At 40.8% G+C, this 235,000-nt stretch overlaps 8 protein-coding genes and 3 long non-coding RNA genes across 35 annotated transcripts in view; 5 read left to right on the top strand and 6 right to left on the bottom strand.

Moving 5' to 3' along the window:
* The window catches only part of LOC120794318 (transcription factor COE3-like), a 66,458-nt gene extending 52,456 nt beyond the window's left edge, over nucleotides 1–14,002 (bottom strand). For 9 of the 10 annotated variants that reach the window (XM_040135275.1, XM_040135279.1, XM_040135281.1 and 6 more), the window contains exons 1-6: nucleotides 13,881–14,002; nucleotides 10,246–10,402; nucleotides 9,647–9,710; nucleotides 9,352–9,407; nucleotides 6,065–6,138; nucleotides 4,057–4,125 (exon numbers count right to left, since the gene is read on the bottom strand). In XM_040135275.1, the coding sequence (XP_039991209.1) occupies nucleotides 4,057–4,125; nucleotides 6,065–6,138; nucleotides 9,352–9,407; nucleotides 9,647–9,710; nucleotides 10,246–10,402; nucleotides 13,881–14,002 (542 nt within the window). The remainder of the gene's footprint in view (nucleotides 1–4,056; nucleotides 4,126–6,064; nucleotides 6,139–9,351; nucleotides 9,408–9,646; nucleotides 9,711–10,245; nucleotides 10,403–13,880) is intronic. The other variant, XM_040135283.1, reaches the window with a different exon arrangement.
* Nucleotides 14,003–26,990: 12,988 nt separating this feature from the next.
* Nucleotides 26,991–29,909, bottom strand: LOC120793989. Its single transcript, XR_005708072.1, has 3 exons — nucleotides 29,152–29,909; nucleotides 27,810–27,865; nucleotides 26,991–27,186 (listed from the first exon to the last, which is right to left on the bottom strand). It is a non-coding gene; the product is annotated as an uncharacterized LOC120793989 (long non-coding RNA).
* On the top strand, nucleotides 29,453–31,591 carry LOC120793988. Its single transcript, XR_005708071.1, has 2 exons — nucleotides 29,453–29,798; nucleotides 30,999–31,591. It is a non-coding gene; the product is annotated as an uncharacterized LOC120793988 (long non-coding RNA).
* Nucleotides 31,592–32,834: 1,243 nt separating this feature from the next.
* LOC120794335 (rho GTPase-activating protein SYDE1) lies at nucleotides 32,835–61,610 on the top strand. 3 transcript variants are annotated; one of them, XM_040135315.1, is made up of 14 exons: nucleotides 32,835–32,932; nucleotides 46,012–46,280; nucleotides 46,607–47,129; nucleotides 47,308–47,649; nucleotides 49,463–49,658; nucleotides 49,957–50,120; nucleotides 52,428–52,547; nucleotides 52,669–52,757; nucleotides 53,015–53,152; nucleotides 55,361–55,487; nucleotides 57,303–57,478; nucleotides 58,155–58,410; nucleotides 58,570–58,872; nucleotides 59,041–61,610. In XM_040135315.1, exons 1-14 carry the CDS (start codon nucleotides 32,848–32,850, stop codon nucleotides 59,226–59,228), a joined length of 2,976 nt encoding a protein of 991 aa, XP_039991249.1. In that variant the 5' UTR covers nucleotides 32,835–32,847; the 3' UTR covers nucleotides 59,229–61,610. The 3 variants fall into 3 exon arrangements, with proteins under 3 accessions (XP_039991249.1, XP_039991248.1, XP_039991250.1); XM_040135314.1 differs by having other exon boundaries at nucleotides 52,425–52,547; XM_040135316.1 differs by lacking the exon at nucleotides 52,428–52,547.
* A 2,900-nt stretch (nucleotides 61,611–64,510) lies between these two features.
* Nucleotides 64,511–78,243, top strand: LOC120794290 (protein phosphatase 1 regulatory subunit 3C-B-like). Of its 5 annotated transcripts, none has more exons than XM_040135216.1 (6): nucleotides 64,511–64,698; nucleotides 66,093–66,202; nucleotides 66,296–66,520; nucleotides 67,446–68,028; nucleotides 76,016–76,131; nucleotides 76,990–77,099. In XM_040135216.1, exons 2-5 carry the CDS (start codon nucleotides 66,151–66,153, stop codon nucleotides 76,065–76,067), a joined length of 912 nt encoding a protein of 303 aa, XP_039991150.1. In that variant the 5' UTR covers nucleotides 64,511–64,698; nucleotides 66,093–66,150; the 3' UTR covers nucleotides 76,068–76,131; nucleotides 76,990–77,099. The 5 variants fall into 5 exon arrangements, with proteins under 5 accessions (XP_039991150.1, XP_039991151.1, XP_039991149.1 ...); XM_040135217.1 differs by lacking the exon at nucleotides 76,990–77,099 and adding an exon at nucleotides 72,456–72,623 and having other exon boundaries at nucleotides 76,016–76,081; XM_040135215.1 differs by lacking the exon at nucleotides 76,990–77,099 and adding an exon at nucleotides 72,436–72,623 and having other exon boundaries at nucleotides 76,016–76,081.
* An 833-nt stretch (nucleotides 78,244–79,076) lies between these two features.
* Nucleotides 79,077–87,345, top strand: LOC120794518. The gene is made up of 4 exons (XR_005708130.1): nucleotides 79,077–79,198; nucleotides 82,114–82,303; nucleotides 84,216–84,285; nucleotides 87,208–87,345. It is a non-coding gene; the product is annotated as an uncharacterized LOC120794518 (long non-coding RNA).
* A 10-nt stretch (nucleotides 87,346–87,355) lies between these two features.
* Nucleotides 87,356–92,893, top strand: LOC120794517 (ankyrin repeat domain-containing protein 1-like). Its single transcript, XM_040135648.1, has 7 exons — nucleotides 87,356–88,254; nucleotides 89,382–89,489; nucleotides 89,575–89,673; nucleotides 90,527–90,625; nucleotides 91,482–91,580; nucleotides 91,674–91,772; nucleotides 92,511–92,893. Exons 1-7 carry the CDS (start codon nucleotides 88,120–88,122, stop codon nucleotides 92,592–92,594), a joined length of 723 nt encoding a protein of 240 aa, XP_039991582.1. The 5' UTR covers nucleotides 87,356–88,119; the 3' UTR covers nucleotides 92,595–92,893.
* A 443-nt stretch (nucleotides 92,894–93,336) lies between these two features.
* si:ch1073-416j23.1 (rac GTPase-activating protein 1) lies at nucleotides 93,337–115,627 on the bottom strand. 6 transcript variants are annotated; one of them, XM_040134301.1, is made up of 18 exons: nucleotides 115,438–115,627; nucleotides 114,860–114,961; nucleotides 113,730–113,932; nucleotides 113,284–113,423; nucleotides 111,800–111,872; nucleotides 111,220–111,273; nucleotides 109,297–109,395; nucleotides 108,477–108,627; nucleotides 105,528–105,670; nucleotides 105,268–105,426; nucleotides 103,876–103,971; nucleotides 102,365–102,563; nucleotides 98,973–99,078; nucleotides 96,019–96,151; nucleotides 95,627–95,747; nucleotides 94,974–95,085; nucleotides 94,002–94,094; nucleotides 93,337–93,883 (listed from the first exon to the last, which is right to left on the bottom strand). In XM_040134301.1, the coding sequence occupies exons 2-17, from the start codon at nucleotides 114,948–114,950 to the stop codon at nucleotides 94,049–94,051; spliced, it is 1,926 nt and encodes a 641-aa protein (XP_039990235.1). In that variant the 5' UTR covers nucleotides 114,951–114,961; nucleotides 115,438–115,627; the 3' UTR covers nucleotides 93,337–93,883; nucleotides 94,002–94,048. The 6 variants fall into 6 exon arrangements, 5 of the variants coding, with proteins under 5 accessions (XP_039990235.1, XP_039990236.1, XP_039990232.1 ...); XM_040134302.1 differs by having other exon boundaries at nucleotides 105,528–105,672; nucleotides 108,476–108,627; nucleotides 113,284–113,420; XM_040134298.1 differs by having other exon boundaries at nucleotides 105,528–105,672; nucleotides 108,476–108,627; nucleotides 115,473–115,627.
* Nucleotides 115,628–120,730: 5,103 nt separating this feature from the next.
* dpysl4 (dihydropyrimidinase like 4) lies at nucleotides 120,731–140,444 on the bottom strand. The gene is made up of 16 exons (XM_040135799.1): nucleotides 140,350–140,444; nucleotides 134,672–134,760; nucleotides 134,301–134,485; nucleotides 134,052–134,216; nucleotides 131,456–131,517; nucleotides 131,282–131,362; nucleotides 131,074–131,142; nucleotides 130,709–130,829; nucleotides 128,803–128,959; nucleotides 128,565–128,706; nucleotides 127,582–127,666; nucleotides 125,042–125,127; nucleotides 124,758–124,937; nucleotides 124,377–124,542; nucleotides 124,046–124,163; nucleotides 120,731–121,877 (listed from the first exon to the last, which is right to left on the bottom strand). The coding sequence occupies exons 1-15, from the start codon at nucleotides 140,386–140,388 to the stop codon at nucleotides 124,072–124,074; spliced, it is 1,719 nt and encodes a 572-aa protein (XP_039991733.1). The 5' UTR covers nucleotides 140,389–140,444; the 3' UTR covers nucleotides 120,731–121,877; nucleotides 124,046–124,071.
* A 9,482-nt stretch (nucleotides 140,445–149,926) lies between these two features.
* On the bottom strand, nucleotides 149,927–176,277 carry jakmip3 (Janus kinase and microtubule interacting protein 3). Its single transcript, XM_040135247.1, has 22 exons — nucleotides 176,143–176,277; nucleotides 175,806–176,048; nucleotides 173,589–173,828; nucleotides 169,410–169,610; nucleotides 168,132–168,239; nucleotides 167,402–167,548; nucleotides 166,607–166,768; nucleotides 164,027–164,098; nucleotides 163,330–163,434; nucleotides 162,467–162,595; nucleotides 162,282–162,365; nucleotides 159,548–159,610; nucleotides 158,653–158,751; nucleotides 158,332–158,430; nucleotides 156,308–156,361; nucleotides 155,540–155,605; nucleotides 154,590–154,658; nucleotides 153,517–153,594; nucleotides 152,100–152,333; nucleotides 151,905–151,970; nucleotides 151,657–151,716; nucleotides 149,927–151,392 (listed from the first exon to the last, which is right to left on the bottom strand). The coding sequence occupies exons 1-21, from the start codon at nucleotides 176,275–176,277 to the stop codon at nucleotides 151,666–151,668; spliced, it is 2,505 nt and encodes an 834-aa protein (XP_039991181.1). The 3' UTR covers nucleotides 149,927–151,392; nucleotides 151,657–151,665.
* Nucleotides 176,278–187,081: 10,804 nt separating this feature from the next.
* LOC120793907 (transcription elongation regulator 1-like protein) lies at nucleotides 187,082–224,273 on the bottom strand. 5 transcript variants are annotated; one of them, XM_040134345.1, is made up of 17 exons: nucleotides 224,234–224,273; nucleotides 223,457–223,627; nucleotides 220,702–220,916; nucleotides 218,107–218,193; nucleotides 217,516–217,660; nucleotides 208,645–208,776; nucleotides 196,938–197,080; nucleotides 195,771–195,839; nucleotides 195,607–195,685; nucleotides 193,370–193,455; nucleotides 192,401–192,507; nucleotides 190,963–191,111; nucleotides 190,707–190,800; nucleotides 190,472–190,574; nucleotides 190,265–190,354; nucleotides 189,987–190,105; nucleotides 187,082–187,763 (listed from the first exon to the last, which is right to left on the bottom strand). In XM_040134345.1, exons 3-17 carry the CDS (start codon nucleotides 220,900–220,902, stop codon nucleotides 187,607–187,609), a joined length of 1,761 nt encoding a protein of 586 aa, XP_039990279.1. In that variant the 5' UTR covers nucleotides 220,903–220,916; nucleotides 223,457–223,627; nucleotides 224,234–224,273; the 3' UTR covers nucleotides 187,082–187,606. The 5 variants fall into 5 exon arrangements, with proteins under 5 accessions (XP_039990279.1, XP_039990278.1, XP_039990281.1 ...); XM_040134344.1 differs by having other exon boundaries at nucleotides 223,835–224,267; XM_040134347.1 differs by having other exon boundaries at nucleotides 223,461–223,627; nucleotides 223,835–224,267.
* Nucleotides 224,274–235,000: the final 10,727 nt, after the last annotated feature.

The raw sequence follows: 235,000 nt of genomic DNA, 5'->3' as shown, positions 1-235,000 counted from the left end.
TCAAAAATGATTTCCCTTTTCTGAAACCTGGCAGAAAGACAAAGAAAGCATGTGTTCAGGGGAGAAAATCAAATGGATTTTTGGATATTAAGGAGATAAATGTCTTTAAGCAGATGCCCCCAAACAGTGTCTTCAAAAGTAAAGCTGAGGCATCAGAGATTTCTGACATAGAATATCAGAGTACAGAAACTCTGGCCACGCCTAAAACATTTGTATTTGAAAGACAATTCCAACAATGGGGACACTTATTGTGTTTCGAACTGGCAGCAACAGCTGAATCCTCTCTCACAGTAATCACATTTGCAGATGAAACAGCTCTGTTCACCTCAATTTAACTCTGCCTCGTAACAACAGCAAACATGTTTGGTAGGATAGCGAATGCAGCAAAGGTTATATTTCTATCCATATAACATGGGAACATATCTACAATAGCAAAATCTTCTTAATGAACAAATGTGCAAAACTTTCCCTGACAGCATCTTTCAGAAGTTTCATCTGCTGACATTAAGATTTATGGTTCTGTTTAAAACAGCTGTTGATTGAAAGGAGTCTTCCAAACTAAATGATAAAAAAAATGTATTTGTCATGACCTGACCAATAACCCATAAGAGTTTTGATTTCTATGACTCTATGGCTAGGGTTCAGTTGGGTTTAGGCACTAAAACTAATTGCTGGACGTTAGAAAAAGATGGTGGTCAGGGTTCAAAGAAAACAACACTGACTGTTGTTAGGAGACAGAACTCCAGTCTCAATTGTCAAAGTCCAGAACTTTAATATCCGACCATCCACCCTGACCTTTGACCTAGGACCAGTGTACGATACAAGAAAGTGACACATAATTCAGTCGAATAAATGCTGATATTTAACTTCGTCCAAACAGAAATCATGTTCCTCTAAAACATTTCTGACAAAGCAAATTAGTTGAATGCAAACATATGTTGCATCTAAGACAGTGTTAGTTATCTGAGGGCTGTGGTTTGATTAGTTTTGTCAGGTATTACTAGCAGCTTCAAGACAACGGACAGAACTTAGCAAACTCCATCTACTGAGGAAGACCATGTGACATGATGGAAAGCTCCAGAACAGGTATAAAGAGAGCCATTTTTTTGGTCAACTGTTGTTTTCCAAGGTCAAGAATGAAATGTTTACATTTTTATGTGGATTCAAAAAGACGAATGGGATATAATGTAAATGTAACAGTGTTGTATTTCAGCCTTTCACTCATGTTGGTCCCACTAATATTTCTCTTAGTTTAAATCATGAATCTGAGATAAATGTAAACTGTGGAGCAGCTGTTGTAAATGTGAAACACTGGTTCTGCAGTAGCTTTAAATAAAAGTGGTCTGAGTGTTTTTGCTCTCAGCAGCAGAGTCTGACCCTGACATGTTTCCTGTTCACTGGACGCCGCCGAAAACACAGGAGACCTTCCCATCATGCATTTCAGCAGGCAGAGGGAGAAAAAAAAGCTGCTGTAATATCACCACTTCTCTGTTCAAAAGGCTGCCACAGTCACATCCATCCACTTATACCTCCACACCTCCATCACTCCATCCATCCATATTCCCTCCTTTTACTCCCCCCTCCTCTCAGAGCCTCAGAGAAGAGAGAGAGAGGGAAAGGGGGGAGGGAGGAATGAGATTAATACTCAGGGGGAGGACGAACGGAGAGAAGGAGGAGGGGTGAAGAGAGGAGGAGGGGGAGGTGAAAAGAGGAGAGGAGAGCATATGATTCCTCATGGGAGAAAAGAGAAGGGGAGGAGGGGAGGGGAGGAGCAGTAGGGAGGAGGAAGAGAAAAATAAAAGACAAGAGGAGGAGGAGGAGGAGGAGGAAGAGGAGGAGGGGAAGGTGCAGCCTCGCCCGGGCCAGATCAACCCAGTATCTCCAGGAATGATGTTGTTGGACGATTGTTTTCCATTCGGTGCCATGGTTCAGATTTAACACAGAAAGCAGAGTTCTTTCTGTTCATTCAGGGGACCAGATCTGCACTTACTGTTTGCCTCTGGATCAGCCAGGATCTTTCTCTAACATTAAATATGCCGAAGATACAATGTGGCCGACCAGTTCACACTCGCACACCTTAAAGCTGAGTTGACCCGTTACTCACAGACGTAATATTGTTTGGGCTGCCACTTATCGCACCAACCTTGTCAAAATCCTTTCTTTATGAAACAGATTTTGAAGCACTCAGCCTTGCACTTCCGTGATCAGAGTGTTCTTCCTATTTTTAACAAGACTATACATTTAATGTGTAATTTTATGTAAAGTCTGTGTATCAACTTTACTTTTCTCTAGACAAATTCAGAAATCCACATGTAAAGCACCAGACCTGTAAATCATTTAATCTTCCAAGATATTGAGAAACTCTGTCAGTTCTCCATCAGAGACACAGTCAGACTGTGCAGCATCATGTTGCAACACAGTCCTCCTCCTTCACAGATTTTACGATAGACTCCACATTGACTTGATGAAACAAACAACTTGAATTATTTATATTGTGGTCAACATTCTCCTACTATTCCTTTCCAACAGTTGTAAAGTATCACATTTGTTATATAATGTAGCTTGTGTTTATTTTAATCTTGGCCATTAAAATTATTGGTCATTCTTCATAAGGACATTTTGGTCTTTCGTTTTCCTTTTAAGAATTAATATCTGCGCCTCCTGCAGTGTTTACCAAGACTTTAAAAAAGACAGTTGAGCCTTGACCTTGTTATGTCACCGTATCATAAAAACATCAGGGTTTACAGTAATGGTGCCGAATCAAACCTAGTAACCGTAACAAGTACCCGTCTCAGCCCTACTGAGAGCCGAATTGAAAACACAACTTCAGGTTCTGTTCCAGACGTGCGAAAGCCTCAGTCAGAATCCACTGACGTTGGTAACAACACTAATAACTAAACATCACGTGTGTTCAGATAAGACAGTGATCTAATGTTGTTTATTCAATATTTATGTTTTTAGCGTCCTCTAAAGAACACAATTTCCCATAAGCCCTAGACCTTTGTGGGTTAAAAGATACGGCCCTACAGAGGAGATGAGTTCATGAACAAGTGGAGTGTCTGTGATCAGTTCACGTGTCTGTAACAACGTCAGAATGAAGAGGACTCAAACCTGGAAACGTTTTTCCAACAGCAGAGTTTACAACTGAAAACTGGTAAATGACTTTTGCCAAAACAAAGTTATGATGACGTGAGCCTCTGTACTTCTAAATGGAAGATTTGTAGTTTTTTCCGTGCTCATATACTAAACGTTGTTTAACTTGTTGCCGTGGTTTTCTTTACTGTACCTTCACATGTGTATGACATGCATAACGGTAGCTACGGTTGTCAGCCGACGGGCATCGAATGACGCAGCATATTAATGTTAGCTGACATCCCTGATGTGCAGATTTAAACAGTCTTTGGATGCAGGATACTGTCTGCTACGGGTGAGGACAGCCTACGAAAGCTTCTAGAGTGGCGTTGCCTTTAAGGTGTGTTGGTCAAATGACAGCAACTTAAATTCCTTCTTCTTTGCATCTGCAGTGAAGAGCATCAGTGATTTTTTTGTATTTTGGGACTGGTCACACAACGGATTCTAATGCAAAGCAAGCCTGGATTCAGAAGCAACAATCTTTTCTCACTGTTTAAATATATGTGAAGAGACGTTTATCAGCTGTAACACAGTCTGTCTCTGTCATGTGTCTACAGTGACAAGAGTATCGCCACAGAAACACTCCTACATGTTGATTTGAATTATAAACACACAGATTTATACATCAGGTTTGGAATATAATAACGCACTGACTGCATGTCTGTCATACACACACACACACACACACACACACACACACACACACACACACACACACACACACACACACACACACACTCAGGCCAAGAAGGAGAAATATGTTGCTATTAAAATAATGTGTGTGAGAGAGCGTGAAATACATTCAGAAGAGATCAACACACACTGCATGATAATACAGAGTGTGTGTGTGTGTGTGTGTGTGTGTGTGTGTGTGTGTGTGTGTGTGTGTGTGTGTGTGTGTGTGTGTGTGTGTGTGTGTGTTACCTGTCGATGATGACTGGGTCTGACGGCGTCTCGTTTCTGTTTCCACAGCTCTTCTTATCACAGCAGCGACTGTGACGGAGACAAAGACAGAATAATAAAAAGTAACTGTCACTCGTTCTTCATTTATTTCTCTTTAGTCAGAAAAACACTATATTTAATTTCAGTGCATTCTTATTTTTACAGTACATAGTGTGGGAACTACGGTACATGTAGTAGTAAAGGTGACAGATTTTCACAGACCCATTCAGCTTGTACTGCTGAGGAAATCATCTCCAGTATAGGCAGGTCTGGTAGGGTCCTGTTTTGTTGTTGCAGGTCTCAAGTATCTGTGTCAGTACGTCTAATACCTGAAGGTGACTCTATCAGCTCTGAACACGTGGTGCATCATCATTGTCACAAGAGGGTCTGGTGTAATCGTCCATGGGTGTATTTAGTTTGGTCATGTAGGATAACGCCAGGTTCCTGCAGTCTATGTGATGCCACTGTCCCCAGGTCTGTTAGGACCAGGTGTGACTGTCCTTGAGTTTATTAGGACCAGGTGTGACTGTCCTTGAGTTTATTAGGACCAGGTGTGACTCTCCTTGGGTCTGTTAGGGCCAGGTGTGACTGTCCTTGGGTTTATTAGGACCAGGTGTGACTGTCCTTGGGTTTATTAGGACCAGGTGTGACTGTCCTTGGGTCTGTTAGGGCCAGGTGTGACTGTCCTTGGGTCTGTTAGGACCAGGTGTGACTGTCCTTGGGTTTATTAGGACCAGGTGTGACTGTCCTTGAGTTTATTAGGACCAGGTGTGACTCTCCTTGGGTCTGTTAGGACCAGGTGTGACTGTCCTTGGGTTTATTAGGACCAGGTGTGACTGTCCTTGGGTCTGTTAGGACCAGGTGTGACTGTCCTTGAGTTTATTAGGACCAGGTGTGACTGTCCTTGGGTTTATTAGGACCAGGTGTGACTGTCCTTGGGTCTGTTAGGACCAGGTGTGACTGTCCTTGGGTCTGTTAGGACCAGGTGTGACTGCCATCAAGTCTAGTAGGACCAGGTGTGACTGTCCTTGGACCAGGTGTGACTGTCCTTGGGTCTGTTAGGACCAGGTGTGACTGTCCTTGGGTCTGTTAGGACCAGGTGTGACTGCCATCAAGTCTAGTAGGACCAGGTGTGACTGTCCTTGGGTCTGTTAGGACCAGGTGTGAGTGTCCTTGGGTCTGTTAGGACCAGGTGTGACTGTCCTTGAGTTTATTAGGACCAGATGTGACTGTCCTTGGGTCGGTTAGTACCAGGTGTGACTGTCCTTGGGTTTATTAGGACCAGGTGTGACTGTCCTTGGGTCTGTTAGGACCAGGTGTGACTGTCCTTGGGTCTGTTAGGACCAGGTGTGACTGCCATCAAGTCTAGTAGGACCAGGTGTGACTCTCCTTGGGTCTGTTAGGACCAGGTGTGACTGTCCTTGGGTCTGTCAGGACCAGGTGTGACTGCCATCAAGTCTAGTAGGACCAGGTGTGACTCTCCTTGGGTCTGTTAGGACCAGGTTTGACTGTCCTTGGGTTTATTAGGACCAGGTGTGACTGTCCTTGGGTCTGTTAGGACCAGGTGTGACTCTCCTTGAGTTTATTAGGACCAGGTGTGACTCTCCTTGGGTCTGTTAGGACCAGGTGTGAGTGTCCTTGGGTTTATTAGGACCAGGTGTGACTGTCCTTGGGTTTATTAGGACCAGGTGTGACTCTCCTTGGGTCTGTTAGGACCAGGTGTGACTCTCCTTGGGTCTGTTAGGACCAGGTGTGACTGTCCTTGGGTTTATTAGGACCAGGTGTGACTGTCCTTGGGTCTGTTAGGACCAGGTGTGACTGTCCTTGGGTTTATTAGGACCAGGTGTGACTGTCCTTGGGTCTGTTAGGACCAGGTGTGACTGTTAGTTTTGGCATTTCCAGTTCAGTGAGGTTTTCCTTCGGTCCATTTCTGGTCTGGTCTAAAATGCTGGATCTGTGACGACCCTTTAACTCGGGTAAACTTTCTTACCTGCACATGATCTCGTGTGTCAGCAGAACTCGGCACATCTCTGGATTCTTGTCCTGACCTTCATAGATGATCGCCTGAAACACACACAGGTGTAGTGAGCCTTGTCCAGGCGTACAAACACACCTGTTAAACACGTCTGCTGCGATGATACATTTGAGACCGGCTGTGTAAGGACGTGTCTCCTCCTTCCTTCTCGCAGCAGAAACAACTCAATTAAAGCTCCGTTTCATTTGCCTCAATTATGAGTGATTATTAGCCATTAGCCTGAGAGAGTGAGTGTGTGAAGTGAGCAGGGCAAACATTTGATCCTCTGAATGTTTCATTACAGCTGCAGCCTGCAGATATTCATATGAAACAGCTGGAACCAAATGCAGGAAAAGCCTTTTTTACAAAGAATGGATCACACGACGCAAACGACGCCTGACGGGCACGCTCGTTAAAACCTCACTAATTGAATGACTCGTTAGATTTAAATGCTGGTTTCCATTAGTGTCACTGTGAACAACAGAGGGAACAGACTGAGAGAGAGAGAGAGAGAGAGAGAGAGAGACTGCTGACTGGACTGTTCTCATCAGAGTGGAAATACAAAAATACCAGTCTACAGTCCTGTAACCGCCCCCTACAGGCCATAGTGTTCATTACAAACAACATCCTGGCCATTTACCTGTTCTGATTCTGAACAGCAGTGGAACTAAATATGTACAATTTGTCCTTAGGGAGGCGCTAGAGGAAAGATCATGGGGTCCTTAAATGAAAATGAAATAGTTCATCCTCTGGCGAGCAGGACAGAGATCAGGACGTGTGTTCAGGAAGCGTCTCAGGGAAGGAAATTAGTCAGAAGTTCACATATTTTTGGTCCAACCTTTAGGGCTAAAGAAATAAAATCATTTTATCAACTTTGTCAACTCGTGAAGCGACTCCTGTCTGTGCTAATATCTCAACACGTCATCATAATTTCTACTTTGTGTCTGAGAGAGTGTTAATCGAGCTGTCAACTGCTGTTTGTTAAACAGTCTGCAGTGAAACTGAACAGCACAGGGTCGGTGTTTGCCTGTTGTTTCGGGTTCAGGAGAGAAGATGAAACCTGATCCAGTTTGTCCAGTCTAAGTAACAGATCCAAGAGTTTCTGAAGGCTTGTCACACCAACACACTGCAGAGTTTTATAACAGTCTGGATTTTTCTGCTTTTACAAACAGCACTGTTTAAACTGTAGCATCTTTTTAAACCTTGTTAACTGTGTCTGTGAAGGAACACGAACACATTCGCGGGCAGTTAACATGTTCACATCCACGAAGCTGATTCCACAGCCGAGACTCCGCGGAGGAGTTTGTTTTGTTTGTCGCAGAGGTGAAGCTGTAACAACCTGATCTCTGTTGTTTCAGACGATGAGGAGACGACGAGAGTTTAACAGATGGTTCAAGCTTCACTCTGCCTGTGATCAGAGACACTCAACAGCATGTGATTTATTAACTGTGGTGTCACACGCCCAGGAGAGAGAGAGAGTAAGCCTTGTGTTAAGTTTTGACTGTTGGAACAGCAGCAGGAGTCACTCAGATGTGTTTGTGTGTCTGCAGTCGACTCTGTGACAGCAGATTTACCCACAGTGATACATTCTGACTGCTCACATCTCCCATCTCATCATACAAGATAAAACAAGCCCAGACACAAACAAATCCACAGTCGACGGGACACAATACACTCCTTCGTATCTGTTCTTTATTATAGAATACAGGAACTGATACCGCTTTCTTTTACCGGGCCATTCTCTCCACTGATCTGTGACTGTAAATTCACAGAGGATGTAATTTGGTGCTGATTAAACCTGGACTCTGTGCTGAGTACATAGCTGAAGCACTGAACATTTACAAATGACAGATTTACAAATTAGTTTTTCTGAGGAGTTATAAATTACAGGCAAGAATAGACAATAAGATGTTGTTCAACCAGATGTTTACTTGCATGTAAATGGATCTGTGCCAGGGTTTATTTTCATCAAGTTTTTAGCAGTTAAAGACATTTTTCTAGAAATCAACAACTGCAAATAAACTCAGCACAACGGCTGTAAGTGAACCTGATATTGATTCTTCGATTTTTCTTAAAAGCTCAAATAAATGAGTGAGCACTTGACATGTGTACCGTCACGGAACTTTGATTTTCTTTCTGCACAGTCAATACCAACTGTAGGTTGTTCGTAAAACTTTGTATGAATTAACTGAGAGACAATGGAACCTATATTTACCCTTTGGTATTGACTCTGAATGGTAAATATCAGTTTGATAAACAGGTTGAATTTAATTATGCCACCGTTGGGCTGTGGGTGGAAGAATTAGAACAAACGTGGACTGTTTCGATCGAGTGTGGAGCCTGAGGATAGTGACATTCATTACCACGCTGTCCGCAAAGAAATGTCCAGATTTTTTTGAAAAGTCCTGAACTGATGCCTGCGTTCAAAGGCCTGATACAGGGATGAGAGGGAAAAGACTGTTCTTTGGGCAGCTGTAGTTGATATCATGTGTTTCAGAGGAGTCTCTGTCTTTAATAAATCCAGGTTGGTCTGTGTGTCATTGGGGGGTGATGGAGACATTACTAACACAGACGTAGCTGTTGAGTTACTACCTTGTCCCTGTGGACATTCACAACAAGTAGAACATGGACGACGGATCCTCCTGACTATTTTGTAAGAAACTTAAAAAACAGAAGAAACATCAGGATGTTGTTTGTTCCGATTGTGGCCGGTCTGTAGGGGGCGCTAGCAGCAGTTTAACCTGTTAGTCTGGTTAAGTCATTAAATAACTTGTCTCCTATATGTGTATGGGCCACTTTCTAATTATTATTTTGCTTTGCAGGACTGACAGAGTTTGTTTATGAACTGGTGTTGATGTAGAGCAAATGAATGTTGAGACTCGCTCAGTCTGGGTTCGTGTTTCCATGAGACGACAGAGAAATATCCAGCAGAATATCAGAAGTGTTTCAGCGTAGGGAGGAGGAGAAGTCTGACAGATCCGAAAAACAAAAAGCTCTCAGAAAATGTTTCAGGTGTCAGCCTGAAATTTCATCTGACAGCTCAGACTGCAGGGGGAAATCTCTCTCTCTCGCTCTGGTCTGTTCACGGGATTGTCATTGATGTCATTGAATTACTGATCGATTGATAATCTCCCTCGATCTGCTGTTGATCATTGAATTTGAATTAGTGTTTCTCTCATCAGCTCATCATCTCTTCAATTTTCTGGATATGTTTCCACCTCGGGTATTTTCATTTTCCTGATGATCATTAATCGGTATCTTACCTGTTTGGTCATGGAGTCGATCAGTCGGACGTACAGGTCCTGCTCCGTTCTCACTCCTGAACACAGACAGACTCCATTAATAAAACTGTTATTAGTGAAAGATCTCTTAATTAATGAATTAATTGTGACCGTTTCTTTTTATTCAAATGTGATTAAAAGTCTGATTTTTCTCTTAAATGTTGACCTTTTATTTGCAGTTCCAGTTAGCGGTATTTTTTTCAGTTAAAGAACAGCTAAAGAGATCTTTAATAAAACCTATCCGGGCTGCACTGTGTAGTAAAACAAGCGTACCAACCGTTACTGTAGAGCAGTTGCAGTTTGTAATGGATCCCATTGTTGGTTTTCTCTCCTGTTGGCTCCTGGACGCAAAAAGACAAGTCAATCAAACGGAAAGTGAAGAAGAAACAAAATAAACTTGTCTTTGGACGGGTACGTTTGGTTTCTAACACCTGCACGGGTCTTCATCTGTGAGCTCTGGGTGTGAGCTCTTGCTTTCTATCTCCTGTTAGGCAGTAATGAGATGTAGCAGCTAATCTGCTTATGTGGAGAACGAATGTCTTAACCTACTCAGGCCTGTGACTTTTAGTTTGGGAGTGGGTTTGTTTTCTATTCCTGCATCTCCCTGATTTATGCTCTAAGAATGCAGCCACCCCTCTATCCTAGGGAGTAATCTGCAGGGATGCGGTTAAGCAGTCTCTAACATGGGTGTGTTTGGTTTTCCATTGTCCAACTTTCTTTGTTTTTATTTTTTTCTGTCCCAAATAAGTTTTTTAGAGTGTAGAAAAACTGCAGGTGCGTTTAGTTTCTATCCCAGTTTGGAGGATATGTTGGTGGTGGCTGAGGGGTGTGTTTTGTTTGTGTCCCAGCTCCTCCCTCCCTCTCTGTTCTTTTTACCTTCTCTTTCTCCACGAAGTCAACGTAGGCGGTGCGTTCGATCTCGACCGGCTGACCCTGCCGGTCGTACAGCGCCAACACAAAGTGGAAGAAGTTGGACTTCCTCAGATTGGACGGAGGCTGCTTCTCAAAGTGAGCACGAGCTAACCCCACCCCGCTGAGAGACAGACAAACAGACAGTGGGTCAGGTGTATGAGGGGACAAACCACAGTAAAACCCAACAGCGGGGTTGTAGTGATCATGTTTGTGGGTTTAATGACCTGATGACTGCAGGTCTTAAAATCCAACTGATTTTAGTCAAAAAGTGAAATAAAATAAAGGTATTTTATTAAACTCGATCTAAATGACAGAAGTGACAGTGTTGAGACAACTTACAGAAAACATACCTGAAAATTTAAACAAATAAGCTGTTGTAAAATATGTGTGGTTTTTTTTTTCTACATCCTCTGCATTTGTGTGAGTTCAGACTAAAGACGGGTGAATTTCAGAGGCAGAGCAAAGAATCTTCAGTGAGATGTGACATGAAGCTTCAGGCTTCAACCTCCACATGAATGAATCATGTTAACAACAACATGTTAATACTGCAGGGGATATTTTATAAAAAGGATAAAAAACACAAATCACTTTAAATTCACAGCAAACACTGGATCTCATGGTCATGTCAGGATTTATAAATATTCATATTGAAGTAGTTTTGACCCCGACTGAAAACATATTCCCTCATTAAAACACCAGAAATACAATTTGTCATATTTGGATTTTTAGATTTGGTTGAATTTTAACAAAAGAAAAGGCAGAGTGAAGCTCCCAGCCGGCACAGAAACACATCCTGAGGTTCAGAATATTAAATGTATGAAATCATAAAAATGATCTGACGCCCAGTGAAGAAAACTAAAGTAACGAACATTTTAATGAACAGTTTTAATGTTAATAACAGTTCATTTATGTAAATAAAGATGCAGATGAGTCTCTCTGCACGGCGTCAGCTGACGCTTCAACCCGACAGACTTCACGATGATCTGAGAATCATCAGGAATTTATTCTGCTGCTTCACCGACATATGAAAACTGTTTCTAATGATTTTACATATGTTAAAATGTCTCCGCAGGTAGACAGAGATTCACAGCAGATTCAGCCATTTCTAACCATTATGTCATAAACTCTCAACTGTATTTTACACCATTGCTTCATTGGAAGTTTTGTATTATCATTTTTATTAATGACAATTTTACATGTGTTGAAATATCAAGCGTCAGGTTTCATCTGCAGCTGGGATATAAAGGGACGAGACACAAAGACCTGGCGTCTCAGCAGAGAGAATTTCTAATGGTCATGTCATTACTGTATTTGACAGTTACAATTAAAATAAATGTTCACAATCCTTTTCTAATTTTTACTTAAGTGAAAAAATGTGCAAAATCAACATTCATCTGCGTCCTCACATGAGCGAGTAAGTTCAGATTCACAAAGCCCTAATGTCCAAGCGGATTCAGCCTTTTCTCTGAACTGCATTTTACACCACTGCTTCATGACCATGTTCATTTTACTCTTAATAAGGACAATTGTACGCATGTTAAAATATCAAATGTCCGGTTTCATCTGCAGCACAAAGACCCGACGTCTCAGCAGAGAATTTCTAATGATCCCGTCACAAACTCTGGGCTGTACTTTTTTTCCCCTTATTTTCATTTAAAACGTGATTATAACATCCTCACATGTGTTTAAAAAAAATCCTTTCCAACCTAATGCGAGCTGTTTCTTTTAGGAATAAGGTTTGAACTACACTTTATAATGCTGCTTTGTGGCTCTGTTAAAAATGTAAAAACCCCGTTTCATCTGCAGCTTTGATTTAAAGATTCACAGAGACCGGACATCTCAGCAGAGAGAATTTCTAATGATCCTGTTATAGATTTATTCTTTATTTTACACACCTGCTTTACATAGTATTTATCTTACTAATAACGATTTTGGATATGTTTAAAATGTGAAAAATAAAGTTTACAGAGATTAACAGAGGCCTTATGTTCCAATACATCCAGCTGTTTGTAATTATCATGTCATAAACTGTGAACTTTATTTTCACTGCCTTTTTAACGTTATTCGTTTTTGCTGATGTTAAAAATCAGCTTCACTTTGCAGCTCTCACACACTGACTGTTTCTCAGTGGAGGGACCTTCTAAAATTCATTTCTCCATTAAATGTAAATGAAACTTAATTTACTGTAAATAATTTTAATAAATTTTTGAAATGATGTTATAGATTTTAAAAACATTTTACACTTCATTTGCAGCTCCCGACATCGGTGCACTCAGACTCTCTGATGATCACGGTGCTTCGTTAGTATTATAATGTTGAAATATTGTTGATGGTAATGATCATCTTTCATCGGCAGCTCTGAGTGTTTTGCAAAGTGAGCGTCTGCTCTGACCGATGTGAAGCTACAGCAACTAGAAGTGAACATCTCTGTGTTTTGGTTAAAAAGGCAGGCGGCAGTTTCCTTAGAAGAATAAAAACCAGTGTTTAAGAAAAATATTTTCCTCTGTGCTGCATTTTAACCTGAGGTCTTGACCTTCACTACACATTAAGTACTTTTTTAACATATAATGTCAGTATCACTGAATGTGGACAGTTCGGTCACGGTTCTGTTTGTGCAGCAGGAGTTTAAATCCTCAGAAAACTAAAACCTGAAAACTTGTCCTCTGAGCTGCAGTTTCAACTTTCAGCCTTCACACCTGAAACTGCTTCAATAAAAACAGTTTTAAATTAAATGAGTTTCTTCTGTTTGGCTGAGCGAAGACCTTTTAATTCACGATTCAGGTTTTTCTTCAGCATTTTCATTTTGACCTTCAGCCCCAGAGAGATCAGGTATATGAGAAATGTGAGACTTATGATTCAGATAAATATTTCTGCTGATCTGATTTTCCTCACTTAATGTCTCAGATTGAAGAATTAAACTCAGAAAACCTTAATAATCGAGGAAATATCAGAGATCTGTCTGTTTGAATCCTTTTTAATAACTGATATTGTCTGACTCTAACTGCTCTTTTCCTTTTAATAACTGTGCTGTTAACCTCACTTTGTTCTGAGCAGCTTCAGCCAGAAACAGCAGAAACTACAAATATTATAAATATTATAAGGATGTTTTTTCCAATTAAATTAGTAAAATAAAAAAAAAATAATAATAAGGATTTTTATTTGAGCTTTGACCACAGAAATTTCTAAAAATATTCAACATCTAAATTCATAATTTCTTCAGTTTGCCTTAATATTACAAATATCACTTTTCTTTTCATCTAATTTGAGCTATTTCGTCTTTCAGCTGCAGAACATTCAACCCAGGAAATCTTCGACACATATTACAAATTACCAGAGATATCTGATATTTTTTAATTAATTAGAGAAATTAACGCTGAGCTGCAAGATTTTTTTTTCATGATCGTTTAAATGTTCGATTAAAAAAAAAAAGCGGAAGTATCCTGAAAAATTAACTCACAAATGGATTTTGCTCTGAGAACAGATCAGAAATATTGTAAATTTAAAGCCCTCTCCATCTGATCTAAATGTTCCTGTTGAGTGGCTGTTTGTCCGTTGGGACCACAGCTCCCAGAATCCCTCTGGGGCGGCGGTGAGTTTACCTCTGAGCGGCCGTATTGGCATCCACTACGCCTGCTGAGTGCATCCAGGAGCGAACAGCCAGCGGCTCCTCCTTCATGCTGGCCGTGGCCCCGCGGGGCAGGTTGTCCTGGATCCCGAACATCTCCAGGGCCCCAACGCTCCGACCGCCGTCGCCGCCGCTGCTGCACAACCGCGAAAATAAAACTACACGAGGAAAAACAAGAAGAAAAACCTACAGCAAAAAAGAAAAGTCCAGCAGAAAAAATCAGCTCAAATCTGCAGGACGAACGGAGGCTCGGTCTTCTGGTTGGTGGACGATTTCTTCGCAAACATTGAAACCTCGAAGTCCGAAACCAGCCGCGCGAGGTGGAAATAAGAAGAGGACGAAGGAAAGAGGGAAGAAGGAGACACAAGAAGAAAAGGAAAAGATTTTTTGCAGAAAGAAGAAGAACGGGAGTTTTATTCTTCTGCAGAACTTTTTGTCTGTTTTTCAGATTTAATTCAACTTTTTACTCTGTACAAAAAAAAATCCTCTCTGAGAGTTTTTTTTAGGGATATTTTAAAAATTCTCAGTCTTGGCTGTCATGTTGAAACCGGCGTGAAAGAAAGGAAGGAGGAGGAGGAGGAAAAAAAAGGGAAAAGAGAAATAAAATCCTCAGAGGATGAGAAAACGAGGGGAAAACAGAGCCGGGTCCGGACGGCGAATCGAGCGCAAGCAAAGTGTCTTTTTTCTTTTCCCCAAAGAGAGGAGGAGAGAGGAGGAGAGAGGAGGAGAGGAGGAGAGGCAGGCCGATGATGGAGGGATGAGGAGCGGAGGAGAAACTCTCAGCCCCGCGGCCCCACAGGACTGGACGCCAAAACCCAAAAACCCCACGGGTCTTCCTCCAAGCCGCTGACGACATCACAGCAGGGGGCGGGGCCCTACCATAAAAGGAGAGGAGAGGTGAGAGAGAGAGAGAGAGACAGAGAGAGAGAGTGTGTGGTAGGGAGAGAGAGAGGAAGAAAGAGAGAGAGAAGAGAGAGAGAGAGAGAGAGAGAGAGAGAGAGAGGAGGGGGAGGAGGAAGCAGGAGCTCGAACCGACCAACCAGAGAGAGAGAGAAAGAGAGAGAGAGAGCCCTCGATTGCCCGGTGCAGTCGTTTCCTCTCTCTCTCCAGTGAAATGAAGAATCTGAACCGGTTTGGTTCCTGGTTGCGTCTGTGTTGACTCTCAGGAGGCGCTTTAAGGAATTAAAAACGTAAAGAAGCGACGATGTATGGTGCAGCGGAGGTCGCACCGGTGGGAAGTCGGTGAGGGATCCCGTCCCCGTTTGAACATCCAGACTCGGAGACTGCAGAGGAGACAGGATTTGAGTCAGTGTGAACCCAACCTCAGTCCATGCAGGTGCACTTGTAATAAGGAAAATATAATCGTAACTAGGAAATGAGCTCCGTAGAGCACCGACCTCCACCAAGGCCAGTGTCAAAGAACATACACCAGACTTCAGAGAAAAAAAAATCAAATGTACGGTGAATGACCCGGATCTGCCCCGAAATGTAACGGGTTCTCCCCTGGCCCGCGCCCCATCCTCCCACCAAGTTCAGTGCAAATTGGTGAAGTACCTTGGGTGTAAACCCGCTGACAAACTAACTGACTGACAACACAGGTGAAAACAGAGCCTCCTTGGTGGAGGTAATAATGTAACAATATCCATCCATGGGCGGGGTGCTCACTGGTGCTGCCCTCCCAGCAGCACCAGTGGACACCAGGACTGCTTCTGCTATCGTCCTTTTTCCGTGTGACACTGCTCTGTGAAGCAGCGGCAACTAATCGCACCGAAACACATTAGGTGTGAAAAGTGTTAAAAGCATCTGCGATCCAGCTGCAGCTCCTGAACCTGCCGGTACGTTCTCTCGATCTTTCCAATCCAGTCTGCGGACACAGCAGACCCACGTCTGTCTTCCCACTGGTGCCGGTCACCGTTGTATCCTACAGTTCCAAAGACACGTAGCGGAATGTCGGTACACTGCTACCGGGGTCAGTCAGCGGCGGGAAAACTGGCAGCAACATCGGAAAACGACAGAATCATAAGAATGTAAAAGCTCAGTGAGTGGATGAGGCGTTCAGGTTCAGCTGTGTTCGAAACGGACAACGCACAAACATGATTTTAGGAAGAATTCACTGTGGGAAGAGCGAACTGGGGTAGAGTTCAAAATGAGCTGAAACTGTGACACAATTTTATGAACATACAAAGATGACAAGGCCCAGAGAGGGTGGACGTACAGAGCAGAGTCCTGCAGAGTCTAGAGTCCTGCAGAGTCTGTACTCAACACAGACACACCAACAGTGAAATCTGAAATTTGAAGTTTGAGATTGTTTGAGCCTGGATCCGTCGACTCCTCCCCTTAGAGTCAGAGCGTGCTCTGATTGGACAGAACAGACCCACGAGGTCCTATCACAGTATTTTAGATGATGCTGCAGGACATGGTTTATGTCCAGTGTTAAGAGCCGAGGCAGGAATTCATGTCGCAGCACCAAAGATCAGGGTTCAGACCTCATCTCAGACCAGTGAGGAATCTTTTTCAAACCGAAGTTCACCAAGCGTTTTAGCTGCCTAACCTTTACCAGACCTTAACCAGACATGTGCCAGACCTCTGCCAGATCTGAGCTAGACCTGAACCAGACTTGAGCCAGACCTGCACCAGACCTGAGCCAGACCTGAACTAGGCCTTTACCAGACCTTTACCAGACCTGTGACAGACCTGCACCAGACCTTAACCAGACCTGTGCCAGACCTCTGCCAGATCTGAGCTAGACCTGAACCAGACTTGAGCCAGACCTGCACCAGACCTGAGCCAGACCTGAACCAGGCCTTTACCAGACCTTTACCAGACCTGTGCCAGACCTGAACCAGACCTGAGCCAGACCTGCACCAAACCTGCACCAGACCTGAACCAGACCTGTGCCAGACCTCTGCCAGATCTGAGCCAGACCTGAACCAGACCTGAGCCAGACCTGAACCAGACCTGAGCCAGACCTGAACCAAACCTGGACCAGACCTGAACCAGATCTGCACCAGACCTGAAGGAGACCTGCACCAGACCTCTGCCAGATCTGAGCCAGACCTGAACCAGACCTGAGCCAGACCTGCACCAGACCTGCACCAGACCTGAACCAGACCTTTACCAGACCTGAACCAGACCTGAACCAGACCTGAGCCAGACCTGCACCAAACCTGCACCAGACCTGAACCAGACCTGAAGGAGACCTGCACCAGACCTCTGCCAGATCTGAGCCAGACCTGAACCAGACCTGAGCCAGACCTTTACCAGACCTTTACCAGACCTGAACCAGACCTTTACCAGACCTGAGCCAGACCTGTGACAGACCTGCACCAGACCTGAGACAGACCTGAGCCAGACCTTTACCAGACCTTTACCAGACCTGCACCAGACCTGAGCCAGACCTGAACCAGACCTGCACCAGACCTGCACCAGACCTGAGCCAGACCTGCACCAGACCTGAACCAGACCTGAGCCAGACCTGAACCAGACCTGAGCCAGACCTGCACCAGACCTGAGCCAGACCTGCACCAGACCTGAGCCAGACCTGCACCAGACCTGCACCAGACCTGAGCCAGACCCCCGCCAGACCTGAGCCAGACCTGCACCAGAGCTGAGCCAGACCTGCACCAATCCTGCACCAGACCTTTACCAGACCTGAACCAGACCTGCACCAAACCTGCACCAGACCTGAGCCAGACCTGTGCCAGACCTCCGCCAGACCTGCAGACCTGCACCAGACCTGAGCCAGACCTGCACCAGACCTGAACCAGACCTGCACCAAACCTGCACCAGACCTGAGCCAGACCTGAACCGGGTATGCACCAGACCTGCACCATACCTGAGCCAGACCCCCGCCAGACCTGAGCCAGACCTGAACCAGACCTTTACCAGACCTGTGACAGACCTGCACCAGACCTGCACCAGACCTTTACCAGACCTGAACCCGAACTGAACCAGACCTGCACCAGACCTGCACCAGACCTGCACCATACCTGAGCCAGACCCCCGCCAGACCTGAGCCAGACCTAAACCAGAGCTGAGCCAGACCTGCACCAATCCTGCACCAGACCTTTACCAGACATGAACCAGACCAGTCTGCCACATGCAGTGCTGGTTTCCTTTAACCGTAACGGGGATCTTTGTCGGTGCGTGTGCAGGTAGAAATGCAACTGTGCGAACGTGTGTTTTCTATCAGGGACGAGCAGAACTGTTTCTGCTGCTGATCAGCATCAGTCTTTCTATGTCTTCCTCACATACATCAGGCTTTGAGACAGGAAGTGAGACAGGCTTTTCAGAGTAACAGCGCTCCAGTCTTCTGGGGACAATGGCCTCCGAGGCTCCGAGGGGTGGATCGAGTCCTGACTGGAAAACAACAAGAGGAGAAAGGAAAAGAGAGACGAGAGGAGGAGATGAATGAGTTTAAACTGAGGAGGAAAAGAAAATGAAGAAATGAAATGACAAAAAAAGAGAGACTGGCGGAAGATTTTCTGTTTTACCACAATAAAATGCAAGAGGAGACAGCAATTAAAAGAAGAGAAAAGGGAAGATCAATTTAGACTGAGAACAGGATGAAGAAAAGGAAAGAGAGAAGAAACAAGGGAAGAAAAGAAGAGAGGAGCAGATGGATACCAAGGTAAAGAAAAGAAAGAAAAATTAAAAGTGTGGCAGAAGAAGAGGATAAGAGCAAAGAAAAGGAGAAAAAAGGATTTTTTTCCAATGAAATTCAAACTGAGAAGAAAACAAGGAGAAAAAGAGAAAGAAAAGGAAAATAGCGAAAAGAGAGGAGGAGAAGAAAAGCCAGAAAAAATAAAAAGTGATTAAGAAGAAGGAGGAGGAGCAGGAGGAGGAGGAGGTTCGTCTGGTGAGTGAACGTCTTCAAGATTTTTATTGTCATTTTTCATTTTTAAAACATCCAAAAAAAAATCATCTTCACGGCTGCAGAAACTGATCTCACTGACGGAGAAGATCAATCGATACCTGATCAATACACCGACCTGCTCCAATGACAATAACAAAAACAATAATAACAATGATAATAATAACAATAGAGAAAGTAATCCTGCTGTTTCTCTTCTGCTGGTTTTGGTCTGTAATAAAAAGCTGATAATTCAATTTAAATGGACGATTAAATGAGCTGTCTGAAGGAGGGTCTGATGTGAAACGCTGGAGGGGGGTGGGGGGCGTTGAGGAGGGGGAGATGGCAATCTGGTTTCCAAATGAGGCTTCGTTCTTTCGGGACAAATCCCCGACCTGCAGAGAGGTGGGGGGGGGGGCACAGCGATCCTCTCCTCCCCCGGTCAGGTTTTTCTCTTTCCCTGTTAAAGCTGCTGCTTTTATTTTATTCAAATGTTGTTGTTTTTTTTTTTATGTGATTCCACATAAAGTCTTTTTTTTTACCTAAAACATATTTTTATTTTACTTTAGATATTTTTATTTTACGTATTTATGATTATATTTTACGTCTACTTCAGTTTTTATCCCGTGCTACAAATCTCGTATTTCATGACATTTGGAGCAGTTTTGTTTATTATATTTATATTTAATTTTATGTTTATCCTCTTCCATTTCTTCCGTGGCATGTGCCATCACTGTGCCGTGAAATGCTGTTAATACACGAGTATCCACTATCCACAATAGCCGGCTAATCACTGCTGGTATATTTGATATCTACATATGGAAAATATATGTTTGTGCTGAAGAAGGTTTTTGAAGAACACAAAGAAAGCGAATGACGAGCAGAGAGAGCAAAAAAGGAAATAAATAGATAAGTTTTACAAAATGAGTAGTGAATGGCTGATCTGTCCACACGCTCCACTGTTGGAGTTTCTGTCATTTCTTGTAATCTTCCGTAATAAATCACCAGTCAAATATGGGGAAAGGAATCAGGTTTGAGAAACAAAAATCAGAAGGAAAACCGGATCAGAGTTTTAATCACAAATTTGTCTCAGAGGTTTAAAACCTTTAATGTGAGGAATGTCTGTACAGAGCAGACGGCTGGACGAGGAGGATTCTTAGTCTGTGGACAAACTGAAGGATTCTAGTAATGGAACATTCAATGTTACAAACTGCAAAGCTGCAGGAGAAGAAGAAAGAAAAGCGGAGGAGAACGTCCAGCGGATCGTTTTCCTCTGGAACCTTAAAGTCCAGTAAATCTTCATCACACAAACTGAATTCAAACCAGTTTCCAATTCAAAAACTGCTCAGGTCCTGTTTTTATTTCATTCTGCCTTTTTATTTAAATCTCTGCGGCCTCGCGTGGAGCTGCAGCTGCACTTCAGCTCTGATGTGTTTTATGATTTGATCTCATTTACATGAAGAGAAACTCAGTTACGTTCAGCTGGTTCTTTAAAACTCCATCCATCAGCTGCAGGTGATCAATCCTCCCACGCTCAGAGTGACGTTGCGAGATGGACGTGATGAATTATCCTCCGACTTATTTTTCACACTTTTACATGTGAATGTAGGTTTATTATTTTATTATTCTGTCTTTTACCTGGTTTATTTTGTCCTCTGTGGTTACAGTCTTAAAATGTCCTGTTTTCTCTATGAGATTCTGTATGGGCCAACTTGAAGAAAAAGAGAAAAGATTAAATTTACATCTGATTCCAACATGATGAGAGTCTCACCTGAGGCTCAACATTAAACCATTTAGACTGAATTACAGTTCAGAGGGTTTTTAGTTTGATACAGTTTTTATGAGAAGGAAAAAAGGCACTGTATGAACATCAGGGCTGCCGTTAAGTAAAAAAACCAAAAACCCAACAGACATTTTTTCTCACCTTAAAGATAGATCATTTGTATTTATTCAGTTTTAAATAATTAAAATAAATGCAATAATCGTATATTAAAATTAGATGTTTAGTTTTTCTTATGCAGTTCATCACTTGTTTTTGGAGCTCTTTAAACTCTGAACTATTGAAGGTTTAAATTCACTGTCATCTTTTCTGTTGGCTTCATCGTTTTCTGCATTTCTACATTTTAAAACAGGTAAGTTTGATTACAAAAATCAGTTTTTCTCAAGTGAGTGCAACTAAAGAATGAATGAATGAAATTAATGATTCTTTTCTGTTTTATTTGACTTTGTTTGTGGAAGTATGAGGTTATAGGTTTAAACCTGTAAATTAACAGCAGATGGAAGATGAACAAAACAAGTCAAATTCTAATGACGTAAAACCATCTATATAAAGTCAATGATTATTAAAAACAAGAGTGAAAAACTATAAAGAAACAGATTCAGATTTCATCATTTTTAATTGAATTATTGTTGTTTTTTTCTGCAGTTTATCATCTGACTTCCAGACGATTCGACAGCCGAGCGACCGAGCCACAGCGCTGCAGAGTGTGTGTGTGTGTGTGTGTTACACCCACCTCCTCTCTATTGTGTGTGAAGTGTTTCCTTTTGTGAGTGTGTGTGTCGAGCGCTCGCACGATCACACACACACACACATTTGCATTTAAATAGCGACATCAACCGGCGTTCGCGGCGGCACACCAGCGGGTTTCCCAGATGTCACGGCAAAGTCAGATGGGCCACACACACACACACACACACACACACACACACACACGGCTGACTCGGTAAAAAACATTCATTCAGTCAGTTTAAACTACAGGAGCATTTAAACAAAACACACAGTCTGTTATACTGTGTGTTTGTGTGTGTGTGTGTGTGTGTGTCTTAAAGATCCTGCATGTGAATAAAAAAACACAGAAACTGGTGTCCTGTCAAGCTTTCATCATCTCACATGAAAAGATAACACTCACATCCACTGATTGATTGATCGATTGGCAGATAAATGACATGATATTTCTAATCAAACCCGAGGTCTGTTGTCTGTTACCTGCCTTGTCTTAAACCTACAGCTTGAAAATCGGAACTTGTTCCAAGAGTTCATCTCAGAGTCGTGTCCATCTTTTATCTCGTGGCATGTACACGTTGTCCTCATTCCTCCGCTCTCAGTCATTATATTTACCCCGCATCCTGAAAACGGTTCGGTCCTACATCACCTCCCAGCTACACCCTCACCTTTAACCCCATCTGTTCACTCCGCATCATTAAATGATGGCAAATATATATGATCTTAAATTAACAATCAAAACGACACATCTCCATCTACTTCATCTTAAACCAGATTTTAAACCCGCACCTAGTGTTAAATTTGTCAGCTATTTCTGGACTAAGTTTTAGTCCTGAGACAAAAAGTCCATGTTAGTTTTAGTCATATTTAGTCGACCTCTCCCTTTTCATTTTTTTTTCATTTTTTAATTGACTAAAAATCTGGACATTTTAGTCTTGTCTTGGTCAAAGAAAAACAAACGTTTTGGTCTGGTTTAGTCAAGACCAAGAATGAGCATTTTAGTCAGACTTCAGCAAAGTGCTTCACATAAGATTTCATCCGACCGATTTTAACAATTAAGTCTGGAAATTGCAGCAACATCAGCAAATCCGATGCAATCTAAATCCTGTAATATGAGTCAGTCAGAAAGTAACAGAAAGTGGACCTTGTTCAGCAGCCCTGCAGTAAATCCTGTCCTCATTATGTGCAGGACTGTTCCAGAAAGGGAGTGATTTGATTCTGTGATTGTGTAGACCTTAGTGGTGGTGTTGTACTAGACTGTGTTTTACAGTCAGTGTTTGTTCTAGGGTTGTTCACTAGCATTTAAATAAATAAAAACCACATTTAGCTGTCCCAGAGCCATTCAAAGGTAACAAGACCTGAAATGTGTATGGTAGTTAAGTTTTATGTGTTTTAGCATGGACGGCATGTTTAATACACCACAACAACCAAACCTGTGTTAAGCGAAATGTTGGCCAACTTAGCTGACTGGGCCACTGAACTTTAACTGAGACTAAAGGCAGCTGTTGTTGTGAGATGCTAACAGATAATGTTATTTTGTGAGATGCTAACAGATAATGTTACACCACTGCCTTTAGTGTTTGGTTCAATACGGCTTCAACAGTAAAGCAACGTTATTTAACATCTTAACGTTAGGTCACCTCAGTTTCTGTGTGTCGAACCTGAAGGTGTCTCTTCAGGTTTGTGGTTTTCTTCCCACTGGTTTTGTCGCCGCTTCTCTCCCGACAGTAAGTGACTACACACGGCAGCGTTACGTTTGAAGTGGGTCCAGCTGTGACCCGTTTTGCTGCCGTCATGTTCTCTTCCCTTCACCGTGCGTTATCCGATCATATCGTAAATCGACGTCATCTTTGAATCCTAACGGTCTCTAAGCCACAGCCTTTATTCTTTCACGTCTGCATCACAGAGTCCTGAAAATGAAATCATTTGAAACCAACAGCAACTGCATCTCTACATTATTTCAAACCTACATCATCACCTCTAACATCAGGCATCTGTGCTGCAACTGTCAGCCGTGTAGAAATACACTTTTTCCTCAACTTACGATGTGTCAAAGTCTCATCACCTCAGAAATCAGTCTATCCTGTATCATCTCTATCAAAAGTCCTCCCTGTTTCTAATCTCCATCACCTCTGTGCTACATCACTCTCAACCTACATCAGCCCAATCATAATTAGCTACAGAACTAAATCCCATTAAAGCTAAGATCTCTACAACACCAGACATCTCAGGTATCCATGTTGTCTGACACCTATTCTGCCTATATCCGACTTCTGTTATTTCTGAAACATCCATCTCTGCTCTTCATCATCTCTACCAGGCATTTAGTCTGGTTCTAGATTTCACCTACATCACCTCTGTACCACGGCTGTCTCCGCCCTAATCCTCTGTAAACCACATTATCCTTCGTCCTACATCTTCTCTGATTAATATTGTCTCCAGAGGTATTTCAGACATACATTATGTCAAACTGCATTTACAACATAGCCTTCATCCTGTCAGTTTACATCATGTCCATCCCGTATCATCTTCTTAAACCTTTGCAATTTGAAATGTACAAAGGTTTCCGAAACTTACATCCTGTAAAGTCACCTGATCTCTGTTACTGTTGATCTAAACATTATTATCTCGATCCCACGTCGTCTTTGATCTAATTATCCAACATCCTATCTAGTCCCTTCATCTACAGGTAAAAACATCCGATTTTAACCCCGATCTGATCAGCTGAAGGGCAGGAAAGTTGTCCGATGTTCGTTCTGTAATGTTTGTGTGAGGTGCTGAGATAAAAACCTCGGTCAGGGCTCGATGATCTTTACAGAGAGACGAAGCCCAGTCACCTTCGGTCTGAACAACAGGTATTAAACCAGTCAGCTGGACCGTGAGCTGAAATCAGTCAGGACCGAAATAAATCAGGTTTATAATCAGTCACATCGCAACAATAACTCTGAGAATGAGTCATCAGGATTTATTGGGTTTTAATCGTCAGTGTGAGTAAAGGCTTATTGTGTATTTATTGGTTTGAAATCAGTTTAAATTCAGCCACATCATAACAATACCTCAGTACTGAAGTCAGTCAGATCTTAATTTAAATTCAAGTCTGAAACAAACCAGGTTTTAGAGGAACCACATCTAAAATCAATAATCTGTTCTGAAGCAAACCAGAGTTAATTTAGGTTTAAAACCAATCACATAATAAATAATGTCAGCATTAACTCTGGTTTGAAATCAATTAAATCAGAATAAATTCAGGTCTGGAACAAATTTGATTTGAAAGGGACCTTGTAAAATGCAATCAGTTTAATATCCATTTAATATCCAACCAGTGTGAAATCAATTCTTTTAAATTGTCTATGAAATTGAAAACAATTTGAAATCAATGTTTTTTCTGTGTTCAAATGTTTTATAACTGGTTGAAACGTGACATCAAGTCTTAAATAAGCTGTTTTAAAAGTGAAGTCTGGTTGAAATCAGTTAGGTTTGAAAAGGTTTCTTTTCTGTTCCTCCGGACCGACTGAAATCAGCTGATTGATTATGACAGCACACCTGACCTCAGATCAGCTGTTGGCGGTGTCTCATTGGACGATGACTGACAGGTTGATGCTCATCAGACCTCTTTCAGGTCCTCAGTTTGACCACAGACTCAGCTCCTGTCACATTCTGCTGACTTCTACTTTTCTCTACTGTCTTTTATTTTATCTTATGATTTCTATTCTTCTGATTTTGCTTTTTCTTCACTCTTTTCTACTGTTTTAGTATTTTTGCTTCCTTTTTCTTTTTTCATTTTACTCTGCTGTACTCTGCTATCATTTTATTTTATTTCACTCGATTCTATTCATTATACATATTTTTTTATTTGACTGAATTTGATTCATTTGCTGTGTTTAACTCCTGTTTTCCTCTGGTTTTCTTCATGTTCTCATTTTCTCCACTGTTTTATTTTAATGTGACTCTATTGTTTGACTCTACTGCAGGTGCTGTGGGACACAGAAACAAAAAGAAGAAAAAACAGACGAGGAACCAAAAAAATGAAAATAAAACTAGAGGAAACAAAGCAGTCGACCTTCAGCTCCAAACAGAAAAAACACTTTCAGATTCATCGTATGTGTGTGTGTGTGTGTGTGTGTGTGTGTGTGTGTGTGTGTGTGTGTGTGTGTGCTGCTGAGGGATTTCCACTCGTCCCAGTTCGGGGAATTCCTTCCATCCCAGCAGAGAGTTGGGCGAGCGAGGAAAGAGCGACACCAAGAGGAAACAGAGAGAGAGAGTCAGCAGCTCTGCGGTGATCGCTGGTTCATTTTTACCGGATATATTTTTAGTTTTTGACCTTTTTCTTCTTAAATCAATCAGGAATAAAAGTTAAAGGAGGAGTCGGTGTGAAAATGCTTTTTTTAAGAATATGATTTATCATAAAATCATTCCTGATCTCAGTTAAGTTAAAAATAATAGCAGGGTGAAGTGAAAGATTCAAACATAAGTATAAAAACAGAGGAAAACTGGATCAGAATCAGTCAGTTTTATTTCCTCAGCACAGAATCACAGATCAGTCTCAGAGGTCATTATTACCATCAGAGCCTTGATGCAGGTGGACGATCCCCGTGACTGAGTAGACAGGCAATGTGAGTATGTTCAAGAAAATTATATATAATTTACATTCGGTAAATATTTAAAAAACAATGAAGGAATGTGTAGTGATTTTTATGACTTTGTCAATAATAAAAGTCAAATCACAATTCAGTCATTTTCTTTGTGTCTTCATACAGAGCGCACGTGCAAAATTTAAATTCTCAGTGTTTTCTGTTTTGTTTTCTCTATTTATCTGACAAATACACATGAATTATTATTTCTGTAAATGAACCAGTGTTTTCCAGCCTTTGGCAAGAAGTTGGTCAAAGTTGGTAACGTGATAAAATCACACATGAAAACATGTAAACCAGCAGCACAAATTCAGAAGACACAACTGTAAAAATATTAACACCACATTGTTCATATAAATGTCCATACATACCTGGACCAGACAGAGCAGCAGATCAACACACTCATCATCATCATCATCATCATCAGCATCATCCTCATCACTAATAGCAGATTCATTTTGTGCATTAGGAGTGCTCACATGTTAGTGGGGGTTCGTGGAAAACAACCAGTCCAGTAAAGATAAATGCAGGTCATTCACACTCAGCTGACTCTCCGTAATCCAGAGTCAGCTGCCAACTGACAGAGAAAAGCGAGAAAGACTAAACAAAGGTGGGAACCGGAAAATAATTAGTCACACTGCACCTTTCACTTATTTACAATTAGGAAAATGTAGGTGAGGACGAAAACAATGACTCAAAGCAAATATATAATTAGTGTTACTTATCATGTAGTGGTGAGTTTTTACCATTATGATTATGATTACACATTTAAAAAACAACAAAATACAAGTAAATGTTTTGTATCAAAAAGAAGCTTAAAAAAGAGAGAAACTAAAGTTTTTAGGACATAAATCATTTTGAATTAACAAGTGGTTGAAATTAAAAAAGCAGCTTTTATTTGGAGAAAAATAAATAATGTGAAGTATGATGCCTTTCATTTACACTGGCACAACGTGGGGCTGGTCCGCCCTCAGTCTGGTCTGACAGGCAGCAGGCAGCGGGACCGCCATCCCCGCTTGTTCCCTGTGATGTGTCAGACTCCAGCAGAGCGGCCGATCAGGGTCAATTACAATGATTCCGGCTCTTTAATTGCTCCTAATTGAACCTGACGTGTCTTCAATTAATTAACAGAGGAGGTTAATTAATTCAGGTTTGACTGGCAGCTCCAGATGTCCAAACCTGGTGTGTCCTCTGTTTTTAATCTGCTGACTTGTCCTCATCCTCTTCATCAGGACAGAACAAAGTGAGCTACTGGACTTTTATTGTAAATTTGACAAAGATTTTGGACCCACAGCTGTAAAAAGAACACAGAAGATTACGAGGAAAACAATACAGATGAAAACATGCAAAGAAAAAACGGTTAATGTTTGGTCTTCAGGGCAGCGAGGAAACAGCTGTTTCTGTGTGGACAAACACTGAAACCGTATTAAGGAAATAAAGCACTAACACGAACATGAGGTAAATATCGTAAAAAATAAATGAAATAAATCATTTTTAAATCCAAAAACAAGAGAGATAACAATTCAATTTGGTTTTTCCTTCCATCCTCTGTCTCATTATACTGAGGACATCTGACCTAATCATTCATATAGCTACTTTTACTTTTTCATCAAAGTTTGGTTTCATTGATCTTTCTGTTCCTCTGATATTGATATTCCTTTCCTATTATTATCATTTTAATTGTTATTAAATGTTTGTCTTTATACAAATGTGCGTAAATGTGCCAAATGTGACAATAAAAAGGATCATGGTGAGAAGAAAAGAAATTTTCCTTTTAACAATGATCATCTTTTAATATATTTTCATTTTCAAACAAGAAGATGAATAAAAAGAACAAATGAAAGAGAAGTGGAGAGTGGTAACTATACTACTAATGAATAAAAGAATGAATGAACAGAAGTAGTGTTCATGTTTCACCTCCTGCTGGATGACAACAGGTTCTTTCTTCATTTAATTCTTCCTCCTTTCCAGGACTGATGGGCATGAAAAAGAAATAAAAATCGAATATTTCTAGTGTTTGGACGATCGTGTAGCACAACAGCTTTCAGACTTTACTCTCCACAAACAGGATCAAAAACTTTTCTTTTCCTCCTTGAATCAGTTCCTCTGTCTCTTATTCTTATAAAGCTCCCCGACCACCGGTTTACCACATCTCAGTGTCTGCACAAACATCTCTAACATATTATATCTTTCACTATGGTTTGGGGTAACTCGCATCCACTGTTAGCGAACATGGTTCTTGTTCTTTTGAGTTCTGCGGTGACAGGAAGTGGAACAATCTCCCGCTGAATATCAAATTAAAAATATTCAGTCAAGCCACTCTACCTCCTGGGCAGCTGTGGCTCAGGAGGTAGAGCGGGTTCGGTCGATGGTTCGATCCCTCCAGTCCGTATGTCAAAGTGTCTTCGGGCAAGATACTGAACCCAAATTGCCCCCGAGGTATCATCGGTGTGTGAGCGTGCGTGTGTGTAGAAAGCGCTGTACGAACGTGTGTTTGAACGGGTGAATGAGGCAGTAGTGTCGATAAGACTAGAAAAGCGCTATAGAAGTGCAGTGCATTTACCATTTACCATTTAAATTATGACTGATGGGAAAGTGTAGCATTACCGAGCATCTCCCGTCGCTTTCTGCAGGTATTTCTGCCCCTGGTTCTGCAGAGTCTGGATCTGTGACTGCAAACCACCTACCCCCCCATGACCCTGCTCAACGCCCACTGCTTCAAAAATTATGATTATCATCTATTAGTACTAATTATAATAATATCTATAATTATTATTTAGTTTTATTAGTACTATTTTTCACCCTATTATTATAATTATTCGTTTTATTATTAGTCTCGTTATTGTTACACGTCTTTATGTTGTTTGTCTACTCTGCTATGTGGTTCCTCTCAAACCTGGTTTGGTTCATGGTGTGTCTGGTTACTGAGGATAATTTCAGTGTTCATTGCACTGGTTTGTTGCCTGGACCACAGTGGACACAAGTCCTGGACTTTTATCGGGGTCATTTTTGACATTTCTTAGGTGTGTGCTGTTTAACCGTGTACATTATACCTGTCAGTGCAGGTCACAGGGTTTTACACCTGAACATTTCAGAACACGAACGATGAAATAAATACAATTAAAATGAAATGATGTCCATAAAACATTTGCATCAAACCAAGTTTTATGTTGAATTAATGTCATTATGTTAAATAAACTGAAGTAAAAACACTAAATCTATAGCATTTAATCAAATGTTCAAAAATCAACTCGCTCACACAACACGTGCACCATCAGATTCAAAGTGTAACTCTCGATCGTCTCGGACAATGAAACTTGACAGATTTGCGGCATTTTCGACGTTGTTGTTGTCCGGGCTCTCGCTGCAGCTGTGGGATCATCTTCCGAAATGTATTTTAACGTTTTGCAGCGGTGAAAAAGTCTGTGTGCATTTTGTTGTAGTGTCCAGCAGGTTTTCAGTCTGAGCTCTGACTGTTGTCGGTGAAGTGAATCAGATATTTGAAGTGGACAGGGTTCAGACTGGGGCTTCGTCAGAACCAGAGTCGAAGTGTTTCCTGGAGTTTGTCTCCATCCGGTGGACAAACCGGACACGACAAACAGAAACACCTGCGGGACAAACCCCAATCACGTGACACAGAGAGGAAGACGCGATGAACCCGTCTCACCTGACTCCTCCGCCGCCGCTTCAGACCACCGCCGAGCTGACTCTGTCCCCTTTGACACTGGGGCTCGACTCCGTGTGAACTCCCCACACCCTCCTCCTGTCCGCGCCTTCTCCCGGCCAGTCAGCATCAGCGGGAGCGGGTTCTAAAGCCGTCCCACATCGAGTCCGCTTCGAGGCTGGTGTACTAACTACACTGCTGGTTTGTGTCCAAGATGGAGGGAAGTCCACAAACCCACTAATGTGAGTTCTCTGCAGTTATTTCAAAAGGATAAGTCTCACACTGCCCCGCCTGAGGCAGACGTGTGGTGTCGTTGAACATGAGAAGGAAGACAGAACAGTTGATCAAAATAAAACCACCAACCTGAAGATGCGGTAGCTGATAGTAAACCAATGGAGCCCAGCAAAGGCAAACAAGGACGAGAGAGAGGATGAGAATAAAGACGAGTCAGCGTTGTTTTTATTAACTGTGACTTCCTCGGCTCACGAATGTGTTTGTTTTTCACTGACTAACCACCTGTGATGCTCCGTCTGATTGAATTATGTGGAAATTAAACAAATCGACTGAGCTTCACAGACACATGTATCTGTATTAGTGGGATGTCCACATAAACCAGCTGGGTCCCACTGAGCAGCGATAAACCTGCACAAAGCAACACTTCTGCACTGAGACTTGGAATACTCTAGTGTGTTTAATCACCCCGTGGTGTCCATTAAATCCCCAGGCTAGCGCTCGTACTCCCAGCCTCAGTCAGATCAGGACAAAGAAACGAGGGATCGGATCTCTGCTGAGACAAAGTCAGTTTGTGGAAAACAAAACACGACACAAAATCACATCCGAGTCCCAGATGACGAAAATCGTCTTCACTGGATTTTATTTGATGAAGACAATTTTTTCTTATTTGAAGGGAAATGGTGGTTAAAAAAAAAAAAAACGGATGTGAATCAACAACCTCTGTGTCATAAGCCTGATGATAAACCAAATGAGATACCAGGATCTGCTGGTCTCCCCTATCTGTGACCTCATCAGTCCTCATCAGTCCTCACCCGTCCTCGCTAAGTTAGCAAGCCACTAGCTCATGCAGATTTTTAAACCTGTAAAACTCAGCGGTGCCCAGTTTGACTCTTTTGAGATTTTTACCAAGAGCTTTCTCTTTTTTTTTTAATCGCAGACACTCCAAAATAAATGGTCAGTTTAATTATCTAGTTAGTGCCACTTATTTTCTCAGTTAATCAATTAACAATTTGGTCAATAAAACGAAAACAGTGAAAGGTTATTGACCTTTGTGTCTGAGATCTGAAGTCTTTCATTTTTGCATCTTTTCATTTATTAGTAGAAATGACCATTTTCAGCGTCGTTGGATGTTCTTGACACTGTCCTGTTTAAAAAAACGTCGTCTGTGCAGCAGCTTATTATGACCCATAGTTACATTTTGTTTTCAGGCGACCTACAGCGGTGAGCATTAAAGTCCACGATGGGAAAAACCTGACAAACCAGACACTGCAGGAGTTAATGAAGTCCAGGAGGTGGCAGTAATAAAACACTGAGGATGTCATCTGCTGACAACTTTTCACAGTTTGGAGATTCAGGTTAGAAACTTGTCATTCGTTGCGTTGACTGGTCACCTCTCTAAGTCTGGACCGAATCTGAAGGGAAACTCAGCTGCATCACGGTGGCGTCATTTTGACTAAATAAATGTGACTGAATGATGACTGGGATGGATTTCATATCCTATATATAACTTATACATATATCTATAAATTTGTATTTTCGTTCAATCGGCAGTTGTTTGTTTTTTTTTAAGTTAAAGTATGAAGCTGGTGATATTCTCTGATCCCACCTATGTCACAGTAAGTATCACTGGAGCATCACATCAGTGACTCTGCAGAAACACGCATAAAAGCAGATCGATGTCCATAAACCTACTCTGTTTTACTTTCTGCCATCAAACATATTTAAATTTCTTTATAAATCAGTTTTATTGTTGAACTGCAGTTCTATGATCCTGAAATAAATAAATGTCAGATGGACAATATTTAGCCAAAAATCATGATCCGGACATGTACACTTCTGACTGAGCTCCTTGATTTTCCAGAGAGAAATATTAACAATGGTTACCGTGCACAGCGGCTCTGGACGGGGGCCCCGAAGGGCCCCGGGTTTGTCAGTCTGTTGTCATAATATACGGTATCTTGTTCTACATGCTCTACATCTGTGTGTTTTAAATGTGCCAGAACACAACCTCAGATCCTGCAGCTAAACTCTGCTGCAGTCCTCAGATCTGGATTCATTCATTCATTCAAATTCATCCTCAGTGATGTTGTTCTAAAGACTTTTTATAAACTTTATTTCTGTATTCTCTCAATTTTAATGGGTTTTCATCTGTTTCTTTGAAGCACTTTGTAAGTGTTATACAAATAAAGGTTGTTATTATTATTATTATTATTAGTAGTAGTAGTAGTAGTAGTAGTAGTAGTATTAGTACAATACAATACAAAGTGATTCATGAAAAATTTCTGACAGTGTTGCAAGCAATAAAATACAGACAATACAGTGCTGTCAAGTGTTGTACCTTAAACTAGTAGTGCATGATGTGAATCATATATTAGACACCATCAGCTACAAAGTGCTTCACAAGGCTGGACCAGGATTAGAACATTTCAGGACTGCAATGAGGCAAAAACAATCATACAATAAAATGGAATAAAAATACCAACAATAACATGATAAAAGCAATAATAAAACAGATAAGACCTGTACATACAGTATGTACCGTAGTATAACATAAATTCACATGTGAGATTTTATATAAAACAGCAGAAACACCATATGAAGAAAAAAAAACATGTTCAGAGAAATTTTAGAAATATTGTAAATCAGGGTCTGACGAGATTAAAGAGAGAAAATAACAAGAATGTGCTTCTGTGTTTTAGAACATTTTGTTTTTGGAAAATGAGGAACAAACTACATTTCCCATGAGTCCTCAGCCTCCTCCTCTCCCTCTTTCCCTGTGTCCCCGTGGAGGGAGGAGAGTGGGAGGAGGGAAAGGGGGAGTGGGAGGAGGAGGAGGAGGAGGAGGGAGAGTTTGGGAAAGAATGTGTGGAATTCATTTCCTGTTCTGCAGCTCTCAGAGTCAGAGCGAAGGAGGAGACGGACGAGTCATGGCCGAGTCTGAACTCACTCTGATCTGAGACATGAGGGAGAAGGAGCCCTGACTCCTCTCTTCAGCTGGATTATTCTCTCTGTTCTCCTCTCCAGGAGGAGGAGGGGGTGGGGGGGTGGGGGTCCACCATGGCCGAGCCCCTGCTGAAGAGGACCTTCTCCAGGCTGAGAGGCAAAGACAGATCGCGCAGGAAGACCGACCCCAAACTGAGCGGTGAGGAAACTCCGAAACTCTTCGCTGCTGCAGATGTTATTACTCATCACAGCAGCTTTGTATTCAGTCTGAGTTTGTAACATCTGTGTTTGTGAAAAAGGCTGCCGAGATGTGGTGATGTTCAGTTTGAACATCCTGTTTATCGGACTCACTCCACAGTTTCTCCTCTCATGACTTTTGCACAGAGCTGGGATTGTTGGTTTGATCCGATACATGCTGCTGCTCTCACGCCTCTCGCACGTTTTCCTCTGCTCTGCTGAAAGCTAAAGTCTCGTTGCATCAAAGAAGTGAAGAATTGTTGGGTCTTGCTAAAATTAATTATTAAAAAAAAAAATCCAAAACCCATTTGTTCTTGAACAGAAGAAGCCAAAGTTCTTAAATGTTAAACACAAGCAGCCCACAACTCTTTTATATTATATTATATTTATTGTGACGAGAAATATAAAAGAAATGTAGTGCTGCCTGAACGATGTTTTTGCCTTGAACATAATGAGGAAATGATTTTAATGATTATATCTGCAAAGTCATAAAATGTTCCAACCCTATTACCAGACAGTTAATGTTTGGGCTCATCATGTTTTTAATCTGTGTAAACTAGTGTCATCAACCTTTACCTGACGGTGATTTTGGTCTGAGCTGCTGAGTCACAACAACATTTCACTAAATAATAGAGTCGGTCAGAAACAAACACTTCGGACATTTTAGCAGAAACGACTCTTTGATTTGCTATTAGCAGAATGAAACCTGGGCGTTTCTGGAGATTGTTTAAAGCGAAGAGTCTGGAAACACTTTCAGTCCTGCTCATTGCAGAAAGATCAAGTCCTGTCATTGTCATCGTAAGCATTAATTCAATTCAATTCAGTTTTATTTATATAGCTCCAAATCATAACAGACATTATCTCGAGGCACTTTACAGGGTGAGGCCAAGACCAGACAACGGTACAGAGAGAAACCAAACAGTTCCACCATTAGCAAGTACTTGCCCACAGTGGAGAGGAAAAACTCCCTTTAACAGGAAGAAACCTCCAACAGAACCGGACTCAGGGTGGGAGGCCGTCTGCCTCGACTGGTTGGGTTGAGGGGAGAGAAATAGGGGAGAGAGGAGAAAGAGGGGGGAGAGAGGGGGACAGAAGAGAGAGAGAGAGAGAGAGACCAGTAACAGCTGTAGATACTGTTGTAGATACAGTGATACTTATAGGTGAAATAGTGTTATTAATAATAACAGCAGCAACAGTTAACAATAACGATAATAATAAAACGAATAATGATAATGATGAGTGTTGAGTAGCAGCACCAGATCCGGATCCTGCAGCTCCGGATTCAGCGAGACCTGCAGAATGAGGACGGGGAGAGACAAGACACAAAGTCAATGACATGCGGTAGTGTGATATAAATGCCTGGGGAGAAAGAAGAGGAAGTGCTCAGTGCATCATGGGAAGTCCCCCATAAGCCTCGGCCTGTAGCAGCAGAACTAAGGGATGGTTCAGGGCTCACCTGAGCCAGCCCCGACTGTAGGCTTTGTCAAAGAGGAAGGTTTTAGGCCTACTCTTTGCCTCCCGTTCTACTGGAGACTCCGGGAACCACAAGTAAGCCTGCGTTCTGAGTCTCAGTGTTCTAGTGGGGTCACAGGGTTCTATGAGCTCTTTAAGATATGCTGGTTCCTGACCATTAAGGGCACTTGTAGGTGGGGAGGAGGATTTTACGGGGAGCCAATGCAGTGATGCTAACACTGGAGAAATATGATCTCTTTTCCTAGTTCCTGTCACTATTCGCGCCGCAGCACTCTGGATCAGCAGGAGGGTTTTCACAGCATCATTGGGACATTCTTATAATAAGGAATTACAGTAGTCCAGTCTAGAAGTAACAGCCTCCTTTTGAGACTGGATGTTTCTAACTTCAGTATTGTGCGGGTGGACGAAGGCTGTCCTAGAGACTAGTTTTATGTGTGAGGTAAAGGATGTTTCCTGGTCAGTAACTGTATGATCAGACCAGTTGTTAAGGGCCAAAATATAATTTTCTGTCTGGATTTAGAAGTCAAAAATTTCAAGTCATCCAGGTCTTTGTCTTTAAGTTAGTCAGAGTTAGTTGTGACATCCTCAGAGGGAAAGTCGTCTTGCTGTAGGACACTTCAGCAGCAGCAGATCAAAGGACTGTAGTCCAGTTGCAGAGTCCTGAGGTCAGATCTGTGTTTGCACTCCCAGCTGAGACAGAGTTACCTGAGTAGTTAGTAAATTGTGTGTGGAGGACAGAAACCTTCCCTCTGATCCCTCTGTAACGAGACTGAGAGTCCGCAGCCATGTTAGCAGCTCCGTGGTTAGGCACTGCTTCCAGCTGAATGCTAATGTGCTCTCAATGAAAATGCTATCTAAAATCACACATGGGGGCGGCTTTCTGCCGGCGCAATGAGGGATCTTCTTAACGGCAATATAGCGGGATCTCTATTTAAAAGAAGCCAAAGAAGATGAGGCATCTGTACTGCTGAGTACCGTGAACATTATTGTCAGAGTTTGTGGTCCACACTTTACTACTGTGAGTTTACATCAGTCTGTTGAAACTGTTTTTATTTCCTGATGTATGAGAGAAGATCCCTGCTCTCAGAACTGCGGTCTGTGGTTAAGAATCCTGGATGTGTACTGGAGGTCATTTAAACGAGAGTTACCTTGATGACACAAGTCCTCCAACTTCAACGACCATAAAGGTTGTTTGTCCCTACCCTCTGAAGCGACCCATAGGAGCGATCATGAAATTGTGCCTTTATGGCGGCAGGCATACCGGACCTTTGTGGTCATGGTTATAATAATAAACACACGGTTGAGTTTATGGAACGTCACGGTTTGGTTTCAATTTAGGCCCAAACACACTTTGTTAGGTTTAGGGAAAGATCAGGGTTTGGGTTAAAATAAGTACTTCCCGATCTTTGTCGTCATGGTTACAATAATAAACACACAGTTAAGGCTGTGTCATGGTCAAAAGAAACAATGATGATTATTGGTTTCAAACGGGAAATGAGCAGCGGTCTTCTTGTGTCAACGGGACAAAATCCTGTTTTGTTGACCCAACCATCTACTGTGACTTTCTCCCAATGTGGACTTTGCACTTTTTATAAAATATCACCTGACTTCCTCCTTTGCTCCCGTAATAATTACTACCACCACAAGAGGTCTCCTAACAATAAAACGTAACTATGGGTCGTAATAAAGTGCTTGCACAGAAGACCTACGGGGTCGTTTTTTTAAAGGGGAGGACCGACTCGGATTACATCAGTTTCTTTGGATTTTAAACTTACAGCGTTGTCACATGTCCAGTGGGTGGTGAATGTTAACAAAGTTCACCACGGTTCATCTGGACCCAGATTGAGACTGGTTCAGTTCTGTCAGCGTTCTGGTCTGTAGCACAGTTCATGGGGTCTTTTCATTTCTGAACCTGGAAATATGAACATTATTCTAACCTGAGGACTCGGAGAGAAACTGTAGCTGCACGTCATCACGTCATTTCCAGGAGCTTTTCCACAAGTCTGTTTATTTTTAGACCTGATCTGTTCTGGATCAGAACTCCAGGGTCAGGGTCACATTAGCTGTAGTGTTTCTGTCTGAGTTTTGTTGGTGAAACAGAGAGAGTGAAGTAAAAAGCAGAAACGCAGCCAATAAACAGGCTGCAGAGTCATGATGTTACCCGGGATGTCACTGATCTGTGTGGCAAGGTTCACCTGGTCTGAAGATTCAACGCTGAAAGCAGGTACAGATCTGTCCTCAGCGTTTCGTCTAAAATAGGAAAAGCAGCTGTGACATCAGTCTGTGCAGCTGCACTGATACTGAGACACATTTAGAAACTCTCCTTCAGAGGGAGGGGTGGGGGTGGGGGTGAGGGGGAGGTTGGTAATGGAGCGGTGCTAACAGTTTCCCCTGGCTTCCAGTCTTTGTGCGAAGATGGGCTAAGTCTGTCCTGGACCTATTCTTTACTGGATTCATTAGGTCTTTCTCAGTCTACATTCTTGTCTGTTCTTGTGGAACGTCCTCTGTTCAAATTCAGAGGCTACATCTAGACAAGAGGTCTCACTCTGTCTTTTTTAATCAAGGACTTTAGAAAAGCATCCTAGTATACCTATCACATAAACCAGCAGTGATGGTGGAGAGTCTGAGCCAGACTCAAAGCTGTGATAATCTGGGACTGTCATGGTGTCACTGAATGAAGTCTGGATATTTCTGATTTTAAATAACATTTACATTGTAAATAATGTCTGAGACGTGAGGAGCTGCTAGCCTGGGAAGAGCTTTCAGTCAGCATCCTCTGTCATCCTCCTGTGGAGAACAGCGTGACATCTATGTAGAGGTTTAAACAGAAGAAAGAAAAACTTCTGGAAGATAAAGTCTGGTGTCAGAGTGTAAATCTAACAATGAAGAGGATTTCCCTCAATGTTTGGCTGTTCTTCTAAATTCATTATAGGAAAACAACACCAGAATCCTTCAAGCTACGTTTAAAAATCAAATGAAGTCTACTTGATCATCCTCTTCATCTGTGACTCTTTGTTCAGAATCTTACTAGGAGGGTTTATGTTTTTATGTTTAGACAGTTAGCTAATTAGCTTGGAGGGTGACTCTCCATGGACTGAAATGATGAACAATCCTGAGAATAAGATGACGGGAGTAAATGGTCCAGTACAGAGAAAATAGAAAGAAGCTCAGAGAGATGTAGTAACTGGTAGTTGTTCACCAACTAAGGCTGTGAGTTCTCACTACGGCACCAAGACTGTAGAAATATATTTTGCAACGTTCTGCGGATGAATTTCCAGTTTGTGGTGTAAGCACTTTTACAATGGGAGCAGTGACCATCACATATGTTTCTTAGAGAAGAGGGGGCATTTACACGGTTTCAACATCTGACTAGAATATATCTGAAAATAAACCTCCTCTGTCAGATTTCAGTCCATTTCTGATGCTTGCTGGATGCATTTCCACTTTTTTATTAGACTGTTTGGAATGTTTGTCAAATAGATGAGGCCGAGGATGGAGAGATGAACCCGGTTTCTGGTTAGAAAAGCTGATCAGTTCTCTTGTTCTGCCTCAGAAGATCTCTCAGGACAAGTTTGTTCGAGTTGTGCAGGATCACAAACACCAACTCCCATTGCTCAGGTGGGTGGGTACCTGTGAAGGACAGAGCTACAACTACACCTCGGTGTAGGTCATAATATCTGTAACATCAGAGACCCTGAGGATCTCAAAGACCAGTTTCACAGCCTGTCAGACTGGAGCCAGGGTTGCTGACTTGTGTTTGTTTAGGGTTTAACACCGACATGAAGATTTGTTCCTTTTTGGAGTAAGGTCCCACCGCATATTAAAACATAAATGACCTCAGTTTGAGAGAGAAAGTTAGATTGTGGCTGACATTTGGAAGTGTACGTTCATCATCCTTGTTCATTTGTACTGTTTGTCTTTTTTTCTTGAAGTTGTGATCGCAGTTTATTGTTGATTGTATCGCGGATGATACACATTGTATTTGTTGCATGGGTTTGATGGCAGTATGTTGTGAACTGGACTCGGAGACCACAGTGGAGGCAAGTCATGGACTTATTGTTATTTTGTGTAACAATATGTGTGACCTCTCTCTCTTATTGTGTCAAATACACAAAATTAAGAGTTAACCCAGTGAAACTGTAATCAGCTCATCTACACACAATTGGTTTAATGTTCAGCTTCCTGCAGACAAACTGCTGACCACTTCCTGTCATTAGACGTGTGTGTGTGTGTGTGTGTGTGTGTGTGTGTGTGTGTGTGTGTGTGTGTGTGTGTGTGTGTGTGTGTGTGTGTGTGTGTGTGTGAGTGTGTGTATAGTGACTTCCTGTTTATCTCTCCCTGTGATGTTACAGTTAGTTGGACTGAGTAAAGTTTTTTGATATAAAACTATTAAGTCTGCACACACACACAGTCCTGTTTCCATCACTTAAGAGGACAGTACTTTGAATTTCATTACTTTCCTGGAGACTCACCATAATCCACTAACCATAACCACTTCTTGCCTAAACCTAAACCTTAAACTAAGTCTTCATCCAAAATTTAATGAGTTATGTTATAGGGACCTACTTTTTGTCCCCACATTGTGAGTCCCCACAATATTAGTAATACAAATACACCCATAGTATGGACGGTTTGACAATGTGAAGCAGCATATGTGACCAGGAAGTCTTTCTGTCTCTGTCCGTCTGTGTGTCTCAGTACACGTCTGTCTGTGTCTCTCTGTCTGCCTGTTTCTGTCTGTCTCTGTCTGTTGTTGCTGTTTTTGTTGCTGCTGTTGTTGTTGTGGCTGTGTGACCTGTTTTCTGCTACTTTAATGAATTTGTTTATTCCCATTGTGAAACTCTGAGATATACTTTACATATATATGTCTGCAGATTAACTGCCAGTAATTACTGTTGACTTTCCTCACAGTTTCTCTGCAGCAGAGCTAAAATACACGACTTCTCCGTCCTGATCTGACCTCCCTGATGCTCTAAACCTCCACAAGAAGAATTGTACTTAATGATTAACAGAAAGCAGTGAGTGTTTGTAACATATTGATCATCAGCAGAGGAGAATGATGCTGAATGATGCTGTAACTCCAATCTGCTGTCGTCCTCCATCGAGGAGCAATATACGGTATATTCAGTGCAAGATTCACTGATGTTTTGAACAAATTATGAACCAATAGGCAAGATTTGATATTTTAGCTTTCAGAAGTTCATCATTTGAATCCACAGTGATGTCATGTGGAACAGAAACACACTCTTCACAGTAGACTATGTGAAAATGTGTTTTTAAGACCTTAGTGATACATTTAATTTTTTCTGAATCAGCTCTCAAAGCTTGCCTTGTTTGTAGCTCAAACTGTGTGTGTGTGTGTGTGTGTGTGTATAGTGACTTCCTGTTTATCTCTCCTGTGATGTTACAGTTAGTTGGACTGAGTAAAGTTTTTTGATATAAAACTATTAAGTCTGCACACACACACAGTCCTGTTTCCATCACTTAAGAGGACAGTACTTTGAATTTCATTACTTTCCTGGAGACTCACCATAATCCACTAACCATAACCACTTCTTGCCTAAACCTAAACCTTAAACTAAGTCTTCATCCAAAATTTAATGAGTTATGTTATAGGGACCTACTTTTTGTCCCCACATTGTGAGTCCCCACAATATTAGTAATACAAATACACCCATAGTATGGACGGTTTGACAATGTGAAGCAGCATATGTGACCAGGAAGTCTTTCTGTCTCTGTCCGTCTGTGTGTCTCAGTACACGTCTGTCTGTGTCTCTCTGTCTGCCTGTTTCTGTCTGTCTCTGTCTGTTGTTGCTGTTTTTGTTGCTGCTGTTGTTGTTGTGGCTGTGTGACCTGTTTTCTGCTACTTTAATGAATTTGTTTATTCCCATTGTGAAACTCTGAGATATAGTTTACATATATATGTCTGCAGATTAACTGCCAGTAATTACTGTTGACTTTCCTCACAGTTTCTCTGCAGCAGAGCTAAAATACACGACTTCTCCGTCCTGATCTGACCTCCCTGATGCTCTAAACCTCCACAAGAAGAATTGTACTTAATGATTAACAGAAAGCAGTGAGTGTTTGTAACATATTGATCATCAGCAGAGGAGAATGATGCTGAATGATGCTGTAACTCCAATCTGCTGTCGTCCTCCATCGAGGAGCAATATACGGTATATTCAGTGCAAGATTCACTGATGTTTTGAACAAATTATGAACCAATAGGCAAGATTTGATATTTTAGCTTTCAGAAGTTCATCATTTGAATCCACAGTGATGTCATGTGGAACAGAAACACATTCTTCACAGTAGACTATGTGAAAATGTGTTTTTAAGACCTTAGTGATACATTTAATTTTTTCTGAATCAGCTCTCAAAGCTTGCCTTGTTTGTAGCTCAAACTGTGTGTGTGTGTGTGTGTGTGTGTGTGTGTGTATAGTGACTTCCTGTTTATCTCTCCTGTGATGTTACAGTTAGTTGGACTGAGTAAAGTTTTTTGATATAAAACTATTAAGTCTGCACACACACACAGTCCTGTTTCCATCACTTAAGAGGACAGTACTTTGAATTTCATTACTTTCCTGGAGACTCACCATAATCCACTAACCATAACCACTTCTTGCCTAAACCTAAACCTTAAACTAAGTCTTCATCCAAAATTTAATGAGTTATGTTATAGGGACCTACTTTTTGTCCCCACATTGTGAGTCCCCACAATATTAGTAATACAAATACACCCATAGTATGGACGGTTTGACAATGTGAAGCAGCATATGTGACCAGGAAGTCTTTCTGTCTCTGTCCGTCTGTGTGTCTCAGTACACGTCTGTCTGTGTCTCTCTGTCTGCCTGTTTCTGTCTGTCTCTGTCTGTTGTTGCTGTTTTTGTTGCTGCTGTTGTTGTTGTGGCTGTGTGACCTGTTTTCTGCTACTTTAATGAATTTGTTTATTCCCATTGTGAAACTCTGAGATATACTTTACATATATATGTCTGCAGATTAACTGCCAGTAATTACTGTTGACTTTCCTCACAGTTTCTCTGCAGCAGAGCTAAAATACACGACTTCTCCGTCCTGATCTGACCTCCCTGATGCTCTAAACCTCCACAAGAAGAATTGTACTTAATGATTAACAGAGAAAGCAGTGAGTGTTTGTAACATATTGATCATCAGCAGAGGAGAATGATGCTGAATGATGCTGTAACTCCAATCTGCTGTCGTCCTCCATCGAGGAGCAATATACGGTATATTCAGTGCAAGATTCACTGATGTTTTGAACAAATTATGAACCAATAGGCAAGATTTGATATTTTAGCTTTCAGAAGTTCATCATTTGAATCCACAGTGATGTCATGTGGAACAGAAACACACTCTTCACAGTAGACTATGTGAAAATGTGTTTTTAAGACCTTAGTGATACATTTAATTTTTTCTGAATCAGCTCTCAAAGCTTGCCTTGTTTGTAGCTCAAACTGTGTGTGTGTGTGTGTGTGTGTGTGTGTGTGTGTGTGTGTGTGTGTGTGTGTGTGTGTGTGTGTGTGTGTGTGTGTGTGTGTGTGTGTGTGTGTGTGTGTGTGTGTGTGTTGCTGACTACAGTCTTTGTGTGTTTGTGTATTTTTAAGACTAATGAATAGTGAATAGACAGCAGTGTGTTTAGTCTTAAATACAGGGATGTCATTGACATCTGCGCACACTCACAGCTGTTTATACACCCCTCCCACCTCCAACCCCACCCCCATTTCCCCCTACATCCCCCCCATCCACATCCCCCACACACTCAACATGCACCCCCAGACCCTCCTCTTTTCTCAGCGATCAGCATTTCTCAGGCAGCTTAAAATTAAAACCAGATGGACTATTATTAGCACACACACACTCTCACAGTCCTTTATCAGGTCCTCTTTGGCTTCAGTCAGATGACAGGAACTGGAGGCTGACCTCTGGAGAGTATCACTTCCTGTCTGGTCCTGTTTGAGTTTCAGAGAGTATCTGAGACTAAGCTATTGTCCACTACCTGCTCAACAGCAAACAGCCGACCGACACAGTCATAGAGTAGCTGGTGAACATAGTGGAGCCTTTAACAGCTAGAGGGCCAGATGTTTCCCTCAGGAGCTGGTGGAGACCAAAACCAGAGCTAAAAGAGAGGGATTACTGGACCTAGATTCATCAGGTGACACAGAATCCACTCCAGATGAAGGATCATGTTGCTCTGTAACTGCTTTATGTGGACATAGGCCGCTGGTTGCTCACATGTTAGACTACTTAATAAACTGATCATTTTGTCTGATTCTGTCTGGTTGTGACTTAAACTCGATATCAGATTCAACAGATCATTAAAGGGGTTATCTTTGTCACTATATGTTCCAGCTTCCTTTGGTCCTCGAATGGGTTGCATAGCATCTTGAAGACCTTCTGTGTGACCTTCCTTCCACCCCTAATTGGGTTCTAGAAGGCCTTCCAAGTTCTTTGTTTGCTTCAGAAGGTGCAAATGTTCCTTAAAAGGGTTCCAGGGATCCTTGAATGGGTTAAAGGGTCCTTTATAAGGGTTGCATATGGCCTTGAAGAGCGTCCACTTGTCCTTTAGGAGGTTTCATTTGTCATTTCCAGAGGTCATGGTAAGTTTTATAGGTTCTGGAAGAGCTTTCAGTGGTTTTTGAGGAGGTCCAAGGTTCCTGGAAGAGGTTACAGTGGTCCTGGAGGAGGATAAAAAGGATCGTGAGGAATTTCCAGTTGTCATTGATTAGGCTGCAGAGGTTCTCAAAGAGTTTTCAGGAGTCCTTAAGGAGTTTCCATGTATCCTTGATGGGTTTCAGTGGCCCTTCTGAATTTTCAATTGGTCCTTGAGGGGATCGAAATGGTTTTTGAAGATTTTCAAGGTTCCTTGAGTGAGTTAACTGCTAAAAGAGCAGTTGCTATGGTTACCTTCAGTTCAATAGTCTTCAATTCAACTTTGGCTGTTAGGCGTCTGTTAAAATCAATCAATCAGAGAGCAGGCTTTTAAAGTCTACCCTATCAGGTTTCACATAGAAAATCCTTCAGGGATGATCTGAGACCAAATTACACGTAGTTACAAAAGCAGAGAACAAATGTGATGTTAGTGAGGTCAGATCAACAACACACACACACACACACATATATACAGAGGCTTTATTCATGCAGCTCAGTCAGACACTCTGCGTACTGTCTGTCACGAGGATCACAGACACACAGAGACACAGACACACAGAAACATACACACACACACACACACACACACACACACACACACACACACACACACACACACACAGGGCTGGAAGAGAAATCCAGATGTGCAGAATGTGAGAGAAAAAAGCTGTGGTTATAACTGATGAAACGCTGCTTTAATTTTCCACTTTGTATCAACAGTAAAACAGCTGATGGGACAGAGTGATTAGAGAGGATCAATACTGACCAAACTGTGCAGCATGACAGTCTGACGTCCTCAGACTAGGACACTAAGAGTCCAGACTGAGAGTGCAGGGACAGAGGCATTTGTTAAACCCGCTCTGATGATGAATAATCATTCGGACAATTTTACCTTCGTTCTCTCTGGTTAGTCCAGCTGTTTTATTTAGAGTTGTGGAGAAAGTGAGAAGAAAGACACCAACAGCGCTCAGCTCAGATCTCCCTCCTTTTAGACAAATCAAAGAGCTAAAGGAGCTCACCGGGAGGCAGCTGGATGTGACTGAAACAGCAAGACGCTTCACTTCCAGGTCAAATCAATTAGAGTTTGCTCTGCTGTCAGATGGAGTTAACATATGAGTGAGAATGCCTGTCTGAGGGCTCTGAAGGTCCAGAGCAGAAGTACAGATTCCAGTCAGTCCCTAACATTGTATTTTACAGCGACCACCTCACCTGAAATCATTAATGACACTTATTGTTCTGAGCTGATAAACCTTCCCTGCCTGCCCTCAGACCTGAGTCAGCTTGGTTTGATTGTTTATGATTTGACACACTTTCATGTCACCTCATGCCTTAGTGGGGCATGTTGTTTCTGTTCACAGTATTCTGTTTGGGAGGAGGGGGTTATCTTGGTTCAGGCAGCAGTGACTGATGTTGGCCTCAGTCTCAGGGGACAAAGGAGTTGTAACACAATTTGTTGGGAGCATTTGTCATGTTGATCAAAGATGTACAGTACCATTCAAAGGTTTTGGACACTTTAGATGTTTACATTCTTCTCCATCAGTCCCATCAGGAGGCGTCTGATCATCGCAGATTCATCTTGCAGCAGGGCAACAAGTCCAAACTTAACCCAGAGTCATAATGAATTGTCTTCAGAGACAAGAAAAACTGGGAGTCCTGCAGCAGATGGTCTGGCTCCCACGGAGCCCTGATCTCAACATCATAGAGTCAGTCACATAATGAGACAGAAGACACCTAGACAGACTAAATCCACAGAAAAACCATGGCAGGTTCTCCAAGATGCTGGAACAACCTACCTGCTGAGTACCTAAAAAACTGTGTGCAGGTGTACAGAGCAGAATTGGTGCTGGTTTAAAGGCAAAGGGGCGTCACAGCAGATACTGATCTGATTTAGTTTTTTTTTTTCTCTTTATTGCACTTTGGATGAAGTTCCCAGGGAAATAAAAAATACTCATGGCTTTATTTTATAAAGCATCCTTACTTTACTTTTAGAGCCTAAAACCTTTATACAGTGCTGTATGTTGATTTAAGTTTTAGAGTTGGTATTTTGTGTAAGTTGATGAACAACACATGTCATTCCGCTGCTACCACTGGCTACTCATGGCCGTCCAAGTCAAATTCAAGTCACTAATGCTGGCTTACAGAGTGAATTCTGGGTCTGCACCCATCTACCTGAACTCAGTCGTACAGGCTTATGCTCCCTCTCAGCCACTGCATTCCTCCAAGGAATGTCGTCTGGCATCGCCAGCCCTGAACACAACATAATAACAGGCCAGGCTGCTCCCGTTCGTGGTTCCCTGATAGTGGAACAAGCTAACAAATGCTATCAGAGCAGGGCGTCCATCTCTATCTTCAAGAACCTCTTGAAGACTCATCTCTTCAGAGAGCACCTTCTCTCCTAACACCACCTTAAGCAGATATTTTAAGACATTACTGAACCTTTTTTAAAAACTTAAACTATATATTTGTAAGGTGTTTTTAAAATTTATGTCCTCAGTAGGAACCAGTTGTCTTGGAGCTGAGCGCCACAGCTAAAGCATTTTGTCTGGATAAGATAAATGTTACCCTGAATTTGTTAAGCCACTTTTGAAAAGCAGGGACCTGAAATTGATTGATTACCACTTGTTCTTTTGTTCTGTCTGTTGTTTTATCTTTAATAAGCTTCCATAAAGAATGCAACAGAGAGAACCACAAAATAACTCACCACTGAATTCTTTCCTTCTCTCTCCTCAAATATCTTGACACCAAATGCAGGATTTAATCCAACCATGAGAATGCTAATAACAGCTGTGTGTGTGTGTGTGTGTGTGTGTGTGTGTGTGTGTGTGTGTGTGTGTGTGTGTGTGTGTGTGTGTGTGTGTGTGTGTGTGTGTGTGTGTGTGTGTGTGTGTGTGTGTGTCCCAGATGTCCCAGATGTCCCAGTCAGGTCTGACTCTGTTCTCCAGACTTCTTCATCACCGTCATCACCATCGATGACGACCACAACGAGAACTCCAGCACCAGCGGACCCTGACCCCCCTTCAGCCCCGCGTAACCACATCACAGTTGCTAAGAAACAGCAGTGGGCGAGGCAGGGCTCTGCAGCCTCCAGGCCCTCTGGCCGGGACCGCCCATCAGGGATATCCCAAGATGCACCTGTGCAGTCCTGGAACCAGAAGCTAGCACAGGACAAGGTACTCCTTCTTCAGTGGAAGAAATCTTTTCCCACTAGTCATGCTTCTGGTAGTTTGATCCCACATTTTACTGGTTTGCTCCTTACGTTTTGTCCTGCCTCTTGTATTTCCGCTCCCAGTAGTTTGAACTCACTTTTTAGTATTTTGACTTTTCGTTCTTGTCCTGCTCCAAGTAGTTTTACCCCTACTTGTTTACTCCTGATAAAACACCCCTCCACATGGTTCTCATAATGACAGTTCACCCATTCTTTCCTCTCCTGCTCCTGATTGTTGGAACCCTCCTTTTGAGAAATTTTACCCTTACCCTTAACCCTTTTTACTTCCAGACAGAGCAGTGCAGTGATAGGATGTGCCTCAGTCTGGCCTGGGATATGACCAGCACCCCCTGTGTTCCTGTAAGTTCTATGACAGTGCAGCAGGAAGCTACCCAGCCACCAGGGAGCTCAGCTGATGCCCCCACCACCTCCGTCAGCACCAAGCTGTCCGGGCAGCGTGCCTACCTGCAAAGCCTGGATCGCAGCAGCCGAGCCTGGGTACTGTCTTCAGGAAAGTCCCAGGCTTCAGATGAGGTCAGCGGTCCACAGGAAGACAGCAGCAGCAACATCTGGTACAACCCAATCCCTGAGGAGGAGGATGCAGGGGGTCCACGCAGGGAGGAGGAGATATGGAGGAGGAGGGATGATAGAGAGGAGGGAGGAGCAACAAAGAGAGTGGGGCCAGGAGATACTAGAGCAGAACTTGGAGCAGTGTGGGTTGAGTCAGCAGAGGTTCGTAGCAGTGACTCTCCCCTGGAGGGCGCCAATCCAAGTGTCAGTCACCACATTGATGATATCACAGCAGAAAACACAGGTAAGAAGTCTTGATTCCAACTGCATCATTCTACGTGCCTCCTTCTACTTATATGTATTCAGCATCTTTTACATACTGCACCAAACTGGTTACGCATTGGTCAATTTGTTTTTGTTTTCACCCAGTTTCAAAAAAATTGAGCCATGTTTACCTTACTCTCTGTGACCTTTCCCTTCAGACTCGCCGCCTTCAGACTCTAGTCCCGCCTCCCAAAAGAAAGGGGGTGCGTCCAGCAGTGTGATTGACAGACTGAGGTCTCCCGGTACAGTGAGGAAACTCTCCCTAAAGATGAAGAAACTTCCGGAACTACGGCGTAAACTCAGCCTTCGCTCATCCTCCCGTGCTCATCGCCAGGGAAACGACAGCAGAGGAGGCGGGGATGAGTCGACCAGTAAGAATGTAACATCATCTTCGGTGTTGTCCAACCAGAATGTGATCAGCAGATATCACCTGGATAGCTCTGCCCTTCCTGCCCGACCCCTGCGACGATCATCCAAAGGACGCTCTGCCAGTAAAGGAGGTACAGTTTACATGTTCATTTAATTCAGTGTGGTGGGTATAACAATGTCTACAGACCAATCTCTGCAAAGAGGAAATAAAAGCAGCATTTATATTGTTGGCATACAAGTTACAGACTAATTTTTCCGTGGAGGTGAAGACTTTTAGGACGATTTCCACTTGTAACATAAAGTGTATTGTATCCAGTTAAGATCCAAATGAGATTTAGCAAAGACTTCTAATTGTATGTATTGAAATCACCTCTTCCCTGTTGTCTAATGATATAGAGAGAATGATTGATAATTTGAGGGTAAGTTCAGTGTAACATCAGCTGCCATTATCACAGGGGACAGAACCTATTACCTCCAATTATCCAATCAGGCAATCGTGTGGAACAGGTGCAGTGCATAAAAGCCCACAGATACAGGTCAGGAGCTTCAGTTAATGTTTACTTCAAACATCAGAATGGGGGAAAAATATCATCTCAGTGACTTTGACCGTGGCATGATTGTTGGTGCCAGACGGGCTGGTTTGAGTATTTCTGAAACTGCTGATCACCTGGGATTTTCACACACAAAAATTTTTACTCAGAATGGCGCCAACAACAGAAAACATTCAGTAAACAGCAGTTCATGTTGATGAGAGAGGTCAGAGGAGAATGGCGAGACTGGCTGGAGCTGACAGAAAGGTAACTCAGAAAACCACTCTTTACAACTGTGGTGAGTAGAAAAGCATCTCAGAATGAACAACATGTCCAACCTTGAGGTGGTTGGACTACAACAGCAGCCAAGAACAGAAGTCTGAGGCTGCAAAGGAAAAAGACTCACCAAAACTGGATTATTGAAGACTGGAGAAATGTAGCCTGGTCTGATGAATCTGGATTTCTCCTGAGGAAGCAGATGGTAGGGTCCTAATTTGGCTTCAACAGCATGAATTCATGGACCCGACCTGCCTTGTGTCAACAGTCCAGTCTGGTGCTTGTGGTGTAACGGTGTGGGAAATGTTTTCTTCCATACATTGGGCCCCTTAATACCAATCAATCATGGTTTGAATGCCAAAGCGTGTCTGAGTATTGTTGCTGACCATGTCCTTCCCTTTATGGCCACAGTTCACCATCTTCCAGTAGCTACTTCCAGTAGGATCATGCTCCATGTAACAAGCAGAAGTAATCTCAAACTGGTTTCATGAACATGACAATGAGTTCAGTGTACTTCTGTGAGCTCCCCAGTCACTGGATCTGAATCCAGTAGAACACCTTTGGGATGTGGTAGAACAGGAGATTGGCAGCATGAATGTGGAGCTGACAAATCTGCAGAAATGATGTGATGCAATCATGTCAACATGGACCAGAATCTCAAAGGAAAGTTTCCAACATCTTGTGGAATCCATGCCACAAAGAACTCAGGCTGTTTGAGAGCAAATGGAAGAAATACCCAGTATTAGTGCGGTGTTCCTAATAAAGTGCTCAGTAAGTGTATGTAGGAGAAGAAAGCAAAGGAATTGTTTTATTAGCTTACATATAGTTGGACATCTGTACTACTCAGCTATTCTTTGTATCAGCAAATTTTAATCGGTCATAACATAGAAATTGTAAGAAATTGTCTGGATCCTGGGCTAAAAACCATGATCCAAACAATCACAGATTTTAGGATCTGCTCCCTGTTAGACTTCCAGTAGCTAGAGGATCCGTCTCGTCTCAGGCAGATGGTTTGAGCTTATGTGTCCATTGAAAGCCACGAACCCCCGAGTGAAGCTCTGAACCTGCTCTTTCATATCCACCTGCATAAACCTGTCTGTTAAACTGCCAGGATATAAAATGACTGTTTTCCTTTCAGGTTATCTTAGTGATGGGGACTCCCCTGAACTGCTGCCACGGCAACAAGGCCCTCAACCAATGACTTCCCAGGAAACAGCATGCGATGTCAGTTCGTTCAGGTTGTACATGGGCTCTGATCCACCACGATGCAGCCAGCGGGTGACGGGTTTACTGACCGTCCACCTGCTGGGCCTGGAGGAGATGAAGACAAGCAGGTACAAACACATCACTAACACCTGGAACTAGCTAACAGGCAGTTAAAGAGTAGACGGTGAGGTTTTTTTTTTGTTTTTTTTTTGTAAAATAATTTGATGAAGACCATCTACTGAGAGCTGAACTTGTATAAAAACTGCACCAACTCTGTATTTGTACAGAGAGTTGGAGGTTTTCTCGTTCACTTCAGTACAGTGAGAGTTTGATCACAGCAGCCTTTAGTGGATGTTAGAGGATCTCCAGCTCAACACATTTGCACATTCTCTCTTTTCCTGCCTGTGTGGATGCATCTCTTCTCAGGTCGGAGGGCAGTAAGGAGGTCTTCCTGGCCATCCAGATTGATGGGGTGACGAGAGCGAGGACCGCCCTCCTGAACCTGCGAGGGTCTGCCCTCTCATTAAATCACACCTTCCACCTGCAGCTGGAGAAATCCCGTCAGCTCCGCATCGTGGTGCTAACACCAGGTACTACTAGTTTATATACTACTATTATAGATGCAGTCATTACTAATAATATTACCAACTGGCAAAATATCTCAACAACTATCTATCTGAGTTCCTCATCTCCTTCCTGCTCTCCAGAGGATGAACCCTTTACATTTTAATGACTCCATGATCTTTCCTCTAGCACCAGTCTAAGGACAACTTCACATTTTTCTGCTCCACTGCTGGTAGCTTTGGCTTCTGATAGTCACTTCCACTGGATCCTGTTGACAGAACACCCAGATTTTTTAATCAATTTGTTAACAAATCTCTTCTCAAGTCTTTTATCTTTCCTTGCTCTTTTTTATGTGAAAAGAGCCATGCAGAAAAAATGAACATTAGCAGGTTTTCTGTTTAGCCACCACTGATCCTCACCTCCATCAGTTGACCTGACAGACATCATCAGCAGTGGATTTTATCAGCTGTGAAAATTAACATGAATATATGTAATGTAATGTATGTAATAAATAATTAATATATAATGTTAACTCCATAGCAGCAAAGGTGAATATTTTGGTTGTTGTCTGGTTATTGAGCTCTCTGTAGCTCGTGCTTGCTCCCAAAGATCATTTTTGAAATAAAAAGAAACCCCTCTCTGTAACATCACAAAATGTGTTTTTGTAGTTCAGTAGACCAAGATAGAAGTGACTCTGTGGGGAAACAATCAGCTGATCACCTCAGGACAGTCTCAGTAAAATCAGAGCAGCTCAATGATTTAAGCCGATCAGCAGCAACAGTTGTCAACTGATATATATTTAATCAACATTTCGTTTCTTTTGCTGACAGCTTGTATCTGCCTTCTCAGGCACCAAAACATGATCACAGATAAAGTTAAGCTTTGAGTTTTAGTTACTTTTAACTTAGGTCAGTGGTGGAAAGTACCTAAGTACGTTTATTACAAGTACATTTATTTAAAAGCTTTTGTTACTTTGCAAATTCAGAGTATTGCAACATTAAAGTGATAAACACATGAATGCATCAGTAATTCAGTAATATACCTGTATATCATTCTGAATAAGTACTTTTACTTTTGATACCCTAAGTATATTTTCATGCTGATATGTATTTGCTTCTGCTTAAGTAAACCTCGGAACCTATGGAGATTTGATAAGAGATCCAAAAGGATTCAGATCAACAAATTGTTATTGCTACTGGTCAAGCTTCCTTTGTGTGATCAGTCTCGGTATTTTTATTTTTATGTACAATCCTGGTTGAAATTTATGGTATTTAATCAATTTGGTATAATCAAAATATTTAATAAAATGTCTAGAGTTACTGAACAACAACATCTACAAAAATACAGACATAAAATGCACCCCAGACACAAGTATTGGCACCCTTTTGATGAATTTAAATTTTTTCCTCAAACAAATTAAAAAATAAACAAGACTAATCTCCAAGGAAGCTTAATTTTCGGTGTTCACATGACTTAAATAAACCAATGAAAGATGGTTTTACTGCATAAAAAAGTGGCCGATTGTTTCCAGTTTCTTTTTTCACAATGGTGAAGTCGAGCTGTCTGAGAGCATCAGAAATGCTATTATCGAAAAACATAAAAATTCCAAAGGCTACAAGGCAATCGCCAAAGAACCTGAAATCCCTGTTTCAGCAGCTCATAATGTTATCAAGAACTTTCATTGTCGAAACTGTTAAGACACTTCCAGGACGTGGTGCTGAAAAGAAACTCAATAAGAGAAGTCTGCAAAGGTTGATGTGGGTTGTGGAAAAAAACACCACGCAAGACATCTACAGAGCTTCAGGCTGATCTGGATCAATCTGGAGTGCTAGTGGTTTCAGCCTGTACTATACGCCGCACACTAAATTAGGTTTGAGGTGAAGGTCTTGGGTCTTTCAGCAGGACAACGACCCAAAGCACACATCCAGCAGCACAAAAGAACGATTGAAAAGGAAAAGATGGACTGTTTTAAACTGGCTAGCAATGAGTCCTGACCTAAATCCCATTGAAAACCTTTGGAGAGAGCTGAAATCGGCCATTGCAAAAAGGACTCCTGCAAACTTAAAAGAGCTTGAACACATAGCAATGGAAGCTTGGCAGAAACTACCAGCAGACAGGTAGAGGAAGTTTCTAGATGGCTATAATTGTGTCTGAGGTACATTTTCTGTTTGTATTATTTCACTATTATGCAAGTTTTGTTTTTTTATTTTCTTTTGTTCAGTAACCTTGGACATTGGTCAATTTGCATTTATTTCAGAAGATATTCTAAATTCTATACTTAAAATTCAGGGGTGCTAATAGTTTCAACCAGGACTGTATTTCTGTCTCAGCAGCCAATCCACAGGCAGTGGGAGGGTCTAAACAAGGGACAGATCCTAGTCAGACTTCAGCCTGTCCAACCAGAAACAGAGTCTGCTGTCTGGGTGGCGTCTCCATCCCTCCACTCTTCAAAGGTTCACTACACTAAAATGTTGTGATTTTACTAATTCACCTCTATTGCTTAATTGTATAAATAATGGAACCAAACTCTGCTCAGGAGGCTGACATGTTAAAATATATGTTTCTGTCTGTCAGGGAGTCGTAGTCAGCAGCTCTGTGTGAAGCTGGAGCCCAGAGGACTTCTTTATGTCAAACTGTCTCTACAGGAAAAATGGGACACACAGGTACACAGTAATGCCATTAATACTACTACTGATAAAACTGGTAAAAGCACCAGTTCAGCGGCTGCAACAAACAGTAATTTAACAAGGAGCCTGATCATCATCACCATCATCAAGAACTTTACAGATTTACAGTATTAATCGAAGTCAAAGTATGCAAATTACTAACACTATTACTACTGCCTTTTAAAAATTCTATCAAATATTGGTGTTAATGTTACAGTGAAAAGATAACTGAATTGTAATTTTTTTCTCTACAGTCCAGCAGTGATACATCAGCACCTGCTAATGTGTTTGGGGTGGAACTTCACCATCTGGTGGAGAAAGAAGGGTCTGCAGCTCTAGTCCCTCTACTGATCCAGAAAACTGTGGCAGAGATAGAGCGAAGAGGACTGAAGGTATCTATTTTTAGCTCTGTTTTTTTTCCTTCATCTCTAGCTCCACTACTGTAAAGACTCTTAGAATGGATGAATCAACAGGATGTTGGTTGTTTATTCTGTCTAAAATCAAGATCTGAAAGTAGCTTCTTAGAAGAGAAATGTAATTTTTCATGTAGCAACATTTAATGACCATGAAAGGAATCACAGCTTAAAACAGTTCAGCTCTGGCCTCGATACTCATATCAGTAGTAGGGTTACGGGGGTACATTTCCAATCCACCACTGCAGTGGTCTGGGATTTGAGACTTGGCAAATCATGAGAGCAGTACTAGGGCTTGGCTGTTAAGTCGGGGCTCCTGGGGGGTATAGACTGAACTTCCCTTCTAGATGAAGCTCATCACTGGCAGGTGAAAAGAAACAGGTGGAGACACTGTCCGTCTGCAGCCCCCACAGGACAACAGCAGGAAAGTAAGCAGACAAAGAATGCACTGTGAAAGGGCTAGGTGTTCCATCCTGAGGAGAAAATGAGGAAAAAATTCAGTTCATCAGTCCACTATCTTTCCTACTCGGGTCTGGGTTGCGGGTGGCAGCAGACTAAGTAAGGTAGCCCAGTTGTCCCTGCCACGTCCTTCTGATTCTTCTGGAGGATCCCAAAATGCTTCCAGGTCTAATGGGATATTTATTAGATTCATATTTGAATTTCAAAATAATATCCTTGAGATGCATCATCTTGTTATCATGGTGGTCCTCAGTGTATTCTGAGTCTGTCCCAGGGACTCCTCAATGTCAGATATGTCTGCAAAACCTCTAAAGGGAGATGTCCAGGAGATGTCCTTTAAAGATCCCCCCTCCATCAATCTACAATCCACACCCCATAATGACAAAGCAAAAACTGAATTTTGGGAGTTTTTTCTGCAAAAGTATGAAAAAGGAACAACTGAAATATCACACTGACATAAGTATTCAGACCCTTTGCTATGAGACAAAGGCAATTTAGCTCAGGCGCCTCCCATTTCTTTTAATCATCTTTGAGATGTTTCTACACCTTGACTGGAGTCCACCTCGGGTAAATTCAGTTTATCGGACATGGACATGATTTGGAATGGCACACACCTGTCTATATAAGGTCTCACAGCTGACAATGCATATAGAGCAAAAACCAAGCCGTGAGGTCGAAGGAACCGCCTGCAGAGTTCAGAGACAGGAATTGTGCTGAGGCACAGATCTGGGGAAGGCTACAAAAAATGTTCTGCTGCATTGAAGGTTCCCAAGAGCACAGCGGCCTCCATAATTCTTCAACGGAATAAGTTTGGAACAACCAGGACTCTTCCTAGACCTGGCTGCCTGGCCAAAGTGAGCAATCAGGGGAGGAGGACCTTGGTAACAAAGCTGACTGAGAACCCAATGGTCACTATGGCTGAGCTCCAGAGATCCTGTTTGGAGATGGGTGAAACTCTCTAATACCACCATCAAAACACCAAATGAGGGAGTATCTTTTGGAAGAATGATGTTCATCCCTCCAGTAGAGTCCAGAGACTTGTAGAATCAATCCCAACACAGTTTTGAAGCTGTTCTGGTTTACGCGATGGCCCAACACCTTACTGAGACACTTTATGTTGGTTTTTCCTTTAATTTGTTACCCGTTTGTATTTATATATTTACTGTATAGTTACACCGATCAGCCACAACATTAAAACTCATAAGTGGTTTTAATGTTGTGGCCGATTGGTGTACGTAAACATATCCATGGAGTAAGGCGTTAGGGGTAACTGTTGGTCACACAGGTGCTCAGAGGAGCTGATGCTCATGCCTCCAAAATCTCAACACCAGCATGCATACCTACACATCAAGCAAATTGATTGGTTAATTTAACTCCTGATTTTGAGACAGAGACAAAAACAAATGTAAACATACTACATACAGGTTCTATGTTTGCCTACGTGAAGTCCAGAGAAGTATATTTCCAGCTTTACCCTGACTCAAATTATAATATTAATAGTAAAATAGTAACAGTAATAGCACGTTTTCCAGTTAAAACTTGAACCAAGTACACTGCATCTTGTTAATGGTTGATTAGAACTGGTGAATGTTTCCAAGCTGAGGCAACAAGACGTTTATGTAGACATGAAGTTACTCTGTATTACTGTGTATCACTATATCTGACCAGTCAGGACTTTCTCCACCTCTGACTACTGCTCAAAACCTCATCTGTTTTTCTGTCCATCAGGTGGTGGGTCTGTACAGACTGTGTGGTTCTGCAGCGGTGAAGAAGGAGCTCAGGGATTGGTTTGAGAGGAACAGTTCAGCTGTCTGTCTCAGCGAGGACCTCTACCCAGACATCAACGTCATTACAGGTCGGTGACTCGGTCCTGAAGACTTGCACTTCACTCAGACTCAAACTTAAACATTTTTGTTTACTTTGTCTCCAGTCTGAGCCTTTAAGTCATATCCGAGTCATCAAGGTCAAATTCAAGTCAAAGTTACGTCAGAGCATGGTCTGACATGACCCAGATATGATTTATTAATGAATCAAATGACATTAACTACAATGGCATTAAGTAGTGGGCAGACCTCTAACAGGGCCAAACAATCCTACATGTCATCGTAGCTCTTTATAATAGAAAAATAAAGGAAAAAGGACGTATTCTGATAACATAAATGATTTATTTGTCATAAAACATAGTAAGTGTAACTCTATGTGTAATGGGGATTGAGCATTTCCTTCCACCAAATCCGGATTATTATCTGGATCTGCACCAAATTGTACAAAATCATAGATCTCAACAACATAAATATGCCTGATTTTTTTTTACATCAAGATCCATACATTATTTCCTGAGAAATTGACAAAAATGTTGAAAAATGTCCGATCTCACAACGTTAAGGAAAGTGATAAAAAGAGCCAGATCTGAACCAAAATGTAATGGATTCTTCCCTGGGCCTTGCTCCATCCCTCCACCAAGTTTGGTGCAAATTGGTTCAGTACCTACGTCATCCTATTAACAAAAAAAACCAACAAACAGACATGGGTGAAAACAAAACCTCCTTGGCGGAATGTACTAATTTCTACCTTAAAAAGGTAGCACTGAGCATTTCTCACCAAAACTTATTGTGTGTATTCTTAATAATAACAATACAATTTATTTTTAGGTCACTTTTCAAGATACACAAGATGCCTTACATAACAAGTTTCAAAAGATCCTAGATAACTAAAAACACACTTAGTAATGCAGGACATAAATCAAATGTTAAAAGCAGTATTAAAAAGGTGAGTTTTGAGTAACTTTTTGAACATAAATTGAGGAAGTCAATGATGTGTTTGGGGAGAGTTTCAGAGGGAGGGGGCAGTTATGGGGAAGAATCTGCCACCTCAGTTTTGGAGGTTGGTTCTGGATGATGAGGACAGGGGGCAGGAGTAAGAGGGATCATGGAGTTGGAGAAGGTGGGTGATAAAAGATTATGTCTGGTTATGGAGGACTGTAACATGTGTTACAGTTGAGTTGAATCTGTTGTGGAACAGATGGAGGAGATGGAGGTTCTTTAGACAGGACTAATGAGGTCTAACAAACATGTTGAATATGCATTTCCTTCCTCTTAAAACATTTCCAAAGCCGATTTTTCTTCAGTAAGAGTTGGGGTCTGTCCCAATACCCACAGTTATGGACCAGAGCACTTGAGCACCAGGGGGTGAGTGTGTCCCATGTCAACACACAGTCCAGCTAACTTACACTTGATACAAACTTAACCTAATAACGTTTTGTTAACGTTTTCTTATGTCAACAGAGTTATGTATTAATACAAAAGACAAGGTACCATTAACCAAGCGTTTTTCTGTGAGCTCTGATAAACATCCACACTCTTGCAGCTTAGATTTCAGCAGTTGCCTCAAATACGTTACGCAAGTGTGAGTGTTGGGACAGACTCTTGGGCTTGAGTTTGATTACTCCAACATGATCATGACACATGATCTCACTGAGTCAAACATGACCTCCATATGTTCCACTACAATGACTTATGACGTGGGTATAATCATTCTGACGCAACTGCAGAAACGTGTTTAAACATGACTTGGAGGACATGAACGTGATCTTCAGGACTCAAACTTTACCTTGATTTGATGACTTGTTGAGTCCTACTGTCCCTGACTGTACTCAGTACTGTTTCTTCAGGTATACTGAAGGACTACCTGCGGGAGCTGCCATCTCCACTCATCACCAGGACACTGTACCAAGTGGTCAGGGAAGCCATGACCCTACGACCCCCACCTTGCCCACCTGCGACCGCTGACCCTCAGCTGGCCCAGACTACTGTGGGGCTGCTGTCCTGTCTGCCACCTCCAGAGAGGGTAATACATAGTGCTACTACAGCGGTAATCCTACTGCAGCGCTACGATGGCACATTTTATTCTGTCCTACTGTTGTATGGGGCAAAATGTAAACTGTCATGTTGTTGAAGCAGTTTGTTCTTTGGCCAAATTTGTACACTCTCCCAGCAGAGACTCGTGAAAATTTAACAAAAATATCGCCTTTTAACAATTACAGCCATTTTTATACACAGATTTAAAAACACGACATGCTGAAAGTCAGACTAAAAATGACATTTCTTAAGAGTTTAGACAAGACCCCGGTGAACTGACAAGCAGGGAAACCATAGGCAAGCTAACATGAGGTCAGGGATGCTGTGAAACTAAAAAACTGACTCAGGAGCCAAATGTGACTTAAAGTTGAACTCTAGTGATTCTAGATTTGTTTCTAGGTATTGGGGAGTACCACTGCATATGTAAAAAAAAAAAGAAAAAAAAGTAGTATAACGCCCTGACTGTCTCCGGATAGAGTCTGGTAAATGACCTTATCAACCTAATCCAAAAACTCAGGTCATTATCAGCCCTGCGACGGATCAGATCGGTGCATCTCTTCTGACAAGGTCACTTGGTCACACAAGGTTTTATTTTTCTAAGTGCGATGAGGTCACATTTACAGCAGAGATCAGGGTTAACTTTTACATTTCCCTTCCCTCACCAGGCCACCCTGTCTCTCTTACTGGACCACCTCAGTCTGGTGGCGTCCTTCAGCTCATCAAACAGGATGACCCACCAGAACCTCGCCGTCTGCTTCGGCCCGGTGCTCCTCACCCCGACACAGGAGGCCTGGAGGGGAGGAGGAGGGAGGGGAGGAAGAGGAGGAGGGAAAGGGTTCGGTCATGGTGAGGAGATAGCGAGTGCGGTGGATTTTAAACGACACATTGAGGCATTGCACTACCTGCTGCAGCAGTGGCCAGGTGAGACAGGAGGCTCTACAGAGCAGGAGACTCAGGAGACGATGTCTATCATTCTAAACTTACAGCTCCGCCCACTTTGAAACTCTGTTGTTGCCTTGGAAACCACCTTACCTTCTACAGATGTCACTTTGCTCAGCATCTTATTGTGCTTGTCCCCAGTGCCAACACATCGAGTCCCAGCAGATGACCACATCCACACCTCCCCTCCTCCCTCACCTGCCCTTACCCATAACCCCCTGGACCTTCAGCCGCAGCAGCGGCGTCCCGTCCTGCGACTGGATCTGCCTCAGAACCCTGAAAAGGAGGTGGTGGTGTCTCGTCGGGGTCGAAGTGGTCTGGCCCGGCTGGAGAGTCCGCCACCAATTAACCGGTACGCCGGGGACTGGAGCATCTGTGGACGAGACCTTCTATCTGCACAGGAGGCGGACTACGACGAGGTTGCAGGAAGTGAGAGTGACGGAGGTAAACAGAGGAGTGGGATGATTTGAAGCCATTTTCCCTGTACTGAGATCAAAGTTGAAATGTTTATTTAAATGTCATAACCGCATTTTTAGAATGATTCATTTGAAATGCTGATCCCCACTGTTGTCCTGTTGTCACTCTGAAGCCTCGTTCTTGTTGTTGTTTCAGGCAGCGGGGATGAAGAGGAGGAGGAAAAAAAGGAGCTGTGGTCATCAGGGGGAGGAGGAGGCCTGTTCGTGGACAACTTCATGGATTTTGATGCCCCGTTTAACTGTCGACTCAGCCTGAAGGACTTTGACACTCTGATCCATGACCTGGACCGTGAGCTGGCCAAACAGATCAACATCTGTCTGTAGAGGGGGAGGAGGATGGAGGAGAAGGGAGAGGAGGAGGAATTGGTTTAATCGGTGCTTGTTTAATTCTCTCTAAAGTTGAGTCTGAATTGAAACCATTTGTTCACCACATGAATCTTGTAAATCTGAATTTATGTAAATTTGACCTCAATTAAGTTTCACAACTTTACGCTCAAATTCCTCCTCACGGCTTCCTCTGATCTCTCTGCAGCAACTGAGGAGACTTTTTCAGCAAAGGCAATGAGAGCTGAGCAACTATTCAAGGCAACAGTTTCGTCATCGGGAAACAAGACTGAAAGGATTGCTGTAGGAGCTCGCGATTCATCAAAGAAAAATAATCTACATGTTTTCTATAAAAATGAGAAAACTTTCAGATATGAATGAGATTTGTTTCTATTTTTATAATAGTCACAGTTTGTTACTGACAAAGTTTTACTCATATTAACAAATTAGACAGATTTCATCAAAGCAGATAAGGCCTTGTGTCGTTTACGGCCGAGTCTCTGGATGTTTCCTGACTGTTACAGGTCGTCATGGTAGAAGATTCTCCAGCTTCAGTCTGTGCCAAAAAATAGCAATGAAACCAGATTAATTTATTTCTCTGTTCCAAAGGTAGACATAGCTTCAGTGTTATTACTGAAATGAAGGAGGAGAGGTGTTGCTGTGGAGGAACTACAGGAACAAAAACCTTAGAGAACCACATGGCTGGTCACCTCTTCATAACATAATTATTAGTGATAAACAACTGATGGGTATCAGGGTCAGATCATTGGATCATGTTGGAGCTGTTTGCACTGTTGAAGCCATAATTTCACTTGCTGAAAATTTAAGTGGAAGTGAACAAATTGCAGAACTTGTTGCTCCGCTGCTTTTGTCTGTTCTGGGTCTACTGATTGGCTGAAATGTTTTGATCCATTTTAGCAGTTTGGTCAATTCAGTGTGTCAGTGCTGTGTCTCTGTAGCAAGGCTATACTCTGACGTATATGGAGCCTTAACTGTCACGGTGAGAAAATATTCCTGAACTACTTTTGGGTTAAGTCATAATGTCTTTTGATTTCCCCTGATCTCTGAGCTCTTACCTACCGTGACCAGAGCACAGCCAAGGCTTCCTGCAGAGTTATGGATCTGAGAGAGTGTAAAAAGTACCGTACTTCCAAGGAACACAGAACATATTGGGAGGTAATGCAGAAGTAGTTCAGAGAAAAAACTCCCTCCGTGACATTTGAAAATCCAGAAGAACCTCTGAAAAACCAAAGAGATGCGGAGATCTTTATATGAGTTCAATCTTGATTTCAGAGGTGCTCACACAATTATGGACTTCTTACATTAATGAAACATACAGCAGTGGATTCTTGAAGTGCCATACATGAAAAGGAGCTTCAAGTTTCTTAGAAGCTGAATTTAATATTTTATTGATGATTAACAAGCTTTAAAAATGTGCTATGACATGACATGATAAAAACCTCTGACACTGGCTGATAATGACTCCATACAATGTTCTTTTTTTTTTTACCATCCTCACCATGTAGCATGTTCAATACCTCGACTGTTTGTCTTTAAAAAAAACGCCAAAGACCTGAAGGGAGAGCGAGAGGCTTATCTCACCACATCCACTGAGTCAAGGAGAAAAACTCCTCTGCCCTCACCTAAATGGACGAATGATGAATTATTAATGTCTTCATTGACGTTTCACAGTTTAACAAAAATAGGAAGGTGCATAATGGTTGTGTGCATTATCAGATACATAAGCTAAAAGGCAAAAACGGTCTCAAGGAAAAGCGATGCCGACACATTGACTCCATGCTGCAAATAAATGTCTTCATCAGGGTTTTTTTCTTTTTTTTTTTTTTTGAAGGTGGGGCTCCTTATTTTTCCAGAAAAACAACAAGCATGAATCCAACAGACCTGTATCATATTCTGTTAAAGCCATATTCCTCCAGAGGGCGCTGGGATGTCACCCTCAGGCAGGATCCCTATAACACGTTTATTTAACACAGCAGATCGCCCCCTTCAGGTCTCTGTTGGTCCTGCAGCACCTCCTGCAGGTCTTTGCTGGTCTTGCAGTGCACCCTGCAGGTACAGCAGCAGAGTGGTGAGCAGTGACAGCAGGTCTTCAGTATATTTTCATGGTACAGAGTTTTTAACTGTGACGAGTTTGTGGAGTGGCAGCAGGAAAACGAGGCTCACAATGTCACCGTTGTTTTGACAGTATTACTTTTTTTGCACAAACTTCAATAAGCACTTATGTTTTTTATTGACGAGGATGATGTTTCTATGCAGATGATGTAACCGAAGTGTTGAAGCACAGTTCCTGTTGGAACAGACCACAGCAGTCTGTCTGTATGTCTTATTAACCTGAACAACTATTAAACACGTTATTATTAACTGGGGGAATATGCTGTTATTATTGATTATTATTAATTATTATTATTATTGACTGGAGGACTGGGCTGTTTGAGCAGAAGAGCAGAATCTGAGCTGAAGGGTGTCAGGATCATGTGTTTTGTAGAGGTCTGTGTATGTCTTCACCAACTAAAGTTCTTTGGTTGAAAGTAACTAAAAACATTTACTCATATGTTGTACTTGTGTATAATTTTCAGGTACTTGTACTTTACTTGAGCCTTTCCATTTAAGGCCACTTTATTTTTCCACTGAAGTACGTTCAAGTTGTAAGTGTTGTACTTCTTACTTCACCACATTCGTCGGACAGCTGCAGATACTTTACAGACTGAGTTTTAACATAAGATTTTACATATGAAACAGCACACAGATTAAACCAGTGGCTCCCAACATTTTTGTCTTGTGACCGCTTACATAAAATCGGGGTGTAATTGTGTCTGTTGTGAACTAAAGCACCACAATGTTTATGGAGCATTAATTTAGATATTTATGAGCTGCAAAAGTGTGGTATTGTTTTCACCTGTGTGTGTGTGCGTGTGTCTCATGGGTCAGAACATCAACATGTTAACAGGTGTTGCGGCTGCTGTGATCCCATTGCAAGATGGTCTCTAGTTTTATTTATAATTAGTTAGTTAGACTTTTGGCAGATGTGACCCAGTGTAGTGGCGTTCACAACAATGATGGGATTTTATTGAATATCATAATGTGATGAGATTTATTTTGTAGTTCTTGTCTGCAGATGGTTCAGAGGGGACTGTCAGTCTGAATCCCCTCAGATGTCCTGCTGACTGACTGAAGATCAAACACAGGACAAATTCAAATAGGTGAAGGAATGGTGAAGCTCAAAAGTCAAAAGTGTATGACCAAAGAAAGTCAAAACTACGTCCAAGATAAAAACCACAAAAACTTTCTCAAAAACTCATAAACACTTTCCAAAACAAACTCCGACCAAAACATCAGAAACAAAGCTCCAGACTGTCTGAATAACTTTTTAAAGTCTGAGGTGTAAATGTCAGTTTTCAGTAAAAGGTCAGAGTGCTTTGTATGCCAGACTTCGGTTCTGGTTCCAAATCTGCTCACTACGTAACCACTGTTAGCATTAACAGCTATTTACTCAGCAGTCTAGAAGAAACGTTGCGATTTCAGAATCAAACTTGATTCCTTTACACACCAAGAGCTTTCCCCAGCAGTAGAAAGCAACACCACTGTTAACTCTTGTTTTGCTTCTATTTCTATCACCTCTTTTCTTCTACTGAAGTTACCATGCTAACCAGCTAGTCACAGCCCGTCCAACCCGTCTCATGACTTTCCAACAGTGAGTCACTTTTTGCCTCCAGTCTGTCCTCAGTTCAACATGAGAGGATGAAGAAGTAGCTCTACTCAGAGGACATATTCTTAGCTGTTGTCTTGTGAACTCAACAATGGCTGAAGATCTTGACAAGCTGACCAGCAGCAGAGAAAACTTACATATAGCACCTTTAGTATGTTTTTAAGATGTGGACTGGTTTATTTTCTCCAAGACTTTTTGGGAGGTTTGTGAGAATTTATACAGTATGTATTACATTTTTTTATTGAACTGTGGCAGCTCTAATGTACAATAGTAACTGTCCAATTAAACACATAAACCTTAGATTTACCAACAACAGACATTGCCAGTGCTCAGGCCTAACTGATAACATTTCAAACTAGAATTACTGCCTCACAGTTGTATTCCATCGCAAACCAGGCAAGTTGCAGTTTACATCCATGTCTGTCCAGAATCATATAATATATGTAGTGAAGATTTTGAAGGAAATCAATAAAAGGTATTAAGTGTATTTTATGGCCAAAAACATGTTTTGTGAGGCCACAGTAACCTTTGACCACCTAATTATAATCACTTTATCCTTGAATCTAAGTGAATGTTTGTGCCAAATTTGAATAAATTCCCTCAAGGTGTTTCTGAGATATCGCGTTCACGAGGATGGGATGGATGGACGGAGGGACGGACAACCTGAAAGCATTATGCCTCTTGCTACAGCTGTCACAGGTGTGCAGAGGCCTAAGAAAAATTAGCGCAGAGATGTTGAATCTTCTTTTTAAAACAGGGCTTGAAAACATTTTTTTTGTGTGTTTTGATTTAGTTTTTTGTACTTATGTTATTCGTCTTGTAAAGTGTCTGTGAATATCTAGAAAAGCACTCTAAATAAATTGTATTATTATTTAGTTTTGGGAAACCTTTATGCCTTTATTAGATAACGTCAGCAGAGAGTTGACAGGACAGGTCCACAGATGGAGTCGTGGCCGTTGTTTGGACCTTTAAACTGTCCAGAATATATCTATATCTATATCTATATATATATATAGTCATTCACTATCCCTCAGGTTGTGGCATGTGGACACATACTGGGCAGCGAGATTTGCCCTGTCTCCTTCTCCTGGGAGTAATTTCAATTTTCAGATGTCATTAAGGAAAGTGCATGTTTGTCTCAACCTGACCTGTGGAACAGTGATACATGTTCTGGTCCCTTTCGGGTCGCCATGATTTTTTGTGTCTTCCTTGTTCGATTGCCAGGTTGTGGTAACTGAGCCTATACCTATTAACTTTTGTAAATCAGCAGTTCATTTTGTTCTTTTCGTATTTGTATTTTAGACATGTTCACGTAAAAAAATTTAATTAAAAAAATGAATTAATTATAAAGTTCTTCCGGTCAGTCTTAACTCGGCGCAAAAAAAAAAAAACCTCACTGAGTCTCTTTTTTTTGGCTTCTCGCTGATTGGCGGAGAGGGTGAGCAACAGACGGTTCGCAGCGCTGATTGGCTCTCTTTCTCTCTCTCTCTCCCTCTCGCTCTCTCTCTCGCTCTCTCTCTCTCGCTCGCTCTGTCTGTCTCTGTCTCAGGGGGCGTGTTGGACCGTGCGAGCAGGCGGCCGTTTTCCTCCTTAAAATGGCCGAAATAAAAAACAAAGGAATTTAAATTTGAAACAGAAAACAGAAACAGAAAGACTTCCTGTCTGCGGCTGTGATTCTATGCAGAGTCAGGGGGATTCTACTGGATTCTACTGAGACAGAAACTTTTCAATTAACTGCACCAGGTACGAGACAGGCAGATATTAAACTGCGCCACAGCAGCAGCAGCAGTAGCAGCAGCTTCATGTCCTCCCGGTGTCAGAATCTCAGTGTTATGTTTCTACTGTTTCTACTGTTTCACCCCCGGAGACAACGGTCACTGACCACAGACCAATTTCTCATCAGTTAGTCTTAAACTGTGTTTAAGAGACAGGGAATCGGGGGCACTGATTTCAGTTGGATCTAAAACAAAAGGTCTTTAAAGGGTTGTGTTATTGCTTTAAAGTTGTATAAAATACTTGGACCTTCAATTAAGTGAGTTGTTTTTTAATTGGTAAATTCTTTCATCATGTGTTAATGATGAATTAATCATTATCAGGAATTATTGTTAGATACAGCAGAGAGGTGCAGACATAAATGTGGTAGAAATATCAGTAAATTCAGTCACTTGGTAAATAATATTACACCCTGTAGTCCCGGCTGCTTTTCACTTATATCTTTCATACTTTGGCTGAGAATCAGATAATACATTACATGTACGTTGTCTGACACAAGTAAAAATCCTGTTACTCAGAGTACAGTAGTGTTGCCAGCAAAATGTACTCAAAGTATAAGTTTGCAATGCAGAGTTTTTGGAATATCTTAAATCTCTTGCAGACGCGTCCAGCCAAGATCCAAATCTTTGCAACGACAGTGAAAAAAAAGTACATTGGGGATTTGTATTAATTACAATAGATAACATTTAAATACATTATTGTTGATGTGGTGAAACTTGAGCAGCAGTATGAGCTGTTATATACACTGTTGGATAGTTGACAGCCTCTGTACACCTGTGATCCACATGCACAGGTGTTTGCTCTTATTTTACCTGCTGTGGGGGTGGGCTCAGAGGGGGCTTGACTGACAGCTCTCTCATTCACCTGCTAGGTTTGTGGTGTAGTCATTATTACGAGGTGTTCTTGTGTTTCACACCAACCTGAGCAGGTACAATCAGCTAGAATAACTGAAAAACATCTGTTTGGGCATGCAGGGCCTCTCACCTGTAATAATGCATCACGGTTTTGCAGCTGATCGCATATTATTTTGTATGTAGATTCAAAGGAACTGTTCATTTTAACTTTTACATGCAGTAAAAAGTACAATGTTTCCCTCTGAGACGTAATAAAAAAAAGAATAAAGTACCAAGAAATGGAAATGCTCAAAAATCCAATAAAAGTATAAAACGGGACTGTGAAAGGTGTTGTGAGAACAGGAAACCTGAGTTAAACCCAAACTAAACTGGATAAATAGGCTGCAATGCTCTTTCTATCCACTCGTCTCACTTTTCTGACACAGGCCCTGATCTTAGACCCGCTGAGTTCTTCTTCAGCACTGTAAAAAACAGGTCTAATAAATAAAAAGCTGTTGTGTCCCTCCTCAGGGTCCTCTACATCCTCAAGCCTCGCCACGGGGGTCCATCTCCCATTGTGCCCGTCGACATGGCTGTGAGGATCTGCCTGGCCAGCTCTCCTCCTCTGCACTCCTTCCTCGGTAACTATGACAACCACTGTTCATCATCAGCAGCCGCTCTGCTGCAACGCTGCGAACCACTGCGACCGTGTCTGAGCAGCCATGTCACCACAGCAACCACAGCCTTGCCATCAGCGGCCAAAGAGATCAGCAGCAGCAGCTCGGCGAGGCTAAGGAGGAAGAAGAAGAAGAGCGTGGTGTTTGCTGACTCTCAAGGTTTGGCGCTCACCGTCATCCACATCTTTGATGAGGCCGAGGACAACCTGCTGACTGAGCTGCAGTTCTACTTGACCGAGATAGAGGACGCCACAGCCACACTACACCTGGGAGGCAGCAAAGGTGACTGAGCTGAAGAACAGCCAATCCTTATAAAGTTGATAAACAGCAAGTAAACTTTAATAGAGCTGAAACGATTAGTCAATTAATTAATTATTTGTTCAACAGATAAACGATCAGCAACCAATGTGACACTCCATTAAATCTTTAAATTATTTACCCAGAAAAATGCCAAAGATTCTCTTGTTTAACCTGCTCAGGTTCACAGATCTGCAGCTTTTCTTTGTCTCATTCCACCGTAAACTGGTTATTTTTAGGTTGTAGAGGGAAAACAAGCAAGTTGATAACAAGGGTGTTAGGAAATTATGATGTGTATTTTTCAGTGCTTTAAACAATTGATCAATATTGAGAAAGTAATCGTTGGCTGCAACCCTAAAGTTAATTTATGCAGCACTTTAGCACAAGTACTTTACAAGTAAAGAAAAGGAAAACGATAAATTAAAGTACCAATTCTGGTTGATTCACATGATCAGCATCAAAAATCACTAAACCACAGAGCTGCACGTGGTGGAGGAAATTACTGGAAAAAAACTCAAAGCTCACAGCAGGGTTAGTCAGCCCCAGTTACTTTGATTTTTACTTTCAGTGCCTGATTGGGTGTTAAATGCAGCACTCATCATCTCACATGGGCCAGTCACTAATAAGCAAGCTCTCTTGTCAACCCAATTACCTTCTCTGATAGGTGGCTACCTGTGACTCTTGATGCTGATGTCAACATCCACCACCACAATTCATCCCTCTAATCTGGAACTAATCCATGATAGAGTGTGCACCAAAAAATGTGATCTGAAAACTCGACAATAATCTCTCTTGATTAAACTTCAGTTAATGCTGTTGGACACCTTTTATTGATTTGGTTGGTAAAATTGATAATTGATGAACCGCCTTTAAACCACAGTCTGCCTTGTCCTTTCTCTTCCTCTTTCAGATCCTGCAGATTATGGTTCAAACCTGGTTCTGGACTTCAACCAGCCAGCTGTAGACTATTTGGACCTGAGGAACAGACTCAAAGCCCAGCAAGTTTGTCTGGAGACCTGTTCTGTCCAAGAGCGCCTGCTCTCAGGCACCGTTCAGGTCCGAAACATCTGCTTTGAGAAGTCCGTCTCAGTCCGGATCACCTTTGACTCGTGGTGCTCCTTCCAGGACGTTCAGTGTCGGTATCTGAACAATGTGTACGGATGCCCCGACACCGACACCTTCTCCTTCTCAGTCTCAGTGCCGCAGCTCCTTAAGCCCTCCAATGGAGTGGAGTTCTGCATTCAGTACCAAACTGAGAACCGGACCTTCTGGGACAACAACAATGGGAACAACTATCGGCTGGTAGTGGCGGACCCAAATGGCAGCCCAAACCGGAGCACTGAGAGTACGGCAGCGCTGGAGATCAAGAGAGAAGGCATTGGAGAGAAGCGGGAGGAGATGGAGTTTGATCCCTTTGGCAGTCCCAGGACGTCAGCAGGGATTTTCCCTGAGTGGCAGAGCTGGGGTTGCGTAGAGACCGGCGCCCCCTACTGGTGAGACCACAACAGGAAATGTTTTTGATGTTGCACTGACTCTGTGATTTTGTTGTCAGAGATTCACAGGGACTTCACTTGAGCACTGAACGGCCACATTATATTCTCTGGAACTGATACAGATGTGGTGGTAGAATACACTATGGACTGCTTTCACTTTAGTCACTTTAGCTCCCCAAAATTAATTATTATGAGTCTTAATAAAAGACAAGTATTAACTTGGAGTGGAGAGTGGAAGCACTCTCACATGCCAATTCAACGTCAGGTAGTCAAAATATCTATATCTGGCACTCCCGGGTTTCATACTCTCTACAAACTCAGGTTGAATAAAGTACCAGGATCGACCCAAGTGGTTCCAGGTGCAGACACTGGACCAAAACTGGTCTGAGTGCTGCAAACTGGAGCTGATCCTCAGTCCAAATCTTTTAAAATGTGCACTTTGAAACCTAAATCCGTATATGAAGCCCTATAAGCTTGCATCTGGTCCAGCATCAGACCCAGCTCAAATCTGGTCATTCTGGTGCCAGAACACAGCTGAGTTTGCCGAAAATTCAACAAAGGCTACCCAGGCTCAGCTGCATACCTGGGATGGCCTCCTGGGAAAAGATACAAGCGGGTTCCTTGGTGCTTTGTAAAAGCTTCCCAAGACTTCAGGAGAGAGAGACGCATCAAAATGTGTTGCTTTTTAATATATGCAAGTATGACAATGAAACTGAGAATCAGGAGTCATAAGGGCTTTGTAAAAGCACTCAAATGATTTGTTAACCTTCACAAGGATCCACTAGATGATCTGCAAGGCTTTGGAAGTCTCACACAAATTTATAAGTGCTTTCTTAAAACCTCCCAAAGCTTCATTATGAGTTCAAGGCCGTACAGGTGTTTCACAGAGCTCCACAAGACTTCATTATTCATTGTCTTTTCACAGGCATTTTGTAGGAGAGCTTTGAATAAAACATCCATAGGTTTAATTAAACATCACAAAGCATTGTGTTCTTCATAACGGCATCGTAGCTGGGCGTCAAGGTCCTGTTTTTGAGAACCCAACAATATCAGGACGGTTGATGGATTTATGGGTTTGGGTCAAAAGATGTGACACATTCCTCTAGTTCCAGTAGTTCCCTATTCATTTCCTGCATTTTCAAGTACAGACCTCCCGTCCCGACTTCTCCTTCTTCCACCATGACAGCTGATAAATGACACTCATTGGAAACCCTTTAGGATTTCAAAGTCCCGAAACAGCTGTCAGTGAAGACCAGCAACATGGCTTCAGGACCTGAAACACCAGTCTGAAACACGGTGTTCAAAAGATTCAAGATGCCTGAAACCATTCTGACATTTAGGGTTTAAAAAGAGAGAAAAATTCCAGTTTTATGAGTTTGTGCTGTGGACTAAATAATGACAACCTTTTTGCAGACTCTGCTGGTTTAAGGTTGTTCTACAGTGTTGAACCCTGTTTGTGTGATAAACCTCAATGCCTTTAGGCTCAGTTCACCTTTGATTCAGTCCAAGGCTCTTTAACATCCATACCCAAACCCAAAAACCCAACCTGGCCCAGTCTGGGTCTTGAGCATGTCTGAAAAAAATGTCCAGACTTCCCTGCACTAGATGGATTGTTCAATTTGCAATTCATCAAGGGATCAGTCCAGAAGGGGGGCATTTGGATTAAAACCTGAAAAGTACTTTTGTTCCTTTTCGGGTTCTGTAGAAATTTTTGTACCCCTGAAGACCTCTAATTTGTATTCAACAAATTAGAGGTCAGTCACATGAAGAGATTGACACAAGGAGAATGAGCAAGTAGTTAAACTGTTTTGAATTCAGAGTGAACTGAGCCAAGTCCTTTCTCAGGGTCTGTCCAGACAGAAAGCGATGTGAATTTTCTGGACTGTTGGATTTGGCGTTTTAGCCTTTGACTGATTTCTGGACTCATCAGAAACTCCAGTTTTTTCTGTTATTTCCCTCCAGTCTCTCTCCTTTGTCTTGTCCTCTGTACGTTTATGAAGCAGCCGTGGGGTCTTATCTTACCACTGACGTGTACACAATCACGGCGCCTCTAAAATTCACCATGCCCTCTGTCTGAACACAGTCAGTGTGAGACTAAAACTAAACGCACCAAACTCAGTGAAAGGGACCTGCACATATCTGATAATATCCTATCCTATCCTCGCATTTGTTAACACAGAGACTTTGAGTTTTTAAATGTTGTGTTCATTATATTTGGTGTTAAATATCACTGTTGTGGTGTGAGCAAGCCAAAACAGGCAAATTTATAAGGAAAGGTTTTGGTTTTAATGTCGTCATGGCCAAACCACAGGCAGGGTTTTCACCTCACCAGACCTCCATCTTGGTAACTAAGCAGGAAATAATAATGACTCACTTCTCTTTGCTCACACTTTGAAGTCTTTATCATTATTATGTTGTTCAGGCTAAAAGTTTCTCTAGCATGAAACCAAGGCTGTAGTACTCGAGTCCAGTCTCAAGACATTGTTTGTATTATCTCAGACTCACCTATTGGTCATGGAGGTTTTGACTCAGACACGTCTCTGTTTCATGGGGGTTTAGACTTAGACTTCTCCTGATTTTGTGGGAGCTTTGAATCTGTACTGTGTTCACGGAGCCTCAAGAGTTGAACTTGTCAAGTTTGAACACTGAAATACTGGAGTCTGAACTTGGTGTCCTCTGTGCTTGTTATGCACATTTTTTTAGTATGTGGCTAACAACTTTCTTAGATTCTTCTAAAAAGCGCAAACAGTGCTAAAGTTGTATTTCTGTGCCACTGGTAGAAGGTAGTTACATAACAACCTGAGTTCTTCAGGGTCTTGCTATGCAGTTTAGTCTCCTATTGTAATCTTGTTGCCATGGTAGTCGTTATAGATGGAGCGAGGTAAAGCTAAACCTGCACTTCCTGTTAGCTCCTGTGGCCATACCAGTTAAAAAGCCTTTACTGATTTAGAATCCACTTCCAATGCTCTTACCCTGACAGTAGCTGTTACTGTCTGTGTGTGTGGGCATGCGCACGTGTGTGTGTTTTTTGGAGACTGAAGGGAAATGTAAAGTGTTTAAAGTGAATCTTTGAGTTTGAGTTGTCAAACTCCAGCTCCAACTCTAAGTCATTTTAAAAGTTTTGAGTTTTGTTTTTGTGTCTCTGCCAGAAGTCGAAATGTTTGGTGAACGGCCTCGTGCTGCGTTCATGTCGCATCTGATTTATTTTGAAAAACAAGTGCACAACCAGGGGGGTTGGGGAAGGGTTACTCAAGATGGACAGACCACTGTGACCTGTAGATTAGGTTGTTTTATGAGTTCATACAGGACAGTTTTATTTAAAACAAATATTTTTTTGTTTGTGTCCTTTCACAGAATTGAGCTGGTTTTGTCTCACTCACTGTGGAGATGCTCATAGAAAAGTTTAGTGAAGCGGCCGTTTGTTGCAGTTTATCAGCTACAATGCTACTGTTACTAGCAGTAGGTCGCTTCATTCAGAATGTGTTCCCACAAAGCGTGTGAATGTTAAAACTCTATCTTCATGTGAAACTGATCTGTGTCCACTGAGCTCTGTCCACACCCCACCAGACTACACCACACCCTAGCAAAGAGCAACGGTAGTCTAAGTGGGTGTCTTTTACTCTCTTACCACAGGGGGCAGTAATGTGTCCCTCACAGCTTGGTGCACCAGTATGAGGAGAAGAAGATGCTGCACTTTAAAGTCACACAAAGGTCAAACAATCAGGATCTTTATTATATGTCCTGTCAAAAGTTTTATTACCTTTTTATTACATTACCACACACAGGCTCATTTTAACCCTGACCCCAAAAATGGTTAATTGGGCCCCAGCACCACAGTGGGTGGGACTGATCGGCAGCCGTTACAGGATGATTTTAAATGAAGAAAATAGAAATAATTTTGGACACTGTTCTGAGTTAAAATACGCTCGTATTTATTTCAACGTGACCTGAACGCAACACGTCAGCTGGAGTTAGCTCGTGCTAACATAGCAGATATGATTAATGGCATTTAACCTGGCTAGCTAGCAGCTAGCATTAGCGACTGTAATGTAAAGTGCAATGTAATGATGATGTCATGATGTACTGCTGAAGCAGGAAGTGATGTAAAAAGGGGGTGGCTGACTGTTCATTTTTATGTGTGTCATTTCAGAATAAAGGTCTAATGTTTAGAGTCTTTAAAGCTTTCCTCTGTTTAGCAGTGTTTTCTTCCTAAAAACTTTATTGCATCATCACAAAACTCAGGGACATCACTAATACATTTATCACAATCAAACAATCAAGATTTGCCTCCCTCCACCTGGGAAGCCCCATGTTTGTTGATAAGTTCCCCAGCCCGGTCTGACTAATTTACATTTTGAGATCTGATCAGTGTGACATCAGTTTAATGAGAATATTTATTAATAACAGGTGTACATGTCATCATCCAGATAATGAGACCGACACAGATCATATTAGTACCAGGTGGAGATGAAGCCGGAGTGTCTTTCAGACCATCCAACGGTCAAGAACACATTGAGAGATGGTCTGGCCACATTCTTTTAGCGGTGTGAAGGCGATTGTACCCTGGACCACATTGAAGGACGCATTGACTCTGTGTAAGTGCATGTAAATACTCATTCGCAAACAAATACAAGTCCTATAGGTTGCGTAACCTGGCTTTGTACGTGACATGAAACTTTTGAAAAGCCTATTGAGATATATTACGAGTGCATCCAACATCCCAACATCTTAGGCGATTTGGTTTGTCTGGAACATGCTAAGGAATATACCCAGTGTTTATTGTTTTTATTTCTTCTTTTAATTACTGGCAGACAAGGTACAGGAAGTGCATTGCTGCCTCCCGCCGGTTAGAAACAACAAACAGACAGGAACCATGTACGTGTTTATTTGCATATAGAGCGCAGAGGTGAGATCCAATCACTTTGAGGCGTCCCTTGAGACGCATGTGAGACGCATGTGGAGACGCATTCTAATACTAGTTATGAACTGACGTACTTTTAGAGCTGTCCACCTGTGATTGGTTCACCTGAGAGGCATTTTAATGCCAGGTCTGAACAGGGCCTGAGACCACGCTCAAACATACTTTGGTGTCTTGCTGGATGGCCCTGCTGCACTGATGGACTGACTTCATTCAAATGAAGGCGGAGGCTGTGTATTTTCACACAGGGCTAAAGTCAGCGTGAAGACAGAAAAACTCTGAAACTGAGTATTTTTACAGTCAGTGTCATTGGTCAGAATAATCCGAAAGCCCCCCGCCCCCACCCTGCAGTTGTTAACTCCAAATGTAATACAAAAGGCCCCCAACCCCTCCTACATAGAAGAAAGCCCAGAAGAAAGTCTCTGAAAGAGACTCCAAACCACTGTTAAACAACCATAAACAACATGGCTGCAGCTCCAGTACATTTGCCCTGTCCCCTCCACACACTGCTTATTCAGCTGTGATGTTGGATTGACTGTTGCTTCAGAAATAATGGGAACGTGTGGAATAAACACTGAGAGGTGTCAGAGCATCGACAGCCCATTGTCTCTGTAATCAGATGGTTATTTAAACTTAAAACATCCATGGATCCAAACGGAGCCCATCTCCTCCTGTTTGGCTTCTTTCTCCATCCCCAGATTATAGAGTTATGTAAGAGGAGTGACTCACACACACTGAACCGTTCACTGCCATCTGAACTCTATACATGAAGATTAAAACAGTTCAGCAGGTTTAAATCCACAAACACTGACATCATTCCTTCATGTTTCCTAGCTCCATCACTGTTCCTTCTAGCTGCTGATTTTCACTGGGTTTTAGTCTCTTCATTAGTTTTACTCAAATTATAGTTGTTGGATTTTTTTTAGGTTTAGTCAAAAAGGCCTAAAAAACTTCTTTTTCAACAGTAAAATTTTCGTTTCCTGTTTGTTTGAACGGATTTGTTCATTAGCATTAGCACAACTCTGTGCGACTGATCATTCATAAGCTGCTTCACTAAAATACTGTTCAGTGTCTGGGTTTATCTTGAGAGAAGAAGAAGCTAAAACGTCAGATATCATAGTGATTATTTTTTTTAGTGAAGATCTGGAAGAAGATTTAGAAGTTTGTCTACTTCCTGAGCTGACTCATTCCTTCAAAACTCAACAGGAAAACAAAAATTGACTGAGAGTAACCGAAAGAGACAGAACATTTACTGACAGAGGCAGAACGTTACAGACAGAGACAGAACATCACTGACTTACAGAACGTTAGAACATCTCTGCCAGAGACAGAACGTTACTGACTGTACGATTCTTCTTATTATCAAACAGATAAATTGATCAAGAGATATTATTGATATTATTGGTTGCTGGAGGAAACTTTTGAGATTCTGCTGGACGATAAAGTAAACCATCGTCTCTTCTCCTTCATCTCACTCAATCATTATCAGACTCTTCATCAGCAGTGAGAGCAGGACTGAGGCCAAACAGAGTATTAGTGTTATATAAAGCTGGGACAGCCACACAACTGTTACATAACTCTGTGAAAGCTTTTCCCTGGACACACACGCACATACCAACACACACAGTAGCACACGATGTAACACGCACACACAATGACATACACACAGCAGCGGCGCTGCTCAAGGGCAGTGTAAGGGACAATAGAGGGACTTTCTGAATGTTGGAGTAACTATCTGGACTGCTCGTCTTCTCTATGTTGACCAAGTCATATACAGAGAAGGCTGCCAAATGATTTCCCCCCTTGCTTCAAACACATCCATTCTCTCTGTCAGCAGACAAGCTGATCTGTGTGGATGCCAATTAACTTTCTATCAATCGACTAATCAATTAATTGACGGATCGTTGCAGCTCCAGTTGTAATCAGTCTTTAACTTTTCTTTTATGGTGGAGGACAAAGTCATGGAAGAGGTGAACTGTTGATTTTTTCTAACTTTATTTTAACTTATTAACTAAACTTTTGTTTTCTGCTCCCTTGAGAAAACTCATCATCATCAGCTGATGATGAGAAAATGACGCCACCGTCATCCCCTACAGTTTGATCTGTTTCTCTGTGAGAGGACATGACAACTGGCAAGGTCTAATAAAGTCAGTCGCCTTGTTCTCACCCTCAACCGGCCTCTATTCGAAGTATTTTTATGATTATTATTATTATTTTCAGTCTGAGACGAGTGAACAGTGAAGACAGATCGTTGTTTTCATGTTGAGGCATCTTCAGGTGAGTGAACAAACTTCCTGCCGCACAACGGCAATGTGATATAATCTTCTCTTTGACTGTCTCAGGATTTTTCATTAAGCAGTTTAATTGTATAAATCCTTAATTTGATAATAAAGTATTAAATTAATCATTTAATAAATAATTTAGTTAAACAGAACTCATCTTTTAGCTGTATTAATTTTGACATTCATCATTAATTAAGTTATCTTTTTTTTAGACTCCTCACTTCTACCTGCATTAACTGTTTGAGGTTTTATATACTTATGATCAAAAATTACACTGCGCTAAACTGTAGAGCTTCTGTTTTTCCCTTTTGTTACAAATATCCAAGGACAAATTGCTTCAATAAGAGATCCGAAACTAGACTCAGATTTGGTAAAATTATATTAAACCCTAACCCTAATCACAGGAATAATATACCAAGACACACATCAACATTTTTATTACAAATGTTCTTAGATACAAATTTTTAAAAGCTTTACATTTACTAGACTAAACTTTATTAGAATGGCACTTCATTTGCTGAAGGGCACGTAAAAAAGAACAGTCTAGGACTTGTTGGTCTTGACTTGGTTCTTGATTCAGGACTTCATGTCTAAGACTCAAAATTTACCTGTGACTTTTGAAACAGTGTCGGTGTCATCTGCACCGAACAGCTAGTATCAAAACAAAGTTCACCACTGAGCAAAGTCACAAAATGATTGAATGATCAGTTGTCAGAGTGATCAGTGCTCGATCAGCAAATCATGTCGTGTCGGTGTCTCTGACTTCGTATCTTCTGTGTGATCACAGGGAGGACACAGCTAGAGGGATGTTACAACATCTGATTGTGATCGCCCAATAAGGAGGCCACTACTCCGGCTACGCCATGCCAAGTTGCTGCTAACAGTTACCTTACATAATTCGAGGTAAATGTATATGGCTAAGAGTTTAAATAATCTCAGTAGCTAATTGCGTACATGTCCACCTTTGGAGTAACCCTGTGATGTCACTGTAGCCGAAGTTACCGCGTTGAAATTAACGTTAAACCGTGTGTAATCACTCAAAGTAAAACATATTCTAACATCGTGTTTTAACAGTGGTTCTCCAAATCAAAGGTTACATTACTTAACTTAGTGAGTGTTGACAGCAGGATTCAATGTTGTTAATTAACGTTAGCTAACTATGACCTATAGCAAAGTTTCCTGTACGTTACAATTCATTAACCATACTGGAACGATAACATTATTACAGTTAACCATTCGTTTCTCAAAGCGCTGTTCGTTCAAGAACCAGCAGATCAGCAACTGGAAATCGGCTCATTTAACTATATTAACGTTACACCACAGAACACTATGGATTAACGTGTATTCTCCCAGTTAAATTAATGAAGTGCAGTTAAACATTACGTGAGTGTGCATTACTATAAACGGTCTTTGGTCGAGGGTTTATAGGCTATTTTTTGCAGGTCCTGTTCTTTTCATTGTTGATGACGGGCGTTAAAAAAACATCTATTGGAAAGACGCTTTCACTCTCTTTCAGAAGAAGTAACATTACTGTGTGCTGGGAACCATCATAGCATGTCCACCCACACAATGTCACCAAGTTATTAGTTGCTTTTCTATCGCTATTTAATGTAAAACAGTTTTTTTCACCACTAAGCAGAGGGAATCATTTATTTTCAGATAACTGGGGCTCATCTAATCAGTGTGCTGTTTCTTTTGCCTTTTTCTCTATAGCCTACGATATGATATATTTCTCACTACTACTATTTTTTTTCCATCCAGCCATGGTCCGGATCATTGGAAACAGCTATGTCCGGCGCAGGACCCAGAGAGCCACAGATGCCATGGGGAAAAACCATGGTGTCGATGGTATCTCCATCCATCGGTTCGGCTGGGGTGGTCTGGAGTGGAAGAGCCTTCTCCCCTTCTTCAACCAGTCCCTACGAGGAAGAGCAGTACCAGATGTACCTCATTCACTGTGGTGGGAGTGACCCGGGGGATGTCTCAGGCCGCAACCTCATTGCAGCAATGGAGAAGGGCCAGCACCACCTCCACCTGCGTGTGACAGTTTGTTCGCTGTTGGAGTTGAGTCTCAGTGGATTGTTTTAGGTCCGAACATAGCCCAAAGTGTGATGCCTATAAATAGGATGAGTGTTAATTTTGTTGATGTTATTTTATTTTTTTTTTTTATTTAACACTTGTTGCACTGTTCAGTCTTACCAGCTATGCTCCTTTTCCTTCCCCACCACCTCTCCTATTCCCTTCCCAGTCTTACTCCCCCCATGGTCTTGGACACTCTCTGCAGCCATGTTGGACATAGCTGAAACAAACTGTTTGTAGTTTCAAATGTTAGCGTTCATAGGTCATATAGTTCATAATTCTCAGTTATTATAGTTAATATCAGTGTGCTGTTCCAATAGCATAACTTATTCAGAGAAAGGTTTTTACTGGGGCAAATTTACACTCAAATTCTCTATCAGGTTTCCTTTTTGTCCCTTTCACAGTGACCTAATTAAACCGAGAACCTGTTAACATGAATAGACTTCATAACAGCTTCCTCCCCAAAACTGTGAGCCTGCAACATATAAACTGTCTCAAACACAAGGGCTCCTGGACTTTTTGCACCTTACCCCCATTACTTATGGACTGCTGCAATAGTTTTTTTTAACTATGCATTACAACCAGCCTACAGACAGTTGCACTATGCTCACTTTAATTGTAAAGACAGCTTTTATTTCTTTACCCAGGCTTTGAACTTCACTCAGAGTGTACAGACTGTTGCTCCAAGCACTATAAGCTATATATGAAGTATTATTTTGATACTGTGGTTTCTCATGTCTACCATTTTGTACTGTAATTTATACTAAATTATGTGGCACAAGAGATTCAACTAACTCTTTTTATTATGCACACTTGTCAAGTGACACTTAGGTTCACCTTTACCTTGATCCAAAGGTGTTTTTTTTTAAGTTGTAACAGTTGATTGTAAATTGAGCACTACATTATTTAATTCATCCATTTATTACATTCTTTTATACATCTTTCCAGTGTTGTTGATGGATAAAAAATAAAATAATAATAAATTGATAATAAATTAAAATACTAAAATTGTTGAAATTAATGCAGTTTTTAATGTGCAATAGAGGTATTTATGGAGCTATTGCCTTAAGTTTGTTGATGGCTTTTATGGTGCATATCTGGTATGAATTTTAACAATAGCAATATGCACAGTATTGTAATCATAGAAGAACACACTGATGGAGGTTTTGCCAGAATTTGGAATTAATGACTAAGTTAGCTCTGACCAATAATAGAAATGTTTATTAAACGTTGCTGTCCTCGAAAATGGACCATAAAGGATCGAAATATTAATATATAATATATATTAATGCACATCAGCTGTACTACACTGGCATTTTAGAAGTTTCCATCACATGAAAAACCATACGAGGACACGCAATATCAATTACTTGACCTGTTTCGAAATCGAACTGTCAAATCTGCAGTACACACTAAAGAGTTTGTTTGCCTACAACGTACTTCTAAAGTGGTAACACCAGTACAAATCTACTACAGGAGTCACATTTTGCTACTGGCTGCACTTCTGGTTGGCCAGCTCCAGATGTTTCCTACTGAAGACCCTGTTGACGTAAAATTGAAAAACACTTCCACCTGTGAAGGTGATGACTGTGCTGGAACTGTTCCATCACTTAATTACAGTTTAATATTTTAAAAATTCTGTTTTTAAAAATGTTACTGCTATAACCTATCTAACAACAGCAAGGCAAGAACTTGAACCTTTGGTCCTAAGGACAGTGAATAACAAACTAACTTCTAAAAAGTCGGTCTGTCCTTTCTCCAGATGAAGCTGAACTGGATGTGGTTTTCTGCCATCATCATCACAACCCGTTTGAGAACCAAGGATGTTGTCTATGCAGTCTCCCTCTACCAACCAGACGATTGGCACCAAATACACCGCTCCAGACATCAGGTCTTCCTTCTGCTTGCACCGGTCATTCAGTTTTTACAGAGTGGATACCTTTTGAATTACAGTTAAACAAAAACACTTTAGTTAAGACACGGTGGATCACAATGAATCAAATGCAGATAACAGCTTATTGGGAGAGGTGTGTGACTGTGTGTTGAGGACTATCATATATGAACTTACAGTATTAAATCAACAAACACATACATGACAAATTTTCTTCTATATATTGTGTATTGTACATAAGAACACATTGATCATTGATCACGGATCATTGTGTGAATTAACAGCGTTTCTAACAGAGGGCCCTCATACTGAATATCAGACGGCAGTGTAACACAGGACACAGTTCAATACATTAACAACAACGATGTTTAATTTCAAAGTAACATTTGGAGAGATTTCCTGTTCTGGGCTTTCCCTGTACTTCAAGAAAGGGCTGCAGTCACTTTACATTTAGATGAGGGAATTTTTGTCTCCAGCTTCTCTGTGTGAAAGTTTAAATGTTATATTTAACTGCAATGTCAGTCACTTTGATCATATTCTGGATTTTTAATCTTACAGTCTACATTGCAGGAAATACGTCTTATGACCTGTGAATTTGTTTTAGCTCTACATCAAATTTAGAATCAATGTCTTTGATTTGTGTAAATAATGGTGTACCCCATTCACTTATTTAGTGTCCTAATTTTCTCCCGTCTCGTCTCTCCCTCGGGTCCCTCCCACATGAGATGCGAGCTGAGGAGGTGAGGAAGGGACGTGAGGAGCGAGAAGAGACCGAAAATAATTAAATGGGATAAACCTAAATGTTTGCTACATTTAGACAAACTCTATCAGTGACTGTTTTTTTTTAACAACATGGTATCGATGATGGTATTGGTTAACGTGCATGGGACTCGAGTTCACTGGTGAAGGACGCTCCTGGCGTGCCTCTTCCATATGGCTTGTCAATCACTCCAGACCAGGCATGTCAATCAAACCAGGCCTCAAATGTGCCTCTCTTTAAGCCCTAATATCTAATTATCTATGGACTTTCTTTCAAAAGCACCACCAGCACACTGATCAGATGGAGTGAATTGAGCTGATGAAACCACAGTGACTTGTGGAAGAAATTTATTGACTTAGTATTTCATGAGAGAAGTTGGCGCTTTTTGAACGGGAGTCTACTGAAGTCTGAGATTTTTTTGGGACCAGCCCCTAGTGGCCCTGAGTGGTATTGCACTTCTGTATTGGCTCTGTTCACGAGGTGAAGCTAGTTTTAAATTCAGTTTCCAGATGAGTTGTGCATCACGGCCTCACGGACGTTACTGTCTGTTTCTTAAGTCAGTCCACCACTTGTCCTGTAGCGCCACCATCAGGTCAATATTTGAATTTGTCCAGTTCTTTGGTTTATGAACAAATTCGTTGTGTTTAATGCTAATTAGCTGATTTTAGCATGCTAACATGCTAAACTAAGATGGTGAGCACAATACCTGCTAAACATTAGCATGTTAGCATTGTTACTGTGAGCATGTTAGCATGCTGTTGTCAGCATTTAGCTCGGTGCAGCACTGTGTCTAAGTCCAGCCTCAAAGAGCGCTGCATGGCTGGAGACTGTCAGTCTGTTTTCATAAAACTTCAGACCAACTTTATATGACCTCCTGTTTCTAGATAAAATTATGCTGTTTGGTCTAACGAGCTGTTCTGACTTGTATTTTGGACCAGGGTTAAAATACAAAGATGAATGAGAGACTGTCCACACACTGAAATCTGCAAGCTCCAAAAAATATTTATTTTTTAATGTATTTAATATTTAATGCCTCAATCTTCAAAGTCTTCAGGCAAATATCCAGTCTGCACAAGCAGACATCAAGCAACAGGTGCATTTACAGTCAGGAGATCACATAACACAAAATAACAACCATAACATCCAAACAATTTGCTGGGCACACAAAAATCATATTTTCATATTAGATTAATTTAGGTACATGTTTAAAACATGTCTAAACTTAAATACATACAGTACATAAACAGACTATAAACAAGCAGTGAAAATAACTCCTAACAACTTCATATATACAGTAAATGTGAACACAGCTGTTTTAGAGAATAAACAAATATGTGTTACCCGAGGACCTGAGGGTAGTACAATGTGTCTGCAACAGTGGATGGGAGCCACAGCAGCATGGAGATGATCTACATCCACACCATCAACACCCCTGCTCACCTCAGAGAAGTCCTGCAGCTGCTGCAGCAAGAAGATGACTAGCTGACCCACGTCTTCGTCCCGCTCAAGTTCAGGAACATCACTGACGTCTCAAAGAAATGTCTGAGACTCGCTCTGTCTACCAGGGACCAGTTCTCCCACCTGACCCGTCTATGCAGGCCTGCATCAATGCCAATGTTTAATACACAAACCAGATGGCTGCAGAGGCCAAAGAAACAGAAGGAAAAGAAGAATACTGATGAGACTCACAGCAGAAGTGCAGCCTGTCCTGCTGCAGGAGCAATCAGAATCATCATTGTATATGGGGGGCTGATTGGTGATATAATAGGACACGGGTTTTTGTCTTTAAACCTCTTTATTATCAGAAGCTCAGTTGAAGAGGGAGTGGGAATCTGGTGAGGCTTCAGAAAAATTCAAGACTTAGAAACCAGAGGAAAAAGAGGCTGCAGAACTTCATTCAGAATCTTCATGTTTTTAAGTTTCCTTCGGTATCACAGTGATCACAGTGTGAATACTTGAAGATTTAGTCTTTCCTCTACTACACTTACTATTGTGAAACTACTGATTGTACTTATACTACAAGTACTTCTGCAGACACGATCAGCGACAACATTAAAACCAGTTACCGCTTTGAATGTTGTGCCTGATTGGTGTATGCATTAATACAAGTTCCACTAATAAAACTGAAGTGTTTCTTCTTCTCTGGTTACTGAAGGTCAGACGGGGTCAACAGCCGTCTCCTGCAAGTTCAGCCAACAGGGTCAAAGGTCAACACACAAACGCACTATATTAGGAGGATGGATGGAGGTGAAGCTCATGGCCTCCTGAACAGAAGAAAGAAAACTGCTCCATCTTTAATCTTCTTCTGCTCCTGCTGCTGTGAACACTGACATGGAGCTGCAGAGGTGAGCTGCTCCTCATGAAAAATATTCATTACTGTTTATTGATTATCATACTCTCTGTGTTTGAAAGGTGCTCTGGTTTAGTGCTGCAACTAATGATTATTTTCATTATCAACTAGTCTGGCAGCTATTTTCTCGACTTGTTTTTTTTCCATAAAATGTCAGAAAATTAGATAAAACGTTAAAACCAATAAAATGCCTGTTTATAATTTCCAACAGCCCGATGTAGCACCTTTAAATGTCTTGTTTTGGTCCAACCAACAGTCAGATCTTCACATTTTAGAGGCTGGAACCAGTAAATATGGATATTTTTGCTTAAAAAAATTATTGAAGTGATTATTCAATTTTCAAAATAATTGCAGATTAATTTTCTGTCAATCAATTAATCGAGTAATCGAGTAATAGTTGCAGCTGTACTTTGGTTGTGTCGAATCACAGCAGGAGTATTTACAGTTTTATAGTCTTCAAAAGCTCCGAGAGTGTCCACCTCCCGTGATGGAGTTTAAAGTTCATTAAAAGTTGAACTCTTACCACCTCTCAGACCCAGAGATACACACGAAAGTGACTTCATGTTGTCAATAGATGACGTTTACTTGTGTTTTTGTTTGCTCAGTTCACGTAAGCAAGCTCAGACTTCCTCAAATAAAAAAAACAAAACTCCCAGCTGTTTTAAAAATGAAAGAAGGGGTTTTTCAGGTTAACACCTACAGCCGGCAGCAGCAGGAACATATGCGTTACAGCTGCACTTTTTGATGAACCAAAGGAAATTCACAACTGAAATCAGTCAAATAACGCTGACTGGCTTTCTCTTCTTTTTCTACACAGTCTGGAGCTGTTTCACACACATTTCAAGTTTTATACAGTGAGGTCATTTGTAAAGCAGCAACTATTTTGATTTCAGACAAATCTCCAAAGCCTGTTTCCTCTGATAATCTAAACCTCTCAGCAGGATTTTAACAGTTATCAGCCGATGAAAGCGGCGGCTTACTTTTCTCTGAGGATCTACATTAGTGGCAGAGATGTGCATGTTTACCCTCATATTACTAATGCAACATTTTGAATGCAGTGATTGAAAACACTCTCAACATATAAATGGAAACAGGTTTTTAGCTGCAGCCCAGGTTGTTTTTTTAAAATAACTATGTGCACATCATGTTCAAATGACCAAGAATTTCAATTCAGCATCATCTGACATTAAAATGGAATTTGCAATGCTGTACATTAGCATGTGTAGTTGAATATATTTATACTCACTGCTCAATAAGTCACTGTTGTACATTAAAACCGGGGTTTGTGTATATTTCCATCTGTGAAGTGTTGTGTCCATAAAGTGTCTCAGTTCAGTTAATCAGTGCGCTGAATAACTGCGATGTGTCCTGATGGTTCGCTGTCATATTTACCGTGGTGTCCTGTGGTGTTCTGTCAGTGTTGATCCGATGTGGCTGAAGTTTAAACAGGGTTCAGACAACGAATCCCTGTTGTCAGGTGAATCAGTGCGGAGTCTGTCAGTGTCGTTTTTCTGATGAATGAAGTCATTTCCTGCTGTTTTCATTCACTCACGTTGTTTCTCAGTGTTGTTAGGGCTTAATGTTGTAGTTCTATTGGCTGAATTGCAAATTAAAGACATGCAATGAATTAGAGATTCAAGACTATTCACATTTGATTTCTTCTGTACGGTACTTTACTGTAACTGAACCCGATTCCGCGTGGACCACATTTCAAAATAAAAGACCACTCATGGAAATGAATAGATATTTTTGTTCGAACTGTTAAGCTGGGATTTTATTGCTGAAGGTGGATGCTTTTGATTCGAAGTCAGACGACAGTCTCACAGGTCAAAGGTTGATCAGGTTTGATGAGAGGAGAAACTGACAGAATTTTTTTTGTCTCGTATTGTTTTTCTTTACACCATCAGATCAAAACTGATCAACTGGGAGGATGAAGAGGATGAGAAAGAGGATGAAGAGGATGAGAAAATGATGGTGGTAAGAAGACTCCATGTTTCTGTTCTCCTTTTCTTTTTTATTTCATTCACTGGGAAACGTTAAACAATTGTGCATTAAGTTTAGGTTCCAGTCAGGTTTAGTTCTTTTGGTTCCATCTGTTTAGTACTCTTGTTACGACTGTTGTGTTAACTTGTCAGATATTAACATGAAACCACTGAGAAACAGAACATGTGGAACATCGTTTCCATTTCTGAGCCCGATGAAACAAAACACTTGTTATTCACGCTGATCAGTTCATAAAATCAAATATGACCACAAGCTGTACATTTACATGTCTGGATGAATATGTATGTCCACGTGTATGTTTGACATTTTAACACACAGGAACCGTTACACACGTGAAACATTCACACACACAGTTTCAGTAGTTTTGCGAAGCCCATTGCATTATACTGTATATTTATTATTCATTCTGTGAACACACGAATCCTCACAGTCTCAATTCAGAGAAAGTGTGATAAATCGGATCAAACAGATCGGTCTGATCAGTTAGATCAATTAGATCAATCAGATCAATCAGATCAGCGTGTGAGACCTGTGACCTCTGACACATGATTGGTGGATAATAAAGTGACATCAGAGGTTAACGATTGGCTCTGGCCCACCTGTCGCTGTCATGGCAAAAGTCTGTCAGTCAGCTGACGCTCTAACCTCTGTTTGTGTTGACACCTCACTTACGTTGTTTTTTTCTCCCTATCTTTCCTTTCTTTTTTCTTTCTTTCTTTCTTTTTCTTTTCTTTCAGATAAACTCTCCTTCTTCAGATTGTCATTTTTATTCTTCAGTTCACAGCCTAACTTTATTTCTTAGAAAAAGCTTCAGAAAGAATCAAATTTTATCTTCAGCTTCAGTTATTTTACACTGTGACATCACAAAAAGAGTCTCTGCACATTTTACATGTTCAATCCACAAAAAAGGAACGATTGTTAATATAACAACCAATAAAACATTTACATAGCAACAAAACAAAAATGAATATAACAAATAAAAAGTGGACATAAGAACAATAACAGAACAGTTCTGAGAGAAGACATCAGAAATCTGGTGAAACCAGCCCCAGCAGGTTTCATCATCCTCCGTCTGTCTTACAGGGATCTAAACGTCTCATTGCTCTGATGACTCTGCCGTGTCCTTTATGTCTCTTGAAGCTGCTTATTTATTGACTTTTTTTTCCATTTTGTATTCCTGCACGTGCATGTTTCATTTTGGTTTGAATCTGTGAGCGCTGTTGATATGTTTTCGATGTGAATATATGAAAAAGCGGGTTACGTGAGGTTGTTTTATGACAGAATAAAACCAGCCTCCTCTTCTTTGGATTAAACGGCAGGTTTGAGAGGCTCTGAGTGAAATCAGCTGTTTGTAGTGCAGGTAAAAGCTTTAAGATGTTCCAGGCGTCTGTATTCGGCTGAGGCGTACGTGAAGCAGTTGATCCTAAACTGCAGTGAATTCCGATATCCAGTGACATTTCTCTTCATTTGACTTCTACTTACTTCAGTTCTTCCAGAGAGGAAACAAAACAACAAGAAACAGGGATTTCAGCTTATGGAAAATTAACTTAACAGAGAAAAGTTTGTTCACATGAAACATTATTCACTGAAAAATAAATGTAGTTCATGACCTTAAATTGATATAATTAACTACATTTTAATTTAGATCTCTCTTAAAAAGTCCCTCTTACAAATGTGCTTTTAGGTGAGTCTTTAATCTTTTTGACATACCCTGATCAGAGTGTCCCTACACCCCTGATGATTTATTCTTTTATGTTGTCAAGCTTATCTTGAGTAAAACACCTTGTAAGCTTGTTCTGAAAAGTACTATACAAATAAACTTAAATTAACTTAAAATAAACTTACTTAGAATAACCTTAACCCCACTTTATTGTAATTATTGCTATTGTTCTTGAATGAGTGCCTCTATTAATGTGTGAAAGACAGTTTTACATCACACGGCTAAATTACTTTCTAATCACTGTGGGTGAATAAAGAATGAAGACGTCTTGTTGCTGTTGTGGGTCGGACACAGAAAAGTGTTTACAATAATCTGATCTGGATTCTTTAAATGTCGGAATTAGTAAAAATAGGACAAGTTTTATGTTTTTTCTCAATTTCCATTTATGAAAATGAAATGTGCCAAACGCTTATGAAGGGCTCATAACGTACAAACATCAGAATCAGTGTTTGTGTGTGTGTTTTTTTCTTCTTCACTGTCAGAGATCACATGACCCCCACTGACCTCCACTCTGACAAGTGATTGGCCCATTAAATGACACCAGAGAAGGTCATGTCCACACACACACACACACACACACACAGAGTAAACTGAGGATGCTGTTCCTCTTTGAGCTACTAATAAAAAATTTTAAGAGATAGGAGACATGGGATCCAAGGTCAGAGGTCAGAGGTCAGGTGCCCTGCTGTGTGGTTGATCTCTATATTGTTATTTCTGTTCTGGTTGTTGGAGTTTCCTCTGTAAGACTTTAAATAAAGATTTATGGTGAGAGTCGGTTTGGGGGGGGGGGGCTGAAGCACATGTTTACTGTGTGTTACTGTGTTTTATTAATTCTCTGCAATAATAAACTGAACATTATTATATTTTTTATTCAGTGTAAAATATGAATGACAGACAACTTTAGATATTCTATGAATTAATATTAATAAATACACCCAGAGTGAAACATTTTGAGACTCGTTGTGTGTCTGTCATCGAAGTCCTGACAAGTAAAGTCACGAGGGTTTTTAGCGTCTGGTGATTTTTCTGCGTTTACCTGCCCAGGGACAGCAGATATGCTAATAACTAAAGAGACATTAGCTAATAGCCAATCTGGCATAAATCACGGTCCTTGTTTAATAAAAAGAGCAAAAAAAATAAACCCTAGCAGATAAAACTCTCTTTGTTGTCATCAGGTGGAGGACAGAGACTATGAGTCATCTGTCTCTGAAGAGAAGCAGGACGCTCGGACCTGCAGAAGAAACGCAGACTCTGAGCCTCCAGTCAACCTCAAGGTCAGAGCAGAACTCCAGGTGTTCATTATCTCACCTGAACCAGAGTCCATCAGGTTCAGGGTCCAGGGCTGGGTGGATGGGTGGGGGGGCTTCTGTTTTTTCTCACACTGTGTTGTTTTAAGTCTTTTAAGTACGAAATAGATTTAGAAAACGGTTTGTTTTAGGATTGTATCCGAGGGCCGCTCATGTTAACACTGACATAATCCACTTGTGTTTCACTACGAGGCTGCAGATGGAGCTGATTTCATTAAAACATAGTAAACAGTGGCTGCTTCACTTCAGACTGCTGCAGTTGTTCCTTTACATAAATAATAACGTCAGATACTTGTAGTGCCTGTTTGTGTGTTTTATTTCATTTAAACGAAGTGGAGGATGATCTTATTTATTTATCAGTGTTACTAACCTGTAGAGTTTCTTCTGTCTCTCTGTGAACCCTACCACTGCTACGAGATGTTGATTCTGAAAATGTCCAAATACAAAGTGTGATGTGATGAGTTGTCTACATGAGTGTCTGTAAATGGGAAACCTGACTGGAGTTTCGTGGTCTCGTGCAAAGATCAAATGTTTGTCATAACACAGAAAAAAGAGCAAAGTAATCTAAAAAACGAACTTTCCTCGGCAGAAACGTTACCAGCTACGACCGCCTCTGCCCTCTCTGAGCCCGGCTTGAATCGGAAAAGAGAAGTAGTAGAACTAGTAGTGATTCTGTACCAGCAGTGGCACGTGTTAGTAATCGTAGCAGTACTAGTGAGGTTCAGGTGTTAACCCGTTGCAGTCTGAAGTCTCCTGTTTTTTCTTTCTGTCCTGGTTGAGATGGATAAATCTGGTCGTCTCCTTCTGGAGACTCCAGCCGACCTCCAGAACCTTCTGCTGCTGAGGAAGACCAAGAGACAGGAGAGAGCTGCTGGCAGGAGACCTGGTGCCGCCCCCCCTGCTGTCCAGACAGTGGTAAGACCCTCACACACCTGCAGAGGTAACCAGGTGATCGTTGTCTCTATTGAAACCTCATATTTACAAGATTTAACATCAGTGACAGACTTCAACAACAAAACTGAGCAGCAGTGGTGTAATGTATATTTACTCAAGTACTCTACTGAAGTACAAATTTTTAATAATTTTGAGGTCTGGCCTGTTGGACAAAACAAAAATTGCTAAGGTTTCACTTTGGGCTCTGGGTAACTGTGACAACCATTCTCACTATTATCTTGAGTTTGACAAACCAAACAATCAATCGAATAATTGGGAAAAAGATCAGCAGATGAATCAATAATGATAATCAGTTGCAGACCAATATTGACCAGTTAAAATCAGCTCCACCTTTAGCAGCAACAGCTGAAAAATACTGTTTACACATTAATGCATCAGTGATAATAATCTAATGCCATGTAACAGTTTAACAGGAGATGTTTTTTCTGCTTTCAGTACTTTCACTTTTAATACTTTATATTTACAAGTATAATTTTCTGATTATACTTACATACTTTTACTTAATAAGATTTTCAATGTAGGACTTTTACTTGTAATGTAAATTAGTTTTACAAAACTTATGTGGTATTAGAACTTTTGCTGAAGTATAGGATATGAGTACTTCCTCCACCACTGCTGAGCAGTGAATCATTATTAAAAAAGTAAAACAAAAAGAGTCATAGCAGCAGTTAAAGTAGATTATACATATAAAATGAACATTTAATCCTCGAAAACACCCATACAAACTGCACTTGCAGCTTTTACATTGATCAATGAAGAATTTGGCCAAAATAATTCAATAATTTAAGAGAAAATCATCACAGCTTCTTGAAAAGCAATTAAACTTTTATATTCTTTTATATCTAACATAAAAGGTGATTTTAATGTTAACCAACATTTAAATGAGACTGAAAATTGTAACATGAACAATACGAGAAAACGTGAAGTGTTGCAGATTTGACAGAAATTACAGTCTATGTTTAAGTCTTGATCATATACACTACACACATGATCATTCATTAGAGGGTAAATTCATTCATGATAAAGAGCAGCTCTTTATCAGTGTGTGTGTGTGTGTGTGTGTGTGCGTGTGTGTGTGTGTGTGTCAGCCTTATTATGTGGATGAGGAGGATTTTTTTAAGGCCTGTGATCAGAATCAGCAGCTGGTGATAGACAGGTACCTGTCCACAGGTGGAGACGTCAATGCCTACGACACCGTGAGTCATCCACACTTCAAACTTCTCCCTGTGTGTGTTACTCTGTGTGTTACTGCGTCTAGTTACGCTGTGTTTCTGTGTGTAGTTTGAGCGTACAGGTCTCCACAGAGCGTGTTTTCAGGGTCACACAGATGTTGTCACCAAACTGTTGGAGGCTGGAGCGAACATCCACAGCAGAGACAAGGTACACTTAGTTTGTCGGTCAGTGTTGGTCCCAGTTTAATACAGAAGTATAACCAGTTTTAATCCAGTGTTAGTAGCTGTTCAATTCCAAGTTAGTACCAGTTTTAATATGGCATTAGTACTGGTTTGGTCCTCAGTTAATACTGCTTTTAATCCTTAGTTAGTACTGGTTTGAATCCATACTAGTACTGCTTTTAGTCTGGAGTTAGTACTGCTTTTGATCCAAGTCAGTACCAGTCTTAATGCAGTGTTAAAGCTGGTTTAATTCAGAGTTACTACCAGTTTAACCCACTGTTAGTTCCTGTTTTAATCCCAAATCAGTACCAGTCTTTATCAAGCGTTAGTAGCAGTTTAATTCGAAGTTAATACCAGTTTAATTTATTTAATCCACAATTAGTACTGGTTTTCCCACTTAGTTGGTACTGGTTTTGATCCAAGCCACTACCAGTCTTAATGTAGTGTTAATACCGGTTTAATTCAGAGTTAGTACCAGTTTAATACAGTGTTAGTACCAGTTTTAATTTTAAATTATACCGGTTTTAATCCAGTGTTAGTACTATTTTTAATCTTTAATTACTACTAGTTTTAATCCAGTGTTAAAACCAGTTTTACCCCACTTTTCTTACTGGTTTAAACCTGTTTGTACTGATATTAATCCAGAGTTTGTACCAGTCTTAATCTAGTTTTTACTACCAGTTTCAATTTAGAATTATAATTGCTTTTAATCCAGAATTACTACCATTATTAATCAACTGTTATCATTTTTAATCCAGTGTTGGTACTGTTTTTAATCCAGTGCTAGTACTGGCTTTAATACAGAGTTAGTACTGGTCCTGATTTCCCGTTCTGTCCAGCTGTGGTCCACATGTGTCCACTCTGCCTGTCGAGGAGGAAAACTGTCGGTACTCAAACAGCTGTTGAACCATGGAGCCGACATGACTGCAACCGACAAGGTAATACTACTCACATTACTACTGATACTACTGATAAAACCTTAACTGTTTCCTACTCACGTTACCACCTCTACTTTTTTCACTTTCGCTACAAATACTGTGAGAATTATGTGTATCAGTGTTATGTTTGATACAGAAGTTATCTCTCCTCTTGTTAACAAAAGTTAATGAAAGTTTTTTTTTGATAAAGTGTGTAAATACATTTAGTTTGAAAGCAAAACCATAATAAATGCGGTATATCCTGCAATTATGGTACAAATACATTAAGACTTCCTCTTAAAATGTAAATCATTCAATGAAATCAGGAACATTTGCTTTTAACAGTACAACTCTGTGATTCCACATTTCACTGAGCTAATTTAAAAATACTCCCAGGAGAAGGAGACAGGGCAAATCTCGCTGCCCAGTATGTGTCAACAGTCCACAACCTGAGGGACAGTGAATGACCAAAAGCATACAATGTATTGTAAATAAATTAATATATATATATAAATATATATATAGCGAGAGAGAGAGAGAGCGAGAGAGAGATCTTGGTCTTGTTTTGTTGTTCTTTTTTCTGTTATTGTGCACTTGGATAAATTGTATTTTGATGATTTGGCAACATTGTTTTGGAACCTTCACTCCAATAAAGCACCTGAATATCAATAAACTTATATTAATCTAAAATTAATATTTAATGATAAATATACAGTATTTGTTGAATGAGGAACAATACTTGTAGTATTGTTTGTGCTACTGTCACTAAAGCTGAAACAATCAATCCTCCTATTGCAAGATGTTTATCAATTTATTTATTATTTTGTGGATTCTGTCTATCTCTCTGTGTGTGTGTGTGTGTGTGTGTCTCTGTTAGCTCGACAGCACTCCTCTTCATGTCTCTGTGAGGACTGGACACCACGACTGTGTCGAACACCTGATTCACTGTGGAGCTGAACTCAACACACAGGATAGAGTGAGTCAGCACAGACAGACACAGACACACACACACACACACACACACACACACACACACAGACAGGTCTAATGTGTGTTGTGCTTGTTTTAGGAGGGAGACACTCCTCTTCACGACGCTGTTCGACTCAACAGATTCAAAGTCATTAAGCTGCTGTTACTGCATGGAGCCGACACACACATCACCAATCAGGTGACACCTACACAAAAACACACACACACACACACATATCGCCAACCAGGTATAAACTGACATGATGAAAGCCAGTTTCTGTTCACCTCCACTGTTTCTCATTAAATCTCACTGTGTGAACCTCAGAGCTCTAACACACACGTTGAAGGATTTCCTTCATCAGAAAACACTCGGAAAATGTCCTGAGTTGGACTCGTTTTATTGAAACATGATAATGATTTGACAGGTTTATTTTAATTTATTTACTTATTATTTTATTTATTTATTATTTCTTCGGCCAGAGGGCAAAGATATAGGGCATAAAGGGTAGGTGGGTCTAGGCTTTGTTTTTCTTTGTTTCTTGTTGTGCTACAAGTGGTCAAAAACGCCACGGGGAGCCTTTAAAATGATGAATCTAAGTGTTTATTAATGTCTTTGTTGCCAACTCTAACTCCTCCCGTGGACACACGTCAGTGGAGGCTGCTGGATAAACTGATAATGAACGACAACACCCTAAAACAAAGCTGGAATAATATAACATATGCCTTCATAGGAGAAGTTACTGTAATAAACATTAAAAAGCGTCTATATATCTGCTTACATCAACATTATTGCACGTTATAAACCATTTATTACGTTTACATACCATACTAATTATAAGTAAGGGGGAGGGCGCATGGTTTTGAATTTAAATATATCGATTTGGTCCAAATGTTCAGTTTGCTGATAATCAGGAAGCTCTGTCGGTCTGTCTCTCAGGATGGACGTTGTCCTCTGGACGGGGTGTTGCAGTGGCAGAATGACGCAAAGACTCTCCTCACGGAGACGAACCTCAGGAAGTGATGTCACTCACAGAGCCGAACATGTTATAGGGGAGCTGCTGGTTCCTCATTCTGTATCCTTGTTATTTTTATGGGTTCTCCCCTTGAGTGACATCTGCAGCTGGAAGAAAAGTCAAGGAACAAGGTTCATTGTTGTTCTGGTAAATTAGTAAAAATGAAATGTTTTCTTTTTAATTTTAAAATGAAAACAAATTGACAGATTTGTTTTGGAAATCATGAAAACTTTTCTCACTCAGACTTTAGAAAACATGATCGGCTGTTTAACAAGTGGATGCTCTGCATGTTGTGATTTATTACTTTCAAACCCCTTTGATTAAATGTCTTCTCTCTGATTGTCTGTGAGAATAAATGTGCTCAGGGTGACCAACAAGTCTCAGCTCCTGAATGTGTGTTTTTTACTTTCAAAAACCACAAGTGTTTGTTGGAAAAGTCTAAACTCCTGTCAGTGCCCCCCCACAGGCTGCAGAGTTCACTATAGCCAGAGTCTGAAGAAACATCCTGATGATTTCTCTGAACTGTCCAAGTGAAGTTTGTCCTGAGGGTGGCGTTGGAGGAAAGATCGTGGGGACATTAAAATGTAAAAAACTAATCCTCTGGAGAGCAGGAAGGACATTAGGACATTTCCTGATAATCTAATGGTTAGTTTTATTAATGCCTCACTCTTCGTGGAAAATATTTCAAGATCAACAGAAAAACATCCCTCAGGCTTTGCCGCTTGTTGGGAAATAAAAACAACAATCATCTGCAAATTTAATATTTTACTTTATTTTAAGTTTCTTACATACAGAACATGAAGGTGTTTTAATTTTTCAGAGTTTAAGGTACTTTAGTAAAATCCAAACCCAGAAACGTATAATACCAGGTCATCAACACAGACACACACAGATTCTACTTCTCGTTAATAGGTTAAAATCTACATTTCATTTGTTATAGCAGCCAACAGCTTCAGGAAACTTTTGTTTGACTGTCTGTAAGTATCATGACCGACCAGTTTGACCAGTTTCTTTAGTGACATCATTAAAGGGTTTTGCTAACTCTGAAATCCTAAATTCATCTGTTCCAATGAGCCTCAATACAAAACATTTATACACAAAACACTACCAAGGGTATGAAGGGTGTGTTGACAGGATCCCAAAAACCAATCCCTGTACCACTTATATTCCTCAGTGAAGAGTCAAAAACACAGAAACATGAAGCATGTCCCACTGTCAGCAGGTTTTCACACTGGAGAAGGGAAGTTTAATTTTCCTCCAAAGTCAGAGTTTGACATCCAGTGTCAGGTGTTGTTTCCTGTTCGTATAAAGAAGGAAAATACGTTGACTGTTTTTGTATACTCACTGCTAAAACAGTACACTGTGGGATTACTGTGTACTACATGCTGTGTACAGGATTAGCATGCAGTACATACTTTACATAGGATTAGGGCGCAGTCGGGTTTGAGAGGAGGTGATTGGGTCAGCTGGGGGATGTGAAGAACCTTCTCCCCGGCTCAACTCGACCACTGAAGAGAAAAAAACAAAACAGAGAGGGAAATGTTCAAGTCCAGTCACTGCCGTTGAGTCCACAAGTTCGAGTCCACTAACAGGAACTAAAAACGACATTTAATTTTACTGGAGGACCGTATTATCTATAAATGGGAGCTTTCCTGGAAAAAAGAAGTCATGGGCAGTGTTACAAACAGACATATTTCCCTGTGTGTTGGCTGGTTTTGTTAATTGGATTAATTGTATATGTATTGTGTGGATATTTGCACCAGTAAAGTACAATATTGCTTAACATAGGTTCTATAATGTTTGGTCATTTTCTGGCCTTGTCCTTTCGAGGGGGCAGCCATATGTCAAAATCTAGTTTTTATGACCTTGGTTTTAGGCTTAATAAATCCATGGCCCATCCGTCCAATTCTTTGTATCTCTTTCTTTTAGACTGTCCTCTATAAGCTGAGTTAGTGAGACAGCTGAATACTTTTCGGACATACTCTTAAAGAGTTGGTCTTTATGCTGCGTCTCTTTATGTCAGAAACATTTGATATGGATAAAAATGTTGATGTATTATATTTACTACTGCTACTGTTCAGTGATAGTGCTGAGTTGAGATGTAGCCTTGTAACTTGTTGATAATAGAACTGATTGTATATTTCCAGCATGTGATTGTATATTACCATCAGGTCCGGGGTGCATATACTGTATGAGCAGGACTCAGACCAGTATAAGCTATTTAAACCAGACCTCAACAGTCTCACACAGTGTTTGTCTTTGGTTGGCCAGTTAACTTGTTTCATCACAGAACAGACCACAGGTTTGAGGACCATTGGTCTTTATTAAACGTAGCAGGAGTTCTGGGTAGTGGACTGAGTGTTGGACCTGGTCTGTCGTGGTCTTACGTGTTGGTGAAAGCGCTGCCCAGGTTCCTGATCCTGCCTCTCAGAGATCCTCTGCTGGGAGTTTTGTAATAACTGTTCAGCTCTGGAGAAGTCAGTGGCTGAAACAACCTACCTGAAAAGAAAAAAAATGTTGTCAGGAATGAAAACAGGATGATAGGGTGCAGGTGTTTGTAATCCTTCCTCCTGTTCACACTGACTGAGAAGATTTCTTCAGAACACAGCTACACTGTTAGAGATGGAGGACTAAAACCACAGTTCTCCTTCCAACGGAAGAAAACTACCATCCAGAGAACCACCTACATCTGCCGCCTTATTTTGAATTAGGACACGGAGTAACCTCAGAATCATGTTTTGAAAAAAATTTATGTTGCAGCAGACAGAATATTTTATCCAGATGGTTAACAGAATCTTCCCCGGATCCTGGACAAACTTTCAGAACAAAATGAAGTGATGTTAGACCACCTTTTGGGTTCTTCAAAACTGCACTGAGAACTTGTCTTTCAGAGAGACAGATGCTCAGTGCTGTGCCTTGAATGTGATGTCAATACATGAGAGACACAAACTGGAGCCGAGTGGACTGGATGTAGTGCAGTTTCATTTAAATCACTGTTAGTACTGTTAACTGACAATACTTATAACATCTATTGACTCACCATGTCCATCTTCCTGGATGTTGGTCTTATTGGTGGAGGACGAGGACGAGATTTGATCTGTATGGAGAGTGAGGACACGTCTCCAGTAGTCTTCAGGGAGGGACAGCAGCCGACAAATAACCTGAGACAAAAGCAACAGGCTTAATGAACTGGTAAGGAAAAAGATGTGCATGATTAATCCACACAAACACTGATCAGGGTTAAAATTATTCGTCTTATTTAATGTTGTGTTACTTTCACAGAGTGTTAAAAGAAACATTTTAGCTGTTTGTTCAGATGAAAAATTCTGTCTGACGTGTTTATCTTAGGTAAAGAAGGCCTCACAATACTCATATGCAACTACTTCCAAGTGCCCACATACTGTTGGATTGGACATTTACAAAGAAGCTGACCTTTGGCTGAGTATTTGTGTCTCTCATGATGGTTGTTGGAGACGGCTCAGACATCCCATGACCTACTATAGTTGGTCCAAACACCCGGGCCAAATTATTCTGGTCCATCTGGCACTGGGGGCTCTTCATCACTCTGAAAAATCAAGAAAAATACTGAAAGTACGTACAGTATAGGTTGAACTTCTACTTACTTTCATGATGCATTTGACACTTGGACCATTTCACATTTTTTCTCTATTTAGTCAAAACAACCACAAGGAGATGCAAAACCACCAAAAAAGGGACACCGAACAACCAGATGCTGCACAGGGTATACGGGTCTGCCTTCATTAAAACCGTTTACTGGGTTTAATGTTGTGGCTGATCGGTGTGTTTTTTGCTGTGGCTCTAATTGACCTCATGTTGACTAGTGACCCACATAAATACTCAGCAGCTGGTGTGTTTGCAAATGTTTTCAGTGATCATTGTGTTGTAGTAATTAATTTATAGGAGACACAAGCACTTTGTAGAACAAGGTTTTTTACATGATTTGGTTTATTTTGATTGGGACAAAATGTACTTAATTGATGATGTAGAAATGCACGGCCAATTTCTATGATGTTTTTATTATTATTTTAGATAAAAATGCACCTTTTTTGAAAGTTTGGAAAAAAAGGGCGAGATAATCCTTTGTTTGCAACTGATCTGTCTAACATGCTGCATGAAAGGAACAATGCCTGGGCTAAAGCGAGAAAGACAGGCTCTGAGTTAGATTGGCTCCATTTTAGGCAACTGAAGAACTGAATCACAGCAAATATCAAAAATACGAAATATGAATATTATTTCCATGTAACCACTGACAGTCTTAATGACCCTAGAAAGTTGTGGAGATCAATTAAATCCTTATTTGTACACAAAAACTGTAATGACCTACCTCCCTACATTAGTAAGAGCTCAGCTACATTGTGTGATAGATTTAGTAGGAACACATTTTTAACAATCATTTGTTGCTTCTTCCAAGCTTTTCGACTCTGGCACTAGCTCTCTAACTGTAGATGTGTCAGATGTCACTGACTGTGTGACTAATGCTGAAAACTTGCAATTTCATCAGTTCTCCTTCACTGAGGTACATGAAGCTTTAGTAAAACCTGATGTAAGGACACCCTCTGATCCTGGCAATTTAGATCATTATATTTTAAAGGTTTCGGCTGATCTCATTGCTTTTTCTCTAACACACATTTATAATCCTACCATTGTTATGAAAGAGATTCGTTAGGTATGGAAATCAGCTTTTGTCACACTTTTGTTAAGAGGTGGCAATGTTTCCCCTTTGAATAATAATAGGCCTGTTTCAAATCTGTCTGTACAAGCTTTGAAACACTTGTGAGTACCCAGTTGAAAGCGCTTTTACATGCTATTGCTACTTCGTCTCAGTATCAGTCTTAAAGCAGCATAGTACTGCTGCAGCAGTACTGCAGCTGCAATGAAGGTCATGAATGGTATCATTGTAGCTTCTGGACAAGAAGCAGACCTGTGCAGGTTCCTTCCTCCACTGATTTGTCTAAAGCCTTTGCTACTGTGGATCATGCCTTGCTGAAGCAAAGGTTGCTGAACATAGGGTTGTCTGTCCAAGCAGTATGCCTGGTTTTCTAATTATGTTTCAGGTTGGACTCAGTTCAAACGGGCTTACTGCTGTTAATGGAGGCCCCCAAGTTTCTGTACTCGGCCCGCTTTTATTCTCTCCTCATATTAATAATTTGGGTGTTAATGCAGATAGAACTCATTGTTATACCGATGATACAGTTTTATATAGCCGCGCACCCCTGCTCAGAGACACTTTATAAACTGCAGTCTGTGTTTAATATCTAACGGCTCATTCAACTCAAGCTTGTGTTGAACGCTTGTATTTATTTGGAAACCAGGAAAAGGCTGGTTGCCTCCACCCTCTTACCAGTTCTTGATTACAGTGACTTGTTATACATAAACGCAGCAGCACAAAATCTTCATATGTTGGACTCTGCTTATCACCGTACATTAAGATTTGACACCAACGTAAAACCAGGAACTCATCATTGTTCTCTGTTCTCCAGAGGTGGCGTAAAATCTCTCTCTGTGCTTCGTTTGAGTAATTGGTACGTATATCTTTATTTCTAAAGTAATTCTAGGCAGACTTCCCTCATATCATTGCAAACGTATTTCACAGAGTCCATCTTCCAATCATAATCTTAGATCAACGGACAAAGGTCTGCTGTCAGTCCCAGCTACAGACAGATACGGGAACGAAAACTCTCGTTTTCTGCTCCAGACACTTGGAACAGTTTTCAGAGGGAAATGAAAGAACTTCGTATCCATGACTGAAATCGAAGCTACTGGAAACTTGGTTTACTAACGGTCTCTGTTTTAGCTCATTTTATCTTTCTTAATATTTTACAATAGTTTCTCTGTTCTTAGCTTATTTGAGCGTTTCTACAGTGGCACCTGGTTTTTAGTTTTGTTTTATTTGTGTGTCTGATGTTGTATTGTTCTGTCTGAAACTAGTACTGCTGACGTCCCGACCTGGTCCGCTTTGAAAATGAGGCTGCTAACCTCTGTGGGATTTACCTGGTTAGATAAAGGTTAAATAGAAAAAAAAAAAATAACACCACTATACCACAAACAGATGCAAAACAATGAAAAATTTGTGTAAAACAACAACTAAGGATGCAGCTGTATCATTTGTAGTAATTTTTGGGTGTCTTTCAGTCTGTGGGTCTTGCTCATACATAGGAGGGGTGGGGGGGCTTGTTACAGGTCACGAGTGACAAATTAATTTTACAGTACATGTCATATGGCAGTAGAACAGTTAAACTGACAACCCACAGAGTCAGCATGCTCTATGACATTAAAACAACTGGTAGACCAATCTGCTGGGCTGAAAACGCTTCCGTTCAGTTTGTTTCCAGAAAAAGACTGAAAGGAAGAGCTGAAGATCTTACTTGTGTAAGTGAAGCATGAGGAAAGCCAGAGTGTCTCTGTTGGCCTTTGGCAACTCTGCTATGGCTTGATAAATGATGGCTGAGCTGTTGTCTTCATCAGTCAGCTCTGAAATATAGACAGTGATGGTCAGGAGCTGATTACAGATAGGTTATAACTACACAGACACCATGAGGCTGAACCTTTCAATGTTCAGTTTATAGAGTTTGTGTTTAGTTTTTGAGGAATCAGACATTTTGTTCAAAAGCAGATTCCTCATCTTCCCCAAATAGATTTCCTTAGCCGGATGTAGGTCCAGATCATTGATACTCCGCTATGTTAAAACCCATGTCATCGATACTTAGATCATTAATATCCAGGTGATTGACACTCTGGATCATTTAAACAAACTGCTACGTTAATAACCAAGTTAGTGCTACTTTGGCTGGTTAATATTCAGGTTATTGATGCTCTTGTTTAATGATGTTGAGGTATTGATACTGTGGTGTATTGATATTGGTGTATTGATATATCCAGGTGATTGATACTCTGGCGAGTTAATATCCTGGTGATTGAAGGTTTGTTAATGTTAACTGTGGTAACTGAGGGTTACTGACACAGATGCTTTAAAATCAAGATTATTGATGCTCTGGTGTGTAAGTGGAGCAGGTCTTTTATAGGAGTATATCATTCTGTATGTTTTAAAAAATAAATGCTATCCCATAAAGCTACACATGGACTGTCAGTAGCAGATGATTCAACTATGAACAGACTTCCACCGTAGTGATCACTGTGAACACAGACAGGACAGGAAGTGAAAGTCTGCTCGCTGATTCACGTGCTCTGTTTGCGTTGACAGGACATCAGCCTGCAGACAGCTGTTAGCTGGTGTTTGCTCCCTGGCAGGGACAGACTGAATAAAGTAGAATCACACACTGTTCAGTCCCCTTCCACGGCTTCACATCTTGTAGCCACAGATAATATCTCTTCAACAAACAAAAGCTGAGCTCAGATCAGTCTGCAGAGTCTTTTTCTACTCTGTCCCTCTCATAGATGCCGCTGTCAGCTGACCATCTTCTAAGTACAACAAAACAGTAGATTTAAATGTGGACTCTTAAACATTAAATCGCTCCAATCCAAAGTTGTATTACTAAATGATCTAATGTCAGATCATCATATTGATATATTTAGTCCCACTGAAACCTGGCTGTGTCATGATGAATATGTTAGCCTAAATGAATCCACTCCCCCCAGTCATAATTAATACTCACATTCCTCGAGGCATTGGCTGCAAAGGTGGAGTCGCAACCATTTTCAACTCAAGCCCTAATAATCAACCCTAAACCTAAACTCAATTATAACTCTTTCTAAAGCCTGGTTCTAAGTCACTCACATGCATCATGGAAAACTTTAAAGCCTGTTCTATTTGTGATAGTGTACCGTGCTCCTGGCCCATACTCTGAATTTTTATCTCAAATGGCTTTGCTAAGAGTGTAAACAAACCCACTCACTGTTTTATCCACACCCTGGACCTCGTTCTGACTTATAGCATCGAAATTGAACATTTAATAGTCTTACCAAAGAATCTTCTTTTATCAGACAATTATTTAATAACTTCTGAATTCCTATTACTCGACTACACACCATTAGGCAAAAATGTCTTTGCTAGATGTCTATCTGATAGAGCTTTAGATAAATTTAAGGAAGTAATTCCATCAGCTCTTAATTCACTGCCATATCACAATATAACAGAGGACTCGCATACTAACTTTAGTTACTCCCAAATTGACCATCTTGTTGACAGTGCTGCAGGCTCAATGAGAATGACTTTCGATTCTATTGCCCCTCTAAAAAAGAAGATAATGAAACAAAGGAGGTAGCTTCATGGTTTAACTCCCAAACCTGCATTTTAAAGCAAACTACACGAAAACTTGAAAGGATATGGCGTTCTACCAATCTGGAAGAATCGCTAAGCCTGATAGTCTTTGAGATCTTTGAGAAAGCAGCCACCAATCAGTTGTGTGACATTCTACATAATAATAGTTTATTTGAGGATTTCCAGTCAGGATTTAGAGTGCATCATAGCACAGAGACCGCACTGGTGAAAGTTAGAAATTACCTTCTAATTGCATCGGACAAAGGACTTGTCTCTGTACTTGTCTGGTTAGATCTTAGTGCCACATTTGATACCATTGACCATCATATCCTATTACAGAGACTGGAACATTTATTTGGCATTAAAGGAATCGCTCTAAGCTGGTTTACGTCCTATTTATCAGATCGTTTTCAGTTTGTACACTTTAACGATAAATCCTCCATATACTCAAAAGTTAATCATGGAGTTCCACATGGTTCTGTGCTTGGACCAGTTCTATTCACCTTGTATATGCTTCCTTTAGGCAATATTATTAGGAAACACTCCATAAACTTCTATTGCTATGAAAATGATACCCAATTGTACTTGTCAATGAATTCAATGAAACCAATCAGTTACCTAAACCTCAAGCATGCCTTAAGGACGTAAAGTACTGGATGACCGGCAACTTTCTCATGTTAAACTCAGACAAAACTGAAGTTATTGTACTTGGCCCTCAACACCTCAGAAACACATTATCTAATGATATATTTAGTCTAGCTGGCATTGCACCGGCCTCCAGCACCACCTTTAAGAATCTTGGAGTTGTCTTTGATCAGGATACGTCCTTTAAATCCCATATGAAACAAACTTCAAGCTATAACGTTTTTCAACCTACGTAACATAGCAAAACTCAGACACATCCTTTCTTTAAAAGATGCAGAAGAACTAGTCCACGCTTCTGTTACTTCTAGGCTGGATTATTGCAAGTCCTTATTATCAGGTTGTCCCAACAACTCTCTAAATACTCTCCAGCTGATCCAGAATGCTGCAGCGTGAGTACTGACAGGAACTAGGAAAAGACACCATATTTCTCCCTTGTTAGCATCACTGTATTGGTTCCTTGTAAAATCCAGAATAGAATTTAAAATGCTCCTTCTCACCTACAAAGCCCTTAATGGTCAGGCACCATCATATCTTAAAAAGCTCATAGCACCTAGGACCCCAGTAGAACACTGCGCTGCCAGAACGCAGGCTGGCTTGTGGTTCCTAGAGTCTCCACAAGTACAATAGGAGGCAGAGCCTTCAGTTATCAGGCTCCTATGTTGAACCTTCTTCCAGTTTGGTTCAGAGAGGCAGACAACCCCTCTACTTTTAAGAGTAGGCGTAAAACCTTCCTTTTTGATAAAACTTATAGTCAGGTCAGGCAAGAAACAAGATTCTTAATCACTTTCCTGCAAACTTAAGTTATTTTTCTGTAACTTTAAAAATGTTACACAGTTTTTCTCCAGCAGGCGACAGCGTTTTAACAAACTGTTGTGAATTTGAAAATTTTCATACCTGAAGCCTCCATGAAGGTCCTGTGCAGTCTGAAGGTGAGCAGAGGCTCCTTCAGTTTCCTCAGAAAGTCTTTCAGAAGTCCACACAGCACGTGGACGTCGTGGACTTTACTGAGCATGAGCTGAGTTTTCCCCTGAATGAATCGATCTCTGAGCTCCTTCACCAGACGCTCTCCTCCAGGAACTCTGTACAGTCCTCTCTGCAGACAGACAGACAGGAAGGCAGTCAGGCACACAGACAGGCAGGCAGGCAGACAGGCAGGCAGGCAGGCAGGCAGGCAGGCAGACAGGCAGGCAGGCAGGCAGGCAGGCGGACAGCAGGACATCAGCAGGTTAAACCCTTCGGTTGATTCAGACTTCAAATGGATTTATAGTCGACGCAAGGATTAAACAGGAATCCCTCTGTAGGTATCTACAGTACCAGTTTGACTTACTGTTGAGGGTCATATTTCAAACGCTGCGGCTGTATGAAGCTTTATATTCCCCACGTTAACTATGTGTACTTATTCTGTCATTTAATTTATGATACAGAGTATTGTGGGCTGCACAGATGGATTCATAGAACTTAAGTTACATCAAGGTAACTTATTATTTCTCTGTGTCTGATTACTGAATAAGAGAGAGGGCTAGGGTTCAGTCATTAATACAGAGTGACCACCTATGTGTTTACGTTCAGTCGTTCATACAGAGCAACGCATCTCTGCAGTGTAATCACTTTGTCAGATGTTTGTCAGTGAAAAGGAGAAGACTACTGAGTCTTTAACTCCACCAACCTCAGAAACATGGAGGGAAAACACAAGCAGCCAGTTCCTGCTCTCTGAGTCTCCATGTGGTATCTGTCGACGCTGTAGCTCCACCGTGGAGTTACGTTTTCGAGGAGCCTAAGCGTGTAGCTGCTGTAGGCACAACGTTAACCACTAACACAGATGTATAAATCCAGCTGAAGGTTGTTTTCAAACCTGTGTTTGACACACTCTGAATCACTGAATGAGTTGGTCAGCTTGTTCAGTTTTCCTCAAGGTTAAGTTTCTTTTCACACAGAAAAAATATCAAGTGAACCAAAACACTTCACTAAAAGCCATGTGAGAACATTCTCTCATCTCATTAGTTAGATGTGTCTGAGGCGGGAGTCAGAAAGTAAAGACAGGAAGAAGCTCCTAAAGAAGCTAATATCTGGCCATATATCAAGAAATTCGTCCAGATAAGAGCTGCTATTAACTTTTGATTTTACTCCTCCACACCCCAGCATTCAAAGTGCTCCTGGCTTGAGGAGTCTGTTTAGCTCACACCTTCAGAGTATGGCTTGTAGTTGGTCAGATGGAGGTCAAATCACCTTCCCACCAAAAACTTCTGAGTTTATCTGTGACCAGACCCAGACAACTCTGAGGGGTCTGTTTGGGGTTGGTTTTGTCCAGTCACTGTGTTCAGATCTGCCAAATATAACGTATCAACCACAGTCTGATTCAACCAAACTGAAAAACAGAGAATAAAAGCCTGCAAGGACAAGCTCACCTCCTCCAGCCCCCTCCTCTCGATCTCAGTCACACACTCCATGATCAGTTTAGGCACTCTGGGATGAGTCAATGGAGCAAAACCCTCCAACGAGTCCTGAAGAGGAAAAAAATTAAACATATCTGAGTCAGGTCTCTTCACGTGTGTAGCTCAGTTAGTTTCTTTTTAATTTAATTTAATTTAATATAATTTTTTTTTTTAATCAAGCCTCATTCAGACTGGGTTTCTGTCTGTAGGAGTGATGTGGTGATTTTAACATCACCTGCTCTGCTCAGTGATTTTAACCCCCCCCCGCCATAACAATTACAGCCACAATGACCTCGTGTTTTTCTGTGAACTGGAAAGGCAAGTTTGTTTGTACACCACCTTTCAACAACAAAGCAATTTAAAGTGCTTTACATAAACAGCATTAAGAAAAAAAACACGGAACAATAAAAACACAATATAAAACACACACATTATATTATCCCTGATTTAAATGAAATGAGAGTTTGAGATGACCTGTCCCGGACCACCTGGGAGGTCTGGACTCTGGGGACAGTAAGCAGACCTGGTCTACACTATCTGAGAGGTTGGGAGGGCTATAGAGAAAGAAGCGTCTTTCTCTATAGCTGTAATATGATTCCTGCCATAGATATGGCTTACATTAGTATAGTGGGCATTTCCTGCCTTTTGCCATTTGGTTAATATCAGGTTGTTTTTGGGCAAATGGCCAATCATGGTCATCAGCGTTTTTCCCAAGAAAACTATACATTTTGTTCAGCCCCTCTTTCAGGGAGACTCTCCCCTTGGCTTCATGGCTGTCAGGTACCTATCCGTATTGTATACCATATATTTTCCTTAACCCATCACTGTTTTGTGTCTTTATTATGATCAGAGCATTTTAACAGAGCAACTTTCCACAACAAACCAACATACAGTACAGGCCGGTTGGAAACCAACATGACGACAGAAAAAAAAATCAAAGCCATCAGGAGGGGAAGACCCTGTAAAAGCTCAATACGCTGTTGTAATGTCATTTACTTTACAACAGCACTCTCTCGCAATTTTGTAGCTTATTCTTGTTTCCATTTAGTCAAAATGTTCCATTAAAAGTTGCTTATTCAGCTTTGATCAGCTCCAGTTTGCAGTGTAGCCATGGATGTACAGACAATTATCACCAGATCACTTTGATACAGAAAGAAACTTAAAAACATGTTGATTCTCAGTCAAGTTCTGCAGCCTCTCTTTTCTCTGATGTCTATGTAGATTTATGGAGGCTTATTCTGGAGATGATGATATCCTCAGGAAGTGGAAGTCACAAAGTATAGAATTAATTTCCCGCCACTCCCTGTAACGTTAATCCTGTCTGAATGGGGCTTAATTATATTTATAACTATATAACTGAGGTACCATCTGAGCTGTACTTCCTGCCGTGGTGGCCGAGCAGCTGTTCATGGCTTTCTGTTTGCACTCTGGATGAGCGACCATGCGACAGTTTCTGCACTTCACTGCCATCTTCCCAAAACGGATCCTCTTACCACATGGTAAGCACGTCTCCGGCCGGATCACCTGGAGGGAGGCAGATAAATTACACTGACAGAACGGATGTCACAGCCCCTTCTGCGATCTTAATGTGAACCTAATGTGAATGTCTCTCAATGAGATCGTACCGTTTTAGAAAGAAAAACATGTTTCTGGGTTTTCTCGGCTTTGCAGGGGTGAGCTGCTCTGACTGCAGCACTCTGCTCTATCTTAGCTTCAGTTTCTGGCTCGGCCACCGGCTCTTCAGAGGGAAACCACACTGAGGTTTGGTCTGAGGAACAACACCATCATGGTTTTTATAGACTGTCACATAACAACATGTCAGTGATTTTTGTTTTCTTCACTTTCAGCATGTCTCCAAAGTAACAGCAGCCCTCTCTTTGTAGATGAGAAAGGAAACAGTAACATTAACTTCAACGGTCCACCTCTATCAAAATTTGTCAGACATTTTGGTGTCAGGTGTCAGTTACATAAAAGGTTACTTAACAGTAAAAGTTCAAATAAATTGGCAGATCAGATGGGACATGAATCTTAACATGTGGGGGTTTTTATTCAGTAGTCTTGCAGGATGCATGTGGCCCCTGGGCAGCTAGGTTTAGACCCCTGGTGTACAGTATGAAAAAAGATTCCGTAGGGAGTTTTCTCATCTACAAACAAAAGTTATGTTTACATTCAGTGTCACTCACCAAAACATATCATGTGTATCTTTGAGCTCTTTTAAGGATATGAATGTTTCCTCCCACCTGAAACAGTTTCAAAGCTGACTTTTCTTAAATGATTTTTCTTTGAAACATGCATTGTTTATACAAATGTTTACGCACTGCAGTTTTCTTCCCGCACAACTTGGACACATAATTCATTAACATGGCCTCAATTTCCAATGCTACGCTGTGACATACCATCACACCAAGCCCTTGTACACTTTGCCATCATCCAATCTGACAGACTGCTTAAATTATATCAGTGCTTGGATAACCTGAATTACTTCAGATTTAACCAGGATACATCTGAAGCTATCCTCATTGCCTCCCCAGCCACACTTGTCAAAGTCTCCAAATCTAAATTTGGCCACCTCTGGGTTTCTTAACCCTCTGTTGCTGAGGACAAAAATCTTGTTGTAATTCTAGACTCTACAGTCTGTCTTGACACGCATATCAAAAACATTACCAAAACAGCCTTCTTCCATCTGAAGAGCATTTCCAGATTAGGCCCCTCGCTTTCCAAATCTGTTGCAGAGACTCTCATCCACGCCTTTATTACACCCTGACTTCATTATCGTAATTCCGTTCTCCTTAGTGTACCCACTTGGGAGTTAAATAGACCACGGTATGTCCAGAACTCAGCTGCAAGAGTTCTCTGCCACACACGGTCCTGAGAGCACATCACCCCTACCCTTCAGTAATTGTACTTGCTCCCAGTCAAATACAGTGTTCATTTTTAAGTACTTGTCCTAGTTTACAAATCTCTCCATGGTTTGGCACCTACCTATTTATCCAGTCCTCTCCGTCCCTTCACGCCTACTCGATCTCTATATTCCTCTGATGCCCATCTACTCTCCTCTCCCACCTCCAGGGTCCAAACCAAGGGTGACAAGGCCTTCAATTTACCTGGCCCTAACCTCTGGAATGCTCTACCTCAGGGTCTGCGCCAGTGCACATCTGTTTCTTCTTATAAATTGCAAGTAAAAACTCACCTGTTTAGATTGGCCTTTCCTTGTGCTTTGTGAAATTTATACTATGAATTTTATTCTTTTATTTATATATAATTCATTGTTGCTGCTGTTTTTATTCTTGGTTTATGTATTGAATGTCTTATTGGATTTGTAAAGTTTCCTTGGGTGTCTTGAAAGGCTTTTACAAACAAAATGTATTGTATACGTTTATACCTTGGCGCATTATCACCACCTGTAGATCAGTGGAATTGTATGAAAACACTGGCAGGAATGTGTAGCATGTCGCCCCTGTGCACGTGTGTCCTCGTGCCCATGTGCAAGACAAACAAAACAGGGACCCAGTTGTAGAAAACCTACTCCACAGTGCTACTAGATTTCAAAAACACCACAGGGAACCTTTAATCTTCCATTTCCTTGCTCTGCCTGTCTTGTATTTTGTGGTTCTGTGTTTGTTTGTATTAGTACCTAGAAATATTGTAGAATAGTGTTTTACACTTAAGATATGCTTTTAACAGAAGGTGCTAAAAGCACTTACAAGTACTTGAAATTTTCTTAATCTTATTTTTTCACTCTTAATCCTATTAACTTGTCCCATAGTTTTGGAGCAACCTTGAGAAAACCCCCATCGAATCGGTGGCCACACGGTGGACGAGTGTGCTGTGACCTTCAGTCGTGAACCGACAGACGGTTTTCACACAAAACTTGTGTTTTTTATACTGTGATTTTTTTAAGGATCAATATAAAATAGGGACACCTCTGCCTTTCTCGTTCAATACCTTAAAAACTAAATACTAGACATCAAACTTTGTGTACAGGGTCCCTTTAATTTTACACCGAGGATTGCAACACATTGTCCCAGTAGCGCCATCAGGTGGCCAGCGCAGTATACTGACAGTGCATCAGATACCACCTCTAAATTGTGAGCAACCTCGTAGCACTGTTAAATCTACCGTAACTGTCTAGTTGTTATTGCTCCGCATGCTTATAAATGATTTCAGTAACTTCTACTCTTTTCTTAGGGGGATGGTGTAACATCTGTGGACTACATCATGGACTACACATGAAAAACAGCCTTTGGGCAAACACATTTACTAATGAGCTTATTAATGAGCACACCGTGTTAAATAAACCAATAAATCAGTAGATACATTTTGCATCAGTAGCAGTGATTAGCCGAGTTTATAGTAAACTGACCTCTGGCGGTCAAAACACTTCTGAATATTATTCTACTGATTTAAAAAAAACAGAAAAACACAGAAAGAAAATTCTTCTGCAGAGCTTCTGTGTAAAAGAAGTGATGTTTTAATTGATGATTAGCAGACATACAAAACTACTGATCCCTAATCAGAGCAGTTTTATTTGAATAGTTATTGATGTAGACATAATTAAACAGTTCTAATCTCACCTCCTCCTCCTCCTCCCACTGAAACAGCACACTCCTGGGTGAAGGTCCGGACTGGGTTTTCGGGGGTCTCCTGTCTGATTCCCACCACCATGCGGATCTGACTTCCAGTCTCAGGAGTCATCACTGACGCCTTAACTATCGTCTCAACCTCCTGAGTCACACACAAACTCAACTTTAGACCTCTACTGCTTCAGCTTTTAAAATAGAAACCACAGAATAATGAGGTTCTCCACATGTCCTGGATCAGCCGTTTTAAATGTTAAAACCTCAGTTTTCTACAAACTACCTACAAACAAGTTGCTGCTTTTTTGTGGTCCTTTCTGCCATCAGTTTTGTCTTTAGTACGTGAAAAGCATGCTGAGTTGGGTTGAAGTTAGGTTACTGACTTTGCCATAGCAGAATATTCCATTTCTTTGCCTTGAGAAGCTCTTAGGTTGCTTTCACAGTATTGTTTTAGAGCAGGTCTTCAACTAACCGGAAGGTCGGTGTTTCAATCCCTTGCTCATTCATTCAACATGTCGAAGTGTCCTTGGGCAAGATACTTAACGTGAACCCCTGATGGCTGTGCTGTCAGTATGTGTGAGTGTGTCTGCAAATGGGTGAATTTGGCATGTAGTACTTTGAGTGGTCGATAAGACTAGAAAAGAGCAATATAATTGCGGTCCATTTACTATGTGTAGTCAGAGGAAACCGATTACAGCAATTTCAGTGACAATATCAACCTGACACGATATTGGGGACAAAAATAGAATTCAGAAAAATGAATATCACATCAAGCGTCTGATGATGTTCCTAACAGTAACTTCATCGATCTGTTCACCTTCTCCACAGTTTTTCTCTCGAGCAGCTCTGCAGACACATTATTGCCTCTCCCTCGCTTCACAACCGGAATGCCAACACCTGGTCCCATCGATGAGCGCTGCAGGGGACCAGAGCCAATAGAGCATTAGAGCGTCCAAACAACAGAACGTCAGAACAGAACAGAAGTGAATTTATGTAGCGCTTACAAATATATAGCATTACTTTATAATTATTAAGTGTTTTACAAAGGAAGGTCATACAAGCTAAAATGGTGACAAGTTTAGATCAAATAGTAAGAACAAAGGACCAAAATGACAATACCAAATACACATCCAGTTAGGTACAGAAGTATATGGACAAAATCTTCATAATTTTGCCTCTGTGCATCAGCACAATCTATTTGAAACTAAGCCATCAAGATACGATGGAAGTGTAGATTTTCAGCTTTAATTCAAGGGGGTTAACAAATATATCACATCCACCGTTTAGGAATTACAGCAATTTTTATACATAACTTTCAGAGGCTCAAAAGTAATTGGACAAACCAACATAATTGTAAATATAATGATATGGATGAAAATCCTTTACAGTCAATGAATGTAGCATGCTCAATCGGGTAGAGATCAGGTGACTGAGTATCCATTGAAGAATATTTAATTTCTTTGCCTTGAGAAGCTCTTGTGTTGCTTTCGCAGTATGTTCTGGGTCATTATTCATCACCACTGTGAAGCACCGTCCTATCAGTTTACAGCATTTGGCTGAATCTTAGTTACAACTCTGCCTCATTTAGCCATAATGGAGATGTCATAAAGGTAGTTTATTTTCACAATGTCAAATGTCCTCTCCCCGACACCTTTTGCACTCATGCAGTCCCATATCAGCACACTCCCACCTCCATGTTTCACGGTCAGCACTATGCAGTCACTGTGGTGGTCCTGGTCAGGTCCATGCCAAACCTGCTGGACCCCATCTGATCCAAACAGTTTTATTGTGTTTCCATTCTTCAGGCTTCTTTTCATGTTATTTGGTAAAGTTTGATCTTACAGCTTTCTGCAAATTTGTGAGCAATGATTTTCTTCTTGGGCCTTATGCAGTGTTCTTCACACTGTCTGATCAGCCACTGAAACACCAGGTTACACAGATAATCCTTGTTCCAAGTCAGAAGCACTTACCCATCTGTTCATCCACTACAACGTTCAAAACGGGGAACTGTGTGTGGCATCATTTTTTTAGGACGACCACTGCTCGTTTCGGTTATAGGTAGAATGGCTCATCCTATACCTCGTAACCACTGCTGCAGCTGTGTTTCAGCTTATGTTCAGTAGCCTACTGATGCTCTTGTACCATCTCCATCTTTATGAAGTCTAACAATCTGGTTTCTTACTTGTTAAGGCAATTACTTACCATGTGGAGCCATATTGCATTAGACACAACCCAGGCCAAAACTGAGAAAGCTGTGGTGTTCACAGATTGTTTTACAACCTTGTTCATGCAATTAGCTCTAACTGGAAATCACAGGTGAGATCACTTTTGTTGCACTGAGATGGTACTTTGAGGCCTGTGTTTTCAATATAGTCTATCTAACCTGTTTGTAGGCTGTAAGTAGATGTTAAATCACTTCATAGCTGTCCCAGAAATGCCAACCGTTTGTCTGCAGTCCTTAAAAGATCTTTTGTTCCTTTCAAAAAGTGCAGTCTCGGTGTTGTGATACTGTCTAAAACCTGACAGAAACTCTTCATATAGAAACTGGTCTATAGTTACTGAAGTTAGATGGATCAAGTCCAGATATTTTTTTTGAGAAGGGATGAACATTACGACTAAACACAAGACCTTGAGTTAGTATTTGTTTGAAATGCAACAGATAAAAATAAAATTTTGCCTAAACAAACAACAAGCATGCAGAGAAATATAAAAATGTAAGAGATGTTTTGGTCTCACTTACCCTCTTCTCTCTGGCTCGAGATCTCAGAGGTTTAATCACAGTTGTGTCCAGATCCTAAGACAATATAAAAACACAAACTTTATATACTAACTGCATCAGGTTGCTTTTCTAACAGATAACAGGGTTTTCAATGTTTGTGAGAGTTTACAACAAAAACTTAATATACCATCAGGATTTAATTATTTTTCTTTCCTTTCCAGCAGAATTGTCCACTAACAAGGAAGAAAGTTCAAATGTTTTATTTAAAAGGAAATACAACATAAAAGACTGGTCCATGTATTTTCTTGTCCTAATATTTTTGGTCTTATAGAAAGCACTTTGAGTTGCCTTGTTGTTAAAAAAGGTGTTACAGTAGATAAACTTTTCTTGCCAACTGCAGCAGGTTTCAATTGTCTGCAAGTTGCTTTTAACAGAAATGAAATCAATGACTGGCTGGAAGGAAAGAAAAACAAGTAAAAACCGATGGATGATGAGAACGAAACTATAAAAATTTCAAACTAGCAGACTGGTCCTTTACCACAGTATATCCTGTTCTCTGTGCTACAGGTTAGTAAAATCCTGTTCAGGTTAATGTTCGTACCATGTCATCATCTGTCCGATCGTAGCTGATATCAGAGTGAGACAGGAAAGATGACTCATCAATCACAGACAGCCTGAAGGAACACACGGACAAAGATGTTTACTACGACCATTTGCAGGTTGAATCAAATATTACTGCTGCTGATCCCACAGAGAATCACCTAAACACCTGACACTCTCTTTTTACCTTTTTTTTTTTCTCTATTTTCCCTGTTGTGTTTTTATGATTTTATCCAAAATGATAGATTCTCATACTTTAACCAATTAGAATTCTGTAAAGAACCTCTAAAACCTACTGAGTAAACCTGGAGAACATCCAAAAACTGGAACAACCTCAGTCAGCCCCCCATCCTCCTCAACAACCTCTGAAACTCCTGAATTAGTCAATTCCAGACTCTAGATCGGGCTCCTCACACTTGGCTACAGATACTGCAGTCTGTAGAAAGGTTGGTTTATTCAGTTTGGGAAATGGACTCATTACTGTGGTTAACTGTTTTATGGTGGACTGAGACCTGTTCTCTGCACTTCACCTGAAGCTCGTAACAGACTTCACTCTTCAAACGTACTCAACTGTCTGGAAAAAAAGAGTCTCAGGTCCTGGCTCTTTCTAATCAGCCCGAGTGTGGAAACTCACTGAATCTGAATGTAGTGGCTATGAGCCTTAACTTAAAGTCCCAGATGTTAGTAACTGGTGTCTGAACCATAACTCAGTAACATAGACACAGTCCAAATGTTCCTTTTTCAGCTTTATGTTGTGTATTTACTCTTAAGCATACAAGGATATTCAAATGTCCATGCTAGAATCCTTTACATTAATCCATACTTTACTCCATAAAGCCAACATTTTCACTAAAAACTAAAACTGTTTCAACACCTAATTCAAATTTTACCTCTAGCCTATACATCCTACCACATAACAAGGGTAACACACTATGGACAAACTGGTCAACTACATTATATTAACTTTTCCTAAAGAGCCACTCAACACCGATTTTAGTTCGAACACAACACCTTGACAAAATCAAGAAATGCACCCCCCCCCCCGGTAAACTGTTGTGTTTCAGATGTTTTAATGTTTAGATACAACGTCTGACTGTCACCTAGATCTCAAAAAAACGTAGTTACTGTACATATGTCTTGTTTTATCGTCCATACTGGCCAGTAAAAGCTTGCGTTTCACTCGTACGAACCAAACATCTATTTTACTGGCAAAAACTGAAAGCAAAGCTTGTGTTTGGAGGCTAGAGGACAGATTTAGTGTATTTTCTCCGGAAAAAGGAAAATACCCTCTATTGTAATGAACACTATAAAATGGGACCAGGATCAATAGATAAAGTGACTGTACATTAAATTTACTAAACAAAAATAAGTGGATTTAGTGTGAATTTGCTCTTTAAGGAAATGGCTCCTACACTGTATGTTCCTCAGTGGTCCAAACAGCTTCATGTCACTTTAATCTTTGTTTTAACCCTTTAGTGAACTTCCCGTTTGCTGCTCCTGTGCAGAGTCACATTTCCTCCTTTGTGCTCAAACGTAGCTAAAAGAGATTTCTGTTCGTCGTTCAGACAGGCGCTAGATTTACTGTCATGGACCAGGATGTCACACATGAGCTGCATCTGCCTCTGCTGAAAACATTAGAAACAAGACAGTGTTAAAGTGCTGTTAGCACGGGCTGCAGAGTTCATGATAGACAACATCCTGAGGATTTCTCTGTTCTTAGTCTGAACATGTGAACTTTGTCCTGAGGGGGGCGTTAGGAAACATCACTGAGTCATTCAAATGTAACGACTTCATCCTCTGTTCCTTCCCCATCTTCTTCTGTCCTTCCTCCTCCTCTGGATGTACACCATGAATCATCCTCTCTACAAGAACACTATTACTTTTCATGTTGAACTCAATCTAACTGCTTCTTCTCTTCATGTTGGACTCACCAGGTACTGGTAGTCGGCTTCGATCTTGTAACGTTTCTTCATCTCCACATCCAGCTGGTTTCGAGCGTGTTTCAGTTTGACCTCCAGAGCAGCTTTGGCCACATCAGACTTCACCAGCAGCTCTTTGTACTTCTTTAGCTCCAGCTCAGCGTGCATCCATCTCTTCCTGACCGCCTCAAAGTTTCTCACCACTTCAACAAACTCTGAAAGGTCGGACGAAAAATTTTTGAAAAATCACCGTATACAGCCTGAAAGTTGAGACATGCAGAGAATTTGGACTAAAGAAACACGAGACAGAGTGTTAAGGAAAAGTCTTAAAGTCAGTCCAGGTTTATGATACATTATTGTGGATTTAAATGAATTAAAAAAAACTTTTTTGATCTGTGATCTAAAGTGTATCTGAGGTTCTTCCACATGTGGCCTGAGGTCTGTTTCATGGAGCAGATTAGCAGTTAAACCAGGTTTGTTTCAGTATGTCAAGCTTATTTTCTCTGTTTAAATAAATATGAAATCTCTTACCATATGATTTTTAACTGTACTACAATTTGAGTCATAGTAAGAAAGACTTCTTTGTTTTTTCTCTTTTCATTATTTTACTGTTGTTTTTCTTGGTCTTTATATCCTGTGTGAAACATGAATTTTTCTTTTTTAACGTGCTGAAATTTCAAACACAAGACGCAAACATGACATTTGAATAACTTGTTAAGTACGAAACAGCTTGAAAGGGGATTTAGTTCACAGCAAGAAAATAAAATAATTTGTGTTTTATCGAAATTTAATTTAGAACTTCAGCCAGTAAAGAGGAACCTTCCTAACTCAGTGTTTCAGTCTGATACCTGTCCAATCTGTAAACTAACCTGACCTGGACCAGGTGAGTCCGGAGGATCGGTTTCCATGGTAACTGTGGTCAGACTGATTTAAAACTCCTTTATGAAAGTGAATATACTGAAATAAGCCTTGTTTAACTGGTAGTCTGCTTTATGGAACATGTTGAAATGAAACACTCAAACATCAGCATTGCTTGTTTGTTTTGTACAGTAGATAAAGTAGAGATGGTGTGTAAACTGCTCCTGGTTCAGTTTGTTTTGTCAGCAAAGAGATCGGGTTTTGTTTTAATGAACCAGACTGACCGAGTTCAGTGTTGAGAGTGTTCTCCTCCAAGTTGATCCTCTGAAGACAAAGAGCCAGCAGCTCCTCCACGATGATCCGAGACTCCCCCATGACTGCTCAGTCTGAGGTCCCATTAATACACAGTGATCACATAAATAGGAGTTATTATCGAACAGAAAATTTATTTTTAAACAGTCCTTATAGCAGGTAAGAAATATTTCAAATTGGGCTTTGGAGACTGGAGTTGGGAAGTCAGCCTATGTTCTCCTCAGTGTACAAGCTCGGGAAGTGTGGGAGCCGGTAAATAACTTTTAATCCCACTTTTTACTAATTCTTCATCATTTCATTATGACATTTTTCATTATGACATTTTTCATTGAAAAAAGCAGTGAAATCCTCTTATGTTTTCACAAACATAATAAAGGTTACTGAAATCTGACTCCGTGTTGTAAACACTTACTTCAGTCTACTTGTTAATCAAGTCCAGGTTTGACAGGTGTAAATGTGGTGGTTCGTTGTGTTACTTTCATAAGTTTTCACAGATCTGAGAGCGGATTTCAGTCAGCGTTCAGACCGTGAATGGGATTTACGACAGTACCTGGTTCAAACAAACTTGACTTGGAAAGTTTGCACCTGCAACGCGCGCGGCTCCGACTCTCAGCCCCCCCGACGGTCACATGTCCTGGCAGGTAACTGAAACGACAGCGCTCGTGTGTCAGCTCACGCTGCTCACGCTGAATCAAAGTTTAAATTCCCGGCAGGTTGTAGTGACGCTGCAGCTCCGACTCTTCTTCTTCTTCGTGCTTATTGGCGGATCACGAACCAACTTTAAAGGTGCATACCGCCAACTACTGTGTCAGAGTGTGTAGAATCGTGGATCATCTGATTGGTCTACAAAAAAAAAAATCCCAACCTTAAAATAATAATATATAGAATATAATAATAATAATAATACAACCTACCAGCCACCTCCTAATTTCCCTGAAATCCTGTCCTGTGCTTTAAACTCCATTCCTGCCCTGTCTCATGTACTTTATTTCTTGAAGTCGCTCTCTCTGAACTATATTTACTACAATGCATGATAATGTGTTTTATATCTTCGAGAGTGTTACACCACTGACAGATTTGTTTGACCTTTCCCCATTATACATGACGTGGGTCGAACACCCGCATGCCCGAGCCTTAATCGTGTTATAGTTACTATAGCACGATTATAGTTATACTTCTTCAAACTGTTTAACATGAACTGCCTTCTGTATATTATAACAATGCCTCCCTTTATTGTCTGTATCCCGTTCCTTCTGCCAGGCATTAATTATGGCTGTTGTCATTAATGATTAGAATCTACCTACCAGAAGCTACTTTTATCACTGTGTTGTCATATACTTTAAGAGCCTTCTCTGCCAATTTATTTGCTTCTTCATTATCTTTAACACCCATATGAGCAGGGACTGAGCAGAACTGCACTTCTCTGACCATTTTTGTAATCTTAAAAGCATAATGTGAGTCTCTATCCTGAGATCTTCTCTGACCGTTTGCCATGATGACACACCTATGAGAGCTGCTGCTGAATCTGAGCAATTGACTGTTTTTAATGGCTGTGCTTGCTCTGTCCACTGGAAGCCAAAAGTGATTGCAATGCTTTCTACCGACAATTTATGGGTCAGTCTGTGATATATATTGTCATAAAATCCCACTCCCACATGCTCATCATCCGGATTCTTTGAACCATCTGTATATATTATCAAAAATCCATAGAGTTTTCTTTGAACACAATCTTTAACAAAATTATGAATGTTGTATGTTACTGACCAGTTTTTCTTTTCTTCTAGAAGCTGGAGATTAACATATGGGTCTGGAAGAATCCATGGAGGAACATTATTTAAAACAACAGATAGACTGTAGTTTAACCCCTTCATACCTATCTTTGATACAATCTTACCTAAATTACATGCAAAACCTCTGTCATTAACCTTAGTAAACTCCCAGCATTCACTTAAAACCTCAGTCCACATCCTTTTAGTGGAACCCAATACGCACCTGATATTTCTCTCGTCTAAGATGTAATGGCAACTCACCAGCCTCTAAAACGGAGCATTCATTAGAGTTGTTCTAATTGCCCCTAAACATAATCCTGTCTGCTCTGTTCTGAACCCTGTCCAATCTTTGTAAAATAGTTTTACATGCTTTTCCATATACCATACTTCAATGGTCAATAGTGGATCTTATCTGTGCGTGGCATAGGCCTATACTTAACAGTGATAGTTTATCAGCCCCCGAGTCATAACCACATATGGTGACGAATTAAAGGAGAACAACAGTGCCCCCATCCATAGGGCACAAGGGGTCACTGAATGGTTTGATGACTATGAAAATGATGTGATCATGTGCTATGTCCTTCACAGTCACCAGATCTCAGCCCAACTGAACACCTATGGGAGATTTTGGACAGCGCTCTCCACCACCGTCATGAAAACACCAAATGAGGGAGTATCCTTTGGAGGAATGGTGTCATCCCTCCAGCAGAGTTGCAGAGACTTGGAGAATCAATGCCAAGGACATAAACAACATATAGCATGATTTAGAAACTGAATTCTTGAAACCACAGTTACATTACATAAGTTGAGGCAACTTACGGTTCATTGTTTCGTCCAAGGACACATTGGCATATGGCCAAGAGAAGATGGGAATCGAACCACCAACCCTGCGTTTTTGTGGACAACCTGCTCTACCACATGAGCCATAGCCACCCCTTATACATACAGTATTTCTCTATTTACATCACTAAATATATATCCTAATCATAATATTGAAAAGAATAGGACTAATTACACTTGCTTGAGGAATTCCATTTTCTTTTTTAAACTCACTAGACACATCTGATTTCACTTTAACCCTGAAAGTACGATGTGATTAAAAAAAAATCCAATATCAAGCTATACATCTTTCCTCTAGTCCCAAGTTGACTCATTTTAATTAGTAGCCCTTCTTTACACAGAGTCATGTGTCTTTTCAATATCTAAGTATACAACTGTTATTGCTGTTATTAGCCTCCACATTTATACTTCCTAATTCTGCACAGTTAAAAGCACCATATACTGTGAGAATTACCTTTTCTGACAATGCTTTTATATTTAAGGAGCATAAAACTGAGAACTGATCACTACCAATTGAGGAGTTGTCAATGACAACAAGTCACAAATGGAAATTTATGGGTAATGCACAATATTGAAAAAATACATACTGCATGAGACTAAACAGGCAGTTTTCATTCTACCAACACAAAACCTCAGTAAAAGATTCACAAATACTGGGTAATATATACAGTAATATACCGAGTAAAGATCCTGAGTAAATATACTGGATAATATACTGGGTAATATACTGGGTAATATACTGAGTAAATACAGTGCGGGGAAATAAGTATATGCAGTTATGTTTAATAAAGTGGAATAACGCAGGTAAAAAGGTATTGAAAACACTAAATGAAATGTATTTAATTCTTGGTGGAGAACCCTTTGTTTGTAAAGACAGCTTCAAGATGCTTCCTTTATGAAGAAGCCAATCTCTCACAGGGCTCAGGTGGGATTTTGTCCTTTACTTCTTGAAGATTCCGTGGGGCCTTCTTGTGAATTTTGATCGTCAATTCCTTCCACAAATGTTCTATTGGGTTTAAAGTCTGGTGATGGACTGAGCCACCTGTGTCATATCTTCATCATCCTGGTAGATGGCAAGAGATTAATTGTTATTATTAATTGGGGTGGCTGTGGCTCAGGAGGTAAAGTTGGTCGTCCACTAACTGGGTAGTTGGTTGTTTGATCCCCGGCTCCTCCAGTCCGCATATTGAAGTGTTGCTGGGCAAGATAGTCAACCCCAAATTGCGTCCAACGTATCATCTGTGTGTGTGTGTGTGTGTGTGTGTGTGTATGTGTATGTGTACACAGCACTTTTTGTATAGAAAGTGCTGTATGAATGTGTGTGTGTGAATGGGTGAATGTGGCAGTAGTGTAAAGTGCTTTGAAAGGTCAATAAGACTAGAAAATTCACTATAGAAGTGCATTCCATTTATCATTAATCTCAAGAATTTGCAGGTGCATGGCTCCATTCATTTTCCCTTCAAAAACATGGATTCTATCATTACCATGAGAGGGGAAACAGCTCCAAACCATGATTCCTCTTCTTCCAAGCTTCATTGTTGTGATGGTATTTTTAGGTGTATGGTATCATTGCCAAAAGGTTTGATTTTTTGTCTCGTCTGACCAGACTACACTCCCCGTGTAATTCAAAGGCTTTTCCAAATGTTTTGTAAGAAACTTAAAATGAGCTTGTACATGCCATTTCTTCAATAATGGAGTCTTCCGGTGTGAGCATGCATGTAAGGCGTTGCGGGTGGAGTGGATTGTCTATTTTTTTCCCTGTGACAACTGTACCTGCTGCCTCCAAGTCTTTCTGGAGCTCTTTTTAAGTGGTCCTTGGCTCTTGGGCTACTCTTCTGACTAACCTTCAGACTCCCTGGTCAGAAATCTTGTGAGGAGCTCCTGTGCATGACTGGTTGTTTGTGTCTATGTGTCAACCCTGTGATAGACTGGCAACCTATACAAGGAGTACCCTGCCTCTCACCCACTGAAAGCTGGGATTGCCACCCCCCCGCGACCCTCACAGGATAAGCGGTGTAGCTAATAGATGGATGGACATGCTGAGTAAATATACTGTGTATTATACTAAGTAATATATTGGGTAAATATAAACGGTGCAGCAAATCATAGAGGGTCCCACGCCGATAGGGGCATGTCATGTGGGGGTGTGTTCAGAGCTACTATACAGGGCCAGATCTGAGTGTGATACTAGTGAAACATACAAAGAAGTCTCCATAATGTTTTGGTTAGCCGTGCTGCCAGCATAAACACGAGAAGAAAATACTAAGTAGAAATTGTGACCTGGAGACGATAAACGCCATGTGACTGAACAGCTATGCGTGTCTTTTATGCTCCTTCATGGCAGGGCTGTAGAACTCTGGAGAGTTCATCACAGAGGTAATGAGTGTCTCCTCCATGTCCACAGATTGTATTAAACAGCAGATTCATGCTAAACAAGATTCTTCTCCCTATGGTCTGATCATCTGCTTACGTGATTTGATGTTGCAGCACCTTGCCTTGTGACGTAACGTTGCGCTGCAGAAAAAGGTGAACCAGATTCAATTTTTTTCCCACATGACATAGCGTCATTTCAGAGGAACCTCCTGTGGTCACCCCCCACTGTGTAAACACCCTTCCCCCATTCAAATGAGTGAGAGGGGCTGCAGTTTTTTACGCAGAGCAAATGTGGGTGTGTACACGGTCTTGGTCTGGTTTTCCTGCTAAAGGGTTATTCTGTAGAATTTATCTGAAGCAATACTGTGAGGACAGAGGGTGCTTCATAAAAACAGACATCTCACTCAGTTTGTCTTCCCTTCACAGTTTATTCATGCAGCTCTCATCACAACTGGAAGTAGTTCTACATTCACTACAGAAACAACAACAGCAACAGATGCACTGTCACCATGGTAACCCCTCTTCATATACACACCTGCACATGTTTGCACATGATCAATGTGTATACAAAGAGATTGTGTCCTCCATGTTGGCTCAAGTGCATCAGTAAGGACAGAAAAACACCTGACTGCTACAGAAAACAGTTCAGCCTGCAGGGATACTGCCACCATGTTGGAGCCAAATCCGTAATCCAGCTGTTTCCCCGTTTCCAGTTTTTGTGCTAAGATAAACCAACCAGCTGCTCGCTGTAGCTTCATATTTACTGTACAGACATGACAGCGATATAAAACTGGACATAAAACTCTCAGTGAAAGGGGAAGAGAGGAATTACATAAATACTGAACTGTTCCTTTAAAGTACTTTTTTTTTTTTTTTTTTTTACCTGGTCATAAGTACATGTTAACATAGCAACAACTTGGCAACAACATGGCAGCCATGGGCTTTACAGTGTCAGAACTGTGTGAGTACCACAATCACTGATGCTAACACTGCAGGATACAAAAACTGTAAAAAAAAAACCCAAAAAACAATAAATACAAAATGATCATGGTATCAACTTAAGTGTTTTAACAAATCAAACACACTTAAAAGTCCTTTCAGAGGTTTGGGAGGGCATATTAAACATCACGGGGATTGTTGGTGGGCTGAGTCACTTTGCTTAAAACTAAAAGGCCAGTTTGAAATATGAGAATCTGTGGGACATCAGTTTGATGAAGACATCTGTTTGTTTTAGATCTTCCTGGGGGCAGAGTCAGTTCTCTTACATCCTGTAAGGGGCGTGATCTGGAGGGATCCCTACTCGCAGGCTGGATTTATTAGCACCATTTATAGTCAGATGATGTTTTGAAGTTGACAGTAAGTCTGAGAGTTTATTTCTGATTGTAAGGCTAAAGTTGACAATTTATATATAATTAAAACTGACTGGATCGGTACATCAAAAAGAAAAATATACTGTACAGTTTAGTCAGTCCAGAATAAATCCGACCAATGGAAACACTCACAGGACTGAACACATTACCACTACAGACTGATGAATAGCAAACAGATTATTGTAATGGTCTCATAGTGAAACAGTTAGACTGAAAGTGGTTCAGATTAACACTAACAGACATAAGACTGACATAGACCTAGGATTATTCTACTTTAAAAAGATCTTAAATAAGATACAGACATAAAACATTACAGACCTGCTATTAATGACCTTAGAGTAATGACTACAGTGGATTCAGGACAATATGTATTTAATGTACAATGAGCAGAATAACTTTATGGAAAGAATGGAAGAAATAGTATTATTTTGATGAGGTCTGCTGTCTATTCAAAAAAACAAACATCTGGAAACATCTGGGAAGAACCAACCACAGCGGGTTGAAGCTCAAACAAAGAAAACATAGTAAACCTAGTTTCCCAGTTTGAGAAGTGTAATGGTAGTACTTTTAAATCCACAATGTGAAACACTTCTGTTCTTCTTCTTTTCAGATGATGAAGTGACGTGAACACATCTGGGCTAAAGGAAACAGGAGGTATGTTTAAGGGTTATACTTCTACTACTACTTCTGCTACTACTACTGCCTTTATCAAAAAGAGCTGAGAGACAAAGAACGTCAGAAGTGCTGCGTTTCAGGAAGGATGAGATGAAACGATGAATACATGAGTAGGATTAGAATACTTCAAATGACTAATTTAAAGAACCATACCAATAAAATGGTCCTATTTGAAGTATAACTGCTGTAGTGTTAAGAAGTAGATGTAGGGTGTAGTACTAGTTGAGTTGTAGTACCATGGATGAAACATTCGGTACTTATGCAGTTCAAGTACAGTATGTGTACATTTTAGTAGTAGTTGTGGGGTTTACTACTAGCTCTAAGATCGTTGGAGGGTCTAGTTGGAGGGTTTAGTATTAGTTGTAGGGCTGTACTACCATTGTTTTAACATTCAGTACTACTTTAGTTGAAGTACTGTAGGTGTAAGATTTAGTATACAGCCTTGGTCGAAATTATTGGCACCCCTGAATTTTAAGTAAAGAATTTAGAATATAGATCATCAGAAATAAATGCAAATAAACTAAAAAAAAATATAAATAAATATAATTTTTTTATAACCAAAATATTTAATAAAACATCCAAGGTTACTGAACAACAACACGAAATACTTCAATAGTGAAATAAAAAATACAGACATAAAATAGTACTATTTATTTATCTATTGGCACCCTTTTGATGAATTTAATTACTTCAAAAAAAAAAAAAAACAAATAAGACTAACCTGTGCTTAATTTTCAGTGTTCAGGTGCACTTCTGCATAGGTTGGTGCAGATTGTGGAAAAAACACCAAGCAAGACATCTAGAGAGCTTCAGGCTGAACTGGAGCAATCTGGAATGGTGGTTTCAGCCTGTACCCATACGCCGTACGCTAAACCAAGTACGGCTCCACGGAGGACACCACTATTGATAGAAAGGCCCAAAAAGGCAAAAATAATTTTTGCTATAACTTCCATAGATAATCTACAGTCTTTCTGGGATAATGTTCTATGGACAGATGAAGCAAGAGCAGAGCTCTTTGGGAATGCAGTGCATCAATTTATTTATAGGTGACAAAATGAAGCCCATTAGGAAAAGAAAATCCAACCTAGAGTAAAACATGGTGGAGGTTCTATCATGCTGCGGGGCTGCTTTGCTGCCTCGGGTGCTGGAGGCATTGAACCTATCAAAGGAATGATGAAATCAGAAGATTACCAGGACATTTTAGAGAGAAATGTGTTACCCAGTGTCAGAAAACTAAGTTTGAGGTGAAGGTCTTGGGTCTTTCAGCAGAACAACAACCCAAAGCACACATACAGCAGCACAAAAGAATGATGAAAAGGAAAAGATGAACTGTTATAAACTGGCCAGCAATGAGTCCTTACCTAAATCCCATTGAAAACATTTGGAGAGAGCTGAAATCAGCCATTGCAAAAAGAACTCCTGCAAACTTAAAAGAGCTTGAATGCATATCAAATGAATGAATGATTTTATTTTATTAAATATTTTGGTTATACAAAATCGGTTCATTTTTATTTCTGAAGATACTCTGAATTAAGTACTTGAAATTCAGGAGTGCCAGTAATTTTGACCAGGACTGTACTTGTAGGATTTAATACTAGTCTGTGTTTTACGTACTATTCATAAAGGTTAGGACTAGTTGAATAGAGTTAAGTTGTACTTGTAGGCTGAAGCACTTTTTGTAGGGTTGTAGTACCATTGTTCTAACATTCAGTACTAGTTAGAGTAAAACTGTTGTAGGATTTAGTACTACGTGCAAGGTTTATTACTAGTTATGTGTTTGCAGGGTAGTAGTAGTAGTAGGGTTCTTTTTTTATTAACTGGGTTTGTTGTATGGTACAGTATCTGTTAAAGTAATTAAGTTTTAGGATGTAGTACTAGTTGTGCAGTTATAGGATTTGTAATTAATATTATACTTGGGGCTTTTATCTTTGGGACAAGTTGAAGTACTTCAGTTGGAGAATTAAGTACTCATTAAAGTATTACACTTGCAGGATTTGTAAGGTTGTGGCAAGGTTCCGTATTAGTTGAAGTACTACTGTTATACGGACTAGTACTGGTTGTTTAGTTGTTGGATTTGTAATGTTGCAGTAGGGTTTAGTTGTGTCTTGTAGTAAAAGTGACACTTGAGTACTTTGTAAAAGTGAGATTCTTCCCGTTTTAAGATAAAGATGTGATGTTGGATCGTCCACCAGGGGGTGCCACTATCCTCTGAGCAGAGCGACGAGGTATGTGGTCATCAATCTGAGCTCCTGGAGGAGAAGAAGTGATGATTGTTATAATTCCTCTTTTATCAACCCGTCTTCTTCTGCTTCCTATTATTTGCCTGTAGTACTCCGCTACAGAATTTACAAACTGTGTGTACTTTAAACTACAAAGTGTTTAACCAGAATGAACCTTAGAGTCAATCAGTTTTAGTTGCTTAGATTATTGATCAAGATAATGCATACACGTGTGTGTCCTACCTGCCAGGGTGAATCCTGACTGATGAAGGTTTCGGGAGCCGGTCTGGGTTTTCGGACAGGTGGGCCCTCTGCTGGTTGGAGTGGGCGGGACCGATGTAGTCATACTGACGACATCATGGACCGGACCATCATAGTTTCCACGGGGCACACCGCGAGCCTCTGCCATCTGAGACGAAGACAGAAAGACATCTGCGAAAAACTATACAAGCAGGCTGCCCGTTAGGAGTTTACTGATTATCTGGTTAACCAGCAGACCAGCTGATTAACTGGTTAACCAGTTATTTGGAAATAGATAAGCCAGCTGGTGGGTTACCTTGCTTTGGTCTACATGGCTACCTAATTAACCAGTAAGTTGGTTGGTTAACTAGGTAAGCAGTTTACCTTGCTGCGGGCTCTGATCCTCTTGTAGACAGCATCGGGGAAAGCTTTCCTGGGGACGAAGCGTCCTGAACCTTCAGTCATATTGAGTTTTCCATCCTCCAGAACGACTCGACCTCCACTGATCACCACTGAAGCCACACCTCGAAACTCCAAACCCTCCAGGATGTTCACCTCCACCATCTGCACAGACAGGCAGCACAGTGAGGGGGAGGAGGATCAATTTATGATGAATGATGATTATTTTAGATAATCAATGATACCGATTGATATGGTGGACATATTACCAGGTTGTGAGTCTTTGCAGAAACAGCTCTTGTCTCTTTTGGGTTCCAGACGACGATATCAGCATCAGATCCTACAGCGATGCGTCCTGAACACACAGAGGACAGAAACATCTGTCTACTACGGATTATTACAGATGTCTAAATAGTGTTTTAATAAGGCTTTAAACGCACAATATGTAATTTTCTGCCACTAGTGGTCTCTCAATCAAAACAATAACAAAAGACAGAGTTTGGTGATGTTGTGAAGTAGCGTGGGATCATTGGAGATGTCTTCCCCACCATTCCCATCACTGCAGTCAGCTTCTCCTAGTTAGAATTCCTTCTCCTGCTGCCAACATTTGCTCAGCTTGTTTCTCTGATAACTTAAGAGCCAGATGTCTGATGACTAAAATCCTTCATCTGGTTAAAATATATAGTTAAAAACGACCAAGATCTAAAGTGTATCATAAATATGTGACTTAAAACTGGATAAAAAGTCAATTTTAACTGCATCTGGCAGAAAAACCCCCAACACTGACTGATGTGCAAAGGAGAAGTGACTTCATTGACAGGCAACCAAATGAAAGGGTCCGTTACCTTGATTAAAATTACAAATTTTCCCTCAATTTGCAAATTTCTGGAAATATTTGGGATAATGGAAGTAGGTCTAGTCATTTTTACACATTTTAATGTAGAAAAGTTACATATTATACCTTTAAGTTCCAATAACATCTCGGCTGCAGGGGTTTTAAATGAACATGGCAGTGGCCAGCTCGAGCGTTTTGGTGCCTGTAATTTCATTTTATGCAGCTTTATACTTCTACTCCACTACATCTCAGAGGCAAATATTGTACTTTTTCCTCAATTATATTTGTCTGACAGCATTAGTGACTAGTTATTTTTCAGATTACAATTTTTCATACCCTTCCTGTCCAGTGAAAACCATGTATCTCCAAATGTCTTGATTTTGAATGTTTGTGATAAACTGAAGGATTAAGTGTTCCTTTATGGATTAAGAAAATTCTCCCTTTTACTACATTTTGCTGATAATATACTTTTACTTAAGTAAGGCTCTGAATGCAGGGCTTTTACTTGTAGTGCGGTATTTTCACAGTGTAGTACTTTTACTTAAATAAAAGTTGAATAGGCTACCTCTTGCACTGCTGTTTATTTGAATGAGTTAGTTACTAGTTACTTTTAAGATGAAGCTTTTACACAATGGATAACATAAAAAGCTTTTAAAATACAAAACATTGTTAAAGATTGAACCGGTGGTTTCCAACCTTTTTGGCTTCTGACAGATTAAAAATGCAGTGTGTAGTTGGGGTCACATCTTAGATGTCTATGAATTGTTAACAGCTCCACCAAATAATGATTTTTCCTTTTAAACTTCTCACGTGATTTCATTTCAATAAATGTTCAAATAATCCAATATCTTAGCAAAAATCAAAGACTAGAGAAAGAGTCAAAAAACTGAAAACAGATGTGTATCAGAACTTTTTTTCTTCTTTCCTCTCCCATTAATCATCTCATCACCCCTCATATTTGTGTCCATTTTTATAAAACTGTGTATAAAACTGCAATAAAGTAGTTCAAACTAGCCCCACCTCCAGCAGCTAATATAGTAACATGCTGCTTACACACTGATGCTTCAGTATTAATCATTTAATGATGTCATATATAACAATATAGCAGTCATAAGGACCAAACCAGTACTTTTACTTTAATACTACATTTTGCTGCCAATACTTATGTACTTTTACTTAAGTAGGATTTTTCATGCAGGACTTTTACTTGTAATTGAGAATTCTGACATTGCTGTATTAGTAGTTTTACTTAAGATCTGAATACTTCTTCCGCCACTGCTGGCTTGCCATTCAAATGCATATCCTTCGATCTGTATCTAAGTCTAGAAGCTACTGTAGCATCATTATCTAGCATTAGCTTTATTACTACTATTGCTACATTTTAATGTTAACATAAGCCATGACCTCTATATTGGATTCTCTTTTCCTCCTCCTGTTTTTCTCCATGTTTGTCCTTGCGGACCTAAAGGCTTGGACCTTTTCATTATGAAATAATTTGAGCTAATAATAATTGAAGTGTCCCTTCCGGCTGATCCAATATAGCTTTTGCCATCAGTTCTGTCAGTGTTACATCTAGGACTTCATCATCCCCCACTTTCAGTTTTTACATTATTGTAATTAAAAGGCAATTTTTGTTGATAATGTTACTGTAACCATGATTAATAAAATTACGCTAATGGCATATTCCACTCTTGCGGTGCCCCCCTGACATTCTGCGCCCTAGGCAACCACCTATGTCGCCTATGCCACGAGCCCGCTCTGGGTGGATGTATTTCTGGATACATATAAGTTTAGATCTAGTCATTTAAAGAATTTTTTTTACAGTGAAGTTATGGCTCAGTTAACATCTCATCCTGAGTAAAATGGATTTACTTCACAGCAAAGTCTTCTTTTATACTTTAGTGGCAGTAAAATAAAAGGATTCCAGCAGTAATGGTGTCCTTGTCTAGGTTGTAACTCAGACGGATGCAATACCTTTTCGTGGGTAAATGTTGAAGAGTTTAGCAGCGTTGGTGCTTGTTACTGCGACAAACTCATTCTCATCCATCTTCCCTGTAGACTGTAGAGAGACAGAATGACAAAATGGCAACACCATGAATGTCCTCCAAGAGAGACTGTCCTAAATTTGTAAATGTGTTCCACATTTGTACAATTCATGATGTCAAAACTATAAAGACACAGCAAGCCCCAGAGTTTTTGGAGAGGGATCAGGTCTCTCTGGTCTCCACTGCCTCAGTGGATGTAGCGGGAGGAGGATCTAACAACTGTGGCATTTTCAAATCACAACACAGGTACATACCTGACCTGCAACACACCTGATATACAGTCCATTTGAGTCGAACCCGTGGTAAGTTCCTCTGGGCCAGATCTGGTCAACATCATGCCTGTCATCGGCCCATGTAAGCGTATGATAAGCCCTAATCTGGCACACATTTGGCCAATAAGATGCCTGATATCTTGCCCATGTAAGGTGAAGCTGTGGTTAATTCTGCTGGCCCTAGATTTGGCCCAGAGCTGTCCCATACCATGTCAGACGTATGGCCCATATAATGTAAGCGTACCAGATTTGGTCAACAACACACTTGGCATCTGCCTGATATAAGGTGGATTGTGGCTGAGTTGAGGCAGCCAGACTCACCCTGCGTCAATGTCTTCATTCAAGGCCAAATGTGAGCCATAAGAGAACCGCAGATGTGGGACACATTTAGGCCAAAGATTCATTGCTACCTGGGTAAGGTGGACATTAAGAAGTGACAGAAACACTGCAGACTGCGGACATCATACCAACCCATTTCATTTGACGGTACTTAATGGAATTCAATCAAATCATTAGAAAGTTTGTTTGATACTTCTACATTCATTCAAACTGGAACTGAGGAGGAATCTTCCTTACATCTGAGACACAGCCTGTGTGTGGGTCAGCTCAGGTCTAAGGGTCAAAGGTCAAGTTATTTTACCACAGCTCTGTCCCAGACCACCGACATCCTCTCCTCAATTCCATTGGTTCCCTCTGGGATCAAAGTGAAGTCGTCTTTACCGATGGCTTTCTGAGCTGTGGAGAAGCTGGCATGAGCACTGGATGTCACCTGGAGGTCTCCACTGGAAAAACACAAAGCAAGCACCTGTCAGGTTCACCTGGTACACCTGCATTGTTGAGATGCAAGGTAAGGCTACGTTAATGCTTGCCATACCAACCATGCTAACAGAGAGGTCAGGTACTGTGGAGTTGAAGGGTCAGGGTTGAGGGGCGGGCTCATGACAAAGGCAGCAGCTGTGGCCCAGTCTTTGGACCAATAGTGAGAGCCGTCAGTGGCCAGGCTGGCTGTGATTGGTTCCCCATAAACCACCATACCTGAGGACAGAAACAGGAAGACGTTGGAGCTAAAATGTATGTGAGAGTATCTTTCCTATAATCACCGTCTTAACTTAGTACGGGAGTTTTTTTGTACACCCCATGAAACTGGGAGCTGTTTTGTTGGGGTCCTTGCTAGGGTCTTCAAAGGTAAAAATAGTCCCAGGTTAGGGGCCAGATTAAGAGTGATTCTAAGATCTTCAAATGAGTACCCCTCTTGTCCTTGACAGCGAGCATGTGGTTGCCAGGTTTTGTACCATGGGAGTAGTGGGACACAGCTTTGTGTGCTGTCAGCCAGCCAGCAGGGAAAGATGGATACCTAGGTTTGCTGACCTCTGTCATCATAATCTGCTTCTAGGGATTTAGAACATCACTTCTCTGGTGGGGAAGGAACCAGAGTTGGTTCAGGAGGTAGAGGGGTACCAACTAGATATAGTAAAGCTCACATTGTACCCACAGAACCAGGTGTGGAATCAAACTCCTGTGTAGGGGGCTGGACCATCTTTTTTTCTTTTTTCGGGGTCACTGTGAGTAAAGCTCTATTGTCTGTGTTTATGAACTGAACAGCTTCTTAGTCTCTAGGTGGAGTCTTGGAGAGGGCACACCCTGGGAGTACACAGACAAGTGCTACCTAAATCTCCTGGGGGATCTCAACACTCATGTGGGTGTAACTGGAGAGACCTGACTGATCTGAACCACAGAGATGCTTTATTACCGGACTTCTGTGCTAGTCATTAATTGTCCAAACCAAACACCATGTTGGAGCATAACATATAGTATTTCAAACGTGTATTTGGTGCCAGAACGCCTGAGGTCAAAGATCGATGATCGTCTTCATGGTCATGTCATCAGATCTGCAGTTGGCTGTCTTGGACTCTCAGGTATACAGCGTAGCAGAGCTGTCAACTGATCACCACCTAGTGTTGGAGTGGATCAGGTTTTGGGGGGGGGCCTGCTGGAAAGACCTGGTAAACCCAAACAAGTATCGAAGGTGAACTGGGAACATCAGGCTGGGAACCCAGGTCTTAAACTTTCCTTTCCTGAGGAATTCTTCCTGCATCCCCGGGGAGGCTTGGGATATTGAGCCAGAGTGGACCATGTTCCAAACCTCCATTGTGGTGGGGCTGCCCTGAGTTGTGGCCGGAGGTCAGTGGTGCCTATCGTGGCAGCACCAAAGGAACCCACTGGTGAACAGTAGCAGTCAAGCTGAAGAAGGAAGTTCTTTTAGTATGTTTGGTTCAGGTGAGTCCTGAAGTAGCAGGAGGTCAAAAGGACTGCAACTTCTGTGGTCACTGATGTAAAAACTGTATAGGAGGACTTCAGGGAGGTCAAAGAGAAAGACTTTCAGTTAGTTTAAAAGAGGATCTGAAAAACCATCAGATGACTCCGTAGGTGGGGGGAGGGCTCAGCTCAGACTGTTTCCAACAGGGGAACTGCTGACCATGACTGACTTATCCAATATAGAGGAGGTGTAGCTGGAAGAATTGGGGGAAGGCTTCTGTCATACGTATCTGAGGGAGTTAAAAGGTTCTGCAGGTGTGACAAAGGGTGGATGAGAGTCACCTTGAGATGCTGAAAGCTCTGCATTAGTGGAGTTCGGAGACAGTACCTGAGGACTGGCATGCCAAGTTGGAGGTTCACATTTTTTAAAAAAAGGGGAGAAAATTGAAACAATTTGATTCTATATTAAATCTGAATCTAATCTGGATTAAATGCATGATGAAGAACAGATGAGGATAATGATGTCACCTTTCTTCCTGGATTTTGCAATGACATCAGCAGCAGATTTGCTCATCACCTTGGTAACGTACAGCGGACAGTTGGCCTGTTTGGCGATGGTGATGGCCCGATACACCGCCTCCGTCTCCACCTGAAACAAAGCATCACAACACACACGCCATCAGTAATTCACAGCATCACAACACACACACACCATCAGTAATACACATCACCATAACACACATCAGTAATAGACGTCACAACACACATCCGTAATACACACCTCTCACGCTACCTGTTTGATGTTTATATAACAGTATATGTTTTTACAGGTATGTTACGGATGTGTTACAGGTGTTTCAGGTGGGTTACAATTGTTTCTCAGCTGGGTGTACCTCCTCAGGGTGAGATAAAATGTGTCCTTCAGGTCCGGTGATGCCAAGAGAGAGAAGCTTTTTCTGCTCCTGAAATACAACAGTTTACAACTGTTTAAACCAGTTTAAACACACTGTAAAACCTAAATATAAATGAACCAGTTGATGTTTTCTCTGTTTGCTTAATGAAAAAAACAAGAGCTCCCATCCCATCAGCAAGGAATATTACCTCATCGATGATGTCACCGTTTTCAGCGTGAACCTGGGCGATTGCTCCAAGATCCCGGAGGACACCAAACGCCTCATAGAGCTGAAACAATGAAAACAAGTAGCAGATTCAGTTGCAGGAAGAGAAACAACAACAACAACAACAAACAATAATAATAATCTGTGTGTAATCCACCTGAGAGTCGGAGCTCTGATATTTATCTTTGTAGGCCATGAAGAAGAGGAAGGAGTTCACACCTGAAATGCAAATAATGCAGTTAGTATTGAGCAGACTCAGCAGTACATAGAGTACTGCAGTTAATACGTAGCAGTTTATCTGTATGTTTCAAACACAAGCAATTTAAAGTGTTTTTATACAACGGCATTTAAAAACACAGAAAAGAAGGAATTACACATATATGAGATCAACCAGAGACAGTTTCAGTAATAATTGTACCAAATGTAATAAATAAATGTTGAGAAGCTAAAGTTAATCAATCACAAGAACAGCAGAGATTTAAAGTGCAACAGCACACATTATAACTGATCATAAATGTGATTTAATCTTGACTAAATGGACCAGGACTTGTCCTCTCTGTCTTGGCACAAAATCTGCTGATGATCTGAATCCCCCAAAGACCAGACAAACCAACATGTGGACTGTTTCAGATGATTTAGTCTCTTACGGTCAGGAAGGAGCAGAAACCTTAGACTGAGTAAATCCACCAGACGACAACCTGAACCACTGCTCAGTAACCACTGGAGTTCTGGAGAATGACGACCCCACAATTCCACAGAGGACACTGACTGTCACATGATCTTGTACCAAAAAGTAACCTGGACGACAACAGCAGATTCTGTTTCTAGGCAGAGACATTTCTGCTGAAGAGGCCAAAAAAGGTCAGAGCTTGGTGAGATCCTGGATGGAGAGGTGAGTAGGAACGCAGAGCCTACATAGTAACACAAAGGGCTAAACAGCACAGGTAGAGTGGACCCAAATGCAGACTCCAAGGCAGGCAGATTTAGTGAGGATGCTTTAATAGTGGAAAAAGCAGGCTTACAAGCAGATGAGATGACAAGCTGGCAGGCGGGAACACAACCAGGTACAGGCACTGGCAACAAAACTCAAGTTGCAGGACCTCAGGGAAAACATTGGGGAACAAAACCAGGAACATGAGCAGATGAACCATCAAGGAACAAAAGAAGTGACTACATATATATATAGAGTAAGGCTGAATGAGGTGCAGGATGGGAGAGCTCAGGTGACTGCAGTGCTGATGATATTTGGAAACTTGTGTATGGCTGGGCAGGGCAGTCAGGGGAATGAAGACAAGGAGGAAAGTCAGACGACATCTGGTGGGTGAGTATCCATCAATATCCAGGATCCATCTGGAAGTCCAGTAGGAAGCCAAAGGCGAAGGCATGATCTCTCAGGAAATTGAGCAGGAAGCTGACAGCAAAGGCAGGATCTCTCTGGAGGCAGAGCAGGCAGCTGACAGCGAAGACAGGTCTCCTCAGGAGGCAGAACAAGAGGGTGGGGTTCAGAGGAGGCAGCCAGTGACAGGGTGCCAGATGAGAACCAGATGCAATAGAGGCTAGCAAGAGAGGAATAGAGGCTGGCAAATCAGCCTCTATTGCATCTAGAGGCTGGTTTTGCAATTGAGGCTGGAAAACCCAATAATCTGGCTAGTCATTGTCAACTGAGATGATGGCCAAATGATGATTTGGGCTGGGCCGCTGACTGGGAATCAGGAGCAGACTTGATGCCAGCCGGCTCAGAAACAGCCTCAGGAACAGCCTCAGGAACAGGCGGGATGTCAGCTAGGATGGCCAACTCAGGAAATGACTCAGGAAAAGGCTTTTCATCAGGTTAATGAAGTGCTGATGATAACTGCAAACAGGTCTGTGGATGGGTGGCGCGTTCAGATGAATGAAGACAGGTAGAAAAGCCAGAGGACATCTGGTGGATAACTAGAGAAAGACAAGTCTGGGGAGATGAGGGGAGAAAGATGGCCTGCGCCCAGTGAGAACGGACAGGGCCGAGGGGAACAGAGCGACAGATGGTGACATAGAGGGACCTGGAGCTCAGTGAACTTTGTAAAACAAAGCTAACTTCAGATAAAGCTGTTTATTCACCTGTACATCCCTCTTGGCAACACATGGGTTATGCCAACGGCTGCGATGTCAGATATCAAACACGTTTAAAAAATCTTTATGAGACCGACTCAAGATTAGAGTCTTTACATATCACACACTATGGGATTTTATCTGCAGACTGTCAGCCCCAACTGACCCAGACCGGAACAGACCACCTGACCCAGACTGGAACAGAAACAGTCCAACTTGGTCCCATCAGTTGATATCATATTCATCATCTAAGATACGGTCCTTATTTTTGTTCCAATCTTAAAACTGTTCCAGTCTGGGTCATTCGGACTGGGTCTGTTTCAGTCTGGATCAGTTGAGCCGTGTCTGTCACAGTCTTGGTCAGTTGGTCTGTTCCAGTCTGGGTCGATGTTTAAAGTTTTACAGTTTGTGGCATTTAGTCATTCTCATTTTGATTATTTTAAATAAGTTTGATATTTATGAGCAGAATCAGGAAGTTACTCCAGGAGGTTTGAGCAGCACAAGTTTATTCTGTAAGTAACGGGCAGCTGAAGGGTCGATCCACTTCATGTGATCTCTGCTTCTGTCTGGTTTAACTTTTAATGTTTGTGTTCTACTTTTTATTTTCTAGGTGTGATGCAGTGTCTCCAGTTTGTCCCGTGTTCGTCAGTAAACCTTGGTCTAACCTTTATCTTTGACGAGCGTCTCCAGCTCTTCGTATAGTCCTTCATGCCAGCGTGTGACATCGAGGTGAAGAGAGAAGTCACAGCATGCCCTCAGCTCTGCTGTCTCCCTCCACTGATCAAATGCTGAAAGTAAACTAGTCCCTGGCTCCACCAGCACATGGTCCACTGTAAACACAAACATCAGTGTTACTAATGTTCTTTCACTGAAGCCCTATTGATCAGTATCAATAAGTTATTGGTATAACTGACTGATTGTGGTGGTTCCTCCAGACAGGGCAGCTCTGGTTCCCTGGTAGAGGTCGTCGGCCGGGTTCAGGCCTTTCTGCGGAGTGTGCAGGTTGGTGTTAGCGTCGATACCTCCAGGGATCACCAGTTGACCGTACGCATCCACTGTCCTTACACTGGATGGGACAATCAGGTTCTCACCGATCTGTCTGATCAGGACACAGGAGGTGTAATGTCAGAGACAATAACAGGCATCTAATCACAACACACCTGGAGGTCAGGTGTTAAGGCTCAGTCACAGCATGGTGTCAACAACAAGGCAGAATGCCAGAATCTGATCAGACAATAACTAATACAATAATTCACATTATCATTCTTAATATGAAAATAATTACTTGATGATCCCATCCTCAACATAGACATCAGCGTAGAATGACTGGTCGTCATTGACGATCTTTCCTCCTTTGATGATCAGACGGTCACCCTGGAAACATATAAGATGCTGGGTAAAACAGGAGTTCAACACATCAGAATATTAAAAACATAGAACAGCTGATAAAAGTAAAGTAACTCCAGTTGTCAGACAAATGTAGCAGTTAAAATATTATGTAGCATGTAATGTGTCATGTCCAGCTCAGCCTCATGTTTTTTTATTTCATTAGTATTTTGCATTTCCTGTTTATTTTGTGTTCTCATCCTGATTTCCTCTTATTCCAGATCCTCACTTCTTGCCCTTGTACGTTTCCCACCACTCCCCTCTGCTAGTGTATTTAGTTTCTGTGCTACCTTCCCTCTGCGGCAAGTTTTCTTTGGTCCCAGTAACAAGCGTTCTAGCATTCTTCCTAGTGTTTGTATTCTCCATGTGACTCTCTGTTTTAGGACCTCATCTTTTGCCTAGCCCTCTGGTTTTTGTTTGCCTGTTCCCGACTGCCTGCCTGTGTACCAATCTTGTGGTTCAGCATTACAGCACGAAATGGCCAGGATAGAATCCGCCTCCAGTGGTGCCTCACCTGATCAGACCGGAGCAGTTTTCCGGTTATGCTGACAGCTGCCCATCCTTCCTGGTGTAGTTTAGGCTTCACTTTGAAATGCAGGCCGTAGCCTTACCCAAAGAATGAGCCAAAGTAGCCTAAATTACCACTCATCTCATGGGTTGGGCGGAGGCCTGGGCCGCAGCAGAGTGGGCTTGTAACTCCACCATCTGCCACTTCCTGGATAAGTTAACCTGTGCCCTTTGCAAAATTTTTGACCACGCAATTCCAGGTCCAGGAGCAGCAAGGGCCATGATGGACCTCTGCCGAGGGAGGTGACAGTTAGCGGAACAAGTTCTGCACTCTGGTGGCCAGCAGTGGCTGGAACATTTCATCAAAGCTGGACGCTCTCGACCAAGGTCTTTCACATCCCCTTAAAGACCAGTTGGAGTTGGCACTCCATTGGCTGCAGACTTCATTCTCGTCAGTCCCTGCCTCACCACCAGTCCTCGTCAACCTTGTCAGTTGCCCCTAACAGTCTGGAGGAGCCCATGCGGTTGGGATGTGCCGAGCTAACTTCTGAAGAGCAACAAAGCCACCTCCAGGAGGGACGGTGTATCTACTGTGCTCAACATATACACTTAATGGCGTTGTGTGATCAGTAACAGACCGGGCTCACCAGTGAAGAGGAGGGCTCTGGTGAGCCGAAAAAATTCCTTTTTTTCCCTTTTTTCGATGCTTAACTCAGATCAAGTTGGTTACTTCATCTCCTTATGTCAAGGTGTTAGTGGACTCCGGAACTGGCGAGAGTTTCATGGACTTGAAACTAGGCAAACGGTTGAGTCTAACTGTACACCCTTTGCGAAAACCCCTTGAGGCTAATGCTTTGGATGGAAGACTTTTGTGTCGAGTCACACATCGCACTCAACCCATGAAAATCATCTGGCTAAGGAGAACACTGAGTGTCTTAGTTTTCACCTTTTCAATTACCCCCTGCATTCCCTCAACCTGGGGCTTCACTAGTTATTGCAACACAACCTGCAGATCAACTGGGCCACAGGAGAGGTAACAGGCTAGGGAGAAGGATGATTATTAACTTGTTTGTCTTCTGAGTTCCCCCAGGAGTCATCCTCTGCCTCGGTTCCTCCTCCTGCTGTGGACACAGAGCCTCCAGTGCCCCAGTGGCACTCTGGTGTTTCTGATCCAGGTTATTCAGATATGTCAAAGGTTCCTGCCAGCGACGTTGAACTCAGGGAGATGTTCAGCAAATCCTGCGCCACCTCCTTATAACCTCATCGTAAGTAAGACTGTGCTATTGACCTGTTACCTGGTTCCTCTCCACCTTGAGGGTTTCTGTACTCACTCGCTGCACCAGAACATGAGGCCGTGGGCAAGTGTATCTTTTCCTCCTTGAAGGCTGAAATCATCCATCCATCATCCTCCCATGCTGGTGGTGGGTTCTTCTTTGTATCGAATAAATCCTTCCGCCCTTGCATTGCCTATCGAGGGATGAATGATATCACTGTCAAGAACAGGAACCTCCACCCTCTCATTGCTTCTGCATTTGAACTGCTATACAGAGCTAAGTTTTTCTTTAAGCTTGATCTAAAAAAATCCCTACCATTTGGTCAGAATAAGGGAAGGGGGGTGAATGGAAAACAGCCTTTAACACACCCAGCGCCCATTATGGGTACCTAGTGGCCTCATTTAAACTCACCAATGCTCCAGCTGTGTTTCAGTCTTTTGTAAATGACATCCTGCGGGACATGCTCAAACAATACATCTTATGGACGACATCCATATCTTCTTCCTGGATGACGACACCCACATTCAACATGTCCGACTGATTCTACAGCGGTTCCTTGACCATCAGCTCTGAAAAGGTTAGTGCTGTCACAGATTGGCATACTCCATCCACCAAAAAACAGTTGCAACCATTCTTAGGTTTTCCTAACTTATATAGATGTTTCATTAGAAACTTCATCAGCGTTGCCGCACCTCTGCATGCACTAAAATCCACCAATATTACGTTTCAGTGGTCCCCCAAAGCTAGTCAGGCTTTTCAGAGGCTCAAGAAGAGCTTCACCTCTGCCCCCCATCCTCACCTTGCCTAACCCACACCTCCAGTTCATGGTCAAAGTGGATGTTTCAGACATCAGATTAGGAGCAGGGCTTTCCCAACGTTCTCTGGTGGACAACAAACTTCATTCCTGTGCCTTCATCTTCCAGAAATTCTCCCCTGCTGAGAGGAATTAAGATGTGCGCAACAGGGAATTGCTGGCGGTTAAGGTGGCATTGGAAGAGTGGTGGCACTGGCTTGAGGGGGCAGAACAACCATTTCTGGTGTGGATTGATCATAAGAACCTGGATTTCATTTGGACAGCCAAATTACTCCAAGCAAGCAAAGTGGGCTCATTTCTTTAATAGATTTGATTTCAGACTTTCATTCCGCCCTGGTTCCATGGGCAATAACCCAGATGCCTTATCCCGCCAGTTTGATTCTGACACCTCCAATGAGTCCCCTTCCACCACTCTGCCTTCCACCTGTGTGGTGAGGGCAGTCACGTGGGGAATCAAGGAAAGAGTCAGCGAGGGCAGTACCAATGTTCTGGTGCTGGAAGGTTGCCCTCCCAACTGGCTGTTTGTTCCTGTGTCTCTTCATTCCCAGGTCGTCGATTGGGCTCATGCATCTCAGCTGTCCTGCCATCCCCGGAGTAAAGCATACAGTCTTCGTATTCAAACAGCGCTTTTGGTGGCCATCGATGGAAAAGGAAGTGAACGAGTACATGGCAGCATGTCCTGTGTGCTCCCACAACAAGTCCCTCACAATGCCCGCCTCCGGGTCTCCTGCGCCGTCTTCCTGTCCCTCCTTGCCACTGTTCAGACATCTCTTTGGACTTTTTCACCAGCCTTCCCTCTTCAGAAGGTAACACCACCGTCCTTACAGTGGTGGACAGGTTTTTCTAAAATGGTGCATTTTATTCCATTACCTAAGTTGCCCTTGGCCAAGGAGACGGCCAAGGTGATGTTATCTCTTGTGTTCCACTTGCATGGATTCCCCAGGGATGTGGTGTCTGTTTGGGGCCCCCAGTTCATCTCACAATTCTGGAAGGGGTTTTGCTCCCTGATTGGTTCTACTGTCAGCCTCTCCTCGGGTTACCACCCCCAGTCTAATGGTCAGACAGAGAGCGTGAACCACGGACTGGAAACTTGTAGTAACTCCAGCTGTCAGATAAATGTAGTGCAGTCAAAGTATAGTGTATCTGGCAATGTATCATGTCCAGCTCAGCCTCCTCACTTCCTGCCCTTGTGTGTTTCTCGCCACTGCGTCTTTTTCTCGCCCCTCTCCTAGTGTATTTAGTCTCTGTGCTACCTTCCCTCTGTGCCAGTTCATCTTAGTTCCCAGTAACATGCATTCCAGCATTCTTCCTAGTTTTTGTATTGCCCATATGACTCGGTTTCCGTTTTCGGACCTCGTCTTTTGCCTAGCCCTCTGGTTTTTGTTTGCCTGTTCCTGACTGGCTGCCTGTGTACAGACCTTTGCCTCAGTAAAGAACTTTTACACTGTCTTTTGTCTGAGTTGTCCCTGCCTTGTGGTTCAGCATTACAGAATGGATATACTCAAGTAAAGTACAAGTACTTGAGTAAATACACTTGGTTACTATCCATCACTGAAAACATTTTAACATACAGTATGAACAGAGTATAATGTGTTTTATGTGTTTAATATAGTTCATCTTGTTTTAAAGTGGATGCTTTTTCTGCTTCATCTCACACACACTCAATGGCTACTTTATCATGTACAGTCATGTACAGTCAGGGTACAGTCTGATACAATCAAACACGTGTCTTTATGAAGTTTATAATGTTTGGTTTTTGTTTTTATTGTCAGAAAATTGAGTTTTGTGTTTCTCACTGAAGTCAGAGTTAAAGCTGCTGTTGAACTAGAGCTGTTTCTACTGTTTATGTAAAAGAGTTTTTCCTTGCCACTGTCACCAAGTGCTTTCTCATGGGGGAATAAATATTTACAAAGAGTATGGTCAAGACCTGCTAAATATGAAAAGTGCCCTGAGATAACTTCTGTTATCATTTGGTGTTATATAAATTACAGTGAATTGACTAGACATACATGAGGTGTCAGATTATTAGGAACACCTGAATATAATTTAGTCCAGTACAACACCATCACTAACTGAGCTCAGTGATAAAACAATGAAGTGAATTTACAAAAACTGATAATTAGAGGCATCATTAAAACAGACTGTGTGTTATGTAAAATTTATAATGAAAAAAATCCAAAATTAAGTCATGTTTTAAGAATTGTATCTGAAATGATTAAATAGTAAGACTGCTTATCATTTTATAACTAAACTAGACAAAGAAAAAGACGATCTCATTAATAAAGTCCCATTACATCCATGTTTATAAAGTCCCGCTGCAGGACTGATGAGGGTTTATGAAATCCCACTGCAGGGCTGTTAAGGGTTTATTAAGTCCTGCTGCAAGATTGATGAGGGTTTTTACAATCCTGCTGGACTGATGAGAGTTTCAGGACTGATGAGGTTTTCTAAAGTCTGGCTCTGATTTGATTGCCGCTTCTCTGTAATGTAAAACAAACATTTCAACTCTTCATTGTGTTTTCTCATTGTGAAATGTGATTAGAGACAACATGACTTCATTCAAATACGACATGTTAGTAAAAGATGTTTTATAAAATTGTCCTTATATCTGACCCACTTCTGCTTAACTAAAACCCTTTCAAAGGTTTTTTATGGCCAGTTCAATTGTGGTTCACTGTCCTCAACAGTCAGGGACCAAGATTTTTACCCTCAGTCAAAAGATGGAGCCAGACAAAGCTGAAATGTCCCACTTTAACTGAAGGCATCCCTGTTTTTGACGTTTAAATCAGGTTTTCTGTTCGAAGCTTTAGAACCTAACCGAGCTGATCGGACCGGGCCTGGCAGGCCAGGTGCTATAGACCTGCTAGGCTCAGTCTCATCACCGGTCGCCTCGGTCTGGTTTTAACGGCGAAATGATTGTCATACGGCGCTGCAGCATCCTGCCTCACCGGCTGAGCCCGGCTCGGCTTAGGTTGGACCTACCGCGGATCTGGCGCTGCTCTTCTTGTTCTGGAAGGACATCCTGATAGATCCGTGATCGGGTAATTGATCTGCTCGCGAGAACACACACGTACATACACATACACACACACACACACACACACACACACACACACACACACACACACACACACACACACACACACACACACACACACACACACACACACACACATATACACATATACACATACACACACACACACACACACACACACACACACACACACACACACACACAGGCTACTATTGTTTCCGTCAAATCTGACGTCATTATGCCGACAATACATACACTCGATTTCCGGTGTTGAGCTTCAAAATAAGACCTACGACCACTGGGCCTCATGCAAGCACGTTTTCGTATTCTGGTCCCAAAATTGAGACTGTTTCTGTTCAGCCTCAGATTCACCAAACTCTCTTTAACTGCACGAACCTGTCATACGAGTTGTTTCAGAGTGATGAATATACGAGGAGGCTTGTGTTCGTGAGATGTGATTATTTGCATAATCAAAACCTGTAAAATGAGCATAAAGCTGCCTATTCCGCTTCGTTTGTGGAGTGAGGTTCGTTCCCTAAATTTCATAGAGTTCGGTACCAGGGCGAAGTGAAACGTGTTTCAAACTGCGGAACTTCAACTCCTCTGTCAGAAATCAGCAAACAAAAGCAGAACAGATTTAGCAGAGTCAGTACTTGTACTAAAGGACGCAGAACAATCAGAAATATAATAAGCCTCATCAGAGCAGAAAAAAAGAGAGGGAATGGTTTGACATGAAATTAGATGATAAAAACGTCTTTCTAAAGCAAAGCTGTCCATGACTAATATCTGAGGCGGTAAAGGGGACGACAGTCAGTGAGGTATCAGACTAGAGGATATTCTAGCCTACAGCAGGTGATGTTACACTGTCAGGTGTTATAACAGAGGACGATACTGGACAGAGACATACAGAAAGACCCTGAGGCAGCGACAGGATTTTCCAAACTTCTGAAATGCAGAAGCTGCTGTGACAAAATCCGTCAACAAAAGTACTAAAATCTAAAAAGCTCTCAGTAAACTGGCAGCCAGGATGATGATGATATGGTGAACAGAATATTAATTTTACATTAAATTTTGTTGTATATTTTTTTTGGGTAAATTTCTGTACCATAATTAAACTCCAAATTCATTCAGATTAGGTTAATTTAATTGTTAAATTAAACGAGTGTTGCCCCCTGTGGAGAATGGTGGTCTGTCTGTTCAGGATTGGTACAACTGGTCTGAACCACTCGCCTTAATTCTTTTAGAAAGTTTCCTAGAGAGAGAGAGACGTAATTTTATCCTAGTTCAAATACAGAAACCATTCAATCTGCTCAATTTCACTAAATTTTAACAGAATACTGTGACTCAGAGGTTAAATCGGTTAACAGCAGGTCAACTGAACATAAACACGTGTAATCCAATATATTTAAAGGATAAAGTTTTCACTGATAAATAAATATTGATTGGGTTAAAGGAGCTTTTCTTTCACTGACATTCCTGTGAAAATCAGCTGATAATAAACGCAACACAACAAACTGAAGTGTAAAATGAATCCTAAACCTTCATTTCATTTGCAATTCTGCAACTGCAGTTTAATCCCACGGTTAATCAAATTAAAACTGATGTTTGCGTTTGAACTACACGTACTTTTATTTTGAAAGGAGATCCCGGATGTATTTTATGTGCTAGACACTGATTGGTTTTCGTTGTCCTCCACTTGCTGCAGAGAAGAAGACTCGCCCCTCTGTCGGGGTGCGGGACCATGAAGAGGGAGAGGATGGAGAACCAGGACTCACTGATTTTTATTGATGAATTGACTGATTAATTATTTCATTTAATCGTGTGTTCTGATGTTACAGTAAGTGATCAGTTTGTCTTAAAAACACAAATGTGTCTGAATTTTACTGATTTATTTAAACTTATTGAGTCGACTTCATGTTTCAGTGGTGGAAGAAGTACTCAGATGTCTCACTTAAGTAAAAGTATCACCACCACACTATAAAAATACTGCATTACAAGTAAAACAATTCTACAGTCAAAATATTACTTGAGTAGAAGTACACTTCCAAAAGTAAAACTAGCCATTGAACTGAATAATAAATTCTAATTATTGATGCAGGATTTTAATTATTTTAAATACTGCTGGATTTTTAAATTTATGATATTGCATCATGATTAATTTGTTGATTATATTTTGTGTTAATGATCTGAAACTGCAGAGTACCTAAAGCTTTGAAATAAATGTTAGATTCTTGAAATATAGTGGAGTATAAGCAGAAAATGGAAGTAAAAGTATCTCAAAGTTGGACATATTGTAATTGTACAGTACTGCAGTAATGTACTTAGTTACTTCTTTTCCCATGGTTTCATTTTAAGACTTTGAAATATTAATATGAGGAAATATCTGCGTGTGTAATAATTTCTCTGTTCTGCTGTCACACTGTCAACAGTTTTTGTTTTGCACAGGCTCACATCGGAAAACGATGACAGTAACTGGATTACATGTAAACATGAAGAGGAAACTAGGTTTCTCTGATCCTCTGTCTCGATTACACAAACAGGTTTCTGGTTTACATGAAGTGTAATAAATCATTTCAGTGCAGAGAGACTTCATGTCTTCATTCTACCTGATTTATTCTCAACCAACTCCAGTCTCTGCTTCAAATTCAACCAATCAGGTGAGAGAATCCCAGCTCTTCAGGTCAGATTCTCTTGTTCCAGGATTTTAAGATCGGAGAATGAAATCACAGAAAATTACTTGTGATTTTATGCTGATTTGTACTGAAAGCAGGAACAATACAATAAATGCCAGTTCATGAGTTTTCAACTTTTCTGTCAACAACAATTCTGATGTGTAGCAAGCCCAGCCCAAACAATCTGCCCTGTGTGACAGCTTAATGATTCAGTTTGCTTTTATGTGTTCAGCTGTATGTCTGTATCTGTATCATCATGTGCATTACTCCCGTTTTCGTTTTCATACCACCTTAAATCTTACAACAGTAACAAACAATCACGTCATCACATAATTTCATGTCAATAACCCTTCTACAGCAGGATATTCTTCAGTTATATTCTTACACTGACATTTTACCCTGTTTTTGTCAATTGTTTGAAAATTTTGTTTTATTTTTGGAGTTTTTGTGTCGTTTTTTCAGTGATGCATTTTTCTGTTTTTGTTTTGTATTTTGCAGGGTTTTACTCATTTTTACAGTGTTCTTCTAGTTATTGCAGTTTTTTGTCTTGTCTTATGCAGTTTTGTCTGGTTTATGTAGTTTTTGACATATTTTTACAGTTTTTGTCTTGTTTTTTGGAGTCTTTCACCCTACTGTGTTCTTGTATATGGGGGTTGACAGTTCTCTTGAGTCTTGAATTATTTCAGCACTAAATCGGAATCCTTTACAGTTTCGCATATAATAAATCTATTTGCCAGTCAGAACTGGTCTTAAAGGACATTTTGTGTGTTTGTTGAGCAAAATTCAGACACAAAAACATTTTAAAATCATTAAAAACATTATAGATAAGACATTTTAACCTCTCTCTTGCCGTAGTTTTCCCGGGCGTGTCCAGAGGGAAACACCACAGTCTGTCCTCCTCCTCCTCCTCCATTGCGGCTGTCAGTTCTTGTTTGAGCTCCACGGCGTCGCTGCGTCTGCGGACTGAACGATTCAAAGTTCAGCGTTTTGTTCTCGAAAGCTCCTTCAACACTGCAGAACATCCCTCCATACTTCATCCGAGGACGAGGAGAGTCGGAACCAAGCCGGGAGAGAAGAGAGGAGCAGTCGTCCTCCTGAGAACACCACTTCTCAGACATCATGGACAGATCTGATCTGAGATAACGAGAGGAAGAGGAGAAGAGGAGGAGGAGGAGGAAGAGGAGGGGAAGGGCTGGCTGAATACCTCAGGCGATAAATGAGGAGACGAGAGGAAAGAGGAGGAGGAGAGGAAAAGAAGGTCATGGAGGAGGGGGGAACTGTGACCTCAAACTGAGAGGAACTAATCAGAAGGAGGAAGATGAGAGAGAAATGAGGGAATGGTTTTAATTTGGTCTAAGAGACTTGACCAATTACTGCTGAGAGGTCACTTATCAGGTTACCTCTCAGACCAGTTCCCTGGACCAGATCCTGTCTTAGAGGGTTTGTTTGTATCCTACCTGAAGGGTCGCTCTTACCAGGTGACATGCAAAGGATCGGTGTCTAAACCACAACGCTCTGTCCCGGTCCTCCTCCTGTTCTCCCTGTACACAAGGACTCTTGGTGCTGTCTCTTCTACAACTGCTGTACTGATGAGATGCAGCTGTTCAGCTGGCTGGCATCTGACAAGGCTCCACCTACAGGTCCACCTGGACCAGACTGAGCCCTGGTCAAACCCTACACCGCGACCCGACCATTGCCTCCTCTACCTCTGGACGTTTAGCCGTCCAATCACTCAGAGGACCCTATGGTTGTTCATCAGGGTCAAAGTCTTCTGTGTTCAGGATCCACAGTGGAGGACTGAACTGAAGTCAGGACAGCAGTCTCTGACCTTCTTCTGCTAGAGGATAAAAAATACCTTTACACACTACAACTCAACTCCTGCTAGCACTTACATATGTCGTTGCTTTAAAAAAATGAACATGTGTAAGCACTGGTACTGAACATGTTTAGTCTTTGTCTGACAAGGTCATTGTACACAGTGAAGACTTTCCTGTTTACACATGCTCGGTTTTAAACTACTTCCAAAAACAGTTTCTACTTCAGAAACCGAACAAAGAGTCTGAAGATCACCACATAAACTGTCTCTTTAAAAATGGTTCTTTTCAATTAACTGGACTATTGATTTATTTTACGTTTATAGATGTCATTGTTTTTTCTATTGAGTGTCCTGGTGTTCAGAGTGAAGTCAGATCACATTATAAGACATCACAGCGAGCGACCCAACTGTTTCAGCTTCGATGAACACAAACACACGTACGACAGGAGTCCTGTTAGCTTTTTAACTGTTAACACACACACACACACACACACACACACACACACGCACACACAGACTCAAACAGAAACATCACACACACACACACACACACACACACACACACACACAAACACACACAGGTCAGTGCTCATTACTGTTGATGTTCTGAAACTCTGAAGTCGCTTCAGTCTGAACTGGATTTCTTTGCCTGTCAGATTCCCTTTATGTAATCACTCTCTCACAGACACACACACGCACGCACACACACACACACACACACACACACACACACACACACACACACACACACACACACACACACACACACACACACACACACACACACACACACACACACACACAAACCTTGGTCGCTTTTGGGGACATTATATAGACTTGCAGTCATTTCTTGGAGACTTACCCTAACCATAGTCATAACCACTACTTGTCTAAAACTAAAGCTTAACCACTGACCCATAAATCAGCTTTTTCCCAAATGGGGGTATGGCTTTTGTCCCCATTTGGATAAGCGGTCCCCAATTAACTGGTCTTTAGTCTGAGATTTGTCCCCAAAAGTAGCCTATGACACACACACACACACACACACACACACACACACACACACACACACACACACACACAGACACACACACACACACACACACACACACACACACACACACACACACACACACACACACACACACACACACACACACAGGCAGTGGGCCATAACAAAGTCTTTATTTCTATGTTAACATGAAGTTCTCATGTTTTAAACTGAAGTCACTTTCTGTCTGACAGGATCTCATATACGCATTTTATGTACCTGACAGTACAATACATACAGACAGTATAAGTGTGTGAACCCTTTGAATGACCTGGTTCCCTGCGATAACTGCTCATAAATTATGATGTAAGTCACAAGTACAAACACAATGTGCTTAAACTAACAACACACAAACAATTATAATCCTTCATGTCTTTATTGAACACAGCCATTAAACATTCACAGTGCTGGTAAAGGAAGTCAGTGAACCTTGGATTAAATAACTGGTGGAACCTCATCCAGCTCTTCAGTAGCTGTGGATCAGACCAGCACAACGTTCAGGAGGACTGGTGGACCATTCTTCCTACAGAGCTACTTCAGCTCAGACATACTCTCTGGATGTCTGGTGTGAACGGCTTTCTGAGCTCATTCCACAGCATCTCTACTGGGTTAAACTCTGGGCTCTGAGTGGGCCTCTCCTGAAGGTGGATTTTCTTTGTTTGAAGTTTTTTCTTTAGTGGATTTACTTCCATGTTGAGGGTCATTGTCCTGCTGCCTCAACCAACTTCTACTGAGCTTCAGCTGGTGACAGCCACCCTGACATTATCCTGTCAGACACCTTGATAGACCTGGGAATTCATTTTCCCCTCGATGATGGAGAGCAGCCCAGGCCCTCTGTACTTCACTGCTGGGATGATGTTTTCGTGTTGGTGCAGTGCACTTTTTACACCAGACATAGAACTGCGTTTTTTTCCCAAACAGTTTAGCCTTAGTTTCATCAGTGCACAAAACATTTTCTCAGTAGTGCCAAGCTGCTCTTTGGCAACCTTCAGGCTCTGTGATGTTATTTTTTTTTCTATTGGAGGGCAGCGGCTTCCTCTTCCTGTCCTGCCATGGACTCCATGCACCAGGATCTGCGTATAGTAGACTTATGAACACAGATGTTAATCAGCTCCTGTGATTCCTTTAACCCTTTAGCTGTTACTCTGAGCTTCTTTTTTACCTAAGTGATCATTCTCCTTCGTGCCTTTGGAGTCACTTTAGTGGGCGTCCACTTCTGGGGAGAGTAGCCACAGAACTAAATTGTCTCCTTTTATAGACAGTATGTCTGATTGTGGACTGATGAATATCTAAACTCTTTCAGATGACTCTTTAAGCCTTTCCAGTTTCGTGCAAATCAACAATTGTTGATCTTACGTTTTCTGAGATCTATTTTGTAAGGCATGGTTCACATCAGTAGATGCTTCTTGTTAAATGCAAGTGTTTTTTTAAGTCGAAGTAGCTCTAACCCACACCTCCAGTCCAATGTTTGAATGATGTTTTCAATACGGATATGAACAATACAATGATTTGTGTGTTATTAGTTCAAATAAATTGTGTTTGTTCATTATTGTAACTAAGATGAACATCTGAATATATTTTAAGACAAATAGATAAAGAAATTCAGGTAATTCCAAAGGGTTCACTTACTTTACTTTCTTGCCACTGTATACACATGTATACACATACATGATAAACTGTATACCGATCAGCCACAACATTAGAACCAGTTAGCGGTTTTAATGTTGTGGCTGATTGGTGTATATTTGTGATAATATTTCATATATAAAATACTGTCACTTTTTAAATCTGCATTGCATCATCAGATGGAGTTTGCTGTTTCAATTTCACAAACTCAAATTCAGTCTGACAGATTTGGGATCTTTGTAAACTTTGAAATGTCCACATAGATATAAAATAAAGTTTTAAGTTGTGTTGTCTGCTGTACAGACGCTTCCCTCTCTGAGTGTATCTGACACGTGATAACTACCGTAAGCACAGTGCCCATGAGACTCAAGGTACATCCCAATTCCCTTATTTGATATTTCTTCGCTCCTCGATTCAGTCAACTTAACACCATATGATGTATAAAAACTACATCTGGCACATTTGAAACAGACGGTGGAGAAGTGTAAGTGCCCACCATTACTTTCTTTTTGCAGTGAATGGCTGTAATTCAGACAAGGCCACATTAAGGACTCCAAAGAGCAATGATATTTAATGCAAGACGGGCTCCTAAACATTGTTATATTTCAGTTGAGTTTATTTCATTAACAAATTGTTTTGTTATATCATCAGTCTTACTAACTGCACCCAAATCTAGGTATTACTGTTTGACCTCAACTAATTTTGTTAATGCAGCTTCGATAAACAGTCTAAATGGGCTTGTGAATCTGCTTCCTTGGTAGCTATTGTTTGTCTCAGTGTCAATTTCACAGCAATAAAGCAAGGAAGCAAATTGAAACGTGGATGCAATTAAGGGAAGTGAAATGCACCCTCTCTATAACCCAGAGGTGGGGACTCCTGTCACATGACATGGACCCCAGTGACATTGTTTGGACTCCAGTCAGACTGTGATGTTTCAGGTGTCAAGTCTAATGACTTAACAAAATGTAGCTTGCCACCACTGATTCCTGACTTAACCTGTAGCTTAGATTTCTGAATGTTAATGTTGAGAATTTGACCAACACCAAATGTTAACAACTTCTTTGATCTGATAGCTATGTGACACAAAACAGCTCCTAATGCACTGGTCCAATAGGAGGTACAAAAGTTGAAAAGCTTTCATCATCATGATTAAAACAAACCAATGTGGATCGACTGCACACCGGTCTGTATCAGGGTCAAACAATATCTCAGGACACGTTACTTAAGCACAAACTTTAATCACACACGAAAATCCACATTCAGGCACATCCAGCTCCCTCATTACACATGTACACCTGTTTAGTGAAGGAAATTCTCTCGTGATTGAAATGTATCACCCTGATGAAGACCGGCTTGCAGTCGATAAATGTTGATCTGTTTTTAATCATGTAGCCATTATAATAAAGACTTAACAGGAGTGTGACTTAACTCTTTTGGAAATTCAGTCCCCTTTTTTGTCGATATTAAGTATAAATGACGTTTTACAAATTGTACAGCCAATCAACTCACTTCACTTTTCTTACAGATAGATAGATCAACCCAGCAGCAGCCAATCACGATGGAGAGCAGGAGAGAGAGGTGTGTTTGTCAGAGCAGAACAGTCAACTTACCCAAAACACAAAGTTTAGGACGTGGGGCTTTACTTGGGTCGTATTAATAGGCAAAACTTAAGACTAAATTGTGACTAACAAAACAATGGCTTTACTCCACCTGCTGTGCACTATAAGAAAACAAAAGTAAAGAAACACACACCGGGTCCAGCAGGAGGCGAAGCATTATTTGACGTTTAGAGTCAGGTTGCTGTGGCCGGGATGTCTGGATACAGCTGTGAATGTCCAAATTTCACAACCAGCCATCCACACTATTTCACTCAGATTTCATTTATCTAAGAAAATAAGTACGGGATCTGATGATAAAAATAAAAATGGTGTTGCCTACAATCAGAATCTCTGATCTGGTGGACAGTGAAAAACTTTCTTCTGTTCGACAAAACACAGTTTTCAGTCTTCAGTCTTGTTTCCACTGTCTTTAATCTATAATCAAACCAAACCGCCGACTCTTCAACAGCAGGATCCAGTTTTTAAAACGTGATCGTTTTAATTCTGCAGGTTTCTGTTCTGAAACTGCTTCAGTTAAACACTGAGGATACTGCAGGACAGAGGATAATTCACACAGAGAAAACCTTTTAAATGGTTAATCAGATATGTTCTTTTTACTCTACCACAAGAAAATCAGTTAAAAGTTTAAAATTAAAACAAAGAGAATTTGAAATTGAAATGAAAATATGGCAACATGAAAATGAGGATTGAAAGTGAAACTCATAAACCTGAAAAGTAATGAAAGCTTTAAACCCACATTTTAAATCAAAACGAAAAACCCAATATGACTTGAAAAAATGCCAAACTACAAAATATTAAGCATTTTTAAATTTTTGAACATTTAAGAATCAACTGATTATCCCTAGTAGGAGAATAAAAAGATGCATAATATAGTATAATATAATGTGATATAATAAAATTCTTTTTTTAGTTCTGTGAAATTATCCTCCATTATTCAGTCAATTCTATGAAGCACCGACATTGTACTTTTCTCCATCAGTTTGAACTCACAGTTAATCTGTGAAATCTCACTACAGTATAATCAGATGGAATCACCTGAACCTGGTTTGACTTCTCATCACATCTAAACTCTGCAGAGTGATGACAGTGAACTGCAGCAGATTTATCATTGAATGAAAGGTTTCTGACCTGTTGTAAAACCTGTTTCTGACATCTTTCAAACTTCATGCTTATTTTCTTCAGATCAGAACATCATTTTGTTTTATCAGTTCAGTTTGTTTCTTCGCAGCTCTGATCTCCAGCAGATCTCCTGTCTGATGTCTCCTTCGTCAGTTTTTGGTCCCGAGATGATCCAAACGGGCTGAAACTACATGAAGGTTACACACTGTAACCTTAGATTCATGAGTGGAGCTGAGAAGCTCTCCAGTCTACAGGTGGAGCAGCCAATCAGAACAAAGTTTAATTCAGCTGAACTTATGTCAGGACAGTCAAGAATCTCCATTTAACAACAGTTGCTAGCGTTTTCAATCAAGTGTCTACTGTGATTCAACTGTGTGAACTCCTCAAGGTAACTTAGCAACAACTTTACTGAACTTCTTCTGTAGTTTATGAAGCTCTGCCTCTCACACTGCAGTTTTGTTAACTGACAGTCAATTAGTTAAGTGTAACTGCCTCAGACAACTACCTTAACACTGAAGTCAACCAGCTGAGTTAACTGTATGAATTCAGCTAACTTAGCTAGCAATGTTTAAAATCAGGTGGCTGAGCGAACACTGTATGAGAGCAGCTATTTTAGCCAGATCTGACAGAAGTCCAGCTAAATTAGCTAATACTGTATTAAGTCTAGCACCACTTTGGTCCAGCTGGCCTGCTGAGGCCAGAATGTGTTTATCAGCTGCATATCAGGTGTCTAACCCAGAACTTTCTGGTAAATGATAGATAACAGGAAACTAGTTAGCGTGTTACCAGTGAAGGTTTTCACACATCTGAAACACAATGTTTTTCTGTCGCCACTGAACCTATCAATCTCTACATCTCTGAAGCAGCAAAGTGACATTCTGGGAGGGTGTGATGGTGTAGAGTCAGCTGACAGCTGGGCTCTGCTCTGATTGGCTGACAACAGCCAGAGGCTGGTGAGTGGGGCAGTGAAGCCAATATGCCTCAGTCAGTAAGCTGCTGGTTCCAAACCCTGAATCCTTCTGAATCCTCCTGACTGACACGACCCCGCTGAGTGTCAGCTGCTGGACTCTGGAGGCCTGTAGACACTAAACCAGACTGAAATGTTAACGTCGTTGCTGTGATGAGATATAAAGACTCTCTCAAGATATTAATGATGCAATAGACTTTTATAGACTTTGATATATAGAATAATTTACAACTGTATAAACAAAATACAGAGTTACGAAACCCTGTACACCTGGGGTAAACTCTGTATACCTGGGAGAAAAAACCTGTACACCTGGGGTAACACTTGTGTACTTGAAGTAAACCCTGTATCCCTGGGGAAGCTTTGTTGCTTTGTGACTCACCAGCTGCTGTTAGGACCAGAGGATGAAGGCCAAAGAGAAGAATAGAAACAGAAATAGAAACTGAAAGAAAATACAGAAAACAGTGGAGAGTCAGCAGAAAGTCACAGGAAGCAGACTTTTTGTTTACATACTGCAAGGTTTTACAGTGTGGCCAAGGTGATGAAATGAGCTGTTGAAAGCTGGACTAACTCTACATACTGTAGGTTTCATCCAAAACCAGACTTTATTCTGTTTCTGTTAGTCCATACCTTCTCCTCCAGCTCTTTAATCTGTCGTTTCTGGGCTTCTATAAACTCCTCCAGCTCCTTGTTCCTCTGTCAGAAAGGCAAACATCATGTCGATTACACAACAAGATGAAATATACTATCCTATCAGCGAAAGGTTAAATGTCAGGTACTGGTTTACCTGTTGGTTAAAGGTTTTTCTGTTGTTTACATGTTTACCTGTTGTGTGAGTTGCAGTATCTCCATCCTCTCTCTTAGGATCTGGGAATCTCTCTCTCTCAGCTCGCACATCACTGTTCGTTTCCATTGGTCCATGGCTCTCCTCAGCCCCTCCCTCTCTTCCTCCGTTAGAGTTTCAGAGAGACGGCCCTCCTCAATCTTGAATCCCTCCATCCTTGATTCGTCCTCCAGCTGCAGAGCCTCAAACAACATGGCCTCCAGCTCCAGGATCCTCTGAACCACAGACAGACATTTTAAAATAAGAAAATATTTTATTCATCATTAAATTCAATATTAACTGTGCTGTAATATAACTGTGCTTTAAAAATAAAATAAAAATACTGAACGTGTGACTGTGATGCTGTTTTCAAAGCCAAGATATACTCTTTATACCTGGGGTAAACTCTGTATACCTCTGCAGAACCCTGTTTATAAAGGGTAAACTCCAAATATCTGGACTTAAGCCTGTGGTAAACCATGTAGCACCATGCTAATCTTGTTGCCCTGCAATAATATGTGTTGTTTTTGAATCCAACATGTATTTTGAAAATTAAAAAACAGAAATAAATTCTGGAGCTGTGGGAGACACTTAGCTGGAAACGCTTAAGGTAAATCAAACACAGGTAAACACCACACTGCTCTGCTCTGCTAGTTTCCTGTATTTCAGCTTTCCTGCTTGCTTACAGTTCAGCTCTCCAGGTGCAGTCAGCTGATTCCTGACACCACTGGATCATTTGAAATCCAGTGGTCCAATCCTGGTCAGCCGCACTGCAATTATGTAAGAAAAACCATCTCACCGCTAATTGTGTTTGTACAGCTAAGATTGTTAGACTGTGCTCTATAGCAGACGTGATCGCAAGTCTTGCATGAACATCATAAATGGTGGCACGGAAACATTTCACAAACTGTCACTCTTCCCTTGCAGATAAATTTGGATTTACTATGGGGTTTTGTTAATGAATGTGTTGCAAGTATGCCTTTTGCTTTGATGAGTGAAATGAGCCAAACTGAGCAAGAGGAAAACGATCCCATTGTGCAAATTTTGTAAAAAGGTCTGTTGGTAGTGAAAGCTCGCAAAGCTGTAATTGGTTCAGTTTGTCCCTAGGCTATGTCACAGCAGTGATTTCATTCAATGAATCACCTGACCTTACATAGAATAATACCATCCGACACTAGACAGTGTTCTGTTTGACTGTGCAGGTACTGTGCCAGACACTCCTGAGTACATTCAGAAAATATTTTATATATTTTTTGTTTGGCTTTAGTGAATCCATTTTTTGTTCATGTAAAAATGTAAACAACACCACGTTTTCAAAAAAAACCCACCAGAAGCAACTATTTCCCATAATCACTTGCTTGTTTTGTCTGTCTCTGCAGGTAATTTTTGTGTTCTGTTGTGTTAGTCGGTTACGCTGACCTTATGAGCCTGATCCATCGACTGCTTCCTGTAGTCCAGCTCTTCATCCAGGTAACCTTTCTGTTTACTGAACAGATCCTAGACAACAACAACCGACAGAGGTCAGAGGTCATGGTGTCACCTGAACGTTCTCCTGCTGTCACACGTACTGTCACACAATTATACTTACTTGGACTCAAACCAGAAACCCTCTGAGCGAAACAAATCTTAACCCAAATGATTGATTCAGATGAGATGAAGGCAACATCTGAGTTTAAACACAGAGAACAATTCTGGTTGTTTTGCATCATAAAACTGAAAAGCTTCACCGTGTTGGACTGTTTATGATGTGTTCCTCTTTTGGTTCAGTGTCAAAGTTCATAAAACTCACTCAAATCAAACATGTTAAACTTTTCAGATCACTTTTCAGATCACTCGCTACGATACAACACAATGGATGATGGCTGTGTGGTCATTTATAAAATGTTGAAAGAGTTTTGTGGCTGTGTTTCAGTGTTTTGAACAAGAAAATACTCAACAAAAAAGACTCATCAAGCTCAGAAATTTTTTATAACCTCAGAACGTTTCCAACTGAAGGTGTAAATTGCAATGGCGGCTTGTTCAGACTCTTCTAGAAAACATGCCAGAAGCCTCCCCCTCTCTCCACTTGACATTAAAATGTGATCTGTACCTTGTGGAACCTGATCTGGGTCATTAAAAACTTATGTTAATGGAGGTGTAAATGCAGCATAATGTATTGTATGTAACCTCGGATCAGTCAGAACGCACTGTGATCACATTTAGGTAGGTGTAAATGATATCTGTACAGTGAGACCACATTCTGAAGAAAAAAAAAAAGAAATGATTTACTTCTGTGAAGTTGCTTCCCTTTAGCTGGGATGTGCCACAGTCTCCAGATAATGAGAATGCTCGTTAGTGTTGTAATAGAACGCTGTAAATGTAAAGTTCTGTGGATCAGACAAATGTATCCAGATACAGATCATATTAATGAGGTGGAGGTGAAGCAATCAGGAGGCAAAACCTGGTACAAAGAAGATGGAAGCTTATTTTCTGCCCTCAACATTGGCTTTTACCTTCTCACTCTCAATGTCCAACATCTTCTGCTGCAGAGCCGACTTCGTCACTTCAATGGACTCCAACCACTGATCAAAAAGACAGACAGGCAGAGACAGAGAGACAGACAGGCAAAGAATGACAGGTAAATGGAAAAGAAAGAGACAGTTAGCAGGGTTGGCAAGAAATGACATCACTCAGGTCTCATTCTCAGCATGGAATTTGGAAGGACAAGTTCATTTAAACACCAGACTTTCTCCATTTGTGGTTCGCGACCAGTGGAAGGGGGGGGGGGGCGGCACAAGAAAAACTGAAAGTCTGTCCAGGTTTTGTTCCTCCCACACAGTTTCTATCCTGAAGAGGGAACATGGACTTGGAAAATTCTTGATTTTACACTTTGGATTTCAAACAATCTGACTAACATGATGAGCTGCCAGCCTCAGCAAGACTTATGAGATTTACAGGGTCGAAGGTCAACAGAGATTTAAAACAGGGTAAAAAAGTCAAAACACGTCTAAAAAGGGCAGAGAGAGGCTGGCTGTGGCTCAGGAGGTAGCCCGGGTCGTCCACTAACTGGAAGGTCTGTGGTTCAATCCCTAGCTCCTCCAGTCCGCATGTCAAACTGTCCTTGGGCAAGATACTGAACCCCAAATTGCTATCAGGATGTTTGTGAATGCGTTGTATGAATGTGTGTGCGAATGGGTAAATGTGGCAGCAGTGTAAAGCGCCTTGAGTGGTCGATAAGACTAGAGAAGTGCAGTCCATTTAAAACAGGGTCAAAGTGGAGGAAACTTTGCTGGAAACAGATCTATAAAAGAGTCAAAGATCAGCAGACAGATCTAACAAGGTCAAAGGTCAACGGAGAGATCTAATTCAGAGTCAAAGATCGGCAGAAAGATCTAAACAGGGTCAAAGGTCAGCATATGTCGACAAATGGGCGTAACATTGTGTGTTCAGGTTTGTGTGTTACCTTCTCTGCCAAAGTCAGAACCGTCCTGGCATGGATCACCACCACCTGCTCCTCATTGGATAGATTCTACAAGAAAACATGGAAACAACATGTAAAAAACATAATAACTACATGTCAGAAATATGGTATCAACAAAGTACAACACATCAACAACATAACAACATGTCAACAACACTTCCATAACATGTCAACAACATCACTTTAACATATTATATTCTGCAGCTGGTCCCATGTATATTTTTAGTTCTAAGATCGAAAATCTGTCAGATTCGGTCAAATTCATTTGTCATCATCTCTATCAGCTGTTTGATAATAATGATACAGTCAACATGTCATCATGTTAAACTAACAAACATACATCAACATGTTTATAAAGTGAATCAGCAGCTGAATCAAACATCAGTATAACGGAAACATAAACATTAACAACATGTAATCAAATGAACAGTAGATGGCTGAGTGGAGCCACAGGTGCACTTTAGGCTGATCTATGTCACAGATGGATTTACTACAGCACACTCAAGCTCCGACAGCAGACAATGTTAACATGTTACCATATACAGGGGTAAACATCTGACCCCAGTCATTTCAAATTGGATCATATGATTCGCTGAAGCTGCTCTAAATTTAGTTTGGTCAGAAGTACACTGAGAGATCTGCTAGTTCTGTTGATAGAAGATGTAGTTCAGATCGTATTTGACACTTTACACTGTAAATGAGACTGTAACAGAAACATACATGTACAAAATAAATTCAACATACACTTACGGCGTTATCTCCCAGAATGTCCAGTTTCTTCATCAATTCACTGATCACAATGTCCTGAGGAACAAAATAAATCAGATAAAAAATGATTACACAGGTATACTCAAGTGGATTCATGTGTTTTCAAGTGTTTTTACGGGTGTTACTCGGGTGTAGCCAGGGGCCTGTACCATGGAGGGAGATTAGTGGGTCAGGTTGTCCGGTATCACGAAGCTGGCTCACTTTTTACCAAGGAAGATCACCATGGTAACTGGGGTGGATTACTATGGTTACTGGGGTAATTCACCATTGTAACCTATGGTGTAGGTTACCTTCAGAGATTGAGACCAAAACTTGTCAACAGCCCGACTTCTGACCAGTCAGATCACTGGAAAAACTGAGTCTTCATTCCTACAGTTTACAATAACATGACACATAATAAAGAGCAATAGATATTTTTAAAGATCATTTCAGTGTTTTGCTGTTCCAGGCTTTCCATGTGTTCACTGTGGTTTTAAAACAGGGCTTCTAACACACAGGGAGAGTTTATCACAATAGTTAACTACATAATGAATATCATAGTTGCATTTTCATTGCAAAAAGTTTCTTTGATTCCTGTCGGAAATCAAAGCTCCATTACTGAAGCTCAGAATAACATGAAGAGACTTTGGAAATTAAACCAAACCCTCTGATATCTTTTACCAGAAAAATAATTCGCACACTTAAATATTTCCCAGGATTATAAATGCAACATTGCAGTCAGATTGACCTCAACCATTATGACCTACTTTTCTCCTCCTCTCGGCTTTGACAACAGAAACAGTCTGACATTGCCTTCATTTTTTATCTGCATCACATATTCACAGTATTTTGTTCATCAGACAAAAAAGTTAAAAAAAAAAATACTCGTTCTACACTAAAGACCCTTATTCCTGCACGCATGTACAGTATATCCTAAGCCTTACTTTAATATTTGGAAATTATTTCTAGTGTTTCTACAGCTTGTTATTATACATTATAGTCTAATAATGTGATCATATTATTTACATTTAACCTTGTTACTTTCTGCTGTCACTATTACCACATTTCCCTGTGGGTATAACTATTTCATCTCATATTATATTATGTAATTCATTTATTGTTCTGATGATGTTGTTCCTCATTAACAACGCCTTCTGTCACATGAACGTGCTTCGAACGTATCTGGATTATTAAACCCAGAGGTGTCACAGTCAGTTGATGACCAGCTTCATGATTCAGGTTATCTAGGATGGCTCAGTGAAGCTACATTACCCCAAAAGTGTGAGACTAAGTTGAATTCGATCAAAGCAGGATTTGTGGTTAGCAAGGTAACTTCAGGTTTAACCCTGGGTTTTCAAGGTTATGACAGAGGTTCACTCCTTACCAGGATACATCACCATGGTAACTTTGCGGCGCACCTAACCTGCTCCGGAGCAGGTTATGAATTTTTAATTAATGGTAATGTTTTTACATTTATTTTTTATTTGCTCCCATGTCCAAGGGTTAAAATTGTCATACACACCATAAGAATACATTTAAGCAACACATTAATTTAATGGAATACACAAATGTAATTATAGTCAGATCTAGTTGTTTCCTAATGGTGGGCAGTGATATTATAAACCTGTTAATTTACGCATTCACACGGTCTGCGATTTGTTTTGCCAGCTGTCCTTCCTGCATTTTGCAGCCTCAGTTGTTGCTTTTACTCTGGATCATGTGTTTAACTTCTTCATATTTGTCGAAAATTATGGTTTGCTCTTCGTCTGTAAAATATGCTGCTCTGCTGCCAGTAGACCTTTCCATGTTTACAACTGGTCATATGCTGCAAATACTGTCCCTTAATGTGAACTTGGGTTGACTTACCGAGTTGATAACCACCATCTTGTGACCACTTAGTGTGATTACGGTTGTCAGGCTCAGTGAAGCCAGGTAATGAAAAGAAATCCTCGTTATGCTGAACTTGCTTTGTAGTACAGGCCCCTGGTGTTTACAGGTGTACACAGTTGTATTCAGGTGTTACTCACAGTGACTCCCTCTACCTCGCAGTAGATCTGCAGAGGACTCAGGCCTTCTGGGAAATGGAGTTGTTGGAAGTTAATGGCAGGTGAGCGTCTCTCCCTCTCCTAAACAGTAAACAGCATTTTCATGGAAACAGACACATCGTGGCAGTCAGTCTGTGTGTTTTAATTTGTTGTTGTTTATGCAGTTGTTGTTTCTGTCTGTCTGACTGGTTTAATTTGCTGTTGCTGATGTTGTAGTTGTTTGTTTGACATGTTTAATTTGTTGTAGTTGTATGTGTTGTCGTTGTTTATGTCTGTATGACTGTTTTTTTTAAATTGTTTTACCTCGAGCTCTAGGATCCTAAACTCCAGCAGCTCGTTCTGATCTTTGATGTCTTGGATGTCATTTTTCAGTCGCAGCTCTTCACCTTCCATCTGCCTCACCTAAAGAATTTAGAGATGTGATTGGCAAAGGGCAAAAAAAAAAAAAGCAGGAAAATCACTATAAGCTGACAGAATGCATGGATCAGCCAGCACTTTTAAATCTTAACAGACACTGACCGACAAGGCATAATGTTAATTTCGAGGCAATTAACTTATTGAGAGTCTCTAAACTTAGAAACAGCATGAAACTTAACATTGGGATTTCATTCCTTATTAGTATTACGCCTTACAGCAAAAGTCTTCCCTATTACAATTACTGGGGATCCATTGATATATGGCTAAACTGCTAATTAACTGCTAAGGCTAAATAATATGGTTTTCCCTGCTCTAACCATTCACAAGAAATTAATACGAAATGTGAGATAAAAGTTTACATAAGGATGACTTGAAAAGCAGCCATTCATACAGACAAGTGTTGCGTGTGGCTATCAGCTGGCTAATTTATTAACTTAGCTGGCTAAGTTTGCAGATACGAAAACAAGAAATGAAATTTCACAAGGAGTGAAATAACAAGCAACATGGCAAGCCATGGGACCCTGAGCTATGTGAAAATGAATCAATAAGGTATCATCTGATGGGTCACAGTTTCAGGTTGGAAAATCTGGAATTCCGGAAATCACATGTCTAAATATTGTAGATATAGTCAGAGAAACCCTCGAAATAATGTCACTTTTTTATATTCTATATGAAGGGCCTTTATATAGAGCGTAAAATAATCGATATGTGTTTCATGTCTGTGTTTAGTGTCAAACAAAGATTTGACAGATTTAGAAACAAAGAAATCAGAGCACTTCACCTTCTCCACCAGTTCCTGATTTCTTTGATACAACGCCTGCTTCTCCTCCACCCACTTCACATCCTGAGAGACAGAGAGAGGCAGACAGCCACACAGACAGACAGACAGACAGACAGACAGACAGTAAGACAGCAATTTGAACTGAATGTTATTTACACCTCAAGACCTCACACAGAACTGCTCTACTTCCTATGTTCTACATCCGAAGTGTTCAGTCATGGTCCACAAAAAGCCTGATGTTATTCCAACTGATCACCTGAGTAGGTGATGTCACAGATTAACTCCTCCCCTCTAGCTGGCCAATGGGCGGGGTCTTTGTTCTGACTGGGTGAGCTCTGGTTTGGTTTTGGTTCCCACTGTAATTGAATCTGACAAATGTCACATTGTCACCACATGTATGTCATAAACAACAGACCAATCAACACAGTGATAGCAGACAAATTCTGCTTTAATAGATCTGACATTCTCACACATTTCTAACACAGCTTTAAAAGTTTTGCTCGACTCAGGTACAATTTAAGTTGGATCACCTGATTTCTTTCGCAGATTTTAGATGTTTCATTGAGCTGATCATTAACTCTTCATTCTTTAAGGTTAGCTCAGCTTTTATCCCATATTGTTGGGTTTCAATTTGGTTGATGCTGGTTCGATGCTCTATATTTTAAACCCTTTTTAGTTTAATCCTTGTTCATTATTTGCGGTTTTTTCACTTTGATGTTTCTTTAAATGTTGGATTTTTGTTCTGTTGTTAATGTCGTACAAAGGGTGACCATGCAAAAGAGTGTCAACTGCTCTGATTTGACCAGCCTATAGAAATAAATAAATGAATATTTGACAATATGTGTTTTCCTCTGAATTCAAATGTTAAAGGTTCTGTAGTGTTTCTGTTAGCACTTATAGCTGTAAAAAGATTAAATTAAAGTTTATCACAGGACCTCCTCCACCTGCTGCTGTTTGATTATAAGCAAATCAGATTCAACACCACACCTGAAGCCTATTAAACACCAGAGGCCTGGACTATGAAGCAAGATTTGTGGTTAGCAAGGTAACCTCAGGACTAACCCTGGGTTTTTCAGGATTACGACGGTGGTTCGCTTCTTACCAGAGTACATCGCCATCGTAATTTATGCTGCACACCTAACCTGCTCAGGAGCAGGTTATGTTTGAGATAACAGATTAACGCATATAAAAGCTCCGCCTACTGACCAATCAATTGTTTTGGGAATAGCATCACAATTCATAGAAGATCGCGTGGAGTTTGGTGACTGGATCGTGAGAGGGTCTCTTAGGAGTGTTCAGAAAACGGCAAACCCCTTTGGCTTTTCCTTATGATGTTTTATATGAGGGACCCTCATTACTGAAGAGGGTCAGCTCATCAGCAAGAGTGTATTCCGATGTAGGAGGCCCCCTCCTGTCTTCCTCATTTAATTTTTTTCCTGCTGGCTGCAAACAATGTCAAAGCCCTTTCATCGTGCTTTTGTCTACTGATATCATCCTACAACAGAGACTGACTGAGGCACTAAACCCTTGTACTTGCTGTACTAATAGGATATGCTAGTCAGCCTACTTACCGCGTTGAATTATGTTTTTATATTTAACTTTTAATTGAACCCAAGTCCATTTGATAAGTCCCGGGTTGCAGCTCAAACAATTAGGCTAAAATTTTCATACGCACCATAAGAATACATCTAAGCAACACATTAATTTAATGGAATACACACATGTAATTATAGTCAGATTTACTTCTGTCCAAATGATGGGGCAATAATATTATAAGCCTATTAACTTAAGCATTCACAGAGTCAGTGATTTTTTGCCAGCTGTCCTTCCTGCATTTGACAGCTGCAGCTCTTGCTTTTAGCCTGGATCATGTGTTTAACTTGTTTGTATTTGTCTAATACTATAGTTTTCCCTTCGTTTGTAAAATATGCCACGCTGCTACCAGTAGACATGCAAACGCCACGCCTTTATTGTGAACGCGCTTGTGAAAACCAGGGTTAACTTACGGAGTTGATAACCACCGTTGCGTGACTGCTTATCGTGATTATGGTTGTCGGGCTCAGTGAAGCCAGATAACTAAAAGATATCCAGGGTATGCTGAACTTGTTTTTGTAGGCCTCAGAGCTCCATCTGAAGAGGTTTCCCCACCTTTACCACTACATAACAAAGCACAACCAAAAGGATTTCAGCTAAGGAAAACCTGCAGACTGGCAGGAACTTTTAGCACTTGCAGCTCTGCATTCTGTAGCCATGACAGAAAACCTGTTGACATGAGTCTGCAGATGTGACACTGAATCTGATCAGCTGATCAAACAGCAGCAAGTGGAGGAGACATTGTGGTCACCACAGGGCTGTGTTTGGCACCGTACGGAACATGACTGGCCTCCCTGTTCTATGTTCTACATTTGTTCTACCTCTGTCTCACTCTCATTGGATCTCTGTTCCTCTGATCAGCATGAAGACACGCCCCTTTTCTCCAGGAGTCTACCCTGGAACCAGTAAGAATGCGGATAATATTCTAACCTGGTCGATGGACCAATCGTGTCATTTGTTTTTGTTTGTTTACAGAGTTCATCACCACCTGTCTCTGTCTCCTCTCCTCTATTATCCTGTCATCCTCTACATATCAGGTTATGTTTTATTATTAATTTATTTGTTAGGACTGCTGAACATATTAAAACTAAAATATCATTCTTTTTGTGTGTGTGTGCGTGCGTGCGTGCGTGTGTGTTACCAGTCCTTGTTGTTTCAGTGCCGACTCCAGATCTGCAACTCTGGTTTGATATCGACTGATTTCAGTCAGCAGCTGCTCTCTGGTCTGAAACACAGGGAATACAACCATCAGCTTGTCAGTGACTTGATTCATTACAGGGATTACAACCCTCTTTCTGTTGGTGCCTTGCTCAGAGGTTTGATCACCTTAATCTCCTTCTCTGCGTCGTAGTTTCCTCCGCTTGTCTCCGTCAACAAAGCATAAGCTCGTTGCAGCGCTTGATACTCCTGAGTCAGCTGACGGTAACGAAGCTCTGCCTCCTCTCGCATACACACCTGAAACACACAAACAGTCAGCCATGTCAGGAAAGCACTCAGACCAGTTACAACACCAATCAGAAAACCAGTCAGACAAGTAATGATACCAGTCAGACCATTCAGAAAATTACTCATAAAACCAATTATACCAGTCAGACCAGTAACTACACTGATCACAAAAAACAGTCAGACCAGTCATAAAACTAATCAGATCGGTAACTGAAGTAAGAACCAGAGACAACGGCTACATATTACATTGCAGGTCATCAAGTTCCTATAGTGAGAAAGGCCTGTATTTGACCCAGACTGTAGCCCTTAACTGTGGTCCTGGTCCCGGTCTCTGGGTACTGACTGACAAACAGGATCCAAACAGCTGAAATTAGTTTAATGAGCAGTGTCTGGACTCAGCCCCAGAAACTGGAGGGGGTATCTCATGTCATCACATCTGAGCTGAGAACACAGAGGAGGTCTGGATTCTCACATGACTCTATGTCATTGTGTGTGTATTACTCATGTTGTGGGAACTTAAATCTGTTTACACAATCTTATTGTGGGGACTTACCTTCCTTTAAGGGACAAAAAGCAGGTCCCCATAATGTAAATCATTCAATTTTAGGGTGAAGTTTAGGGTAAGGGTTAGGCAAGTTGTGGTTATGGTTAACGTTAGAGTAAGTTTCCAGGGAATGAATGTCAACGTCAACGTAATGTCCTCTGAAGTGATGGAAACACGACTGTGAGCGTGTGTGTGTCACCTCCTCTGGTTCAGTATCTGGAGTTCTGTCAGTGTGAAAAGACAAAGATGATCCATCAGATTCCACCGACGCTTCTTCATCATAACCATAAAACGTCTCTATGACCTACACACACACACACACACACACACACACACACACACACACACACACACACACACACACACACACACACACACACACACACACACACACACACACACACACACACAAACACACAGACACACACAGTGTTGGTTAGTATTTTATGTAATTCAGTAAACCCACTAGAAGGTGGTGCAATAACATTAGAACATTCTCCATGTGTCCACATCACAGACTGGAGGTTACTTTCAGTTCATAGTGGTTTTCTCAGTTCAAATTACAGAGGACAGGATGCAGTACGTGTTTTTACTGACATCAGCAGCTCAGATGAAGACTTCAAAACACCTGTAAGTAACCTCAACTCAAAGGTCCACCTACAGACTTCTTTGGAAAATAACATTCAAAAATTACAGCAACCTTTTCAGAGCTTTTAACTGTGCTGACTGTCAAATGCTCTTAAGTCTAATTTGATAGCAGTAGTGGTAGAAGTAGTAGTAGTAGTAGTAATGGTAACTGTAACAGTGGACTGAGACAGATGCTGTTTCCCAGAGATAAATACAACAAAATGTGAACAGACAAATACAGAGATAATAAAGTATGTATCCAGTCTGACCCTGCAGGCTCTGAAGGTTCGTTTCCTCCTCATTGACTCCTGAAGTCTGTATCTCAGTAACATGTCTCTCTCCTGCAGACACACAACAAGATCAACAACACACAAACATAACAACATTATTACAACATTATTACAACATTAGAGAGGTGTTCGTGGCTGTTTTTCGGCTCTACCAGCTCCTGAGGGAAATATCCGGCTTTTCAGGTCCTAAATGCTCCACTATGTTCACCAGCTGGTCTCTAACTGTATGTCTAAATAAACCTAACTCGTTTTTAATCACATGGATCCTCATTCATTAACACCTATAGCACAGACAGTAAAAGTACTAACAGTTGTATTACTGTCAGTAGTAACTGTAGTGCTACTCAATACTTACTATAACATTCTTTACATAACCAGCTGTCTCCAGAGCCTAAAAAAACAAAAACATAGTTTTATTTTAAATTTAGCACTAAATAAATGTAGTAGTAATACTTATATCTTAGACAGGTAGTCGATGATGTGCTTTTGTTGTTGGAACATTAAAAGTAATATTAACAGTAATCGTAGTATTAGTAGTAGTAGTAGGAGTACTTATACCTTAGTACCTTAGACAGGTCATGGATGATGTCCTGTTATTGTTGCAATAATTACAGTAATATTAACAATAATCGTAGTGGTAGTAGTAGTGGCAGTAGTACTTATACCTTGGACAAGTCGTCAATGATGTACTGTGTGCAGCTAAAACTCAGATAAAACTCAGATGCCTGTCATTGGCCTGGTCCAACATAGACACCAGTTTGATCAAGTAACAGTAACTCTCAACAACTGTGTGATTTCTCAAAATCTGATTAATTAATTATTAATGTTAAAGACATCACCAAGACCGCCTTTTTTTCACCAATGTAACATAGCTAAAATTCAGTCTTTTCTGTCCATGGCAAATGTTGAGATCCTAATTCACGCCTTTGTGACATCCAGACTTGATTATTGTAAAGTTTTGATTTCAGGCTTGCCACATTCTTGTACTAAAATTCTTCAAATGGTCCCGAATGCTGCAGCTAGGATTTTAACTAAATCAAGAAAAGTATGACCACATTACACATATTTTAGCTTCCCTTCATTGGCTCCCTGCCCATGTCAGATCAGACTTTATGGTGCTTCTAATGACATACAAAATCCAAAATGGGCAGGCCCCTTCATACCTGTGTGATCTCCTTAAACCTTACAGTCCTGGTTGAAATTATTGGCACCCCTGAATTTTAAGGACAGAATTTAGAATATCTTATGAAATAAATGCAAATGAACCAATTTTGTATCATAAAAATAATAAAATGTCCGACGTTGGTGAACAAAAGAAAATAAAAAAACAAAACTTACATTATAGTGAAATAATTTGAATACAAGATGTACCCTAGACACAATTATTGGCACCGTTCACTAATATTTGGTTGCAGAACCTCTGGCAACACTGACAGCCTCTAAATATTTCTTGTAGCCATTTAGAAGCTTCTTGCACGTCTGCTTGCATGACTGCCATTGATATGCATTCAAGCTCTTTTAAGTTTGCAGGAGTTCTTTTTGCAATGGCTGATTTCAGCTCTCTCCAAATGTTTTCAATGGGATTTAGGTCAGGACTCATTGCTGGCCAGTTTATAACAGTCCATCTTTTCCTTTTCAACCATTCTTTTGTGCTGCTGGATGTGTGCTTTCGGTTGTTGTTTTGCTGAAAGACCCAAGACTTTTACCTCAAACTTAGTTTTCTGACACTGGGTAACACATTTCTCTCTAAAATGTCCTGGTAATCTTCTGATTTCATCATTCCTTTGATAGGTTCAATGCCTCCAGCTCCCGAGGCAGCAAAGCAGACCCACAGCATGATAGCATTTTGTATTTTTTATTTCACCATATTAAAGCATTTTCATTGCTGTTTGGTAACTTTGGACATTTTATTAAATATTCTATTACACAAAATCAGTTCATTTGCATTTATTTCCGAAGATATTCTAAACTCTGTACTTAAAATTCAGGGCTGCCAATGATTTCAACCAGGACTGTAAATTCTATCCCGTGTTCTCCGCTCTCAGAATACAGGGCCCCAGTCTGTCCCAGAAAAAAAGACCAAAAAGACTGCTAACTTCAAAAAGAAGTTAGCAGGCTGTAGGGCCTTTTCATATCGTGCCCCCTCGCTCCGAAGACAACCTTCCTGCTGACATCAGACAGTCTGACTCCACTGAGGTCTTCAAATCCATTCTTAAGACCCATCTTTATGCCTTAACTTTCATTTAGTGGCTTATTTTTTGATTACTACTTGATCTTCGTACTCCAGGAGTCACAGCCTGTCCTTGTCTCTCTCTCTCCCTCTGTTAGTTTGTTTCCTCGCCCTAGACAAGTGAATCACGTGCTTGGTTTTGCCTCTTGTATATTTGTGTATAAGGACAGATGGTGTCGTATGCTACACAGATTGTTAAGCCACTTAAGGCAAATTTGTGATTTGTGATATTGGGCTGTATACATAAAATTTGACTTGACTTTACTTGACTGTTGTTTTGGCAATATTAACAGTAGTACAAGCAGTAGTAGTAGAAGTAGGACTTGTACCTTGGACAGGTCGTCGATGATGTGTTGTTGCTCCATGACCTGTAACCGTAGAAACTCCATCTCTCTCTCCTCCTGGCTGTAACCGTGGTAACTGGTGGAGTGGCTGCGGTCCAGGTCATTTAATGAACTCGGTCTCCTCTGTGGATGACAAATAAAATGCTGCTGTTACCATGGTAACAGCACGGTCCTTTTACTAACAGTGACTCTCGGAAACTTAGGAGGCGTCCTGTCTGAAGTTTGCAGTTTTCTGGTTGTAGGTCTGAATGGTTGATTTTGGTTATTTAACCACACTGAATCATGATTTTCTTTACAGTTAGAGGCTGCAGAGACAACGGTCATCTCTACTGTGCTGAGCAAGGTGAGTTAGCTTTAGGCAGGACCAGTTTATCTACTGTTACTTTTTCTTCTTCATTACTATTAAATATTTAACTACATCTTGGCTTCAGTATGCTGTTGTTCTTATTTTTTCCCAAAAAATGAAACCGTTCTATGTAAAAAAGTCTGATTCAGTCTGATTAATTTTGACCAGATATGTAATAACTTACTACTAGTAACTGTTTTGGGTTTGTATGACAGAGCACTATAAATCTAGATTAGTTGCCTTTGCTTCATAACGTTATTATCTTTATTTTTCATTTCGTCCCATGACCTAAAACTGGCTACTGTTTAGTTTCAGAGTTAATTTAACTGGTACCAGTCTGGAATGTTACTACTGGTTTGACTGAGAGAGCACAAGCACTCAGACTGTCTTTGACGATGTGTTGCCAGGAGTTATCATAGGGGTAATATAGTTACCATCTCCAGGTTCTCCTGGGTGACAAAGCGAAGCTTGTTGTCAAGGCGACGCAGAGCAAGAGCAAGCTCCTCGTTTTTCCTGCTCAGACGTTTGTTTTTGTCCAGAAGAGGAAGAAACTGACTCTCTGCCTCTCGAAGACGCTTCAGCTACACAAGGTGAAGACAATAGAGGAAAAATACAAAATAATGACAATAAAGAAAACATAGAAAATACAGAAAATAATGAAAATGCAGAAAATACAAAGGATATAGAAAATAATGAAAAAATATGAAAATGATGAAAATAATGAAAATCATGAAAATACAGAAAATACAGAGAATATAGAAAATATATAAAACTCAGATAGATAAATGATCGATGTTTAAGTGTGTGTGTGTGTGTGTGTTTGGTATAGTACATCTATCTTTGAGATTGAGTTTGAGTTTTAGATCTTAGTGAGGACATCTCTGCATTATGAGGAAATATCTGCATTATCAGTACATATCTGCATTAGGGGGACACTTTAGCCAGTCTTCATTACTTCAAAGAACCGTTTAAGGTAAGAATCAGGTTGAAGTGATGGTAAGTGTTTGGCTTAGACATTCAGTTGTGATGGTTAATGTTAGGGGCTATGGAATGCATCATGTCAAATGGGGTCCTCACAAGTACAGAAATACAACCATATGTGTGTGTATTATATGTGCGTGCATTAAATGTGTGTATCATATGTTTGTGCATTATGTGTGCTACCAGTTCGTTGCGTTCTTCAGACAGCAGAGCGTTTCGATCCTCCAGCTTCCTGACAACAGCGCTGAGCTCAGCAATTTTTAACTGAAACCTCCGAGTGTCCCGGTCTTCCTGGGACTGCACACACACACACACACACAGGCACGCACACAGGCACGCACACAGGCACGCACACACACACACACACACACACACACACACACACACACACACACACACACACACACACACCATACAGTGTGAGGAGTTATTTTTAGGTTCTCGCAGTAACAATGCACAAGCTACATTTCACACTTTGTAAAAACCAGATCAAACATTCAGACATCTGACTGTCCTTTCCATAACAACGACAGATGAGGCTCATGGGTATTGTAGTATTTAGAGACAGAAATAAATTGTAAATAATTTATAATGGTGGTCAGAACATAAACCTGTATGATGGCTACATTATCCAGGAGAGTTTCTGTGTACACTAACAAACAGGAGATTAAAGTAAGCATTAGAAATCAGTATTAGGAACCAGCAGCCCCTCACACACCAGCTGCAAGCTCACATGTGTCACTGCCGGTTGATGTCCGTCATTGCATCAGGATTCACCGCTCTCCTATTTCCATTGTGTTGATACATGTCAACTCTCTAGAAAAGTAGTTACTTCATCACAATTGCTCCCTGGATCCAAAGATTCTGGCTACTGTAGGGCAAGTGGCACTTGCTGAGCCTTGGGTTACCGGCGGTGTTTTGGCATCTGCCTGCGAGATGCCAGGGTATCTACAACTGCTTGAGGCACCTGCCGCATTTCTGGCAAGATACCGTTGTAAGTGTTTCTCTTTGTGAGATTTGCCAGTGAAAATCCATAGTATTTGCTGTGGTATTTGTGCTGTGGCTTCTGGTACAATGCCAGTTGCCACTGTTTGTAGAATATGCCGGTGAGATACTACAGAAACTGCCACGTGTTCATGGCACCTGCAGTGGTAGCTGGCAGTAAACTGTCAACTTGAAAAGACTAAAGTTGGAATTTTACAAATAAAGTTATGAATTCTAAAAGTATAAGTTTCTTGCAGGATGTTTTTGATTGGACGGTCCACCTCTTTGATAAAGGTCTGAGTGTTTGGGTGTGGTGATGTGTTTGATGATGTCATGATGACTCTTAAGGCGGCGGAGCCTGAACTTGGATGTCATGATGAAGTTGGAGCGCGGGTAACATGTAGTTAAACTGTAAAATGAAGTGAATGACCGGTGATTTTAAATCGTGTAGTACAAGCAGGAAGAGGTAGAGCTTACAATGTGAGGAGTAGTGTTAGGGGTGGAGCTAGGGGCGTGGCCAGGGTGGTTTAGTCCCACCCTCTGTGCATCTCTCAGGGCTGCGATTTGCTGTTCGGCTGCCTGAGTCTGCAGCTGGAGGCGGTGAGCATGTCCAGCCTGCAGCCCCAGGGCTTTATCCAAAACACTGACAGCTCTGTCCTTCAGTTTTATCTCATCCATCTGCATACAGACAGGTGAGAGACAGACAGGGATACAAACAGGTTAGGGGTGGGGTTTAATAGGTAGATAGACATATAGAAAGAGAGGTAGACAGGTTGACAAGGGGCAGGGTTAGTATGTCAGACAGATAAGGGGATGAAAAATGTCCTAAATATAAAAATAAAACACTGAACATGAACCTGCAGAGCAAGTGAGTCATTCTGTCCTCTACCTGCTGTCTCTGTAAAAAATTAAAAAATATGCGGGTGTACTACCGTTTACCTGAGTAGCACCTGGAATTGTGGGAGCAAGGTTGTAACCCTGGTTCTCTGACACTCTGAGTGGAGAGGTGTTTACATGGGGAATCCGACCAGCAGCTTTGGGTCAGTTCTTATGCAGTTTAGTCTGAATTGAGTGAAGGAATTTCTCAGCAATTTATTTAAAAAAAAAGATTGCACCGTACAGTTGGTTAGTTACCATATAGACTCACTCCATATTAACTGTTGACATGGCAGAACGAGAGGAAAGCTGAGAGGGGCTGATGATAAAAGAAGAAGAGGAGGATGAAGGACGAGATATCAGATATTCTTTACAGGAGGGAAATTTTGGACCCAATTCAACCGGGGGTAACCCTACATGAATCGAACATGCATAAAATAATTTTCAAATAGAGAGGCCAGATCCAAAATGCGATCGATCAAAACAGACCCAATCAGAGAGAGAACATCCACACCAGCAGCAGCATGATGATTGATCAATTAATTCAATCAATTAACAAGTAACCTTGGTGTAAAAGAGCAGCAATTTAATAATAATCCTTAGAACAAATGTAAAGACAAATAAACTAATTCTAAAGACAATTCTTATATGTTTCAATTCAGAGAAATAACTGACATTAGCAAAGAACAACTGCATTTTTCTCCAGAGACCTTGTGGCAGTAAAACCAGATCCTACCAGTAAGTCAACCTGTGAAGACGTTTAGTACTGGACAAAGCTGTATATCATATGTTTGGTTGCATACATCACCTTCCTCTTTATTTAATTAAAAAAAATCTTTTTGGTCTTTTCATTTCCATCACTAGTCAGTCGTGTCTTTCCCTCCCGAATTACCTGAATGATGCACTAGATCCAAGATAGGCGGATTCTGGTCCAAATATGGACCGAAATACAACTGAATCTGGACCATTAGCAAAATTTCAATGCCACTCAGACCACTTGCGAGGTACAAATTGATATCACGTCACCTCACCTGTCATCTTTCAAGCTGCATTTAGCGAGCTTGTTGTCAGAAGTGTGAGCTCAGGTTGAAAAAGCGAAATGTCAGGTTCAAAACAAACCAAACAAAGAACAGAGAGGTGAACAGTGAAAAGTTGAACTCAAGGATGAGCAGACTGAGAAGTACTAGTTCATTCTGAGGAAAACACGAGACCAGTGCACATAAATTTCGAAATAGCTAGTCATTGTGAAAAGAGGTAAAATGCCACTATAACACCAGACGTCGACTTGAGCAACTGGACAAAAAGTCTGGGCAGTGGATCTGCATTTTCAAGCATTAATACATCGAAAAAGTCACAGTGCACCAAACTCACACACACTTCAATCAGTGTTTCTGCTTGACCATCACATCTTTTATGCCCAAATTTAAGGACTTGTTAACACAACAAAAGCCATCACTTCTCCCATCAGTATAGAAATGTGTTTTGTGTACGTAGTTCTAGTACTTAATTGTGGAAATGGTCATTTTGCAACTGGACCTTTACGACTTGGTTTTAATAAAGATCTAGACAAAACATCTCTCTCTTGATGATAGTCAGCTGAGTTCAGTTGTGTCAGTAGAGATGGTTCAACTGGACAAACTGATGAGTTTAGTGTGAAACTAACTAGTCAGTGTTAGTGTGAAGTTTATGCTCAAACTACGTATCAGAATTGAATTGGAAAAAAAGTCACCTCTCTGTCAGTCTGACTTCTTTATCTGAGTTTGAATGAAAAGCCATTTTTTAAATTTACATGTAATATTTATAAGATTAGAACGTATTATATTTATAATTAATAATTAGAATTACTTATAATATTACAATATTTTTTTTTTTAAAACAGCAGCTGTAGTCTATTTTTCCAACAAATTCAGTGACACTGGAGTGAAGTGAGACTCTGTTTAGTCTGTAAATATAGAGTATGTTCTGTCTTACAGGCTGTTTGTGTTGTACCATTCTGTGTTTGACTCGCAGTGTCTTTTTTTGTATTGTACCAGTCTGTGAAGCGCAGTCATTGTTTGTTTTCTCATGCGTCCATGTTAATAACGATGTGTTCATTCATCAGTGAGTCCATCAGTGGAAGTTTGTAGAAATTCTGCTTTTTTTGTGTTTTTTTTGTTGCTGTTTTATGGTATGTTTGGATCAAATCGTTCTTGAAGACGAATCCAGTCTGTGTTTAACAGTCATCAGTTTAAACCCTTTTTGTTTTGTTGACATTGGCACTTCTGTTTGAGGGTCCCACAAACCTCACTGCTGTGAGGTTTAATAATATAATAAAAACGGCAAAATCCATTAAAATTTTCCTTATAAGACTTTTTTTCCTTTTCTTACCTTTTTAAAACTCAACTTCTAGCATAGTATTGAAGTAGTAACTGTTCAACTTGACACAAAGTGGAGGCCAAACTTTCTGATGTTTTTCATCCCTTTGACTCTAGACAAGTCAACTCTTGAACCACGTTTTAGAGCACAGATGAATTTAGGTTTAGGAGGGTTACATCTGTTTAAAAAGTCCTGTCAGCATCAATCACAGATATACAACAGATGGAAATTTATTGTATTACAGCAGGAGACTCCAAACTTAAGTAATGAGTCATTTTCTGAAACAGGTGTTTCAGTAATGTTTAAACATCAGTTTAATAACAGGGTTCATACTCACAAAGTACCCTATCTTTTATTTTTTTAATCACCAGACATAAGTCCTTCAGCCTGATTTGAACTTAGGTCCAGAACAGAATAGAGCCACTGGAGCGTAAAATATCTGAGATAACGATTCAGTGTCATCATTAGAAAATCTAATTGTTCAACGCCGTGTATATGAATAATTGTTTTGTGGCCAAAATTTGTGTAATTTAAATTAAAATGTTTGGATATTTAAGCATATAGGTTTTTCATATATTATTTTGTGTATTCGAATTCAAGGCAGGGGTATGTCAAAAATGTGTTCCCATTTATTCTGGATTTTGCATGGCCTCTCAAACAGACCTTTATTCTTATAAGAAAACCAAAGATGTCTTTATTGTTTGTGTTTTCTTGTCACACCAGTTGTAATTTTTAATATAAGGTCTACAAACTATTAGTTTCATAGTATATTGCAATTACCACTCTGAGTCCTCCTAAATGTAGTACCAGTTTCATGTAATGCAACGATGACTCTGAAATTGGCTTTATGTATTTATTGCAGCTGTGAATCATTGAATGGGCACTTAGAGCACACAGTGATGTCAAACAAAGGGCATTTTTTGCTGGAATATTCTGAGTTGATCAGCGCTACAAACTGTGTTGTTGTACAAGCCATATTATTGAATTGTTTTGATTTGTCAGTGAATTGATTGGATCTTTATTAACTTGACCGCCATCTAAAGATACTTTAAAAAATTATTGTTGTATTTTTCCAAAATGCTGAAAAGTTAGGCTTCATACCTGCAGCAATGGATGGACTGTGAGCAGGTTATTTTGAGTTACTCTGACAAGTCCTACAGTTACGACTGAAAAAAAACATATTTTAGGAGTGTCACATGACTCGGCCATTTAGGGGCGACTTTTATTCTTAAGATGTTTAGTGAATACAGACCTAGGTTTATAAGACATTTGCATGAAGTTAGGAAAAGTCATGAGGTTGCGGTGAAAAAAAGTCTACCAGGACGACCAAAACAACATTAGCGTGTACAGACGTGTACACCCTAGCAGTCATTAATGTATTATCAGGTATGCAAATGCCCATGTATGTGTGATGGTGCCTCTTACCAGTCGGCGGATCTCCCTCTCACAATCTCTCTTGGTTCTGTTCAGCTCCTCCTGGTGCTGGTGATGAGCTGATCGCAGTTCAGCTGCTCGGGCCTGGCAGGCCTGCTGAGCTGATGTCAGAGCCTCCTCAGCGTACCTCTTTGCTCCCCGCAGCTCCTGAACTTCCTGCTGGAGGCGACAACGCTCCACCTCCCAGCTCCTTCTCGCCTCCTCCACCTCTGCCAGCAGAGCGCTCCTCACCTGAAGAACAACAAGACAAAGACTGTTAGATATTGTGTCACAACTGAGGAGGAGGAGTTCAATTATACTCCATACCTCCAAGAATCATAACGTTAATGGGGTTGAGGGGTTCTCTTGCAATCTGTGTTGTCAGGGGAAACAGCTCCTAGTAAGGTTATCTAAGGCATCATGGTCCAAGGCTAAGGGCCAAGAGGGACCAACTGCAATTTCAGAACCCTTACAGGGCAGCAATTTCAGAAACAAGCCATCTCTACAGGTTTAGAGGGACGAGGACCCCCTCCTGGAGCCAGGCCTAAATCATCTGGACAGCCTGATCTGAACTAGAATGCTTCAGATCAGGCTGATGTATTTCCAACATCCCGGGGAGACTGAGAACATTGGATTAGAGTGGACCATTTTCAAAGGCTTCATAAGTGTTTCTGATACTAGAACACCTGAGGTCATAGAAAAATGATCAACTTCGTGATCGTATCATCAGATCTGCAGTGGTATGTCTTTGACACTTGGACTGTAGTCACGGTCACAAGTAGTGAGGGTGAACTGGAAACATCTGTCCAAGGGCCCTGTGTGTGATGTCTTCAATTTCCACCACTGGAGGAATTTTTCCTACATCCTGGGGAGACTGAGAACATTGGATTAGAGTGGACCATGTTCAAAGCCCCCATTGCAGCAACAGCTGAACGAAGATTTGGCCAGAAAATTGTTGGTGACTGTCATGGCAGCAACCAAAGACCCAAAGGAGGCCAAGGACTCTTGATGGATCAGACAGGTATCAAGGGATTGGGATCACAGGTGTAAACTCTGGTGTGAATGAAGTCTGGACCTCAGACTCAGTAGGACTGATGTGGGCTCTGACCTGGTACCGGATCACTGGATCAGCCGTTTATTCTTGTAGGGACCCTGGACAGGTCATGGGACTTTGTCCCTCCAGTCTAAATGTGTTTTGTAAACTTGAAGGTTTATCACCTTGCCCCCAAGGTACCTTGTGGGTGGAGTCAGGGGTACCCGGGCCATTACTCAACGGGACGACAAACCGATTGTCACTGGGTGTTGGACTCCACCAGGGTTGTTTCTGTCACAGATTCAGTTTGTGGTCTTCATGAACAGTCAAGGTGTGAAGAGTGTCTGTATGAAGACCTCAGGATTGTATCTTTGCTCTTTGCAGATGATGTGGTTCTGTTGGTTTCATCAGACTGGGACCTCCTGTGAGCACTGTGACAGCTTACAGTTGACTATGAAGTAGCAGGATGTGTCAGCACCTCCAAGTCTGAGGTCCCGGTACTCTGCTGGAAACCAGTGGATCGTTTCCTTTAGGTTGGGAGGGAATCACTGCCCCATGTGAAGGAGTTCAAGTATATCAGGGTATGGTTCACCAGTGAGAGTCAGATGGAAGTGAGATCAAAAGGTGGGCTGGTGCAGAGTCAGCATTAATGTGGACTCTGTTTCCAACTGTGGCGGGTCAGAGGGAGGTGATCCTGAAGGTGAAGCTCTGGATTCACCAGTGGATCTTTGTTATAGTCCTCAGCTGTGGTCCTGGTCTCCTAGTAGTGACTGAAAGAATGAGATGGTGGATCCAAGCAGGTGAAATAAGTTTCCTTGACAGAAGGTCTGGATTCAGTCTTAGAGACAGGGTGAGGGGCTTGTAGATTCAGGAGGAGGAGGAGAATCACTGCTCCTTCATGTTTAGAGGAGTCCGTCTAGGTGGTACAGCATCTGACCAGGGATTATACTGTTTAACGCAGCAGACCTTGGAACGCATCAGGATCCTCTAGGAGGTTCCGGAGTATAAGGCTGCTGTGAAAAACTTACGAGCCACTATACTTTACCTGCTGCAACGGTGATGTGGACTTGGATAAACTGCAGAAAATGGAGGGATCGATTGAAGGAAAGACAGGAGAAGGATAAAGCAGAGGCAGGTAGACAGACAGGTAGAAATGCAAACAGACAGGTTGATCAGCTGTGGATCAGGTGAATCACCTTGTCCGTTGATCCATCCCTCAGTGTTAGCACCAGTCCATTCAAACGCTGAATCTCTCCGTCTTTGATTTTGATAACCCTCATTAGCTCCATCTCGTGTTGCCGTAGTAATGTCTCCCTGGTAACTGCTAGCTCCTTTTGCTTCTCATCGTGGAGTTTGGTCTTCAGCTCTGTGACGGCGACTGTTGCCCGGTGATGCTCCGCCTTCAGCTCCTGACTCTTCTCTCTCTCCAGACGGCTCACCTGAGGACACACAGTGATGTGAGTACTACAACACCACAGCGTAGTACTAAAGTCAGAGTATTCCCAGTGGTACCCTGGGTTTTGTAGTCCTTACCTTGTTCCTTTCCTGTTGTAGTTCTATCTGGATATCTGTCAGTTTGGCCCTCAGCTCCTCATTGGCTGCTTGAAGGGTTGCCATGGCATCCGGTCGCTCCCCCTTCGCCCGCCCCCCCGCTCCTCGCTTCGACATCACCACCTCCACCTGCAGGCTCCACCCTGCCCAATGAACTGTCTGGCAAACTTAACTTTGGCTACATCTGCACGAGTACAAACACACATACAGGTACACACAGATAGACACAAATACAAAAACACATACACAGACACACAACAATTAACTCATATTTCAGTCAGCTTGTCATCACTGTCAAAACAACCAATCAGAGTTTTCTGGTTCGACACCTGTGTGGTTACCATTTGGTGAAGTTAAAACTACCTGGTTAAGGTTACAGAAACATGGTGGTCAGGGTCAAAATAAACTTACGGGACATGACCAGTATGTGTGGCCCAAGTCCAAACAGTTTGTTCCAATTGGTCACAGATTTTTCTTGAATTAGTACACAGTACTACAGTAGTAATTGAGCTGAGAAAACTGGTCAGCTCGCTTTTGGTTTAAATTCAAACTGTTATAAAACAGCAGTAGTAGCAGTAAAGTAGTACTACTAGTAACAGCAGTATCAGTAGCTTCAGTATCAGCACAACAGTACTAATAGTAACAGTAGTATCAATAGTAGCAGTACAGCAGTATTAGTAGTAACAATAGTATCAGTCATAGTAGAGTAGTACTACTTGTAACAGAACTATAGTATCATTAGCAGTACAGTAGTATAACTAGTAACAGTGGCATCAGTAGTATCAGCAGCAGTATCAGTAGTGATACCAGTAGTACTTGTACTTGTTGTCTGTAGGTTTCCTGCAGTTTGAACGCACCTCCTGATCCACCTGAAACATGTGTTTCTGATGCAGGACAGTTGGCCCTCTTACAGCTGAACCAACATACTGCACAGCATGAATACATGACTGTTCCCATGGTAACGCCATCAACCCCACTGTCATCATAACAGTACACACATTTAAAGACACCAATAGTTGGGGCCTAACTGAACACAAACACAAAAAGAGATTAATCACTCACCGTCCAATAGGAAGCCTCCAACACTGCATTGTTCTGTGTGTGTGTCTGTGTGTGTGTCAGCAGGTTAACCTCCTCTCCACAGCATGCTAACAGCAGCTAGCTTCACTGCAGCTCACTCTGTCTCTCACTGGTCACTGTGTGTGTGTTTTTGCATGTGTGTTTGTGTGTGAATGTGTGTGAATGTGTGTGTGTGTGTGTGTGTGTGTGTGTGTGTGGGTGTGTGTGCTACCAGCATCAGTCTCCCCCAACCTGTCTGTCTGCCTGCCTGCCTGCCTGCCTACCTACCTGCCTGCCTCTGATAGCAGTTAGCAATTAGCTCCTGTCAGTGTGTATTTGTGTGTCGGTGCTGTTAGCATCTCTGCAGCCTCTGCTGGCGTCATCTCCTCCCCCTCCTCATCCTCATCCTCCTCACCCTCTTCCTCCCAGCATCCCTCAGTGTGACGGAGAGCTGAACCATCATAGATTTGTCTCCCTCTGCTGGACGCTCACCTTCATCACACCACCACATCTCACTGCTGAACATGTCGCTGTGGTTTAATACTCAGTCTGATCCTGATGTTATAAACATCACAGAGGAAGATTTCTGTTTCATTTCTCCTGTATATTGAGTTTCCTGTGACTGTCGGAAACATTTTTTCGGTCATTTCAAGTTTAATTTGTGATATATATATATATATATTATTATTTATTTATTTTTGTGGCAGTTTTCAGATTGAGTTCTTGGGGCGTCGTTTATAAACGTTGTGTACGCCGATAAGAAGGCGAGCGCTATTTTCTAAGCAAACTGTGGGAATTTTATTAAAACCAAATTTGGCGGGAGAATGTGCGGCCCTCCATGGGAACAAAGCCATGTGTACGCACATAAACTGGAGAAATGAGAAACTGCAACTTCGATGGCAGAAGAGTGAAACGCAAGAAAAGTGTGAAATTGATACCACTGTGTACAATGAATCAGAATATTACCTCTTACATATCGTATATGAAGAGTTAATTTGCAAAAAGGGATAAAAGACATTTTTAAAATGATTAAACAAACAGCTGTTTGATTGATATTCGTGGAGTTTACACAAAACCATATGATTTAAGATAATACATACAAACGGAGATATGTTATTGCAAAAGAACCCCTAAAATGTGTTCTGTAATTTTCAAACAATACTTGCCTGTTATGAAATGTATTATCATAAACAATAAGGTGAACAGTAGGAAAAATGACTCTTACACTGATGCCATTTTCGATGCCTCAGTTGGGCATCATACACCATATATTGTGTTTCATAATGTGTTTATTTGTTATGGCTTTTAGTTTGTTTTATCTCTGAGTTTTAAAAAGAACTTTGTAACCGTGTTTTGAAATGTGCGTTACAAATAAAGATATTATATTTATCATCATCATCATCATCATCACTATCAAAAGTGGGTATAAAAAGGTATGTAATTACAATGCACAATGACGCACAATGACTGATTTGGCACCGTTGGAAGATGTGGCGAATGGAAGACTTCGGAAGGTGCGAATCTTCAGAGATCAGCAAGATCTACTGGACGATGATATTTCGGCGACAGTCCGACCTTCTGAGGCAGCAGCATTCACACCGTCCGCCACATGCTGCCACTCTAACGCCTTTTTGGCATTTGTAATGCCCAAATTGTGTCCACTACACAACATCGTTATTCTTGTCTCAACCTCCCCAACAAGAACTTCAGTTTCACAGTGTGTGAAAGTTCTTTTTTTAAGTCTTTCTGTCAGTGTTTACCATGGTAGTCTTAATGCATCCAGCAGGAATTAATATCAATTAGGGGTTTTTCCCTGACTATTAATAGGCAACTATGGGCGTTGCATGAAACTCGCACAGGTGCGCACAGGTGCGAGTGGTTAGTGATTTATAAAGGAAAATCGGCATTGGATGTGCATGTGCGCTGTGTTGTAAGTAAGAATATTTTTGTGCGTAAGTACTTTGTCTGTTCTATCACCATTTGACGTGAATCCTACGCACAGTGTTTTTTAAAATCAGGCCCCTGCTCTTTCAGCTTTGCATTTTGGGATATCTGGCTGTTTAACAGGGGAAACACACTGAAATTGAATAGTCTTAGGTATATTCAGTAGACAGACAGGTGATGAGGACTTAACCTGACAAACAGGACATTTATTAGATTATATGGAATATCTCGTTTAATTGAATTTAATCTCTGAAAGGACTGAGTTGAATGTATAAACACTAAAAACATTATTTGAGACATTCAAATTTTGTTTGAATCGTATTGATATTGTTTTTAAAAACGTTCCAATCTTTGTTTTAATGTTTTGATATGTGGCGGTAATCTAGGATCATAGTTTCTCTCCTCAGACACGGTGGTGATGTTAATATTGGGAATAGACTTGTCGATCAAAACTTCTTGAGAGTGACATTCTTCTTTAAGGACTAGGTGTAGAATAATTTAATCAACTTTAGGTGTGTTTCCATTCATCTGTTTTTATGCGGATTTTCAATTTATGACAAAAAAAAAAAACTTGGAAAGTTTTTAGCTGAAAAGTTGGTTTATGGACAAAAGCAAAATGCTTCATAATGTGACAACTGTGAACAAACACTGGGGACACATGGCTTTCAAATAAATGTGTAAATATCAGGACTCAGGATCAGAAATGATCCTGTCAGCCTCATCCAGTCACATTGTGTTACAGCCCATAATACTGCATCCTGTACACACACACACACACACACACACACACACACACACACACAGAAACATGCACACACATACGCAGTAATACACAAACATAAACACAGTAATACGCAGAGTAACACACACACGCATACACACTGTATTTGTGACTGTTTATATTGAAAACTCACTCACAGACAATTATTACATATTAAAAATGTACATAAATTCACTGCATACCAGTGTACAGGGCCTCGCCCTGCTCCAAGAACTGGATTAAAAAAGGTTTAAAAAGAAAAAGCTGCGATACCATTAACACAAAAGATTTATACAACAAGAAATAAACTAAAAAAAATAATGGACCAACACAAACTGTGTAAAAGAAATGTTAAACTGGTCAAACAGCAGGTATCCTACAGTAACAAAGCCTATCAATAAACAAACATGATCAATTGAAATGAACAATCAAACAATCCTGGGAAAATAAAATCTTATAATAAAAAGTACACCTTGGACTTGTATTCAAGGCTGGATTACCAACTGGAAAAAGTGGTCAACTGCCCTGGGGACCTAGCTCTTGAGGGGCCTCACTGACTGACAACTGGTTTTGCTAATTTCATTAAGCGCATATTTGTAAGGGAATTTGCATCACTATTATCAACTGAGGTGAGTCTGGCAGTACTGAGTAGTTTTGTGTCTTTTAGAGTCGCACTGTGTCAAATTTTCACATGGTGTATATCGCTAAATAAAAACTTAACTCACATTAAGTCTTATTCCAGCACAGGAGGATCGGTTGCGCTGTATTTTTGGGGACTTGAAGGATCTACGCATATTATACAACAGGAGGTATGTGGGGGGTCACTAAGGGTCACTAGTTAATCTGGTCAGGCTTCTATATCCCCAGTGGACAGTGGGTTGGGTTGCAGAGTCCCCAGTTGGGTTGCAGAGTCCCCAGGACTCTGCAACCCAACTGTTCCTAGATTAGTCACATAAACTCTGCTGTAGGAAATGAGATACAGCCGTAAGCTCACGGAGTTTCTTGTCAAACTACTATTTCTGAGTTTAAGAATGAAGCTTCATGTTTTCATGTTTTCAAGAAGGACATTTATTAAGCAGTGAAAGCTGTCTGTGAATGATGTATTTCAGGCTTGGACTTTTATTGCACACATGGAATTAAAACTTTGACATTACAGACGTGTTTTAGTGTTTTTAACTCCGTCTTCATGATGGTGCTATAACCTCGAACAACCACCAGGTCTCACTGTGCTGCTGAGTTTAAAACCTGTGTGTTCTCATCAGAAAAGGTGACTCCTCTCATCCTCTCACTCCCTCTTAGTGAGGATGCAGGAGTTCATCAAACAGGACATCCTTGCTCAGTAACATATAGAGGAGATGACAACGAATCATGACAAGTGATTTCATTAATCTTCACAGCAAAAATTTTTCTCAGAATCATCTCGACAGTCCTGATGCGCGTCCCCACCTTAAAGTTAACTGGTCTATTCTAATTGAGTGAACAGATCCGGCTTATTATTAACCTACCTGTCCCACTGTATCACCTGGTCTTCAGGGCCTAAACTGGTTTTCAGTTTTGTGTTCGTATGATACTTAAATCTCAAATTAATGTACACCAACAGCAGATAAGTTTTTTTACTTGAGTGAACCAGCATGAACAACATCAGGATCCTCAGACTGTATCGGTTGAATGGACTGCAGTTGCTTTCAATGATGCAGGATGATACCAGGAAAACTGTCAGGGAGTTACAGGTCAGTCATGTGACTTCATGTTTCCTCCTCTTGGCTTCTTTATAAAATGTCAGTGTGTATATGAACCAGATCAGAACTAAAAAATATTGTGTTCTTTAGAAAAAATGACCTGGAACCAATAAATAGAGTCAGAGAGGGTTCTCACTAGTATAGTAATGGGTCTGTTTCTGTGTGTTGTGTGTGTGTGTGTGTGTATGCATGTGTGTGTGAATACTAATGAGAAGCTAAAAGCTGAATTTGTATCCAGGACGAAAAACAAGTCGATCCAACCAACCAGAGAGCAGGAGGAATTTAACTAACAATTACAAGCACACAGAGATACACACACACACACACACACACACACACACACACACACACACACACACACACACACACACACACACACACACAGACAAAGACAAAAACACACAAACAAACAAAATCAGACACCATCTGACAGGTAATTTTCTGGTGAAACACTCAACAACACGTCTGGAAAAACATTTTACTGTCACAATGAATGACCAGGAGAGGAGTAGGAGAAAGAGAAGGAGGAGACGAAGAGAAGAGGAGGAGAAGAGGAGGACCAGGTCCGAGTTGGGGCAGACCAAAGACCAGCATAGGATGCTGTATGGCACTGCACCCAAAGACCAAGACCAGACTCCCAGTGACCCAAGCTCACCAGTCAGAATGGCCTCCTCCAATGTCACCGCCAGAACCCCAGGGGCCTGCAGGATGCGTTCCATTTCCTGCTGACAGGCCAGCTACATGACCGGGTCCTCCAGCTGGTCCATAGCCAGGTGGGGACAGTCCACTTTGAGGTTACCATGACCGTATAGTGGTCTTGATTTTACTCACCTGGGTGTGGACTGGTGTGGTTTCTGCACTGCTCTGGAGACACCCACTTGATGCTTTAACACTTCACTGCAGCAGTACCAGAGGGGGGCGCCCATGGAGCACATGCATCTGGACATCCTGGACCATTCCGCCACTACTGACCGAGGGAACTGGTACATCCTGGTGGCCATGGACTACTTCACCAGAGATGGCCAGGGTGTGTGTTGCTCTGGACTGGAGTGCTGCCAAATCTGCAGAGTACCTGGTTAACAAGATGTCTGTTTCGGTGAACGATCTGGACCACAGGGTAACTTCAAGGTGCAATAAATATATATGAACAAATTTGCAAAAATATCAGTCCTTATCTATCCAACTGAAAAAAAAAATGAACATGAAATCCCAGTCTCATCAAAAGATTTAAATAATTAATGAAGGTATCTATGCTGTGCCAGCAGTGTGTAAAATAAGCATGATTTTGGAGAGGCGTGACTGCGCCTGTGCCATGGAGTTGATTCTGAGCAGAAGAAAAATAAGAACAACATAACCCACTGAAATTACTGAAGCTGTTTTTGCCTCTGCAACCTACACTGTCAGTGCTTTTTTATTTATTTTTATCATTTATTACTTCTTGCCATTGTGTGCCCCAACAGTATAATGCACCACAAGCTTTTGCCTTCATTGTCCAACAGCAGCTCTGAGCCTATATTTAATTATGGGTCAGGTCAGATCTTATATTCAAGGATCCAGTCAGGCATGGGATTGATTTAGAAATCAGGTCGAATATGCCGGTCTGTGGAAGGTACAGGATTGCAAACTAGACCCATGCAGGATTCTGCTCTGGGGATAAAAATGACCCCTGAACACTAACATGTTTTATTTGTTTATAACATGTAGGACGGATCATTTTGTGCTGTTGCTGATTATATGGATCTGCTGCAAATATTTCAAAACACGATTGGATGTGGCAAAACAGAAAAAATTCTGTTGACAGAAAAAATATTTTCACTCAGAGGTAGGACTTTTGTGATCTGATGGAACTCAGGACTCGTCCTGAGAAAAGCTTCAGATGATTTTACTTTTAAACTTAGAATCAGTCATGAAAAGCAGTTTGATGTTTAGGAAAACACAGAACATTATTTTCTGTTAAATCCCGAGTGATCCTGTCACCGTATGCGGAGATTTAAATAATTAATGAAGTGAGGTTGCTGTGCCACCCATGTGTAAAATTACACACAGCCCCTCTTTCAATTCAAAACTGTAAATGAAAGCAGGTGTTCTGTTCGATTCCACAGAAAAGACACGACATTCTACAAGTCTTTATGGGCAGCTCACTCATCAGATAGACCAGCAGTTCTGATGTTTCTGCAGAGCTTTGGGTCACAGGATTACACTCCTGTCGATGATAGTGTTGTAAGTTTCTCAGTCTTTGATGCACATATCAATCTGCAGAAAATGAAAAAAAGCGTAGCAAACGGAAAGAGGCAACACTTGACATAACTGAGAGCTGTCTTTTGATTTTGAAGAGGTCTGTGTAAGTGCGCCTCTACCAAGTAAAACCATGAAAACCTCCGTGAGGCAGTCTGAGCTGTTTTTAGGAGGTAGAGCGGGCCGGCCACTAACCGGAAGGTCGTTGTTTCGATCCGTGGCTCCTCCAGTCTGCATGTCAAAGTATCTTGAAAGTATGCTGAACCCCAAATTGCCCCTAATGTATCATTGGTGTGCGAGTGTGTGAGCGTGTGTGTAGAAAGTGCCGCATAAATAGAAAAGGGCACTGTGTGAATGTGTGTTTGAATGGGTGAATGTGGCAGTACTGTAAAGTGCTTTGAGTGGTCGATAAGACTAGGAAAGCGCTATATAAGTGCAGTCCATTTACCATTGGTGCAAACACCTTCGTTTGGTCAGACAGACAGGAAACAGACTGACAGAGAGAGACAGGAAAAAAACAGACAGAAAGACAAGAGACAGAAAACAGACAGACAGACAGACTGTCGTCTTTACGAACAAACTTTCCTCTGAAACATTTGTTGAACAAGCACGTCCTCACACACACACAGTAGACATCCAAACACTGTGTGTGTGTGTGTTTGTGTGTGTGTGTGTTTGTGTGTATGCTGTCTAACAACCCATTATTGTTTTCCTCTGTCATGATCTGATTGTCATGGCAACAGACAAAGAGCAACGGGTGGTGAACTACTCTCATTAGAGAGAGAGAGAGAGTGAGAGAGAGGTGTGTTCCCCCCAGACTGTCTATACTTGTATGTGTTTCTGCCGACACCTGTGTCATGTGACTCTCGCCATGCAGGTTGTCTCTGGAGGGTAATCATTAGACAGGACTTGCACTTGTCACCTGTAAACAACAACACTTGTATTTCATTAACAGTTTAATTTAAAACACGTCATGAAAAACAGCCAATGAAACGTTAGAACACAAAGATCATTTCAACACACAGACACCATCCAATGAGAAGTCGGGACACTAAGAGCAACCAATCAGAACATCAGGACACAAAATCTGTCCAGTCACATTTCACCGCAGTGCTGACAAGGGAGGGGTGCGGGGCTTACATCACATCAGGAATCTGTCTTTGTTTGGTTACAGCAGAATCCTGATAACAAAGACGGTCATAAAACACATTAGATGCAAAGGAGGTGAATCTGGTTTAGTCTGTTCAGTGGAGTGGGGTCAGCCCTCTCCTGGTTGGGAAAATCAGATCATCCCCTGAGGACCAGCAATATCCAATGAACATGTGACACTAATGGCTCTCATAAGACTGCCAGGTGACCCTAAAGAACCTTAATGACACTCAGCTTACCTTAACAAGCTTCCATTGACCTTAATGACCCTTACCGGCTCTCAGGTGATCTTAATGAGCGTCAGTTTACCTTTGATTATTTTGTGGGGATTTGGTGGTTTTAGGAATGTGGAGTTATTTGCCATTCTACAGTTTTTAAGACTGTAGGATATTTTTGACTCAGTATATTAACATCTATTGAAGTATTGTGGTGTGTTCCTTTTTTCTGCAGCAGTCATTAATCTGTCAGAGTGGAGAGGCTTGGTTATGCTGGTAATGTTATTTCTGCTCAGTAACCATCTGTAACAACTAGGCCTTTCCCTTTTCTATTCAAATTCTCTTTCACATGTGGAAAAAAAAAGATTTAAACTCTACTGACTTGTTTGAAATCAAACATTACTGTCTATAATCTCAACAGAGTGTTTGAAGTAGTTTACATTGTGGTCCCGCAGAGGTTGCTCTTAAAATTCATAAAATCTGCTTGAACTATTGCTGCTCTATTCATCTACAAATGAACTAAGCTGATCAATAAAAATGGAGGATGACAGTACTGATCAGATAACGAGGACACTGAAGCCTCTGAGAAGAAGTGTGTTGAATTTTCTGGGTTCTTCACTGTAGATGGTAAAATGACCAACAAAGATGAGGCTGTTTTTGGACTCTGACTCTACAACCACAACTAATCTGAGGACTCACCTGACGCTACAGCCCAGGTGAGGCGGCGGAGGCCCCAGAAACCAGTGGAGCAAAATCCCCTGCGCAACCTGGTCTGACTGAAAACCTTTAGCCACACTTATGAACAGTCAGACAGACAGATAGATGAACAGACAGACAGATAGATGAACTGTCAGACAGACAGATGAACAGTCAGACAGACAGACAGATAGATGAACAGACAGATAGATGAACAGTCAGACAGACAGACAGATAGATGAACAGACAGACAGATAGATGAACAGTCAGACAGATAGATGAACTGTCAGACAGACAGATAGATGAACTGTCAGACAGACAGATAGATGAACAGTCAGACAAATGAACAATCAGAAAGACCGATAGACAGATGAACAGTCAGACAGACAGACAGACAGATAGATCAACTGTCAGACAGACAGATAGATGAACAGACAGACGGACAGATAGATGAACATTTAGATGAACAGTCAGACAGACAGACAGATAGATGAACAGACAGACAGACAAACTGTCATACAGACAGATAGATGAACAGACAGACAGACAGAGAGATAGATGAACAGACAGATAGATCAACTGTCAGACAGACAGATAGATGAACAGACAGACGGACAGACAGACAGATAGATCAACTGTCAGACAGACAGATAGATGAACAGACAGACGGACAGATAGATGAACATTTAGATGAACAGTCAGACAGACAGACAGACAGATGAACAGACAGACAGATGAACTGTCATACAGACAGATAGATGAACAGACAGACAGACAGAGAGATAGATGAACAGTCAGACAAATGAACAGTCAGACAGACAAAAAGGTCAACAGTCAGACAGACAAACAGACAGAGGAACAGTTAGACAGACAGACAGATAGATGAACTGTCAGACAGACAGATAGATGAACTGTCAGACAGACAGATAGATGAACAGTCAGACAAATGAACAATCAGAAAGACCGATAGACAGATGAACAGTCAGACAGACAGACAGACACAGACAGATAGATCAACTGTCAGACAGACAGATAGATGAACAGACAGACAGATGAACTGTCATACAGACAGATAGATGAACAGACAGACAGACAGAGAGATAGATGAACAGTCAGACAAATGAACAGTCAGACAGACAAAAAGGTCAACAGTCAGACAGACAAACAGACAGAGGAACAGTTAGACAGACAGACAGATAGATAGATGAACAGTCAGACAGACATATCTTTTTTGTGCTCCGATTCTTTTTGAATTCCAGTTTGTTCCCGTTTAACTTGGCTGAGTTCTTTTAATATCTTGGTAAGATTTTATCCAGTTCTGGACCAGTTCAGTAGGTCCACATGAGTTCAGTCCGTAACAGAAATCAGTCTGATGCTGTTGGTCCTCCTCCTTTGATGGGAAATCTATAAAACAACATCCAGAAAGTCAGAACCACTCAGACTCAGTTTGATCGCTAGTCCCAGTCTGGTCTCCCTGGTTTTGGTCTGATCTCTCCAACAGAACCAGCAGAGTCTGAAACCAGGATCCATCAATGTGAGCCAACATAGGATCTGCTCAGTTGTCTTAGAAGGTTTCGGAAGGTCCTGTATGAGTTCTACAGAGGTTCTAGATGGTTCTGTAAGGTTCAGTTTGTAGAACAGCATTGTTCTCATCTCATCTTCTTCAGTCTGGCTCTGTTCTCCTTGTCTCGTTTCTTTAAGAAGGTGATGTAATGGTTAAAGAGGACTTCCTGTTCCTTCTTCCTGTTGAGGGCGTTGAACCGCTGGTCACCACGGAAACGAGTGCAGAAATCCCTAAAAGTTGATCTGCAGAGAAAAGTAAAGACAAAATTGAAAATCCTCCTAAACGATCATGATTGAGATAATCAGAGGAGAAACTCAGTTGCTTCTCATTCTGTCAAACAGGGCAGTTTATTTTATCTGAATGAGTGTTTGCATAGTAACTCAGGATAACATCAGGACAGAATGTAAACTTGAATCTCAATGTGACCAAACTACAAACTACAGTAACTACAATGAAACAGAAGTCAGAGAGACTTGTTTTTGTTTGAGGTGAAGTTGGCTAAGTTCTCATTGTTGATGGTGTGTTGAGTAAAAATCAGTAACTATGTATTTATAAAAATTAAAAACTCAATAGATTGGGAAAGGCGGGGATACAAGTACATGAAAAAATAAAATAAAAAGTACGAAAAAATGTCTGACTAAATCTAAAAAACATATTTTGCAAAAAGACTACAGTCTAAATCAGGTGTTAAAATTAACTGCCACGGGACACACATCAGAGTCCAGGAGTTGGTCACAGCTTTATAACCTAAACTTCAGGCTATTTCTTATGTCAGTGTTTACTAAGTGTTTTATCATCATTAAGGTAAAACTGGTTGCACCTCAAAGCTAGTTCTTAGCTGATAGCCAACTGAACATGTGGAGTAGAACTGATTGAAAACAGACTGGGATTGTCGCCAAGGGGGTGCACATCACATGCATCGTTATTATTGCAAGCAATGTGAGTTTTCTATATTCTGTGGAGCCTCCTGTAGTAATTTGTCTGTAGGTCTGTTTATCTGGTGTTACAGAAGGATTGGATCGGATTCAGACAATCTCTCTAGCATGGAAGAAACAAATTTAATTTCCAGCTTTCAAGCAACAGCAGCATGTAAAAGGTATGGTTTTGTCATGAGTGAGGACTGTGTTGTTAGTGTAGTTATCTTGATTTCTTCCTAACTCTGCAATTTTTATACTGTCATATTGTTTTGCTGATATAACATCGTGTTGCTGTTGAGATTTGATTTACTATGTGTCCAAGGGCCTATCAAAGTTTTTTTGCGTAAAAATGTAATAAAGTCTGACTCTAATGCTGTGGTTTTATTGGCAAAAATTGCAAACACACTCTACGCATTGGTTTAGTGAGAAAATCACATCAAGAAATATTGTTAATCTTATAAGGAACATAATAAAACAGGTGCAGGAATTCATATTAAGAATTCTGAAGCTGTTTCACCTACAGCAGATAAAACGTGATAGACTCCACCCAATGATTTTTGTGAAGATGTGGATATTCCTAACTGATTCAGGTGTGAGCAGATCAGGAGGATTACAGACAGACAGGTAATACTTGTAGACAATTAAAATGTTATTGAACTTACAATACTTATGGTGGAACCTGATTCATTAAATCACTGGTTTTAAACTAACTAGTAGTTATTAAGCGCTAATAAAGGATTTTACTCATTAAAAAATGGGTGATGGATTTATGAAGAACTGGTAAAACCCCGTCCTGAAGTCCTCACTTTGACTTTGACTCTCCTCAAAATTAGATTTATATTCAATATTTTCTTCTAACTGAAACTAATTCACTGATGATTTGAATCTCTGATGTTCAGACTGCAGCTTCATTCTCTACATGTATAGTATCTGTCAGTCTGCTGAGAATAAAAACTTTCTACCAAGCTGTCAGCTCAGTGATTTTACAGGTAGTGTTGTGGAAGATTTTCTACAAAAGACTCTGAACCCAATTAAACACACAAAAGATTGATAGGATTAAAGTGAAATATATTGTAAGTTACAATATAGGAGACAAACAAACCTTATCACAAGAAGTCAAAGGAGAGTCTCTCTCAATAGAAAGAGTGTTAAAATCTTCTTTATACAATCTTCTTGAGAAAAACAACTTAGTCCTAATTGGTTATCTTTACTTCCACCCAAACACATCATCCAGTAGGATAGAAATGATGTTCAAGCGCTACCCATGTACTGGCCAGAAATTGAAGCTCAGACAGGCATAGTTTGGATTATTTATATAGGTAGGCCCACCTGGACTCATAAAACACCTGTCTAAAGCCCGTAGAAGACACCTGGGAACTTCCATAGGAGCATCACCCAAAGTGAATAAATGATAAACCTACTTTTCTTGCACAGTAGATAAATACCCTGCTGGTCCAGGTGAAGAGTTAGACTCAGGTCAGATCCAGATTTTATAAGAACACAGCTGAATAATTAAGAGTGATGTAGTGAATAACGAATGAGTGATACCTGTTAGTGATCTTCGCCTCCTCCAGAAGCTGTCTGAACTCTTCTCGGGCTTTCTGCAATTTGCTCTTATTCTCTTTGTACTCGTCCTTCACCCTGCTCTTCACAAACTGATCAAACACCTGCACATGCATAACAGTGGTATAACAGTGACATCATAAAGGTATAACATCATTATCCTGTGAGAATAAAAATACCTGCTGCTGGTAGCTAAGAGACGACAGTCGACGCCAGTGTACATCAGAACAGTTAAAATTAATCTACTTTAAACAGAACTGAACCTGTTTCCTCTGATCTGAGGTCAGCAGCAGGTATCGGGGGTCAAACACCATCTTATGGAGCTCCTTCTCCCAGGTGGAGAACGCCGACACCTGAGATCAAAACAAAGCGGATTACTAAGTACTGACTTAGTAGGATGCCCAAACTTTTGCACAGTATGGTGTGTGTGTGTGTGTGTGTATATATGCGCATGTGTGTGAGAGAGATACCCCTCGCTCCAGCATCATTTCTCTAAAATGAGCGATACGCAACTCCAATGGGAGGAGCTGAACTTCTCCTGGACGAGGGACGAGAGACATAGGCTCCTCTATTCTACAGACAGAGAGAGAGCCAGTTTTATGGAGCGCCTGAGAAAACCTTGAACCTTGATGTGACCAATCACATGACTTTGTAATGATGACATTAGCAAGTGAGATGCTCTCTAATTAGCTCGGTCAGAGTCACCTGTTCCTCTTGGAGTTGTGTTTATGTTCGTCATCTTCATCTTCATCTTCATCGTTACAATGGAGACAGCGTGACTGACAGCTGGAGCTCCTGTCTGTCAGAAAGAGAAGAGTTCTTTGAGATGATTATTATTATTGTTATTATTATCTCTGTCAATTTGGTTTTGATGTACTGATAGAGAGGTGAGATGTCAGGTAAAGTAATAGACAGGTGAGATGAAAGACATGTAAAGGAACGGAAAGGTGAGGTGACAGACCAACATGTGTCTTCTTCCTCTTGTGGGGTGGGTCTTCAATGATGTGGCTGATGTCTCGGCCACTCAGTTCCCCTGGTCTCTCCCAAACAGACAGATGCATTGTGGGATTGAAGAAGAAGACCTGGTCGTCTCCGGTCCACACCACACACCTGAACACACACACACACACACACACACACACACACACACACACACAGAGAACCACACACATTATTGACACTGCGCAAATCTGGTACGCCAGACTCCTATGCAACCATAAACTACAAAGCACACGTTGACTGTATAGACAAACTCAGACGATCCCACCAGGATCCCAGGAGGTGTAAATAGCTGGCCCACTGATCCAGGACCAGGACAGAATCCACATGAGTCCTCCTGAATCTGAGGTTCAACAATTAGCCAGAGTCTGCTTTCAGTGACTTGACAGAAGTTTTCCCAGGGCAGCTGAGCAGTGACAGACCCTGATAGTTGGAACTCACCCTCTGGTCATCTGTTTTAAAAACATAAACCACAACCCCAATCTGCCAGTCAACGCTACTGTCCCTGACCTCCATGAGACACTAGGAGTCAACCAAGACACCCCAACAAAGTCCTGAGCTTTCAGTAGGTCAGAGTGATTCTTATCCACACCTGGTGTCACTGCAGAACTTTTTAACCCTCAGATATCTCTGACAGAGAAGAGTGTCTTCCTGACTCTTCCAGCTCTGCCTCCTCTATGGGAAACGAGTCAGTCCAGTTCAGGAGGTCCACAAAGTTCTCCCTCCATTTCAGCTCATTTGGGCTGAAATTGTCTAAATTTGGAATAGGAATTTGAACAAAGGTTGAGCTGTGACTGATTATGTTTCACAAGAACAATCAAGAACAGACTACAATAGACAAGACCACAGACTTACAAAGGCCTACATGTAGTATAAGACCACTCCCAAAGAATGGTGGGTAAAATGGGTAAGCATTTTGAGCAGTACCCAGCTGTGACTGATTATAAACAGAGAGACAGAGAGACAGAAACAAAGAGATAGACAGATAGTCAGACAAACAGACAGACAAACAGAGAGACAGACAGACATTCAAAATGATAAATAGACAGATAAACAGAGAGACAGATAGACAGAGCCCGTAAAGACCGTTTCTTCAGAGTTTCTGTTTACACTCTGACATATTTAAACACAAACAACCAACCACACTTTTCATTGTAAAACTGAAGGAAGCTGGTTAAACTTCACTGCTGCACGTTAAAGTCACATCAGAGTCACATTAGTCACATCAGAAACCCCCAGATACGTTCAGATGATGAACGTTTTTAAGTTTTTAGACCAAAAATAAAAAAAAATAAAAATGAACACTGATTACTAACAATGAACTGTACAGTGTATGTGTGTTTGTGCATGTTTGTGTGTGTGCATGTGTGTGTGTGTTTGTCTCTCAAAGGAGCAGTTACCATGGCGACCCCGGGACAGGAGTGGAGGCAACAGGACGTTTGTCTTTCCTTCCTCCCTTACATTTCTCTTCCTCCTCGTCCTTGTCTTTTCTGTCAACACCAACACACTGCAACACACACACACACACACACACACACACACACACACACACACACACACACACACAGACAGACATTTAATAATCAACAGGGAATCATCATCACAGTTTAACAGACTGATCAGAGATCGATAACCTGCTAATGATGTGATCATGGATGGATTACTGAACAGGCCCAGAGGCCACAGGGGTCAGGGGCCCTGCTCCAGAGCCTCAGTTTGAAGTGGATATAAACATTTATTGTTGGGCAGAGTTCAGTTAAAGGTTGAGATAAACTGATCAAAATCAGAGTGATTTAATATTGATTATCTGCCAATTAAATCTAATCACATATGTGTTCAGTTGTTTTCCTTCATATCCCTGCTGCTCTGCAAACTGAGGCCACAGGATGATTTCATCAATATATAGTCACATTAGTAAATACATTTAAATCATTTTGACACCTGCATCTCAGGCTCTCTGTAATATTTAGTACAGTGTGCTTTAGTAACTAAGTGCATTTACTGCAGTACTATACTTAAGTGCAGTTCTTCTTTCCTCTCCTATGAATCATCTTAAAACCCCCCCGATTTATCTGGTGGCTCTTTGTTGGGGCCTGACCCCTAGGTTGGGAACCACCAGACCAAACTTGCTAACTGTATTTAAAATAGTAAAAACCAGCTCCACCTTGAGCAGCTACAACAGTAAAATTATTTGAAATTTGAATGCAGGGATTTTTACTTGCAAATGAGTATTTTCTATTTTTATACTATTGTGTTGGTATTTTTACTGACCAACGATGACTGATGTGTGTCTGTCACATGGGCCTTGCGCCCCCAGGGGCCACAGGGACCCATTGTCTAATAACCCGTGGCTGGATGTGAGGACTCACCTGTTCATTGTCATCCATCGTTGTCTTCGACCTCAGCAGTAACGCTCCTCCATAAGAAACTTTACCTCCATCCATCCCTTGCTTCTCTGACAGATAAAGAGAATAAAACTGTATTTAAACTGAGAGAAAAAAACAGTCTGAAGAGACACAATAAAAAAAACAAACTTACACCAGTTATTAATGACAACTATACATTTATATCATTACATTCATGTTATTCCATTTATATTATTGCCCATCACGCCAACTTGCTCAACGGTTTGAATTCACATGTTAAAAGTTGACCAGACTTTAATTGTAAAACAGATCAGAGTGTAGTTTTTGTTATCTCTGATCACACTGAGTCTATTGAAATGAACAGATCTCGGTGTGAAATATTTCTGGAGCAAATCAGGTTTGGTCTGTGTTTTAATCACAAACATCCTGTTGATCCACATTAACACACCAACTCTGAGGAAAACATTCAAATCAACAAAATCCTCTTTTCTAAAGTATGTGTTTTATCTGTTTCGATAACCACGTTTCTCTGAGTTTGACTGTGAGAATAAAAATCTTGAGCTGATTAAAAATAAACTCATAAAACAGATGAACAGGATTCTTCTGGCTAACTTTGATCCTTTCTGACGTAGTGACAGCAGACACGTGATCATGTGACCATGAAGTCAGAAACCATCAGTGACAAAATCATGAAGTCAGATCAGACTTTCTTTAACTCTGCAGACTAATGTAAGCCTAACCCTAACATAACCTTAAACATACCCATCCCTGCAAACTGACCATTCAAGAGTCAATATTTAAATTAACATGTCTGTTTCTAATAACTGAGTGCGGATGAGTTTATCATCAACATATCTGCAATAAAGCCAGTGAGCTTTAACTGTGAAGATTTATAATCACACACTCCTATAACATTATCAGACTCACCTTGTCTAAAAATCGATGCAGCGGACCCAGAAATATCGTCTTTTTTATCCATACATTTTTCTTTCCTGTAATAAACCTGGTGCCTATATTATCCACAGTGCACCTGGACCTCTGACATGAGATTTGGAAATTGAGGTGTGTTATGCTAGTAGGTGCTAATTTATCCTGGAGCCTGCCTGCAGCAGAGATAAGAGAGGGCTACAGAGTTAAGGTAAGCTAATTCTTTCTACCTCCACACCCCCAGATTTTGTTTACTTTTCAAACTTTTGGTCTTCACTCCCAACCCACGCTGACTCAGGTAACATCATCTGAGGATATTTATCGGACTTCACACAGCTCCCTCTTGAGACACAAGATTTATACAGCTCTTTTCTACTGTTTTTACTCATGCAGTCGTACTCCCTAACAACCTGGAAAAACACTGAGTTGGAAATGCAACAAAGTTGACCTTTTAATGTTTCAGTCTGTGTTCATGTCTGAGACAAGTCAACAAATAAACATAAACCATCCATAGACAGATGGACAAACAGACAGAAAGAGTGAGAGAGACAGACAGATAGAGAAAGAGACAGAGAGCGACAAGAATAATAAGCAAGAGCTGAGCAGAGTCCCTTTACTCATCTGGTCCTGACACTTAGATCACAAACACGTTATAACCCTGTTCTGCCTCAGGACCAATCTGAGAACAAATCAGTTTGAAACCAGAAACAAAATGATGTCTTCCATTGGAACTCAATCAAAAATACAAAGCAAAATGCAGTGCTACCTGGCCCTAAAAAGACAGTACAGTGTAGCAGATTACCTGACCACAGTGACTGACATTGAACACAGAACCACCTCGACAAGTACAGACTCAGTGAGCACAGTCTGGCCATCGAGATAGGCCAATACAAAAAATCATGGCCCCTCAAAGAGGAGCGGTTCTGCCAGCTGTGTAACAAAGACAGAGTTGAGACAGAGCTGCACCTTTTAATAGAATGCACAAAACTCCAGCTAATCCAAACAAAATATTTCCCAAAATCCAAATACAAACATCCTCAATTCGACCACGTGACAAACATAAACAAACTTCTGTTTAAACAAACAATCCTTCTTGGAGAGCACATAGAGAGCTGCAGAGTATGTCTTTTCCTGTCACACTTTGAGGAACAGTGAGTGACCATGACTACAGTCATGTCAAAAAAAGGATCTTTGAATTTGAATTTGAATTTGAATTTGAAAGATAGATACAAACACACAGAGAGACAGACAGACAGACAGAGACAGACAGACAGACAGACAGACAGACAGACAGACTGACAGATAGGTCTTACTGTGTCGGTAGTCAGTCAGCAGAGTGAATCTGGAAGAAAGCCGTAAGGGGAAGACGGAGGGATGAACTTCTTTCATCAACTGAAAGATAGAGAGAAAGCAGGCACTAAAGTAAGTTAAACAGACAGAGCGAGAGGGAGACAGGAACACGGACAAACAGACTCACCTGGACTGGTAAGACAGGACACCTGTCAATGCAAAGCTGAGAGGAAGAGACAGGCCCAAATACACACTGCTGTAGGAGTGAAGGAGAGGGAGAGAGAAGGACAGCTTTCACATCAGTGTGTCTACGACATGTCATCCTGCCTCGCATGTCAGTACACTTGTTTCACAGCTCAGGTCTACCTTTCTAACATTTCGTCTCTCTGCATTGACCTGTCTATCTGCCTCGCTCCTCTCCTGTCTCTCCTACCACTGTTATGCTAATATTCCTCAGCTGTTCTCTTCCCACGATCTTACTCTCAGATGGAGGCATCGCTGTTCACCTGGCTGACATCAGGGCAGATGTCAAGGCACCACCTACATCTCCACCTGGACCAGACTGAGCTTTTTTTTCCTCCAGGGGAGTTGGTACCTGTCCATCACTGACAACACCATGTCAACACTGAGGTAGTGCAGGAAACCTCGGTGTAATCCTAGACAACCAACCGGAGAGCTCAGTAAGCATGGCAGCAGAAGCTCCTGTTGATTTGTCCTTTAAAGCATCAGAAAGATTCTTACCTTCCTTACCAGGGAGGCAACTCAGGTGTTCATCCAGGTTTGTCATCTCCCACCTGAACTACTGCACCTCCCTCCTGTCTGTCCTCAGACCTCCAGATTGCTGCTGCCCACCTGGTTTTCAACTTTCCTCAGTTTCTCCACACCACTCCTTTTCTCCGTTCACTACACTGACTCCCTGCTGCAGTTTCATGATCAAGCTGAAACTTATTTAGTTGTTTGTGTAGTTTTCGTGCCAGTGTGTGCAGTAGGAAGGATCAGTTCCCTTCACTGCTGGTCTACAGGGCAGTGAAAGAACTGATCGTTCCTACTGCACACACTGGACCCCTGTGCTTGTTCATCTGAGTCAGACTCTTCTTTGTTCAGGATCCACAGTGGCGGACTGAACTGAAGTTAGGAAAGCAGTCTGACCATCCTCTACTGCAGGATAAAAAACACCTGTACACACTACAGCTCAACAACTCCTGCTAGAACTTACCTATGTCTCGTTTACAAAAAAACAACAACCTTGAACCACTTATGCTGTAGCACTGAACATGATTTTAGTCAATAAATTCCCAGTTGTTATTTTACGTCATTTTGAAAAAAAAGCATGTGCCAAATGAATGTAATTCACCTGTTTGGGTGGAGACAGTCTTCTCTCCAGGCTGATGATTGGTCGTAGCCACGAACCTCTGTGCCGTTGACTGGGCAGAACAAGAGGCCACGCCTCCTTCTCTCTTGGTATGTGAAGCCCCACCCATTCACCATAAGCCCCACCTACACAATTACATCATCATTTGAGTTATTAATAATTCCTGTTTGATTCTGACATTTAATGATAAGGCAAAAAGTCAGATAACTACTGCATCATCTATACTAGTGTTTACATTTCAGCTGATCCACCAACACTTCTGTGCTCATGCAGTGTTCGCTGCAAGTAGAACCTTCAAAAGTCTTCACTTTCAAACTCAAGAGGTTCAAAGGTTGACTTACATCTTCTTTCTTAGATTGTGTTGATTTTATAGATCATTTATACTTCATACTATGTCGATAAATAAACCAAGGTGAACAAATTTAGACAAATTGTGAACCCTATTTGGTTTTCAGACAACTGAATATCACTTTCAAAGTCCAGTACAAACTTTGTGATTGATTAAATGGCTAACTTTAACTTGCTTATTTTGCTACTTAAACTGGTTTTGTTTGGTGGTGTGAAGCAAAACTTACTCTAACATTTTGCCTCATTTTAGGAAGTAACGAGAAGACTGTAGAATTTATAAAACTGAGTCGGGAAAATGATCAGCCACTGTAGCTTGGAGGTAAAGCAACAATAGCTCATTTGTAGTATCTCCATTTGGCCCTCTTGTACTTAAGGTTGCAGTTAAATTAGTCCATATCCTATGCAAAGACCATAATAAGAAGACAACCAGTAGATGGGGCAATACCTTTTTCTTTATTGTGTTTTTTGTAGTGCTGTCACAGGGATGGAAGCTGTGATGTTGTGTTACCATTATTTTTAAGTGTTTCCCTTTTCTATTGTTTTCTCTCTTTGATTAGGACAGTTCTGGGTGACTCTCTTGCAGGCCGAAAAAAAATAGGACAATTTAAAAACAAAAAACACAGTACAAGTATGTACATGTGATTTTAAATTGAAATGATATTTGTTTTAATCATGCAAGTTAATAAACACACTTTTGCTGAAATTTTTTTTGCTGCCGCTGTTGTTGACTTCCATAATTGATTTCCTCTGCCTTAGGATTGCAAGCGTCCAGGGGCAGGAATAGGTGTGAGTTTGAAACCCAGTGATGCAACTTAGCCCTGGTTTGTCCTCATGGATGAGGTGTTGGTAAAGAGGCATTCCAACACCCAGACTCTGTAATCTGAAAAGTAACCAGTAACTAAAGCTGTCAGACATATGTCGTGAAACAAAAAGTACATTATTTGCCTTTCAGATGTAGTGGAATAGAAGTATAAAGTTGCATAAAATGGAAATACTAAAGTAAAAGTACAAGTACCTCAAATTTGTACATAAATACAGTACATGAGTCAATGAACTTACTTACATTCCACCACTGGTTATTTTAAATTATAATTTTATTTATAAATTATTTTTAAATATTTTAAAATTTAATTAAATTATATTGTCAAAGTGAACTGACATTAGTCATACATTAACGAACTGTTATTAAATAGCTAATGTTAACTTTGTTGTTGGCTAGGAGTACACAGTTAACCAATTTATTTTACCTGGCCATGGTCCTCTTTCACCCTCACATACATCGCGCACCAGCACCACTAAGCAAAGCATATCTATCTCCTCAAAAGAAAGAAAATTAAATTAAAATTTCTGGCTCCATCTTTAGCTGTGCCCCGATTGTCAACTGCAGCTATCAAGGTTGCTAGGTGACAGGAGTGGTGCTTCGTGATTCAATGGTAAAGGCAGCAACAGCTGCTGATTGAAATAAGATATCCTCCGAGGACCAGACCACCTCATTTTGGTTCGGCCTTAATGGTCTACGATGGCTATGAAGGCCACGCCTTCGTAGACTGAATCGAGACACGGCTACAGAATCATAATCTGCAGAGTGAAACAAACAGACATATAATGTCTCTTGTTGTGTCTCTGTAGAGTTCTGTCTAAAATGTCTTGTGTGTCTCTGCAAGAATTTTTCTATAGTTTAAAAAATAACCATAATGATGTCACAGTGATGTCATCAGACTTGATGTCATCTTACAGTCACAAACTGTTGGAAAGACATGGCTGTTTATTAGGCAGGAAGCCTCTATCCTGGTGCATTATGGAAAATGTAGGATCCAGTATTCTTGGATTAAAAATCAGGATATCTCCACACAAACACACATATGTTCACACAAACACACATATATAGACACACACACACACACCTGACAGCAAGTGATTGACAGGTACATTGTTACTGTGACAACCAGAGAGATTCTACTTGAGTCGACCAAACAGCATCATGGGAAAAGAAGAAGGTACCTGTCGTCCTCTCTCTCGCTCTCATTTTCATCTGGTGAGTTAATGTCTCTCGCTCGTTTTCATTCAGGCTAAAAAAGGATGATTCATCTGCATCTGAATGGAGATTAACTGTGTGTGTGTTTGTGTGAAGCTGCTTTGTCTAAAATCACACCGATGTTCTCTCTCACACACACACACAAACACACACGCGCACACACACACACGCACACACACACACACACACACACACTCAGCAGTAGGTAGCTCTGCTTCGTTTGAAGTGTCTTGATCTAATTTTCTGACTTCCTTTCTTCATCCCTCCTCCTCCTCCTCTAATCCTTTCTTTTTACTTTTTTTTTATTAACCCCCACCCCCACTCCCACCACACCCCATCACACCACCCCCACCCTCCCTTCCCAGCCCCCTCTCCCCTCCTCTTTTCAATTAAAGTCAAATTGAGGATGAAATGTTACAGATCAACAAACTAGACAAGAAAATAGTCCAGGGGTTGTCATGGAAACATTGAGCTGTGATGATCAGCACCAATTAATCGTCTCCACAGTTACATGATCCAAGAATGGTTGAATCGAGGGCAACTGGACTTGGTTGTAGATATTGAAGACGTGTCCCCTCTCATCCAAGAGGGTTCTTGAGTTCTGACTGACTGTTGGGGATTCCCAGGTGTTTAACCGGTGTGGGGTTGTTATCAAGGTTACTGATGTCACTTGGTTCTTTAGTGCTCCTAACGAACCAAGTGACAGTGAAAACTTTAAAAACCTGTAGCCTAAATCAGGGGTGGGGCACATTGATCACATTACCATTAACCTAACCAATCAGAGAGTAGTAAATATTTATTTACCAAAGGTCAGAAAACACTGAGTCGTATTTTGGCCTTTAATCTGGACGACTGGAAAGTCGAGATCAGGTCTCAAAAGGCATCAAAACAAATGAAATACCATAAAAAAACTGATCCTTCTGTCCATATCAGGCTTTGATTAGAGTTAATCCCAAATTAAACCTGAATTAATTTACCAGTAATTCACTACATTGGCTACCTGCTGCATATTCACCTAGTTTAGTCTGGTGCTGGTCTACAGGGCAGTGAAGGAAACTGATCCTTCTTACCTACAAGCCCTGGTCAAACCTTACACCCTGACGTGACCATTGTCTCTCCTCTGCCTCTGGATGTTTAGCCATCCCATTACTTAAAAGACCCTGTGGTCCCTCATCTGGGTCAGACTTTGTTCTAGATCCACAGTGGAGGACGGAACTGAGGTCAGAGCAACAGTGTCTCTGACCATCTTCCACTTAAGGATAAAAAAAAAACTAAAAAAAAAAAAACACCTTTCACATTACATTTAGACACCAAATGCTAACACTTCTAACATTTCACTTCTTATATAATAATTTGTTTGTTTGGGAGGTGCACTTCCACTTCATGATGACATCTACTCCTTGTTTTGAGTTTAAAAGCACTGATTATGAGTCACTTTGGATAAAAGCTTCTGCAAATTGATATGTTTGTAAAGAATTAAAAAAAAAAATTGTACATTTAAATCTGAATTTGCTGAGACCACCAAGGTTTATACTAAGCCAGCCAGACAACAGAAAATCCAACTGGTCCAAACTACAGGACAGGCGTTTAAAAACAGGTGAAATGATGGGAACATACTGAGGACACCTGCGGGATAAGTGCATATTGTCATACAAAGAAATTTGAGGGTGAAATCACAAGAGAGTTAAAGCTGGGTATTTTATCCTATCTTATCAAAGATAAATAATCTCTCCAGTGTGTTTTGGGTCTACCCTGTGGTCTCCTATGAGTTGGACATGCCTGGAAGACCTCAATGGAAGGGCTCAGGAAGTATTATCCTAATCAGATTCCTGAACCACCTCAACTGGTTCCTTTTGACACAAAGGAGCGTCAGCTCTACTCTGAGCTCCCAGTCGATGTCAGATCTCGTTCTTTCAGTCATTACCCAAAGCTCATGACCACAGGCAAGGGTCATAAATCAGATTGACTGGTAAATCAAAAGCTTACAACGTCTGCTGTCAATCTCCTACTCCATCCTACCCTCGCTTGTGAACAAGACTCCGGGATACTTAAACTCCCTCACTTGGGGGTAGAAACTCGGTCCCAACGTGTAGGGAGCATTACACTGTTTTCCAGCAGAGAACCTCAAAAATAACTAATTGGTATTATGTGTTTCTACCTGATATGAACACCCATCCCGGTAAAGAAAAAAAGAAATAGTTGTGTGGAGAAAGGAAAAGGGAGCTAAGAGAGAAGTTTAAAACCCACCTACTTTCTGACCTGAAGGGGGTATCTGAAACCACCTGACTAACAGTCCTGACAGAGAATACTAACACCAAACATCTCCAGGGTTTGTGATTTAAAGCTAAAACTGTAAAGAAAAAAGATTTCTGTATATATGACACTGTGTCTGTGAAGATTCTCAGTCATCGAGGTCATGGTATTCTGTAAGTTCTATGTGAAGGCAACTGGACTTGCTTAAAGTTCTTGAAGACGTTTCGCCTCTCATCCGTAAGGCTTCTTCAGTTCTACCTGACTAATGAGGAATTCCAGGTATATATCCTTTGGTGAGATCAGCAACGCTTTTGAGTCGTTGAGGTAACATGATCGGTGACCCTCCCAGTCATCATGTGAGTCGTTAGGATCACATGGGTCAAGGTGTGATGATGGTTGCTAACACCTTGAAGGCTGTTAGAGTGACAAGTGAGCCCCAGGACTCATGTGACCTCAATGACTCACATGATGGCAGGGTGGGTCAACGACTCAGGTAAAACTGAAGAAGCCTTTCGGATGAGAGGTGAAACGTCTTCAAGAACTTCAAGCAAGTCCAGTTGCCTTCGGATAGCACTCACAGAAATTACACAGTGTTCCTCCTCTCTATCTCACAGCATCATGTCTGCTGTGTTTTTGTTTGTTTGTTTGTTAAACAGGGACATTGAACATTAATAAACATTGCTGTAAATGCGTCAGAGTTAGCCAAGGGGCTATTATTCATCTGTATTCTTGGAACAGCTGTTACAGAGTCACCTTAACAAAAGAATATAAGATTGAAATTACAAACTTATTAAAATCATTTATAAGCATGCAGTACAATAATAAGAAAAATGGAGGAAATGTATATTAATAGCAGCATCGTTCAGGACTACATTGCCTGGTACTATTTATAATGTCTCATAATACAAGACACGCAAAACAATAAAGTGAGAGACATTTATGTTGATAGAAATACGGACCAAATAACACCACATTGCGCTGCATTGTTAGACACTAACTGAAACATGCAAAGCAAAAGCACAGACATACAAAGCTTGCACAATATTTAAAATACATGTCCATCTGACATAATAAAAACAAAACACAAAATAAACATGTCTGTTGTATTTATTGTTCATTAGAGCTTCATGTTGTTTCATTGAAATAAACGTTCAAACACAGAGTTTGCTGCAGGTTCAAATGAAGATAATTATCTCTGAATGTAAATCAAGTCTGAATCCTTTATTAACTGCCAGTTAGGTCCCCACAGTGCGGGTTAAGTCTGGTCCTCACAAGATGATACAGGCGCGCGCACACACACACACACACACACACACACACACACACACACACACACACACACACACACACACACACACACACACACACACACACACAAAGTCAGTACATCAGAGTCTCGAGGGTAAACCTCCAATTAGTTCATTACTGCTGAACACACACACACACACACACACACACACACACACACACACACACACACACACACACACACACACACACACACTAACAGTCCCCCAGACACCTGGAAGGAAACAGCTGATGAAGCAATGAGAGAAGAAAAAGAAAAAGAAGAAGAGGAGAAGGAGATGAAGAGGGGAGGGGTGAGGAGGATAAGGAGGAAACACAGTGAGGAAGACGAAGGGAGAGAAAAAACGAATGAAGAGAAAATGAATGAGGCTGAAGAGAGAAGGATTTTGTAGTCTGATGGGTGAGGAGGTTGAGAGGTGAAAAGTTTGCCATAAATTAGCTTTTCCCCCCAAACTTCACCTCTTCAATTATTAATAAACTAAAATACACTGTAGTGTGTGTGTGTGTGTGTGTGTGTGTGTGTGTGTGTGTGTGTAGCATGTCTAATCAGTGATATTCAGGCTGGTTTTATAACGAGCAAACCTGCTATGAAATTATTCACTAAATGTGTTTGTGTGTGTGTGTGTTCGTGTTATAAAATCAGATGGTGATTGCTAATTTTATTCTAAAAAACAGGAAGTCGGTCAGGATAATTTATGACAAATGTTTCTTTTTAACTGAACTACGAGAGAAAAATAACAGGAGGAGCAGAGGAGAGAGAAGGAGAAGAGCAGAGAGGAGAGGAGAAGGAGGAAGAGGAGGAGAGTAATCTATTATATTGATTAATTGTGTGTGTATACAGTGTACATAAACTGCATATATATTATAAATAACATTATATACTTTAATATATTATTATGTGTATTATTTATACCTAGAGCATATACTTAAACCATAGAAACAGTTCACACATCAGTTGTAGTACTGGACTTGTTTCGCACAAGTATTTGCACAATTCAATTGTATGGTCTGAAGTATAGTAATGTATTTATTGTGAATACTTATTAATGTCACTTTTCAATTTCTGTAATTTGAAGTATGTCTTCATGTTGAGTTTTTTTTATTTTTCTTTCAATGTTTGATCTTCAGAACTGAAATGGATTTCTCAAATTTCTTTTAAGATTTAAAATTTAAAATGACAGCAGTTTTACCTTTTCACTCATGTTTTATTCATGTTTTTTTTATTTTTTATTATTGGCAGGAAAGAGATGCAGATGAACAAGAGAAGAGAGACATTTCATAACTAAAGATGATTTGTTTTCATGTTTATCATCAACCATAAAAATCTGACCTCCATTATAATGATAATAATAACTTCATTCATTTAAATCTCCATAACAATAATAACTATTTTCATAGATAAATTGTAAAAGATGTCTGTAAGACCTAGTACAGTCATGATCTCAAACAATCAGCTTGTCTGTAGCTTCAGGAACTGATCTCAGTTCAGTTTGATGTGATCTAAAAAAAAACGGTTTAAGTTCATTTAGAGCAATCATATTAACTGTCAAATATTATTATAACACACACACACACAATTTTGCGCAGCTATCCCTGTCAGGACATTGCATTGACTTTCATAACATAACCTATTCATGCCTAACCCTAAACTTAATCTAACCTCAATTCACATTTTACCCCTAAGCTTAACCAGGACCTCAGAAATTATGTTTTGCCTCATTAGGACCAGACTTTGGTCCCCGTGAGGACAATTGGTTCCAAAAAGGTTGGTGTTTATACCAGAAATACACACACACACACACACACACACACACACACACACACACACACACACACACACACACACACACACACACACACAGTGTCTTAATGGCTCCTGTGGCCAATTACCTCAATTTGACCTTCCTCAATCAATCAGCTGGTTGTCAATACAGACTGAGCTCAGCCCATTACACATGTATGTGTGCGCGCTTATGTGTGTGCTTGTGTGTGTTACAGTGTGTGTTTTTGTGTTTCTGCAGTATATAGCTGAACCCTGTAAAGATGAGCTATGAGCTGTCCTCCTGAAAACACCCAATTACACCCTGGAGAACTATGTGTGTGTGTGTGTGTGTGTGTGTGTGTCGGTGTGTAGTGCAGCTTTAAGTGCTTTTGTTTTAACTTTCTACCTGCTGAGAATCTGGGCTTTACCTGAAATAAGTTCAAATTAGAGCATCGGGGTCAGAGAGAAACTGTTCGGTCAGAAGTAACATACTCATCAACAGCAACTACAGTGATGAAGAGAAAGGACCGAGACCTGATGGAGTGCAGGACTACATCTGACATATACTGGTGTATGATGTATATAATAAATGATGTATGAATCATATATTATATCTACATATGACAGTAATTTCACCAGCGAGCTCAACACCCAGTTTTTTGTCTTGTGGGTAACTCAGTCACCAAACAGAACATTAGTTTAGAATTTTCAGTAGAAGTCATGATCACATTCAGTCACATTTGGATGCTGTTATTGGTAAGAGTCAAATGTATTTGGCCTGTTACACACTTTGAAGTCTTAACTTAATTAAAAGTTTGTCACGTCAGGAATGAGTCAAATAAACAAAAAACTATTTTTTTCAGAGGTCAATTTAAAGCACCTCATACATCAAAACGTGATGTTGGTTGGTTTCAGACCTGCTTCTGGATGTCTGTAGGACAAATGAATAATACATAAATACTAATTATACTTTAGTACTACATTTATTTTGTACTGCATGTTTAGATCATTCTGTATGTTATATTCTTTATGTTACATCATATATATTGCTTTCAGGCCTGCTTCAGGATACCTGTGGGACAGTTGTAGGAGTTGATGGAACAGCTGGAACTGCACTTAAAGAGGCAGAGCACTGAGTCGAGCGTCTGAAGTCAAATATGTACTGACAGCTGCTCTGATAAATAAATCCATATGTTTAGTGCTGTAGCATGGTGCGCAAAGCACATTTTATGTTGAGTCGGAATTTGAAACTTGAGTGAGATTATGATGGTAATAACGGGGATGTGGAGACCTGGCTGGCCACTGGCTGGACTTCACTGATGTCTTTGGCTCTAAACCAAAAAAAAAAAAAAAAAAAAAAAAAAAAAATCACAGGTCCAATGTCTCGACAGGTTTCTCCGGTCAGTCCAGATGCAGGGCCTACGGCTCCAAGTCATCACAGGACCGAACAATTATACTGCTGTTCATCCACATCATTAAACTGACCACTGATCAGTAACACAGATAATGAACTGAAATGTGTGTCTTTCTGTGTGTATGAGAGACTTTATCAGCCTTATTCAGATCTCATTACCTCATCAAACACACACAAACTTCTGGATCAGAGGAGCAAGGGACTGTGGGAAAGAGATTAAACAATGCCACTGAGAAAACACATGCACAAGCATGTGCGCACACGCACGCACGCACGCACTTACACACACACACACACACACACACACACACACACGCACACACACACACACACACAGACGCACACACAGGGTTTCAGGATAATCAAACACAGAAGAAACACACAGACAACCAGAGCTGTAACGAGCTATTTTACATTTTATAAAGGCTGATGAATCATTTATCATTCACAAAGCAGCACAACACACACACGCACGCACACACACACACACACACACACACACACACACACACACACACACACACACAATGTAAAACACACTGTAACACACAAAACACACTGTTAGATATTTCATCCTGCCATCCTCATTAACTAACGACAAAATAACATTTGGACTGTGTGAACTATCAGCAGTGTCCACAGGACGTTTTTAAAATAAAATGTATTTTTAGATTTTGGTCTAAACTAAATTAATTACTTTGCACTTAGTTTTTTTTATGAATTGAAACAGAAAAAGTAAGAACATCAGAATCAGTCAGGTCAGTCAGTAACGTGTTGAATCACAGAAACAGAGGATTGGAAAGAAGATTAAAAAAAATGAATGAGTCAGTGAACAAGTGGACCAATATTCAGTGAATCAATGAATCAGTGAATCTGAATTAATTCATCAGTGAACCAATGAATAAGTGAACCAATGGACCATTGAACCAATGACTCAGTAAACCAATGGACTAATGAACCAATGAATCAGTGGACCAATGAACCAATTAGTCAGTGACCCAAAGAACCAATGAATCAGTGAACCTCTGTCTGTGGTCACTTCCTTCAGAGGAACCCTCTCTGATTCTTCATAAATCTCGCTTTGAGCCCATCGTCTGTTTTCTGATCTGCTTATTCCTCTCTGGATGTTTGGCTCCCTGTTGTTTTTCATTTGGTTGGTGTTGTGTTGCTTTTAGTCATTTTATTTTCAATAATGACACGCTGAGCCGCAGATTTGTCTCACTGTTGCATGAAACTAAAGCAGCAGGTGCTCCAGATCTACAGCAGCATGAAATCAAGTCAAGATGGATTTTAATTGACAAAGATTTTAAAAATATATAACAGAACTGAAGAGCACCTGTACAATGAAGGAAGAGTTCTGAGGATGAGAAAGTCCACAACTAGACTACAAGTCCCATGATTCAACACCATGTGAGCGACTTGACTAAGGTAAAAGTCAGAATCATCTGATCACTCTGACATCCTCACCCTGATTACAAACTGATCAATCAATAAAAATTTATAACTAAAACTTTGGTTTCTTTGGATTTTTATGAGTGTGCTCAGTTGCCTGAGTTTAGTCAGGATGTTGAGCAGTGTGATAATGTGCAGAGAGGAGCATCTTCCTCAGTGGACCAATCTTTGATCATGTGATGTCACTGGTTTAATGACTAAAACTGGAGCAGTGAAACAGTCAAACAGCTAATCAATGAACATCTCCGTGTCTTTCTGAGCATCCATGTTATTAAACCTTATCAATCGATCAAGTGATCACAGTCATTGTTTAGATTGATTACATGTTAAAGAAAAGTAGCTGTAGCCACTGTGTGAACCAGTTAAAATAGTTTAATCCATTAAACTAAGTTTATGTGAAAACTAACTATTTACTTTAAATACATAATAACAAAAAACAGATGTAATGGAACACGTCTAAGTTCTTCAACCCTGTCTTCGTGTTTTAGTTATAAAGATGTCAAGTCTGCAACTTCCAAAAATCACTGAGCAGAGTTCAGACAGACTGCAGCAGCATAGTTAACTCCATCTCTTGTGTAAAGAACCAGAACCAAAATGCATAACTAATCTAGAAACATAAATACAACGTGTTACTGATCCAAAGTCACTCGGCAGAGACACACTGCAGCAGTGAGGTTTAACTCCTCCAGCTGTCTACAGAACTGGAACCACCAAAGCTGCAGCAGCAAACCAACTCCTCCATCTGAACCAGAACCCAAACTAGAATCAGTAAGTTGTCCAGAAACACAGGTATTATTACCCATTATTAATCCAGAACTAAAAGTTCCACTTGTCATTGCAACGAAGCCAGAACCTGTTAATGATCCAAAAAAACTAAATACAGATTATTACAGATTGTTACCATCAGTTTGATCAGTGTGTGTACAAAAAAAAAAATCTAACAGAACAGAAAAAAGTACCTCAAATAAAACTAAAGTAACTGTAATGTCACACTGCTGGTCAGTGAAGTTCATCTGTTTATTTTATTTATTTTCATTTATTGATTACTTTATATTTTTGTTATTGATCTTAGACCAATTGCAGAAATCACCTGAAGAGGAGAGCAATCGAGACTCACCTGTTGGAGGAGGAGCAGTGAGGACCGGCAGGCGGAGAGGAGACACAGAGAGGAGGTTCAGCATAGGGTGAGGGATGGGGGGGGAGGAGGAGTCTTCTCTCTCGGTTTCTGTAGTGTCTCTTCTAACATGACCTGAACACAGAGAATCACGTTGGTCTGAATCTTCATCGGTGTCTCAATGACATTTTAACCACTCTCTGAAACTGCTAACAAACTAATGAATGATGAGCTTCAGCTGGCAGTGCTTGGAGTTTGTTTGTGTCTTTTTTGCTATAGATTGATTTACAACTTTTATCACTTCATCAGATATTTAATATTTTTCTTTTCAAACAGAAATTTTAACAACTACAGTTCAGAAATATGCTGATCTCCTTCCTGCTCTCCAGAGGACGTACCCTATATATTTTAATGACTACATGATCTTTCCTCTGGAGCCATCCTCAGGACAGAATTTACATTTTTATCTCCAGGATTGTTCAGACTCAAAAAAAATAGATAACTCATCAGTATATTATTTTGTTTTCATATTGTGGCTGTGACAGACATTGCAGTCTGTTTTCTGTTGTCCCTGAATGTTCTTTCCAAACATCTGAATGCATCTTTCAGGATGAATCAGGAAAGTTTGGGACCACAAAATAAAAATAAGTTAATGAAATGAAAATTAAAATAATGTTTCCAAAGAGAATTTTATTTATAGTGAAAAAGATGTTCTATTTGTCTGTGGGGATGAAAAGATCAGAGTGAGATATCCATATGTAAACAATGAGATAAACAATGTTCTCTGGTTTCACTTATTTAATATGTTTTACCATATTCTACTGTTTTAATTCAGATCTGTGTGTGTGTGTGTGTGTGTGTGTATCATGGATGTGATGGCAGATCAGTCCGCCTCCACACATTTGTGTTCCTTTCAGGAAACACTGACCTAAATCTGCTGACAGCAGCAGCTTCACAGCGACAATAGAAAATCTGTGTAAAAACGGTGAATTGGGCAGAGTGCTCTACTCATTTTGACAAATACTTGTCAAATAATAAATATATCCAAGATCACAGAACACTTAATTGAAATTTTTTGAATTATATATAGTTCATATTTACTCATAGTATCATCAGAGTATGGTGACCCCTAAGCACAAAGCACCTACAAGACTGAAAGCAGAAACATTAAAGGAAACTCGCTCCAAATCCAGAAATGCAACAAATATGAAAACAAATACAAAGAGGGAAAACACAAGAATTGCTATACTGGAAGTGATCTGGGAAGCCTAGGGGGAGTGATGGTCGCAACACTGACTGTCAATTTGTTTCCCCAAAAAAGTCTGTTTATGGATCTAACTGTAGTAAAAGATACACCTGTTATCAAACCTGTCATGTATATTAAAAAATAAAGCAAAATTTAATATAGACTGCACAGCCTTTTTATCGAAATGTGCTGATATATCTGCACATATAAGAACCCCAAAGTCCACAGAGGGAGTGCTATGTTGTTAAACATGTATTTTTTTTTTTTTTCAGCTTTACTTTCAGACAACCTGGCAGCAACAAATATTACATTTCAACTGTGAGAGGAATTATAACATCTTAAAACACTACAGACAACAAAGCCAGCACTAAATTACCAAAGGGCTGCTGAGATAAGACTATTATCCCGGTACATTGGCAGATATTGACCGGCAGGTGGGACCTCATATATCTGAATGTCGGGGCAAATTTCAAATAAGATGCTATTTGGATAAACCGACCATATATTCGAAATTTAAATGATTACTTTCTTGCCTGAAAAAATATTAAAACTTAATAATGGGTTAAGTTAGGTACAAAAAGCCTGATGGACATGCAAAAATATCTGTAACAATGTTGCTTATCCAAATTGAGCCCCTCACTTTCCCAATCATCCCAGAGCACTTGAATAGTGCAATACACCACATCACACTGCGCTGTAACGCACTACATCATACTGCACTATAATACATTATATCATAATGCACTGTCATTCACCACAGCACACTGCACTGTAATCTGTATGTCATCTGTCATTGATTTGTCTGGACATTCGAGTGCTTGTTTACCCAACGTCTTTACTGAATCACTTTGTGTTAAGAACATAAACTGTCAGCATGACTGAACTTAATAGATGTGATTATGGACCATTTTTGACATGTTACTATGTTTTCCTTCTAAATGTTTTCCAGTTACAGAGGAAACTGGATGTTGAGGTCCAGGGAAGCATTTAGATACAGACCATGTAATGAGAGTGTTTTTGATTAGATGTATCATTAAGTAAATCAGTGAGGCTGATAAAGTCAAATATTTTATACAGTTTAGTGTGTCATAACCGAGCCCATAGGCATTGATGAAAATTGGAATGGAACAGCAGATTCCAACAAATTAGGATTATTCATTTTAATGAAGAAATAACTTAAAAAATAAGCTTGGACATGAGATGTTTCAGTCAATGAAATCAGTAACATAAATGTGGAAGTGTATATAAGGTAATAAGGTGTAAGGTGTGAGTTGAAAGAGTGAGACACATGGTGAATGCTGGTTCTTTAATATCGTACAGGAGCACTGCGCACAGGTGCTCCAGATCAGGTTGGCCACTGCAATCAGGCTCCTCGGGCAACTTAAAGACAACATAGGTAAATGTACATAGACTAGCAGACCGGGCAGGGGCTGTCACAAGTGAATAAAAGATGGTTTTAGGACAAACATGTAGGCTGTTTTCAGTTTCATCAACAGATATGTGTTGTTATATCACTGCAGTTTGGGGTTTATTCACTGGAACAGAAGGGGCTGTGATTGGTCAGTTTAGAAACACTTCTGATTTGAAGTTTTGTTTGTAGAAACATTGTAGCTAACGAATTCAGGTTTTTTTTTTTTTTTTAAATGATGTGAGATTCAGATTCCTGGAGGAACTTATTAACTGCTCAGCAGCTCTCACATCTGAACCTGAGTCAAAAGCTCTCGAGTTAAACACCAGCTGAACACACACACACACGCATGCACAGACGCACACACACATGCATGCACATATACACACACACAAACTAGCCCAACAAACACAAAAACCACAGTCTGATGAAAGCAGGCTGCCAGTCAGAAAGCTCAGCTGCTGAACGCCCACATGTTTATGTGTGTCCCCACCTGCTGCCAAGAACATCACTACAGCTGCAACACACACACACTAACACACACACTCAGCTCTTGTGTTTAGTCTCCTAGAAATCATATTTAGATTTACAGAAACTGTATGTAAGAACATACACCAACGTTCAAATATCAAAAGACTCAGTGGATCATCTCTAAGTGGACAACTGACAGCCTGTTATTGTCTCTATGTGGACAACTCAAAGTTTGTTATTGTTTTTGTTTCACCTGATGTCTCATCGGTTGATCTAATCTGTCCAGCTGTGTCTTAAAGTTGGACTGTGTTTCCACTTGTTGTTCTTCCTCAACAGTGAAGCTCAGTATCATTTTTAAAGGAAAGACACGTCACTCAGAATGAAACTTCGTATACAGTGCATTCAGAAAGTTTTCAGACCCCTTCACTTTTTCACATTTTGTTAGGTTGCAGCCTTATGCTAAAATCGTTTGAATTCCTTTTTTCCCCTCATCAGTCTACACTCAATACCCCGTAATGACAATGTGAAAACAGAATGTGAGAGGTTCTTTTTGCAAATTTATTGAAAAGGAAAAACTGAAATATCACGCTGATATAAGTATTTCGACCCTTTACTCAGCACGTAGTTGAAGCACTTTTAGTAGTGATTACAGCCTCGAGTCTTCTTGGACATGACGCGACGAGCTTTGCATACCTGGATTTGGGGGTTTTCTGCCATTCCTGTCTGCAGATCATCTCAAGCTCTGTCAGGTTGGATCGGAACCGTCAGCAGACAGACATTTTCAGGTCTTGCCAGAGATGTTCGAATGGTTTGAAGTCAGGGCTCTGACTGTGCCACTTAAGGACATTCACAGAGTTGTCCCTAAGACACTCCTGCACTGTCTTGGCTGTGTGATTATGGGCATAGACCTGTTGGAAGATGAACCTACGGCCCAGTCTGAGGTCCTGGACCAGGTTTTCATTAAGGGTATCTTTGCACCTTGGTCTGTTCAGCTCTCCCCATCAACCCTGACCAGTCTCCCTGTCCCTGCTGCTGAAAAACACCCCCACAGCAGGACACAGCCACCATCATGCTTGGGATAGTATTTGGTAGGTGCTGAGCGGTGCCTGGTTTCCTCTAGATATGGCGCTTGGAACTGAGACTGTACAGTTAATTTTGGTTTCATCAGACTAAAGAATCTTGTTTCTCACAGTCTGAGAGTCCTTTAGGTGCTCTTTTGCAAACTCCAAGCAGATTTCATGTATCTCTCATTGTTCCAAACTTCTTCCATTGAAGAATTATGGAGGCCGCTGTGCTCTTCGGAAATTTCAATGCGGCAGAATTTTTTTTTAGCCTTCCCCAGATCTGTGCCTTGACACTATCCTGTCTCTTAGCTCTGCAGGCACTTCCTTTGACTTCATGGCTTGGTTTTTGCTCCAATATGCATTGTCAGCTGCGATATACCTTATATGGACAGGTGTGTGACTTTCCAAACCATGTCCAATCAATTAAATTTACCACAGGTGGACTCCAATCAAGGTGTAGAAAAATGTCAAAGACGGTTAAGAGAAATGGGAGGTACCTTAGCTAAATTTAATAGCATAGTCATAGCAAAGGGTCTGAATACTTACGTCAATGGGATAGCTTTTCCTTTTTGAGAAATTTGCAAAAATTTCTAAAATTTTGTTTTCACCTTGTCATTATAGAGTATTGAGTGTAGACTGATGAGGGAAAAAATTAATTTAAACAATTTTAGCATCATCAACATAACAAAATGTGGGAAAAGTGAAGGGGTCTGAATACTTTCTGAATGCACTGTAAATTCAGCCTGTCTGATGCTACATTATCAAAAATGACCACATTTTCCTGTTCCTTTTAGCAATTGATTTTTGGTGGATGTAGTTAAAATCAAAGAATAAAGACTTGAAAACTTTACCATGTTACTACATTAACCTCCTTCTTCTGGTTATGTAATGGTGGATTCAGGCTTCATTTTAAAAAGAACATCTGTTTTTATACCACAGGCTCATTGTCAAAGACATTACAAGTGTCATTTTTATTTGTCGTGCTGTTTTTGATTTTCAGTCCAAGTTTAGCAGGATTGAATTTCACATGCAAACAGTTTCCATCTGTAACTATGCAGTGAAAATCTGAGACAAATCAATTCTGACAAACTGTAAACACACACTGACACACTGAAGAGAATCTGAGCTTCTGCCAGAAAACATCTACAACATGAGCACACACCCACGCACACCAAAATAAAACCAAATTTAATCTGTGCTTGTTGGCTTCCAGAAGTCTCTGACTGCATCTGAATGTCCTCTCAAACAAATTAACTGAGAGGCTTCAGAGGGAAAACACGTGACTCAAATACAGGGTATTGGTTATAGTCAAAATTGGTCCAAATTTTCTTTTACTGTGAGTAATTAAGCAAGTAAAACATGACCCTATTTCCAAAAGGCATAAAGTTAAAGATGACACATTTCTTTAATATTTTAAGCAAGACTATTTTTTTTATTTCCATCTTTTAGAGTATCAAAATAAGAATAAAGGAAAAGGGCCCGAAACAAAAATTTGGGCACCTGCATGGTCAGCATCAATTTTTGGCAAGTGTTTGGCAAGTATCACAGCTTGTAAATGCTTTTTGTTGCAGCTAAGAGTCTTTTAGTTCTTCTTTGAGGGATTTTCATCCTTTTTTTTTTCCTTCTAATTCTGTGAGATTCTTCGGCCGTCTTGCATGAACTGCTGTTTTCAAGTCTATCAAAAGATTTTCAATTATGTTTAGGTCAGGGGACTGTGAGGTCTATGGCAAAACCTTCAGCTTGTGCGTCTTGAGGTAGTCCATTGGAGATTTTGAGATGTGTTTAGGATCATTATCCCGTTGTATAAGTCGTCTTTTCAACTTCAGCTGTTTTACAGACGGTGTGATGTTTGCTCCCAGAATTTGCTGCTATTTAATTGAACCCAATCTTCCCTCTACCAGTGAAATGATCCCCGTGCCACTGGCTGCAACACAAGCCCAAAGCATGATCGATCCACTCCCATGCTTAACAGTTGGAGAGGTGTTCCTTTCATGTAAATCTGCGCTCTTTTTTCTCAAAACATACCTTTGCTCATTGTGGCCAAAAACTTCTATTTTAACTTCATCAGTCCACAGGGCTTGTTTCCATAATGCATCAGGCTTGTTTAGATGTTCCTTTGCAAACTTCTGACACTGAATTTTGTGGTGAGGAGGTATGAAAGGTTTACTTCTGATGACTCTTTCATTAAGGTCATACTGTATGTGATATGCAATGGCAACTGGACTTGCTTGAAGTTCTTGAAGACGTTTCGCCTCTCATCCGAAAGGCTTCTTTAGGTCTAACTGACCATTGGGGAGATCCAGGTATTTATCCTCTGATAAATACTGATCCTCTCAAGAGGATAAATACTGGAATTCCCCACTAGTCAGTTAGAACGGAAGAAGCCTTTCAGATGAGAGGTGAAACATATTCAATAACTTCAAGCAAGTCCAAATGCCTTCGCATAGCACTTACAGAATACCATGACCTGGATGACTGAGAATCTTCACAGACATGAAGGTCAAACTGGTGCAGGTGTTGCTGCACAGTTGAACAGTGCATCACCACTCCAGAGTCTGCTAAATTGGCCTGAAGGTCTATGGCAATCAAACAGGGGTTTTCATTTGCCTTTCTAGCAATCCTATGAGCAGTTCTCTCATAGATAGATAGTTTTCTTGACCTCCACCGTTCCTGTTAACTGTCATTTCTTAATTACATTAAAAACTGAAGAAACAGTTAGCCGGCAATGCTTTTGTATTCTCTTATAGCCTTCTCCTGCTTTGTGGGCATAGATTATTTTAATTTTCAGAGTGCTGGGTAGCTGTGTAGAGGTGCCCATGGCTGCTGATTGTTGGCTATTGTTATTGTTATTGTTTTCAAGCTTTGGGGAGTCAGAGAATTTATAAAGGTTTGAAATTTGCATCACCTGGCCTTTCCTAACCATGATTGTGAACAAGTCATAGTCCTAACAAGCCAAACCTTGGGGTGCCCAAACTTTTGTGTGGTCATCGTTTCCTTTTTCCATTATAAAATTGTATGACACAAAAATAATCACTAATCTTGCTTAAAATGTTCAACAGAATGTTTAACATTTAACTGCATGCCTTTTCAAGATCAGTTCATCTTCTAGTCACTTAACTATTCACAGTAACAGAAATTTTGCCTAAACATTTTTATGCCACTGCAAGTCTGTGAGTGCAAACCAGTGGAGGAATTAAAGAATCTGACAGTCTGTTTCCATTTTAATTATAAAGAAATTATATTTATAATTAAAGAAGGAGACACATCAACAACACAAGGCTATGAGCCTGACAACCAGTTCAATCAGTCCAGTTCAATAAGTCCAGACCAGTCTTGCAGAACTTCTGTCAGACATAAACCAAAAGGACCACACATCTCACTTCAGTCCACAGGAGATGTAAATTTCCATGTAATAAAGATTTTACACATTCAAACATGTTTCTACCAAAGTGTCTTTTATTATTTTTTGAATAATTGCCCATTTACAGTGCAGTTGGTGCCTCCTACAGGCTACAGGCTTCATGCCAGCTACAAACAGAACAACCAACATCTTGATGATGTATCTGTTCTTAGAGTCTGAGCAGTATGAAGTTAACATGTAAAGTTATTAGTTGGAGCTCCTCTAATATCCACTAGATGCTAAAGTGATGAAACTCTGACTGTATTGACGTGAATGAGAAAACCTCCAACAAACTCATTACAGTTTTTATAAACTCAGTAGATGTTTGGTTCCTTCTGAGTCTGAGTCAGATTTCCAATTTAAAAACGTGTTTATATTTATGAAAACAATTAAATTTTTCTTTATCTAAACCCTGCCCCCATCATCATTATGAGGTTGTTGCGTTTGTGTCATTAATTCATTAAACTCATAAAGACAGAAACATGTTTGTAGTCTCTGATCTGAATGAGCAGACATTTCCCATCATGCTCTGTGGTTGATTTTAAATGGACCAATCATCTTCATATTACATTTGACAGCAGCTTTATGTGTGTGTGTCCAAGCAGAAAACACACACATTCACTGTCTCCAAGCAGCAAGCCACACAGCCAATCAGCTCTGAGAAATGAGCACAGTTGTCTTGGCAACACGGCAGATGTGAAGGCAGCATCCCCAAAACACACTTCTAAGTTGCTGGTTCAATTCCAGCTGAGATTTGAGAATAAACTTACATGTTAAAAAAAAGAAACTTTCCTGTTCTGAAGGGAATTGGAGGAACTATCGACACACTCCTTTCTCTGTGGGTGCGCATCAAATCCTGATCAAAGCTGGTTAAAGCCGGGTGGAAACAGAACATGTTGTTTATGATCTAAACTGACAGCTTCATACAGCAAGTAAACTAAACACCAGGTGTGCAGATGACAGGAAGACAATCCAGACCAATACAGTAAAAGGGCAAATGACTCATTGAAAGTGAATAAGTAGAAGTTCAACATCAGACCTGCAGCTTCACCTGTAACCTGGACTATATTTCACAGGTTTCTGTTTGAAACATCACTGACATTATATAAATAAAAGTGTAACAGCAGCTGGCGGAAGCACACCCAAACACACCCAAACGACTGCTAATTCAGGAGGAGCCTTGTTTCTATTTGGACAAAAAACAAACCACCCTGATGATTTCACTCTCACGACCAATCACATGACTGCCACTGGCTCCACCCACCTGCATTATGTGACGTCTTACCTGTGTATTGAGATGGAGACAGCCGGAGCCGGGACCTTCGGGCATGTCTGCCTGGCCTCTGGATGATCTGATTGGTCAGGAGGAAATTTTTGTCTCTTCTCTGGAACACGCCCACTTCCTCTGGTGAGATCCAGCCTTCAAGTGGCTGCAAGCATGTTAGCATGTTATTAATGTGTATGTGTGTGTGTGTGTGTGTGTGTGTGTGTGTGTGTGTGTGTGTACACATGTACTTCTATCCTTGTGAGACCAGTTTGAGTTGTAGACCTTATGGAGTGAGGACATTTTGGGAAAGTGAGGACATTTTGGTTAAGACTTGGTATTAAGGTTTAGGTTATATTTAGGTTTAAATAAGGGTTGGGGTACAGGTTGAGTTTAGGCATTTAGTTGTGATAGTTAGGTTAGGGTAAGGGGCTGCGAATGAATTGCGTCTGAGAGGGGATTAGGGTTAGGGCATTATGTCTCAAAGATAGAAGTCTAAGTAGTTGTGTGTGTGTGTGTGTGTGTGTGTGTGTGTGTGTGTGTGTGTGTGTGAGAGTGTGTGAGAGTGTGAGTGAGACAGAGTGAGGAGAGAGAGAGAGTGTTTGAGTGTACCTTGGGCATATGATGAGGGTGATGAAGAGGTGAGGATCGATAGAAAGGAGGGAGGAGAGGAACAACTTCAACAGCTGGACGTTCCCACTGAAACAACAAACAAATAATACCGTTTATTTCAGAACATTTTTATCCAACACAACGTTTCGCCTCTGTGTCTGTGTTTAGAACCAGAGAACCGCATAAAGAACCAGTAGAACATAAAGAACAACTGCAGATTTGTTTAGCAGTTGACCTCCTCTAACGTGTTGTACCTCTGACCATGCCTACCAGTGATTTCATTTTGTACCGACCACACCCTGAGTACACTCATACATCACTGGAGGTGTTAAGTTGTTGTTTAAGGACTCACACATAATCAGATTTTTCTCATGAACTACATTAATATCAATTTGTCCTGTATCATTCTTAGACAGGTGGAATGACAGACAAACAGGTCTCCTCTCAGACAATCTGTCCTACCTGTGTCCCTAACCTTTCTACTCTCTGCAGAAAAAATGAGTCTCTTTAAATCATTGACTACTTGAAGACTTTAAAAACAGCCGTAAGTAAAGAAAGACAAAGCCGTTGAAGCAGAGCCTAGGATCTGCTATCTGAACATATTTTATGATTCTCATATTTAAAAAGGATTTTTTTCCAACAAGGTGAAAGAACTTTCTGAGATCTGTTATTAAAGTAAATAATAAAAACATTTCATCTTGGGACAAAAAGATTCATCACATCAAAAGACCAAGTCTGACAATATAAAAAAATAAAAGAGCACATATTTCTGAGCAGGTTCACACCTTTTAAACCAGACATGATGAATTCAGAAATATTATATACACACACACACACACACACACACACACACACACACACACACACACACACACACACACACACACACACACACACACACACTCCGCTGGCAGAAAACTCTGAGGTAGTTCAAAAGCTACCACCAGGAGTGGTTTAGACGAGATCGCCCTGAGATGCTCAAGGCTCTGGACAGTGTTGGGCTGTCTTGGCTGACATTCCTCTTCAAAGTCGCATGGAGGTTGGGGACAGTGCCTGTGGACTGGCAGACCATGTGGGTGGTACCATTTTTAAAAAGGGGGGCCAGAAGTTGTGCTCACATTATCAGGGTATCACACTGCCGCCAGGATGCTGGAAAACAGTGGATTGCTCCCTTCGAGCTGGGTTGAAGTTACTGCCCCAGGTGAGGGAGTTTAAGTATCTTGGGGTCTTGTTCACGAGTGAAGGTAAGATGGAGCCGGAGACTGACAGGCGGATAGGTGTGGCAGCCGTTGTGATGAAGAGGGTGATGAGCCGAAAGGCAAAGCTTTAGATTTACCGATCGATCAATTTCTGACCCTCACCCATCGTTATATTTAGCGACCGAAAGAAAGAGATTGCGGATAAAAGCCACTGAATGAGTTTCCTCCATAGGGTGGCTGGACTCAGCCTCCAGAGTGAGCTCGGAGTAGAGCCACTGCTCTTTCGCATCAAAAGGAGCCAGTTGAGATGGTTCAGGCATCTGATAAGGATGCCTTTCATTGGGGGTCTTCCGGGCACATCCAGCTGGTAGGACACCCTGGGGTACACCGAGAACACGCTGGAGAGAATGTATATCTCATCTGTCCTGGGAATGCCTTGGGATCCCCCAGGAGGTGCTTGAAAACATTCCTGGGGAGAGGGACTTTTGTGCTGCCTTCCTTATCCTGCTGCCACTGCGGCTTGACCTTGGGTAAGCGGCAGAAAATGGATGGATGAATGGATGGATGATGAATTCAGGATAATCCGCAAGTCAGTTTGTCTCTGTAACATGTATCAGTCTGTGGAGTTTAATGTCACACTTTAGGATTCCAGTCAGTTTTCTTTACTCAAACAAACTTCATCAGACAATCTGCTGATAAGATTTTAAACTCTGTCACTGCAGTTTATGCAGAAAAAATTAAAGAAGAGCTGCATGAGATAATTAACATGCCACCAATAATTAACAGACAATTATTCACTTTGCCCTCAGGGATCATTAAAGTTTCATCTTATCTCCAGACTACAGAGGAGGCCGAACTCACTGAAAGACACTTTAGATCAGACACTTTAGTTCAGACTGAAGGAAGGGCAAGAGGACTGAGACACTGAAATAAACTGGTTTAAAAGTTAATATACTGTTTAAATCTAAACCATTTACTCAGTTTTTCAGATTATATCACAAGTGGATGAAGATTTTGAAACATGATGTGTGTTTTCAGATTCTACGTGTGTGATATTCCCAACCAATTAAAATCTGGTTAATTAACATATATAAACAGGAATACACAGTGACCAATGTCACAGTGTCAATGTTGTGAAAACACTAAATCACATCACGATTTAATGACCTGCAGCTGCACAGGGTGACTGTGGGAGCAGCTGTGGAATGTAGTCTGATCTGGCTCTTGCAGTGTTATTTTTATTGTTATTTTTCCTTTGAGTTTCATCATTTTTAAATAAATGCTGTGAGTTCATGCTGATAAATGAAAGACCAGCAGATTATAGTTCAACTTTGTCAAATTTATTTTATTAATAGGTTAAGACTGAAGTGTTATGTGTATCAGGTGTGTGTGTTACCTGTATCAGGTGTGTGTGTTCAGGTATCCACACAGCTGGGGGGCAGAAGACTAGAGGGGGTGTGGCCTGGTATGTTGCAGCAGACCAGCTGGCCAACCACAACCATTGAGGAGTGGGGTCATTGCTGACAGACAGCCAGGGCGTGGTGGTGGTTACCATGCCAGCTGGCTGACTTTTGAACCTGGAGATTGGCAGCATCATGATGACATCCCAACCTGACAGACAAACAGACCAATTAGGACTAATCAACACCGATAATCAAAGACAGATTGATTATTGATCAGATTGTTAAAAAGTCTGAACATAATTTGTTAAAAAAAAAAAATCAAAGCAGAGCAGAAAATACAAAGATGAAAGTAACATAAATAAATGATGAAAGATCAAAGTCAGAGAAGAATTATGTAAAAAAAAAAATCAGAGTGCAGAGAAAAAAAGCCAGCAGATATTTGGAAATAAAGTATAAATTCTATTAAATTTATTCTATTACAGTTTAACAACTGAACAGAGCTGACTCATCAGTTTGGGTCAGAAAAAAAAAACATAACTGCTTAAATGCCAGAAGAAAAAGTCCGATCTGATGATTCTTTACCTGCAGAAATAACAACAAACTCACAAATGAAGAAAAAAAAAAAAAAAAAACCTTTCTGAAATCAGCTGAAAGAATATATATATATAAAAAAGACGAAAACGTTTTTTATTTTCCTGCTTCCTCCATTTGGCCACTGGAAGTAAAACATCAAAATTACAGCAACACAGTATTAATACTAAATCAGTACCTCATCAATACTTTATTCCTACTTCATCAATGCTGAATCAAAACTAAAACACTGCCACATAAATGCATCAATACCTAATTAATGCAAAATCAATACTTTAGACAAACTGCATGATTACCACCACCATATCAACACATCCTGCAACTAACAATAACTAAATACCATAAATACACATCAATACTTCATTAATACTTAATATTCAACAGACTGCTGCTGCTGAAAAGAACAAGAAATTAACTGAAGTTTCAGGCGGATGAGGTCTTTGAGTTTCACAATAAATAAGAGTGTGACTCTCCTGTTTCTACTGTCTCACTGAAGAGTTTTGATGTTTTAATTTGTTTTCTTTGTTTTCAGTAGTTTGAATTGATTTAAATCTGTTCGGTGAACTGGAAAAAAAATATTGATCAGAGTGAATATCTGTCTCATATCGATCACCTCCAACCAACCAGTTGGAATTAAGAACATACTCATGACTGTCACAGAAGAACTGGGTAACTCTTGACTGGATCCACAGTTTTTAACTATTTTTACTGGTTCCACTGGTTCAGATCAGGGTGCACGTGTATCACCAGGGAACTGCTAAAATGGGCAATGTGTAAGAATTGACCAACTGTCAAATTCATACTCCAAACAAATAAGGGGGCAGCATATTACCAGAAAGTTGGGGTGTCCACCCCTATCATAAGAAACAAGGAAATGCACTCTTTGGTCCTTCCTCCTACCTCCCCTTCCTCTTTGCATTAGTTGGACTGTTCATCGGGCATACAGGTGGACCGGCAAAAACTCCTTAACGTTTTTACCGTACCTCACTGTGAACATGTCATTCAGGGTGTGCACGAAAGCATGCTGCGTGTGTGTTCTGGGATTGGGGTCACTGGCCAATCACAACCAAGTTTCAACCCTGACCCTCAAGTTGAGCTAACATCAGGTTGAATAAATCTAACTAAAGTATAGGGCAGTTGTTGATATGCTGACAAACCTTCACCAAAACACCTTCCTCTGAACCTGCTGAAGTCCCTGTAGAACCACTCCCGGTCTAATATTATCATGTAATATCAATGAGGCAAAAATCTTTGAGCCAAACAACTGTCCAGCCCAGTAATAAAATTTATAACCAAGACTGTGCTGACCACAGTGACAAATTATCTTCTGGTTGTTTGGTCTTTGGACACCTGATGTCTTTCTTACATCTTATCTTTTTTTTGGGTCAAACACATAAAACTTGTTTCTCTGAAGCTTGGTGATTAAAAAAACTCATAAGTTTGGTCTTTGTGCTAAATTAGTTATTTTGTAATTTTGGTTCCACAGCACATTTTAAAACCACAAGTACACATAAAAATACAATGTTACCACAAAACACAACCAACCAGTTAGAACTAAATAAAAATGTAAAGAAGAAACCATTGGATTCTAAAATGAACCATATATCCAAAGCTTTTAAAATGTGACTCAGCAGATCTGAGTTTGTTTCACAGTTTTGAAGGTAACAGTAAACAGTAAAATCATGATGTTTTACTATAACCTGACCTGCACATCAACACTCAAGATTCAGTTTTCAGACATGATGGGTTCATGGTTTTAATGGTGTTAAAAGATTAGAATAATATAACAGAGCCTAAACACAGAGGGCTTAAAAACATAATATTAACATTATTATAATAAATTAACATGAATTTTAAACTGAACTATACAACAAAAAGGGAGTCAATGTAATGTTAAATACTTCTGATAACAATCAACCAATAATTACACCAATAAATATCTTACAAATAGTGAAAAAATAAATTGATCAGAAAACATGGATAATATATATTTTAACACAAAAGATGAAGTACAAACACGCAGGAAAAAAAAAAAATTACGTGATACTCACATTACTACTTGTAGTAAAGCTGTCAGTGTCTGCTGATGCAGTGTCAACAGCTCAATGGGGTATCACGGGTTAATTAGCGTGTTAAATCCCGGTATGTGTCACCTACCGACCTGCGGAGCTTTTTCAGCTTCTGTCCTGTAAACTGGTCCTCCGACCGGGGGGACTGCCGACCCTCTTCGGTTCGGTCACGTCCTGTACGTCGACTCGTTCCTCAAGCTGCTTCACCGAGGTCCGGAGATCATCCTCCCATCCGGTAGAGGTGAAAGTATAAACACCCCTGGAGCGACAAGGATCAACAGTGACGTTACTATACCGACAGACAGACAGAGTGAGGGAGAGAGACAGGCGAAGAGACTCCCGGTTGTTAAGGGCAGAACATGTCAGGCGGCGGCTGACGAAGCGACGCCAGTAGGTAGAAAAATACCGGAGTCGGCGTAGAGCAGAGCCGTGTTCCGGTCACGGAACCCCCCCCCCCGGTACAAACCGACTAAAGCTCCGGTAAACGGTGCCGCTCTCAGATCAGTAAGCCGACTCCCCGTTCACTGGGTGTGATTTGTAGACTACCTTTGCAGGTCCCCAAACAGAGCTGAAGTAATCAAAAAAAATTCTCTGAATGTGCTTTTTGTGTGTGTTTTGTTTTGTTTTTTGTTGCTCCTATGTGAAGGACTGTCCTTTATTTTTTTCGTTCTTTCTTCTATTAACAGTAGCACTAAAAATAAGAACTTTATCTGTATATTTGTTTTTTATGCAAAATTGCAGCCCAATTTCCTGGTTTGAGAAAAAACTCACGACCCAAAAACACGAGTCAATGATGGCGTCTTTGGGGGAATGTTCAAACAAAGGTACACAAACAGTCAGATACAGGAACAAGGTATACGACGACCTTAGGTGTTAAGCGCTTGGTAATGAAAAAGAAGACAACCTGACAACTGGTAAGTGGAAACAGGGAGGTGTATATATACAGAGCAGATGATCAGGTAAATGGGAACAGGTGTGTGCAGGAGCTGAGCGGCCAGCAGGCGGGAAATCGGGCAGAGGGGCGTGGCTGAGTCTGAAACAACATAAGAGTTAGTGACAGTGAAAACATGGAACTGGCAGAAACATAGATGGAATATGAGAACCATCACATCCAAAGACTAAAAGCAAAGTCAGGCCAAAACCGAACATTAAAATAAATAATAACAATAATAATAAGATGTTTCAAAACAACATGATAAAACATTAAAAACAATACCAGTAAAACTAACAATAAAAACATATAATTAAAAATAATCATTTAACAAGGTTGGACTGCTCCAAATGAACACCCAGATTAACATGATAGGTCTGTAATTTGGTTTTTAAAAAGTGGATATAGTTTAAAAAGTATGAACAATATCAGTGATAAAAGTGATCAGATTACTACTCCTACTACTAGTACCCTGCATTACAATGTCGGATTTGACTGGACTGTTAGAGTCCTTTTTTTTTTTTGGACTTTTAGTGTCAGAGTTTGTCAGAGAGCAGTACTAACAGCTATACTGCGGTATTGCTACTTCAAATACCTCCAGTACATTGAGACTAAACACTCTTATCTACTGTGTGTGAGTGTGTTTATGTCTGTCATAGGATACTTTTAGGGACAAATTTCAGACTAAAGACTAGTTAACTGGGAATGGCTTGTTCAATTGGACACAAAAGCCATGTCCCAAATTTGGAAAAAGATGATTTTTGGGTCAGTGGTTAAGGTTAGGTTTAGGCAAGTAGTGGTTATGGTTACATTTAGGGTAAGTCTCAAGGAAATGAATATGTCTATGTAGTGTCCCCAAAAGTGACCAAGGACGACATATGTGTGTGTGTGTGTATTGTGATCACAGCCAGGTATCCGTTAGTGAGATTATGACAACTATATATTTTCCAAGTGTGTATATGTGTGTGCTCATCCTGAATCATCAATAAATGTGTGAACACACGCACGCACGCACGCACGCACGCACACACACACACACACACACACACACACACACACACACACCTACACGTACAGTTTATCAGCAATATTCTCGCCTTTGTCTCTTGTCATGAGGAGGAAGTTGTGTGTGTGTGTGTGTGTGTGTGTGTGTGTGTGTGTGTGTGTGTGTGTGTGTGTGTGTGTGTGTGTGTTTTAACTGATATCATTAATTGTTCCTGAGTCGTGAAGGTCTGCTATAATCTGTGTAAACACATACACACACACTTTGAGTTAATATTGACAGGATGGATTGTGTGTTCAGAGATTCACTGTTAACTCGTTGACCTTTTAGATAAGCAGAGGAGACAAGACTAATCTGCGATTATCTGCTTTATAACACAACATTTAGCTCTGCCCACAGCCTGTGATTTGATGGCAGAGCTGTGATTTATGCTGAAGCGCCACCTCTCTCTGCTCTGATTGATTACTGATTAGAGATATTTTATAAGGATATCAGAGTGAAGACAACATGAAGCAGTTTGCAGAAAGTTATCTTCTTCTTTTGTGTGACTGCTGTTATCCCCTTGTGTCAAATATAAATGAATTCCGACATCCGACCACATTAATATCATCAGTTATTTTGTCTGGATTTATAAACTTGAGTTCCATCATTCTGTGTCTCTGATTTTGTGGATGAAAAGGAAATTATTCATAGTAAAAACATATAGAACAAGGTGAAACATGTTTCCAGTACTTAAACTCTGAATTTACAAGACAAATGTCCACAAATTAAAACTCATGCTGAAGCTTAAAGACTGGCAGGACTTCAGAAGATGAATAAATTATTTTCCCTGGTTGGCAGCAGAATGGAGCTTTACCACCGATTCAATTAATTCAAATTACCAGTGGATATCTGAAAATATTTAACACATGTTTTATGTATAACTGCTAATCCCTAGTGGAGGTGTTAATGAGAATGAAAGGGTTTTACAGTCATAAAAACTCAACAACAGCTAAAATCCTGCGTGTACTAAAATCAACTTAATGTAATGTAGTGAAAAAACTCAAGTTCAGTGAACAAATATTTAAAGGAAGTAGGCTAGAGGACTTTAGAGGAGGATAAATAAAGTTCTTGCAGAGGAAAAGGAGAGACAGAGATGTGGGCTTTGATTGGCTGACGGTTAGCTCACCTGTGATCAAAAACCAGACCTGTGTTGGGAACAGCAGACCTTTCCTGATTCTGACTCAGTGTGGAAGGTCACGTGAATTCTTATAGTCACCTTAGAAATTGATAAGGAGCCAGGTTAAAAAGGGCACTACTTTTTTGGGATTCCACGTTCAGTGGGCGGTCACAGGTGCAGACCCTTCTGTCCAGAACGGTACTGGGGAGCTGGGTTGTGCCATCAACGGCTCTCTCTTAGTGAGTGTAAATGTGCAGCAGAGTTCAGCAGCAGTAGCACATGACTTTTGACAGGATGCTCGCCTCCTTCTCAAGGTCAGTGAACAGTGGCGGCTGGTAACGATATTTGCACCGGAAGGGGAGCAAGTTGAAAAAGGGAGACTGTTGTGATCATTCAAGATTCGAGATTCAAGAACTTTATTGTCATTGTGCAAGCACAATGAAATTGCAATTACGTCACCTCAAATGGTGCATTTTATTCAAGACTATTTACAAAGAATAAATAAGACAGGAATGAGATAGAAATATTAAATATAAGAGTAAAAAAATGCAGAATCTCAGCAATATAAGTACAAAACATAAGCAATTGTATTTTGCATTTTTATTTATAACAACTAACGAGGCTGCAAAAGCAATCAGCAGCAAAAATGCAGTATAAGGTATGTTGTGACACGAAGTGATGGTGTATCGGGGTGTTGAATAACAAGTGTTTGGTTATAGAAATATTGCACATAGTCAGTGGCTTAAAGTGATGTTAGTAAATATTGCACATGCTCCAATGATGGCGGCAAATCAGTCTTGTCAGACTGAGGAGATGTCTGAATTCAACAGCTCTTGGAAAAAACCTGTTTTTCAGTCTATTTGTGCATGTGCGGATCGATCTGAAGAACATGCCTGATGGGAGGAGCTTAAACGGATGGCGTCCAGGGGGTGCAACGTCTTTTATGATGTTCTTAGCCCTCCTCACACAGCAAATGCTGTGAAGCTGTTCTAGTGATGGCTGCTCAATGCAAACAATTTCCTGTGCTGTTTTCACAACATGCTGGAGGGCTTTTTTGTCAGCTTTGGTCCATCTGCTTTACCAGGTTGTCATGCAGTTTTTTAGGATGATCTCTATGGTGCATCTGTAGAGGTTAACAAGCCGCGTTTGTGGGAGGTTGACTTTCCTTAGCCTCCTCAGAAAATAAATGCAGTCTGTACTGATCTCTAAAAGTACTTGGTGGCTATAGTGAATGCTGTCCTTGTTTCCTTGACTAGCAAGATGATAATAGTCAGTATTAATAACAACAAAATCCACCCGTAAGAAGAGCACAAAGCTGCGGCGTCTGTGTGCACTGCCATTTTAAGCCTAAGACATCATACTCAGCTATCTGTGACTGTTTCCTCCATGATGCGTACTGTCTCCATCTCCTGGTTGAATCTTCCATCTGAACATTAGATTGGGGATGAAACGTCAAGGCCAGGCACCGATCAACAAACAGAACTACCTCCAAAACTATGAGGTAAACCTGGGCCCCTGGTCGGAAACAATGTCCTTAGGAAGTCCATATAAACAGACAGCTTTATTTAACATAATCTTTTCTGTCTCCTTGACTAAGGGGACTTTGAGAAAAGGGATGAGGTGGTCTGACTTGGAGAATCTATGCACAACAGTCAGTACAGTCTTACCCTGTGATGGAGGCAAACCATTGATGAATTTCAGGAGATGGATAGGCTGCAGAAGCCCAGGTGGTGTGACCTGACATTTTATGTTGACCGCACACTTGACAGGTAGCAAAGAACTCCTGAGTGTCGCCTCCATGGAGGCCACAAGAAGTATTGTCTTCCCAACATGTGACGAATGCCTCAATTGCAGGTGACGTCGGCAGAATCACTGCACAGGAGGACCTGAGGTTGGAGGGAAACTGGGACAAACAGTCAATTAGAAGGAAAGCCATCAGAAACAGGAGATCGTAGTAAAGCCAGCCTTAACTACTCTGACATTTCCCTATAGATGCCCCTACTGTGAATGACGCAGACAGGATGTCTTATGGTTCTCTGGGACCAATCTCTGGGTCAAATTGGTGGGAGACAGTATCCACTTTTGGTATCCACCAAGTTGAGACCCTTCATGGTGTGAATCAATTCAGGATTTTTGTTGTCTGTCCAGACCAGGAAAGGTTGTTCCATCCTCTCCAGCCAGTGGCCCCAACCTTGCCAGAACAGTTTTGAACACCTGCAGCTCCCTGATGCTTATATAGTAGTTTAACTCCTGAGGGAACTGCCTAAAAAAGAAGAATTCTATGGATGTAGATTCACTGGCTACTCCTACCCCCCATATTGCCAGCATGGACCTAGATGATGAGCTGATGTTTGGAATTGGGGAGAAATATGATCGGAGAAATGGTAAAATATCCTTCAGGGCCTGGAAAGCCAGCCTGCTTGGGGAGACCACTGAAAGTACGAGATGTGAGTGGTGGGGACATGTAAATGGGAAACAACGGTATTTTCGGATTAAACAAATCTGCATAATTAAGCAAACTCAAAAACCTCTACAGTTGCTTCAGAATGATCTGTGTTGTACATTCAATGACATTTTGGATACTGCTGCTGGAAACCACAAAGCCTAGGAAGGTTTGAAAATGGAGCTCAAAGTCCTCACTTTAACAACGAGCTATTTCTTTAGCAACCTATGCAGCACCTGGTGTATATGATGGAATTGATCATGCTCATTATTAGAAAATATAAGTCTGTCATTGACATAGACAAATTTGTTCAGTCTGTCCTGAAGGACATCCTTGACTAAGATTAGGAAGATATTTGCAGCTTTAGTAAGACCGAATGGCACAAAAGGATTCTCATAATCCCAATGTTGTTAAAGGCTGTTTTCCATTCATTCTCCATCCGAATCCTGACAAGATGGTAACCATAATTTTTGCGATCAAGGTTGGAAAAAAGGTTGTCACGTGCAGGAGTTCAAAGGCTGAAGTGGTGAGTGGTAGGGGGAACTTGTTCTTAACAGTGGTATGGTTCAGAATACAGTAGTTGGAGAAAGGGTTCTGATGCTGGACACATGATGAAGCAGGTGGGCCAGGGACTGCTGATGGGCTGGGGGCAGACTGTCAGATTTGAGTTACAAATTGCTGGATCTGCTGATGTATGGACTCCAGGATGCATTAATACAGGGTGAAGATCTCCCCGAGGCCTCTGGCATGGACATAAATCTTAGTTCGGTCAGCCCATCCAGGCAAAATCATATTGTAATGTCTCTGAATACAGACAGGTGGACTCAAAAGCAGGACTTGTACACAGATCAGATAAAGTTAAAAATAGATTTACTTGGTTGATTTGCAAAGTAGTAAAAGGCAGGTAAGAAGACCTTGGGTTGAAACATTGAAGTTACTGATCGTATAGACCTAATAGAAACTTGGGGGAAAAGTAGTGCTATACTGTAAATTATATACTAAACAACTGATGGGGTGAAAGTTGGAGAGGTGCACAGGTGGGTGTAGGACACAGGTGACTGGAAGCTGTTTGACCATTCAGCAGGCACTATGGTTGAGGCAGACTGATGTTCTAGTTCTCAGCATCAGTTAACAGCCTTAATATGTTATTTACACTGCAGGTGGTCATGAAACGTTCTTATAGTTATCAATTATTATAATCAGATTTCAGATTTAATGTCATCTTTTGTAAATTTACTTATAATTATTATTGTGCTAATGTGTGACAGCTTTCTTTCAAACACATGAACAGTTCTAGAAAGTGGAAAGAAAAATATTCAAAGAATGTTTCTTAAAGAAATCCAGTATGAAATCTATATAAATCTTTTATCACTTTCACTTTTCATTCTCCTGTCACTGGCAGTTTGTCATTGTTTAAAATGACTGCTGGGCGCACACACACACACACACACACACACACACACACACACACACACACACACACACACACACACACACACACACACACACTGAAACACGCATACACACTCTGAAACACACACACATACACACACACTCAGTGTTAGTGAGGGGTGAAATTGAGTTGTTTCAGTCTGGAGACTGAGAGTAAAGAATAATAGAGAGAGGGAGAGAGGATGAGAGAGGTTGAGCTATTATGGTGAAGTATTTTCTAACCTTCTATTTTCCTGTATTATCCTCCATCTCTCCATCTTTCCATCTCCCGGTCTTTCTCTCTGTCCATTGTCACGTTGTGATGATGAAAGCTGTTTAATGAGCTGCAATCGGCATGACGATACAGAACACAACTATTACTCCTGTACTCCACCCCAATGCCTGTCAGCTCCCATCCAGCTGCGATTTGTTAAAGAGTTTCCTAAAACACAATTATCTTCCTCCTCCTCCCCATCCTCTTCCCATCTCATATCTCCTTCTGCACTCCTTTATTGTCACCATGGAAACACAACCATTTCCAACACGCTGTATTATCACCAGTGGTTACTGTGGTCATATATCAAAAAAAACTTCTCTCATCATCCTAAAACATGAACGGGACAGAGACAGGTGTGAGAGTGAGACAGATGTGAGAGTGAGACAGGTGGTTTGACGGTTAGGCAGGTCTAATCTGATGTTTATTTTATTCACTTTGAGTTCATGTAGTTTTAATTCCTGCCACAGTCTGCTCTGATTCTGTTGTTTTTTTGTTGGTATTACATCAGACAACAAACAGAGCCTCTCATCCTTTTGTTGTTGTTCTCAGTTCTCAGCAGATTCTTGTATCTCGTCACCGTAACAAAAGGTCATGACTCCTTTCAAAAACAGTTTTCTCTTTAATTTATTTAAATTAATGTTAATGTTAATGTTTGTTTGAATCATAAACACCAACACTTCCACTCTGAATCTGCCTCCTAAAAGCCCTGCTATGTAACCATGGTAACCAGTGGCTGTACCACAGTAACCAATAAGTGTACCATCTTAACTGGGGAGTGTAGCACAGCAAACAGCAAGTGTACCATAGTAATCAGTGGACTTACTGTGGTAACCAGTGATTGCATCATAGTAACCAGTGAGTGTGCCACGGTAAACAGTGAGTGCACTGTGGGAAATATCATCACGATTATAACAATAACAATAAATTTAATTATTAAAATGATTATCAGGAAATAATTTACTTTACGTTTCTTACTATCTCTGTGTTCATCAGCAGAAGTTTCCCACTTAAATCCAGTATTAAGCTGAGACCAGATAATCATCCCATGTATAGCCCAGGAAAATCCCAAACAACATATAGTATCTACACTTGAAACTTGCTATATTGTTGAACACATTCACAGTTAAGTTTTTTAATTTTTGGTTTAATCTCTAGTTAATATTTTAGATATTTATATTTTAGTATTTTATTTCTTATTGATCTGTTTGATTGTCTTCATATTGGTTGTTGATGTAATTCAATACATTAATATAAAACCCAAAATACCGACTAATGGATTAAAACTATATAAAGATTTCAGTCAGTGACTGAACAGAGATTGTTCTCTGGCTCAGTTGCAGTCATTAATGAGCTTGATGCTTCGTTAGGCTTCTAGGCCCTTGTTAACCAATCAGCCGCAGAGTAGAGATCATCCAACTGAAAATAAGACTTCACTAAAACTTTCTATGCTCTGAAACAAAAAAACATCTTAACAAGTAATTAAGCCCTCAAGAAGGATTTTCCATCAAGCCAGAGAAAAATTTGCCAGTGAAGTGAAATAATTACTATCAGAGCCGTTTGTCTTGTTTGAGAAAGAAACAGAAATAATAAAACAGAGTGTTCCTGTAACATCATGAAAACCAAACTGTCTTAGGTGTCATGTGTTCTATTGGCCTCCTGTTTCTAATGAAGATGATTCATATTTGGAGTGAACTGTTTAACTGTACCTTTAATTTCACATTTAACTGTATTTTACATTTGACAGTCTTGTTTAACAGACAAGGTTCAGATTTTTATCCTTTCGTGGAGACTCTGGAGACTAAGCACCACATAGTCACAGTTTTCAAGACATCATCAGGCTCAGGTGATCATTTCAATTCAGTTCAGTGCAGTTCAGTTTAATTAAATTTTATTTATATAGCACCAAATCATAACAGAGATTATCCCAGGGTCGAGACGTTAAAATAATATAGAGAGAAGCCCACCAGTTCTACCATGAGCAAGCACTTGGCAACAGTGGACCGGAAGAACTCCCTTTAACATGGAGAAACCTCAGATAGAACCAGACTCAGGGTGGGAGGCCGTCTGCCATGACTGGTTGGGTTGAGAGGAGAAAAGAGAGGGAGAGAGAAGAGAGAGAGACCAGGAACAGCTGTATATACTGTTGTATTTTAGCACTGTCAGACTGATTGTTATAATGATAATAATAATAGTGATACTTATGTAAGCAAAGCAATTATAGCAGCATCAATTACAAAATGAGTATAATAAAATAAATAAGGATGATGACGATTATTGAGTAGTAGTGGCAGATCTGGATCCTGCAGCTCCAAAATCAGAGACCTGCAGAATGAGGACAGGGAGGAAAAGCACAAACTAAAGGAGAGAGAAAACACACAGTTAATGACAAGCAGTAGTGTGCATGGGAAGAGCGAGAGAGAGAGAGAGAAGAAGAGAGAAAACGTGCTCAGTGCATAATGGGCGTTCCCTCTGCAGCCCCCCCCAAATGGGTTGTTTCAAATCCATTGAGGTGGTGTAGAGACGCAAAATTAGGAAAGTTGTGTCACTGTCCAAATACATATGTACCTTAACTTTCATTTGCTCCCAAGCCCGTTTGACACTGCCGTGGCTGCAGCTGAATCATAACGACCCATCTTCAGAGACAAGAGGAACAAGGGGTCTGAAACAGATGGTCTGTCCCCCACAGAACCCTGATCTGAACATCATGGAGTCACTCTGGGATAACATGAAAAGACAGAAGACACTGAGACTGCCTACATCAACAAAAGAACTGTGGCAAGTTCTCCAAGATGCCTGAAACAACCTATGTTCCAAGTACCTGAAAAACTGTGTGCAGATGTACCGGTGTAACTGGTGCTGTTTTAAAGGCAAAGGGGGGTCACAGCAAATACAGATTTGATTTACGTTTCTCTTTACTGCACTTTGAGGCTCATCCTTGACGGGTGAACTGAACCAGGTGGAGGCATCATGTGACACATAGATACAGATGTGAAGAGGTCAGTGTACAGAATCACAAGACAACAGCACAGGTGGAGAAGGTGAAGGTGAAAATCCAGACATCAAACATTCAGGTTTGATGATATTTAGTTGGTTTTCATGTAACATCATGGAAGCCAACTGTTGGGGGGGGGCAGACAGACAGATAAACAGACAGGTGTCCAAACTCATCATCCTCCAATCACATTTTTATTAAAAAATTTAGTGGGCATGGATTTGATTTGTGATATCATAGATTAAAAAACTGAGAGAGAGAGATGCAGAATCCCCATGGCAACTCCTTGTCACCATGGTTACACCACATCCAACACTATAGAAAACAAAAAGCTGCATGAGAGCCCAGTGTGTTTGTGTGTGTTTGAGTGTCTGTGTGTGTCTCAGTTGGATCTCTGCAGCCAACCAGTATTGTTTTATCTCAGAGGAGGAAGTGACATCAGTGCTGCCTTATCACCAGTAAACAGAGACAGAAAGAGAAACTGTGAAACTCAATGTGTTTTCTACTGTTTGGCAGCTTAAATTGTAAACAAACAGCGAAATGAACAGACTGTACCATTTAGGGTAAATTGAAGGTGGGGAGTTGATCTATTTAAAAGCAGCCATCTGTTATAAATGTTTCTGTGTTGGGACAATGGGTCTTATGTTTAGACTATTTTTGTTGTTTTTTTCAAAGAAATGCTAAATATGTGGATTAACTGGTCAAAACTTTAGTTTGTCTTTGTGAAGACGTTCCTGTTTAAAACACAGAAGCTTGAAACTCCTCAGGAGTCAGTTCAAACCGATGAGTTGGCATGTGTTGATTATTGACAGCTTTAACCCAGGCTACCTGGACAGGTCATTTCAATGTCCAAAAGGATGTCCGCCCTAATCCTAACCCTTACCCTAACCCTCTTATTCAAACTAAACATTTCTGTTTGTTTTTTAATCTTAATGTTTGAATCCAATTTGAGATTTAAGCCTTTTTGAGCAGATTCACTGGTTTTCTCTGTGACGTCTTCATGTTCAGAAGGATTTTCACATCAGCTGCAGCGACTTTGAAAACTCAAACGGTATTCAAAAATCAACAGCATATATTCTGTCATATTCTGGTCTGCTCGGACACATTTAACAGATAAGGTGTGAAAAGATGATCCAGATGTGAGTCTTCTACCCGGAAACTGTTAGTGATCAGAGGTAGAAACTAAGTGGAAGTTTGAGTTTCAGAGATTTATTCATCTTGTCTGAAACACACACACACACACACACACACACACACACACACACACACACACACACACACACACAGTGTAACACGTGAGTGGAGAGGATGAAAAGAGGAGAAAATAGCGGAGAGGAGGTTATCTTTAGGTTGTAGGATGGAGACAGACACATTACCCCTCCTCCCCCTCTTCAAC

This window comes from Xiphias gladius, chromosome 9 (genome assembly GCF_016859285.1).
Source record: "Xiphias gladius isolate SHS-SW01 ecotype Sanya breed wild chromosome 9, ASM1685928v1, whole genome shotgun sequence".
NCBI classification, from domain to species: Eukaryota; Metazoa; Chordata; class Actinopteri; order Istiophoriformes; family Xiphiidae; genus Xiphias; species Xiphias gladius.
The sequence above is the reverse complement of the archived record's forward strand: the minus strand, read 5'-3'. Positions and strand labels throughout refer to the sequence as shown.

Excerpts from the sequence above, each read along its gene's own strand:
- dpysl4 (XM_040135799.1), bottom strand. The coding sequence starts at position 140,388 with ATGTCCTTCCAGAACAAGAAGAGCAGCGCCAGATCCGCG. Across the intron at positions 134,761-140,349 it reads AGAGCAGCGCCAGATCCGCG|GGTGACCGTCTGATCATCAA; the intron begins GTAGGTCCAACC and ends ATATGTTTCCAG. Across the intron at positions 131,143-131,281 it reads ACGGTGACATCATCGATGAG|GAGCAGAAAAAGCTTCTCTC; the intron begins GTAATATTCCTT and ends GTTGTATTTCAG.
- LOC120793907 (XM_040134345.1), bottom strand. The coding sequence starts at position 220,902 with ATGATGCTGCCAATCTCCAGGTTCAAAAGTCAGCCAGCTGGCATGGTA. Across the intron at positions 191,112-192,400 it reads CCTGTCCCGGGGTCGCCATG|GTGTGTGGTGTGGACCGGAG; the intron begins GTAACTGCTCCT and ends GTGTGTGTTCAG. Across the intron at positions 190,355-190,471 it reads AAATGATGCTGGAGCGAGGG|GTGTCGGCGTTCTCCACCTG; the intron begins GTATCTCTCTCA and ends TTTTGATCTCAG.
- jakmip3 (XM_040135247.1), bottom strand. The coding sequence starts at position 176,277 with ATGTCGAAGCGAGGAGCGGGGGGGCGGGCGAAGGGGGAGCGACCGGAT. Across the intron at positions 167,549-168,131 it reads CTGAAGAACGCAACGAACTG|CTGAAGCGTCTTCGAGAGGC; the intron begins GTAGCACACATA and ends CACCTTGTGTAG. Across the intron at positions 166,769-167,401 it reads CCCAGGAGAACCTGGAGATG|CAGCATTTTATTTGTCATCC; the intron begins GTAACTATATTA and ends CCATGGTAACAG.
- LOC120794517 (XM_040135648.1), top strand. The coding sequence starts at position 88,120 with ATGGATAAATCTGGTCGTCTCCTTCTGGAGACTCCAGCCGACCTCCAG. Across the intron at positions 89,490-89,574 it reads ACGTCAATGCCTACGACACC|TTTGAGCGTACAGGTCTCCA; the intron begins GTGAGTCATCCA and ends TTCTGTGTGTAG. Across the intron at positions 89,674-90,526 it reads ACATCCACAGCAGAGACAAG|CTGTGGTCCACATGTGTCCA; the intron begins GTACACTTAGTT and ends CGTTCTGTCCAG.
- LOC120794335 (XM_040135314.1), top strand. The coding sequence starts at position 32,848 with ATGGCCGAGCCCCTGCTGAAGAGGACCTTCTCCAGGCTGAGAGGCAAA. Across the intron at positions 57,479-58,154 it reads GTCTGCCACCTCCAGAGAGG|GCCACCCTGTCTCTCTTACT; the intron begins GTAATACATAGT and ends TTCCCTCACCAG. Across the intron at positions 58,411-58,569 it reads CCTGCTGCAGCAGTGGCCAG|TGCCAACACATCGAGTCCCA; the intron begins GTGAGACAGGAG and ends GCTTGTCCCCAG.
- LOC120794290 (XM_040135213.1), top strand. The coding sequence starts at position 66,151 with ATGGCTGTGAGGATCTGCCTGGCCAGCTCTCCTCCTCTGCACTCCTTC. Across the intron at positions 66,203-66,295 it reads TCCTCTGCACTCCTTCCTCG|CAACCACAGCCTTGCCATCA; the intron begins GTAACTATGACA and ends ATGTCACCACAG. Across the intron at positions 68,029-76,989 it reads GAGACCGGCGCCCCCTACTG|CCATGGTCCGGATCATTGGA; the intron begins GTGAGACCACAA and ends TTTTCCATCCAG.
- si:ch1073-416j23.1 (XM_040134298.1), bottom strand. The coding sequence starts at position 114,950 with ATGGGGGAGTCTCGGATCATCGTGGAGGAGCTGCTGGCTCTTTGTCTT. Across the intron at positions 105,673-108,475 it reads GTGGGAGGAGGAGGAGGAGG|AGACCAAACCTCAGTGTGGT; the intron begins TGAGATTAGAAC and ends GTGTTGTTCCTC. Across the intron at positions 95,086-95,626 it reads CATCCAGGAAGATGGACATG|GTAGGTTGTTTCAGCCACTG; the intron begins GTGAGTCAATAG and ends TTTTCTTTTCAG.